We start from the raw sequence: 211,198 nt of genomic DNA, 5'->3' as shown, positions 1-211,198 counted from the left end.
GTCCTGGCTCTGGCAGAGCCGGGCTTCCAGCCCCATCTCCCTGCACCAGCATCTTGGGAGAGTTTCGGTTCCACCTAGGCAGGAGGAACGCTTTCCCAGCCTCTCTCCCCAGGGGAGCCATCTCTGTCCCAGCCGATGTTTCCTTTACCTGCTGCCTTCTCCCTCTAGCCCCGCGGTAACCCCCGGCAACTGGGCAGGCCGATACTGCGCAGGGTAACCTAAGGTGCACCTCATTTTGACCTGGAACACCAGCATGCTCCACGGCTACGTATCCTCAGGATCTCTTCAGTTTGAGCTGATGAACAAGCAGCAGATAGCTGAACAGGACACCTCTGCCCCTCGTCCCGCAGGCAGAGCCTCTGCCTGTGCAGCCCCTCAGCTAGGTCTGAGGAGCCACAGCTGCTCCCAGCCCAACACTGGCTGGTATCTCCTTATGCTTCAGGTTGTTTCCTCCCATAGCACTAAATTTGTATGGCTTATCAATGCCTCAGGACCTGAGAGCATCTGTCAGAGCTTTGTGGTCCATGCTCCCTCCAGCCAGCCATGCCTCTGGGTGATAATTCAGCTCAACAAGCCCAGGACAAGGCACAGGTGATTTGGGTGTAAATACCTAGACCATGACCAGTCCCATGGGCAGTGTGGGAGCTGCTGGTGAGGGCTGCATGGGGTTGCTGGGGTGTGAGGGCGTTGAATGGAGCCATTGGGCTGAGCTGGGCCTGCGCTTGCAGGATCTAATGCAAGCCTGAGCTCAGCGCTCTGCTGAAAAGCAATGCTGAGCTCCCTGGGGGTCTATTTGTGGCTGTGATGAGCTGCTGTAGGGAAGCTGTGATGGTGCAGAGTGAGGACATGCATGCCTGTTGTCTGATGCTGTTGTGAGCGCTGTACGGAGCAGGATGGAGCCTGTCTGCATCCCCTCAGGGCTGCTGCAGGTAGCTGGTGGCCTGGGGGAGGCTCGGCTGTGTCGCCCACGCTGTGGTTATTCACCTGCTGTAATGCCGGTGCCACAGACAGTGTCTGATGATGTGGGCTGGCCAAGCCCTGTCACCCTGGCTGGTGGCACCAACCCAGCACTTGCATTTGGATGCTTTTCTTTGCCTCAACTTGGCCTAGAAACAATATCTCAGAGAAAAATCAAAGCTTGCATTATTTTTTTTATCTGGGGCTGGAGCAGCTGCGGCGCTTGCTGTGACGATGGGAGCGGGAGCCCCATGCAGGCTGCATGGATGTGCTGTGGTGTGCGCTGTGCCTCCAGCAGCACGCAGAGCTGGCGTCTGTCATGGGGGGGTAATATATGGGCTAGCATCCTTCTCCTGCGGTCATAAATGACAGGGAAGGAGAGCAGCTGCACACTTAAGCTCTCCTCTCTCCCTGTGCAGCACAAGGAGGGGAAGCAGTGTGCCGTGGGGCATCTTGCACAGAGAGAGGGAATGGCTCAGCATGCTCTTGCAAGCACCCCAGGGATGCACAGAGTGCCTCTCTGCCAGATAATTGTGTTGGCTGAAGTGCAGGGTAAGCGACTGGGAGGAGGGAGTGTGCCCTGGGCTACTGTGTGCGGCAAAGGGCATCTTCTGCTGAGATTTTCCTCCTTTGGTCCTGCTGTCACCTGTGAAACCCGTGCTGAGGAGCCGAAGCCATAGTGGTGCGTGGGTCGGCTTAAGGTGAGATACAATGGGGAAATGCTGCTTTTCCAGGCCTCCTTGCTCTGGTGCCACACCAAACCCACCTACCCAGGACTGGGGACTGCTCCCTTCGCCAGCGCTGCCTGCTCTTTCTGCCCTGGTTTGTGCCTGCATGGCTGGGCTGGCTCCGGGTTTGGCGTGGCTGTGATGGTGGGCTTTGTAGTGCACGGGAGGGGGGTGGCTCCCCTCTGCCTGCTCTATAAAAAGAGCCGCAGCAGCACAGCCCTATCTATAGCACAGCGAGGGAGCTGCCTGGGAGAAGCAGGGCACAGATTAGCCCCAAATCTGACAGTTTTCTCTGGTCCCGCTTGGGAATGCTGAGCTGGGAGTGGCAGTGGAGGGATTCCCAGCACTCCCTGGGTTATGAAATGTCCCTGCCAGCAGACATGTCCTGGCTTTGCTGGGATTTCCTGACTGTCTGCACCCTCCCCAAGGGGGCTTGCTGTCACACTTGTCACCCAAAGGCTGGGCTCTCCCCAAATCCCCCCTCTTCCCTGCTTTTTGGGGCTGGGATTTCTCTGCAGCACATGGAGGCTAGTGAAGATGTCCCCAGTGGTACCCCAGGGCATCTGGGTTTGGAGATGGTTCAGCATCCACCTGTGCGTGGTCCTCTTGTGGCAGTCTTAGGGCAGCTGAGACCTTTCCTAACAAAGCTGGTTGTGATGCCTGTGACCCATGGAGAGTTCAGCTGGCTGATGGGGGTTTGCTTTTTGCCCTGTGCTTTGTTTGTGAGGGGACACAGGGGGCAGCTACATGTCCTTGGCAGCCACACCCCATGTCTGTGGGTGCAACAGCATCACCCTGGTGTCTCACCAGCACCCAAGTTTGCCTGGACATTGCCCCACTCTGGGTGCAGAGCAGCCCACAGCAGTGGGCTCTGCTGTTGGCCAGTGCCTGTCACCCCCTGGGAGTGTTGGTCATCCCCTGAGACCCCCAGCACCACCCACCAGCGTATCCCCCAGCCCTCCCCGAGGCGGCGGTACCAGGGAGTGTGTCTCTTTAATGAGGCTGGGCTTGGAGCAGCTCTGCTGCTGGCACAGGGAGCGAGGGATGGAGCGAGGGCGGTGAAGGAGCCAGTGCCAGAGAGGGAGCCTGCAGCAGGGAGAGGCCGGGAAGGACCGCTCATCCCCCCGGGGTACTGCAGCCCCCAGGCCAGAGGGGCCGGGAAACCCACCCCTAGGGCAGAGGGCTCTGCAGAGGGCAGGGACCCAGCGGGTGCGGAGCGGAGCCTGCAGTCCCTGTGTCATCCTCCTCTTCCTCCAGGTAAGGGCAGGGGCGGGGGAGAGTCTGGAACCCCAGTGGCCCGGGACCCTGTGAGTATCCTGCAATTCCTGGGTGCCCCAGGGTCACACGCGGGCTCTCGGGGCAGTCCTGGATTGCAGGAGGGGTGAGAGGCGGGAGATGAGGCAGCAGGGCCCCAAAAGTGCTGAAATCACCATCCGGCATGGACCCAACAGGGCTGGCTCTACTAACTGCTGGGAACACGCCCCAGGGTATCAGCCACCGGTCCCTGGCCTGAGCCAGAAATGTCCTGTGGCCAGAGGAGCAGTGGGACCCTTCTGCAGGGCTGCTCCACCTGCGTGTGCCTGTGCTGGGGGAAATCCGTGGGGCTGGGACCTTTTATTTAGGGGGTGCCTGTGTCAGGGTGCATTGAGGGCAAGTAACTCCTGCTCCGTGGCACGGGACTCGGGTTTTCCAGGGGTTTTAGTGGCTCTGGAGGGGTGAGAGCAGCAGCATAGGTCCTGGACGTGGTGGTCCTGCATGTGGTGCGTGTGCCAGAGTGTGTGTACATGTGTGTGTGCAGCAGACTCTGTTCTGACTTCCCAGCAAATGAAGAAGCAGTGCCAGCCAGGGCACAGCACCACAGGCTGGAGGCTTAGGCTGGGGACAGCTCTTCACCCTGTCCCCTTCACCTGCAGCTGCCAGGGAAATCCCTTTCCCCTCCGTTCCTCCTCTTTGGGCTCCCTGCAAAGCGCCATGCCCCATGGGTGCTGGGCAGCAGCGCCATCACCTCCTGCCTCCGTGGCCTCCTCCCTGCCTCAGGAGTTGGGACAGATCTCACTCTCCTGCCCTTGTGTCTTGTCCCAGCGGAGCCATGCAGGAATATCCTGCAGGGAAGGGAAGCAAGGGAAGCAGGGGGTAGGTAACGCAGGTGAGCAGGAGGGGCAGTGATGCTTCCTCACTCCAGGTGCTGCCACAGAGGCTTGGGCTCCTCTCCTTCCATCCTCCTCTTGCACCGGTCTGTGCCTCTGTCACCATTGGAAATTTTCACTGGGTTTGCCTGTGCCAGGGCTGGTCTCATCCTTCCCCGGGATCATGCTGCACCCTGGGGTGGGCGGCTGTTTCTGCAGCAGGTGAGACTCTGACAACTCTGCAGACAGCTAAGGAGGGTCTGCTGGGCTCAGGCACCTGGCTTGCTGCAGCAGCCACGCTAGAAAACTCAACCTATCCACGGGTGAGAAGAGAAACTTTAAGTTATTCTGACCTAGAGAAGAGTTAGCTCAGTCTCGCCTTCACCAAGGGTTTTTTGCCACCAAGCTGGTGAGCTGCACCCAGCCCTGCTCTTGCTGCGACCCCCTCCGTATGTGGGATGCTGTCAGTTAAACCAGCTCCTGTGAGCAGCAGGTGGGAAGGGAGGAAAAGGAAGGGGCCGTAAAGGCACTGGTGACCATGTTGGGGACGGGCCCAAGGACCTGTTGGTGATGCCATGCTGGCACCTGGGGACAGTTTGCTGCCCCAGGGGACGAGGACTAAGATGCTGGGGCGAGGACCATTGGGTCTGGTTTTATTCATTACCACAGGGCTTAGAGCAGCCAGCGTAAAGTGCAGCAGGGCCAGATGGGGCCTGTTTACTCTGAGAGGGTAAATGTAAAGAGAAGTGATAAAAAGCAGCTGGGATGGATTCTCCAGTAAGTCCCTGGTAAACAAGCTGGTAGTGCCCGGGCCAGCGGGCAGCATGGCAAATAGCAGGCACGTTGCTGAGCATCGAGCTGGGTGCCTTGGGAACAAATGGAAGGGTTTTGAGGGGAAATCAGCCTTCAATAGCTCACTGTGGCTGGGCTGGGAGAGTCCCAGACCCCACCTGGGTGCTGTGGTCAGGGCAGGACCTGGCTGGTGATGTTCCCAGCAGTGGCACAGCCAGTGTGGAGGAAAACCAGGCTGTGCAGGGACCCTGTGCTGCTGCTGGGAGGGGGTTGGGGGGGGACGGACGCTCAGCAGTGTGTGCAGCATTCTGCATACAGGGTGGAGGACTGGTGATGGTGGTGGGTGCTTGGATGGCCAGAGCCTGCCAGCATAACCCTGTGATGCCAGTTGAGCAGATTAACAGCTGCCCTCCTGCATAATGGACTTATTTTCCTGAGATGCAGCTACCTTGCTAATGCACTTCTGTGCTTCTTGGGGGCTCCCTGCCTTGCCCAGCCGTGGACTCCATCCTGGTGCTGTCTGCAAGGATGTAGCCCTGCTCTGCCTTCAAGGATGCTCTGGGAGAGGCACCCTGTGACCACATACCGGGGGCACCCTGAGCCTCTTGTTACTGACACTTGTACAAGATGTTCCTGAGACGAAGGCCACTGGAGTGGGGGGACCAGATGTTTCGCTTGTACCTGGCTTTGCCCTTGCCCTGGGCACGTTGCATGCTGGAGCACTGGCACACAGTGTGACATGGGGACCTCGCTGCTGTTGGGTTGCAGGCACTTGGGGTGGGCAGGGGATACAGTGTGGAGGTGTAGACCCATGCCTGGAGTGGGATCCACACGCACTGTTCACAGAGAGGTAGGGCTAAGGCTGACCTGAATATTTCACACAAGTATTTGATAGCACAGGGTGCATTATGTTAGAGAGATGCCTTGGCTCCAGGCAGTCATTTGGGATGCTTCTCCCAGGTGGTTTTTCCAAGGGGAAGAGGGGTGGTTGGTGGGTTGGTGCCCAGCCGCCTCTCTTCCCACAGCTGCTGCTGAAGGGTGGGATGCTGGACGCATCCATCTCTGTGCTGAGCGTTTCTCACCCAGAGGCAGAGATCATCATCCCCTGAGCCAGGCTCCCCCACTGCAGGGCCTTCCCCTCTGTGCTGCTCTTCAGTGCAGCACTGACCTTGTTGTTAATTATTAAACCCCCAGCAAACACTGCTCGTTGTTTTGTCCTAGTTACACTGTGGGCTACTCACCCTTTTTAAAAAAAAAAAAAAAAAAAAGCGAATTACACTGGTGAGCTCTGTGGGTGGATGGAGATGGGAGCAGCAGGTGCTCCTCTCCTGGCCAGTATGGGAGATGGTCTGGGGAGGCTCTGAAACCACCCAGCTGCTGTGGGTTGGCTGAGAGATGGGCTGTGTGCTGCTGGCTGTTATCTGTCCTGTCCAGGAGTCTCTGCTTGTCTGGCAGAACTTGGGGCTTGTATGTAACTGCTGCTGCCCATGGGAGAAGTAATTTTGCTGCTCAGCAGCAAGGCTTATTTACCTGTGGGGCAGAATTGCTCTCTGCAGGCTCCTGTGGCTCCAGACCCAGGTTGCAGGTGGGCTGGGGTCTGAGCAGAGATCTGGGTCCAGGTCCATGTGTTTCGTCGATGCTGCAAAGCACTGTCCCCAGGATGGGGAGGGATGGGGACCTGCTTCCCCCTTGCAGGCTGGGCAGATGGATGCAGCTTGTGCACGTAAGCCCCTTCCTGGCAGACCCCATTGCCGAGCACCCAGCACCTGCCTCCCCTCTGCCCGCAGCTGCCCGCTGAGGGACCATGCCTGGCCTGTACGCCCTCTCCTCCTGGGAGGCTCTGCCCCTGAAAAGCTCCAGGGTGAAGGCTTGTGCCAACGGGTACTCCCTGAGCATCACCGCTCACCTTGTGTACACCAACCCCCATGAGGAGCTTGTGGAAGGTAAGGGGGAGCTTCTGGGGTTGGCAGGAATCTGGGCTGCCTGTGCAGCCCCAGAAAAGCACCCATGCTGGAGAGCATCCCGTCTCCAGCCCACTTGTGTCCTGGCCCCCAAACCTTGCTCAGTTTGGGGAGCAAAGGCAGAGGCCACCGGGGAGGGCAGAGCACGGCAGACACGCAGCATCACCCTGTGGGCAGGAGAAGAGTGAGGCTGAGCAAACCCATTGCCATCACTGAGGATGAGGGGGGTTTCATCCTCCCTCCCTTTTCTGGGCTACTGAGGCTCTGGGTCCTTCCTGTGTGTTGTCCCGCTCTCGGGCAACTAAGTCACCCGGTGAGTCAGTCAGACTCTGAGTGGTGCTGCCATGGGCCACGCTGTGCCGTGGTGGTGTCCGTGCTGGGATCTGCCTCAGGGCTCTCTTCCACCCACAGGCATCTTCATCTACCCGCTGGAGGAGTCGGAGGTGGTGGCTGGCTTCGAGGCGGCAGTGGGCAGCCGGCGGGTGACATTCCAGGTCCAGAACCGGCACCGGGTACAGGACTGCTGCCTCCAGTGCAGCCCCAGCCCCGGCCGGCCACGCCGCTGTGCCAGCGGTGAGTGCGTGGCACGGGTGATCCTGTTGGGTCCTCCGGGCTGGGAGGCTCAGAACAAGGGGGGATGAAGCATGGGGCGATATGGGGGGGCTGAGAGCTCCTGCCAGGCTACCCTGGTGCTTTGGAGGGTCTCTGGGACTGGAGATCTCAGACTCCTCTTTCCCCTTCCTCCACCTCTCCTGGGGTTTTACCTGTCCCTTTGCATGCCCCTTGTTACACCTGCTCTCTGTTGTCCTCTTTGAAAGTAATTAGTTCAATTAATGCCCCCCGCAACTTCACACACCCCACTGACCCCCCCCCCCCTCCCATCTCTCCCCTGCCCAGGCCACCTCGTCCTGGATGAAGATGTGGAGCGCTCCACCTTTGTCATCGTCACAGGCACGCTGTGCCCAGCAGAGAGCCTGGCCATCACCCTGAGCACAGCGCAGGAGCTGGCCACGCTGCCGGATGGGGCCCTGCGCCTCCTTCTCCCCCCTGTCCTCATGCCCCACGTCCCCGCCGCCCCCGAGTGCGAGCCGGCAAGCTTGTGTGACGACAGGTTGGCTCTATGGTGATTTTCATGGCTTCCTCAGTCTCCGCCATCCGGGGGAGGGGGGGATGCTGATGCTGGGTGAGTGGGGCGTGGGGGTGGGAGCCATCACAGCCTCTCCCCTCACAGCCCCACCAGCTGTTTCGGGGGGCCAGGTGCCCGGAGCCAGCCATCCCCCACAGTGCCTGTGGAGACCATGGATGTCTTTCGGGGACAGCCCTGCAACCCTTTTCCTTACGAGTTTGCCTTCGAGCTGCTGGTGAAGGGCCCCTGCTTGCTGGCAGGTAGGGAGGGCGGCTCAGGTGGTGTTGGTTGTTGGGCAAAACCTCCCCAAAACGTAGGTGATGTCCCCCTGGTCCCTCCACGCTTCTAGGAAGAGCTGAGCCCCCTTGCTCTGGTGTCCTCTTGCACTCCCTATGCACAAAGAAGCCCTTTCCCAAAGGGACCCCCCAAAGTCGCCCTGTGTGTGGCTTTGGATGGCTCTGGGTCAGCAGCCCCCTTCCCTGAGGAGGTGTGGTGGATGGGGGGCAGTACAGGCAAGGAAGGGATGCGGGTTGGTAGGGACATGCTCCTGCTGCCAGCCCAGTTAATCCCATTAGAGCTGGAAGGGAGCAGCCCCTGCTGCAGCGCCAGGTCTGGCACAGGTATGGAGTCCGGGGGCGGGGGGGGGTGTCAGGGGTGCAAGGGTCTGCCCTGCTGCTGCCTTCTCCCCGCAGGGCTGGAAAGCCCATCCCACGCCCTGCGAGCTGATGCTGATCCCTGGGCCAGCTCTGCTGCCACTACCTGTGTCACCCTGGCTGAGCCCCACCGCTATGACAGGGACCTGGAGATCATCCTCTACCCCTGCGGTGAGGAGGGACCATGCCTTTGGCGGGTTTGGGGGAGAGGGGTATTGCCTTAAAAGCATCTGGGGCATCCTCAGCCCCGTGTGGCACAGGGTGACTCTGAACACCCCCTGTGCCCCACAGAGCCCCACCACCCCCACCTTGTGATGGAGGATGGCACCGTGACATACCCTGAGTATGAAGCCCACATCCGGAGCCGCCGGGATTATGTGCGGATTGCCAGGAAGGACAGCAGCGGTGAAAGACAGGTGACAGTACACAGCCACTGGTGGCCCGGCAAGGAGAAGGAGGAAGGTGGGAGGTGGTGGGATGTGGGTGAGGAAGACCTCAGCATGGGCCAGGGGGTGCGAGAAAGCCCCTGGCCCACCTGGCTTGCAGGTGGCTTTTGTGCAGAGACGTTTCCACAAAGACATCTTCCCCAACCCCGTGCTGATGCTGAACTTCTGCCCGGTGGCGGGGGGTGTCCCTGGGGACCTGCAGAGCATCACCCGCGAGGTCCTCTTCCTCGTCGACCACAGCAGCAACATGAATGGCCCTGACCTTGACAAGATCAAGGTGAGGCAATGGCCACGGGGCCAAGGATGCTCCCTGGGTGGCTGGTCCTTAGCAGCCCTCTCTGCTGTCACCCTAGGAGGCTTTGCTGGTGGCCCTGAAGAGCCTCCCGTCGGGGACGCTACTCAACATCGCTGGCTTCGGCACAAACGTCAAGCCGCTCTTCCCATCCAGCCGCCTCTGCAGCAATGTGAGTGCTGCTGGGCAAATCCCCCCACCAGCCCCTCTCCATCCCCCCTCCCGGCTCCCTGGCATGGGGTCGGGGCTGGCGAGCCAGGGGACCGCTGCGAGGCCAGCTCTCCACGCGGGCAGGAGACGCTGTGGCGTGCCTGCGAGCACCTCGGTGGGCTGCGGGTAGACGCAGGTGGCACCAACCTGCTGGCAGCCCTGGGCTGGGCACTGGCGCAGCCCCTCCACCATGGCTACCCCCGCCAGCTCTTCCTCTTCACCGATGCGGCGGTGGGCAACGCAGGCAGGATCCTCCGGCTGGTGCGCAGGCAGGCCAGCACCGTCAGGTATGCACCAGCACTGCGGTGGGATCACGGTGGTCTCTGTCCCCTGGACTGTTCCCATGGTTTCACCTTCTGCAGCCCCACATCTCCCCTCCATCAGCCCCAAGCATGTTCTTCACCCATCACGTGCCCCAAGCCCATCCACTCAGCTTTCCCCGGGGTGCTCCCACTCATGCAGCCGGGGCAGCATCTCTGGCTATCAAATCCCCCTGCCCATCCCCCCATGGCAGGGCTCACCACCGGGCTGCCCAGCGCCCAGCACTGGCCTGGCCAGGGCTTTTCATCGCCTGGCTCTCTCCTGCAGGTGCTTCAGCTTTGGCATGGGCCGGCGGGCATGCCGGCGGCTGCTGAAGGGCTTGGCCAAGGTGAGCCGGGGCTGCGCTGAGTTCCTGAGCCCGGACGAGAGGCTGCAGCCCAAGGTAAAGCCCAGGCAGGGATGGGGGGACACAGAGGTCACAGCGATATGTGACACTGGCTCTTCTCCCTGCCCCAGCTGATCAAGTCCCTGAAGAAAGCGATTGAGCCAGCTGTCAGCGACATCACCATCGACTGGTATGTCCCTGACAGCATGGAGGCTCTGCTCTCACCGACCGAGCTCCCAGCCCTCTACCCCGGCGACCGCCTCATCAGCTACTGCGTCCTCTACAGCATCGCCCGCTTCCGCGACAGGCGCCCGCTGGTACAGCCGCCCTGGCATGGGGGGGATGGCACACTCCTGGTGCCACCACCTTCACCCCGTGCTGGGGTGCTGACGGCAGTGCCTTCTCTCTGCCAGGGCCAGGAAGGGGCTCATCGGGGCTCCCGGGGCTCAGCATTCCCTTCCCAGGAGGAGGTGCCCAGTCCAGGAGAGAACCGACAGCCACCCTGGAACACCCCAGGATCTGGGGACGCCTCCCTGGAGCTCTTCACTGGGGGCACGGAGGCATCCGAACAGAGTCAGTGGGGCCGGGGCTGGGGTGGGGGGCAGGTCTGGGAGCCGTGGGCTGACAGGGTCTGCGCTTGCTGGGCAGGTGTGGATCCCATCTCAGGGGGAGACATCTGGAAGCGGATTTACCAGCCCTCCTACATCCAGGAGCAGTACGTCCTGACGCACTGCTCTGTCAGCACCGACCGCAGCCGGGGGCTGCTCTCCCGCAGCTCCACCAGCAGCGAGTCCACCGGCTCCCGCGATGTGGCCCCTGAGGGTGGCTCATCAGCCCCTGGCACTGATGTCACCTCCCAGCAGGGCCAGAAGAGCCTGTCCCTCTGCGAGTCCTCCACCAAATCCGCCCCGCTGCCCTCTGCCCCAGCTCGTACCAAGGTAAGGATGCCAACGGGCTGCAGTGGCTCATGCACGGTGGGGTGGAGCTGCTCCTGGCTTACCAAGGGTCTCGCTGCCCCATTGTGCCCAGACACGTGGGCTGGAAACCAGTGATGTAGCCTGGATTTTAAACGAGGATCAGCTGTGGTGCTGCGAGGTGACTCCTTGGGTAGTTTTGCCCTACTGGAATAGGACAGCTGGGGACCAAGCAGCTGGTCCCCCAGCTTCCCCGGCCAGCAGTCAGCTGGGTGGCTAACAAACCCCCTAGCCAGTTCCTTGTTCAGGCCACAGAAATTAAATGAAAATAGCTGGGCCGGCATCAGGTAATGAACTTGCCAAGCTGGAGAGGAGGGGGTGGGCTGTCTAAGCCTCTGCCTGGCTCCTTCAGCCCTTGGCCAATGCCACCCAACACTTGGTTAGCGATGAGCCAAGTCTCTGCTGCTTCGTACCTGGGTTTAAAACCCAGCCAGGTCGCTGGGGGACAGGGAGAGGCAGCTCCCCCGGTGCTGATGGCTCCAAGGCCAGGTGAGGCGAGCTGTCACCCAGCTCCAGGACGTGCTCCTGGCTGGTGGCACAGGTTAGGTAACCTGCTCCCACCACACGGCAGCACAGCTGGCGGCCTTTGCTGCTGAAATGTCAAGCGTAAGTGATTTCCCTGCAGTGCAAACGATCCTCCCCTGGCTCCACACTGCCAGCACGAGAGGCAGCGCAGGCACTGCTGCCCTGTGGTATCTTTTAGGTGAAGCACCCTGGTGCAGGGACATCACTCTGCACTGGGGACTGCATCATCCAGTCTGAGCAACTGAGCTAAGCCCCCCACTCCGCAGACATGGAAATCCCTGCCAACGGCTCCTGCCTCAGCGGCAGCCTGAGTCAACCCCCAGGGATGTTTGCAAACTCCTGTCTCCGTGCTGTCGGTCCTTCCCATGTGTATGGGGAGCCTGGCGAGCATCACCCACCGCCCTGGGAGGCTGCCGGGTGCCAGCCTGCAGAGCGGCAGGGCTGGGCGTCAGCCAGCGGCTCCAGCCAACAGCCGGCCGGGGCCGCAGGTGCCCCATCACGGCTTGGCGCAGCCTGCGCTCTGTGCCAGTGCCTTTGCCAGGCTCGCTGGCAGCCTCCCCCCTGCTGCAGGTGACAGTGGCCCTGAGCACAGAGGAGCTGGCGCGGCAGAAGAAGGCATTGGCACGCACTGCCCTGGCCGGCCGCAGCTTTTCCTCGCCACATGGGGAATTGGATGCCCGCCGTCTCTGTCGGGCCCTGGAGAAGGTGTCACAGAAGAGGAACCAGTCCCTGGAGGGGCGGCTGGATGAGCTGGGACCCCAGGCACGGCAGCGGCAGCCCAGCACAGTGGAGTCAAGTGTGTGCTGGCTCCAGGGGATGAGGGCGGCGGGGATGGAGCTGGATGCCCCTGCCTTGCTGAGCCCACTTCTTGCCATTGCCCAGATAACCTCCTCTCGCCCACCCACCTGGACTGGGACATGCTGGTGGAGCCCTCCTACCTCTTCAGCGCCTCGCCAGCACCCGAGCCGGGGGAGCCCAGCCTGGCCGATGCCAGCGTGGCTGATGGCAGCCTGCCCCTGCGCTGCCAGGTGGTGATCCACGCGCTGCAAGCTGGCAAGCCAGTGTCGTGGGAAGTGACGGCCTCACTGGAATCGCTGCTGCAGCCCCGGGAGGGGCTGGGCAGGGAGGACCCCCCACGGCGGGCGGCCAAAGCCTGGGACAAGCCACTGCACTGCTTGGCAGCTCGCTCTGTCATCCGGGACAACGAGAACGCGGCACAGCGGGAAGCCGAGCTGGAGCAGGGTGGGTGCTAGTGCGTGTGTCCCCCTGCCCCAGCGCAGCCCTGGCATCCCCCCACATCTAACTGCCTCGCTCCGGGCAGGTTTTGCCCGCCGGTTTCGCCTGAAAGCCATGCAAACCAGCAAAGCCTGCAACGTGCCTTCTCTCTACACCCGCCTGGTGCCTGTGGACACTGCCACACACGCAGCCCTGCCCACAGCCCCCGAGGTGTGGGGCACAGGTACAGCCAGGGGGCTCAGGGCGCTGGGGACGGGGCAGTGAGGGGACAGAGGGCTGAGGTGGCACCGTTCCTTGCAGCTGGCTCAGCCAGCCGGCCCCAAGCCACCACGGCGGGGAACTGGCACCACAGGAGCTCCTCAGCAGGTGTGGACCAGCGGAGAGATGCGGAGGAGCAGGATGAGGCCCCTGTCGCTGCAGGTACCAGTCTGGGCCCTTACATCAGCTTATGCTCCCCAGTGACCTTCCCGAGCACCAGGGTCACTGGGGACCCTCAGCTCACGGCTGCATGGGTCTGGTCCTGGCTGGAGCACTGTGGATGCCTGGAAAGAGGCACCTGCCCCACACTGGGACGGGGGGACATGGGGGTGGCAGCACAGCAGCCCCTGTGGATGTGAGGGTGCCGGGAGCCCAGGGGCCCTCAGGGCTTTGTTCTTTTGCAGAGCGAGATGAGACCCCAGGGTCTCCAGCCAGTGTCTCCTCCCCTACTTATGGCTCGGAAAAGCAGAACTGCTCGAATGGTGCGTCCAGGGTGGAGGGGGCCAAGGGCTGGATGGTGGGGGACTGGGGGTGCCCCCAACACCCTGTTGCTGGCAGCTGAGAGCTGGAGCATCTGCTGTGCCCACGCCTGCCCTCATTGCCGAGGGCACGGGCACAGAATCACCCTCACAGGTGCTAGGGAGCGGGATGCACCTCTGGGTGCATCATGGCCCCCCATCTTCAGCCCTCCCCCCTTGCAGGGCCTCCAACCAGCCCCTCCACCACCTCCATGGGCTCCCAGAAATCCACGGAGAGCATCACTGGCTCCAGGTGAGGCTGCAGGGTGGAGGGATGCCAGGGCCCAAAAAATGGCACATTGCACAGAGAGGGGGACAATGCCACTTCTTGGGTGCTGCAGGTACAATGCTCCCTGCCAGCTCCTGCAGCGTAAGGGGAGGGGTTTGGTGCTCCAGCCCCATCCCTGCAGCAGGCTGGGGGTCCAGCTGCCTTTCAGAAACTGCACCCCTCTGCCCCTTTAACTCTCCTCTTTGCCCCGCAGGTTTAGCCTGAGCAGGCGCAGGGGGCCCAGTCTGGCACTGCGACCGCAGTGCCTCAGCCCAGAAAGCGAGCGTCCCAGCAACCACGCCAGCCACGACTACCTCCCGCTGGTAAGGGCCCCGTCCCCATGTCCCCATCCCATCCCGGGGTGTGCTGAGCAGGCACCTTCCCTGCTGGGCTGCAGCTCAGCTGCCCAGGCAGCACCCAGCAGCGCCAGCAGTGGCACCCAGCTGAGGGTGCAAACCCAGACGGTGCTGTTCAGCCCTGGGGGCCTTTGCTGGCTTTGGGGATGGGGGGGACAGGGCAAGTTGTGCAGTCCCTGTGCCCCAGGGACACTCCTGTGGCCCCCACCAATGAGTGCTGGGGGCTGCACCCCTGCCTGTCCCCTCCCAGTCACCTGCGCCCCCCAATGCAGGTGCAGCTGCAGCAAGCCCGGGGGCCATTCCAGCTCACCGAGAGCTTCTCCGAAGTAGTGCAGATCCCCCTGGACCGCCTGTGCCGGGCCTCTCCCTACGCCTCCCACCGAGCCAGCCTCAGCCCCGTGTCCCCCGGGGCCAGAAGCAGCCCTGAGGCAGGGCCCGGTGGCGAGGAGGGCGAGGAGCTCACTGCAGCCTCACAGCCTGGCTCGCCCCCGTCCCGGAGCACTTGCTCCGAGGTGCCCAGTGCAGCCGTGTGGGCGCAGGCGGATAGTGGGCATGGCTCTGAGTCCGACACCGGCCCCCACTCAGCCGCTCCCTCTGAGGCTGGCATGATCTGGCAGGACGTGGGGCCAGAGGACCTGGAGAGTGCCAGCTGGGCCACAGCAGTGGCTTTGGCGTGGCTGGAGCATCGCTGTGCTGGCTTCTTTGAGGAGTGGGAGCTGGTGGCGGCCAAGGCAGATGCGTGGCTGCAGGCACAGCGGCTGCCCGAGGGGGTGGACGTGGGCTGTCTCAAAGGGGCAGCCAGGCACTTGTTCTTGCTGCTGCGTCACTGGGATGAGAACATCAAGCTGAACATGCTGTGCTACAACCCCAACAATGTCTGATGGCTGCCAGAGGGGCCAATAAAGACGCCTGGCTCCACACCGCCTGCACAGGTGTCTCTGTTATGGGCAGGGAGCCACTGGCCCTGTTCAGGGCACGCTAGGGCTCACCAGAGCCCTGGGGTGGGGGTGACCCCCTTCCCGGCCATCTCTGGTGGGAGGGAGCACACAGGAGACTAGGAAAAGCCATCTTGGAGGGATCTCTGTGCTGCATCAAGGCGATTCAAACCTTGAGGCAAAGGAGTTTTGCAGATCCTCCGTCTTAACCTCACCCTGGAAGCTGCGCTCCTGCCCTGGGCAGTGCTCTCCCAGGGCTGGGAAGGGAGCTCCCGTAGCCCTGGTGGCTGCTCTGCCTTCCCCACGGGTGGAGCAGGCTGAGGCACGGCCATCCCGACACTGTCACGGCACGAAGACGCTGCGGCCAGGGAAGGGCACACAAAGCCCCCTTTATTGGTGAAGTCCTGCCTGTTGGGGGTCCCCACGCTGCCCCCTTTGCAGAGTTCCAGGGCTCACGACCCTCCTGGGATGGCTGGGGGCAGCCTGGGAGCTGGGTGGGGAAAGAGTGAGCAGAAGGGGCAGTCCCAGAGGCCAGTTCCCATCACCTGGCCAGCCACACTCTCACTGGGCTTTCTTGGAGATGGCTGTGGGCCTCCTGCTCGGTGCCGGCGTCTGTAGCACTGGTGGGGGGGCCGTGCCGTACCAGAGTTGGAGCAGGACAAGTCCATGGCAGATATGGAGGGAGAGAGAGCTGCAGACTGTGGAGGGGTAGGTGTTCCAGCAGAGCTCGATCATGCCCAGCAGCAGCACCCTGCAGGGGTGAAAATTGGGGGTCAGCAGGGAGGGGGACACACCAGCCCCCCTCGCTCCCATACCCCGCAGCAGATGGGAGGTCCCCCTCCCCAGCAGCACATACTTGGGCATGTGGGCAAGCTTGGAGGTAGGGCTGCACCAGAGTAAGTAGGGCAGCGTGTGGAAATACCAGACATAAAACTGATAGTGCAGGGAGCGGCTGCAGCAGACACCCAGGAAGTTGGAAGAGAAGAGGACAAAGACGATCTGTGCGCTGGCGTTAAGGGGACAAACACAGGAGGCTGGAAGTGTGATCCTGCAAAAGCTCCCCAGCTGTACAGCACAGGTTGTTCCCCCAGGACACGCTGGTCCTGACGGCACTGCAGCACTGGGAGTTTGCAAATGCTGAGCCCAAGGTCCACCCTGCCCTGCCCTGCCTTCTCCACCCACCTCCCACCCTGCCAAAGGATATTGTTGACGGTCAAGGGAGGGGATGCATGTTTCCTTTCAGCAGGATCCTTCAGCAGAGCCAGGATGCTCTCTTTGGACCTCAGGGGGAAGCACAAACATTGATCTCAGCTGCTGAGTCTTTCCCACCCCAACCTTCCTGTGAGCCACGACGCCTGCGCAGTGCGCTCCCTGAAACAGAACAGTAACTCCCCCCAGCTCCCACCCGCAACCCCAGAACTGCAGCATCGTGGGGGCAGGGGAGTTGCAGACCTGTACCCTACACCATGGGGGCCGATGGGGACCAGCACCCATGGGGAACCCCAGGTCTCACCTGTGCCACCGATGGACTGCAAAGAGCCCCAGGCCAGCCAGGTGAGCCAGGAGCAGCATGGCGTGGAAAGCCCGATTGTGGAAAACCTCTTCTGGGAGGAAGCGCCAGTTCACTGTCCATTTGAACTGGAACTGGCGGCCCAGGTCAAAGGAGCGAGTCAGATACCCCACAGGGTTCACCAGCAGGAAGGGCAGCCCTAGAACCACCTGCCAGAGACACGTCAGCACCCTTACAGCAGCTGTAAGCTAGGTCTCTGTCACCCTCGCCACCTCCCAGGAATCCCAGCACCACATGAGACATACACCCAGAGGTCTCCAGACCCTGGGACAGCCGGGCAGGATGCTTCGATGCAGGCAGGGCTACCTGCTACCCCCTGCCGATGGGGATGCCAGCCTGCCCCTGTAGCCGATGTGAGCAGGGACCCACCTGGAGCGCAGCACAAATGCAGAGCTTGGGGATACAGCCGAGGAGACCGAACCGTTGAAGGAGGAGGAAGAGAAGTCCGGGCGCGAAGAGCAGGATGTTCATCTTCACAGACACAGCCAGGCTGAGCGGGAGGCTGCATTACCGCTGGAGGCACCTGTATGGCTGCCCAGGCAGCCCCTGGGCAGCGTGCGGCCTCCTCCCTGGGTCGAGCTGGCTCACACTCACAGCCTGCCATGGAAGGCAGCCCCCACCCCGCCCCCAGACCCTCACCTGAAGAAGAAGCAGCCCCAGGACCAGTGCTCCTCCAGGAAGAGGTTGATGGCCAGGAAGAGGATGGCCATGGCAACAGGGTCGTTAAAGAGACGCAGGACAAAGATGGAGTGGATGCGGTAGGAGGCGCAGCACATGAAGAAGAAAACATACGGGGGAACCTTGCCGGGGACAGAGGGACAGGAAGGCAATCAGCAGCATGTCCTGGAGCCCCGGCAGCCACTGAACCTCTCCAAGGCTCAGACCCCAGCCCTGAGGGCCCACCCAGCCCGCCTTGCCCAAGCGAGGGCTCAGCAGAGCAGGAGGCCCTGAGGCAGCCAGCGAGGCCCCTGGCCCTGGGCTACCTTGTTGGTTCGGCAGTAGATGCGGAAGACCAGGAGGAGGTTGAGGAGGTAGAGGCCAGCGAAGAGGTACTGCGCCAGGCTGATATCCCTGCCACGGCCCGTGGCATAGTACAGGCCAAGGAAGATGTAGACGAAACCGGCAGGGTAGCTGCGGAGAGACAGGAGTGAGGGGCCAGGCCCTGCCACCCCCCTGTGCCCGCCGGGCCCCCCCGGTGGCGGGGAGCTGGGCCATCCGTCACTCACACCAGCGGCCCAGTGTTGCCCCTCAGCTGGGTGTAGTCGAAGGTCCCGTTGGCAAACCCCTCCACCTCCTCCATGTAGGCCTTCCAGTCGATCTCGGTGTCTGTGGGGATGGCCAGGGGTAAGCGGGGCTGGGGACACCGCGGGGGAACTCCCACCCCCACCCCCCCACCCACCCCTACGCCCCCCGCCTGCCTGTCAGCCGAGGCTCCAGGCCCCCCAGCCCGGGGATGCTGTCACCCACCCGGGCCGGGGGCAGCCCTGTCACCCCGCTAGCGGGACCCCCCAGCCCCGTCACCCCAGGGGCGCAGCGGCCCAGCCCGGGGCCGAGCTGCCACTGCTAGGCGCACCGGCCCACGCTGCCGGGCCCGGGCCGGCTCCGCCACCCGCGGACAAGGCCCCCCCGCCCCGCCGCCGGGCCAGGCCGGGCCCCGGCACTCACAGGGGACCCTGCGGATGACCCAGAGGTTGACGCCGCCCTCGGCCAGGCAGAGGCAGGCGGCCACCAGCGGGGTGTAGCTGGGCTCCAGCAGCGCCGCCCGCCGCTCCCGCCAGGCCCGCCGCAGCGCCGCCGCCCCCCGCCCCGCCGCCATGGCCGCCCCGCGCCGTGTTTCCGGCCGGAGCGCTCAGGACGGTGCAACCGCCGGGGCCGGAAGTCGCACGTGGGGGCGCGGGCGGCACGTGGCACCCGGTGCTTACCCCCCCGCCGCCCCGCCCGGTATGGACCGGCGGCGCGCGCCCGCCGCTAACCGCCGCTACCGGCAGCGCCGCTTCTGGGACGCGCTGTACCGGCAGGAGGGCGCCGAGCCCCGGGAGTGGCTGGGGGGGCTGTCCCGCTTCCTCCCGCAGCTGGAGGCCGAGCTGCGCCCCGGTGACCGCATCCTCGTCCTCGGTACGTGCCCGGTGGAGGGCGGGCGGCGCTGGGGGGGTGCCGCCGGTGGGTGCGCTGGCACCGGCCGCGAGGGGGCGGTGTGGCACCGGACCGGTCACCGGGCGCCCGGCCCGGCAGGGCGGCTACGCTCCCGGGGCGGCGCGCGGGGACCGGTATTGCCGCCCCACCGTGCCCCGGGCGGGCGGGCTCACTCCCGCCGGGCGGCCGGGATTAGGCGGGTGTAATCACCGATCCTGTTAGCGGATCAGCCGCCGCCAGCTGCGCTTAATAGCCCCCAAATCCGCCCGCCCTCCCCCCGCCGGATCCCCCCCGGGATCCCCCCCGCGGGGCCGCTCCCTGTGCCCGCCGCACCGGGGGCGCCGCGTCCCGCTGGGGCCGGCCCGGCACCGGCTGGGCAGGGTGCTGCACCCCCAGGGGGGGCGCTCCTCTGTCCCCCCACCCCGGTTAAGCTCCCCCAGATGCTGCGCGCTGGCCCTGTTGGGGGCACGGCCAGCTACTGCAGCACCGCACACCGGGGGGAGAGCTGGGGATCCCCCGCACCCCTCCCCTGCATTCAGTGCCTGCAGGGCCACCGGCACATCCTGCCCCAGACCGGGGGTTGGGGGGGATCCCCTGCGCAGGGGCCACTGTCACCCTGTGGTCCTGCAGGGCCAGGACCCCAAAGCACTCCTTTTGCCGAAAGGGGGTAATTAAGAACTAGCCCAGCATACACTAATTAGCGGCAAGGCCATGGCCTGCTCCCCATTTAGCTGCCCAGCCCATCCTCACCCTTCCCTGGGTCTGAGGGCAGGGGGTTGGGTGCCAACAGCCCTGCCATGGGCACCCCGAGCCCCGGCTGAGCCGTGCCCCACGCAGGCTGCGGCAACAGCGCCCTGAGCCACGACCTGCACGAGCTGGGCTACACCGACGTCACCAGCATCGACTTCTCCCCGGCCTGCATCGACACCATGCGTGCCCGCTACGCCCGCTGCCCTGGCCTGCGCTGGGCCGTCATGGACATCCGTGCCCTGGCCTTTCCTGACGCCACCTTCGACGTGGTGCTGGAGAAGGGCACCCTCGACGTGCTGATGGTGGAGGAGACCGACCCGTGGGACGTCTCACCCCAGGCAGCCGCCGCGATGCACCGGGTGCTGGCAGAGGTACGGGATGTGGGCAGCGGGGCAGGAGGTCACAAGGTGGGCTCCATCCCCTTTTTGAGGGGCTGTGGGGTGTAGAGCACCTCCTCACCATCCTACTTCCCTGGGGATCCCCCAGCCAGTGCCTGTGCCCCGCGCAGTTGGTGCTACCTCTGCTGCTAATCCTGCAAAGGGGCACCTGAGGGGCTCCCCGCACCCCTGGGGGTGGGGGACCCACCCCATCACCCTCTCCCCAGGGCGGCAGATGGAGCAGGGTGCATCCCTGGCGGCTATGGGTCCGTGTTGGGATGCTAAGTGACCACCTCCTTTATTTGCACTCTAAGTATGGTGGGATGGGGCAGTAAAAATGGGCCCCATCCCGGCATGGGTGGCTGTAGGAGCACCCAAGGGTGCTCGGAGGGGACCCAGGGACACACACTGAGGTGGCCTTGCCTGCCCAGGGCAAGGTGATGACTGCAGGATCTCGTTTGCCGGAGTCCCCATTGTCCGATCCAGGGTTGTCATGGCAACCCCCGTCAGCATCGACAGGGCTCTGGCGTTGTCATGGGGATGGGCGATGCCTCTGGGCACGATTAATTGGTGGTGGAGGAGGCAGGGGCCTGATTGAACCTGCCCTGGCATGGAGGTGTGGGTCCTGGCAGTCTCCCTTGCCCTGCGGGAATAACTGCAAGGATAATTAATTGCTGCGCCTGCTGGGAGGGATGCTTGTGGCTATTGCCCCCACCCCGCCTCTGCTCTTTCCCCCACCGAGCCTGGGAGGGAGCAGGACCCCAGGTGCTGCAGCCCGTGGGGCTGTCCTTGCCATCCAGGTGCTGCCTGGCCAGCACTGCTGCCTGTCCTTGTCATTTGGCCAAATGATGAGGATTTAGTTATTTTTTTTCCTTTTTTTTTTTCCCCCGTTTTAATCCCCCGCTCAATCCCTGCCCTCCCCCTGCATTGCTGGGTGCTGGCCTCCGTCCGCAGCCGGTCCCCACTCTCATCATTCCCAGAGGGATTCGCTAGGTCTTCCCACCCACTTGGTCCCTTCACAGGGGTCTGGCCGTGGCCAGCACCTTCCTCCTTACCCCCATCCCCCTTCGCCAGGATGGGGGGAGACACAGGGTTTTCACAGCCTCTGTCTTGCTCTCCCTGTGGGGGGATGTAAAGACCCAAAAATCTGCCCTGCCCGCAGGGATGCCCCAGGGACACCCCTGTCCCAGTGATCGGGGGCAATGGGGCGGGGAGGACAGTGCCGGAGGGAGAAGCAGCCCCCTCGCCCCCCCCTGCACCGGCTGGCGGATGGGAAGGTTTCCTGTGCCGGTCTCTAAGCAACGGCCGTTAGTGCTCTATTAAGGAGGGATGGGATGTGGGGATGTGGGATGCCTCGCTGGGCTCCAGCAGGAGATCCCTGCCTGCCCCCAGCCCCCGGGGACACCCCTTGTGCCTGTCGGTTGGGAGGCTGTGGAATCTTTCCAGGACGGATGCATCTGGCGCGTTGCAGGAGGGATGCTGAGCTGGGTGCCGGGCGGGGATACAGGGAATTGCCATCCCCTTTTCCTGGCCAAAACCACTAAAGATCTTGTTCAAAAGCCACCACCGCATTCGGGGGACACACACAGGCTGCCTGTCCCCTCTGTGTCCCTGGCCCCAGCCAGCGCTGAGCCATGGAGCTTCCCAGCAGGATTAAACCAGAGCTCGGGAACCCCCCCTTGGCCCCAGCCCTCTCCCTGCCGCAGTGGCTCCCTGCCCTGGCCTGGGAGGGCTCTGGGGGTGTCCCTGCCGGCGGCAGGGTGCTGCGGGGGGGGCAGCTGGGGGGCTGGCCACCCGCCCGCCCCGGGCGCTGCCTTTGCATGCCGAGCACGCGAGCGCTGGCCATAAAAGCCTTTTGACATTGGATAAAGCCAAGCAAGAAAATTGATGTTCTTTTCCATCCTGTTAGCGGGGGCTTAGTTCCAGCGGGGAGAAAATGGTGATTAAAAGGGTCGAGTCCTTTCACATCCAAACACACACAACCCAACACCCCCCCCCCCCCAGATGCTGGGGGTTGGTAGGGATGTAGCACTGGGTGCCCTGGGGAGGGGGGTGGTGATGGAATGGGGGTTCTGCACTGCTTGGCGGGGGGGCGGGGGGGGGCTGTGCCCAGGAGGGTGAAGCCTTTCCCAGCCCCAAGGCTGGGTCTCTGTGCTGTCTGCTGGGGATGGGGGTGAAGGGTTTTGGGGTGTAGGGAGAGGTGGGGTGTGGGTACCCCTGTTCCTCATTGCTGCTGGGCTGTGGGTAGTCTGGGGACATGTCAGAGCTGTGGAGGGTGTCTTGGGGTGGGGGAGAGGGAGAAACTGCAAGGTTAGGGCAGGAGATTTGGGGGGCCATGGGCTGGAGGGGGGATCACTGGGGATGGGGCTATCTCTGCCAGAGGGGGTGAACCTCACTGTGTCCCCCCACACCGTCCCGGTGGTTCTCCTGCCGCAGGTGAGCCGGGTGCTGCGCCCGGGGGGCTGCTTCATCTCCATCACCTTTGCCCAGCCCCACTTCCGCAAGCCCCACTACGCCCAGGAGGCCTTCGGCTGGTCCCTGCGCCACACCGCCTGCGGGGACGGGGACACCGGCACCTTCCACTACTTTCTCTACATCATGCGCAAGGGGCAGCCCCTGGACCCCCACGACCTGGCCCTGGGGCGCCGGCTGCACCAGCCCCCCCCACCCCCTGCCCCCCCCCCACCCTCTGCTCCCCCAGATGACGACGAGGACTATCTCTTTGCCATCCAGCTGTGACCCGGGGGGGCTTCCCCAGTGTCCCCCCACCCAATAAAGCCTTAAGCTGCTCCACCCTCATGGATGGGAACAGGGAGCCAGTGCGTGCCCCCCCCCCCCCCGCAAGCTGCCCAGTGATGTGAGTAATGGGCGAAGGGGGGGAGGGGGTTGGCCTTCTCCCAGGGGACAGCAGGATGCTCCGGGGAGCGGGTGATGCTGTGCCCCCTCCTGGCCCTTCCCTCGCCGGGCTGGAGAGCAGCCAGAGCTCGGGGCTTTGCGGCTGGTAATGAAACCAAATCGGGTTTAATTCCACCCATCCATCTTGCGGGGAGTGGTTCCCTGCCTCCCCCCCCCCGGCCAGCCAGCTGGGCTGGGGGCAGGATGGGGGGGGCAGGGGGCAGGGTGATGAGGGGGGGGTGCCTGCTGCCCCCCTGCCTCTTCCTGCACCAGGACCCCTGGACCACCCACCTTGGCCATGTGGGTGTGCAAGGGCACTGTGTCCTTGTCACCCTCCAGCACCAGCCGGGCAGCGAGGGGTCCAGGCTGCGATGTGCCAGTGTGGGGCTGGGGGCACTATGGGGCACGTGTGCAGGCAGGGTGGCATGTCTGCCCCTGTCCCCCTGCTCCTGGCTGCGGTGACAACCCCGATGTGCCAAACATGCCTGGCCTGTGTCTGCCCATGCCTGGGGCCAGCAGCCCAGTGACATGTGTGTGCCAGGGCTGGTGACACACGTGTGCCGGGGCTGGTGATGGGCATGCCATTGCTGGCAGGGCTGGCTGCATGTGGGTGCCAGTGTGGTGGGTGCACATGTGCCACCAGGGTGTCCCTAGGGGCTCTTTGTGCACCAAACCCCCGCCCCCAGCGTGGGCAACAGAGGGGACCCCTCCTCAGAGGGACAGCGGGAACATACCAGAGAGGTGTGAGCTGCTGGGCTGCTATTTCTGGTGAAAGGCGTAAGTGGGTCAGCCGGTGGCTCCCCCCACGCTGGGAGCTGGCGAAGGACTCTGGGGTCAGTCCCCCCACCCCCGCCATGCCACCCCATCCGCAGGCACCCCAAAAACCAGCTGGCGCCTGCGAGGGATAGAAAGGAGCAGGCAGCTGCGGCCTCGCCTCGGTACATGAATGTATTTTATTCATTGCATTTTGTTCACCAGTACAGTGAAAAATGGCATTTAAATTTACAATGGATCATTCGTAGAACATCATGACACAAGTATCTTTTTTTTTTTTCCTTTTTTTTTTGTTTTTTTTTTCCTTTGTTTTGTTTTTTGTTTGGGGTTTTTTTTGTTGTGTTTTTTTGCGTCGTTGTCTCCATAAATGCCACTCGTAGGTTATTGAAAAAGATGACGAGTTTCTCATGCACATCAGACCCCCCCGAGAAGCTTCTTAAAAAATAAAATTAAATTAAAGTACAAAATTAAAAACAACGACTCAGGCCGGTCCCTGCCCTCCCCACTTCCCCCCCCCCCCCCCCTGCCCCGGCTCCACACCCTCGAGCAAGGGGCAGCACCGGGACCCCCCTGGCACCCGCAGCCCCGGTGGGCTCTGCCCCAGTGCTGCTGGGGGGGACACGCTGTGGTTGCCGATGGTGCTGCCAAACCCTCCGACCGGTCCTGCTGCCAGCGGAGGGGGGGGTCAGGCTGGGGGTCCCCGCTCCCCTCCCCCCTCCTTTGGCTTTCCTTGCACTCCCTCCATCACTCTCGCCCCCCCCCCCCTTTATTTTTCCCCCTCGGTTTTTTCTTTTTTTGTCTTTTTTTTTCTTATGGAAAAAAATATGAACCTTTTTTTTTTTCTTGTTTGTTTGTTTGTTTTCCCGATGCGGTTATTTCGACATCTCAACGTCAGCAGATCGTTTTTAACAAAGATTCGGATATAAAAATACAAATATGAGGAGTTTCTGTTTAAAAAGAAGCGTGCCGGAGTGGTGGGGCTGACCCTCGGCCCCAGGACCGGGCTCCCGGGCCACCAAGCTCATGCAAAAAACGATGGAGCAAAAAATGTCTCTGGACAGCAGCGCTCCCCCCCTGCTCGTGGGGCCGGGTCTGCCCCGGGATTTGGGGACCCCCCGCCAAGGAGGATGGGGGGGGGAGGTCACTACCCCCCCCCGGGGAGGAGGGGGGGTCTTTGCCCAGGGTGGGGGGGCTGGGCGGGTTGTCCCAGCCCCAGGGGAGGCGGAGGGGTAAAGTGCATGGCTCGGGGGGGGGGGTGGGGGGGGGTGGGGGGTGGTGGTGGTGGCCGCAGAAACCCCCTCCGGGCCGGGGAGGGGGGGGCACGGGCATGGCCTCCCCCTCCTCGTCGGCTCGGCAGCCCAGCCAGCATGCGGGGCCGGGCGGGCTGGGAGCGGGCACGGCCGGCGGGTCCTGGCGGCGGGTCCCGGTTTACACCCCCGGCGGCGACTTCTCCGTCATGCCCTTGAGCACCTCGTCTATCCGGTCATCCTCGATCACCACTGCGGGGACAGGCGGGGGGCCGTGGGCGAGGGGACTTGCACCCAGCCGCTGCCCCCGCCCCGGCCCCTCCCCCCCCAGGGCTCCAGCTGTGCCCCCCAATGCTGAGGAGCGGGACAAAGGGGTTCGGGCGGGTGCGATGGCGGGGAGGGGGGGGAATCGCCCCCCCAGCCCGGCTTGGGTAGGGGCAGCATCCCCCCTGCAGCCAGCAGGCTCCTTCTGGATGGGTGGTTGGGGAAGGGGGGGCAGGAACAGACCAGGAAGGACCCCCCCCTCCTCTCTGCGGCAGGCGCTGATGAGAGCAACAGGACTGGAATGGGTAATGACCCAGCGGGGGGGGCACCGCCAGCTCGGCGGGGGTGGCAGCCAGACCCCTGTCAGCATCACCCGCTGCGCAGGACACCCCCACACACACCGTTGGCATCACCGTCAGGGGAGCTGGACAGCCCCCCGTCATCACGGCGGGCTGCACAGACCCCCACCATCAGCACCACCACTGGGGCTGGACAGGCCCCTTCAACATCCCCCTCCAGAGAGCCCCCCCTCAGCATCACCTGCTGAACAGCCCCCCCCATCAGTATCACCAGTGGGAGGCTGGACAGACTCCCATCAGCACCACCATCGAGGGGCTATACAGACCCCCGTCCCCCTCAACAACATCACTGGCTGGGCAGAGCCCCCCATCGCTGTCATCCCCAGGGGCAGAGGACAGACACCCCCCCCTCCCGACATCACTACCGAGTGGTCAGCAACCCCCCCAATCACCACCCTGGGGGTGGATTGGCCAGATACCCCCCCCCCCCCACTATCACCAGTATCACTGGGAGAGCAGCCACCACCACTACGGTGGGAGAATCCCCCCACCCATCACCCCCAGCGGGTTCTGCTGAACCCAGCTACCACCACCGCAGAGGGGGGGCAGGTGGAGCAGCCTGGGGTGTATTTGCGCTGGGGGGGGACTCTGTTCCCCGCTTTTGCCCCTGAAGCTCAATGAGGGGTGTTTGCTTGTGGAGGTCCCCCAAACAGGTGGAGGCTGCAGGGGGAAGGCAGGGGCCATTCTCAGGGGTCCCCAAGGCATCAGGGAGGATCAGCGGTGACAGATCGGGGCGCAGGGGAAGGGGGAGTATCTGTTTGGGTCTTGATGGAAGCAGAGGAGCTGCTGATTTTGGGGGGGGGGGTGTGTGTCTCTGTGTCAGGTAGTAAAGCTGGGGGGCCAGGACACAGACAGGTTCATGGAGTCCTGGGGGGACAGTAAATCAGAGGGGGTGGGAGCGTGTGTGTGGGTGTTTGTTGATCAGCATTGCCAGCAGCTGCTGATGGGGGTCTCTGCAGCAGGCAGGAACATGGAGGGAGAGAGGTTTATGGGGCTATGGGGGCAGTTCCTGGAGATGACGGGGGGGGGGGGGGGCTTGTTTATAGGGAATGATGGGGGGCAGCCCGAGGGGATGTGGGGACAATCCCAGGGGTACTGAGGAGCAGTTCTGGGGGGTACCAGGGGCACTTGCAGAGGTGCTGGGGGGCAGCTCCAGGGATGCTTGGGGATAGTCCCAGGGGCAGTCCCAGGGATGCTGCAGGGTAGTCCCCGGGGGAGCCCCGGGCTGCAGGGGCTGTGGGGCAGCACTGGGGGGACAGCGCTGGTGTCTGGAGCTGAGGGGGAGGGGGGCCTGCGGTTCTGGGGCAGTGCTGGGTGCCAGGCGCAGAGCTGGGATTCCTAGGGATGGTGCGGGGCAGTGCTGGGGATGATGTGGGGCAGAGCTGGAGATTTTGGGGGCAGTACCAGGGGACAGTGCTGGGGATGCAAGGCAGAGCTAGGAGTCCCAGGGATGCTGTGGGGCAGCGCTGGGGGTGTAAGGAGCCAGTGCCAGCAGTACTGGGGATGCTGTGGGGCAGCGCTGGGGATGTAAGAGCCAGTGCTAGTGGGGATGCTGTGGGGTGATGCTGGGGATGTAAGAGCCAGTGCCGGCTGGGATGCTGTGGGGCAGTGCCGTCGGTGCAATGGCAGAGCCGGGTGTCCCGGGGATGCTGTGGGGCTGTGCCGAGGATGCTGCAGGGCAGATCCCGGTGATGTCGTGGGGCTGAGCCGGGGATAGTAGGGCAAAATCGGGGATCCCAGTGATGCTGTGGGGCGGCGCTGGGGATGCAAGGGCCAGTACCGAGGATGCTGCAGGGCAGAACCGGGGGTCCCAGGGCAGAGCCAGGGATGCAGGGACAGATGCAAGGGTCCCGGGGATGCCATGGGGTAGCGCCGGGGATGCCAGAGCCAGGGTCAGAGATGCTAGGGGTGCTGCAGGGCAGATGCGGGTGTCCCAGAGCAGAGCCGGGGATACAAGGACAGATGCGGGGGTCCCGGGGATGCCGTGGGGCAGCACCGGGGATGCCAGAGCCAGGGTCAGAGATGCCAGGGATGCTGCAGGGCAGACGCGGGGGTCCCGGGGACGCCGTGGGGTAGCGCCGGGGATGGCGTGGGGCTGAGGCGGGGGTCGGGGTGGGCAGAGGCGGGGGGTCGGGCGGTACCTCTCTTGGCGCGGCCGATCTGTCCCAGCTTGGGGGGCCGCTTGCCCTGGTTGCCCCCGAAGAAGGCGTTGGTGTCCTGCAGGCGGCAGCTGAAAGGCAGCTCCCCCGCCTCGGGCTCGGCGCCGTAGCGGCCCACCTTGTCCTCGCCGTAGGGCAGCACCTGCGACATGGCGGGGCCGAGCGGGCCGAGCCGCGCCGCGCCGAGCCGGGAGCCGGTCTGCGGCGGCGGCGGCGGCGGCGGGGAGGAAACCCGGGCGGAAGGATGAAGTCATGCATCCGGGGGGAGCGGGGACCCCCCCGGCGGGGGGCGGCTCCGGAGCGCCGCGGCCCGGCCCGGCCCGGCCGGGACAGGGACAGGGAGCCCCGCGGCCGGTGCCCGGCGCCAGCCCGCTTGAGATGGGGACCCTCCCGCCAGCCCCTGCCCCGTCCCCAGCGCAGGATGGTCCCCCCCCGCGCAGCCTCGCCGGGGCCGTCGCCCCAGCTCGGGGGTGCCCCTGAGCACGGGGTGCCCCAGGGGAGCGGGGAGCCCTCGGCACGGCCGGACACCTCCGGGTCACACAGCCGAGGACCACCAGGCACAGCCGGGACCTCCTCCCGGCGCACCCAGGTGATGTCAAACAGACCCCCCAGCAACCCGCTCAAAATCCCTCACCCAGCTCCCAGCCTCCTGCAGCCCAGCAGGCTCAAGCCCCCCAGAAACCCCGGGCCAGCTCCCAGCCCGGGTCTCCCCATCCCAATTGTCCCCAGCCCCCCACTGGTGCCTCTTGCCCAGCACCCATCGAGGCAGCACCCCCCACAGCCCTTTCCCCAGCCTTGGCGTCCCCCCTTGGAGCCACCAGCCCCTGCCAGTCCCCTTGGCCCCCCATATGTGAGTCCCTGCACACATGTGTGCATGTGTTTGTACATGTGTGCCCATCACTATTTGCAGGACTGTGGGGGCCACAGGCATGTGATTCTGCAGGTACCCATCAGTGTGGCCCATGTGGGGACTGTGCCCGGGGACACCCCTCACCCCACGGTTTGGGGCTCTCTGTGGACAAAGGGGAGGGCTATCCCCCACAGGGACCTGCCATGGGTCAGCAAGGAGAGACCTATGAGCGTGGCCCCAGTGCCCCCAGAAAGCCCTGTTTGTGTCCCCTCTGCACACCCCTGCCCCAGACCCACCCTGGCCCTTTCATCCTGTATTTTCCACTGCCAGGGCAGGGATTGCACTAATTGGCATCGGTAGCCCTGAATGACCTCACCTGGGACACACCCCCCATCCTGGTCACCTGGGGCTGGGGGGACTATTTAAGCTCAGGTTGGGACCGCTGCTTCTTGCCTGAGCTGTGGGTACAGGCCTGGCCCCTGGACCTGGCTGGCCCCTGGACCTGGGGATGATGCTGGTGGTTGTGGCTGGTTGGGGAGGACCACCTTGTCATGGGGCAGCCCTGTTCCTGCTGCTCCCTCACATCCAGGCACCGCTGCTTGTGTGGGTGTGCTGAGCTGCAGCAAAACCAGAGCCCTGTGTGAGAAGATCACTTGCCAGCCCCATACTAACCCCATGAGACTCTCTCTCTGGGTGCCTCAGGGGGGCAAGAATAGGGTTTTACAGGCAGCCTTGTGATCCATCTCTCCATGCCAGCATCTCCACGGCCTGGGATCTGGTTGAAAGGTGCTGTAGAAGAGCATCAGCTGGGCTGGTCCAAGCAAGAGGGCAGGTACTTCTATTTCAGGAAGACCCAGCCATGCCTTTTGCTTTGTGCCCTGCCCTGCAGAGCACTGGTCCCTGCTGTTCCCTCCCAGAGCAGGGATGGGGCAGTGGTGCCTGCTTTCCTGGCAAGGCAGTGCCTTTATTCCTGCTTTTGCTGGGGAACCAGCTTGAACTTTTTCATGTGACAGCTTCTGCTCCTGCAAAAAGCACCTGGGAAAATAGGCAAGAGGCCCACGCTGAGATGTGGCCTGCTTTTCCCATCGCCAAGCCCACGTGCCACTGCCCGTGGGCAGGGACCGGCAGGCCATGGCACACGCGGGGCCGGGAGTGAGTGAGAAGAGGAGCAGATGGGCTGTGTGGGATGTGAGCGGGGTTGGTGCTGCACTCTGGGAGGGTTTCCAGCCTGGCAGGCTCCTGGGGAGAGGCTTGTGAGGGGTCACCCTGGGAATGGCCCTCCTTATCCCACACCTGCACCTGTATCTATCTGTACGGTGCCTTGCACCCAGGGGAGCTGCCTGGCTTGGCTGTGGGGTGGGGGTTCTGTGGGGCTGGCTGGGGTTTGGGGGTGGCGGGGGACCCTCTGCCCAGCCAAGGCAGGAGGAGGGGTGGATTTCATGCCAGCACAGCTGGGCTGTAGGTGGGACAGGGCAGCACTGTGGCCCTGGGCACTGCACCTGCTTGGGTTGTCCCTAGTCTCTGGCTCCCCAAGGATGGTGCATCCCTGGGGATGGGGGTCAAGTGGGTACTAGGGATGTGAATGTGGCTGGGTGGGCAGGGGCGTGCAGGAGGGACCCCACCCTCACCCCTGCCAGTGCAGGCTGCATCCCCCGTGGTGAGCCAGACCACACACCCTCCTTCCCCTGGCTCTCATCCCACCTTCATTATCCGCCTTTTAGCAGCCACCTAATCTCCTTTCTCGCTTCCTTTGCAGCCTTTTGTCCAACACAAAGCCGGCTCCAGCGGGTAGAAGGGGCTGTGGCAGTGGGAAGCAGGTGGTTCTTTCTGCCCTGGCTCCTTCAACCAGGGCTGCAGGCCTTGAGGTGGGGCACCTTGCAGGTGATGCAAGGGGCTGGGGGCGAGCTGTGATCCCCCTGGGGTGGGCATAGGGCAGGGGGCACGCAGCCAGGTTCCCAGCCAGAGCAGGGCTGGCGATGGAGATTGCACTGCACTGCCTGGTCTTGGGTGATGCTCCAGGAGTCCGCTGGTGCCTGCTGTGACCCAGCCCCACAGCTGGATGCTGCTGGACGCAGGTCCTGAACCCTTGGTGGGGATTTGGGTGCTGGCTCCGGGTGCTGGGATGGAGGTGAGGTGTTTCTGTGCAGCTACTGGTGCTTCAAGCGGTTTTACAGTGGAGGAATGCCCTATGTGTGCACAAGCGCCTCGTGGTAGAGCACATCCTGCCCAGGCTCTGCAGGGACGCCTGGGGCAGCTGGAGTTGGGCTGGATGGGACCCCGGCTGGTCCCTGAGGCCTGGCAGAGGTGGAGTTGGTGGTCTGACAGGCAGCAGCTGGATGACAGGGAGCCTGGAGGAGGCAGGAGGCATCAGCCACCAGACTCAGGGCTTTCTCTGCTACAGGTCTGGGAGCCACCACCTGGGGCTGGGGGTGCTGGGGCTGGTGCCACAGGGCTGGGGGCTGCAGGGGTGTGCCTGGAGGCCAGCATGGGTGGCTTCAGCTGTGCTGCTTCCATCCCTGCAAGAAATATGAAATGGCTCTGCAACAGTGGTAACCGTGGCCTGGGGAGCCTCACTGAGCTGCTGGCACTGCTGCCGTCTTGAAGCCCCCATCCCCAGGGCAGCACAGGGGACTGGTGAAGGTCATTGACGAGGTTAAAATGTGTCCAGCCTTGGCTATTGTCGCTCTCGGTAGCCAAAGCCAAGGTGGGGATGCTGCTGTACATGCTACCTGTGCTGTAGTCAGGCACCTCCTTTCATGGGTGTTTTGGGGGAGCGGAAACGCCACAGGCTGGGTGTTGGCAGTGGGATGGCCATGCCTGCTGATGGCTGTGGTGGCCCTTGTCACTGTAGTGAGGAGATGTTGGGGGACAGGCACCCTGCTCAGTAGCTGTGCTGTGGGTAAGCCCAGGGCAACCATGCAAGAGCAGTGTGTTCCTTGCCCTGTGCTGTCCCTGCTGCTGCTGATGTGGAAAGATGAGGCCAAAAAAATCTCTCCCTGGAGGGACAGCACCTTTCCCAGGGAGGAAGGTACTAGTGAGATGGGCTTGCCTGTCCCTGTGCACAGTCTGGCTTCAGGAGAGGGGTGCTCCGATTGTAAGTCAGGGCAGGTGGAAGGGGGATGGCATTGTCCCCATCCCTCCACGAGCTGCCCAGGGCACAGCTGTGGCCCCAGTGATGCCAGGACTGCATCTGAGCAGATGGGGCACCCCCAGCATGCTGCCTGGGGCTGGGGCTTCACGGGGGGTCCGTGGACAGGGCTGGGGTGAGGGGAGAGCAGGAGGATGGGGGATGCCGACCCCGCTGAACGGAAGAACAGCCCTGCTGAGGTGTGAGGCTCCATCCTCATCTGTCACCACATCTCTGGTCACCATGACAACAGACAAGGAGGCAGGCAGGAGCAGGCTGGCAGCCCTGGGGGGCATGGGTGGGGGCCATGGGCATGGGCTGGCACCCATGGGGACCATGTGGAGGGAGGGCAGTTGGCAGGACAGCTGGATCCCTCCTGGGCCTTGGGTGGTGGGGAGGGAGGCTGGGCAGGGCTCAACACAGGCGTTGTGAGCTCCCCACTGTCCTGCTCCCGACTGAAAATCGGAGGGGGGATGGACACAGGACAGGACAGCAGGTTCGTCCTGGGGCGCAGGCGCTGCGGCACGGCTGGGCAGCCCCTGTGCCGAGTGGTTTGGCACAGCAAGACTTTGGCTGGCGGTCTCAGCGGTTGAGTCACGCTGCTGCCCAGAGCAGTGCCAGGCAGGGCTGCTCAGCGAGGTCTGTGTGTCCAGGCCACTGCGGGGCTGGTGGCCTCCCAGGGGTGGCAGAGACCCGAGGCATGGTATAGGGTAGGGCTGTGCCCCAGTACAGCGTGGCAGGAGGGATGCACGTGGTGGCAGCCTCCCTGTGAGCCTCCAGCACAGGGGATGCATTCCCTGCCCCAGGGACCCTTAGCACCCGTGGGGACAGAGGGGAGCAGGTGGCTGCAGGTCTCTTTCTAGCTGTCCCCATCCCTGGCTGGCTGCTGGGCCCCAGGGAACAAGGCGAGCAGTCTCCAGCAGCACAGGCACCCCCCACCCTCCCCGGCCCATGCGCCCACTCGCGCCAGCAGCTCTTGGCACGCGGGCAGTGTGTTCCTGGCAGCCCAGCCCTCTCCCATCTGGTATTTATCTCCTTCCCGAAATCCCTCCTGCTGCAGGGGGGATGCCTGGTTCCGGGGGGGACCCGGCCCCACTGCTCACTCTGCAGCATCAGTCACCGTGCTGCCATAGCGAAGAGGCTGAGCTGAGAGACTGGGGGAGGATGGTGGTGGTGGTGAAGGAAGGGACCCCCCCGCCCCCACACACCTCAGCCCAAAAATCCATGGGAGTTCCAGAAGGCTTCACTGGGTGCTCCAGGGCATCACAGCTGGCTGCGAGCCCTGAGGGCAACACCACAGGGGCACCTTTGCCCCAAGCAAGCTTCCAGCCCCGAACTGGCACCAAAGGGGGCCACTCCCCCAGGGAGGGGGCACATCATTCTCCCCCAACCCCAATGCTGCCTTCTGGCTTCCAGTGGCCTGCCAAGCACAGTCATGTCTGTCTGTTCCCCACCCCCAAATCCTGGGTGCCCCAAAGCCGCAGGAGCCAGGAGAGCCCGTAGGTTGCCTGGGCAACTGCAGCCAGGCATTGATGGGGAGCGGTCCAGGGGAGCAGTTGCCATGGAGACCAGAGGAGCGCAATTGCCTTGGCAACAGTCCTGTGTGTGTGTCCTCCCCCTGCGGGGCTGTATCCTGAGGAGGTGCACCCCAACCGGGGGTCCCCTGTCCACCAACGGTGAGTGTGCACCTGGGCCAGCTCCCCGGGTGGGGAGGGAAGTGGTGGTGCCCCACCGCCCTGTGGGACAGCCTCGGCTCCCAGCACGTCCCCCCAGTCCCGACTTAATGGTGCAAAGGAAGAGGCGAGGCTGAGCTCCACTCCTTGGCTTTATCACTCCACACAACACCACAAACTGCTCCTGCACCCAGTCCTGGCTGGGAGGCAGGCAAGAAAGCTGGCTGCAGCAGGACCAGATGTGCAGGTAGGCTCCAGGGCACCTCAGAGCTGTTCTCCCATGCCAGGAGAGCCAGGACCTTATGGAGGGAGATGGAGGGACACTGTCCTCCTCCTCAGGCGGCAGAGCAGCTGGTGAAGGGGCATACTTCATTGCCATCAGTGCCTGGGTGCCCCCCCCCAAGTCTGGGCAGGGGCACACGGACTGTGGGGGAGGACAACAGTGGCACCAAGGCGTGCCACTGCAGTGGCTCAGAGGGGTTGGATCTCTGTTACCCCACTGCCCCGGTCTTGCCCCTGCCAATCTCCACATAAAGCTGCACACTGGAAAAGCAAAACAAGGGAAATGTCCTGTGTGGCTTTAGGAGGGTGAGGGCTGAGAAAGGGGCATGGATCAAACAGCTGGTAGCCAAAGGAAATGCCCCAGCGTGGAGCAGGGGACTCTGCTCCTCGACTCAGGCACTGAGTACGTTTCCCCCAAGCCTTCATGTTCATGGAGAGGTTCCTCTGGCAGATAAAGGGAGGATAAGGAGGCTGATAACTCCGAACTGATTGGGGGGCACACCAGGACCCCTCCCTCCCAACAGGAATCACACAGCTGCACATGAGCGGGCAGCTGAGATTTCTGCAGGTTCCAGGCTGGTGTGGTTTGCACTGCCCCTCCCTGGGCACCCCCGAGGTGCTCTCAGGCCTGGTAGAGAGGCACCACGCGGTCAGTGGGCCCCCGGCAGATGGGGCAGAGGCGGGCGGGCAAGGCCTGGAAGCAGCGGAAGCAGCAACAGATGTGGCCACAGCCCAGAAGGACACAGTCACGGGGCCGTGTCAGGCAGATCACACAGGAGTCCTCAGGTCCCCAGTCCCCAGCCTCCTCCTCATCCAGCTCCTTGTCCTCAGGCTGCTGCTTGAGGCGGGCACGGCGGTAGGCACGGCACAGGGCGTGCAGGAGGACAGCCAGGCCCGCTGCGGCACACAGCATGGCCACCCCCTTCCAGAGCCCACTGGCCGACTCCATCTCTGCCAGTACCGTCTGCCAGTCCCCCAAGCACAGGAAATACTCGCCCCCCTGGGCCGGTGGCTGGAGGTGCAGGGAGCCGTCGGGGTGTAGGGCCAGCTCCCCAATGCCCGTCAGCCCGGCCCCCACCCGCAGCATGTCCTCTGTCTCCAAGATGCCCTTGGGCTTCTCTCCGCTCAAGTACTGGCCCAGTAGGTCGCGGAAGCCGTGGGCCGGCTGCTGGAACCGCTCATACACTGTCTCCAGCGGCAGGCAGACAGCTCGGAGTGGGCTCTCCACACTCACCTGTGTCACCGCCTCAGTGTACGGTGAGGCCAGCAAGAAGGGGGACAGTGTAGACCTGCTCTGAGAGCACCCGCTCGCTTTCACTCCTGCAAGCAGAGAGTGCAGTGCTGGGATGCAGACAACACAGAGGAACCCTGAGCTCCTGGGGCTGAGCCAAGGGTAGGGACTACAGCTTTTAACTGAGCTGCTTTCTGCCACCCAAGTGGCCCCAGGGGATGGGGGTCTGGACCCACTGGTGCAAGCCCACCCCTGCTGTCACCTCCAATTGCTCACCAGCTACGGGCCAAACTGTTCCAGATCAGCCGATGCTCTTTTAGAAGCAGTTTCTGAATCACGCCCTGCAGCCCCTCATGGTAATGGCTGGTCAGCGCAGCCCTTGGCTGGCAGCACTATGCCTGAGGACCAAGGGGGATGCATCACAGGCAAAAGAGAAGAGCCCGGCCCCTTCCCCTGGTGTGGGGCTACAGGGTCTCCTTACCTTCCAGGGCAACGTAAGGCAGGCACCTCCCATCAGCCGCAGACACCAGTGCTGGTAAATCGTCATCAACCTGGAGTTTTGGGGCCTCCTGGAAGAGCATGGGCTAAGCGTGAACACAGGCTGCGGGAGATGGTCTGGGTCATGCATGGGTGTGTGGGGATCTCTGGCAGGATATGATCTGCCTGGCCCTGGGCATCGTGACATCAGCAGAGGATGCAGCAGGCTGCAGCCATCAGCGAGGTGCACCCAAATCAAAGGCTATGGTCCAGGCAGTGTAGGGCAGCGGGGGAAGGGGACAGCGGGCAAAAAGGAGCACCTGAGGGACAGGGCTACCTGTATGCGTGCCACAACTCTGGCTTTCTTCCTGTACAGGTAGTAGCAGAGGCCGGAGAAGGCGAGGCTGGAGCCCAGACATAGCAGCTCCCCAGGCGTGATGGGTGGTGAATCCATGGTGCCAGGCTCGGGCAGTATGCCTGCAAGGTGAGCCTGTTGGCTGGGGGATGGGGCTGTGTTGGCCCAGAGGCAGGGATGTCCCAGTGCCCCCTGTCCCCAGGGGACCGACTTCCCACTGCTCCTGTCAGGGCCAAGCCTGCCAGTGGCCCCAGCCTGGAGCAGTTCAGCTCCAGCACCCACAGGTGCCCGGCAGCCCTGGCCCGACCGAGCACCCCTGGCCCAGTCTGGGCCCAGAGGTGCCCGCCTTGCTCTGCACCCAGGATCGCCCCGCGACCCAGCCCCGCGACACAGTCTGGGCCCTGCCCACAGGGTCCCACCCTGCCCGGCCCCCCCAGTCCGGGCCCGGCCCCCCCCGGCCTGGCCCGGCCCCAGCTCCCGGCTCGGCCGCGGCCCCTTCAGGGCCGGCCCGGCCCCGCCGCTACCTCTCACGCTGGCCGGCCCCGCTGCCCCCCCGTGCCCCCCGAGGCCGGAGGCGCCCAGGCCCGGACCCTGGCCCGCCGCGCTGCCTGCTGGGAAATGGAGTGCGGAACCCGCTGAGCGGCGGCGGCGCGGCGGTGTCCGGAACTACAACCCCCAGCGTCCCTCGCGCCGAACTACAGCTCCCGTCGGGCCTTGCGCTCGCCCCGGCAGGACTACGACTCCCGGCGGCCTTTGCGCCCACACCTCCGCCCCTTCCCCCCCCCCCGTGGCCGAGCCCCCCCGGGCTGGCGGGTCCCGGTTCAACGGCGGGGTGCAGGGCTGCGGGACCGGGCAGGTCCCAGGCGCTCCGCAGCGGGGGCTCGCCCGCGGCCTGGCCCCGGGGCAGGATGGGGTCACCCGCGCTGTCATCCCTGCCTGGGGGGGGGCGGTGGGACCCCTCGGCTGGCCTTTGCACCGGGGGCACCCCGCCGCGCTGGGGCTGGGCCGTGGCCCTGGGCCTGCCCCGGCCCGGCTCCTGCCTGCCCGCAGCCGCCCCCGGTGCCCCCCCGCACCCCGCAGCCGGCAGCACGGCCTCCCCCGGTGGCTGCCCCCCCCCCCCCCCCCCCCTTGGGGTGCCCCGTGTCCCCCATGTCCCCCGGGTTCTGACTCGGCCTCTGCTCCAGATCCCATCTCCCCCACCCCGACAGCGTGAAGGACCCGCAGCTCCCGGAGTAAGTGGAAACTGCTTTTATTTGTTAAATAAATTTAGCGACAGCCACCCACAGCTGAAGGCACCAGAGCCCCCGCTGCCGCCCGCTGCTCCCAGCAGAGGTGGATGGGGAAGCCAAGCCGGATCGGTGGGGGGGCAAGGGCGGAGAAGAGCCCGGTAGCCCCCAGCCTCCATCTCTGGGGGGCCGGAGGGCTCGGCTCTAGTGCTCTCCCTGGGACCACTCGGACCTGCCCGCCCCAGGGGTGGACACAGCGCTCCGGGGACTGGGCTGTGCCCGTCTCTAGGACATCAGGGCTGGGGGGCAGAGCTGCGTTTTGGGGGTGCTACGGCTTCTCTGCCAGCCGTGCCCGGCCCCAGGCTGTGGATGGGGGCTGCGGTGGGTGCCCGCTGTGGGGCCAATTGTGCTGGGGAGAGGGGCAGTGGTGGGGCGAGGAAGTGTGCAGTGTGTGCACAGGGGGGGACCACGACGGAGGGGGACCCAGAGGGTGGCCCCGCTCTGCCCGTGGGCCAGCTCCGGCAGCCGGTGAGGGCTGGGGGGCGGGGCACAGCAGAGCATCATCCCCGTTGTCCCCAGCACCCTCCCCGTCCCTACCAGACCTCACAGTGCTTGCCGGGGTTCATGGGGGAGCCCAGGGGGCAGCCAAAATGTTCGACAAAGTCCTGGGAGTTGCTGAGGGTGCCGATGACACGATACTTGTCGGGGCTGTGGGGGTCGGTCACCAGCCCTTCATGGGAGCTCTCAGGCGTCCGGACAGAGCACCACACCTGATGGAGCGGGAGCAGCCTCAGGGACAGAGGCAGAGCTTCCCCCCCAGGCAGGATAGGGGGATGTGGGGTGTCTCCGAGGGGCCAGGGGAGGGATGGTGAACCCACCATACCTGCGCAAAGCCCACGAAGAAGAGCTGGTGGTTGGTGAGCCCCAGGGCTGGCAGGCGCTTCTCCTCCCCGTTTTTCTGCAGCCAGGATTTGTATGCCTGCGGGAGAGGCACTCTGAAGTCCCAGAGAGGGACAGACAGGCACAGGGGTCCATGTCCCCTCAAGACAGTGGCACTCACATTGTAGGCTGCCTTCAGCCCGCCATTGTCAGCGATGTTCTCGCCCAGCGTCTGCCGGCCATTGACCTTCTCATGGTGGACAGTGTAGCGGCCGTACTGCTCCATCATGCATGCCGTCCGGTTCTTGAAGGCCTCCAGGGAGGAGTTCTGCCACCATGGCCGCAGGTTGCCTTCCTTGTCATACTCCCGCCCTGTGGGACCGAGCCGTGCGATGGGACCGGGGGACACCGGTCCTCTACAGAGCCCCCGCTGCAGGGGGTCCCAAAGCAGGGTGGGGTGCAGTGTGGACAACCCCAGGGGACACCGGGAACCTGGCACCTTGGGTCCATGCCCAGGGAAGATGATGCCCCCTAGCCCCTGCTCTGGGCAGGCTCTGGCTGGGACTCAGCTATGCGCTTGGGTCCCCAGCCATCCCCTGCTGCATCCCCACTGTCCCAAGATGGATTTGTCATCCCATATTCCCCCATTGACCCCATCTCAGCTCCAGGACTGCAGTGAAGGCGCAAAGCAGAGTGGATGCAAGAGGGACCCGCTCTGCACCCCACAGGGAGGAGGATGAGGAGGGGGCCGGGGCTGCAGACACCGTGTTCTCACCAAGCAGATGGAGCGAAAGCTGCACAGAGAAGCCGAGGGGAGGTATCGGCAGGTGCCACCTGGGGAGACAGGACGATAGAAGGTGGGGGTGGCCAGGGGAGCACGAGCACGCATGATGCAATGAATGGCAAAGCGGGACCCCTGTGTGCCCGTGGCACCCCCTCCCCACGCTGAGGGCAGGGGGCTGGAAGGGGACAGGAAGGTGGTGGGGATCGGGGCCAGCGCTGCCTATGGGCTCTCACCTTGGTCATCAAACGCATGGGTCAGCTCATGCCCCATCACCACGCCGATCCCACCGAAATTAAGGGCTCTGTGGGGCCACGGGAGAGAAACAGGTAAGTGCAGCAGGGTGGTAGCGTTGCAGCCTGCCCATGGCCCAGGCACCCCATCTGTGTCTGGGCACCTGGCAAGACTGCTCCAGTTGGCACCCAGCTGGCAGTGAGTCCTGCCAGGAACACTGGTGGCCCCACAGGGACTTTGCAGGCTGTCTTGGCTGCAGGTTGTAAAGCCTTGAGGGACCACGAAGCCCCGCAGGGCTTTGCTTCACGATTGTAGAGGGCTCTGTGGGGTGCTGGCCCTGATCCAGCCCGTGCCCCCCCACCCCTAGAAGATTGCCCCCTATCCCCATGCCAGGCTCACTTGGGGTGGTTGCGGGCGTAGAAGGGAGCCTGCAGGATGCCAGCAGGGAAGACGATCCCATTCTTGGTGGGGAGGTAGTAGGCATTGACAGTCTGCGGGGTCATGCTCCACCTGGGGCAGGGAGGTGGGACAGGGGACAGGCAGGGATGTGTCCCCTCTCCCCCCAACCCCAGCACCCTCCTGTGCTGTCTCCCACCATGGTCCCCTGTGCTGCCCTGCCTGGGACTGGCACTTTTGCCTCCTCCCCATGACCAAGGGACCCTGTCCGGGGTACAAGCCAGAGCCACCATGGGTGACCTACAGTGCTGTGCCACCCCATGAGGAGGACCTTCCAGTGAACCAGAGCCACCCAGGCCATGCTGGGGATGGTGCTGTGACAGCATGCCAGTGTCACATCCCCTGCCCTCCCACACCCTCCCCCTTACTGGTCACGGTTGGGAGGTTTCCGGAGCTGGTCGGCCATCACTTTGGCAGAGAAGTTGTAGAAGTTGAGCATGTTCTGGAAGAAGGAGTCCTCCGAGACCTCATACTGGTGAGGAAGAGGAGGGATGAGGAGGGGTCCACAGGGGTGGTTCCCCCAACCCTGGTTAGGATGTGCTCAGTGCTGGGGTGGCTCCTCTTAATGCCCCATCCCAAATGGGTCCCTCAAAGAGGGACATCACCCCACCATGAGGGCCCCCAGGGCTTGGCATGAGCAGGGACCAGACCCCCTTCTCATGAGCCGGGTGCCCCCCTACCCCATCATAGACATCGTCCAGCTCCTTGTTGTCCAGAATGAAATCAGGGAAGCCGATCATGTCATAGATGGCATCCGCCTGCATGGGGAGAGGCCCCAGCAGTGAGATGGGGTTGGAGAGGCTTACTGGGACAGGGGGAGGTCTCCCACCCACTGCCCTCTCTGGGGTCACCTTCTCCTTTGCAGCCTGCCTGGTCTTCTCATCCATCCAGTCCAGTTGGTCCAGGGACACCTCAAAGGCTGCCCGGATCTCGCTGATCATCTCCTCAGCCTGGGGAGGGAATAAAGCCCACCCCCCCGCCACAGCCCCTCAGGCATGGACCAGGTGGGCAGGATGTGACCTCCCCGGAGCTGGGGGTCCCACTTCCTGGCTCCCCGCCTTCCAGCCCTGGGGGTTGGGGGTGGGAAGGGGGGTTCCCACAGACAGTGATGGGGAGGGCACGGGGACAGAAGTATCCTCACAATGGCCTTGCTGTCCCGGTCGAAGGTGGCTTTGACGAAGAGGGAGCCCAGGGCAAAGCCCAGTGTGTCATCTGTGTTGGAGATGCAGGTTTGCCAGCGGGGCGTGCAGGACTGTGGGAATGAGATGGGGGGGTCTGTGAGACCCCCAGCTCCCTCCCCTGATCCCCCTCCTTCACTCAGCCTGGCTCTGCCCCCTCCCCAGGGGGGAGATGCTCAAAAGCTAAACCCTCATCCCAAAAGATGATCCCTGGGTTCCCTCTGCAGCATCCAGGGCTCAGCATCCCAAGGGCATCCCAAGGGCAAAGGTGGTCCTGGCTGCTTCCAGGCTGGGGGAAGAGGGGGCTGGTCCCAGGGCCCCCACATTACCTTTCTGGTGCCGTAGAGTGTCTCCAGCAGTCTCTCCTGGGCCGTCTCGAAGCGCTGGTCCAGGCTGGAGGCTGTCTTCTGCACCAGGTTCCAGATCAGGTAGTTGTTCAGGATGCTGCAGGGGCAGAGAGACACCACGGCTCACCACGATCCATGGGGATGCCCCAGCTCCCAAGCCACTGGTGTGTCCCCGTCATGAGGGCAGCCCCAAACGGGGCATGACTGGGGGCTCACAGGAGCCTCACCTCCTGTCGGTGCCATTGATGAGGTCGGAGACCTGCTGGAGATAGGTGTCCCCGTACACCACCACAGGCTCAGTGTCCGCCAGCTCCAGTGGGGCCAGGGCATAGGACAGGTAATCCAGCCAGTCGATGGCGGGGGCGAGGGCCTGGAGGGAACATGGGGATGCAGCACTCGGGTGCTTGCACGGCTCTGTCCTGTCCTACTCAGCACGGGGGGATCCCTCAGGGCAGGGGTTGTGCTCCCCCAGAAGGTCCCAAAGTCCATCACCACCCCAGATCCTTTCTCTGCCCCCAAACACCCCTCCTGTGGCTCCCCACTGCCCTCAATGCTGCCGGACAAGGAGGGGATCCCAAGACACACCTCCATGCAGGGTGGCAGCTCCCCCCAAATCCTAATGACCCAGGGGATGAGCACCTCACTCCAGCACCCAGTGCATATCCCAGAATGGACAGGACTGCTTGGGGTGTCTGGGGGGAATGGATGATGACAGCAGTGGGCACCCACCCCTCGGTGTCCCTCTGCACAACCTCCCCTTGCAGAGGGGTTTTCCCCAGGCTGTGCCTACCTGCAGCTCGGTGATGCTCATCTTGTGGTAGATCTTCTCGTCGTCCCGCCGCTCAGCCTGGGGCACGGTGATGTTGGCCAACTGGGTTTCGAAGTCCAGCACTTGCTGCATCTGTAGGCGGGTGGGCTCCGGGGCTCCCCCCAGCAGTGTGCCCAGCTCTACCATGTAGTCCAGGTATGCTGCCAGGACCTGGTGGGACACCAAGCTCTGCCTCAGCGCTGGCCGCAGCTCATCCCTAGGGGGTTCCAGCTGCTGCCTGGCCCCTGTGCCACCCAATGGGCAGGGTGCAGGTGACAGGTTTGCCCCAGCACTGCTCGCACGCCATTGCTGTGGCGTTCCTCTGATCATTGCCAGCAGCATGCCTGGTGCCCAGCCTCACCCTCTCGTTGGCGGTCTTGTTCAGGTAGTAATCCCGGGATGGGAGGAAAAGCCCCGACTGGTCCACCTGGAGGGAGAGAGGGGCAGCATGGGCAGCCCAGTGCCCCCCCCAGTGCCCGTTGCCCCTCAGTGCCAAGGTGCACACCTGGATGATGTTGCTGTTGGAGCTCTTGGAGTCCGCACCCACGTACACTGTGAAGAAGGGAGTCGCCCGGTATGTGCCTGACACCATCTTGAGCACCTCCATGAAGCTGGTCTGGTTCCAGGAGCCAGTGATGTTCCACCCCCCAATCTGCCGGCAGATGGACCTGGCACCTCATGGAGGGATGGGGTCCACCCCCAAGGGCTGCTCCCTCCCCAGTTACATGGGGGACGTGCCAGGCTGAACCCCGCCAGCTCAGCTCACATGGGAATGGCCGCCCACCTTGTCGATGAGCTCCATGAGGGGCTGGGAGCCCAGCTCCTCTATCCTCTGCTCCTTGAGGCAGGACAGGTAGTACCTCTGCGTCTTCCGCTCCGCCTCGCTGCTGGAGTTGAAGGTGGCGTTCTCTGCAGGAGGCTGCGGGTCAGCCCCAGGGGCACCAGAGCTCTGCCCGACCGTGCCTAGAGGTCACCCCCGCTGGTGGCTGTGACCGCCCCCCCCCAGCGCCCACCTAGGAGATGCTTCATGATGGCCTGGTTCTGGTCCCAGATGCTGTTGAAGGTGCTCCACTTGGAGCGCCCATTGGGCAGTGGGTTCCGCTTGATCCAGCCCCCACACGAGTACTGGTAGAAGTCTTGGCAGGGGTCTGTCTCTGCATCCAGGGCCTCCAGGATCTTGCTGGCAACCCGGACACAGGCGTCCGTCAGGCACGTGCTGTGAGAGGGATCTGGCAGGGAAGGCATGCCCGGGGCTGTTGCGTGTGCCAGGGGAAACTGAGGCACGGAGCGGGGCTGAGCCTTGCCTGCACTCTGGGGTGGGCAGAGCACCTGGAGCAGGAGCCCCAGGCTGACCCGTCCCCCTCCATCCTGCCATGTGCCCCCCGGGTGTGGGGACACCACAGCTGCCCCAGCAGGGCCGCAGGGCTCCTCCCTACCTCTGTGGTACTGGATGGCCAGGGCGATGACAGCAACGCTGAGCAGCAGGGCCAGGGAGACGGTGACGGCACAGAGCACCAGCTCCAGCTGGCCTGCGCGAGGCCAGGCGGCTCAGCAGTGGCCCCGGCCCCCTTCCGAAACCCCACCTGGGGCAGGAGCAGGACCTGCCATCGCACCACGGGGGGATCAAACTGCGCCGCTCCCCCTTCCCTCCCCTATCACTCCCCAGTGCCTGACTCGGCTGCATGATGAGGTGGGGACCAGGGGCATCCATCTGTGGGACCCAGGGCACCAGCCCCAGCAAGCCGGTGGTGGGTGCTGGCAGCCCCCCCAGCTGCAAGGAAGGACAATGGTCCAGGCACACTCTGCCGCATTTTGGCTGCCTCCCAGCACGTCCCTGGGGACAGCCAAGGCTGGCTTGGCTCCTCGCCCTGCTCCTGCTGCCCACCCGGCTGCAGGCAGGCTCTGGCTGAGGGTGAGGAGGGGTCCCAGGGAGGATGGAGAGGGGAAAGATGGAGGGGGCCAGGCAGACCTCACCTCCACGCTGTCGGGAGAGGTGCTGCCATCCCCTGCCGGCTCTGCCCCCTCATCGTCCTGCAGTGTGGCACGCTTGTAGTTGGGCATCTGCTGAGGGAGGGAGTGGGCTGGGACAGGGGCATGAGGGGGGCTGCCCCTTGACCTGCCACCCCCTCTGGCTCTTACGGCAAGGGCCGGTGCCAGCTCAGCAGGTACAGGGGGGGGCAGCCCCTGACCCCCCTAGGTGTGCCTGGGCCCCTCCCCAGAGGTTGTCCTCAGCCCCGGGTGGCACCAGGGAGCACAGGGAGAGCTGCTGGGGGGGGGTGGGGGGGGTGGCTCGGGGGCTCGCGCTGGAGCATCCCTCCGTGTCGCCATGGCAGCTGTGGCATCAGCCCTGCCGACAGGTGCCACATCGCCACGGAGATGTGGTCCCCGTTGCCAGGCAGCCGTTGCCTAGTGCTGCTGCCTTGCCCCTCCTCCCCCCGCCTGGAACTTTCTATGCAGATGTGCACCGGTCTGAAACATCTGGAAGCACCTCCCACCCCATCCTGGCCCCGGGGGTGATGGGGTGCAGGGCTGAGCCTGTGGGGGGGGGGGGGGAAGAGGGGGCACTATAGGGGTGCCAACCAGCAGGGCCCGGGTCTCCTTTACTCCTGGCCTTGCAAGGCAGCCCGGCAGGGGCTGCTTGCACCGACCCAGCCGTGAGGGCTGCCAAGGACTCAGCCAAGAGGGAGGTGGTGGAGCTGAGCCAGCAGCTTTGGAGGGGGGGATGAGCAAGAAGAAAAAGCTAGAGGCTTTGGTGGACGACAATGAGCAATGCTGCTGCTTGTGAGCCATCCTTAGGCTTCAGAGTTAACGCTTTGGGTGTGTTGCAGCTCACTCTCCAGTGAGGTGGATGCCCCAGGGCTGCCTGCAGGGCTGGTGCTGGGGGCCAGGAAGAAGCTGGGGTGGGAAGGATGGATGATGGGCAGGGAATGAAGCAGAGCAGGTGCCCGTGCCCAGCTCTGCCCGGTGGCACTCCAACAGAGCAGGGAGGGGGCTTTGCCAAGGGCTGCCACACTGGGAGGGGTGAGGCTGGGATCGACAGCTTGTAGGAGCCCCACACCAGGGAGGCTTCCCAGGCACCACTGGCATTAAGAAGGATGGCTCATCACCCTGTGGGAGCCAGGCACCCCCACTGCCCTGGCACCCCGACATGCTCCTCTTCCCTCCCAGGTGGTCCTCCTCCTCCTGGGCATCAGCCAGCAGTACCCCCTACACAGCACCTCCTGTCACCCTTGAAGCAGGAGAAGGACCTGGTCCTGGGTCTCCTGCCCCCTCCATGGGGCTGAGACCCAAGGGGACAGGGCCCCCTGCTCCCTCCAGGGGTGCTGCCTGGGGGGGGGCACCGTACAAGCAGCATCAATGTACCCCGGGTGGGCTTCATGCCTCAGCATAGCAGGGTGTGTGGGGCCGTCTCTGAGCCACGCCAGCTCCCTCTCCCCAGACCCAGGCAGGGATTCTGGGGGTTCTTCCTCCTCCTTCTTCACTGCACCGTGGGGAACAGGGACCCTCCAGCCACTCAGTTCCCCCAGCCCCACGCAGCCCCTGCATCCCCCAGGCTCTCGCTCCCCGGACCCCCCCAGCCGTTCCAGCCCTTCCTCCCGCAGCTCCCCCAGCCGTTCCAGCCCCTTGAGTCCTCCAATCCCCAGGGTCTCCTCCGCCCCGGCCCCCTCCTGCCCCGCCGAGCCGCCCCCTCTGCCCCCCGACCCGGTGCCCTTCGTCCCCCCAGCTCCTGCCCCACTACCCGCCCGTCGCCCCCGCCCTGCCCCGCCGCCACCCCCGGCCCGGCCCGCGCCGCTGCCCCGGGCACTCACGGCGTGTCCGAGCTCCTGGAGGGCCACGTTCATCCTGGCCATCCCGGGCCGCCTCCCGCCTAGCTCCGCTCCCCGCCCGGGCCGCGCCGGGCCCCCGCCGCCGCCGCAGCGCCGCCTGCCTCCGCCGCCGCCATGGCCCGCACCGGCCGCCGCGCCGCCGCCACGACCGGGACCAGGACCGGGCAGGGCCGGGGCCGCGCCGGAGGGACGGACCCGCGGGGGCTGGGACCGGCGGGGCGCGGCCCGCGGACACCGGGCGGCTGGGACCGGCGCCCCGGGAGGGGCTGGAGTGGGGGCACTGGTGCCCAGCCCGATCGCACGGCTCCGCTCCGCTCCACCCGGCCCGGCCCCGCCGCCAAGGTGACCGCCGTGCGCACGGGAGGAGCCCTGCACCGGTACCCGCACCGGAGCCTCACCGGCACCACCAGCCTCACCGGCACCCGTACAGGAGCCTCACCGGCACCGCCAGCTGCACCGGCACCTGCACGGGAGCCTCACCTGCACTGGCACTGGCACCAGCACCGAAACCCCACTGGTACCCATACGGGAGCCACAACAGCACTGGCACCCTCACCAGTGAGGGAGGTGCACTGGCACCGGCTGGCACGGGGAGCAGCACCTGGGCTCACACCCAGGTTCCTGCAGCGGGCAGCGGCATAATGACACACGTGCCGACACTGGGCTTCAACACCCAGGGGGCCACCAGCACCACACAGGACCGGCAACCGGGTGGTGACAGTGCAGAGCCACAGCAACACGCTCTGCTCTGGCACCCGGGCACATCCCCCAGTGCAGCAGTGCACACCCGGGTGGGTGCACACCCACACCCACTCCGTGACACACCACTGTGGTACCCCAAGGCACCTCGAGGTCACCCGCAGGCCCGTGCTACCACACACAGTGTGACACTGCTGCATGTGCCCAGGTGTGCACAGCCATGGTCACCGCCATGGGGTGAACGAGGGGCAGGCTGCGGCACAGCCTCACACCCTGCCTCAGCACCTCCCAGCCCTGCCACACCACCTGCCCAGGACAGGGTGTCACCGCAGGTCACCCACTCAGGGCCTGGGGTGCTGCCAGGGGAGCAGTGGCCTGTGAGGATGTCTGGGTGCAGGTACCCTGGGGGCGCAGGGCACAGGGTGGCCGTGTGGGTGCCCGGGTGTGCGCAGCAGCGGTGCCTCGAAAACCCTCCGTGGGGGGACGGCTGGCACCTCCACCTCTGCCCGGGACTCCCCAGGGAGGGCAGTCTGGGTGCTGCCCGAGGGGAGGGGAAGTTGCCCGGTGGGGCTGGCCGAGGCAGTGCCACCTGCCCAAGCCGCTGCCTGGGGCACAGGGCGCCACGTGTGTGCAGGAGGGGTGTGTGTGTGGGGGTGTGTGTGTGTGGGTGCGTGCATGTGCCCACGGGTGCCCGTGGCGCGTCGTGGCCCCTGCCAGTCCCGGGCAATGCCACTTAACTTGCCCGGCTGGGGTGGCACCGGCGCCTGGTGCCAGGGTGGTGGAGCCCCGGGTCCACGCCCCCGTCCCCGGCTGGTTGCGCTCCCCGGCAGTGCCGGGCCGGGCCGGGCCGCTGCCGCTGCCGGTGCCGGTGCCGGTGCCACCGCCCAGCGCTGCGCAGCGCCGCGGCACGTGGGGCCGCCCCGCCCCCTACCCCGCCCCCGGCCCCGCCCCCGCCCCCGGCCCCGCCTCCGGCGCGCGGCGGGGTCGTCACGGCGGCGCCGGGCGGCGATTGGCGGCGGGCGGGTGCGGCGCGCAGGCGCACAGCGGCGAGTTCGCGGCGGAGCGGCCATGGACGCGGGCGGCGGCGGCGGGCAGAGTCGGGTGCAGGGCGGTCCCGGGTCCGGCGGCGACGAGAAGCCCACGCCGCCCTGGGGCCGGGACCGCCGGGAGCCGCCCGCGGGGCCCGAGAAGGAGCAGGAGCTGGTGAGCGCCGCCGCGCCGCGGGCCGCAGCTGAGTCACGGCCCGGCCGGGATCGCGTCAGCGGCGGGGCGGGACGTCATCCCACGTCACGGGGCGGCCGGCACCCCTCCGGGGGCGCCTGCAGCGTCACCGGGCTCCCTCCGGCGAGGCCGTGTGACGTCACCGGGCGCGAGGGGCTCTCTCCGGAGGGGGCAGTGACGTCACTGAGGCGAGGGGCTCCCTCCCGAGGGGGCAGTGACGTCTTGGGGGTGCCCGCGTGACGCAGCTGAAGGCTCCCCGCCCTGGGGGGGAGAGCTGTGTGTGTGCCGTGGGGCAGGGGGCTCCGGCGGCTGCTGCTGGAGTGGAGTGAGGGGACCCATGATGTAATTGGGGCACATGTGTGACGGCGGGGACTGTGCAGGGGTCCCCCCTTTACCCGGCACAGGGTTGGCCTTGGCACTGGGGGTCCCCTCGGGATGTGGGGAGCTGCTGCTGGGTAGGGGGGCTGCTGTCATTGAGGTTGCACACACACACACACACACACACACACCCTCCTGTGCCCCTCTCCATGGAGCTGTTTCCATACAGCCCGGGGTAATGGAGGCACTTCTCGCCACCAGGGAAGGGCGGTCTCTGGGGGGGTATATCCCCTGTAACAGGAGCGTTGACCCCCCCGGCAGCATTGGGGCAGGATGGTGCCCTGGGCGGGGAGGGTCTTGCTGTGTCCAGATCCTTGTGTTGCTTGGTGTGACACCCCCCACCATCTTCCCCCATCTCATTAGGAGCGTCTGTGCTTGGCACCCTTAACTCTGCTTTCTCCTGTGCATTTTGGCAGTCTGAGGAGGACAAACAGCTGCAGGATGAGCTGGAGATGCTGGTGGAGCGCCTGGGGGTAAGTCTGTGGCATGCTTTCAGCAAGGAGCTGTGGAGCCAGGAGCCCTGGCCAGGACTTGAGTCTGTCTGTCCCTTGCTTATGGTTGTTCCTTGTGCAGTGGTGGTGGGGGAGTTTCATCTTGAGCGGGGCCACCACTTGTCTGCTGTGCTCTGTCCCCCAGCATTGCTGCCTGTCTGACCCGTGCCCAAGGGACCTCTTCCTCCCCCTTGTGTGGGTGGCTTTCTGCCCCACTGTGCCCTCCCTCTCCAGTGCCTGGGCTGAAGAAGGCAGCCCTGAGGGGAGGGGCTGCTCTGCTCAGAGCCATGGCTGTGTTTGGGGAGGGCTGGCAGGGTGGTGGTGCAAGAACCAGCCCTCTGCTCTCTGACAGGCAGCTTGCCTCTGCAGGAGAAAGATACATCCCTCTACCGCCCAGCCCTGGAGGAGCTGCGGAGGCAGATCCGCTCTTCTACCACCTCCATGACCTCTGTTCCCAAACCGCTCAAGTTCCTACGGCCCCATTATGGCAAATTGAAGGAGATCTATGAGAACATGGCTCCAGGAGAGAACAAGGTAAAGGCTCTTGGCCCCACCATCCCATGTGGCTGGAGGGACAGTGCTGGGGCAGGTGACCGCTGAGTCCTCTGGACCCTGCGGTCTAACATCAGCCTCTGTGATTTTCTTTGGTGGGTTAAAACTTGCCAGGGTTGTGCCTTTGCTGCCTGTGATGATGGCTTGTGGATGCAGGGAGGGTGTTGTGTCCTTGGCTACCCCTGTTTCCATGTGTCTGGATCTCTGCATTTTTTCCCCAGCGCTTTGCTGCAGACATCATTTCTGTTCTGGCCATGACCATGAGCGGGGAGCGTGAGTGTCTGAAGTACCGGCTGGTGGGCTCCCAGGAGGAGCTGGCATCTTGGGGGCATGAATATGTCAGGTAAGCCTGAGTGGGGAGCAGGGCTTGGGGAAGGACAAGGGCTCAGGGGGATTTCCTTGGGCACTTTCACACTGGCCTGTTTGGGAGGTGTCCTGACTTGCTGGGATTGTGTTCAGCTGTCCCTCTCATGCCTGCACGTGTGTCACCTCATCCTCTATCCACAGTGATTTGCTAGCTACAGAGATCTTGCTGCTATGGCCTCTGTAATCTCTGCTGTTAACCCTGTTCCTCCTCTGAGCTTGTCCCCCATAAGCTCTTGCAGGAATGTGCACCCTCTGTAAACAACACGCAGCCCCAGCCAACTGGCAGCAGCTTCTCCCTATCCTTTGGGCTGGGTGCACCTGGCTTCTGTGGCAGTCATGTCCCTTTGTCCCCACAGGCACTTGGCAGGGGAGGTGGCCAAGGAGTGGCAGGAGATTGATGAGGCTGACAAGGCTCAGAGGGACACGCTCCTCACCCTGGTTAAGGAGATCGTTCCCTACAACATGGCCCACAACGCAGAGCACGAGGCCTGTGACCTGCTCATGGAGATTGAGCAGATGGACATGCTGGAGAAGTACATTGATGACAATGCCTACTCCAAAGTGTGCCTCTACCTGACCAGGTGAGGGGGCTTGGCAGGCTGAGGCGCTGGAGGGGGGCATGGTCCCTGCTGGACCGAGGTTGCCTGGCATTGTCATCACCCTTGTGTCTGTCTCCTCCTCGAAGCTGTGTAAGCTATGTCCCAGAGCCTGAGAACTCTGCTCTCCTGCGCTGTGCCCTGGGCATCTTCCGCAAGTTTAGCCGCTACCCTGAAGCCTTGCGCCTGGCTCTAATGCTCAATGACGTGGAGCTGGTGGAGGACATCTTCACTTCCTGCAAAGATGTGTAAGCAGAGACTTGTTGCCCACCCTCTGGGGTCTTTGCACATCGTGGTGGGGCATGGCTCCCTGTCTGGGCAGAGTTGGGTTGGATCCTGCCACCACTGGAGTTGTCTGGGGCTTTGGACTGAGGCTTTTGTCCTTGAAATCAAGATGGGCCAGAGCAGGTTGTGTCTGGACTGCTCTTGTGTGCCTCTAGAACAGGGCAAGTTGGCTCACCGTTTGGTGAAGATGTATATGTGCTGGGGCTTGCTGGGGTCTGGGCACTCGTGAAACCTCTCCCCTATGTGCAGAGTTGTCCAGAAGCAGATGGCCTTTATGCTGGGCCGCCACGGGGTCTTCCTGGAGCTGAATGAGGATGTGGAGGAGTACGAGGACCTGACTGAGATCATGTCCAACGTCCAGCTCAACAGCAACTTCCTGGCTTTGGCCAGAGAGGTGAGTGTCCCAGCTGGGAAAAGAGCCCTGGGCTGCCAGGCTCTGCACAAGGTCTGGGAAGAGATCTTTCACCCCTATGAGCTTGGCCAGGCACCTCCTGGAGAGGTGCCATTGCCCCAGGCAGCTGCCCTGGGGTGTGCTGGCTGGGAGGTAACCCCCTTTTCCCTCATCTCTGCAGCTGGACATCATGGAGCCCAAAGTGCCAGACGATATTTACAAAACCCACCTGGAAAATAACCGTAAGGGCTTCTGCTGTGGCCTCTATTGTCCCTGCCTGTGGGGAGTTACTGGGGCTGCAACGCAACCTGCGGGCCGGTGCAGTCAGCTGTGTACCCCGAGGTGGGCAGGTGGCCTGCCCACAGTCCCTGACCTGCTGTGGAGCAGACCCAGCTGCCTGCCGTGGATTTGAGCTTCTCCTTCCTGCTGGTGGGTGGGACAGGTCCTTGTCCCCCCATGGCGTGGGATGGCTGTGCGGTGGAGGGCTGGCAGGGTTTCTCTTGTCACTGGCTCACCCTGACATCATTCCCCAGGGTTTGGGGGGAGCGGTTCCCAAGTGGATTCAGCCCGGATGAATTTGGCCTCCTCCTTTGTGAACGGCTTCGTGAATGCTGCATTCGGACAGGACAAGCTGCTGACAGATGATGGCAATAAATGGTTGTACAAGAACAAGGACCACGGTGAGGGAGCTGGGTGGGCAGGGCTGGAGGTGCCCTGAGGCTTGGGGTTGCTACCTTCTCCCTTTTGGGGACCTGCTGAAAGGGGGGCTGCACAGCGTGGCTGCCGCTGGGCTGCTCTGTGTCCCTGGCTGCCACAAGCCCCAGGCAGGACACATTGATTCAGGGCTGATGTGGACTCTTCTCCCCTGGAACTGCAGGGATGCTGAGTGCCGCAGCCTCGCTGGGCACAATACTGCTGTGGGACGTGGATGGGGGGCTCACGCAGATTGACAAGTACCTGTACTCCTCAGAGGATTACATCAAGGTCGGTGGCACTGATCCCAGTGCGGGCTCTGTGGCTGTGTGGGGCACTGGCTGGCGGGGGGTGACAGTTGACTTTGCCTTGGTCTGCTGTGTGGCTCAGCTCCTGTCCGGAGAGAGGTCTGATGCCCTGTGTCCCAGGTTTTTGAGCAGCTCACAGCAGGGTGGGGGGCTCTTGGGGACTGCCTGAGGCACCTTTGGGGTCCCCTGGTCACAGAGCTATGAACTTTGGACTGCTCAGCTGGATCCAGAGTGACATTGCTCGCTTAGTACCAACTTGCCCATCCCAGGGAGTGGACGTAATGGTGGTATGGCATTAGTCACTGGCTGGCAGGGAGCTTTGTGTGTTGCTGGCCAGCGCATGATGGGTGCTTCTGCCTTGCAGTCCGGAGCCCTCTTGGCCTGTGGCATTGTCAACTCAGGGGTGAGGAACGAGTGTGACCCTGCCCTGGCCCTCCTGTCTGACTACGTCCTCCACAACAGCAACACCATGAGGATCGGAGCCATTTTTGGGTAAGGGCTTTTTTGGTAAGCCCCAGCCTTCCTGTGCTGCACGGGGTGGCACAGCCACCCCCTCACGTTCCTCTGGACTCTCCGCAGGCTGGGGCTGGCCTACGCAGGTTCCAACCGTGAGGACGTCCTGACTTTGCTGCTACCTGTGATGGGAGACTCCAAGTCCAGCATGGAGGTAGGGAACAAGGCAGAATTTGCCTGGGGTTCCTGCTTCCGTGCCTGGTCTCCAGCAGCTCCTGGGAATGCAGGGGCTGGCCTGCGGTGTGTTTGGGCTCCAAGAGCAAGGCTATGTGTCCCTGCTTGGTGCTGTGCTGTGCCAGAAGAGCAGGACCCTATTTTCCCCATCTGAGCTGCTCCCATGATGGGATTGCAGCAGACATGGGAGGCTAGGAGGCCATCAGGTCTCCCAGTAAGCCCAAATTTTTTGCACAAAGTGAGGACCAAGGGTACCCAGTGCTCTTTCGGGCTGGGCAGCTGTCAGACTGTTCAGACCTGGCTCCAAGCTCTGAGCCAGCTCCCTCTGCACTGTCCCCATGTACGACATGTCTTCTTCCTTCCTTCACCAGGTGGCTGGCGTGACTGCCCTGGCTTGTGGAATGATATCGGTGGGCTCCTGCAATGGGGACGTCACCTCAACCATCCTCCAGACCATCATGGAGAAATCTGAGACAGAGCTGAAGGACACGTATGCTCGGTGGCTGCCACTCGGCCTGGGCTTGAACCACTTGGGTAAGGCTAGGCAGTGCCAGTGGCTCACGGGTTGGGGGACAGGCTGGGAGCATCCCTCCTCTGCTGTCCTCTAACCACTGTGCCTTTCTCTGCAGGGAAGGGAGAGGCGATCGAGGCCATCTTGGCAGCGCTGGAGGTGGTGTCGGAGCCATTCCGCAGCTTCGCCAACACACTGGTGGACATCTGCGCCTACGCGGGTGAGTTGGGCTGATCGAGGTGGGGGAGGCAGGAGCGGGTCCCAGGCCCTCCACGTGCTAATCTTGGCCGCCTGCTCTCCCCCAAGGCTCGGGGAATGTCCTGAAGGTGCAACAGCTCCTGCACATCTGCAGTGAACACTTTGACTCCAAGGAGAAAGAGGAGGACAAGGACAAAAAAGACAAGAAAGAGAAGGAGAAGAAGGAGAGCTCAGCTGACATGGGGGCTCACCAGGTGGGGAAACATGGACTGGGACCTGTGTCCGTGGGGCAGGAGCTGGCTTTGGGGGGTTCCCTAAGGCCCTTGTGGGATCAGAGCTGGAGGAAAACAGTCGCCAGCAGCATTCCCTGCTCTCTGTCCCCTTGGGCTCAGGGTGGATGCAGGGGCTGTAAGAACTTGAGTGTTGGGCTGGGTGCTCCCTGCCTGGTGCTCAGTGCCCACGTCCCCACAGGGCGTAGCAGTGCTGGGGATTGCACTCATTGCCATGGGTGAGGAGATTGGCGCTGAGATGGCCCTGCGCACGTTTGGCCACCTGGTGAGTGATGCTGGGGGGACAGCACAGAGCCGGGAAAGGATCTGGGTGTTGCTATGCATCTCTTTAGACCTCGCTGTCCTTGGTAAGTGGAGTGTAACACCCACTTCCCCTCTGCACAGCTGCGGTATGGGGAGCCCACCCTCCGACGTGCTGTGCCCCTGGCTCTGGCGCTCATCTCTGTCTCCAACCCCCGGCTCAACATCCTCGACACTCTCAGCAAGTTCTCCCACGATGCTGACCCTGAGGTCTCCTACAACTCCATTTTTGCCATGGGCATGGTGGGCAGCGGTAAGCCTAGGGGGACAGCACAGTTCGGGGTTTGTATGGGGGGGAAGGTGGGAGACTTGAGCTGTGTGCCCTACTCTGCCTGCACCCTGTTTTCCCCAGGTACCAACAACGCCCGCCTGGCAGCGATGCTGCGGCAGCTTGCTCAGTACCATGCCAAGGACCCCAACAACCTCTTCATGGTGCGGTTAGCCCAGGTGATGATCCTGCGCTTGCCACTCCTGGTGGGGAAGGGGTGGGTTGGGGTCCCTTCCCTGGGTGTGGGAGGGGAGGGATGTCCTGGGGGTGTCACCTTCCTGCTAGGCGGGGCTGTGGGGGTTCCAGGCGTTGCCCCACTGCTCTCTCACCTGGTTTCTCTGCCACACCAGGGCCTGACCCACCTGGGCAAGGGGACACTCACCCTGTGCCCGTACCACAGCGATCGCCAGCTCATGAGCCAGGTGGCCGTGGCCGGGCTGCTGACCGTCCTTGTGTCCTTCCTGGATGTGCGCAACAGTGAGTACGGTGGGCTCAGCCCCCCTCTGCCCCATGAGGTGCTCGTCACTCAGCCCCTTTACTCCTGTCTCCCCTCCAGTTATCCTGGGCAAGTCCCATTATGTTCTCTACGGCCTCGTTGCTGCCATGCAGCCCCGCATGCTGGTTACCTTTGACGAGGAGCTGCGACCTCTGCCCGTGTCAGTTCGGGTAGGACAGGTAAGGGGCAGCCAGAGCCAGGGATGGGGTGCTCCAGCATCCCTGCGTGTCCCTGGCATTTACCTCGCTCCTCTCTCGCAGGCTGTGGATGTGGTGGGCCAGGCGGGCAAGCCTAAAACCATCACCGGCTTCCAGACTCACACGACACCGGTGCTGCTGGCACATGGGGAGCGGGCAGAGCTGGCCACAGAGGAGCACGTACCTGTGACGCCCATCCTGGAGGGATTTGTTATTCTACGCAAGAACCCCAACTATGATGTTTGAGTGGGGGGTGGGGTGGGTGGAGGGTGTGGGGTGGGTAGGTGGTTTGGGAGGGGAGGGAAAAAATCCTACTTTGTTTGTTTTTGTTACTGAGAGTCCAGGAAATAAACTGTGCGGAGACTCTAGCGCTGCAGTACCCTTGTGCTGGGGGCATGGGCTGGGTTCTGATCCCCTCGGGGGTACCTGCTGCCTGGCAAGGACAGGCACAGCGCAGACCCCGAGTAGCGGGGGCTGGGCACAGGTTGTAGGGTGCCATGGGTGCTCCTGCACTCCTGGGGGTCTCCCCACACCTCGCCCGGCTGTGCCCCCCAGGTGTGTGGCCCAGGCACGGCAGGCTGTGCCTCTGCGCCAGTGCCCACCCGAGCCTGGCGCTGCCTGTCCCTGTCACTGTGCTCCTGGGGGGTCTCGGGTAGCAGCCCCCGGGGTGCAGCTGCCCCCCGCCCCCTAGCCGCTGGGGGGCGGGGGGTGCTGGGCGGGGCTGGGATGGGTGCGGGGTAGGGCCTGTGTCTTCCGCGGGGGCGTCGCGGGTAGGTGCAGCCCCGGGGCGCTGGAGGGCTGTGGGCGCTGGATGGGTGCGACTGGCAGCGGACGGGCCCGGGGTGGGTGGGGGTCGGGGTGGTGCCGATCCCGGGTGGGGGTGTCTGGCCTGGGTGGTTGTTGGGTGCCGGGTGGCGCCCACCTCGCCGTGAGGCCGGGTCACCGGTGGGTGTCCGTCCCGGGTGGGCGCCAGTGGGGGGAGGTGCGGGCGCCGGGGGGCGCCGAGGGCGGTGGCTCGCCACGTGCCGGCGCACGGGCCGCGCGGGGGCGGGCCGGAGCGGTGGGCGGGGCCCGCCGGAAGGCGCGGCGCGTGCGGGACCGTCCCCCAGCCCCACCCCCTCCGCCTGGCCGCGAGGAGCCTCCTCCCGCCCCGCCCCGCCTCGTGACAGAGGCGCCGGCGTCACGTGCCGCGGGCGGTGCCCGCAGCGGCTTCAGGCGCGGCACCGGAGCTCCGCCCCCCCGCGCCCCTCCCCCGCGGCGGCGCCCGGCCCCGCCCCTGCGCGCGGCGCGGCTCCGGAAATGGTCGTGCTGCGCTGCGCTGCGGCTGCGTCGGGCCGCGCGCGCTGAAGGAGACTGAAGGTAACGGGCGGGGGCGGGGCGGGCGCGCGCCGCGGGGGGGGGGGGGAGGGGGGCGCCGGTACCGGGCCGCGCGCGCCGCCGCCCCGGGCTTCGCGCCGCCGGGCCGCGCCGCTACCGCCGCCGCCGCCACCACCACGTGGGCGCCGCCCCGCCGCCGCCGGTCCCCTCCCTCGCCCTGCCCCGTCCCGCTCCGCTCCCCGCTGGGCCTGGCCCGGCCCGGCTTTGCCGCCCCGGTGGTCCTTTGCGGCGCCGCTCGCCGCCCCACGTGCCGGCCGGTGCGCCCCGCCGCCGCCGCGCACGTGCTCCCGCCGCCGCGCCCGCCTAGGCCCGCTGCCGCACGTGGTGCGTGCCCCGCCGCCCCCGTCCCGCCGCGCCCGCCCGTGCCGCCGCCGGTGCTGGCGGGGCCGCGGGCCATGGCCGCGGCCGGCAGTGACACGTGTCCTTGGCAGAGGCCGCCGCGGGGGGGAGCGGGGCCGCCGGATGCCGCACCGGGCCCCGCGCCGCGCCCCGCCGCCCCGGCCCTCCCCGCGGCCTGCCCCGGCCCTCCCCGCGGCCCCCTCCCGCGGCCAAGATGGTGCCGGCGCCTCGGGCCTGGCCGCCGCCTCGGGATGGGGCCGGCAGCGGCAGCAGGCAAGGCCGCCGCCTCGGCCCGGGGGCGAGGCCTGGCGGGGCCGGCTGCTCCCGGGCCGGCGCTGCGGCCTGGCCTGGTCTTGCCGCCGGGGACACTCCCCCCACCCCCCGGCTCCTGGCCTTGCTCTCCCCCGGGCGCCCGGCGCCTCGGCCCCTGCCGCCGCGGAGCCCAGCCTTCCGGTGCCCCCGCTCGGACGGGGCCCGGCTGCCCCGGTCCCCCGCCTCCCCTAGGGCCCCGCCTCGGGTAAGGACCCCCCGCCCCGGCCGCGGGCCCTGCACAGGCCGCGGACCTGGCCTCTCCCGGCGCGGGGGAGGCAACGGCCACGGCGGCCTCTCCCGTTGCAAACCCTGCTGGCGGTTCCCCTTCCCCAGGCCCGGGACGGGACCTGCCGCGGCCCGGAGCCGGCCGGGGGGGGCAGAGCAGGGCCCAGGCTGATCTCTCTCTCCTCCTCCCTCCTCTCTCCAAGTCAGTCGGATGAACGGTCTCTGCAGGCCCGCTCAGCCGGCCCAGGTTTTTCCCGCGGGGGGGTGAGTATCCTGCTCGCTCCCGGTTGTGCTGGGGGGGGGGGGCGCAGGGAGGCTGGGGCTGTCCCCAGGTGTCCCCATTCCCTCTATGACACCCCCCCGTTCCCCACACCAGCTTTTGTTTGGGGTGACTGGTCCTAAGGCCGACCTAAGATGGTCCAGGCCGCTGCGTCCCGGGGCTGGGCCGTCCAGGCGTGCCGGGCTGCCCCTGCCAGGCTCTCGGCTCCCCAGTGAGCCAGGGCCGGGGGGAGCACCCGGGAGTGCAGCCCAGCCCCTGCCACCTCCTGGAACCCCATCAGGACCTATCTCCACTGGGGTTGTGGCTAGGGGACCCTTGTGATGGGATGGCACCCCCCCGATACCAGGCTACAGCCCCGGGGGGTGTTGGGGGCACCCAGTGGCCTGGTGCCGGCGGGGACGTGCCTGGCAGTGGCTGCAGCAACGGGGCTGGGGGCCGGCAGGGCCGGCAGTGCTGACGCGGCCGGGCATCAGGTTACAGGAGGCACCACGGCTGCTCCCTCGGGTGCCCCGGGCTGGCAGCAGGCTTGCCAGGTGCCATGGGGTGCAGGGGACCCCCGATGGGGTGCAGAGTGGGAGCACCGCCTCTCCTTCCTGCCCCAGCGGCCTTTGCACTGGGGCGGGGAGAGTGGCACCAGCTGCCAAGTCCCTCCCGGGACAGCCGGGAGGGTGCCCGGGCTGTCTGGGTTGTGGGGGGCTGCGGGCTCCCTTGGGTAGGGCAGTGGGCAGGAGTGGCGTGGGGGGGACGTGGTGGGAGCTGCTCCCTGCCCTCCCTGGTAGGCGTTTGCGGTGTGTGCCGGGGACCCAGCGCCACCAGCCGGAACAGGTTTGGCCGGCCGGGGGAAGCGCTTAGTAGGTCAGCTGGGGTGGAGCAGGGCACGGCTGACGCCGGGGTGCCGCTGGCCCACCCAGCCCCCCGGAGATGGTGGTGGCCTGGGTGCTGGTGGCAGGTCACGGGTACCAGTGCCTGCTTGTGTGGGGCGCTCAGCCAGGCTCAGCGGGGTCACCTTGGGGTGGGGGGTCAGTCCTGCCAGTGGGCATGGCTGGGTTTGGGGTGCGATGGGGGGCTCTGTTCCGTAGGGCGGGGGGATCTGCCCGGACTGGGTGGCCTAGCAGTGCCCACCCCTTCCCTGTTGCCTCAGTGGGGCAGGAGGGGGTGGCTGGGGGTCTGCACCTTGGCAGGATGCTGTCTGTGGGGCATGGTCAGTGCCTGCCTTGACTTTGGTGGGGCTGAGGGGCTGGAGATGCCCCATTTTGGGGGCTGATGTGGACAGGAGACAGATGTTTGCGGTGCTGCCTGCTTCCAGCTTACGCCCGCTGTCCCTGTCCCTGCAGATAGCGAGGGGATCCTTATGCACAACCCCATGAAATGAACAAAGCTCCACAGCCCACAGGAGGAGCCCCGACAGCCCCGCACCCTGCCCCTTCTCCTGGACTGCCGCAGGTAACCATCCCCTTTGGGGTGGGGGGGACCCAGCTTTGTGTGTCTGGTTTGTGTCGGGGGCAGTGGTGCCATCTCCTTCCCTCCCTGCCTCCCTCCAGCCGACGTTCCCACCTGGTCAGACGGCACCTGTGGTTTTTAACCCGGCACCGACCTCACAAATGAATACGCCTTCTCAGCCGCGCCAGGTAAGGGCTTTGTGCCCAGCTGGAGGGGACAACAGTGGGGATCCAGCAGCTTTCTGCCTCCTGGCCAAGTAGCCCCTACTGCTGGGGTGCAAGGAGTCCTGTGGTGCCCCTCGGGGCTGGTGTGCGCCTGTGAGGGGGAGCATGCCCATGATCTGGACCGCAACTGCTGCCTGGGGACCTCGTGGCCCTGGGGTGGGGGGACAGACGCTTCTGGCCAGGGGTGCCCACCAAGTGACTGCTCTTCTCTCCTTCCTCCCCTGTCCCAAACCTCCCTCTCCTCCTCTCTCAGTTTCCAGCAGGGCCTCGGGCTATTCACCAGCAGGTACTAACCCGCTTCTCCCACCCTGCATGCTGAGCACCCTGCCCCGACACTGCACAGAAACACCCCCCTGGGCATGAAGTGGCAGGGGAGCACGGTGGGGACCTTAGAGCTGGGGGATGTGCTGGTGTGGGGAAAGTGGGGAACACCTGCTCGACTGTGGGGGGGTTTCCCTGCAGTGTCTCCCCAATTCCCTCTTTGCATGAAGCCTGCAGCATGTGGCTGTGCCTGTGCTAACCCCAGTCCAGGCTGCTGCTTCTACCTGTACCCTTCCTCATCTTCCTTTTCCTCCCCACTTTGTTGGGGTCTGTCAAGAGGCCTTGTGATGCTGTGCAAGGCTTAGGGCCTTGCCTTCTTGTGTGGAGGAGCTGCTGGGGACAGATCTGGTGATGTCCTTGGTTGTGTTGATTGGGAGCCCCTCAAACCCATCCCTGCCTCCTGGGGGGTCCCTACAGTGGGCCCCAGTGGATTTGGAATGTGGGCACCGAACAAAGGGCTCCCCAGCCTCCTGTCCCCTCCTTTGCCAGCCACCCTGAGCCCAAGCCCTGTCCCAATGCGGGTAACTCCTGTCTCTCTCTTTCCCCTTTTCCCTCTGTATGCGTGCGCTTGCTAACAGGGAGGATTCAGGTCTCTTCAGGTAATGCTTTCTCCTTGCCCTGGGGTGTGTGCGCGGACCTTTCCTTGCCCACTCGCTGCTGGGCTTGAGCTGCTGCTCCTGGGGGTGCTCCTGCCTGGCGAAGAAGCTGGGCTGGGATGAACGGCATGGGCCGGGGGGGCAGTAGCCGGCTCCGCACACCCAGTTGTCCCGCTCCGGCGTGGCTCGGCGCGGCAGGACTACAGGTCCCAGCATTCAGCGCGAGCGCCGGGAGCCGGTGTGGAGCACGCTGGGACCTGCTGCCGCCAGGCTGCGGCCACGGCCGGTGCCACCGGAGCTGCTGGCCCCTGCCGTGCTGGGCGGGAGCCATGCTGGGCATAAGCTGGGTCAGGTGGACCCAGGCGGCCCCGCAGGTGCGTGGGGACAGGATGGTGCCAGGGTGGGGGGCAGATCTAGGGAGCACGGGGTGTGGTGGGGGGGCGCCTGCATCCTGGGGTCGGGGTGTGTCTCCCCAGTGTGCGTGGCTGTGCCGGGTGGGGGTGCTGGTGCTCCGTCTGACACTGTGCCCTGTCTCTCCCCAAGCATTTCTACCAGAACAGGGCGCAGCCTCCCGCCAGCGCGTCCCGCGTACAGAGTAACACGACGGCCCGGCCCGGCCCCCCTGCCCATGTGTATCCAGCTGCTTCCCAGGTGATGATGATACCCTCCCAGATATCCTACACACCTTCCCAAGGAGCCTATTACATTCCTGGACAGGTGAGGGCCGTGCCCCAGGCTCTGGGAGGGGGCTGGGGTGGGTGCTGGTGGGGGTGTTGCCCGGGGTTGGAGCCCAGGTCTGTTTTGGGAGGGTGCAAGGGGTCCCCCAGGCTCTCTGAACACCTGTTTGATTTGAGCAGGGTGCTGCTTGGCTCTGTAGAGAGGCATCGGGCCACGCTGGTCCCCCTCCCTGGCAGCCCCCTCAGGCGCCTGGTGCCCACTTTGCCTGTGTCCTTCTCCCTGCCCTGGTGCCCAGCCAGTTTACAGGCAGGTTTGGGGATACATCCGTGGTTTGGGGGCACATCCATGCCCTGCAGGGGAGGTAACTGAGCTTTCTTCTCCCTCATTGCAGGGTCGCTCCACGTACGTCGTCCCGACCCAACAGTACCCGGTCCAGCCCGGTGCCCCTAGTTTTTACCCTGGAGCCAGCCCCACAGAGTTCGGGACTTACGGTACAGAGGGGGGGTTGCTCTGCTCCCTGGTGCTCTTCAAGCCCCAAACACTATGCAGTTTTTTTCGCTCCTCTGCCTCTGGCTTCCCTGCAGCCCCCTGCACTCAGGAGCTGAGTGCAGACCTCTGTGTCTTTGCCAACTTGCTGGGACAGTCTCTGTGACTCCATTACAGGCGGTTTTGGGGGACAGGGGGTGTTGCCCATTGCCCAGCAGCACTGAGGGCTGCACATCATGTCCCACCGGTCCATCCACCCCCGCCCTTTTCCAAATCGTGGCAGTTTAATGTTTAACTCTCCTGGCAGAGGGCTGGGACAGACTTTATTCCCTGTTCCCCCTTGCTCACTGTCAAGGTGGTGAGCAGTTTAGTGCTTGCTGACGCCCCTGTTCAGCTCCCTGATCCCCAAGGAGCTGAGCCTGGGGTGCCGGGGCCACTCCATGCCTGCCCTCTCCTGGCACTGGGGAGCAGCGGTGTGAGCAGCCCCTCCTTCTCCCCGCTCGCATGTGGCCACCCGGGCTGTGACTATATTTAGGCTTGGTCGGTCCCCGGAGGCCTGGCAGACACAGAAATGTGAGCTGAGGCCTCCGGCCCGGCCCCGGCCCAGCAGCAAAGCATAAGTGGGGCAGAGATGGGCTTCTCCTGAGCCAGGTACGTGTCTGTCCTCCCTCTCTCTCTTGTCCCAGGGCCCAGTTGGCCCCTTGGAGGAGGGAGGTGGCCCCCAGCAGCAGCCGGCTCCCACACTCAGGCCAGGGCACAACTGCTTCTTTGTGCCTGGCACTGGGGCATCCCTTGGGTGTCTCTGTGGGGTCCTGGGATGGGTTTGCTCCCTGGCTTTGCTTTTGGGTGGCGGCTGTTCCAAGGGGAGGTGGCAGCAGTGTGCCCCTTGCCCACAAGACTGTGTGGGTGGCCTGGCATGGTGTGCCCCTCGAGGGTAAGGTGGGCCAGCCCTCCTTGTCCCCAGGGCTGGGCAGCTCAGGGCCTTCCCCCCCTTCACTCCCCCTGTGTCTGGCCCATCCCTGGGGTGCGAGGCCCTCCTCGTCCCTCTTGGGCAGAGAGGGAGGTCCTTGGCTCAGGGATGGGGCAGTCGGCCAGTCGCCAGAGCACCTTGGTTGAGTTCTGGGCTCAGTGCAGCCAAGAAAGCATGAGCTGGGGGGTCCGGGGCCCAGCTGTGACCGTGCCTCTCTCCCCACTGCCTCGCGCCTGTATCCCCATGGCACTGTGCTGGGGATGATGCTGGCAGATGCCCTGGGAGGAGCGGAGTGCCTCCTGGGGGCTGGGCCAGCCCTGGATGGGGTCCAGCTCTGCCTCCGGCCCACAGCACAGCTCCTTCCTCTGGGCTGGGCTCGCCGAGGGCTCGGCTGTGCAGGGAGCCGGAGCCCCTTGGCCTGGGTGTGAATGGAGGGTGCGGACAGGGCTGCCTGGTGCCGCCCTCGGGCTGGTGCCGGCCCCGGGGAGATAAGGGCGCCTGCAGGAAGGTGGCTGGCTGTGGAACCCGGACGCCTGTACCCAGCATGGCCGAGTGTCCCTGCAAGGCCATCGGTGGCATGGAGCCGGTGGGCACGGCGGGTGCCTGCGGGGCCTGGCTGGGCGTGGGGGTGGCGCGGGGACGCTCTGCTTCACGGGGAAGGAATTTGGTCAGGCCTGTCAGGCGGGTTGGGACGATCCGGGCCGGATGCGATGGGGATTTGCTGCAGAACGGCACGGGCTCCCCAGGCTCCTGACAGACCCCTGTGTTTGGGGGATCAGGGAGTCCCCAGGACGGGCTTGGAAGATCTGAGTTGGCCAGTCTGACACATTCTCCTCTCCTCCAGCGGGTGCTTACTACCCGGCACAGGGGGTGCAGCAGTTCCCAGCGGGGGTCCCAACTGCCCAGGTCATTGTGAGCCAGCAGCCTCCAATCCCCCCAAAACGAGAGCGCAAGACGGTAAGGAGCCATCTGCCTCCGGGCGTGGGGGGGGCACGCATGCGGGAGGGGATGGTGCTGGCCCTGGGTGCCCGCATTGTGCAGGATGGGATATGGTGCTGGGATATGGTGCGGCGTGCTGGAGGAGGGTGGTGCTGTGGGGCTGTGGCAGCCCCCGGTCTGGGGGGCTTGGTGAGGGGACTGGGGGGTGTCGTGGGTGCCAGCGACCTTGGCCGTCCCGACGGGGCAGCGTTGTGCTGAGTCATGGCTCCCAAGGGGTGGGGGGTGGGGTGGGCGGGGGGGGGGGTGGGGGTGCCGCGGCTGCCAACTGCTGTCTGCTCCCGGAGATGCCGGCACTCGGAGGCCTCGTGCGGGGCCTATTTATAGCGGGAGCCAGGCGGCTGCCGGCATGGCCCTGTGCTGGGGAGCAGGGGGTGCTGCCGGGCTGGAGACGGGGATGCTGGCATTTCCTCGGCAGGGGGGCCTTGGTGCCCCTTAGGCTCTGGTCTTGTTGCCTTGGGAGCAGGTTGTGTTTGGGGGTGGGGACAACAAGACCCCTGGCTGCGCTGTGTCCCCTGCCAGAGTCTCAGGCCTGCGTCCCCCCCATACTCATCACCTGGCAGGGTGCCCTGCTGTTCCTGCTGCACCCACGTTGGGCACGGGCCAGTAAGGCTGCGGGCGTATGGGCTGTGCCTCGGGCGGCACAGAGCTCATCACAACTTTTGTGTGTCAAGGCCAGTCCCCTGTGTTGTTCTTGAGGTGTAAGGGGATAGTCCCCACAGCCCCTGTGCCAGCATGGTGATCCCTTGGGATCCCCTGACCCCTGGAGATGGGCACTGGCCTGGGGACATGGCACTGGCTCTGGCTGCCTGGCACGATGGCTTGCAAGGCATCAGGACAGGACAGTATGGGATGCTGTGCCCTGTGGGGAGGGGAGGTGATGCCCACTGGTTTCCAAGCTGTGTGTGGCCAGAGCAGACACAGGCCAGTGCTCAATGAGTGTCTTGCCTCTCCCTTTGGAGAAGGAGGTGTCCTGGGGGTGTCGGGCCAAGGGGAAGGGGGTGGCCAGTGTGCTCTGTCCCCCACCCCACCGACAGCTTCCCCCTCTCTGCCCTGATCCACGGACAGATCCGGATACGAGACCCCAACCAAGGTGGCAAAGACATCACTGAAGAAATAATGTCCGGAGCAAGGACCTCATCCACCCCCACCCCTCCACAGGTAAGGGGACCCCCTGACTGGGGCAGCGGGATATGCACAAGGCCCTGCTGAACTCCATCTTTGCCCCCTCCCGCAGGCTGGAAGCAGTTTGGAGCCCCAGGCCAATGGAGAGACCCCCCATGTAGCAGTTATTGTCCGGCCAGGTAAGTGCCTGTGTCAAGGGTGGGCGTGCCACCTGGCATCAGCTGCTGCTTGGTTCCCTGTTGGCACTGCAGGGTGTGAGATGCCAGCTTTGCCATTCCTTGGTTCACCTGGGGCTTGTGGGTTCACATGCCTTCCCTACATACCTGGGGACTGGTGTCCCCATGCCGACTCTAGCAGAATTTATGGGGGCTGTCTGCTCGCCCCAGCTGTCCCCTGAGTGCTGGAGGATGCCTTTTGTCCCTGTCACCTGTTTGTGGTGTGGGCTGGCACATCTATCCCTACCCATCCTGCAGATGGAGGGATCTGGGGGAAGTGCAGGGTGAGAGGGGGATTGGAGAGCCCCTCATTAATACCATCTACTTTGCAGATGACCGCCCGAAGCCCGCGCTGGTGGTGAGCAAGCCTGTCTCCCTGGAGCCCAGCAAGTCGGCGTCCCCATCGCCTCCCCCTCCCCTCATCCCCGAGGTGGAGCCTGTGGTGCTCTCGGCTGTGACGCTGGTGCCAATGGAGCCCCCCGTGGACGCGGACACTAAAGTGGAGCTGGGCGAGGCGCCGCCCGACCCACACAAGACGTTTAGCGCCATCACTACAGTGCCAGGGGCTGTGGAGCTGCCCCTCGTGCCCGCACCCGACATGGACACGGTGGCCACGGAGGAGGAAGAGGAGGAGGAGGAGGAGGTTGCCATTCCCCTCCCAGAGCCTGCCCCGCAGGCGCCTGTGCCCCCTGAGGTGCCGCTGGTGCCCGTTGTCCCCACAGTGCCAGCCGTGCCCCTGGTGCCAGCCGCGCCATCACCGCCGCCCGTCGTAATGCAGGCCCCTGAAGCACCTGCCAAACCTGCATCTCCCAGCCCCCCACCACCCCGGGAAGAGCCCTGCCCTGAGCCCCCTGCTGAGGCCAACGGGGTCTTGGAGGAGGTGCCCGAGCCGGTCCCCAAGGCACCCGTATGCCAGCCGGTGCCTGCACCTGCACCCGCGCCCGCCCTGGACTCCCCCATCGCCCAGCCCGAAGAGCTGCCCCTGCCCAACGGGGTGGAGGGCACTGGCAAAGCAGAGCCGAGCAAGGAGCAGCCCGAGTCGGACATCAGTCCTATCTCAGAGCCTGAGGAGCTAGCCCAGCCCAGCACCCCTGCTTCTCCCCCAGCTGAGGAGGAGGAGGAAGAGAGCGAAGGCCCTGGCGAGGCCCAGGAGCGGAGCTCGAGCCCAGCCCCTGCCCCTTCGCAGACCTCAGAGGCGACCGCACAAGGTTGGGGACATTGGGCTGGGGTGTGCAGGGTCACAGGGTGCCCCAGGGTGGGTATTGGGTGACGTGGGGCAGGGGGGTGGGTGTCGCCTGCGCATGGGTTGTGGGGAGGGTATTAAGAGAGGGCAACAGGGTTAGGTGACCCAGGACGTGGGTATGGGATGCTGGGTGGGGATGAGGTGCCTGTGGATGGCAAGATGCGGGGGCAGATGTCTGGGGAGCGTGTCTGTATGCAGAACTATGGGGTGGGTGGGTATAGAGGGGTGCCCTAGGTCGTGGGGTGCCACGAGGAAAGTGTGTTTTAAATGCCTTATGTGAGGTTGTAGGGCAGGTGTTTTGGGGCTGTGTGTGAGGGCTGTCCCCAGCTGTCCGAGGGCACGGGGAGGTGCAGTGGGTGGAGGGGTGGCAGGGGAGACGCAGAGCTGCCGGCTGTAGCTGTGTGGGGCACCCTGTGTATGGGTATGCTGGTGCCTGGGGAAAGTGAAGTGCTGTGAGGATGTGCTGGGGCAGAGATACGTTTTGTCTTTTTTTTTTAATTATTAATTTTTAAAATTTTTTTAGGCATCCTACACAAGAGTGTGGGGGTTATATAGCGGTACTGGGGGAGGGTGGGAGAGATGGGTACACAGGACGTGTTCATATGGAGCACCCTGAGTGGGGATATAGGGGGCCTATAGGAGGGTGACCTGGTGGCATATGTACTTCTGGGGAGTGCCTCTGTATGGGGTGGTGTCTGGGGGCGCCGGGGAGGGGAGTGTATGTGGGGGCAGAGGTGTATGCGGGTGTCCCCCTAAGGGCTGCCCTGCAGAGGGGCATGAGTGTCTGCAGGGATCCCCCGTGCTAGGGAAGAGGTGTGGATGGGGTGCTTCACAGAGGCCCGGGGTAAATCAGGGTGCAGCAGGGAGATGGGGAGAAGTGTGAGGTGCATCTGTACAGGCTATTCTGGGGTGCACGCTTGGGGACCGGGGTACCTTGGTGGGCTGTATGTTGGATCTGCAGGGCTGCAGATGCCCAGGTGGGTACACGGTGTGTTTGGGGCTGGGGGCTGTGCTCGGGACTACGTCCCTGTGGCTCCCCACGGCCCCACCTGGAAGCTCATCTGATGTTGCTGGGGCCCTGCTCGTGACCCTGGACCTGGTGTCAGGGTCCAGGGGGCTGGGAGGGTTCCTCTCCTTCACCTCCCTGCCTCTCCTCCCAGTCGCCGTGTCGGTGCCAAAGAAGAAGCGAAGGATGAAGGAGCTGAACAAGAAGGAGGCAGTAGGCGATTTGCTGGATGCCTTTAAAGAGGTGAGTGTCCTAGGGGTTTTGGGGGGGTCACCTTGTGTCCTCCTGTGATGAACTCTGCTTTGTGCCATCGTGTCTGGGCCACTGATGTTCTGTGATGGTAATGAGGATCTGAGAGGGGGATGGATGCCTGGGTGTGGGGTGGAGGGGACAGGACCAAGCTCACAGGGTGACTGCTTTCCCTTTACCCCACAATGCAGTCTCAGATCAGTGACAGTGCCTCAGAAGCAGAGAACAAGCCCCCCACGTCTGCCCCTGCCCGTGAAGCAGAGGATGTGGCTCCTGCCCGTCCACAAGAAGAGTCAGAGGAGACGTGGGAGGAGAAGGAGGACAAGCTGGCTCCTGAGAAGGGCAAGTCTGCTGACCAGAAGTACCGCTACAAGGAAGGTGAGCCGTGCCTTGCCTCAGGCTTTTCTGGGAGCCACCACCTCTGGACCCAGCGGTCGGGAGGGTGGGGGTGCCATGGTTCAGCTGTACTCTACCCCACACTCTTCTCCTATCTTGTCACCAAGCCTGGCGTGGGGTGGGGAACAGAGGCCCCAGCAGGAGGGTCCTGGCAGGAGGCAGGGAGCTGGTGGTGTCAGGCTTTCTGTTGAAGCAAGCAGAGTTGTACTCATGGTGTACCAGCCTGAGGCAGCTCGATGGTTGTCTACATCCCACCTCACTGGTCCCTGGATGGGCCTGGACCTGCCACAGCTTGGGGTGGAGGATATGGGACAGGCCACATCAGGCTTTCCCTCTTGCCCCCCACTGCAGAGCAATGGAAGCCACTGAACCCTGAGGAGAAGAAGCGGTATGACCGGGAGTTCCTGCTGGGCTTCCAGTTCATCTTTGCCAGCATGCAAAAACCTGAGGGACTGCCCCAGATTACAGATGTGGTGCTGGACAAGGTTGGTGCGGCCCTGGAAATTGGGGGGGCAGGGGTCTGGCTGCTCTTTGTGCCTTGTCAAGGCAGGGCAGGGACTTACCTGCTGTGCTTGGGGTCCTGCTGCAGCATCTGCAATGGACCCTGAGCCTGGGGTTGGTGGTGGTGGGGCACTTCTGGGGCCTTCTTTCCAGTTCATTGTCCCGGCGCTGAGGCTGGGGGATGGATCCATCCCACTCCTCTGCCCCCGGGCATCCTCAGCCGTGTGTACCTTCGCAGGCCAACAAGACCCCCCTGCGGGCGCTGGACCCCATCCGCCTTAGTGGCATGAACTGCAGCCCTGACTTCACCCCCTCCTTTGCCAACCTTGGCCGGCCCGTCATGGGCAACCGGGGCCTGGTGAGTATCTCCTTGCTTCACCCATGCTGTTCCTGTCTGCCTTTCTGTGATGATCAAGCTTTTGAGCCACTGTGTCTGGGCCACTGATGTCCGTGATGGAACTGAGGATCTGAGCAGGCAGATGGGGACACCCTGGGAGCCAGCCCAACTTGTCCCAGAGCAAGGAGCTGAGTTTCTTCTTCCCGTGTCAGCCCTCAGGGTTGGGTCCCCGCCGTTCCCAGCAGAGCCAGAGGAAGGAGCCCCGCAAAATCATTGCCACTGTGTCTCTCAATGAAGATGTCAAGTTGAACAAGGCTGAGAAGGCCTGGAAACCCAGCAGCAAGCGTGCCTCCGAGGAGGAGGATCCTGAGAACATCAAGACGCAGGTGGGAGCTGGGGCAAGCGTGTGGTGGGGGGGCGGGGGCGTGCCTGACTCTCACTGATCCTGCTGTCCTTGCAGGAACTACTCCGCCGTGTCCGCAGCATCCTCAACAAGCTGACGCCCCAGATGTTCCAGCAGCTGATGAAGCAGGTGATGGAGTTGTCCATCGACACGGAGGAGCGGCTCAAGGGTGTCATCGACCTCGTCTTTGAGAAGGCCATCTCAGAGCCAAACTTCTCTGTTGCCTATGCTAACATGTGCCGTTGCCTTATGGGGGTGAGCAGGAGCTGGGGGGGTGGTCTCCCGCCAGGCTGACCGGGGTTTTGTGTGGGGGCTTTGGCTGAGCTCAGCAGGGTGCAGGTCCTTCCGTGTGGTGTGGGGAAAACAGAGTGTGTGGACGAGGACCAAGTCCAGAGTCTTGGCAGGGCATCATGAGGGTGTAGGGTGGGTTTTCCCTGGTTTGAGCAGTGCCTGGGCCTTAGCTGGTCAGCTTTTGGGGAAACATGACTCATGCTTCTTGCCTGGGTTGTACCTCTCCCTGCAGCTCAAAGTGCCCACAACAGACAAGCCCACGGTGACTGTGAACTTCCGCAAGCTGCTGCTCAACCGCTGCCAGAAGGAGTTTGAGAAGGACAAGGATGACGATGAGATCTTTGAGAAGCGACAGAAGGAGATGGATGATGCCAGTGCTGTGAGTTGGGGTGGGAGGCTGTGGCCAAGGGCTGGTGTGGGCATCTTCTGGGTGGCTTTGGGCTCTGAGCTGCCCTGCTGTGCCCTCCCCGCAGCCCGAGGAGAAAGCGCGCATGAAAGATGAGTTGGAAGAGGCACGGGACAAGGCCCGCCGACGATCTCTGGGGAACATTAAGTTCATCGGAGAGCTCTTCAAACTGAAGATGTTGACGGAGGCCATCATGCACGACTGTGTGGTGAAGCTGCTCAAAAACCACGATGAGGAGTCTCTTGAGTGCCTTTGCCGTCTACTTACCACCATTGGCAAGGACCTGGACTTTGAGAAGGCCAAGGTACCCCTTGCCCTGCTTTGCCTTGCCCTACCCTTGCCTTTGGGAGGGATGTGACCATGACTCTGTCCCTCTATAGCCCAGGATGGACCAGTACTTCAATCAGATGGAGAAGATCATCAAAGAGAAGAAGACATCATCCCGAATCCGTTTCATGCTGCAGGATGTGATTGACCTCAGACGGGTAAGGCACGTGGCCTGTTATTGCCCGGGGACTGCCCTTTGCTCCCTGCTTGGTCCCAGGAAAATGCTGGCCTGTGTCCTCTGAGTGCCAGCAGTCCCTGGGAGGGGAGAGGTGGGTATGTAAGCTGTGGCCAGCCCCAGAGACACCATGCTAGCCCTCAGCCCTTGGTTAGCATGGTAGTGGTAGTGGGCACACAGTAACTGGCGGCTGCTTAATGCAGGGGGGCTCCAGAAACTGAGCCCTTTTGTGCCAAAAGCTGCCACAGCACACAGGGAGTTGTGATGGCTGAGGCAGATCAGTCTGAGACTTCGAGGGTGGAATAACTGGGAAGTAGGAATGTCTCAGCCTCCATCCTCCAACCAGCTCAGTGCCCTCTTTCCTTCTTCCCTGCCCTCTGCAGAATAGCTGGGTGCCGCGGCGAGGAGACCAGGGCCCCAAAACCATTGACCAGATCCACAAGGAAGCAGAGATGGAGGAGCATCGGGAACACATCAAAGTGCAGCAGCTCATGTCAAAGGACAAGAGGAGAGGACCCCCTGGGCCATCCTCCAGCAGTGAGTGCCGAGGCTTGGGGACATCTGGGGCTGCCAGGGTGGGTTGCTCCTGCTGGGCACAGCTTGAGGTTAGGCTTTGCCTTATGTCTGGCCCCTTTCTGCTCAGGTGGGCGTGGGAGCCTGGTTGCAGATGATGGCTGGAACACAGTGCCCATCAGCAAGGGCAACCGGCCCATTGACACCAGCCGGCTAACGAAGATCACCAAGGTGAGGCTGAGGGTACAGTGTGGGCAGTTGAGCCAGCTGCCTGGCATGGATCCTGCCTTGATGCGGCGTTCAGAGCTAACTCTGTCTCTCCACCTGCAGCCTGGATCAATCGACTCCAACAACCAGCTCTTCGCACCAGGTGGGCGGCTGAGCTGGGGCAAGGGCAGCAGCGGAGGGTCTGGCGCAAAGCCTGCAGATTCAGGTAGGCTGTGTGGGACTGGCTGGGTGCCATTGGATGGGGCAGGAGGGGGGATCCTTCCCCCCAGCGGCTCCTGTACCGGGGAGGTGCAGAACTCTGAGACTCCCCTCTTTTCACACCCAGCATCTGATTCAGGGCGACCAGCCACGAGCACCTTGAACCGCTTCTCAGCGCTTCAGCAGTCGACCCCTGCCGAGAGCCTGGAGTCCCGCCGTGTGGTGCAGAGGTGAGGGGCCAACCCTGCCTTGGGTGTGTGGGCACGTTGGTCTGCAGCCCAGGGAGGCCCCCCCAAATCAGGCATCGGTCAATCAGTAGTACATAGGCAACCATATGCCATCTGTGCTGGAATAATCCCCTGTGACAAGATGGGGCTTTTCTGGGGGGCTCGGAGTCAGTGGGGAGTCCTTGCAGCAAAGAACTGCTGGGCTTCCTCCTCACTGTCCAGCACTTAGGGGACCATACCTGGGTGCTGGGTCCACTCTGGGGGTCCTGGGACCAGATGGACATTGATGGGCTGGAGGGAGTCCCATGGAGGCTGGAGCATGAGATCTGCAAGGAGAATTGGGCTTGGGTTTTGTTCAGAAGACGGAAACGGAGGATCTTGCTACAGCCTGCAGCTGGGCAAAGGTGTGGGCAGGATGGAGCCAAGCTCTGCTCAGCCATGCCAAGGGTCAGAGCGAACTGCAAAGGGCATGAGTTAGAGCGGGAGAAACAGGGAAAAGTATTTTCCCTGGAGGGTGGTCAGGTGCTAGAAAAGGTCCTGGAAGGGGCTGGGGTTGTAGTGCGACAGCCTTGCCTTGCAGAGCTCTGCAGTCTGGGGTCAGGGAGGGGTGGCAATGGGCTCTTCATGCTGTGTCTGTCCTCCTCCCACCCAGGAGCAGCTCCAGCCGCGACAGGTCAGAGAAGGCTGGGGACAGAGGGGACCGGGAGTCGCGTTCAGAGAAGGGCAGCGACCGCCTTGAACGTCCTGACCGGGGGGAGCGGGCAGACAGGAACAGGTCTGCCCTCACCAAGAGGAGCTTCAGCAAAGAGACAGAGGACAGGAGCCGAGAACGGGAGAAGCAGGGCGGCCCTGAGGCTGTGCGCAAGGCTGCTAGCATGACGGAGGAACGGGACAGAAGCCGAGAGACCAGTGAGCTGGCGAGGAGTGGTGTCCTGGGGGTCTGGCTGCGGCCTGGGGCTCTACCTGTCCCAGGTGGTGCCTGATCCTTGCTCTCTCCTCGCAGTTAAGCAAGAGCCAGCACCTCCTGCAGCATCCCCCAAGCCCACACTGTCAGAGGAGGAGCTGGAGAAGAAATCCAAGGCGATCATAGAGGAATACCTGCACATCAATGACATGAAGGTGAGAGGAGTGGGTGGGCAGGCACAGCACCATATGGCCCCTGTAAAACGCTGTCTGCTTCCCTGGGCAGTAGTGCTGTTGGGCAGGATGCCGGCAGTGCCTGGATGAGGAAAGGGGCAGCCAGGGCTGGCCATGGGGCAGTACTGACCCCACCTTTTCCCTGCAGGAGGCCCTTCAGTGTGTGCAGGAGCTGGGCAGCCCCTCCTCGCTCTACATCTTTGTGCAGAACGGCATAGAGTCAACACTGGAGAGGAGCACCATCTCCCGTGAGCACATGGGGGTCCTGCTGTGCCAACTGGTGAAGGCGGGCACGCTCTCCAAGGAGCAATACTACAAAGGGTGAGGGGCTGGGCCAGCCTGGTCCCAGGCTGGTTATTGGCTCAGCTTTGAATTTGGCTCTGCCTTGGGTAGGGCTCATCACTGAGACCTCCCAAGGTCCCTGCAAGCTGAGGGCACTGGGGCCACTGAATCCCAACGGCCCCCATCTGCCACACAGGCTGCGGGAGATCCTGGAGATTGCAGAAGACATGGAGATTGACATCCCACACATCTGGCTGTACTTGGCTGAGCTTATCACCCCCATCCTGCAAGAGGAAGGCATCCCCATGGAGGAACTGTTCAGGTGAGGGCTGTGCCCCTGTGTGGGACTGCCATGGGGTCCCAGGGGAACTCCTGGGGGACAGGTAGCTCAACCAGGTCTCTTGTGCCCCGCAGGGAGATAACGAAGCCCCTAGTGCCCATTGGGAAGGCCACCACACTGCTGGTTGAGGTGCTGGGCTTGTTGTGCAAGGGCATGGTAAGTGCATGGGGCTCGCGTAGCTGCCAGCCGCTGTCTCGGGGATGGCAGCCTGCTTGTGGGGGCAGGTTGGCATGTGGGGATTGAACACCTCTGCCAGCAGAGGGGATGGCAGGGAGCATCCCTTGCTGTGTCTGGGTCATGGAGGTGGCATGGCCAAGCCACAGTATCTCCCTCCCTGGAGAGAGAGGGCATGGGGTGCTGATGCTGACTGTCTTGTCTGCCCTACAGAGCCAGAAGACTGTAGGCAAGCTGTGGCGGGATGGAGGCTTGAGCTGGAAGGAATTCCTGCCTGAGGACCAGGATGTCAACAAATTTGTCACAGAGCAGGTGGGAGCTTAGTGGTGGCAAGGGGCAGAAATGGGCCATGGCGGGACCCTGGAGGGTCGGGCTGCCAGGAGCATGGTTTTCCCCTGTGCTGCCCCTAACAGTTCGTCTCTGCCCGCTCCCCCAGAAATTGGACTACACAATGGGGGACAGCTCAGACACGCCGAGCCACAAGGAGCTGACCTCAGAGGAGTTGTGCAAGCAGATGGATAAACTGCTGAAGGAGAACCCGAACAACCAAAGAATACATGACTGGATCGAGGTGAGGGTGTGGGCACAGTGTCTGTGGGTCTAGGGGCTTCCTCGTAGTTCCCTCCCCACCTCACCTTTTTTCCTTTACTCTTCCTCCTTCAGGCCAACCTGAGTGAGCAGCAGGTCTCGTCTAACATGTTTATCAGGGCCCTGATGACATCTGTGTGCCACTCAGCCATTGTCTGTGAGTAGCAGGGTGAGGTGGGGGGTGTGTCCCCCTGCCCACACCACCCCCATCTCATACCCAGTCTCCCACAGTTGAGACCCCCTACCGTGTGGATGCCATGGTCATCCGCAACCAAGCCAAGCTGCTGCAGAAATACTTGCGGGATGAGCAGAAGGAGCTCCAGGCGCTATATGCCCTACAAGCCTTGGTGGTGAAGTTGGACCAGCCTCCCAGTGAGTGTCGTGGGATGGGTGGGCTGGGGGAGGCTGGGTAGCAGGCACATCCCCACCCCAGCAGGGTGGCTGGTGGCTGGGGAATAGCAGGGGGCTCTCCCTTTGTGCTCCCTCCAGACTTGCTGCGAATGTTCTTTGATGCCCTCTACGATGAGGATGTCATCAAGGAGGAGGCATTCTACAAGTGGGAGTCCAGCAAGGACCTGGCTGAGCAGCAGGGCAAAGGAGTGGCTCTCAAATCAGTGACGGCCTTTTTCACCTGGCTCCGGGAAGCCGAGGATGAGTCTGACAACAACTGAGCAGCCGTAAGGAGGAAGGGGGGAGAGAGAGTGGGGCACCCCGGGGAGTGTGACTCCATGCCCTCCCACCCCTGGCCCCCCTGGACTTGCTGACGCCAGGGCTGAGGGACCTGCTGTGCCCCCTGCAGCCCCCCCTCTCTCTTTCAGTTCTCCTCCTCTCCCTCCCACCATCCCGGTTCTGTTTGCGAGGCCTGTACTAGTTTGTCATGATGATAATAAATGGATGCTGATGGAGGCGGCTGTTGCCGTGGGTCCCCTCAGGGCCCCTACTCTCCTCTCCTCCCTCCCAGCACCAGGCATACCAGGTCTCTGGGAGCGGGGCAGAGCACCCCTGGACTCATGTCATGGGGAGGGGGGGATGGGATGGGGACAGTATCTCTCCCCTCCTCTCCTCCCATCCTCTTCTTCCTCCCCACTTCTTGCTGAAATATAGAGAGATTATATATATATAAACTTATTAAATTTGGTTTGGGGACAGGAGCGTGATTTCTCCCCCTCCCCTGTCCTCTCTCTATTCCTCCATCACTGCCTGGACCCACCCCCCCTCTGTGGGTTTTTTATTTTAAATATAAATCATTCCCCCCCCCCCAGCTCCTGCTCTGACACCTGGGGAGGATGCTGGGGAGGAGGGGGGGGGCTGACCCCTTCTCTCTGGGCCAGGTGGAGTCCCCTCCTCCCCCTCAAAGTCCCCATCCTCCTCCCAAACGTTTAAGGCCACAATTGGGCAAGCGACAGGGCGGCCCCCCATCCGCGTCCCCTGTATTTATAGAGCGCCGGATGTGACGAGCCGCATGTGTAATTATTAAAACAAGGATTCAATTACTGGTCACGTGAATTTGTAAATAATTTTTTTTTGCCTTTTTTTTTTTTTTCTTTTCTTTATGGAGTATTTAATTGAAGATTTAAAGGCATCTTTTCACCTTAAAACTGGAAATAAAAGAACATTGCTAAATAATGCCCCGTGTGCCGCTGTTGCCGCCCCATGTCCCTTGTGCCCAGGCTGGTGTGGGGGTGCCAGCCTAGAGCCCAAGCAGGGGCCAGCCTCCCCTGGCACCCCAAGGCAGAGGGTAGGTACCCCCCCACCCTGGGGCTGGGAGGGTGGCAAGGGGGTTGGACGTGCCTGGAGCCAGGCCGCCTGGGACCCCTCTTGCCAGCGCTGCCTGGCGCAGGGTGTCTGTGGTGGAGCAGGCAGCCCTGCCAGCGGAGCAGAGCCTCGCTGTCCCTAAGCATCCCTTTTCCTATGGGCACAGAGTGGCAGGACCTGTGCCGTTTCCTCTGTCTCTGCCTTGGGGTGGGAGATGAGAGTTATGTGCTGGACTTCCCTCACAACTTCCCTCTTGGGGGGCATTTTTCTCTTGGCACCCTCCTGTCTTGTCTTGCAGGTGGGGTAGGGAAAGGCTGGAGGATTCCCTGCTAGGGACAGGAGCTGGCCCCCCTTGGGGTGGCTCTGGGCTTTGCCGTGTTGGGCTGCCTCTTGCTGAGTCACCCTGGCTGTGGCCCAGAGGGTACAGAGCAATTAACGGGAGGCTGGTTCCCCAGATCGGAGGCTGAGCGGCCTGAGCTGCAGCCCTGGCAGCACCGATGCTGGGAAGCAGCTGGCAGGGAAAGGCCAGCAGGGCCTGGGGGTGGCTACTGGCCAGGAGCTCCCCATGCTCAGGAGTGAGTAAAGAGGGAGCCCCTTGGGCTGCTCCAGTGCCCTGCTTGCCAAGGGGGAGGGTGGCACCCCATTAGTGCGCTCCCGTGCCCCTCTGTGCCAGGGAGAAGGTACCGCAGCGTTAATTGCTGTCAGTAGGTTTCAGAATGAACAGACTCCTTTGGCTGCAGGTTAACCTGTCAGCCTGGCATCGGCGCTGGCCTGGATCTCCTGCAGGGGAGGTCGATGTGGTGCCATCGGAGGTGATGCCTAGGGCCTGTGCCCACCTGTGCACTCCCAGCTCCGTGAGGTGGGACCCCCAGCACCCCAGCACGCGTGGGCTGTGTGCCCTCTCCTGCACGGCGCTGCCAGCCCCTCGGTGCAGGGTGGGGGGGGGGGGGGGGGGGCAGGTGGGGGCACAGTCCCCCCGCCTTTCATGGGCAGGCCTGGTGCTGAGGGGTGCCGCGTTGCTGGAGGGTCCCTGGCCCTGCCCCTTGTGCCCCCCGGGGGCTCGCGCGGAGCCGGGGGTCCCTGGGGGCGGTGGTGCCCCGGGGCCGGGCGGGGCGGCGCTGTCCGCGGTGCTGGCACGGCGCTCTCCGCGGTGCCCGGCCTTCCTCTCCCCCTCCTCCTCCTCAGCCCCCTCCTCTTCCTTCGCCCATCCTCCTCCTCCTCCCCGCGCCCCCCTCCTCTTCCTCCATCCCCCTCTTCCTCTTCCTTCAGCCCCCCTGTTTCTTCATCCTCCCCGGCTGCCTTCATCCCCCTTCTCCCCTCTCTCATCTCCCCTTCCTCCTAACCTCCCTTCCTCTTCCTCATTCTTCATCCCACTCTTCCTCCCGCCCTTCCTCCCCCTCCTCTCCCTCCTCCCTCCGTCTCCCCATCCTCCTCCTCTTCCTCCCCATCTCCCTCCCCTCCCTCCCGCCTCCCCCTCTCCCTCCTCTTCCTCCCCCAGCAGTGACGTCTCTCGACGTGCAGCTCCCCGGCCCGGCTCCGCACCGCTCGGGGCTCCGCCACCGCGGCCCGGCCCGGCCCGGCAGCAGCCTCCGGCGGGGCGCGGGCGCTGCCCGGGGCCGCCCATGCGGCCGGGGGGCGATGCGGGCGGCGCGGCGCTGGCGGTAGTGCCCGCACCGGGGCCCCCCCGGGAGCATGGGCTGCATCGGCTCCAAAACCACCATCGGTGGGTGAGCGGCACCAGGCTGGGACCGGGGGGCGGGTCTGAGGACCGTGCGGGATCTGGGGGTATGAAGGCTGGAGGGGGACTTGGGGGAGGGGGGTGCTGGGGGCGCGGGGGCTGTGGGGAGGCTGCTGTAGGGGGCGTGGGGTGATGCAGTGAGGGTGTTGGGGATACGTGGGGAGCTGAGAGGGTCTAGGGGGTGGGGGAGCGGTGTGTGGGGTGCTTTGTGGGGTTTGGGAAGCTATGGGGGCTGGGAGATGTGGGGAGGTATGAAGGTGGGGAGGGGAGCACAGAGGGTTTGGGGGGATACAGGGAGCTTGAGGGCTCTGGAGGACTCGGGTATGTATAGGGGGATGGGAGCTATGAATGGGTCGGGATCTGGGGGCTGGGGATGCTGATCTGGGGCAGCTTGGTGGTACAGGGGGCATGGGGAGATGGAGAGCGAGGATGTGTAGGGGTTGGGGGGGTTGGAGGGGCTGGGGTGCAGTGTTAGGGGAGCTGGTGGGTGGTGTGTGGGGTGCAGGGGGCTGGGAAGGGGTTGTGGGGCTGGGGTGCTTATGGGGGTGTTATGAGTGGGACAGAGGTGTTTGGGGGGCTATTGGAGGAGATATGGGGGCTAGCAGGGGTGGGCTGCAGGGTGTGGGGTGCTGCAGGGGTGCTGTGGAGGTGCCACAGATGTCCTGGGGGTGCTGCAGGAGGGATGGGGGCTGTGACTATGATCCGAAGGTGTTCTGGGAGCTGGGACGGTGCTGGGGGTGTTGCAGGCATGCTGGAGGGTGCTGGGGGTGTTGTTGCTAGGGTGGTAGGGTTGTTGATGCTGGGGCACCACCACGGGGTGCCCCTGCCCACAGCTGGGGGTGGGGGTGATGCCATCTGCAGCTTCCCCGGGAGCCAGGGGCTACCCACAGATAGGGGTTGGCAGGAGCGCTGCTCAGCTCCCCAAATCCCCCCTTACAGCCAGTTTACATCAGCTCGGCCCACCTTGGTGAAGGGGGAATGAGGCTCCTCAGGAATGTCCTGCCTTGGCCGTTGGGAACCGGCCTGGCCTAGGGGCCACAGTGACAGGGGACCCTGCCTGGACTCTGTGCTTGGGAGTCAGTGCCCGAGGTGTTGGGGACCCATCCATGTGGGGTGCTGGTGCCAGGGGATTGGGCTGTTGTGGTGGAGGTAGAGTGTGGGTGCTTTTATCCCCCCCTATCCCTTTTTGCTCCTCTCCCTCTGGCCCCAGGGATGTGGAACTGGGAAGGGGGATTTTGGAGATGGTGAAGGAATGCCAGCCCCTCCCCAGCATGGCCCAGTGCCGCCTCTCTCCACACACCTAGCGCCTGGCCCGCTCCGTCCCCTTCAGCCTGGCCCAGCTGCCCCCACCCCTCCCTAAAGAGCTGCCAAGCCGGGACAGGCGCCCGGTCCCCGGTGCCAGGCTGTGGCCCTGCGTTACCGCTGACACAGGTGGAAGAGTTGCCCGGGCTTGAGTCACTTGTGCCGCAGCACCTGGCTGCTCCGGGGCAGCCCTGCAACGAGTTGTGTCTGGTCTCAGATTTGGCGAGAAACTGCTGCCCTGAGGCTGAGGGGGCTGATGTGGGGACAGAGGTGCTGACACTGGCCCTGGCTCTTCCCACAGTGGCTGTGGACACGACGCTGTGCGTGGAGTGGAAGGAGGTGAAAGCACTGTCACCGCTGAGTGCTGCTCGCCCACTGCCCCGCCTGGTGCGCCAGGCCTCCTTCGACAGCCAGGACTTCCTCCAGGTACCACCAAGCCCCACCGTGCCCAGCCAGGGTCCTCGTGTGCCGTACCCCACGGTGGGGCACCTGTCCTGGCCATGGCCGGGGGAGCGGGGGGCTCTGGTGCCCGCTGCTCTGCTGCCCACCCGGCCCTGCCAGCAAGCAGCCGGCTCTGGGGCTGCTCTGACGTCAGCTGCAAGCCGGGCTGTATCCTGGGAGAAATCAGTCCACGGTGCCTCGTTGCCATGGCAATGCAATTTGTTGCGCGCCTCCAAATCCTGCATCGCTTCCCCCGTGGCCATGGGCTTGAGGCCTGGTGCAGCCAGGACAGGCAATGGGGACATGCAGCGGGATGTTCGGAGCGGGCACTGGGGAGCCTGGCCATGGTGGCCTTGCACACGCACATGTGTGTGTGTGTGTGTGCACATGCACAAGCTGGAGAGGACAGACAGTGGCACCAGCTAGCACAGGGCATGCACACGTGTGTGTGTGCGTGTGCACCTGTGCAGGTGTGTACAGCAAGTGTGTGTGTGCGGTACATGCACACATGGATTGTGCACAGTGAGCACACGTGTGCATGTGGTGAGTTCACATGTGCATAGTGAGAAGGGCCCCTGCAGTGAGGGGATGTGTGTGTGTGCATGTGTGTGTAGCAAGTGCACGTGTGTGTTTATGGTCTTGCATGTCTGTGAGTGTCTGTGTGTGTACACGTGGTTACGTGAGTAGGCACGTGTGTGCACCGAGCACGTCTGTGCGTGTATGTATGTGCATGCACTTATGAGTGCAAGATGTATGTACATGTAACAGCAGCATAGGGGGTGTACTAACAGCCTATGGAGGTATGCACACAGGTGCAGGTGTGGATATACCCACTGCCCTACATGTAGTGGCTGTAACCATCCCTCTGCATGCCTGTGCATGTGTGCCTGTAACACATGTGTGTCTGTAACACACGTGTGTGCACAGACACCACCGACCTCATGGGGTGGGCACCAAGCAGGGCTAAGCCTCCTCCCAGGCCATGGGGTTGACAGAGAGGGAGCAGTGGCAGGCAGCAGGGAAGGGGCGGGCAGTGTGGCCCAGGGCTGTGACACCCCTGCCCGCTCCTGCAGGTCAATGTTGAGGATACTGTCGAGATGCTGCCCAAGTCACGGCGCGCGCTGACCATCCAGGAGATTGCTGCCCTGGCCCGCTCCTCACTGCACGGTAACTGCTCGCCTGCCCGAGGGCGCAGGAGTGTGTGTGGGAGCATCCAGGGAAGGGGGGGTCTCCTGTGGCCGAGGGGGCTGAGCCTCTTGGGGCAGGCATTGGGGTCACTCCTCTGGGGTTTGGAGGGCTTAAGGTGTCCCTGGGGTCCCTGGCGGTACCCCAGAGGAGGGCACAGAAGTGTCATGTCTCAAGGGCTGGAGGCGGGGGGTGCTGGGTCCCAGGGTCGTGGGCTCCATGGAGGGGACTCGGGGTGTCCAGGGGGTGCTGACGCAGGGGCACATCTCGCAGGCATCTCGCAGGTGGTGAAGGAGCACGTGACGAAGCCAACGGCCATGGCGCAGGGCCGTGTTGCCCACCTCATCGAGTGGAAGGGCTGGTGCAAGCCTGTGGAGCCGCCAGCTGCCCTGGAGAGCGCCTTCAGCTCCTACTGCCACCTGAGCGAGGGCGAGCAGGAGGCACGCTTCGCTGCCGGTGGGCACCGCGCAGGGCACGGCCAGCGGGCACATCTCCCGCTGCGGCTGGGGGCAGGGGTGGTGGGGCTGCTTGTTCTCATCCATCCACTGGTGCCACAGCACTGTGGGCACAGGGATGCTGGGGCAGGGGGTTGTTGGGGGCACGTCCCAGTGCATGCGTGACCTGTGGATGTCCCCTGCCAGGTGTGGCGGAGCAGTTTGCCATTGCTGAGGCCAAGCTGCGAGCCTGGTCATCGGTGGACGGGGATGACTCCAATGACGAATCCTACGATGAGGACTTCATGCCCTCCACAGAGAGTTCCCAGCCCAGCGGTAAGTGCCACGGGGAGCAGGCACCCGCCGTGTTTTAGTGTGGGTGTTGGTGTCCCACTGTTGGTGCCAAGGGTTGAAGGAATGGGGTGCCTGATGCCTGGCCATGCTCCCCAGCCCGGCACCCCCTTACGAGGCAGGGCCCCTGCCTGGCACCATGGCAAAGCAGTGCCCATGCCAGGGATGGGGAAGCCCTGCAATGTGACACCCTCCCCAGTGCCAGAGCATATTTTGCTTTTCCTTTGGTTGTCACCAGTGCCACACACGCAGCAATTTGCGGGCAAAGGGGGCATGGTGCCTGCTGTGGGGCAGCTCCCCTCCCACTGCTCCCCTCCTGTGGGGCCCAGGGCAGTGGGGACCTGGCAGCCCCTCATGCCATCAGCCCTGGACTGACCCTGCACATCCCGATTCCCTGCAGAGCTGCCCGGCACGGTGCCTGCCAGTGCACTGCTGCGAGACCTACTGCAGGGCCACCTGTGCCAGCTGGGCGTGCGGCACGGCTCCTGCGAGCCCGAGAGCGACTCATCGCACACCCTCTCCCCCGAGACTCTCTGCTCCAGCCTCTGCAGCCTGGAGATGGTGTCCCCCTCCGAACTCACTGCCAAACTGCTGGGCTCCCTTGGGGGCGAGGACCTGCTGCTGCCCAAGCTGCCTGCCCCGGCCAGCCAAAGTGCCTTGCAGGGCCTGGCACGGCTCCGGTGCCAGGACTCCCTCTACTCCGTGTCCTACGCCGAAGCCTGCCTCTCACCCACTGAGGATGAGGTGGTGCTGAGCAAGGACTTCCCACTCCGCCGGAAAGTCTCCGACGTCGCCTCCTCTGGGGTGGCATCGCTGGAGGAGGAGGAGGAGGCCGAAGAGCCCTGATGCCCCCTGGGGTGCCCTGCCTCTCCGGGCGGGGGTCCAGCCCCCCCTGTCACAACCCTCTGGCCGGACCCTGTGCTGGGCGAGGGACAGGCCCTACCGCTGCTCCCCCTCGCTATCGGGGTGCAGGGGGGGTTCGGGAGACCACCGCAGCTCCCCTTCCAGCCAGTGTGCCCCGCCGTGCCCTGGCCCTGCTTGGCCACATCGTTGTCCTCCTGGATTTTTGCATGAGAGTGGGGAAGGGGCGCAGGGAAGGGCTTGAGGGGGTCCGACCTCTGCCCTGATGCCCAGATGTGCCCCCAGAACTGGCAGGACTGAATCAGTGGGGCTGGTTCTTCGCATGTTCCCCCCCAAACCCCACCTGGGCTTCCCTTTCGGGCACAAGCCCCCCTGCCCCGTTGGCATGGCTGAACCTCTCCGAGCACCCTGTGGTGCCCCCACTCCGTGCCTGGCACCCTCGGCTCAGGGCGGCTGGGGGGGGTTGGGGAGCAGGGGGCTTTTCTCTCCCCAGCCAGCTTTTATCGGACCGAGTTTTAAACTGTGAACTTCTGTCTTGGAGCACAGGGCCAGCGGGGGGGGCGAGGCGCTGTGAATGTGCCGCCGTGTCGGGGCTTTCTATACTTTTGTACTTGTGGGGGGCTGGCATGGGGAGACTGTGGGGCTGGGTGGGGGCCGGGTGGGCACAGGCCCCCAGGCTGGGGGCTTTGGGCCACCAGCGACAGCACCCACAAACCAGCACCGCAGCAGGGGGCTCAGCCCAGCCAGGGCCCCTCCGGTCTGCTGTGGGGCAATGTGGGGTGGAGAGAGGGGGGAGGCAGCGGGACTGATGTCCCCATCCCTGAGTCACTCACCCCTAGCAGGGAACCAAGTGCCTACATGAAGGGCAAACAGCCCCCCCATCCTGGCTGGGGGTGGCAACCCGGCTCGGGGGTCCCCAGGGCCGTGCCAGGGGTCCGGGCACGCCGTTTGGGGGAGGAATGCCAGTTTTTTGCCAATGCTTGCGCCCCGCTTCCCGCATGGCACGTGTTCTTGTGGGGCCGCTTGCCCGCTGCATGCTGCTCCTCGCCCGGCCCCGGCCACAGCCCCCCCAGCCCCGCACCCTGGGGTGCCCCCAGCACCAGCTATGCCTCTGCTCCCATGCACCCCCCCGCACTGCCCATCAGCCTCCACCGGGCACAGCACCCACTCTCCCTCCCTGCCGCGGGGTGCCTGGCACGGGGCTGGCCCCCCTCTCTCTGCATGGCCAAGCTGTGAGGGGGTGCAGGGGGCAGCCATGCTGATGGGCTCCCTGTCACCTGCCACCATCCCCTTTCTGGGGACAGCAGATGCTCCCCACAGCACCAGGATGGGCTGGGGGGCGCAGGGTGCCTGCAGATGGGGGGGGGGGGGCTATGCTCTGCGTGTGTGTGTGCACGTGTGCGTGCGTGCGTTTGAGTGTATGTGCATGTGCACGTGTGTGCATACCCGCGGGAGCTGCCTGAGCCCCCCGTCCTGCTGTGGCGGTGCCCGTGGGGGTGCCCATGGGGTGTCCACACCCCGGCACCCCCCCTCCATCCCGCCAGGTCTCAAATAAAGTCCATCGTGTGAGTGCTGTGGCAGGCACCTCTTCTTGTGGGTGGGGGGCAACTCCTCGCCGGGGGGCCGGGGGTGGCAGGCTGCCGGTGGCGACACATCCCTCCCCGCGGCCCCGCAGGGTGATGGCGAGGCCTCGGCCCTTATCTCGCATTCCTGGGGCCGGGGTGCCTAATTATGGGCATCTGGTGGTGGCAGGCAGCCGGCCCCCTCCCCAGTGCCGGGGCCCCGGGGGGGCGCGGGCAGCAGGAGCCACGGCCTCGCTTGCCTCAGCACCCATGTACCGTGCCTACGGCCAGGGGCATGGTGAGCCCCACTTCGAGGGGGACCGGCGGCACGGACCCTTCGGGGCACGGGCACACGAGGTCTTCAGGTACCCAGGTAATGGGGATGGGGGCGTGGGGGTCCTTGCTACCCCAGGGAGGGCCCCTCCGAGGACTATCCAACTGCCCTGTGCTTGGGCGTGGTGTGGGACACCCCTCAACATAGACCAGGAGGGCTGAGAGGGGAAGCCCGTCTGCCCCCCAACTGTCCTACGGGTCTCTGGGCTGTCCTCCAGCCCCCACCCTGTCCAGTCCCTTTGTGCATACCCCCAGGTCCCCAGTTGCCCCCTCCCCAGACCCTTCTGAGCCTCCCAGTGTCCTCAGAACCACCCCCATCCCCCTTTCCCACCCCTCCAGACCTTCCTGGCTGCCCTTATGTCCTCAGCCCCACTGAGCCACAGACCCCTCAGAGTACCCTGCTAGCCTCCCACTTCCCTGTACACACCCAGAGCCCACCAGTAACCACAGTGCACCCCCCAACCCACTCCCCCCGGATTTCCCTGGCTATTCTGTGTCCCCAGCCTCCTGCTCCATTCCCCTGCTGTCCCCAGGTTGTCCAGTGCCCCCCCAGACACCACCCCCCAGTGCCCTCGGGTGCCCCAGATCCCCCGGTGCCTCCTGCTACCCCCAGACTCCCACTCCAGACCACCCAGTACCACCCCATACCCCTGGGGCACCCAGTTCCCCCTGCAACCCTCTAGCACCTCCAATGTTCCCAAACCTCCAGTGCCACTTGCTACCCCCCAGCCACCCCTCCCAGTGTCACCAGGCTTTCCCACACTGCCTCAGCCCCTGGGTCCCATGCCCCTGTGCCTGGTAGCCCCCTGATGCTCACAGGGTCCCCAGGAGCCATGTGTCCCTGCAGCCTGGGCACCTGGGTGCGTGCCCAGGGTGACACCTACCAGGTGGTGGCCGACGTCAGCCAGTTCAAGCCCCCTGACATCGTGGTGACCATCTCCAACTGCCACGTTGCCATCCAGGCTGAGAAGGTGAGACGCCCCAGGGGGACAGCATATCCATTCTGACCCTGCTCTGGCCATGCAGCAGCGGGGGTCCTGCCCTGTGGCACCCTCTCCTGCAGTGAGAGCTAACTGGGAATGGCCCCTGTTGGCACTGGGGTAACTGGGGGCTGTCCTCCAGTGATGGGACAACAGGTAGTTCCTGCTCCACTGCGCCTCTCCTGCACTGGGGTAACTGGGCACTGTCCTCCCTGAGAATGGGGCAACTGGGAACTCCTGCCCCCTTGCATTCTTTGCTGGTGGTGATGGGGCAGTTGGGAACAGTCCTTGCTGGCAGTGGTGTCACTGGTTAACTGGGAACTGCCCTGTTGAGCTCCCTGCTGCAGCTGAGGTGACTGGGAGCTGCCCCATCACTAGCACTGGAGTAACTGGGAATGTGCTGTGCACCACCATGCTGTGCCTTGCCATGCCCTGACCCAGCATGCTGGCACTGCCTACCCACAGGTGGCTGAGGATGGCACTGTCTGCGACACCTTCACCCACAAGTGCCAGCTGCCTGAGGACACGGACCCGCTGTCAGTGAGCTGCACCCTCACCGAGGCTGGCACGCTGGTCATCACTGCCCAGCGCCATACCAGCACCCGCCCCGGTGAGCCCCCGCAGCTGCTGTACCGCAGCGAGGCCACGCTGTAAGCTGGCGCCGGGGTAAGGAAAGGATTCGTGCCCCAAGTGATGCCAACCCTGGCACCATGGTGAGGTTTGGCTGGTGCCCGCTGGCTATGCCCCCTTCCCACCTCCAGGCTCCTGGTACTCTGGCTCTGTTTATAAAGTCCTTTTATTAAATTAATATAAAAATCTCTGTATTTACATGGGGTGGGGAGGGGTGCACAGCGGAGAGGTGGTAAGGACCCCCCCTTCCCAGCCATGAGATGCTGAGGAGGGAGGTAGTGCCCACCCATGTCCCCCGTGGGCACCCCAACCTGATGCCCCTCTGCCCCTTGTGCCACCCTGAGCAGGGACACTGTGGTGCCCATGGGGGTGCTGGCTATGCTGGGGGGCACTGGGGGCTGGCGGAGGCAGAGGGTAGCAAAGTGGGAAGCCCCAAGAGCTGGCAGGGAGGTGGGGGGGCACCTAGCTAGCCCCTGGCACAGGGAGGGGCAGCAGCAATGGATTGAGGGTGCCCACCCCATGCCGAGCCTGGCACAAGTGGGCACAGGGTGGGCATACCCCTGCAGGTTCTGGGGGTCCCTGTGGCACCTGGGGACACACAGGGGGACCCTGTCTCACTGGCCTTTGGGGGTGTCATCATCGTCGCCCACAGGTCCGGCCTCACGGGGCATGGTGTGGTGCTGGTGGCGGTCCCAGAGCTGGTGCAGGGCGGTGGTGTCAGGCTCGCTGGCGCTGGCGGTGCTGTCACGGAAGCTGGCGAGCGGTGGGCGTACCTTCACCCCCTTGGCTGTCAGCGAGCCTTCAATGGCCTTGCGCAGCTGTGGGCACCCCAAACCCATGGGCAGGTGGCTCTGGGTGCCCCCACCCTTGGGCCCCTCCAGCCCCACTGCACCCCGCTCACCTCCTTGAGGGACACCATGCCCACCAGGCGCCCAATGCTGGTGACATACGCATGGTCCAGGCCCAGCAGCGAGAAGATGGTGTGGGTCTGCAGGAAGAGGGGGCTGAGTTGAGGGCCTGGGGGGTCTGGGCGGGGGTCAAGGGGGGTGCGGGTGCACCTTGTGCAGCGAGGTGTGCTCCACCAGCTGGAAGGGTGCGGGGTCAATCTTGGCGCTGCTGAAGTCCACTGGCTGGTCCAGCTGCTGCTCCTCCCACTCCAGGATCTGTGGGGGGAATGCCATGGGGCAGGGTGAGGGGCACAGCCCCCGGGGGTGTGTAAAGGACTCCCTGCACCCAGTGTTACAGGGACATTGTGGGTACGCATCCCTACCCCCTGCCCACTCAGGCCTTGGCACCCCATTGGGGTCTGCTGGGTGCTTGTGGGCAGGAGAGTCCTGCCCACCTGGGTGCACCCCCTCACCTCTGCCGGGGTCATCCTGTCACCCAGCTCCATCTCCTCCTGCAGAAGAGGCAAGCATGAGCAGCCTGGCAGGGCAGCAGGCAGCCTGCCTGCACGCTGGTTACAGGCAAGGAGCCGGCAGGGCGCAGGCAGCAGGGAGCAGGGCACTGCAGGCAGCACGTGCAGGCAGCTCGCAGGTCAGGTTGAGAGGATGCAGGTCACACCCCAATTGGCCAAGGTGGGACGAGCCAAGCTTGTGATTGGTGGAGAGAACACAGGCTGTGCCATGATTGGCTGAGCAAAGTGGGGCAAATCCCATGGCCATGACTGGCGAGAGGCTCCGGGTAAGGCCATGATTCGCCAGGAAGGTTTGGGATTGGCAAGTCACACACTGATTGGCTGAGCAGGATCAGGACAGTCCGAGATTGGCTACATAGACACAGGCCAAACGTGACTGGCCAAACAGAATCTTGCCAGCACCCTGATTGGTTCCTATAATCCATACTGGCCTCTGATTGGCTGAGAGGAGCTGTGCCCAGCCTGCAATTGGCCGCAGCTTACCATGATGGAAACACGGACGCGTTTGGCTTTGCGATAGGCTGTGCCCTGGGCCTGGCACCGCGGGGAGAGACAGCGGCGTTAGGGCATGGCCAGGGGCAGCCACCGCAGGGGCAGGGACGGCAGGGACGGCGGGGATGGGTAGGGATGGGCAGGGACACAGATGGGCAAGGATGGGCAGGGACGGGACGGGTTGAGCAGGAATGGAAAGGGATGGGACGAGAATGGGCAGGGGTGGGCAGGATAGGGCAGGGATGAGAAGGGATGGAAAGTGGTGGGATGGATGGGCTGGAAGGGGCAGGGACGCGCAGGAGCGGGAAGGGGTGTGAAGGGATGGAAAGGGATGGGAGTGATGGGAAAGGACGGCAACAGGTAGAAAGGGCCAGGCAGGACCAGGCAGGGCTGGGTGCTCACCTCGGTGGGCTCTGTGGTGGGGTTGGCACAGAAGAGGCTCTTGAGGGCGATGCCGGTGTGCTCGGTGGTGCCAGCTGTGGGCAGGGAGCGGGTGTCAGCGGGGAGGTGCAGGGGGGGCTGGGGGAGCCGGGTGCAGACTCACCCGGGGGGCTCTCAGCCGGGCTACTGGGCACCCGCTTCAGTGCTGGCTTCAGGGGCTTGCGGAGGGCAGTGTGGGCAGGGGCGCCTGAGGAGGCCTCCGTGCTGATCTGTGGGGGGACGGGGTGGTGGAGGGATGGTGGCAGGGGGCACCTTCGCCCGACAGCCCCCGCAGCGGCCACCCCCCTCACCTGGAAGCGGATGCTGGCATCAGAGAGCCGGTGCCCATCCTCGGCCAGCATCTTCTGCCGCAGGGCCTGGAGCCGGTGCTGGGGGCTGAGCTGGTGGCTGAGCAGGGCTCCCACTTGCGCTCCGCTCGATGGAGCCCAGAAGGATCATGGACTCTGGCAGCGGCAGTGAGGGGCCATGTTGGCTCCCGATGTCCCCTTTGCCACCCTCACCCCCCCATCCTGGCACGCTGCATGGCTGGGGTGGGTGCCAGCAGAGCCCCCTGCCCACATCTCACCAGCTGACTCCACCAGCGGCAGGCTCTTCATCTTGGTGCTGTGCAAGACGTGCTGCAGGTCGCGGTATTTGCAGTTGAGGGTGACGTAGCGGATGTCTCGCACCATGATGGTCCTCCACCCGCAACGTTGTATTTCCTGCCCAGGGAGGGTGAACAGTGGCCTCAGAGTGATGCCACCCCCCTCCCCTTGTGCCTGGCGAGGGGCTTGGGGACAGGGCAGGGGGACACACTGACTCGTGGTGGCCCCCAGCCCAGCTCAGGGAGGTAGGGCAGCTTCTTGATGCGGATGATTGCTGTCATAGAGGGAGGGCTGGAGCTCTGGGCCACAGCGTTGGCCAGGATGACGGCGATCATGACAGGCAGGATGTGCGAGATCTGCCCTGTCAGCTCGAAGACGATGACGGCCGTGGACACCGTGTGGGGTGACGGCACCCTGACAGTGCAGCTGCCCCTGTGCCCATCCCCCGGGAGACACAGGGGTGGCTGTCAGGTGCTGCCTGCCAGGCTGGCTCCCCACCCTAGGTCCCCACCCCTAGGACATCCACCACACCCAGAGCCCTTGGGACCTCCCAGGGACATCCCCAGTGATGGTGTCACCCCCCAGTACCTGGGGATACCACCTCAGCCCTGGGGAACCCACTGGCTCCTTTGGAGCATCTCCAAGTGATGCCCACCACAGTGTCCCTGCGCCAGCCCGGTGCTTACCCACCACAGCGTAGCCCCCCGGCACGATGCGGTAGGTGTTGCTGTCGGTGTGGATGCCGTCAGGGAACCAGCTGCCCATGCTCTCCCCCACCAAGCGCCCGAAGGCTGCCCCTCGCCCACAGAGAGGGGCTGGGAGAGGGTGTAGGGGCTCTCCCGGCACCCACCCCAGCCTCATGCCCTCTCTCTGCCCTGGTGCTGCTGGGGAAGGGGACACCGGGGGACACCCATGGGTGCCCCAGCATGGGCTGGCAGGCAGCTCCCTGCTTCCGCCATGCCTGTGCAGGGTACAGGCTCTCACCAATGACGAAGACAGGCATGAAGGCTCCGCAGGGCACTGGGATGGTGGTGGCCAGGGCTGACATCCAGAACTGCAAGGAGGTTGCAGAGACCTGTTAGTTGACCCCCACCTCCAGCCCAGCCCTGCCTCCTGCCCCTGCCGTGCCCCACAGCCAGCTGGTTGGAGGAGCACATGGGCACAGCACCGTGCCATGGGGCAATCCCGCTCCTCCCAGAGGGCACCCTGCCAGCAACCTCCCTGGTGGCATCTGGGGGCACCTGGCCAGCACCTCCCTGGTGGCACGTGGCCATACCTCCCTGGGGGCACCTGAGGGCACCCTGCCAGCCACCTCCTTGGTGGTACCTGATGGCACCCTGCCAGCACCTCCTGCTGGCACCTTGGCGGCTCCAGACAGGAGTTCTTTGATGGCATATCAGCAGCACCCAGCCAACACCTTGGTAGCCTCTGAGAACAGCCCACCCAGTGTCTCCTAGTGCCGCCCTGCTGGCAAGCGTCTAGCACCTCCCTGGTGGGGCATCCAGGACCCCCCTCCCCAGAGCCTCCTGGTGGCATCCTGGGGATGGCAGGGGCAGGAGGCACGCACCTTCATGAGGATGAAGACAACAAGGTGACAAAGACATTGGAGCGGGGGTGGCGCCAGGCCTCCAGGATGCCCAAGTATTCGAACTCATCACTGAGCCCCTGCTTGGCCCACGTCTGGTTGTCGAAGAGTGTCACCAGGGTGTCCCTTCTGGGTGAGCTGGTGATGGGCAGGGGTCAGCTGGGGTTGGTGATGATCCCGGGGTGGGGACTGGTATGCCACCCCATGGTGGGTACCTGGCCAGCCATGAACTGTCCGAAGCCAGGCGGGAAGGTCAGCGTGGAGATGAGCAGTGTCACCAGGGCAGGGAAGAGCAGGCGCCTGACGGGGGTGGCATGGGGGTGGGGGGTGAGGTCGGTGCAGCCCCAGCTCCACCGCCCTGGTGCCAGGGACCACCAGGCACCTACTTCTTCATGAGAAAGCGGTTGATGGTCTTCTGCCGGCGCATGAACTGCACGATCTTGCGGTTGAGGTAGACAAAAAGCGCACCCCCGAAGCCGCTGGCGATCCTGGGCAGAAAAAAGGGGATGAGCATCCACGTGTCCCACTGCCACCACCGCCATGGCCATCACCAGTGCCACCATCCCGGCCATCCCTGGGGCCATGGGATGGGCACAGGGGAGGCCACACTCACCCAATGACAGCAAAGGCGGGCAGCTCCTGCAGGTCAAAGGGGAAGTCAAGGCGGAAGCGGGGTTTTGAACAGCGCCGTGATTGTCTCTGAGGGATGGCAGGAGTCAGCGGGGCTGGGTGGGGGTGGACCCTGTGCCCCCCACCCCACTGGAGGTACCTTCATCCTTGTTCCAGACAGCAAGGACACGGAAGATGAAGGCACTGAAGGTGGCGGCGAAGAAGCCACGCCAGTAGTTGCGGACAGCGAAGAAGGTGGAGGTGACCTCGATGCCTGAAGAGGACCCCTGGCACCGGGGAGAAGTGCACGAGGGAGGCGGCGAAACCCAGGCGGACCCCTGGTGCCTGGCATGCTTCCCCCCCCCCCCCCCCCCCCGAGCCTACGCTCGTGCACGGCCCGCAGGGGCCCGGCCGGCCCCATGGGCATGCTATGGGGCAGTTCAAGGGCTTCCCTGGCAAAGCACGTGGCCCATTCCCCCAGCTGGCCACAGTGGGCACAGCGGAGCAGCAGTCAGCGCGAGCGAGAGGGTAGCGCAGGGACACAAGCAGTGACATGGCAGGTGGCACTGGGGTGGGGGTGGGGCGCACAACGGATGGACAGAGAGACAGCTGGGGGCAGTGCAACAGGCAAAGGGCAAGGAGAGAGTCAGACACATCACCAACCTACGGGCAGAGCTCAGCAGGGCTGGAGTGGGGAGCTCCCTGGAGCGCAGGGCGGCAGGGGAGAGGACGAGAGCAGATGTTACACCTCCGGGAGGATGGTGCCTGCTCCTCCCTTCCTCCTCCCTGCTGAGCAGCACTGCCCTCTCCCTTGCCAGCTGTCCTGGGGGTCCTGCTTGCCTCACCGGGCAGACCCCGGTGCCAGGGTGGGAGGTGTGTGGGGGTGCAGGGGGCCCGGGGTGACCCTACCTCCGATGGGGGCGGCGAAGCAGCAGCCAACACCAACGGCGCAGGCAGATGCCAGCATTTCGATGTTCCTTGCCTCATTCTGCAGGTAAGCCGGGGGGTGAGTGGGCACTGCCCAACCTGCTGGGGGGCACAGGTGGAGTCCCCCCCGGACCAGCCTGCACTGCTTACCTCATAGATGCCTCCAAAGAGGGATAGGAAGCGGCTGAGCAGGGCTGCACACATGCTGGCAATGTGGACAAAGGGACCCTGCAGGGACAGCACAAGGGCTGAGGACAGTGCCCCGCCACCATGGCCCCCTGCCCACCCCGCCCCAGGCACTGCCCTCACCTCCTTGCCCAGGGGCATGCCGCTGCCCAGGGCACACGTCAGCCCGATCACCTTGGCCACAAAGGTCTTGAGGGTGAGGTACTCCTTCAGCACAACACCCCGCAGGATGGTCTTCATCTCGGGGATCCCTGAGCCTGGCACCGCAGGGACAGCCCTGACCCACAGCCATGGAGGGGGGACACTGGGGAGCCCCTGCTCCATAGTTCTGGGGGGGATCCTTGATGCTCTGCCACACCCCCGCTGCCATAGGGAGACCCCAGAGATACCTCTCCCCACAGTACAGTTGGCAGGAACAGCCCCATGGCTGTGCAGGGACAGCTCAGCCCATAGCCCTGAGGGAACCCCAATCCCACAGCCCCCAGAAAACCCTCTGAAGACCAGCTCTTAGCCCTAGGAAGACTCCCAAGACCTCTAGCCCCATAGCCAAGGAGGACATCCACCCCTTAACTCACAGAAGACCCTCTGCAGACCAGTCAATAGCCCTTGGAACACCCCCAGCCCCATATCTCAGGAGGACATCCACCCCATAGCCCCCAGGAGACCCTCTGAAAACCAGCTCTTAGCCCTTGGAAGACCTCCAGGATCCCCAACCCTCATAGCTCAGGAGAACACCCAGGCAGCTCCCAACCCACAGCCCCAGGGAGGGCACACCCTGTTAGGGTGCAGGCAACCCTCTGGGTGCCCTACCCCACGGCCTGGGGGGCAAGGATCTGGGTGAAGCCAGCAGAGAAGGTGATGAGCACGGTGGGGTAGGTGACCCAGGCCAGGTACTGCAGCAGCATGTTGGTGTCCAGGCCCCCATACATCCACTTCTGGGCTGTGGGCACAGCCAGCCAGGTGGGTCACGAGTGGCAAGGGGCATGGTATGGTCCTGTGGCACAGCCACCTCATGCCCCACCATGATTCCAGAAGCCCACAGATGCCCACTCACCTTGGAGGCAAGTGGCGATGGCGAAGTCCATGGCCCAGCTGACCAGTGCCATGACTAGCCCCAAGAGGATGAGGAAGACCCAGTCCTCGCCCACCTTGGAGATGAAGAACCGCTGGCACTGCAAGGCGCAGACTGTGGGCACAAGGACAGGCTCAGGGCCAGGTGCCCCAGGGATGGGCACACAGGGACACAATGCTTACAACCAGCTGCACCAACCCAGCACTACCAGCACCCTCCGGTGCAGAAGCACCACCGTGCCCAGCCGTCACAGCCCTGCCGCAACCACCAGCGGGCAGGAATGACAGGCTGCATAGCTGCACACAGTGCTGCTGGGCATGCGCCTCCCACAAGCACAGCCCCCCTGGCACAGCCCCAGGCGGAGGGGCTGGGGGCCCCTGGTCCCCGCGGCATGCCCGGCTATTTTGGGCCATTGTGTCCCTGCTGCCCGTCGGGCAGGTGGCATTGTCCTCGGCGCCGGTGTCCCATGACAGCCAGAGAAACTCTACCCGCCACCACCGTGGCACGGTGGGCAGCTGTGCCCCGACCATGTGCTGCCATGGGGCTGTGCCCACTGACGCTCCCCCCATGTCCCTGTCCCCAGCGGCCCTTACCACGGCAAGGGGCACAGCGGCCCTGGGTGTACTCCAGCAGCTCTGAGGGGCGGCGGGGCCGGGGCGTGTCCCCCTCCCCATGCCCCTGTTGTAGCCGCAGCCGGGCTGCTTCATCCTTGGCGAAGGTGCCCAGGTCCTGCGTGTAGCGCCCATACATCTGTGGGAGGAGAAGTGAGCAGGGGTGTCACTGGGGTGCTGACACCCCTGGTCCTATGCCCAAGTGGGGAAACTGAGGCAGAGGAGCAGTGAACAGGCTGGCATGGCCTCCTAGCACCAGGGCACACCAGGCGAGGGGACAGGCAGCCATGGCACCCCCAAGGGAAGGAGCTGCCGTGCCTCTGGGGGTCCCTGGCTGCCCGCCGGGGGATGGGAGGGGGCTGGGCAGATAAGGTGTGTGGGGATCATGGCGATCGTTTCGCCCACACCCCCAGAGCAGGCAGCCAGCACTGCTGGTACCAGTCTCTGGCCCTGCCCAGGTGCCCCAGGCACCGGGCTGGGCTGGCAGAGGGTAGGGAAGGGCCTCCAGTGATGGGAGCGCAGCCAGCCCGGCCAGGACTCTCTGAGGGCTGGTATTGAGGTTGTGCTGGCACTCTGCGGGAGCCTCCCCTCAGCATCACTAAAAGCAGGGCTGGGATGCCCCCCTGGGAGGCTGCCTCAGCAGGCCACACGTGACACGAGCTGGCCAGTCTCAGCTGACAGCAGCGAGGCAGGAGGGCAGTGGGGGGCAGGGTGTACCCCCAGTCCCATGGGAGAGCACTGGGCACAGAGTGGTCCCTGGGCTGTGAGGAGGGGGTTTTAGGGAGCAGGAGGTGTGAGTGGCTCCGTGCCCACGTAGGGGGCACCCCCTCCTCCTCGGCTGCCTCCTGCCTCACCGTGGCATGGCACGTGGCCTGGCCCTTGTGGCAGGGGGGTGGCCCTGGCAGTGCCCGCCGTGCCAGCCAGGAGCTCTTTGTGCCCGTCCTCCCCGCCGAGCTGGGGGCATTGGTCCCGCGCTGGAGGGCACTGCCAAGGACTCGGTTGCTTGGTTTCCACCTCACTCCCCCCAGCGCGACCTGAATGCCAAGCGCCAGAGGTTGGCCCGGCACAAAGGGAGACTTCAGGGCTGCGGGGGCCCTGCCAGGCTCCCACGTCGGGGCGACGTGAGCCCCATGCCGATGGTGTGCCCACCCGCCGTGCTGTGCCAGTGCAGCGCGTGGCTGCCCAGCCGGGGCGCCTGCCTCTGCAGCATGGCCGGGGCTGGCGCCCGGCGCGGGGGCAGCGACACGGGTGGGCACTGTGCTTGGCACGTGGGTGTTTACACCCATTGGTCCCATTTACACCCCTTGGCCTGCTGGCATGTGCCAGCTCTCCGTGGGGACAGCATGAAGGTACGTTTCTCACGGGGCATTACTCCTGCCCAGGTCCCTTTGGCAGGGAGCAGAAAGCAGCCAGAGCGGCGCCGGGTGGATTCTCTGCTGTCTAATACCTGGGTTGTGCTCAGCAGCGGGAAGGAGAGTAGGGAGGCAAGCAGGGAGGGAGAGGGCACGTTAATTTCCATGCTGACCCCCTCCTGGCAGCGATTTCACCCCAAACTCCTGCTCAGCACAGGCTCAGCAGTTCCTCTCCCTATGGAAATGTGCTGGGGGGAAGGCATGAGGCGGGTGGGGATGCCGGCACAGCCACCTCGGGGGGCCGGATCCAGCATTGGCTGCCAGGAGGACCCCAGCCCCGCACGGGGTCCTGCATTCAAAGGCTCCCTTCGGGCAAAGCTTGTTTCCTCTGGAACATGAAACAGGCCGGCACCCTGAGGAGTGCTGTCACCCTGCCAAGCGCCTGCCTCCCCCAGCCCCGCTGCTGCCCCATGGCTGGCCCCGGCCAGGACTGGGGCACCCCCAGGCTGAGTGTCCCTCGAACTGGCTCCATGCCCACCCCCTGGAGCCGTGCCAGGGGCTGCCATGCTGCACTGCGGGTGATGGGGCACCAGGGGGATGCCCAGCCCCAGGGTCTCCAGCCTGGTTAGGCGGGGGCGGGGGGGGGATCCCCCTCTGCCCCCTGTTTGCAGCCAACCCCACCGGCAACAACAGGGATGCAAGCAAAGGGGCTGTGCCACCCCATGCCACCTGTCACCCTGTGCCACCCCCGCCACTCTGTGCCACCCCTCTGCCCTGTGCCACAGCCCTGCAGGCAGGACATGGAACCCCGGGGCTGCCCTGTGCTGGGCAGGCACAGCTGCTGTGCCCGCAACCCTGGGACGGCCGTGGGGCTGTGATGAAGGCCAGCGGTGGGCTCTCTCCTTCCTCCTCCTCCTCCTCCCGCTCTGGTTATTTTTCCACAAAAGCCTTTTGAAACACAAACAGCCCCGGGACTCCGGCCTCCGCCACGAAGCAGCTGAACAATCACAGTGCCGGGCAGGCAGGGAGCGGGCACGGGGGGGCCTGGCGGGGGGCACCCAGGGACATGGGCAGGGGCCAAGGCCGCTGTGTCAGTCCTGGGCTCCTGTGCTGCAGGCACTGGCTATGCCACAGCCCTGGGCAGTGCCAGCCCACGGTGCCTGCTGCACCCAGGCGATGCTGTGCCTGGGGCAGGCGCTGGCATCTGATGCTGCCGTGTCCCCGTGCCACCCTGTCCCATAGCACCGAGCTTGCCTGGCAGCGGTACCCACCTCCACATGGCTGATGCCAGCCAACTTTTCCCCCAGAACTGTGATCTGGGGGGCAGATATTTAAAGGCAGGGGGGTGTGGGGTCCCCTGGGCTGGCAGTGGGCAGGCGTAGGCCGGGGGTGTTTGTCACGCTGCCTGTCTTAGCCAGGCTCTAATCACCCTGAGCCGCTCCACAGTGAACAAGGGCAGTTTGTCAAGCTTAATCCCCTGCCCTGGGGGCCCTTTGGTCCCCACCATGGCAGCCTGGCATGCAGGGGGCACCGGGGCTGCCATGCACACCAGCACCCTTGGCAGAACTGGGGGTTCTTATGGGCACCCACCCAGCATAGGGTCCCCAGGGAGGCAACACCGTGGCCTAGGAAGACCTTTAGGGCTGGTGCTGTGCCAGCCCCCACTAGCACCACAGTCATGGCACGCCACAGCTGGTGAAATCTGGGGTGGCGGAGGGGTAAGGATGTGGGGTGGGGATGGGGCTCATTGGGCACAGCTGGGCACAGCCCTGCAGTCTGGCTGTGAAGCCCCGGCAGTCGACATGGGCAGCAAAAGCTGTCCCCAGGGCTGTCCGCAGGGCAGTCTGGCTTGGACCAGCCCGTGCCAGGCTCCAGCTGGATTCTGACCCTCCTGGCAGGTGCTGGCACGAACTCATGTTGGCTCAGATGCGCTGGGGAGGGCTGGGCACCCCTGCTGCCCGGCATGTACCCAGGCAGCTCCCAAAAGCTTGGCGTGAGGCTGTGGGACAGGAGCCTGCACCCAGCCTCACCCACGAGCCCCAGGCAGTTTCACCAGCCTCTCACGGGGAGGCACCCTGGGGATGGGCACCCTGGGGCACCCAGGGCAGGGGTGCTACCCCGCCCGGGGCAAAGGAGGACAAAGTCTGCCTGCCGGCGCCGTGCAAGGCTGCCCAGCGTGCCTCTCGCCTCCCACGCTGCCCGCAGGCTCCTCTGTCCCGCCATGCCTGGCTGGGCTGACCTCTGTGCCCACCCACTGCGGACACAGCACCCAGGAGGCAGTCTGGTGCTGGGGTGGGTGGGGAAGGTGCCCCACGGCGCACATCGGACAGTGCTGTGCACCCCTGCTCGTGCCCCCCCTGCTCCCCAGCTCAGCTCTGCTAGCGGGGCACCGCGGGGTGGGTAAGATTGTGGAGATGCTGGCGGCACAGCCAGGGCTCCCATGGCCGGTGGGGGCCCACAGCCACCCAACAGTGATTGGGAAGGGGCAGCTTGGGGTGGGCACTGAGGGATAGCCCCCAGACAAGGACTTTGGGTGCTTGGGAAGACAATGCAGAGGGTGCCCGGCGCAGCAGTGCCTCGACACTACCCCGTGCCCACACGCCAGGTGGGTAAGCCTCAGCAGGGCCGGCCCCACTCACAGCAACTGACTCAGGCTCCCGGCAGACTCGGGCAGAAGCACGGGTACCGCTTCCCTGCCCACCTCCCCGGCCCTGCCTGTCTGAATGCCTTTGCCAGGGCAAAGTACCCATTTGCTGAGCCACCCCGGTCACCATCCCAAGGGGAGGCCAGGAAGAAGCACCTTTGCCCGGGTGTCCAAGGACCACGGGCATTGGAGGGGCCACAGGCACAGTGGGGAGGGAGGACACCCCCGGGACAGCCAGGCACCTGGGTGCCAGCAGGGAGGCCTCGGAGGGGAAGGAGTCGCAAACATGGGGCTAAGGCTGAAGGTGGGGGAGATACACTATCTTGGGGGCAGAGGGCTGAGGACGTGCAGACAGGGGGGTGAAGGGTGCCCGGGCAGTGCCCCTGGGAGTCCCGCATCTCCCCCTCAGTGATGGGGGGAGGGGGAATGAGGTGCATGCAGAAGTTCTGCCCTGGGGTGGGGGCTCAGGCTCCTCCACCGCCGGGGGGGGCTGTGGGGTGGCACCCCGTCCCCATGTCCTACCCAACCACAGCCGGGAGACGGCACCCCAAACCGGGTACCGCCGCCCTAAACAGGGCAGCACTCCCAAACCGCCCACCTCCCCTAGGCTGCCGCCGCGCCCCGTGCCCCCCGGAGCCCCCCAGAGCCCCCCGGAGCCCCCCGGAGCCCCCCGGCGCCCGGTGCCGGCCGCACTCACCAGGGTCTGCTCATACTGCAGCGCCCGCTGCGCCTCGCTCTCGGAGGCCATGGTGCCGCCGCTCCTGGCCCTGCCGGTGCCGATGCCGGTGCCCGCGGCGGCGGCTCCTCCCGGGCCGTGCGAGGCGGGCCGGGGCACTGCCCGGGGGGAGGGACCGGCCGCGCTCCGCCTCCACCGGCAGCGCCCGGCACCGGCAGCCAGCGCCGAGCACCGAGCGCCGGGCAGGGGCTGGGGGGTGTCCGGCCGGGGGCTCTGCCCTGCGGCGGCGGCCCCTCCACCCGTGCTCCTTGCCCACAGGTTTCCCGGCTGAGGAGGGCACTCGTGGGCAGCCGGCGGGGGCGGGTGGGAGGTAAAGGCTGGCGTGGGGTGACGGCGGGTACGGCTGCCCCGGGACACGTTGGTCCCTCTTCCCCCGGGCACGAGGGGCTGGCACTGCCACTGGACCACGGTTCCGCCCGGTTCCCCTCGGTGGGATGTGGGCAGCGGGGCTGGGGCAGGGAAGACCGCGCAGGGGGTACTGTGGACAGCCAGCCCCCGGGCTCATGGCCATGGCCAGGTCTGGGGGGCAGAGTGCCTGAGGTCTTGGCATTGAAGGCACAGGGGGACCCGTGGTTGCCTACGGGTGACAAGGCACCTCGCTGCTGTTGGGGTCACCAGGGGTACCCTGAAGTTGGCAGGGAGCGCATCCTTACCGTGGTGCTGCTCAGTGTCCCAGCACTGCCAGCCACAGGGGTGGAAGGTGGGCTCCGGTCTTCACTGCTGAGCCTGCTGGGCCGCGGTGGCTCGGCCCGCTCCGGATGGGCACACGGGCAGAGCTTGGCACTGGCAATCCTCGAGCAAGGCGCTCCAGCATGGCAGGCTGGCTGCTGGGACCTCCGTCTCACCACTGCCACGGGCTCAGGGGCAGCCGGCAGGGCTGAGCTCACCCTCTTTTCCACGGCACTGCATGGCACCTTCGTGGCAAGAACTGGTGCAGGGAAAGACGGAGCTGTCGCACTGCTGGGCTGGTGCTGCGGGACCGGGAACGGGCTAGTTCTCACCGCCTAGGTGCCACCCTCCAGTTTGACGTTGGCAACCCCAAGGGTTGGTGATGGTGGCCGGGCTGGGGGCTGGGATATGCCCTGCGCCAGCCTGGGAGGGTTCATCACCGGACATGAACTGGTTTGCGGCAGGGAGGTGATAAAATGGGCTGCCTGCTCATTGTGTGCCTGGGCACAGAGCTCGTTCCTCGCTCGTCAGCTCCTGGCACTGTCCCGTGGCAGCCGGGACACTCATCCGGAGGTGCAGTCCCATGCCAGGACGCACCCTCTGCCTGCTGCCACCAGTGTGCTTGGCTGCAGGCCACCACCACACTGCAAGGCCACCACAGGTTCTGCCATCCTGCTGGCACAGGCACCTGCATGTCCATGGGCATGCACAGGGCAGAACACCTGGCTCAGCATCCAGGGCTCTGTGCCAGTCCAGTATTCCCCATCACCGTCCTCCTATTGCCCTACTACCATCCCGGTCTAGCCCAGTGTCAGCTCTGGTGCAATGCCAGTATAGGCTAATACAGTCCCACTATGGCATTGTTATTGTGCCAGTATGCCTCAGTGCTGTCCCAGTAAAGCCCAGTGTTACTTTCCCTACATGTGTTCCAGTATAGCTCTGGTGCTGTCCCCGCCATCCCAGTGTATCCCAGCACAGTGATGTCCTCAGAGGTGCTCTGGTCCTCCACACTGGGGACAAAAGGGCAGGTGGCAGCACTTGGGTTCCCATGGGCTCCATCAGGCCTTAGTCCAGTGCAGCTGTACTGGGGTGACCGGGGGAGCATTGCCCCAGAACATGCACCATGGTCTGCCCTGGCACCAGTATGGGTAGCTGTGTGGCACACCCAGCCCCAGGCACTGGATTGCTGTGGGTGCTGCAGGCAGGCACCTCCTTGTGGATCTTTGTGCTCCCATGGAGGTGCAGGGCACAGAGCCCTGCTGTCCCTGTGCCAATGGGCACCGCTGCCAGGCGCTGTGTCTGCAGCCCCCACCATGAGCTCAGGCAGGGCTGGCTTCACAGCCCTGGCTGTGGGCACTGGACCCTGCTCTGGTCCTGTCCGGTGCCACTCTGCGAGCACCACCCCACCAGCCAGTGGCACTGGCTTGCAGACCCTGTGCACCCCAAATACCCACCCCCCACATATGCACCCACAAACCCAGCAAGGCCAGGGCCCACAGATTCCACTGGTGCCAAGTGTGGGATGCAGGGGCACAGCCCCGTGCCTGCTGCTGCTAGGAAGAAGCAGGGAGCCGGGTGGGCAATAGCTCCAGTTTTAATAAATACATTGGGACCCCCATCCACAGGCACCATAAATTATGTGACAAGCCCAGCCAAGCCAGGATAGGTGCAGCAAGACAGGGGCCAGAGAGATTTTACACTATGTACAAGGCGGGCACGATGCTCACTGTGCCTGCCGGCCAGGGGGGCCTTGAAGGGGAAGGGCAGCAGGTGCCCTGGCCTCCACCAGCCCGGCTGTTGCCCACTGGCATGAGCAGGCAGGGCAGCCCCGGCATCGCAGCCGTGCTGAGACGGGGTGCCCAGGCTGGGTGCCTGGCTGTGTCCACCCCACCATGCTCCTCTGTGCCCCCCGCCCTGTGCGGGGGTGATGGGCGGCAGGGACCCCCCCCAGCCGCCCAGCCTCACTGCGCACTCGCACGGCTCTGGGCAGCGATCACTGCTCAGCGGCTCCACATCTCTGCTCTGGCATCATGGACCTTCTCTCTTGCATCCAGAGGGGCATCTGGGGCTGCGGGGTGGAAAGCAGGGCTGAGAGACAGGAATGGCAGGTGCCAGAAGGGCACTTGGACTGGTCCCAGCCCTGGCTCAGCGCCCAAGGGGGCTGGGGAGGTGTATGGACCACCACAGGCTGCTTGGGGGATCAGTGCCCACATGTGAGCACTCGCACTCACCACGGCACTTGGCGCAGCAGGGATTGTCCTTCCTGGCAGCGCTGGTGCAGGCGGCCGGTGGGCACTCCTGGCGCTGGCAGTGTGTCTCCCCTGACTGTGGGGCAGAAAGAGGGGCTGAGCACGGTGGCTGGGGGACTGGCAGCTCCTCAGGGTGCAGTGGGTCCTTAGGGTGCCACTCTGGGCTACTCTCCTACCCAACCCTGAAGCACGGGGGACTGGCACAAGGGCACCTTCTCCTTTCCTGGCCTGGCACACTCACCACACACCAGCACAGGATACACTTCATTTCTCCAAAGGGGGGCACGGAGGGGTGCCAGCTCTCATTGTTGAGGTACCAGCGGCGCCCGAAGCGGCATGCCCGCGGCCCGTCTGCCTGCATGGTGTCGGCCAGTTCGGGGACACTCTCCTCTGGGGCTGCAGGAAAAGGCACTGGGAGGCTGCCCACCCACGGCAGGGGCACCCCATGGCATCACCGGTGGTGGCACGCAGGGACCGTGCTGGGACAATGGAGGGCAGAAAGGGGAGGTGTATGTACCTGGGCACTGCTTGCAGCAGTCGGAGGGGCTGGCGCGCACAGGGTTGGCACAGGTGAGCCGTGGGCACTGCACCTTCTCGCAGTGCACTTCGCCCGTGGTGCCCTGCGGGGAGTGCATGGGGCTCATGGCAGGGAACAGGGCAGATGGTACAAGGCACGTATGCCCCTCCCTGGTTTGAGCCCCTGCTACAGTGCCCAGCAGCTAAGAGCACCCATGGGTGCTGGGGCAGCATTGCTCCCAAACCGCATTGGGGGTCTGGGACCCACACTCACTTTGCAGGTGCAAATGGCACATTTGATGAGGCCAAAGGGGGGCACAACAGGGTGCCAGCGGGTGCCAGAGCCTCGCCATGTCTTGTCCCCGTCAAAGTAGCAGCCTGGGAGAGGAAGAGGAGGAAGAGGTGGGCACAGCCCATGCGGGGGTGCTGGCGAGGCCAGAGGGGCATAGCTGCCCCCTCAGGCTGCGTCCCCTAGGACTCACCCTCACTACTGTCCCGTGCCCGCTCCAACTTCAGCTCCTCCTGCCCGGTCTTCTTCTCTGCAAGGATGAAGAGGGCCATGAAGGGGTGCACATGGTACCAGCAGCAGAGGCTCAAATGGGGACACCCCCACCTTGTTTCCACAGCTCCCCCAGACCCCTGCCTGGGACCCCTCCCCAGACCCCAGGTACCTTCACAGATGGGGCAGCACAGCTCCTCAGGGTGCACCTGGTGGGTACAGTTGAGGGGCTGGCACAGGATGGGGTCACAGATCACCGTGCGCTTCTGGGGGCAGCAGGTATGGGGCTCGTTACAGGGGGGCACTGCTGATGGGTGTTTCCCCCCCAGCATGTCCCCTCGGCCTATACCTGGCAGCTGCAGATGGAGCACTTCTTGTCATAGTCAGGTGACCAGCGCGTGCCATGCGCCCGGTGCTGCCCCTCAAAGAAGCAGGAGTTGGGGTCCTTCTTCAGCTGCTCCAGGTCCCTGGTCTTGGTGTCCTCAGAGAGCTCGGCCTCCCCCAGGGCCTCTCCCGGGGCCAGGCGGGTCCCTCCTGTGTGGCACCGGTTGGGGATGTGCACCTGGTGAGGGGGCATTGGACAGGAGGTTTGGCGCTACCGGGGGAGCCTGCTCCCCATGCCAATGCCCAGCTGCCCTCCATGGTCAGGGCTGGCAGAGGAAGCACCCATGACCACAGTACATGTCATGTGGGATTGCTGGGACCATGCCACACTGTGCTCCCCAGCCTGTGCCCTTCTCACACTGCTCCAGGCAGTGCCACCCAGCTGTGGACCCCGGGCAGTGGTGGGGATGGGTGGGGGTGCCCTGCCCAGATGAGGACCTACCCGTCCCCGCATCTCCCCATTGGGGTGGGCTTTGGTGCTGACTTGCAGAAAAGCAGTGCCCTGGGCCAGGTGCTGCAGCAGGTCGGCATCCAGGTCCTTCACCACCCCCTGAGCCTGCCGGGGTGAAAGGGGCACCAGTGGGACACATGAGGGCTGGCCTGACCCCCGCCATGGGGTGCCCCAACCAGGTGCCCACCTCACCTCAGTGCTATAGAAACCCTTGAGCAGGCGCTTGTGCTGGTGGGGACGGGCACCCATCTCGCCCAGCTCAGCCACGCCGTGAAGGTGGGCACTGACGGTGCCATCGGCTGGACGGCCCAGCCCCGCCACAGAGATCTCGTAATGCAGGTGGCAGTGCTCATCCAGTGAGAGCCAGGCATGTCCCCCGGCGCCACTGCCCACCGGGGGGGACACCAGCTGCCCTGCCAGTGCCACGGGCATCTCTGTGCACAGACAGGGGCCGTGGGAGGTGGTGGGGGTGTGGGGTTGCCCCACTGCCCCCCATTACCACCCCCGGTGCCCCCTGGGTACCTGTGTAGCGGGCGAGCAGCCCACTGTAGGGCAGGGAGATGATTTGGCCCCGCAGTTCGCCCTCTGCCCAGTCCTTGGTGGCCACGTTGAGGAAGAGCTCATTCTGCAGCAGCATGTGGGCATCACGGGCGCTGGGGCTCTGCCAGGTACCCCAGGCCTGCCACCGGTGGGAGACCACACAGGTTGGGACGGGGACTCACCCAAAGCCCCTGTGCCACCCCCACCAGTGCCACCCAGTGCTCACCAGCCCGTCCTTGTAGCTGGGCGTCATGTCAAACAGGACATTCCTCTTGCTTTTCCGCCGGGGTTTGGTCTCCAGCGTGATGCCCACCACCTCACTGGCAGTGCCCACCACCTGCACCTGCAGGCAGGGTGATGAGGGGCAGTGCTCGGGGAGACACCCCTGGGACCCCTGGGAGGGAGATGGGTGCCCCCCCACTTACCTGGTACTCCAGGGTGCCATTCTCATGCAGTGCCAGCTTGGCTGAGCCCACCGCCCCCGTCTTGGTTGGCAGCAGGGCATCTGCTCCGCACAGCACACTTTGGATGGCTTCAGTCCAGGGAGAGAGGCATGGGGTGGGGTGAGGTTGATACAGGGGGGGCATGGCCACCCACCCCGCACCCTAGGGTGCCTGCCCCGTGCTCACTGTCACAGCTGCGGCGGATGGTGATGGTGCCCGCCAGCTGCCGTGCATGCCGGCCCTCCGTCTCGGCCACAATGCGGAGCTGCCCCTGCACCAGCCACTGCAGCTCACGGGCAGACAGATCACTCAGCACCTCTGCAAAGTCGGGGTCCTGCCAGGAAGGGGCACAGTGCCATGGCTCAGCCCTGGTGCAGCAGGCACCGTGGCTGCTGCAGCATGCAGGGGAACGGGCGGCTTTACCTCCATGGTGATGTTGGCGTGAACCTCCCGCAGCATCTGACCCTGGTGCAGGATGCGGACCCGCAGCAGGACCCAGGGCGATTCTGTCCGTGGCAGAAGGAGTTGGACCTCCTGGACTGGGGGTCTGCAACTGCTGTCCCTCTGCCCCCAAACCCACCCCTCTGTGCCCACTGCCCCCAGATCTCTGTACCCAATCCCCCACTTTGTTGCCGGCTGCCTGTCCTGTCCCACACACCTGGACCCCTACACACACTGTGAGCCCCACCATTCCTCCCTCCACCCCCCAAGTCTTCACACAATCCACATGCCAAACCCATCCTTCTCCACACTGACCCCCTCATTCCGTACAACTTTCAGCACTCCCTGGCCCCACCCCCCCCATAGGTACACACCACACACACCCCTATGCATACCTCAAATTATGCAGAAACGCCTATGCACGCCTAACCCCCCCACACCATGCCCACCCTGAACCCTACACCCAGCCCGTGCATCCACCCTGAGCCCATGGGTGCTGACCCATGCTCGCTGAGCCACATACATGCCGTGCACCCCTCCAGCCCTATGCAGCCCCTCTAGGCAGTGCCAGGCCCCACGGGGTGCCTGTGCCTGCCCTTACCCCCAGCACCAGGTTCCAGCAGCCCCCGGGCCATGAGAATGAAGTGCAGGTTGTTCTCACTGTCGCTCAGCGTCAGCATGGCCATGCCCCCAGCACCCAGGTGCGTGGGGTCTGATGAGGTCAGGATGGCACCAAACGTCTCTGTGCAGGAAGAGGGAGTGTGAGGGGCATCCCCACGGGCACCCACTGGGTGGGCATGCAGGAGACTGACTTACCTGCAAAGAGTGCCCGGTGCTTGAGGATGTGCCCATGGACCTCTCCGGAGGGCTGTGCCCGGGTGACAAGGGACACACGGAGCTGCTCCCCCCGCAGCAGCTGAATGTTGGCCTTGGACACCGTCCTCCACATCCCGCAGAGCTGTGGGTGACAGCAGGGCTCAGCAGGGGCTGGGGTGCACCTCATGCTCGGGCAGGGGGAAAGGAAAGGGCACCATGCCCCCCTGCCCTCCCGGCCCCTCTCACCATGCCATCCTCGGGGGCAGCGCTCTTCTGCACGGGGTGTTCAAACAGCACATTGCCCTCGGGGTCACTGAAACGCACCCGGCTTGGCCGCCCCAGCCTGTGGAAACCCAGGGGGTAAGCAAGGAACCCCCTCCCCAGCACCACCCTTGCTCAGCACTGGGCACAGCAGTGTGTCAGGGAAGGCACGCAGGGGTCACCGATTTGGGTGGGCAAGATAAGGATAACGTCCCCCTGGGGTGCCAAGCACCATGCTCTGCTCGCCCACACCTGGGCTGGCCCAGCACTGCTGTCCCACTGGGTGCCAGCTCAGCACGGGTCCCCTGGGCTCCCCTACCCCAGAGCAGTGCCAAACTGGCGCTGAGCGGGAGGGGGGTCCCCGCCAGAAAAGGCAGCAGGGCAGGACCTGCCGGGAGCAGAGCGCTCAGGCCTGGCTGTAAATTAGGAGCATTTTCGGCTCCGTTTGGCTCCCCCCCGGCAGAGCTGGAAATTAGTCACCACTTTACTATGCAAAGGGGCCTGGAAGCGAGGAAGAGCTGAATAAACTGGAGTGGGAAGGAGGGAGGGAGAGGAGAGGCTCCGCCGCCGGCAGGCATCCAGGGAGGGCATGGCGAGGATGGGGGACCCTGGCAGCACAGCCCCGGCGGGCACCGCCAGCAGAGCCCGTGGTGCGGCACAGCGCCTCTGCCGTGCTGTGCCAGCGGAGCCCTGGAGCTGTTCCCATTTGTTCCCACTCCAGACCTGGAGGCGAATGGGTGAGGCCGGACCGGCGCTGTGGGTGTGCCGAAATCCCGGCTGCTTGCCCGGCTGGACCCCCAGCACGTTGCCCCCCTCCCCAAATCTCTTGCCTTGCCAATGCAATGCTGTGGCACCACAGGGGGATATGGGAAGGGAAACTGAGGCACAAACACCATTGCATCCCCCCTTTTCCCAGGAGGTTGTCTGCTGTGCCAGCCTGAGACGGAGGACCGGGGGCAGGACTCACCGCTCATAGCTGATGGAGAAGAGCAGGTAGGAGCGCAACAGGGTGAAGTGAGCCTTGGCCACTGCGCTGGATGTGGGGTGCCATGGCTCCGGGCCACTTGTCAGCAAGGCCACAAACTCTGGGAAGGGGATGCTGATGATGGTGGGGAACAAGGGGGGTGCCCTGCACCGCTGCTGCCCACTCAGGCAGGTGGCTCACCTGTGCGGGCATCATCACGGGCCAGCCCCTCGGAGCTGAGGTAGGAGCGGTCGTTGTAGGGCTTGTCCAGATCATCCTCCTTGTCCTGGAAGTACTCAAAGGTGTCGAAGGGGGGTGCGGGGCTCTTCTCTGGGGGGCCTGGCAAGGCTGGCATAGGGTGGGCACAGGGGGAGACCAATGCACCAGGCTGCTTGTGCCCAAGGGCATGGAGTGGGGGGCAATAATAAATCCCCCCTCCTGAGACAGACCGAGATGTGCCCTGCGAATCGCTGTGGGGCTCTGAGCTGGGGTGTGGGGGACATGCTGGGTGCGGGCAGATGGACAGGCAGGGTACTGTTTAGCCCTGTGCATCTCTCTCTGCACCCCTCCCAGGGTAGCTCGGGGGTGGCTGCGCCCATCAGGGATCTCTCCTGCCCAGCACCTCAAAGGCACCCTGAGGGCACTGACAACCTCCATAACAAAGCCAGAAGCCCTTTTTTGGGGTGTGTGTGCAGTGCCCCCTTTCCCATGCCCACGGGGGACCCTGTGGGTGCTGGAGGGGCTCCCCACAGGGAGGCACCTGCTGGCCTCACCTTTGGGGCAGGTATGGCAGCAGTGCCCGGGCAGCAGTGTGGCCCGGGGACAGGCGGGCACAGGGCAGTCCTGCTTCATGTTCTTGCAGTTCACTTTCCCTACTGGTTTCCCTCGGCGGTTCCTCTGCTGCGGGGTGGGGAAGAGCCCAGGAGAGCAGTGCCAAGGTGTGCCAAGCCGTGCCAAGCCGTGCCAAGGTGTGCCAAGCCATGCCCCCCCGGCACAGCCTGGCTCCCCCCATCCCGGCCCATCTGCAGACCCCGCGGGCAGCCCGGACACCTTGCGCAGCCCCCAGCTGCCTGTACAGCAGCCAAGCCCGGGCCCCCTCCCCACGGCCCCCAGCCCCCTGCCCAGCTGTGTGCGGCCCCGCCAGCCCCGGCCTCGGGGGGCTGCTCGGAGGGAGAGGGGGGGAGCCGGGGGGCCATCTCCGAGGAGGGGGAGGAGGAATGAAGCCTGATACTTTAAACCCCCCTCCTCCTCCCCACTGCCGCGGGGGAGGACATCCAGGTGTCCGGCTGGCTGGAGGGATCCCCGCTTCCTTCTTCCCTGAGGCAGGGGGTGCTGAATGAAAGGGTCGAGCTCCCCCGCCCCCCGCCAGCCCCCTCCCCAGCAGGGCCGGGTCCCGGAGAATGTCCCGGGGGATGTCCCGGGGGAAGGGGGGTCCCGGCGGCGCTCACCGGCTCGCAGTGGCAGATAACGCAGCGCATGATCCCGAAGGGCTCCCCCAGGTCCGGGTGCCACGTCTCCTCCAGGGCATAAAAGTGCCGCCCGAAGGCGCAGCCTGCGGAGACCCCCCCGCCACCCACCACCGCCGCCCCCGGTCACCTCCGGGCCGCGGGCACCCCCCTGCCGCAGCCCCGGACAGCGGCCGGCACCGCCCCGCCGCCCGCTGCGCACGGCGGCCGCTCCCGGTGCCGCGCCCGGTGCCGGTCCCGGCCAGCCGCGGGGGGGCCCGGAGCGGGATGCAAGGAAGGGGAGCGGGAATGCAGGCATGCGGGGCAAGGACGGAGGTGCGGGTGGCAGGGAGGGGGTGCGAGGAGCGGGATGCACGAAGGTGGGGGGTGCGGCAGCGGCTTGCATAGGACGGGGGGTGCCCGGAGCGGGGGAAGGAAGGCGGGGGAGGTGTCCTACCTGCCGCCCCCCCGGGAGGCAGCGGGTCCGTGTCGGGCCGGATGGGCAGGGCGAGCTTGGGGCGGGCGGCGCGGCCGGGCAGGAGCAGGGCGAGCAGCAGCAGCAGCGGCGGGGCGGCGCGCATGGTGCCGGCCGGCCTGGGCAGGCAGGCGGCCGGGGGCGGGGAGGGGGGGCCGGGCGCTGCCTGTCGCTGCCGCCGCCTCTGCCCGACCGCCGGCTCCGGCTCCGCTTTATAGGCGGCGGCATGGGCAAGCGGGAGCTGCGAGCCCTGTGCAAACAAAGGCCCCGCTAATGAGGCGCAGGCAGCGGCCGGCCGGGGGGGGGACGCGCCCCCGCCGCGCTCCGACCCCCCCCTGGGCCCCGGCCCCGCCGCCCCCGCCGGGCGCGGGCCGTCCTGCGGCACCCCGGGGGGCGCAGCTGCCCCGCCGTGCAGGGGTACCGCCGGACTCGGGGTGTGCTGGGGACCCCCGTGCCCATTGCCCCCACCCCCCCCTTCCCCCGGGCACGGGGTACCCCCGGGTGTGGAGCATCCCCACTCAGATACCAGCCCCAGGGCACAGGGTACCTGAGGGATGCCTTCATCCACATACCCTCCCTCAGGGCACGGGGCACCCCCAGGGGCTGGGCGTCTTGGGGACACCCCTTACCCCAGCTCACACAACAGCCTAGGGACCACAGGGCACCGTGAAGACGCCACCATCACCATCCACACCCCTTCCACAGAGCTTGGGTTGTTCCTGTACACTGGACATCCTGGGCATGCCCCCATCCACATGCTCCCACAGGACATGAGCCCCCCCGGGAGTCTCCTATCCACATCAGCCCCCTCAGGAATATGGCATTTGCTGCGCACTCCCACTCAAATGCTCTCCTTCTCAATCCATATACTCTCCTGTAGCACGGGGCATCTCCTGGGCACAGGGCACCCCGGGGGCTCCCCGTCAACACAGCCCACCTTCAGGCATGAGCCCTCCCGGGGCTTATTTTGCCCCCCCAGGCATGGGATATCCTGGGAACTCCTCCATCCACTCAGCCCCCTCCCAGACCACTTGGCATCCCAGGATGTAGGGCACTGCAAGGCACTGTCCATCCACACAGTCCCTTGTGGCGCACGGACCCCCTGCAGACCTCTCCCCCATGGCCAGCCCTTCAACAGCACATACAGCTCCTCCATCCACTCAGCACCCCTGAGCATGGGCCCCCGAAGCATGCGCTCCCCCCTCCAAATCCACATTACACTCTGCAAAGTCACATGCACCCCACAACTTGTGCCCTTGACATCCCCAAATCCCTCTGGCTGCTGCCCACCCCGGGCAGAGGAAGGCTCCAGAGTGGGACCCTGGGCTCCTGCCCACCAGTGACAGCGGCTGTAGGGGGACAGGAGCCTGGATGCCTGGGTTCCCTTGCCCAGGGAGGGGAGGGGGCAAATGTGGAGGAGACCGAGAGAGCAGCACCCAGCACTGGTCCCGCTCTTCACCCACATGTGCCTGGGCTGGCAAGGGTGGCAGTGGGCAGTGAGCAGACACCATGGAAAAGCCTGGGGAGAGCATCATCCTGCTGGGGAAACTGAGGCATACGCCGCAGGGAGGGGCGGCTGGTGGGGAGGGGGACCAGCATGTGCCATCCATGTCCCTCCCTGCCTTGCCACCCCTGCCGAGGGTGGCAGGGAGGGGTGGCATGTGCGTGGCGGGCGGGCGCCCGAAGAGGGGAAGGCGGGTGGGGAGAGGAGGAGGGGGAAGCATGGGGCTGCCAAAATCAACTCCGGGCGGTACAAACACCCGGCCAGCTGCGCGGTGTAGCTAGGGAAACACGGCACAGCTGGAGCACAACAGGCTCCTGCCTCCCCAGAAGGCTCCTCCTGGGCCACTCCATGGCCCAGACAGTGGCTGGGGGGGCTGCAGCCCACCACCCCGTGCCCCCAGTGCCTGCCCGCCTGGGATCACCCATCCCTGGCTCACCCATGGCTGCCCCATCACATTTTCTGCCCTGTTTTGGCACGTGTCCCCGTGCAGCGGACATCCCTCCCAGGGAGGGCAGTGGGGCACGGGGGCTTGGCCATGCCGGGGACCTGCCCCGTGGCAGGAGCTGGTGCTGGCATCAGGCAGTGAGGAGCAGCCAGACTTCCCCTGGCAGGACAGCCTGCTGGCATCGCCAGGGCTGGGACACTGCCAGGGCCCTAGGCATCCCCTGGGCATGGCCATGCCCTACACCCTGCTGCTTGCAAGCATTTCCTGCAAGCAGGGACCATGCCCAGCAGCGTGGCACCCCCTGGGCCCGTGCCCTCCCCACTGTCCCTGGTGGTGCCACTGACCTGTCCCCTCTCCTCTCTCCCGGCGTCCTGGCTGGCCTGGGATCTAGCAGCACGGCAGGCAGGGGAGGGCTGGGGTCTGCGTGGCCATGCCAGTGTCGCCATGCAGTGCCCGCTACGGCACGGCAGCGACCCTGGGGGACGGCAGGACGCGAGTGGGGCTGAGCAGGGAGGAGGCAGGCGATGGCTCCCAGCCGCCCTGCTGGTGCCAGGAATCCGGCGCTGGCTCCGTGCACCCAGAGCTCGTCACAGTCTCCTGGCTCAGCTGTAGGATGCAGGGAAGCAGCAAGGGAAGCTCCCTCCCCTTTCCCATGGAAAGGAAGGAGAGATGGGGAACCTGCCTGGTCGCGGCCCTCAGCATGGGGGAAACTGAGGCACGGGGTGGCAGCCTGAGGGAGAAGGGTGCTGCAAGGGTGTCCCAGCACTGCCAGGCTGGGACTGGGGTGGTGCGCTGGCACTGGGCCTGGCAGGGCAGGAGGGCACTGGGCATCCCTGCCTGGGGAGGGGGCATTGCCACTGCAGTGGGGGCACACAGGCAGGGAGGAACAGATGCTCCAGCTGTGCCTGGGCATCCCTCATCCACAGCCCCGGCCGCCCCTGGAAATGCCAAGGGGTGCCCCCAGAAGAGGGGCAGAGGGCAGGTTGCCAGAGCCTCGGGGGTCCCTGTGCTGGTGGGGAGGGGGTGGCGCCGGCCGGGGCGGCACTGGGAAAGGGTCCCGGTCCCGCCAGCTGCTTCCCAGCGCCCGCACATGTGTGCCGGCAGCGCCCTGCACAAAGGCGGCTCTGAGGCGCTCCAGAGCCCGGCCTGGCGCCGGCACAGCCCCAATGGGGCTGCCGGCTGCGGGCAGCTGGAGCTGCACAGGGATGGAGCCGGCCGGCCGTGGGCAGCCCCAGACACCCCGCCTGGCACCCACACCCCCGGAGCGGGCACCCGGCTCTTCCCCGGGTGGGCGGGCGCAGGCTCCGTGGGGTGCCGTCCCATCACAGTGCAGGTGGGACACCCCGACGGCACCCTCCCAAAGAGCCGGCAGCACCGCCAGGGCTTTGAGGGCACGTGTCCTGCCCGGCGGCGAAGGTCCCGCGGCGGGTCCTGGTGGGCCACGGTGGCGGGGCTGTGCCGTGCCTGGCATGGGGGTGTCGCAGCGGGCCCTCGCCAGCGTTCCTGCCCCACGCAGATCGCTATTGTCTGGCCTCATTAGCTGCTGCCTGCTCGCGGCTTTGAACATGAGCCGGGCTCTGGGCGGCAGGAAGGAGCCTCTGCTCCCCGGGGATGGGGTCAAGGCAAAACCGCATGCCCCGACCCCCCCCTTCCCACGCCTCCCATCGCCTCCCGGGCACCCCGACACCCTTCTCCCTGCACCCGTGCCAGGTGTGAGCCCGGAGCTAGGAAGGCGCAGGGGGCACCCCCTCTCTTGAAAAAGAGCCCCCCTTGACCGACAAGCCATTGGCCTCCCCAAAGCTTTGTGCTGAGCGCGGCTTGCCCCGTGACTAATCCCCCCAGCCTCGCACACACGCGGCGGGGCGGGGGGGGCTGTCGTAATGGGTGGAAATATCTCATAATTCACGTTGGACACGGGGATTACAGCCGTTCCGGCAATATTTGCACAACTGGTAGGCGGCTTGCAGGGCTGGGCCGCCCCAGACGAAGGCCAGGGGGTCTGTACATGGAGGGGGTTTTGGGGATAGCAGGTATGGGGACGGGGATGCAGCCTGGGGGGGTCACGGAGCAGGGGGGGAAGTGGCTGTTTTCTGTCTGCGGACACATGGAGTTTATTAAGGCGGGCGCGTTGCCAGCATGGCGGGGATGGCTGGGGCTCTCACCTTCGTTTCAGCCCGCTGTGGTGGGCACGGGTTGGGGAGCAGGATGGAGACCCCAAAGTAGCTTCATCTGCAACGCCAAGCAGATCCTGGCTGTGCCCTGGGGCACTGCCCCTGCTCCTAGTGCCCTGTCAACTCCACAGAGCTCCCTGCTTATAGGAGCACCCAAAGGTGCTGGGGTCCTGCCATCCCCAAATGCCCCCTCCTCAAAGTCCTTGCGGGGTGACCCCAGTGGGAGGAAGGCAGGGGGCATGCAGGGCATGGGGGGGCCGTGTTTGGCATGGGGATTAGCAAGCTCCCAGAGCGATGGTGGTCTCCCCCCTCCCCACCGGACATGCAGGCAAATATTTGTGCCCAGACTTCGCAGGACAGCGAGAAGGAATTTCATTCTTGCGCCCACCTGCGGCTCGGCCGCCTGGCATTAACCCCTTCGCCACCCAGTGGGATGGAGAGAGAGGGGAAAGGTGCCCTCCTGGCACGCCCCATGCCCCCCATCAGGATGAGGAGCTTGGCTGATGAGCAGGATGGGGGGAGGGGGCACGGTGGGATTGCCCCAGATGCCAGCAGGGCCACTGGCACAAGGTGCCCTGGCACAAGGCAGCGACTGGAAGGTTTGCCCATGGGCATCCTCTGGGCAGCACCCAGGGCTTCGTGCCTGGGTGCTGGGCAGCATGTGTCCTGCTGGGTATTGGGAAAAGTGGGGAAAACCCTGCCAGCCTTCACCCCCACTGAGCTGTGGCTCCCTGGCCAAGATGCCTCTTGCAAGCCCCTTCGCCCAGCAGCACCACGGTACTACTTCTCTGGGACAGGCTGTGTGGAGTGGTGCAGGGTGCGGAGGGTGTGAGGAGCAGGATTTGCCCACGGATGTTTATTGGCAATTTGCAAATGTAAAAAAAGGCCCAGAGGGGTCAGGGGGGTACCCAGCTCCCGGGGGCTGCATGCACACAGGGAGGGGGCCAACCTGGGTAGAGGGTCCCTCACTGCCTGGCACCCCCAAGAGCCCCGCTGTGCTTCTTTCCCTGGCCCCGGGGCCATCTGTGTCCTGAGCAAACTGGGCTGTTTGCTCACACCGGGATTAGCTGCTCTCTTTGTTCCTTTGACTTTCTCTTCCCTTTATGCTGAACCCTTTTATGGGGGCTTCAAAGGGGGCTGGGACCCCCCTCCCTGCCCCTAGAAGCCCAGGGTTGCTTCCCATGCCCCCCCACCCCCTGCCTTGCACTGACATCCTGGGGATGCCCACTGAGCACATCTGGGTGGCCTACAGGAACAGCAGCTGTGACACCCATACATGCTCTCCTCCCCCACCCCCCCCCCACCCCCCCCCACCCCCCCCCCCGCTGCCTGGCACCTCCGGCTGCCCTCAGCACCTTGCTGAAGTGGGTGCGAACGGCTGCCCCCCTGCAGCGGGATTCCCGATACTTTGCACCCTGTAAGGAAAGGTGGGAAACTTGGCACCAAGATCCGGCCAGCTGCACAGCCCCACAGCCCCCGCCCGGCTTCCTGCCCCCTGCCAGAGTCCTGCCCGGCTTGGCCAGAGCCCCCATGTCCCTCTTGGGGTCCACTGCCCCCACATCCCCTCCCTCCACAGTACACAGTATCTGTGGATTTGGGCTGGGGGAGACATGGTGGGCAACTGCAGGGGCTCCCCTCCACATCCCTCCCTGCCCCGCTGGCATTGCCCTTTTCAGCAGAAGACTACTGGGCTGCCTGCAGGCGGGGGCTCCCACTGCCCACCAGCTGTTGGCACAGCTGGAAAGGAACCTTTTGGAGAGAAGGGGCTGTTGTAGGCATCTTGAGGTGCCTCAGTGCCCCACTGGGGTTCAGCAAATATCCAGTTTCCAGCTGCCCTCTGGTTTACCCTGATTGGTTCGTTTGCCTAATTATGAGGGCAAGCAGGGAGCGCAGGGCACCGCAGCTCTCCAGGCTGGCATTGTCAATGGTTTTGCACCCAGAAAGGGACGGGGACGCAGGCATGGCAGAGGCACGGCAGGGACTGGCACAGGGCCAGCAGTGGGAGCAGGGCCAGCGCTGGCAGAGGGGCTGAGGGTGCTGGCTGGCTTGTTTGCAGCTTGTCACGTCCGCAGAGACGGGGCACGGCCGTGTGTGGGAAGCCTGACGGTGTTTGACCCCAGTGCTCTCCACTCCGGCTGCTGCCAGCTATACCCCAGGGGAGCTGGGCTGCCAGTCACGGCACCTGCTTGGACCCCCCATCTGGGCACCCTGCGACCCGCAAGGTGGGCTGCCGGGCACCGAGCAGGGCATGGGGCAGGTGGAGCAGGGCTGAGGTGTTTACTTTGACTGTTGTCACCCGGCCAGGCACTGCCGGGAACTGCCGGCCGCAGGGAGAAGGGTGGGAGCGCGAGAGAGCAGGGGTGTGAGAAGGAAGCGCACAGGCTGTGGGGGGACCAGGGGCAAGAGGATGTGGGGTGGCAGGGGTCCCCCCAAAGGGAAGCCCAGCCCCAAGGGTTATCTAGGAGTGTACCCCCACACGTGCTGCAGGAAGTGCATGTGTGCACACGTGGGCTTGAGGGTGCACATCGGGGGTGTGTATGTGTGCGCCATATGGACACACAATGGGTGTGTGCACCCCCCCGTCTGCAGCCAGGGTGCTCTGCGGGGGCTGGGTTTGCTGCGGGGCAGGGGGTGACATGGCCATGGAAGGGCCTGGTGCTGGACAGACCCCTGTGCTTCTCCTACCCAGTGAGGGGCTGTTTGTGGGTGCTTCACCTGACCCACCCCCAACCAACACCCCTGGGGAAACAGCCCCAGGGCCATGTGCCAGCCAGTTGCCTGAGCTCCATCACTCTCCCCAGCTTGGAGGGGTCCCCCTGCACCACAGCCACACCAGGGTTCTCCAGCTCCCAGTTACCTCTAGGTAATGGATACAGGGCTCAGAGCCCACCTCTGGGCAAGGGTCACTGGGCTTGGGGTCCATCTCTGGGCGATGGATACAGGGGTCAGAGCCCACCTCTAGGCAAGGGTCACCAGGGCTGGGGTCCACCTCTAGGAGAAGGTAACTGTGCTTGGGTTCCACCTCTGGGTGAAGTTGACCAGGGACGAAGTTTACCTCTGGGAAAGGGTTTTTGGTGGCCTTCAGGCCTTGCTGCCACAGCACCACCCTGTCAGAACTGATGGTCCCAGGGCCGCCCAGCACAGGATCACCAACACCATCTCTTCTGCAGGTACCAAGGCCACCTTCAGCCCCTGGCCAGGCACAGCCGAGACGCTGGCCGCTGACATCCCCACAGCCAAGCGCTCAGGCCGGGGGGCAGGTGAGCAGCCCCGGAGGGCGCCCGGGGACGCCCTTCCCGTGCCCTGAGCCAAGGGAGGAAGCGGCCGGAGGCAGGAAGCCGATCCCCGGGCCCGGGGCCCCCGCCGCGATTTTGCTGGAAGGTCAGTGGCGACACAACAGGAAATCGCGCTGCCTGGGCTAGGCGGCCCGGCCGGAGCCGGAGAGCTGCGCCCTGCCGCCCCAGGGGCGCCCCCGGCCCCCGGCCCTCCGTCCCGGCTGGGCAGCTCGCGGGGAGCCCGCGCCACCACCGCCCTCCATGGAAGGGGGACGGGAGCTGGGGAGCAGCCGCTGGCCGCAGGGTGGAAGATACAGGGCCGAAGCCCCCAGCTGAGCATGGAGCTGAACAGTGAGTGCGTGGCTAAAAGGGGGGAACGGGAACCAGCAGGAAGGGGCATTGTGTGGGCAGCGGACATCACGGCCACACAGCCAGAGCGTTCCCTGCATGGGCGCCGCAAGGGATGAGCCCCACAGATGGGCAGCAGACCCAAGAGGGTGGCTCTGGCTTGGTTGGACCTGGCTTCCACCTGGACGCAAGGGCAGTCAAGCATCTCTCCATGCCCATCCCAGGGAAGCAGGCTGCGCTGAGGGCTTTTGGGGACAGATGCAGTGCCAAGGCAGGCGGCGAGGCAGGTGGATGCACAGAGGGCCTTTGAAGAGGAAATGCCTCTTGCCAGGATGGGCAGTCACTGGGCACAGCAGCCACCTGGCTGAGAGGTGTGCAGGGCAGCAGCGTGCCAGTGGCACTGGGGAAGGCAGTGCTGGCAGGCAAGCCCTTGGCCGGAGCAGCAGCAAGTAGCAGACTAGCACTGCAGGATGCTGCAAGCAGGGATTTTTCCCAAAGCGCACGTCACACCCAGAGCTGCTCCTGGCACAGATAGGGAGAGTTGCTCCCAGTCTGTGCAGGGAATGCAACCCTGCTCCCCACCTGCAGCAGTCGAAAAACCTGGCACAGATGTGACTGTGCAGCCCCCTTGGCACACACCACCAGCACGGAAACCCTGGCTCTCCCCAGCGAGCACCGGGCACCCGCACTGACTGACCCAAGGGCGGCAGCAGGCCCTCCTCAGCCTCCCTAGACCTCTCCCTGCACCCCTACCGCAGGGCTGCCAAGGCCACCACTGGGCTGCGGCGAGATCTTACCACCGCAGACATGGCCCTGGGCTGCAGCTGCCCAGGGAGGCATGGCACAGCGCCCATGGTAACCCTGTCTCCCCCAGGACTGCTCCTCCTCACATCCTTCCTCCTGCATATGGAAGAGGGCCGTGCCAGCCTAACACGGTTGGTCTGTGACAACAGACTCATCCAGAAGTACATCGGAGAGGCCAAGGACATGGAGAAGAGAGTGGTGAGGATACAGTCCCCCACCAAAACCCAAGGCCAGGGACGGGCACAGTTCCTGGTATCTCACCTCACCATCTCCTCTTCCCCATAGGGCCAGTGCCAGGCACTGCCTGCACTCAACCCACCTGCGGTACTGCCCTTTGTGGGCTTCAGCCACCAAGAGTGGAAATCCAAATCGGTGAGAGGGGCTGGGAGGATGGTGCTGGCAGGATGGTGCTGCCACTAGGGTGCCCACGGGGCTGTAGAAGGAACCCCTGGGATGGCACAGGCACCAGCAGTGTCAAACAAGGTGCCTGTGGGTGTACCTGGCGGCGTGGGGAGGTGGAAGACCCCATCCAGACTAGAGTGGACATAGGAATGAATCAGGCCCACGGGTCAGCCCGCTCACTGCCTGTTCCCCCAGAATGAGACCAAGCGGCAGGAGATCCTGTGTGACCTGGCACTGCTGGTGGGTGCCGTGGCAGGGGCCCAGAGCCAAGTGACTGAGGAGTGTGGGTCCAGGCAGCTGAACCAGCTTTACCAACATGCCAACTCCTTCCTCCTGCTCCTGCAGACCTTCAGCTGGGAGGTGAGACCTTCCTTACCAGGTCAGACAGACCACCCTGGCACTGGTGCCGGCTGCACTGGGCTGGGTACAACAGCGTTCCTCACCCCTCTTGTCCCACTCTCACCCTTCAGGCAGGACCCTGGGAGCCAGGCTGCTCCCAAGGCTCCATGGAGCAGACCCAAATCACTGGCATCTTTCTCACCTACCGGCAACTGGTGCAGGGCAAGCTGCACTTCTTCTTCAACGACCTGGCCAAGAACTTGTGCAAGCAAGGCTAAGGGTGTGACAGAGAGCCTTGGTGCAGGGCCCAGTGAGGCTGCACACAGGGTTCACCATCGATCCCAGGTCAGAGCAATCCCGCTGGACACTAAGCTGTGCTCTGGGTGCCCAGGAAGGTGTCTTCAGGGAAAGGGTTGGCTCCTGTTCCTCAAGCTTTCAGCAACTGCATGGCCCATGGAGGCAGACAGCAGCAACACCCACGCACCAGTGGGCAGAAGCCCTGCTCCCACTCTGGCAAGCACCTCTACTGTGAATGCTTTACAATTAAAGAGCTATTTTTCTAAAGAGTTGTTTATATCCTCCTTTTCCCTCACTACTGTGGCCTTGGCAGGGGGCCTGCACACCCCCAGGGGCTTCAGGAAGAAGCAGCCCCTCGGGGACCTGCTCCCGGCCTCTCCCCTGCACCCAGCTGCCTCCCGCGGCAGCCACCAGCTCTGCAGGGCTGGCAGGCTGTGTCGGGTTCCAGACCCACTTGGGGACGTGCGCTACCACTCCTCGCCCGCTACACCCACCTGCCTCTTCCTACCCCCAGCATGCACCGTGCCCAGAGGGGTGGCAAAGAAGAGCCCAGGGCAGGTTTGGACTACCTGTCCTTTGGGAAAGTGGTATGGGCCCCCCTTTGCCCCCCATAGGCGTGTACACGCTCCCTGCCAGCCTCATCTCTCAGCCAGAAGAGCCAGATCTAGAAAATGCATCCTAGTTTAATGAAGAACAAGCCTGGCCTGCCTCAGGATGGCTCCTTAGGAAACGGTCCCCAGCCTCGAGGCAGACAGGCAGTTGTCCCAGTCCAGCTGCCCTGGCCAGAGCCAGGGCTGATCCTGCTGTTGAAGCACGGGATGGCAGAGGTGAAGAGACTCCCAGCAGGCAGGACTGCGGAGCACACAGCAGTCTCCACTTGGCCATCAGGCACCTCTCTCCTTGTAAGAGGCGGTTGCGGATCCCAGCAGGAGTCAGAAGAAGCTGGGATGAAGAGGGGACTTCTCCCTCCTCCCCAGCTCTGGGACATCCTGCTGGATTTGGGGTCACAGGGCTCCTGTTTGCTTGCCAGCAGAATGTCTTTGGGGCAGCCCACAGAGGCAGGTTTCCTAGAAGGCCAGCTTCTTCATCAGCAGGTAAACTCGAGAATCCACTTCAAAACCATGCAGATTGTTTGCGTCTCCCTGCAGCCGCATAAGCAGCCCCCCATAAGACACATAGGCAGAGCTGGGGTGGGAAAAAGAGGAGCAGTGAGAGCAGGGAATCCCATGGGAGATCCTAGTGCCTCCCCCACACCACCTCAAGGCACCACGCCTCCCCACTTCTGCCAACAGGCACTCACAGGCGCGTGGCTGCTTCCGTGGAGGTCTCATCCCCTTCAATCCTGTACACCTTGCCATACATCACGTACTCGAACTGGTCTGCCCTGCAATGGGAGTTCAAAGAAGAGTCAAACCTGGGTATTCCCCCAGATAAGCATCCTTTGGGAGAAGGCACCTCACAGCCCCTCAGCACTTCACTTTTTCTCTCATCCACCCCACGTAGGTCCCAGCTGGACGCCCATACCTGGACGGCCTGTCGTCTGTGGGGTTATACTCGCCATCATCCAGGGTGCCATCTTCATACAAGGTGCTGGCAATGACCAGGCGGAATTTGTCCCCTGGGAGGAGAGGGCAGAGGAGCGGTGAGGAGGCAGAAGGTGCAGCCACAGCAGATCTTGGGGTGATGGCAAGAGTGGCAGGTTTAGCACAAACCCTGTCCCTGCCTTCAGCCCTCCAACAGGATTGTGGGAAACAAGGGAAAGATCACACTGGATCCTCTTTCTCCCCATTCCCCACAGGCACTGGTAACCACCATGGAAGAGACCAGATCCACCAGGACACCACCGCTGATGTTTTCACAGGACACAGCAAGATACTCTCGTGGAAGTCCCAGAGAGCCTGGCTGGACCCTGGGCAGGTACACAAGACCCTGCAGTGTCAGTTCCAGCACTTCTGTGCTTCACAGAGGGTAAGACTTTCAATCATTCAATATATTTAGCCACAGAAGCTCATTTCAAAAGGTGTCCTTTAAAGCTCAGTTGCCACCAGCTGAGGCAATTTCACTAGACAGCATCTCTGTGGAATGGGCCAGAGACATGCCTGAACACAAACAGTGAGGGCAATCAGAATCTGGCTCAGTCCCAGCACACCGAGAGTGCCCAGTGCCTCCTGTGATCTGGAGACAGCACAGGGGCTCAAGGACAGCTCATTCCTTGTTCACAGCAAATTCAGTCCCCCTCCCCCAAGCACCAACACACACCTCTCTAACCTCGCCTGCCCGTGCTGCCACTGCCTCAGGCACACTCTGGACTAGCAGCCTAAGGGCTTACCGAGGTCCACAGGGTAGATCTGGATGTTCACGTCCAAGATGAGGTCCATCTTGAAGGACTCACTCTCACAGTGCAGGCGGGACACTGGAGAGAGGAACAGAGTCAAGGGCAAGGACAGAGAAGACTCCCAGGGGCCATGTGGCAGCAGGGTCCCCACCCCAGGCTGGCACCTAAGCTATTTGTAGGGAAGAGGTGTACAGCGCATGGGGATGGATGCCAGAGTCTGGGAGCTGACTGAGGTGTGCACAGATGGGGAGAGGAACACGGTGGTGCGGGGATCCGAGCACACCAGGAGCCGTGGGGGTGCGAAGGGGCACAGAAGCCGGGCTGGGGAAGCAGGGTGCACCGGTGTGCAGCAACACACGGTGGGGTCGGTGCCAGATGATGGTGAAGGAATGCGGCACTGGGGACACCGCCGGCGGAATGGGCAGGGGGGAAACCAGTGCGGGACGGGGACGCGCTGAGGGAGCTCACAGGACCCCGGCGGGAGGGCAGCGCCAAGCACCTTCGGCCTGAAGCGGCGCAGGCCCAGGCTGGGGCCCGGCGGGAGCGCCGGGAGGGCGGGGAGGCGGCGCGGGGCCCCACTCACCACGGTCGAACTTCTTGCCCTCGGGGTCGATGTCCTTCACGTCGAAGATGTCCTCGAAGAGTATCCCGGCCATGGCGGCGCCTCCGCGTACCTGCTCCCGCCAGGCGCCGGCCGATGACGCGCCCTCACTTCCACCGCCCCTCGGCCGGCAAAGCGCCCTTCCGCCGCGGGGCGGAAGTAGCCTCAGGGTGGGCGGGGCGATCGGGCGGTGGCGGGAGTCCGCGCGGCCCTAGTGCGCGCCTCCCCTCCCCTCCCCGGGCTGCAGATTCCCGGCGGGGGTCACCGGGCTGCGCTGGCACCCCCGGCGCCGGGGCACCGCGATTGCGGGGGGACACTGCAAAGGGGGGCGGCCAGATGGGGGGTCGTTGCAGTGCGGCGGGGGCGCGCTGCAGTAGGGGTGCATTGCGATGGGGATGCGCTGCAGTGAGGGTGCACTGCAATGGGGGCGCACCGCAATGGGGGCGCACCGCAATGGGGGCGCACCGCAATGGGGGCGCACCGCAATGGGGGCGCACTGCCATGGGGGCACTGCAATGGGGGGATTGCAATGGGTGCACTGCAATGGGGGTGCACAGCAGCGGGGGTGCATTGCAGGGGGGGTGGGCTGCAGACAGGGGTGCACTGCAGTGGGGGGCCGGCCTGGCCCCGGCGCGGCCGCGGTGCCGTGGGCTGCCCCCCGGAGCCTGCCGCCGGCGGGGCTCCTGCGCTCGGCTCCCCCGGGGAGGCGGCCCGGCCGGGTGCCGGCAGAGGGAGCTGCGAGGCCGCGGATGGAGCCGCGCACGGCGCCGAGTCCCCCACAGCCAAGGGCGGGCCCCGGCCCAGGGCCGCCCCCAGCCAGCGGCCCGGCCCCGCGGGGGCGGGGGTCCGGACTACCCCGCGGGGGGCTCACAGCGGCCCCCAGGCGTGGGGCAGAGGGGCTTCACCCGCCCCCCCGGTCGCCGCTGGGCACTGGTGTGATGAGCTGCGCAGCCTCAGCAGCCAGGGGGGCTGCAGCCCCCGCCGGCACCTCCCCCCTCCCACGGCAGCCACGTGGGGGAGGGGTGGGGGTGGCCCCCACTCGTGGCCTGCCGATGAACCGTGAGGGGAGCGGGGGGGGGACGACGACGACTGGGGGCGGCTTCAAGTGCTGGGGCACCACGGGGTGCTCGCACCTCGGGCAGCTGCCGGCGCGGGGTCGAGAGTTCAGCCCTGCCCCCCCCTAGCCCCCCAGTGCCCCCCCCATCTGGCCTCGAATCGATGCTGCCCTGGCTTGGGCCAGACGGGGACAGAGGGGACCCTGCCCCCCCCCGTTTGGGCGGAGGGTCCCTGCCCGGAGAGGGCAGCGAGGGGGCTGGCACAAGGGCAGGTGGTGGGGCAGGTGTCCCGGTGTGGTGGGGACCGAGGAGGGCGGATGGCACGGCATCATGTGCGTGGCACATGGCAACAGCTCACTGGCGACCACGAGGCCATGAGTGGGGACATCTATGGGACACCGGTCCGTGTGTGTGGCCCTGGTGCCTACAGCGAGGTGGCTGTGTGGGGACATAGCCCACGCTGTCCCCGGGAACCAGACGTCTCCAGGATGTGGCCCGGGGCGGTAGCCGGTGCCCCCCCATCCCTGGATGTCTGTGGTACCCCAGTGCACCCCTGTGTGACCTCTCCATGGCATGTCCCTGCCGTGACACAGTGCCAGCGCATCTGCGAGGCACAGGCAGCGGGACAGGGCAGCGTGGTGACACGCAGTGGGGGGCTCTGGTGTGCCGGGGAGGGGGCTGGTGGGCTGTCAGGGGAGGCGTGCAGGCGGTTCATGGCGGGGTCACCCTGCGGCTGTGGCATTCAACGGGGACAGCCTTAATGCGCTGGGACATAACCCCGGCTCTTTCTAATCATCATCCGGATGGGTGATGCTCCCCCCCCCGCAAGCCTTGTGCCCCCTCCCTACTCTGCCCACCCAGGCTCGCATGGGGCACAGACCTCCAGATCCCCCTGCCAGGGTGTGTGGCCATGGCCAGGCACCCTGCCTGATGCGAGGGTGGGGTGTGGACCCCCTCCTCAAGCCCCCTGCGCCCTCCCTGGCATCCTGCAGCCGGGGTGCCCCTGCCTGCTGTGGGGGTGCAGGGCTGGGCTGCGGAGGGCAGCCGGGGCTGTGCACATTGCCAGGGGGTGGCAGCAACACACAGAGCATGGCAGAGCACCCCCGGGGTGTGCCAGACAGGGGGACGTCTACCCTGGCCGGGGGGAACCCCTGCCTCAGCTAGGCTCAGCAGTCTGACCAGTTGCCCCCTCCAGCATCCCCGAGGAGAGATCTGACCCACCAGGTGAGGGGCTACTGGGCTGGGGGAGGGGGGGGGGGGGGGACAGGGTTGTTTTTTGGGGAGGGGCCCATGTGCCAGCCCCCACTGTGCTCAAGGGTACCCCCTGGGAGCCCACTGTGATTCAGGCTGTGGAGGGGGGGGCCTGGCAGGGTTGTGCCCCCTGCTTGGATGCTCTCAGGGCCACTGCAGGGTGACACAAAGGGCTTATCCTGCCCAGCTGTCCCTGCTTGCCCCTGCTGAGACCTGGCACACTTGGTGCAGGCCGGCAAGCAGCCGGGGCTGTGCTCACCAGCCGGTGAGGCAGCCCCCCATGGGCACTGCTGCCCGCGGACCCTGCCAGCTGGCAGTGCCGTCTGTCTCCCTGCCCTTGCGGGACCGGGGCACACCTGAGCCCCGACCCTGGGCACAGGCGGGCATGGCCCCACGCAGAGGTCACGGGCACACAGCCACCCGCAGGACCAGCTGGTGGGGCAGAGGGGACACAGGTTTCCAGGTGCCCCCCAGATGCCATGGGGCCGGGGTGGCAGCAGGAGCCTGGCATGGACCTGAACCCGCGGGCACTGGCTGTGTGGCATGGCCACGGTGCCAAGCCCCCTCCTCAGCCCCAAGCCCTTTCCTCGGCCTCATGCCCAGGCAGCCTGTGGGGCAGGATCAGCTCGGGGGGGCTGGCCCTGGCGTAAATCTGGCCGGCATTGGCAGAGACCAGGGCACCCCGCTTTTCCTTGCATTACATCCCCATCTGCCCTGGCTCTGCCTGTGTGCTTGCTGCCTTGCTGACCCCATGCCATGCCGTGCCATGCTGTGCCATGCCACAGGAGTGGAGGTGGCCAGAGGGACCCATGTCCCCAGCTAATGCCAGCCCTGTGCTGCTGGGGGGTGAGCAGATGGTCCTGGGGCGTGTGTGCTTGTGGGCACGGGGAGGCTGGCACTGCCTTCAGCGCCGTTGCCGGCAAGCACCCGTTTGCCAGCCAGGTGCCTGGCGTCGCCTCCTTATCTGGGATTAAACAAACCCTCCCCAGATCCGGCGCCAGGCACTGCCCCAGTGCCCGTGGGAGCAGCTCTCCCCTACCCCGCAGCCTCCCATGCCTGCTGCTCCCCCCACGCTGGGCTGCGAGGTCACCCACGCTGTGAGTCCCTGGGGTGAAGAGCCCCCCAGAAGCTGACCCCAGGCTCCTCTCGCTCTGGTCATGCTGTAGCCCCCAGGGTCTCTGCACAACGGGGCAGCCAGGCCAGTCACACCTGGCGGGGGGAGTACCCAGCCAGTACCTCCAAAGCAGGGCACAGGATGGCACTCTCTCTGCCCCTGCCTTAGGGCACCCCTAAAGCATCCTGACACAAGATGGCACCTGCTGGGGGGTCCCCCTGTCTCATCGTGGCTGGGGAGGTGCCCATGCCCTCAGCATGATGGATCCCGGCAGCCCCAGTGCCAGTGGTGCCAGGCACCCTGGAGCAGGGGTGCAGCCCCCCTCGTTAGCCGCTTGGCTGTTATCTTCTGCCGATAAATTATACAACACAAGCACGCCTTTGAAACGCAGCCAGACCTCCATCCGGCGGGGTGGCCTTTGGGGGCCCGACATCAGCCATTTGTGGCTGGGAGGAGGTCAGCGACATGGTTTCAGGCGCTGCCCTGGTGAGGGGGTGCTGGCGACAGGCTCCTGGGCTGTAATAGGGACCCGAGGGCAAAAGCAGAGGAGCAGTGGGGCTGGGAGCCTGCCTGCACCCCTGCCTGCACCCCATGCCCATACCTGCTGCATGCAGCTCTGCCTGTACTGCCACCCACCCTGCCTGCATTCCTACCCGTAGCCCCTGCCTGCAGCCCCTGCCTGCCCCCCTTGCTCGTATCCCTGGCTGGTGCCCCTGCCCGTTTTGGGGTGCAGGGCAGCAGCGGAGCCCGGCCGGCCGGTGCTTCAGAGGCGGCGGCGGCCCTTGTTATCCGCCGCCACAAAGGAGCCGAACCGCCACCGCCGTTACCGGAGCAAACAAGGGCAGGGCGAGGCTGGCAGGGTGGGCAGCTGCCGGCACCTGCGGGCACCCATCCCCGTGGCACCGTTGCGGGCTGTGGGGCGAGGGGCAGAGTGGCACTGTCCCCATGCCCAGGGATGGGGGTCCCCCCATGCACCCCGATGTCGGGGAGCCGAGTCTGGGGGGCTGCCCAGGGCCGGTGCATGCTGTACACATGTGCTCCCCACCAGCTCCGTGGGTGCCCCCGTGGGGTGCAGCAATGGGGTGCAGTGGCCTCCCTGCACCCTGATGGGTTGGTCCCCACCTGGGCCGGGGGCTGGGCAGGAAGAGGTGAAGCTGAAATTAAGCTGTTAATGAGCCCGTCTGTCACCAAGGCACCAATTATGCAGGCTGGGAAGGAGGAGATGATGGAGGCTGGTGTGGCTGGGGGAGGGGAGCAGGATGCCAGGGTTCACAGCATGGGGGCAGCTGGGGGGTGGCACCCTGTCTCAACAGCTTCCCCATCACCACCTGCCACCGGCTCCCCCAGGGACTGCCGGACACGTCCTGCAGGCTGGGCGACAGAGGGGACCAAGGGGTGGTGGGGCCACAGCTATACCATGAGCCCTAGGGAACCTGGGAAGGAATTAGCCCCTTCTTCCCCCTGGTGAAGCCCTGGGTGAAAAAATGAGCTTCTGGGGAGATCAACCCCAGCCACTGTCCCTGACTGGCACAGGGGGTGTCACTAGTGTCACGAGCTGGCTGTTTGCTGCACCCAGGGCATGGGGGGGCATGTGCCTACAGGGAGCAGAGACACTGGCTGTACCCCAGGATGCTCTCAGACCCTCTGGCTGCTCCTGGCCCTAGGAAGGGGTACAGCAAAGAAGGGGGCTTATAGCCTCCCCCGCCACCACCCTGCTCAAGACTGCTGTGGTGGGTGCATGGCAGAGGCCCCTGTTCCTGTCCCCATCCCTGTCCCCAGCTGGGATGGGTCAGGGCAGAGAAATTCCTCCGGGCTGATGCTGATGTCAGTTTTTCCGCAACACCTCTTGGGAGTGGGGCCGGGTGCCTGGCCAGGCTGGTGGAGGGACAGGCCATCTCCCTCAGCTGTCATCACGCCCGCCTGTCCCCGCGATGGCCCTTAGCAGCACCCGGCCTCGGGAGGGACCTGGGGGCTGCCGGAGCCAGGGTCGGAGCCTGCAGGAGTGGGTCCCTGATCTTCCGCGGTGGCAAGGGGCTGCCTGCCATGTCCTTGCCAGACGCACCCAGCAGAACCTGGCTGGGCGGGAGGGCAGGCTGGGATTACAGATGGGGGATTTTGCTAGGACTCCAAATTAACTTAACAGCTTTGGAAGACAAACAGATTAGGGAGCTGCAGGGATCGGGGCGAGGATCAGCTAAATTGGAAGCAGAGGTGGGCGGCAGCATCCTGCCCAAACCCTGCTCCCTCCTGCCCAAACCGCCAGCCCAGCCCCAGCCCTGCAGCACTCCAGCCCATCGCCACCCTGCCAGCCCAGGTTGCTTCCATGGGGTCCTCAGAGTCCCCTCCTGTGGCCAAGCCAGTGGCAGAGCTGGTCGGGGCAGGCTCTTCCCTCCAGCCTGGGTCTTGGCCGCATGTCAGCAGCCTCCGGGCGTTGCTGCCTTCCCCTTCCCTTTCCCTGCCCGTCCCTTTCCCGCTCTCCGTGCCCCCTCTCCCTGCCCTCCCCTTCCCCAGCACCTCACATCCTCAACGTGCATCCCACCCGCCCCTTCCCCAGCACCCCACATCCCCACCTGCATCCCCTCACCCCTCTCCTTGCATGCCATGAAGTCGCTGCCAAAAGAAGCAGTCCCGAAATAAGCTGCCTTCTGGGCCCCCATAAATCTTAGCAAAGCACCATGTTGGGGGGCAGTCCTGCAGCCCCCTTTGCTGGCAGGGTGCCATGCCTCGTCTCTACATGCCCCCAGCTTCTCAGGAGGATTTGGGGTTGCATTGCCACCCCAATAGCATCAGGTCCCTGGGGCAGCCCTGCACACTGGAGATGAGATCACAGGTAATGAACAACATCTGAGCATGGGGGCTGGGGACAAAGCAGGCAGAGGGACAGCCCTGTCCCCCTCCAGCAGCCAGGCAACATCTCTGTGGAGAGTAGGCAGTGCTAGACTGGTGGTGGGCTTCGCTGCCCATTTCAGGGTGACACCCCCATGGCAGGACCTCCAGAGTCATTTGTGACCCAAGCCTGGCAGGTCTCAGCCAGCTTTGATAGGGCAGCAGGGAGAGGGTGCCAGGCTGGGGCAGCCTGGGGGTCCTCGAGGAGGAGGGGGCTGTGGCAAGGAATGCCGGGTGTGGGGGACAGCCTTCTGCTGCTGCAGCCCCCCTGGCCCCCCCGGCCACCTCCCACCACCGCTTCCTGCGCAGGCGGCCTGGGGAGGCGATGAAAGCAACCCCAGCAGATGTTTCTGGCTTGTTTTCATCTCATTAACCGTTTCCTCTTTTATTATGGGATAAATTATTAATTGTTTGGCACAAGGAAGAAAGGAAAGAGAAATCCTGATGGAGAACCCGCGAGCCTGGGGGAGGGAGGTGGGCAGGGGCTGACGCAGCCCGGAACAAGGGGAGGGCAGGGGGGGATTTGGGGTCCCTGGGGTGGAGGCAGCCCCGTGCAGTGTCACCAACCCCCAGGCATCCCCCATGAAAAGGGGAGCAATGCAGGGTGCGGGAGGTGCTCCAGGGGCTGGGCAGGGGCGAGCTGTGTGGGGGCTGCTGGCATTGGGCCTCCATCAGCAGCTGGTGGAAGTAACCTGGGCAGGCAGGGTGATGGCGAGACCCAGACTGCAGGCACCTGTCTGCCAGAACCTGCCCGGAGACCCCCCCAACCCCTTCTCCCTGCACCCTCCGGCTGAGAACGGACACGCTGTACCTCCTGGCCAAGGGACAGGGCTCAGCCCCAGCTCTGCCACCCACCCCACCCCCACTCCCACAGCTCCCCAGCCCTTGCCCCCCTGAAATATTCATGGCCTGCAATGACGAGTTAATTTAATTGCCCTGATGAGGAGCTGAATAATTTACAGTCTTTTTGAGCAGGTTGGGAGACATCATTAGCAGCTGATCTTGGAGCAGGGAGGGGAAGTGGCTGTACCCCCATCCTGCTGCTCGGGGACACCAGGTGGGAGACAGGGACCTGAAAGCATCCCCATCCCAGTGTCCCTGTGGCTGTCTGGCGTGTGGGGAGGTCCAAAGCACCAAGCCCCACTGCCCATCCTATGATCCCTGGCACTGTGGGGTGGGAAGGTGGCCCCAAGCCCAGCACTCCATGGCTCCCCTGGTCCTGGGGTCCTGGCAAGCTCCAAGACACAGCCTCCCTCCATCCCATTGTTGCCACTTTGGTCTGCGGCCAGTGGCAATGGTTGGGATGAAATATGGCTGGGAGAAGGGGCCGGCGCGCTCCGGATTCCTGAGATAACGGGGACAGGCAGGACATGGACTTTTATTTACATTTTTTCCTTGAAATTTCAGCCACTTTCTAATGAGACCCCATCCGGCTGCCATGAAGATAAGAGGGGCTGGTGAGGGGGCTGTTGGGGGTCAGGATGTGTTTCAGGGGGGTTATTCCACCCCAAGCCCAGATTAACCATTTTGTTAACTCACCCCAGTCCATGCACCCTGGTGGGTGGGGGGCTTGGGACTGGCTCATTCCCCATCAGAATGCATGTTTCTTCCTCTCCACTGGTGTGATGGGGACCTGGGGAGCCTGATCCACCCCATCCCCCCACCCCCGCAGGTCAGGGGGAAGCTGTGTCTCCTGCTGCCTTGGCCCCCCTCCTTGGTGGAGAAGGCAAAGCCCAGGATAATGCTGTCGTGATGGCCACGCCAGGAAATTTCAGGCCAGAGGCCACGGCTAGGGCAGGGGCTGCAGCTAGCCACCCAGTAACGCCTGGATTTCCTCCCAGTGCTGCCCGACGTCCGGCTGGCGGGGGGGGGGGGGGGGGCTGCGGTGTGCGGGATGCCCATCCACAGCACCCTGTCCCCAAGCAGGAACAGCCCTGGCTGCCCCATGGCCCTGGTGAGCACAGCAGGGCCCTGCGGGGGTCCTGTGTTCCAGCAGCGCTGGGGGTCCTGGGCTGTGTGCCTCTCGCAGCGCTGGGAGCATCGCTGTCCTGGGGAGGGACAGGGGAGAGGGGCTGCAGTGACCCACAGGTGCCTCCTGCACCTGAAGCCCTGGGGGTTCCTGGCCCCTCTGTCACCCCCCACACAGGGCTGGCCCCCACGGTGTCACTTGAGGGGGCTCCCTGGGAGGTCCAGCATGGCCGGGGTGTGAGAGCAGAGCTGAGGCTCGCCGCTGTCACCCCAGGTGCCAGAGCACAGGGGCATCCCTGCACCCCACAGGGGCATGCAGCCATGCACATACATTTGTGCACACAGACACTCCTATATATGCACCCCTGCATGCAGCACTGACATCCCACACACACTCACAGACACAAATACACACTCCTCCATGTGCTCAGGCACACGCAGACAAGTTCACATGCATGCACGTACCTCCGTTTGCGCACACATGCACATATGCATACACCTATACATGTACAAAAACACACGCAGGTGTACACATCAGCAGACATGTAAGTGTGCACACATATGCACTCATGCACTTGCACACATACACACAGCCCCCTGCAGCTGCACTCATGTAAATCCACAGGCATGCACATACGTGTCCATGCACATGCACACAGATGTGCAATCCCCCGCACACATACAGACCGCCCTGTAAGTGCACACACACACATGAACGCACACAAGCTCTCTCACACACACACATGTATACAGACAGACACAGGCGCTCACTCCTGCCTGCACATGTGTGCTGCCTGCCTGGGGTGCCAGCGGGTGCTCCCCACACAGCTGCTGCACCCCCCAGCCCCCCACCCCCCCCTCTGCCTGCTCTCTGGAGTTTAAGAGTGAGGAGGAATTTTAAATGCATTGACCCCTGACCCGGCCCTGCCTGCGAGGGGAAGCCAGACCCTGGGCTGCCCCCAGCCGGATGGGGCCGGGGGGGGGGGACACGACGACGCACGGGATGATGAGCCCTGAAAGCCTGCGGCAGGCAAGGGGGAGCACCCTGCGTGCTTGCCGCCTCAGGGAGCACTGACAACAATCACCCCAAACCCTTGCTGCCTGCAGTGCACATAACTTGGGGATGCCACAGCTGGGTGCCCCACACCAGGGGGCTCAGTGGGGGTGGGATGCCCATGCCATGCCTCCTGCAAAGGGTCCCAGGCCCCCCACCACACTTCTGCCCAGCTCGTGGCATCCCTGCCTCCTGTGCAGAGGGGCTGCAATGATGGCGGTGTAATTAAAAACGCAATTAAGCGCTGCCACTTAGCAGAAAAGTCATACAGTTTGGGGATAATTATCTGACAATATAACAAGTTGCCCAACATTAATCAGGCACTGATCTGCTCCAGCAGCTGCGCTCCCCACTCGGGCCGCTCCCTTAATGGCATCCTTCAGGAGACAGCAATAAATCAGGCCCTTACGGGGGCCCTGGGGGCAGCATGCTGTCCTCTGACTGCTCCCTGCCTGCATTTGGGGTTTTTTGGGGTGCCAAAGTAGCACCCTCCTTGCCCAGTCCCGGGATGTTTGTTTCCTGCCTTTGGATGCTGAGAGCCAAGGGGCTGGTCCCAGTGGCTTAGCCCTCACCCCAAGCTGGGGGACTGGGGGGCACCCCTGAAAGGACACCTCCCAGGGGGTACGGCCATGCCAGGGGGAGATACCCCAGGCTGGGGGCTGCCTGCTCTTTGCCAAGGGGCAGCCAGCACCCCCCACCCTCCCTAGGGATGGGGATGACAAAAGGGTCCCCAGGTAGGTGGGGGACATGAGGTGAGGGCACACCAGCTCCCAAGCCCATCAGTGATGTGGGGAATTAATGAGTATTTATGGCTTGTATTTGCCAGTGTTAATGAAGTGTTTGCACCGGAACAATATTGCATGGAAGCAGAGGTGGGTCCTCCCACTGTGTCCCCCCAGCATCACCTGGGGACTGTCCCCATGCCAGGACAGCCCCAGCCATTGCCCCATCCTAGTTGCCCTCCCAATGCCATGTCCTGGCTTGGATGCTGTGGGGTCCCATGCCAAGGGTCCTCTCGGTGCTACATCTTCCTGGCTTGGAGATGGGCTCTCTTGCCCCCCTGCCCCAGATTTGCCCCCATGGCCAATGTGTTGATGCAACTCGCTTGCAGCTGGTTCCTCCCACGCTCCTTTCCCGCAGCCCCGGGCTCTGCCAGTCCGGGTTCCCATCCCTGTCCCAGCCTGCCCGTTTGGAGGGGGGGATACAGCCCTGCACAGCTCTGACTTCTAAGGGCTGGAGATAAAAGCGGAGCTCTTTGCCTTTGTTCGGGCTCTGGCCGGCGTGGGCCGGGGAGGGGGAACCTGCCAGAAAGAAACCAGCAGCTTAACACATTCACTTCGCCCCTAATTTGCCGGTTCTGCCACAAAATCCCATTACAAAGGGCTTAGCGGCTGCACCCAGGAAGAGGTCACTGCTGGAGGCCCCCGAGGAGATTTACGGGCCACAAAAAATGCGAGAAAAGAGCAACCCGGCTCCCTTGGGCACTCCCCGGCAGGGCAAGGAATGGGCACCGTGTCCCAGGGTCCTGCTGTCCCCTGCCAGTCCCCTCCACCCTGCACCTGGCAGCAGGTGAGAGCGGTTGCAAAGGCGCAGCTGGGTTAATTCACCTTTATAACTCCAAAAGCAAATAAAATGAGGCTCGGCATTGATCTGCGGGCATTGAGCCGGGCCATAAAACACCGGCAGTAGCCGACAGGCACTGCCTGAGATCCGGCTGTGCCGTGCCGGGTCCCTGCAGTTTGATGGGGGATGTGGCTGTGGTGGCCTCCCAAAATGTGTCAAAGGGGCTGGGGTGGCCCCGCAGCTGGGTGCAGAGGGAGGGTGCTGGGAGCTGCGGGGGAGCCCAGAGTTGCCCACCGTACCCCCGTGCTGAGGGGCTGGCTGTGTCAGCCTGGGGCACCCTGCTCAGCCTGGGGTGGGGGGCATTTGGGGGGGCCTGAGGGCAGGGAGTGTGCATGGGGGTGCAAAAAGAGGTGGGGTGTGCAGGGGCAGAGGGGGTATGCATGGCTGGAGTTGGCGGTGGGTGGGTGTACGTGAGTGGGTGCATCCACGCAGCTGGGCGTGTGGGAGGTTCATGCAGCCAGGCGTGTACCTCAGAGCATGGTAGCCCGTGCGGGAGCATGCAGACACACCTATGCAAGTGTGCACAGACACGGGGACCTGTGGTGGGCTGTGGAGGGACCAGGACAGATCAGCTCTGCAACTACTGCGTGGGGTGACGGCGCATGGAGCAACGGGGCACGCTGGCGGTGCAGGTGTGAGCGCCTGGGATGGGAACATGCCAGGCTGGCGCCCAGCTGTGTGCTTGGCACTGCTTCTGCTGGGCTCCGGCTCGCGGAGCGGGGAGCAAGGAGAAAGGAGCAGGGCCATCATCGCAGGGCAGAATGGAAATGAGCCCCCGGGGGTCCACGCGGCACAAAGGAGCCTGCTGGGGTGGGCCGAGACCTTCCCAGCCCCTCACCACAATGTTTGCAAATACCGGAGGCCACTTATGGTGGGGCCGCCGGCAGGGAGGACAAGGGGGGCTGCCAGCATCCGCCCCCAGCCGGGAGCTCCCTGAGCACTGCTGTGCTGGGGGTCAGAGCCAGCCGCAGAGCCCAGCCCCGGGCCTGGCAGTGCCCCACAGATGCCCCATGGAAGCCCAGCTGGGGGGGCTGAAGGTGGGCAGGGGCTGCCCATTGCCTTTGTTGACGGCCCTGGTGCCGGAGCCAGGGGAGCGGTGAGCGGTGGGGAGGAATGTCCCTGCTCAATGCCCACCACACAGGGGCTGACAGCCCTGAAATTGGGCTGTCACATCCCGTCTGGGCAGCCCTTCGCCTCCATTTGTGGGGGCCTTGTTCAGCTCCCACCGCATTCAGGCAACACAAACGCAGCACTTAACCCTCCGGCTCTGCCGGCCCGGGGTGGGGGCCCAGGCGATGTCGGCCACCAGGCATGGGGATGTGCCACTGCTATCCTGCCACACCATCTGCAGGGATAAGGTGAGATGCCCCGTGGTACCAGGCTCTCTGGAAGGGGTGGTTTAGGGTCCCCAGGACCTCCCACCCTCACCCCACAGCCCCCAGTGGATGCCCTGAGCTGGGGACTCACTGCCTGCCCCAGGACCGGGGGCTCACACCAGCCCCCGTGTCACCCCACACCCTTCCACCACCACCTCCCTCCAGACACCACGACCACCCCGAGACCCTTTCCCACCCCCCTGCAGGGACACCCACCCTGCAGCCGCCCCGGCTGCTGATGAAAGCGGGAGCGGGAGCCTTTCCTTTGACACAATTAAGCAGCTCGGGGTCCCAGCGCCTCGCTTCGCCGCAGTGTGTTAAATTAATGTAGCAGAAAAAATCATTATGCAGGGACACAGATGGAAGTGACCAAGCAGAAAATGCGATGTGCAGTGGCGGAGGACCCCTCTTACCCGTGTAAACACTACAGGGAAGGACAGGTTTCCCAGCTCCCAGGCGAGGAGGTGACCGCAGCCTGCCAGGGGGCTTCCCCTCCACGTTGCCACCGGAGCAGACCCCCGATGGAGCCAGATGCGGGGGTCCCCCGGGCAGGTGAGGGGAGCGGATGGTGGGACCCCCCTGGCAGTGGCTAACCCGGGTGCGGCAAGGGCTGGCCGACAAGCCGGGCAGTGCGTGTGGCCAGACCTCAGCTCGCAATTACCATGTCATTATGTGCCGGCACAGCCGTGGCTAACGGAGCAGAAAAGCAGCCCCTGCTCAGCACCCAGGATGAACGGGCTGAGGAGGCCCTGGGGGGAGCCCATGGGAGCACCCAACTACACACATGCATGCACCCACACATGCACTTAATACACGTGTGCCCAAGTGGGCGCTTGTTCTCCAAGTACCACCAACATTGGGGATCTTTTCCTGGGCGCACAGCCTCGTTTCTTATGCCTTATGCCCCAAGAGATCCGCACCCACCTCTGGGGACCCCCTCAGCACCCAAGGGAGCTGCCCCAGGAAAGGTTTTTTCTTCCTGGGGAAATAAGCCCAGGACAGACAAGGCCCTGGGGCTTGGCTCTAAGCTACCCTGCAAACAGCAAGGGCTGCGGGGCTGCTCACGGAGAGCTTGCATACCGGTAACCCCAAATATCGCACAACGGCAGGCTGGAGTCCCCACACAGTGACCCAGCATGGGGCACAGCAGGACACAGAGGGAATGGAGGGATGCTGGGCACGTGGGAAATGTGGGATCTGTTGCCAAGGCAAACCCTCCTCCACCTCCTCTCCCACTGGGTCCTACCTGCTGCCTGGACAGAAGCCGGAGCCTTGCTGTTTGAGCTGACGGATGTTTCAGGGGGCCAGGCTGCCCCTGCACAGGAGTCCTGCAGCCCCTTGCAGGGGGTCCCCGTGCAGTCCCACTCCCCTCCTGGTCTGGCTGACCTTACACCCCACAACCTCCTTCAGCCTGGATTTCACCCCAGCTGGCCACTCTATGGCAAACGAGGACTAATTACACACTTGCCCTTGTTTGCTGGGAGCACCCAGGTGTCAGTGTTTGAGTGCTTCCCATGCCATGTCCCTCCAGGGCCCAGGGTGGTGGGACACAGGGACAGATGCGGGGGTCAAGGGGGTGGCCAGAGGCTGCCGTCTGTCCCGGTGCTGGTGGGGGTTATCACACTGGGGTGGCACAGGATGATAACCAGAGCTCCCTGCTGTCGGCACCGTGGGGTGTGAGAGTGGGATGGGGATAGGGATGGTCCCCAAGGCCCTGTCCTCCGCCTCGGGGACGCCCTGGGACAGCGGCTGCCTGCTCCCCACTACCTCCCCAGCCAGCTTTGTTTCCATAGGGCCGTGTTCCCACCAGCCCAATATTCATGTGGGCCCCTTCCCACCCCGGGGGGCTGCTAATCCCACCGAAACGGGCCAGGGGATTGTTGACCGAGCTGCCATATCCCTTGAACAAGCAAGCCTGGGCTCCGCAGCTGCCGCCGGATTAAGAGACACCCTTTCGCTGCCATAGCCCCCGCACCAAAGCACCCGGCCCCCCCAAGCATGGTGCTTGGGGTGAGGGGGGGGGCGGCAGCCGGCAGGAGGGGAAGGGGATTGTTGCTTGGGGAACTCCCACAGTAAAAGCTGACAAGGTTCAGTGTGGCTTTCCCCAGCACCCAAAATGCCTGATCTGCTGCACCTGGCGTGTGTCGGCAGTGCCCAGGAAGGGGTGCCAGGAGTGCCCACCGTGCAGGGCTGAGCCCAGGGAGGGCACACCTGCAGTGTGGCACCGGCACTGGCATCGGTGGCTCCCTGGTCTGTCCCCTCCCTGCTGCCACCAGCCATGGCATGTGCAGAGCTGTGCACAGCTATGGTAGAGGGTGAGGAGCAGCTCTCCTGCTCCAGAATTGTGGGTCATTGGAATTAGATTAATTAGCATGTGCTAATGGAAGCTAATTAGCACCCAGCCATGCTGATGCAGAGCTTGCAAAGTTGGGCACCTGTCCCCTGCCCTGCTGCCGTCAGTTTACCCACCTGCAGCATGGGTGAGCCTGGCACCAAGCTCTCTGTGATGCCAAGGGACAGCAAACCAAGGAGGAAATATCATTGCAGGGAGAGGGGACCAGCTGCTGACTTGTTATCAGGTCTGGCCCTGCCAAGTGCCCCTGGCTGGGGCAGCCTCTGGCTATCTCATTATCTCAAGAGCTTGTTCTGGGGTCGGGGTGGACATGTCCACACGCAGAAGTGGGTGTTGCTGGATGCCCAAGCCACCCTGCCCTGGGCATTGAGGGGTGTCTCAGGGGGGGTGAATAATAAAGATGGGAAGGACAGAGCGCTGGGCTCTGTGCGGCTCCTGCTGTGGGGAGGGATGATGGGGCAGCCGTTCAAAGGGGGAGGCATGCACCCATGGGTGCTATTCATACCTGAAGAGACTACAAAACACCTTTTGGCTCCATCAACAAGCCCTAGAGCCCCGTGGCAGCATCCCTCCCAGTTAAGTGCACAGGGCAGATAAAGGGTCCTTGAGAGTCCCCAAGGAAATGGCTGAGACACTTGCTGTCCTCCAGAGTGTGTTTTGGGAGGCAAACAGCCCATCCCTCCCTCAAAGGGACCCCGCAAGCCCTGCAGCAGGCCCAGCAGTGGTGCTGAATGCTCACTGGGCTGCCTGGGGGGTTGTAAAGTGGTGTTCAGGGGAAAAGCTCTTTCGCTGCACTGTGCCCATCCCAGCCACTGGTGGAGAGCCTCTGCCTCCCGGTGACACGTGGCCTTTACTGGGGACAGCAGCTCAACGGTGAGCCCCCCCTCCCAAAGCAGCTGATGCAAAGGGTGCCATCCCCCGGTGGGTGGTCTTGACCCCCCAGTCCTGTAGGGATGTCCCCAGGGCTGAGGCCAGTAGCTCGTCCCAGCTCCATGGGACATGGAGGGTTCCCCAGTGCCAGCATTTTGGGTATTTTGGGGCATTTTGGGGCCAACCTCATCTGGGCAAGGGGGTGGTGCATGGGGAAAGGCTACTTCAGAAATTGCAGATGCTGGCACAAGCTGTCCTGCCTTCAATGCAAGCGGCGAGTGTGAAGTTAAGAGATAAAGAGGGAATTAGGAGATAAAGTCTGCGTAATCCCAGTTGCTCTATGCAATTAAAATGAGCTTCACCCCGCTGTAATTGGATGGAAGCTGCCTGCCAGCGTCAGCGCGACCGGGAGCATTGGGCGAGCAGGCACGGAGGATTCGCTGCGCCGAGCATGGAGACTTATCTCCCCGCCAGAAAAACCGAGGGGGCAGCGGCACAGAGAGCGGGAGTTAATGAGATGAAAGTGGAAAGCCTGGCACAAAGGATTAGCTCCTGGCCGGCTCTGCTGCCGAAATCCCAAGGTTCCTTGGGAAGGCTTTCCTTGAACCATGACTGCATCCTGCCTGGGCCTGCTCGGCAGAGGGATGTGCTTGAAGCAGCAAAATTTGGCTTTTCTTCACCAGTGTGACCCCTTGGTGGGGACCAGTCTCTCTCTGCTCCATCGCATCCCTACCTCAGTGCCCAGCCCTCCTCTGGAGGGTCCCTGCACAAGACCATCCCTAACAGCATTTACAGCTGCCAGAATTAAGCAGAAAGAAAAACTCTGAGTGCAGATTAAAAGGACACTGATGAAATGCCAGAAGAATTACAGCCCTAATAAACCACTGCCTTCTGCTGGGGGTGGGCGACAGGGGGGTTTACGAGGCCATTTAAAATTCACTGTCAGAAAGGTGTATTACAGCCATAAAGGCCCAGTTGCCTCTCCTGTCTCCTGGATGCTGGAGCACGGCTGTGGTCATAAATCCACCTGCTCGCAGCCTGGGGTGAGGGGCCTGAAGCCCCTTGTCCCTGGGAAAAGCTGGGAGGAGCAGCAAGGCCTCCTTGGCTGGGGTCTTGGGGGCTGACGTCAGCCCTGGCGTGAGATAAATGCCGGCCGCAGGCCGGCGGTGCTGGCAGGCATGGGATTATCTCAGCGCGGAGGCTGGAACATGCCTCGTCCATCACCCACCACCCGCCCGCCGGGAGCGTGTGAATGGGAGCCTGTGACCCCCGTGCCAACGAACCCCATCGCCTGTGTGCCGCCTGGGCCCATGGGGACAAGGGGACATGGACTCAAGCTGCAGCATGGCCACCGTCACACTGCCAGGGACAGCCCCTGCTCCACACCAGACCCCAGACATGCTGTGCCGCAGCTCCATCACTCAGGTCCTCGACCTCATGAGTTCCCCCAGTGCTGGGGCTGGTGCAGGATGGGCTTTTCCCCATCCCTCTGCCTGGCTCTCCTCCATCCCCACGTGGTCCCACAGGTTTGTTTGCACAGGGCTGATGACGCCAGCTCAAACACCTTGATGCTCCTGCCCCACTGCTCCTGCCCTGGGCTTGACTCATCCTCCTGCTCCCCCTTCCTGCAAGGCTTGGCTGTGGACAGAAACACCTGCCATCTCCCCCAGAGCTTTTCGCCTGCCTGCTCTCCATCGATGCTTCCCATGGGGTCCTTCTGTGCTGTGGCACTGTGGCACTGTGGGATGGGGATGGGGACAGGGACGGGCACAGGGATGGTGCTGGTGCTGGAAGGTGCTTTCCAGCACAAGCCACCTGGCACAGCCTGACTCACCGGCCTGGGATGGGTCATGGTTTCAGCTTCACCCTCCTGGGGCGCAGTCCTGGCTCCCCTCCTGGGTGACGATGGGGACAGCGGGATAGGGGAAACCTGCGCCGAGGGAGTTGGCAGAGGTTGAGCCACCCCAGGGTAGTAGTGGCACGGGGCACCTTTCTCTTGGGGCACCAGCATGGGGCTGCTGGGGTGGTGGGGCTGTGCTGGGGGCCAGTAGGGCTGGCCAAGAGCAGGTGGGACCCAATGGGGGACTAAGGTGGGTGGCTGGCGCCTCTCTGCCCACCATATACTATGCTAGGAGGAGCCACTCGCCCCCTCCAATGCCCCAGTTTGGGGGCCCTCGGCCCCTGCCACTTCCCACGCTGGCTCATTAGCAAGTTCAGAACAAGGAAACCCGTTAACGGCACGAAGTGACTGCAGGCTGCGGGCGCGCGGAGCCGGAGCCGAGCCCAAACCCTCATGCAGAGCAGGAACTGCTGCTTTTTCCCTTCCCTTTGAACTTTCCCAGCTGCCTGGAGCTGCGGTTCCCCTGAGCACGGACCGGGGCAGCGGGGCACAGCAGGGTGCAGCACCCGTACCCCCCCCCCCCCCCCCCGCTGCCGTGCCAACCCCCTCCCCAGGCTCAGCCCATCCATGCTGGCTTCAGGGCAGCACCCGGGCTCAGGGCATCACTCTGACACGCCTGGCTCTTGCATAGGGATGGGTCATCGGAGTTTTGGTTTTGCCAGGCTCTCGGTCACACCATCCCCAGGGGAACGGGTGGGGAGGGGGGTGCTGCCAGGGCCCAGCAAGTGCCAGGCCGGGGTGAAGCAGCGTGCCGGGAGGTGGCCCGCACGCCCCCGTGACTCAGCCTGCCCCGGCGGAGGCAGAGGTGAGGTAGCGATACCGGAGCTAAAAAAAAACCCGGCCGAGCTCTGGGGAGAGGAAATTTCTCATTAGCCAGAAATGTGTGGCTGAACCTGTCTGACACCCGGCCGCCCCCGGCCCCGCGGTGATGCTGGCCCTGGCTTCGAGGGAGATCAAAGCAGGAGTAGGGAGCAGGGCAATAAGGGGGCTCAGCAGCTGGCTGGGCGGTGGGCATGGAGGGAGCAGGGGGCAGGGGCAGGGGGTCTCCCCATTTCCCCTGAGCACTGCTCTGGGAGAAGCCAGACTGGGGTGGCAGGAGGCGAGCAGTGGTGCAGGTGCTGCTGTGTGGGGCGCCGATGCTGCCATGTGGGGTGCAGGCAGCGGCACCCACTGCAGGGGTCTGCACTGAGTGGCGGCACAGGGATGGGGATGGGCAGGGATGGTGGCCAGTGAAACCCAGGCGAGGCAGGCTGGCAGGGACCAGGGTGTCTCTACCTATCGCTGCCAGCCGTGCAGAAGCTCCTTTGCTCCCCTTTTCCAAAGCAGCCAACACTTCCAGCCAGGGCAGCTCGCAGCAGATGAGATGCAGCCCCCAGCCCCAGCCCTACCAGCAAGGTCACTACAGCTTTCCTTCTGACTTCCCCCTGTGGAGCCAGCCTTTCCCAACACCAGACCACCACACCACATCCAGGCATTGCCCTGGTCTTGTTTAATAACACAAAGCTGTTTTTTGCCTCCCAGTCCAGCACCGGGTCAGATTCTGCTCCTCGAACAAGGAAGGCAGGCGCAGGGTGATTAATGCGGACTCGTTTGCTTGCTGGCTGCATGCTGCCAAAGACTATGTCAGCTCCCAGGCATCTGGGGGAGAGCTGCCTCCTGTTCCCCAAGGCAGTCCCCCGGCCCCCAGCCCTTCGATCCCCTTTTTGGGAGCATCCCAGGCTGGCTGGCAGCTCCTTGTGCAGGGATGCTGGGCACTGCTCAGGGGCGGTCATGTCCCCCATGGTCCCCCTGTAGGGACACCAGCCCTGCTTGAGGGGGCAAGGATGCAGCCCCGGCAGCCGTGTGCAGGGAGGATGGGCTGTGGTGGCAGTCAAGGACGGGCGTTGCACCATGTGCAAGCCCCCCACCAGCTACCAAAGAAGACTGGAAGGAAGGAGTGGGAAGAAAATTATTTAAAAAAAATCTTTTTTTTTTTTTTTAATAAAAAAAAAAAGCCCTGGGAAAAAGCCGCGTAGGGTCCTGGCACGTGAACAGAGTCTGTAAGTGGTCTTAAAAATTACCAATAAATAATCTTAACGGGAAACAGAAGGAGCAGAGCCGGGGCGTTCGTGGGTGTCTCGCAGCTCCCTGCGAGCATGGGAAAACTCGCTGGGTCCTGGCCCTTGTGCTGTGGGGACAGCCCCTTCCCTGGGCCACAGCATGGCCCTGGCTGTGGCCAGGACCCGCCTGGCTGGTGTCCATCCCACCCTGGCTGAGCACAGGTGAGGATGTGGTCCCCAGCACAGCCACGCTGGCGATGCCCATGGACGCAGGATGGCAGTGGGGATGAGGCATGGTGGGGGCCGTGGGGGTGCCAGTGCTGCCGCTGCCCTGTGCCCCAGGCTGGCCCGCTGGGGCACGGCTGTGCTGTGCTGAGCCGAGCCGTGCTGAGCCGTGATCCCTTCCAGCTGTGCCGGCCCCAGGCGGCTGACGGGGCTGCGGGATCCTCTCCCTGCCAAGTCATCGAGGTGTCAGCCAAGAGTTAGCAGGGAAAACGCCAAGCAGCCGACAAGCCGGCCAACCCATCATCCCCAGCCTTCCTCCTCGTCCTCGGCTGCAGCGTGCTGCCCAGCCCCCCGCCAGAGCCCTGAGCCCCCGGCCCACCCCAGCAGGGTCTCCTCTTAGCACGCGGCCTGCCTTCACCCCCAGTCGTGCCCCTGGGACCCCCCCTCTGCCCACTCCCAGGGTGTCACCCCCATCCCGGCCCCTCCACCTGGGGCGTGCATCCCCCTCCTCTGGGCCTGTCTGGAAAGGGACGGTCCCCCCTCCCCGAACTTTCCAGCTCTCTGCAGAGCGGGAACAATCGTAGCCTTTGTCTTCCCTTAATCTCTTGGTTAGGAATTAAAAGGGGGGGAAAAAACCCAGCAGCACAAAAGGCTCTTTTGCATGGGCTGGGAGGGGGGAAGTGCAGGGTGCAGGCAGGTCTTGCCTCCCCCCGCCCCGCCCCCCCCCCCCCTTACCCCCCCAATCCCAGTCTGGTCACCACAGTCCCCAAGGGCCACCCCATCCCATCCTCACCACCCCAGGACATCCCCATAGTGTCACCCAAGGGCTGGTGGCTCGGGGAGCGTCACCTGCTCCCCTCAGCCCCCCGAAGTTCCTTGCCCACCGGCTGCCCTGGGAGTGGGGAGGCTCGCGCAAGGCTTGTGCCCGCATGGGGCCAAGTGCCTCCCGCTTGCTGCCACGGACCCACTTTTACACACACAAGCACCCCACACATACCCACCCCCCCCAGAGCAGGGCTGCCCACCACCCAGAGCCACCCCAAGAACCACGCAGGCACTGCAGACCTCCATAAAATTCCTTAAATAATTTAATTGAAAAAAAGTCTTTCCGTTAAAAAATATTTTTACAAATGCACGCTCGCATTAATTTCCCTTGCTGCTGTTTTTCACTGTTGCTTTTCTTTCACAATTGAACACGACTTTCCCCCTGTACACATCTGTATGCAGAGGGAGGTGGCAGGTATGGCACGTGAAGAGCCGCTGGGTGCAGCCCTGGGTGCAAACCAGGCAGTGGGAGGGGGGCACGAGGCTGGGGGAGACCTGGGGCCGAGGCTGGGAGATGCTGCGTCCTGCCCCATGGAAGCAGGGTGGGCATGGAGGAGGCTGGGAGAAGGGGTTGGTTGTGGGTTTGCTGTTTAAAATGAGCAGACCTCCCCCAAAGCAAAGCCAGGCCAGGGTGGAGGGTTGAGGTGGGGATGTTGGGGATGCAGCGGGATGGGTGGGACCCCAAACCTTGCAGCAGCAGGGACAGGGGGAGCAAGGGTGGCAGGGGCAGCCCCTGAGACCACCAGTGCTTCAGGCTGGGGTACTGAAGGCAGTTGAAAGCCAAAAATGGGTTCTGGCATATATTTGGCTGTCTGCTCTTAAAAGCCTCACAAGCCCAGGTTGCTTTGCCTGACCTGGCAGAGGGAAGAGGTCTGCCCAGCACTGCTGTTTGGGGTCCCACCATGGCGGGGGGCAAGGAGCATCCAGGGTGGGGGGCAAGCTGGAGCAGGCAGGGATGGGAAACACCAGCAGAACCGGGCTGTGGTGCCGCTGGCAGCCGCATCCCCAACACATCCCGTAGCGGAGGATGGCGGGTGCGCGCGGCCCGTCCCCGGGCGCAGGACCTGCTGCCAGCTGCCATCCCAGACTTGTTTACTGTTCCCTGGGGAGAAGGACGGGGTTAATGAGAAACCCAAGGGCAGGCGAATTTCAAGGAAAGGGAAAAAATAGCACCTGCTAGGTCAGCCTGGGGAGGAGGGGAGCAGGGTGGAGCACAGGGGTGCACCCCCCTCATTTTGGGGAGCACCCACTTGCCCCTCCGTACCGCCAGCAAAGCACCCCTGTAAGTGAGCCCACTGGGTGTGCTGCAGCCACAGGGATGTTAGGACCCAAAAACTGCCAGCATGAGCGACCGGGGGTCCCACTTAGCTACTAGGGAGCAATTCCCCCTGGGCTGAGGGCACAGAGACCCCCAGTCCCGCTCTCCCAGGGGCAGCAGCCCCTAGGGGGTTACCTTGCCTGCAGCTGGGCCGGCTGCCTTGGCACGCTCCCACCCGGCTCAGTAGCTGCCAATTCATGGAGAAGAGGAACGAGGCCAGTGGTCCAGGGGTGCCCTTGGCTGCTGCAATGCTCCTGCCTGGGGAGAGCAGAGGACCTGCACTCTGGGGAGAAGCCCTGGGGCTGTGGGGACATGGGGACACCCCGGCCCTGGGGCGGGCAGTGAGCACAGCTGCTCCCCCACTCTTCGCACACCGGGTTCGGTTCCCACAGTTCCAGCTTGACTCAGGGAGGCGATGGGGGTGGGGAAAAAAGATGAGCATCTCTGAGTGCATTAGATGGAGTTTCACAGCTGGCTCTGCCCTCGCTGGGACTCAAACCCTCCACCCTACGCACCCGCAGAGGGGGCACGTGCCGGGTGCCCAGGCACTGCAGGGTGGGCACAGCACCACTGCCCACAGCACCACTGCCTGGCCTGACCCCGCGGGACCACTTGGGTACACGACAGCAAGAGAAAGCAGGAGCAGAAAGGGGCTGAAAGCCAGCCTGGGGCTGGCCAGGAAGAGGAGGACGACTCTGGTGGGCAGCAAAGCCACAGGCAGCTGGGCCCATCCAGTGAGAGCGCGATCGAGCAAAGGAAACTCCGGTAAAATTCTTATTGCCTTTATTCTGCCCATTGCCTCACACAGTCCTGCCGGCCAGCACACACCCACGCACGCATGCACACACTCACGCACACTCAGGCACGCTGGGAGTCTCTCCCTCGGCTTGGAGGAACCGGGCTGCAGTGAATCCTCAGGGAAAGGTGAGTCTTTTGGCAGCAATCACAGCGTGTGTCAGGAGCGGGGTGGCCGCGCCGGCGGCACCCGCTCCTTCTGCATAAAAGAGGAGGCTGGGGGAGGCCGGGCCTCGCCCCTGGCGCAGCCCCCGCCCCAGCCCCGCTCTCCGGCCCCTCGTGGGGAGCGCGGCTGCCGTGGGTCCGGGGGCAGAGGGTCCCTGTGCAAACGTGCTGACGGCCTCGCTCTGCAGTCCAGAGCCGGCCAGGAGAACCAAGAGGGTAAGAGATGCGGAGCTGGGCGCCTGGTCCCCCTCCCTCCCCTTTCTGCTCCCTCTTTTTTTTTTTTTAATAAATCTCTTTTTTTTTCTTTTTTTTTTTTTTCTTTTTTTTCCTAACTCCCTGCATAGTAAATTGGGTTCGGGTTCTGGCGTGCAAAGCCAAGAAAGGGAGCGAAGCCTTCCCTTTGGACATGTTCCAGTGCAGACCCTCGGGCGGAGGGGCCGCCAGGGCTGGAGGAGTGATTGTCTGGGGCCAATGGCACCGGCCCTGTCGCCGACTCGGCCTCCCCCGGCTGCTTCCACGCAGGGATCAGAGTTAGGGAAGGCTTCGGACATGTCTGACAGACTCAGCAAACGGGTCAACAGTCTGTGGCCTCGAGGACGGGGGGGGAAGTGAGGACTTGGGGGGAAAATTGGGTGAAAAGAAATCCAAGAAGCAGAACAACTCTTCAAACCGATGAGCACCGAGACAGGGCGGGAAGCGGGATGTGCCATCTCTGTCCCATAATCCATCTTCAATATGAAGATGCGTTGCTGCCATCGCCGCTCCAGGACACAGGACGAAAAGCTGGGCTCCCTCTCGGCACGAGTGCCTCTGATCCAGGGAAGGGCGGCCCGTCCTGTCCCGTCCCAGGCGACCGTCCGAGGCAGAGGAGCGCCGTGTGAAGGGGGAAACGGGAAGCCGGGCTGCACCGCAAACTGAACCTGGTTGGCAGGTTCCCTCGGTCCGTTCCAATGCAGAGTCCCCTGTGGTCAAACCTGCACTGGGAGTGTCTGGTTCATCTGCAGCCTCATGTCCTGAATGCTGCTCAGAATCTTCTTCTGGTGCCCTGCTAGCGTCACCCCTATCCTCAGCAGGTCTCTGCAAGAAGAAGGTGAAGACTCAGCCCCCTGCTAGCAGCAATACCAGCACATGGCCCTGCCCCAACTAGCTGCTGCCAAGGGACTCATCCATCTTCATTACAGCCCTCTGCCAAGCTCCAGTGTCCCTCTAACTCCACAAGGGAGTGAACACGGCATCCCAGATCTTAACTCACTTGGGAAAACCCCATGCACAACTAAGCCCTCCACAGGAGGAGCTGGTGGCCAGAAAGGCGAGGGACAAGGAACAACATGCAGCAGCCCCAGCCTTCTCCCTCCCCTGCAAACAGGGACTTACTCCGCAGTCATTTGCGCCACCAGGTCGAAGGAGGCAAAGCCGGCATTGACAAAATTCTCCTTGTACCGTCCCATTTTGATGGCATCCAGCCAGTCTCCCACGGTGGTGAAGGTGGTGTAATCCGGGACGGTGCGGTCCAGGAGTGGCTGGGAGATGCTAAAGGGCAAGAGAGACACATGTCACAGGGAGCAGGGGACAGAGAGGTGTAACTGGAAGCAGGGGAGATTTCTTATCTCTGCCCTCCCACATCTTCAGTCCCAACCACTCTAGTATTTCCTGAGCTTGGGCGAAGCCCTGGCTGGAGGTGGTGATGCCACTGACCCAGACTGGACGCTGGCGATGACTTTCAGGCTGGCAGCATTGCGGATGAGCTTGTCTAGTGTATTGACGATCTGTGCAAACTTGGGCCGCAGGTTGCGGTCCCGCACCCAGCAGTCCAGCATCAGCTGGTGCAGCGCTGTGGGGCAGTCCATGGGAGGTGGCAGGCGGTAATCCTGCTCCACGGCGTTGATCACCTGCAGAGAGACGTGCAGAGGCAGGCTGTGAGCCATGTATGCTCCCACGGGCAACCCACAGCTCCCCGCTCCCCAGGGAGCACTTACGTCCTGGTTGGACATGTCCCAGTAAGGTCGCTCCCCGTAGGACATCACTTCCCACATGACAATGCCATAGCTCCACACGTCACTGGCTGAAGTGAATTTGCGGTAGGCAATGGCCTCAGGAGCTGTCCATCTGATTGGGATCTTGCCCCCCTGCACAGACACACAGCTCCATTATTTAGCGCATACCTGAGGTGTCTCCCCCATCCCCAGATTGGTGGATCCCCCCAGAGCGTTCCATACCAGGGAGCTGGTGTAGGTGGGGTCAGCTGGGTCATCCTCCAGAAAGCGAGAGAGCCCGAAGTCGGACACTTTGCAGACCAAGTTGCTGTTGACCAGGATGTTGCGGGCAGCCAGATCCCGGTGCACATAGTTCATCTCTGAAAGGTACTTCATGCCAGCGGCGATGCCTCGCAGCATTCCCACCAGCTGAATGACTGTGAACTGCCCATCGTTCAGCTGCCAGAGGAGAGATCAGAGGGGTTTGCAACACCCCAAAAGGATTGGGGAAGGATCCCAACGTGCTACCACCTCCTCCCTACAGCCACCCCTCTTCCCCCACCCCACGATGCCTACGTACAGCTTGGCTCTGGGGATGCCAGCACTACACAGAGAGGGCTCAGAGCTGCCATCCTTCATGTGCTGCAGCCCCCAGCCCAGGGCAGGAGGGGATGGACACTCACCCGGAGGAAGGAGTCAAGCGCGCAGTTCTCCATGAACTCAGTGATGATCATGACGGGGCGGCTCTTGGTCACCACACCCTCCAGGTGGATGATGTTGGGGTGGTCAAACTGGCCCATGATGCTGGCCTCGCTCAGGAAGTCCCGCCGCTGCCGCTCTGTGTAGCCCACCTTCAGTGTCTTGATTGCCACAAAGATCTCACGGCGGCCAGGCAGCTTCAGACGCCCGCGGCACACCTCACCAAACTCCCCTGTGGTGGGGAAAGGGAGAAAGGGGTGGCACAGTGAGCCATGTGACAGGGCAGCAGTCTCAGTAGCTGCTGTGCCCAGGCCTGGGACTTGCCTGCTCCAATGACCTCCTCAATTTTGACACAGGAGATGTCAATCTCTTTGGCAAATTCCCGGACAGCTTCATTGGGGTCCTCATAGGTGAAGGGATCAATGTAGACCTTCATCCCAGGGGTGACTGCAAAGGCAGAGGAATCATCACCAGGAGGGATGCAACATGGGTGACAGATGCCAAGCCAGGTTGGCTGGCTGTCAGCCCATCCCTCCTGGTCCCTGGCTGGCGAAGGCTGCCCCTTCACTTGCGCACAGGGCAGGAATTGGGAGAGGGCAGGCAGAGCCCACTTGCTGGGCTCTCACACTCACCGTATTGCTGCAGCTTCTCCGTGTACTCGGGGTCCGTGCTGTTGCGTTGCTTCCTGCCCAAAGGAGACGAGAGGAGGTGTTCAGTAACCATCCCTTTCCTGATGGGGCAAAGACATTCACTGCCAGCTTCCAAATCCCAGCACAGACAGCCCATGCCAGAGAGCTTCCCCTCTGGCAGCCTGCAAGCAGAGCCACCCCTCCACCCCCCGTGCAATGGGAGAAGATGGCCTAGTTGTGCTGAGAGAGGACGGCAGGAGCCTGGGCAGAGCCCCAGCTGGTGCTGGGGAAGCAGGGATGCACAGTCCTCCCACAGGACCCATGCTCTGGTACCCACGTGCAGCAGGTCCAGTCCTTCGCTCTCAGTCTGGAGCTGTCAGAGCTCTACCCACAGGCATGGGGCAAAGCTCTGGGGCAGATGCGAGCAATGCCCAAACCCAGTGCTGACCCCCCAGTACCTGAAGCAGACGATAGCGATGATCACCACAACGATGACGAATAGCAGCCCCGCAGTGGCCGAACCCACGATCAGAGGCAACTCCTGGAAAGTCTTGCTGGTGGAGCCTGACAGAGGGGGAGGCAGGAATCAAAGTCAAGCTGAGGAAGGAGCAAGCACAGGAGGGCTGGGAGATGGAGGCAGCCCAGTCCTGGTACCTACCGTCCTCTGCAGTTGTCTGAAACTCCATGGGGAGGCTGTAGCGGCCATAGCCAGCCACTGTGCGTGCCCGGACCTGCACCATGTACCGAGCGTTGGCCTTCAGCCCGTCCAGCCGCACTGAGTTCTTCTGGCTGGTGACTGTGTTGGCAATGCCATCGCTCTGGCCTTGCTGTAGGGGAGACACGTGGGTGTCACCGTTGTGAAGCAATCCCCCTGTTGCTGGCTCCCACATCCCCCAAGCACTATCTGCACAGGGACCCCCTTTGCCATGGTGCTGATAGCCAGCCGGAAGAGCTGGAGGAGGGAAAAGGCTGCTCAGCCTCCTGCTTTACCTTCTCCGAGTACTTGATCTCATAGTCAAGAATGATGCCATTCGGTCTCTCTGGGGGAGTCCACGACAGCGTCATGCTGTTCCCAGTGCTGCTGTGCAGGTGCATCGTAGGCACGGGAGACGGGGCTAGGAAAGAGGACAGAGGAGGAATGAGCCATCTGTGCCAGGCTTCCCTCTCCACCATCCTGCACCAGTGTAGGGGGCTCTCTGCCTGGGATCTCCTCGTATAACCTCTGTGGAAAGGCACGGAACAGCTTTACCACTGGCCTCCCACAAGTCTCCACGGGGAGGTGCGATCTCAACATCTTGCACTTAAGGTGATGAGGGACCCAGGGGGAGCCTCAGAAATAGCACCAAGGTAACATTTCACCCCACGTCTAGCTGCAACCTGGCCTGGGAAAGGGCCCTGCCAGCCCAAACTGGGGCTCCCTCCCCTCCACTCCCCAGGAGCTCCGTGCACCACCCCACCAACGAGACCCATGAAATCAGATCAGAGCACGGCGGCTGGAGATTACCAGCATGCTGGAGCCAGGCCAGAGTGGGAGGAAGGAGGGAATGGCAGAGCACTCGGCTGGCTGCGAAGATTTGGGCTGGTGCTGAGCCTTCCCAGGCCCACAGGGGAGAAATCTCATTTCCTTCCTCCTCCCTTCACAGCAGGCACAACGTCTCTTGGGTAGGTCTAGAAGATCCAGAGCTCTCCGGAGCATCTGCCAACCCTGCCCTTCTCTGCTTGCACGTGTTCTGATCTCATCTCCTCCAGGGACACGCGTTAAACGGAGAGAATTTACCCAGGGGATTAGATGCAGGCGCAGAGAGCCAGTAACGCGGCAGCACAAAGGACTGCAGCCTCCAAGGCTGTCAGCAAGAAATCCCCACTCCGCTCTGCAGCGGAGAGCTAGCTCCTGCTCTCTGGCAGCTCCACTGACCTGCCTGGTTGGTGGTGATGTTGACAGAGGCAAAATGAGGAGGGTAGGGGCTCTTGTTGGAGATGCCGTTCACAGCCTGGATCTCAAAGGTGTACTGGGTATGGGCCATCAGGTTGCTGATGTAGATGCGACGCTCAGTGAGGCCAAGTTGGCGCGGCACGAACTCCACGTTGTCATCACAGCGGGTGCACAGGCGCCGCTCAACGCTGCACTTCTTGCAGATGACGTTGTAGAGCAGGTCATCCCGGCCGCCCGTGTCCTGTGGCTCGCTCCACTCCAGCACCAGTGATGTCTCATTCACATTGGAGATGACACTGCGGGGGGCAGAGGGGACGCCTGCGGGGGGAATGAGGTGGTCAGGGATGGTGTGCCTCCATGCCTGGCTCACCTCTGTCGCAGGCACAGCACACTCCCCCTGCCCCAGATATGGACCCCCACCACCTCCACAGCTCCCCTCCCCTCATCACCCAGGGCAGGACTCACTGGTGCAGGCACTGTCTGCAGGGTCCGTATCTGCCCGGAAAAAGCCATTTCGACAAGTGCAGACTGTAGCTGCTCCAGAGGTGGTCCGGCTGTTGGGAGGGCAGGGAGAGCAGGGACCTTCCCCCTGCTTAGACTTGAAGGTTCCTGGGCCACATGCTGGAGAAAGGGAAAACAACTCGAGTTATTAAGTGCACCCAGAAAACATCCACTACCCCCTCCAAGGCTGGGCAGATGTTTCTTTGCTGCCCTGCCAGACCTCCCCAATCAGTGGCTTGAGGACCACAGGCCACCTACAAGCCTTTCCATCGCTGTCAGCTGTGCCCAGGAACGCAATGCCCCTGGCCAGGCAGGGTGGGCAAGAGCAGGCTGCCAGCACAGGGCAGGGGCACTCGCTAGCGCAGGCACAGCTCTGCCCCGGGGCAGCTGTGCTCCAGCAGCAGAGCCAGGGCAGTCAGAGATGGGAAAGAGCTGGTCACCACCAGCAGTGTGGGGCTCAGGGCAGTTTCAGCCAGGAGAGCACACCCTCAGTTTTGTTTCTTCACTGCACTTCCCCAGCTGTGTTCCAGGCCCAGCACCCTCCATAGGGCCAGCACCCCATTCTCTGGGGAAATAAGGCTGGGAAGGAAAGGAACCCTCAGCCCTGCCCGCAGCAGCCCCTGTGAGAGGCCTCTGTCGCCCAAAATGCAGCCACTCAGCCCCAAGCCTTCTGCCTTGGGCTCTTCAGCCACTTCTCAGCCCCAGGGGTGGTGGCACCTCCTGGGGCCAGCTCAAGTGGAGCACTGAGCGAGATTAAAACATTCCTGCAGGTCCTTGGCTAAAGAGCTGCTTCAGCATCGCTGCCATCTCCTCCCCCCGCTTCCGTTCAGGGTCCTTCGAGGAGCCACAAGTCCTGGGATCCGGCCCAGTTGGCACCGCCGGGTGTTTAGTTGTAACGAGGGGCATATGAAAGGATTAACAGCACTTGAGTTGAGGAGCAGAGCAGCCTCGGGAACCTGACCCACACCTTGAAATAGCCTTATTTATTGCAGTGTTGCCCCAGAGAAGTGGGTCTTGTGCTCTGCACTCGTAGCGGATGAAGCGGCGAGAGACCCACTGGCACGGCTCTGCTTTGGCATCACCGTGTTTGTCACAGCCAGGGCAGCATCAGCACCGATGGCCCCAAAGGAAGGCACATCATCCTCACTTCACCAGGGCTAGGGCAGCTCCCGAGGGTGTGTAACCCTCCCACCAGCCCTGTCCCACCTCTCATGCCTGTCGCACATCACCTCGTAAACAGGGGGAGGTTTCCTGGTGCTTCACTGGGCTGTGGCAAGCAGAAGTTTCCTCCTATGAGGCATCTCCTACATCCTCCGTGGAGGTTTTCTGGCTGGTTGCAGCCCCACGCGTGGGGTGTGGAGCGCTGCTGACTCACACGCTGCTGGGCTGGCCCCACAGGGACCTGCAGACATCTGGGGGGTGCTGTCCTGGCCCCCTGGTTTGCCCAGGCACCGAGTAGCAGCAGCCCTAGGGGATTAGCCCCGCTTCATTGCGGTGCTGCTGGGCAGGGGGACATGCGAGCAGCCCCGCTGCGGTAGGGAGGCACCCTGCTGCCGAGGAGGGGACCTGAGGACTTTGTGCTCTCCATCCCCCTGCCCAGATGGGCGGCAGGAGCTGCTTCCTGCTCCCAGGGTGCGAACGTTCCAGCAAGGAGACTATTCTTTGGTCAAAACAGGACCAGCCACATGGCTCAACTCGCTCCAGCTCCTTGACCCAAGTTCACCCAGCCTCTGGGCCTTCCCTTTGGAAATGAAAGCTAGCCCATCCCGACTATGCAGGCTGGAGGGCAAAGGAGTGCACAGACCTGCTCCTCTGCAAGTGATGGAAGCCCCTGGCCAGCAGGTCCAGGGCTCCTGTCCCCCCAGCCCGGGCTGCCCTCACTACCACGGAATGCAAAGACGTGGACAGCAGATGCCCAGGGGTAGCAGAGCAGCCTTGGCACAGGCAGACCCACCCCAGCCAGAGTCCCGGGCGGTTCAAACTGGGTGGATGCAGATTCACACATAAGGAACCAGATTGCTGAGGAATGAGAGATGACTGAAACCTCTTGGACAGGAACGCTCTGGGCTCAGAAAGCTGCCAAACATGCTTTGGTTATGGACAGGAGCCCAGACCCATCAGGGACAAACCCCCCTGAAATAACAGGCTTGTTGAGGGGAGAGTGAAGCTGGAGCAACCAGAGCTTGTGAGAAGCCGACAGCCCAAGCACAGCACGGCAGCCAGGGCAGTGAGGTGCTCTGCAAAGGGTGCAGGAGGGATGATGGTGCTTGGCTTCCTGCATGCTCAGTGCCAGCTGGTGCCTGGTGGGTTATGGGCACAGAGGGGACAGTGACCTCCCACGCTCCTGGACATAGAAGGAACTGGCAGAGCCTTGGGCAGCTGCCTGCCATCCCGCAGGAGTGCCCAGAGCAGGCACAAGGGATGAAGGTTATTTATTTGCACCCTCACGCCACCCTGGCAGGGGGGGCTGAGCCACATCCCAGCCCTGTTAAGCAGGAGAGGGACTGAGGCCCAGATGCACTCCAGTGTTTAAGTTTCCAACTCTGCTTAATAAATCAGAGCGTAAAGACCTCGGTGGCAGCATGACAGCTCTCAGCCGCCACATTTGAAGGCTGTAACTGAGCTGAAAGCTGATCCCAGGTCCCCAGTGGATAAGCCGCTGTGTCATCTCCTCTCTGCAAGAAACTGCCTGTACAACAACCACTGTGTTGGCCAGCATGTCGGGAAGAAGCCCGGGAGCTCCAGAGCAGTAGCATGACTCTATCTAGCCAGAGCCAGGGACCCAGACTCCCCTCTCCCCACCGAGAGGTTTGCATAAGTGCTTTTCCTGCTGAAGTGTCCTCAAATAAAATAACAACCCTGAACCTCCACATACAGATCACATCTCCTGGTGCTGGGCTGCGGTCACCTCTGGGGAGAACATGACAGTCACTGACAGCCACAGGATAACAGGTCAGAGAACTGAAGCAGAGCTCCCTGGCCTGAAGAAGAGCTGCTGGTTTGATGGGAGGGAGATGCAGCCTGACCTGACAGCAGGGATCGGCTGCGGAGGGGATTTATGTGGCATGCGGGACGGAATGGGACAGTAACGCAGCCCTGGGGCTGCTGCAAAACTGCCCCTGCACCCTCTATGGGGCATCGCACACCTGGCACAGCACCCACCGCCGGCCATCTGGCTGCTTCTGCCAGCCTCTCCGGCATTTTCATCAGTCACCCACCTCTGGGGCCTGATCCTGCCTCACAGAGCTGCAGCACAGGGCTAAGGGAAGAGGACGGCACTCTTCCCAAATACAATCCCCACCCCAGTGAATAAAGTCCAAGGGAGTGAGCTGAAAAAAACACCGAAATAAAATCCTCCTGGCAGCAGCAGAGAGCAGTGACTCATCCCGCAGGCAGCCTCCATTATTGCATGGGATGTGGACAAGCAGCAACGAACCCTGTGTGCATGCACAAAACTTCGGGGTCCCCTCCCTTGGGAAAGGGAGGAGGGATAGCCCATAGCGCATCGCGAAATACCAGCCCCAAACTATCCCGTTTCAGGTCTCAACTGCTCTCCTATCCACACAATGCTATTCCAGCTCGGGCAGCATCCTTCCAGCTATTTCTCCTGTAGGACTGAAGCATCACGCCTCACTTGAGCCTAGATAAATTAAACCGATCACATCCTTTTGTCCAGCAACCCTGTAATTTCTTTAAAGGCAGCAATCGAGTTTGCCTGGGACAATCTGCGCTTTACGAACCTGCACGGCTCACTCCCTTCCCGCTTTCGTAAGCGGCTGCAGATGGATTAGAGCCGTGGAAGCAACAGCCTGGCTACAGCTGAGGCGGTAACTCTGTTTTTAAGTCTCTCTTAAACGGCACTTGATTTAAAAAAAAAAATAAAAAATATCACCTTTGGGTGGAAATATTTCACACTAGTGCAGTCCAAAAGTGAATGGAGTGAATTTGAACAGCAGGGAAGGGAAAGAGTCCTCGGGGGTTTGAACAGTGGTATCCAAAGAACAGGCGGGAAACAGGTTTTTTTTTTTTTTCCAAATGGGAAAAAAAAAAAAGTTTTCAATAAGCAAAACTGCCTCTGGAGCCACAGCAGGTCACAGGCAGGACGGCAGGGGCAGATTTCCTCGACCGTGTTACAAGTAACCCATTGTGGAGCTGTCTGGCTGCAAACCTGCATCCCTCCCCTGCCCGCGCTGCTGAGCTGCCTTTGATCTGGAAGCCCAGGCAATTAATAGCAGGCAGTTTCACTTCCTGGGTTTCATGCAGCAAGCCCATGTTGCAATGCAAAGCTGCAAACAGTTGGCAAGTGCAATGCTTGCTTGGCATTTTTTTTTTTTCCCCATTCAGGGTGATGTTTCCATTAGTCACTGATTGCAAGGGAAATTTATTTTTCAGAAATTCAGATTTTGGCCCCAGCCTGACCTGCTATCACCTATTGACTGAGCTCAAACATACAGCACCTGGTGCCATCAGAAAAGGGACATCAAAAAAGCTGAGGAATGGATCCGAGGAGAGCACGGTGTCACACTGCACGGTCTTCCCAGGTGCTTTTACAGTTTGGGCGTCCACTGACTGCACCATACAGCCTAAGCCCCCTCTTGAGCGAGGCTCTGGGGGCACCACAACCCCTCTCCAGGACCCCCTCATGGGCATCAAGGGCCATGTGAGGAGGGGGCTCGCTGCCAGCCTTAGCACAGAGGCCAGCCAGACTCCACACCTTTCTGCCCTTGGGTGAAGCCAGCGACACGAGGGGTGCAAACCCTGGCAAATCTGGTGTGGGGAGCACATGCCTGGAAGCATTTTCAAGCAGGTGCTGCATGTTGAGCTGCCGTGTGCTGGAAGCCCTGCACTGCTCAAAAGAAATTCCCACTGCCTGTCTGCGCAATGTGGGGAGTGCCTTGACACCAGATCCCCTGAACGGTTTGGGTGCTTGCAAACCAAAAGGAGAAGGGCTGGTGCCGGTGGAAAGGCTGAACCCTGGGAGCTGCAGGGCTCAGGGTGTGAGGGGGCAACGGCAGCGCACCCCTGCCTGTGGCGGCATGCGGAAGCCTTCATCCCCCTCCCTGGCCAGCAGCTCCTCTTCGTCCTACAAGAGCTGCCTCTGCAGCTCTGCATGGCAGGGAGCGTGTGGGAAGCAGCACAACCCCCAGAAGGGCCGTGTGCTAATTAAATAAAGATAATGAGGCTGAGAATGAGATGCCAAATCAATGCTGTGGCAACTCAGGACTAGAGCGCCAGATACCAGCCTGGCGTATCGCATTACAAAGCATGCCAAAGAAACTGCCTTCAGCCGGGCGGGATGAGCCCTCTGCTCCCGAGGGACCGGGATACAAGCTGCATTGTAACAGGTCTGAATGCAGGGTCTAATCCTGGCTCTGGATGGAGATAAAGAGGAGGAGGAGGAGGAGGAGGAGATCTTCAAAGGCCACTGAAAGTCTGGGGAAAAGGGGAGATTTACAACAGGGCTTATCCCATCTAAGCAGTAACTGGGTATTGTTATTTATTAAAATGCCATCTGGCACTCCGGAGCGCTCCTCACCCGTGTGGTGAAGCCTCGGCGGGCTCCCCGGGGTGAAAGCGCCGAAACCCCCACCTCCCCAGGGCCACATCCACATCGCTCCCCACACTCAGCAGTGCCGGGCTGCCGAAACGGTGTAAGGGAACATCCAGCCGAGAGCAGAAAAGGGAGCTGTGGCTCTGGCTTCTCCCAGCCCTTCTTCAGCTGTTCCCACTTAAAACACACGATCATATGGCGGAAAATATGACCCTACAAGCGCAGCGCAACTTTCCCAGAGAAACGTGAGGACACTGCCGCTTCTGCCCAGCAAGAGGGCAGGCTGCCGGATGGAGACGTGCCCACAGCTCAGTGTGGCTTCCCGGCACGCTGGGGAAGAAGCTGAGGCTTCGGGGTGAAAATCAAAGGCACTGCGAGAGCCGCCACGTGGGTGTCTGCCCAGCGGAGGGGATGCGGAGAGGGGACCTCACCCTGGGCTGCAACGATGCCCTGAGCCAGACCTGAGGACCCCTCGGTCCTGCCTTGGGATGATGCCTCTGCTTGGCACAGCCCGGGTGCTGGCTGGAAACTGTTGCCTCGTGCCCAAACCTCACTCTCTGTCAGGAAAAATCAAACACCCTGCACAATCTAAGATCTCCCAGTCCAAGCAAGAAGGAAACCAACTCCCAGGAGTATGGACCCCAGTACACACTTTTTAAGTGTGGGCTCTTCTACCCAGCAATGGATGCCTGGCACTGGTGTCCATCTGCCTCAGGAGAAGCCAGGCTGGCTGCTCACAAGACTGATGCAGGGGGCTGGGCACTTAAGTCGGGGCTGTGCTGGCACCAACGGTGCTGGAGGTTCTGCTCCCCCAGCAGAGCTGCAGCCTGTGGAGGCTGAGCTCCTCCCGACCAGCCGCAGCGGCACAGCTGACAGCTACACTGCTCCCAAAGCCAACGGAGAGGCCAGCCTGGCCCGAGCCCCATGTCACGGGCCGTCCCAAATTGCATCGCCCTGCCAAGAGCAAAGGGCCGGCGCCAAGCATCCCGTCATCAGCAAGCACGAGGCAGCCAGTGCTGGGGGCCCAGCCGGCGTCCCACTCCCTGTGCAATGCCTCCAGCCAAGGGGAGCAGCTGCCTTTCTGCCCTAAATCCCAGCCACCCGGGGCAGGGGTCCTGCGTGCCAGAGACTGCGCCCAAGGACAAAATCACCCCAAGGGAGAGGAAATCCATTTGGGCAGATTTTCCCTTACCAACACACCCAACCTGGGGTGAAACAGCAACACCAAAGCTATCGTGGGAGAGCATGGTAGCTACGGACCCACACAGGGCTATCCCTGCTGCCCAGGGTGGCTCTCCATCCTCAGTATCTCTGTGTACAGGATGCTCTTCCTCCCCTCCAGACAGGAGTGGGAAGCTTCGGCTCTGGCTCCCCTGCATTTGTGCCGCTTCCCACCCTCCCTGCTGCAAGCCCTCAGAGCTGGCAGGGGGAGCACGCATCCCTGTGGCTTCTCCCGCAGCCAGCACAGTAGGGCCCTGCTCACCACCGGGGTTTCCAAACGATGCTGCACAAGCAGCGCGAAGTCATGCTTGCCAGGAACAATCACTTGCCCCAGCTACAAGCGCTGCAGGAGGGAGGATGCTGGGACACAGCAGTAGGGGCGAGAGGGAAGTTTTGGTAATACTCAGGGGCTTAAACGTGCTAGATCCCTGCTGAGGGCCATGCCTTGAGCTGCGGCTCCTGGTGAGGAGATGCATCCCATGGAGGACAGCACCAGCAGATAGATGCTAACCAGCATGTCACAGCAGACACCGTGCCAGTCTGGACCACAAAGGCTTTAAGGTTTCCAGATGCCGAGTCAAACTGCAGACCAATCCTCTGAGATACCACCCTGCTCCCTCCTCAGGGAGCCTGCCCAGTTTCCAAGCCTCCAAAACCAGACCGAGCTCAACGCAAAACCGCCTCCACTGCACCAACGCGTCTGTGGGGACAAGAGCCACGGTCACTCTGCCACACACATACCTTGGCACTGAGTATCCTTCATGGTCGGCTCATACCCAGCGGCACATGTACATGCTCCCACAGGTACCATCCACTCGCCGTCACCGTTGCAGTACAGCTTCAGGGGTACAGACACCTCCACTGCGTTGGGGATGCAGGTGCCTGGCGCAATGACCAGAGAAGTGGGCTCAGCCCCTGTTAAAGTCTCCGGGAAGATAGCAAAGCCAGCAATGGTATTGGAGCATTTCTTGTAGAAAGCCCGGACGGAGATGAGGGACATGCAGGCTCCCAGATCTTGGAAGGCCAGGTAAAAGCCATTCTTGGAGAGAGGGCCAAAGCTGCGCACCTTGGTGTTCACGCGGCCAGACTCCAGCTTGGAGAAGCTCTCGTCTGGGGCAATTGTATCCACTTTGATATAGGGATTCTCCATCCAGAAAGGGCTGTTTGCAGAGGCAGAATCCGTATCCGACTCATAATAGAAGAGGTTGAAGGTCTCTTTGCAAGAGCCGGGGATGTTGGGGATGCTGTTGCAGTCCCGCACGGTGAACTTCAGCTCCACATAGACACGCTGGACATCCTGGCGCTGGATGAACTTGGTGCGAAGCCAGTTGTTCTGGTTGGCCTCCCGCACGTTGCACACCTGGTATGTGCGGATGGGGTTCATGGCCTCATCGTAACCACTGACTTCTTCCCACTGTGAGCAAGAGGGGAGTGGGTTAGACCCCCAGCTGAGGAGACGAGTGCCACAGACAAAAAACACGAATAGCATGGGGTAGGGGGGATCAGGCAACAGTCGACAGGTAAGAGCAACAGCTGCACCCCCACCTGTCCCAACCCTCCTGGTCATCAAGGCGACTAAACAGCAACCCAGGCGAGGGATCACGGTGCTCCCGCTCTGCTGGTGCAGTCAGGAGGAGATGGTTTCATGAGGCGTGAGGATAAGCAAGGGAGGGAATGGGGAAGATGTAGCCAGCCCTGCAAAGGCACTGGCAAGCAGCCCCGATTGCCATGGGGCCAGGGCCAGCTGTGCCCTTTGGAGGTTAAGACCAGGGCTGGCTCCAGACTTACCCCTGTCTCTGGATGAGTTGTCCATGCCAACTCAGAGGTCACCCACTTCGTGTCCATCAGGGTCTCTGGAGAGAGAGGGAGGAGAGAAAGAAGTAATTGGAGACGAAGGCCAAGATTAGAGGGAAAAAAAAACAGGAGGAGTGGGGGAGAGGAGAGCCAAGCCTGACATTTTCTGCGGAAACAGCAACTTGGGGGGTGAGACGTGGTGGGAGGAGGGGGGGAGCGGCGCAGACAGACTCCAGATTTCTCTTCTCCTGTCAGGAGAACAGGAAGAGCAAGGCGTCCCCGGAGAGCTGCGTCAGAGCAGGGAAGCGGCAAGGATGAGGAGCTGGCCAGGTGGTGAGGGGGGGACAGGGACAAGCTGCCATCCCTGGCCACCAGTGCAGCCAGCCATGCCTCCCAGCCAGCACTGGGGGGGGGGTGTGTGCCAGAGGAGGGAGACAGGGCACCCCCCATCCGTGCCCTCCCCCCTCCTGCTTTGGCAGGGTGCGTATTTACTGTGGCTGGGGTTGAAAGGGCCCGTTCCCATGACAGGGCGGTGCGGGCCAGGCAGGTTTATCCAGAGGAGGAGGGACTGCGCAGGCTGCTCTCCCAGAGACGCCCCACATCACTCATTTTACAAGAGGGGAGAAGATATTTGACCGTCTGGCCAACATTCCTGGAGCAGACTACAAGACAAACCACCCCGGCAGCATTCCCCAAACAGCCCCAGCCCCAGCCTTGGGGAGCAAGACCGCTTGTCTGGGAAGAGCTGCAATTGCAGGCAGCTGTCGCTAATCCTGGGCAGAGCTGCACAGCTCTGCACAAGCACCACGCGCAAAAAGTGGGAGTGAAACACAAGGATGGAGTTCTAACGACGACGCACTCCCGGGCCGGTGCTAATGGCCCCTCTTTGGGCTGGTGGCTCAGTGACCCCCACTCCAGGGATGGCCCTGTTGGCTGTCCGGAGGGAAGTGGGCACCCTGGGGTCCTCCAGACCCTCTCCTGCCTTAGGGGGGGGTTTGCTGCAAGCGGGATGCAAATGCCAGAGCTGGGTGACAGCCCCCTGGAGACCCTGTGTGCTCAGAGGGCTTTAGCACCTGCCCTGAGTAGGGCCCAGGACCAGCCCTGAAATGCCGAAATGCTGAGGGCATCCCCCTCCCCCAGCTGCAGGCACGGGCCCCATCCCAGACCCCACACAGCTCCCCAGGGGCTGTCCATCAGCCCACCCAGTGCCAAGATGCAGGGCAGGGAGCCACGGCTCCCCAGCCACCAGAACTGGCAGTGGGCTGGGAGCCACTCGCTCTCGACAGCTGGGGCACAGGGCGTGTTGGGCAGCTCAGCTGTGCTGGACACCATGGCTCAGCCCCAGAAGCAACAGGGCAGATTCAGCTTCTTTCCTTCCACCCCAGGAAAACCACAGGTTGACCTGACCAGGGAGGAAGCATGGAGGAGGAAGGAAACAATCACACATCGCGGGGTTTCAGATGAAGTCCAGCTGAAGGTAAACACCTTCGTCCTGTGTCCCACCCCAGGGAGACCTGTCAGCAGCTCCCGAGCCAGCACCCATGGATGTGAGTGCAACCAGGGCGCAGATAAACAAGCACATTCGGGGATACATAGGCTCTCCAACCTGCTTTGCGGTTTGCCAGGATCCAGCCCAACTGGCAAGCCTGCCTCTCGCCCCAGGCTGTTTGCATGGAGAAAACACAGTCCTGTCGTGGGCCGGTGCACTGGCAATGGACACAGCACTGAAGGCAAAGTGAGGAAAACCCCTCATGGTGCCTGCTCCCCAGCCGCGGAGGGGGTCGGGGGACAGCACCTACAACAGGAAGGACAAACTGACACCAGCTCTTGCTTGCAAACAGGAGGAGCACAGAGGTGGTTATTGGACAGTGACTACTTACTGTTTCTCAAAAACACAAACTAGGGGGCATCCAGCAAAAAGGGAGAGAAGGCAGGAGCCCTCCACCAAGCGGGTAAAGCAGGGGAACTCGTGGCAAGGATGCAGGATATGCAGGACATGCAGGACACGGCCTGGGCACCCATGGGGCAGCCTTTGCCTGGTCCCAAAGCACTGCCCACCCAAGGGATGCAACAAACTGCCATCCCTCTCCCCTCCCCCCACACAGCATCAACTACTAACCGCCAGCAGGGGCCTGAGCATGGCTCCACACAGCCACAAGACCTCCCTGACACCTCGCTGCCCCTCCCCCAGCCGCCTGCGTGGGGTGGCTCCCAGGGAAGGCAGCCAGTTGGGGACCATGGGGGAGCAGGTCACAGGGCAGGGCCGCCTGCACCTCTCCGAGGGACGGGCCCCTGCGCTGGCTGCCCTAATAAGGGCACAGTGGTGCTGCGCAAGGGCCCAGGCACGCCCGTGCTGGCGGCGGAGCAGAGCCAAGCATGTGCTCGGCGCTGACAGTGCGCCGCGATGCCAAGTCCCGGCACAGAGACCCCGCACGGGTCCAGCCAGCAAAGGGCTGCGCTCCCAGTGCGGGCAGCTGGGTGGGTGTTACTGTACCAGGGCTGGACCTGGCGGGAGGAGTGGGGAAGGGATGCCCTGTGTGCTCAGGGCCAGGACCGGTGTGGCTGGAGCAGCCGTAGCGGTGAGTCAGGCCAAAGAGATGGTGATCTGGGTGGCAGGGTGTGCCCATGTGCAGGGTGGCACAAGGATGCCATGGCCAGCCACAGCAGAGCCGGGCCAGACCTGACCAAGCTTTGCTCCCCAGACCTGCCCAGCGTGTGTGGGAGCTCCTCTGAAGGCCAGTAGGCCCCACGCAGGCAGCCCTTGCAATGCTGGCCTGGCTCCAGGACAGGGCACATGGGCAAGCCATCCCCTCCAGCATCGCCCTTCCCCCAAGTGCCAGCCCAGGGCAGAGATGCGGCTCAAACAGGGGCTTGCTGCCTGCACCCTAGTTTGGCAGCATCTGACCAGCAGAGGAGGGGAAAAAACTGGACAGAGCCAAGCCAGCCACTAGTGCAAGAGGCATGTAAATCACACAGAGAGAGCAGGCAGGTGAAGAAATAAAAATAAAATCACTGAGCAACTCAGCTAAAGGAAGTGGGCTGAGCACGGAGGGCAGCAGAGGTTTCCTGCAGCCGCGGGAGCGAGTGGGGCCAGGCAGGGTCAGCAGAACTCCCCAGCCCCTTGCAGCCTGCCACTGCGAAGGTCACGGGCAGACAGCCCCGCAGGCTGCTGCGTGGTCCTGGGGCTGGCGGTGGCATGCTGAGCTGAGCTGGCAGCAGCCGAGCCACAGAAACCACTCTCTGCCCTTTAAACTGCCTCAGAGATTTCATGGTGGCCTGGTACAGAACCCGTGTCCTTTCTTCAGAAAACATTGGATCACGCCAAGTGCTGCCCACCCCCCCACCCCCCCCCCAAAGGGCACATGCTAGCGTCCAGGGCCGGGGAGATGGGCAAGCACTGGGTCTCAGTTGTTCAGCCAGCGGCAGCCAGCTGCTCTCTCCCTCTGGTACACAGCACCAGAGGTGGGCTCAGAGGTGGCACTGGCCACTTCCTGGCTCAGTTCAGGTTTGCAGGTGCTCTGGAAGGACGTGAATGGTGTCAGGGCTAGCCGAGCAGTGAGTCAAAGCCACCTCAATCCTGCACGCCACAGCGAGAGCCTGGTCCCATTAGTCAAAGGGAAATTGGCTCCCAATTTCGCCAGCTTGGGGAAGTCACCCTAAGGCTTGCTTTATCACTGTCTGAGGAGTTGTCCTCTACTTACCTTCAGCTGGACAAAGGCAAGGGATGCAGCAGGAGCCTTGCTACGCTCAGTGAGTGCAGCAGGCCATGGTCAACCCCATATAAAAACAGGATTTCTATGGCAGAGTAGGATCCTGGGACAGGAAAAGAGCTTCATTCCTTGGACAGGGCTGTGAGCATTGCTCTGGCTGCCTCCTCCCTGCCCTGCAAAAATCTCCTCCCAAGCACATCCCAAGGTGCAAAGACCAGGGGTCTCCCGCCAGCAACCCTCCTGTCACCTCTGCAGTCCCCAGCATTTCACTGGGTGTTTGAAGCCCTGGAGAGGACCCATCTGGAGCTGGGGACCTCTTCCTCCCCATGCAGGGGCTCAGGAATGCAGTATGCATGGTCTGAGGCCAGCGAAAACGTTTGAACTCCCCCCCTAAGAGGCCCAGAGAGCCCGTCTCGCACTGCTGAGCGGCAGACTTGCGCGGCAGTGATGGCTGAGCCAGAAAAGGAGGGGGGGGGGAAATCAAAATTCTTTCAAGATGAAGCCGCTGGGGAAGACTCAATCGTCTCCACCAACCGGCTCTGATTTGAACGCTCTTGCCTTTGAACATGGGGACTGCCAGCTTTTATCAGGATGCGCTGGCAACACAGGACGCCAGCTCCTCGCCCTAACAAGGAGAAGGCAGCTCGTGCAAGTCCAGAGCATCCTGAAAGAAGGCAAGGGAGGAAAGGTTAGTAAAGACACCCACACAGCCTCCCTGCAAACAGAGGAACCTGTTCTGTGACGTGCCCAGGCTCTCCGGGAGCTATGCACACCATGGCACCATGTCTGCAGGAGCTCAACGTGGAGTGAGTGGCCCCATGGCAGGCTCCGGTAGACAGCATCGAAGGCTGGGCCATTTGCCCCAGGATGGCTTGGCTTCCACCATAGTGGCTGCTCACGGCGGTGCTGGATGTCTCTCCCCCCTTGCCACCATGCCACACTCGTCCGGAAGGAAAGGCAGCTTCTTTAGGGAGGCACTTTCAGTCCTGGAGACTGCCTGCTAGTCAAAAAGCCACCAAAAGGGGCATCTCCCCACGTATTTTAATTTTTATTCTCCCTCCTCGGTTTTGAAGATAATTACGGCAGGATCGAGTGGCCTTGCGCGCTCCCCATTCAAGCACCTATCAGTACAATTAATCCCAGCACCGTTCTGAGCAGCGGCACAAAGGGCCTTTGGTGTAAGGTCCTTTATCTGGGAACAATGAGCTGCCTGTGGGAGAGAACCTGAGGTTGCACTTCTTCCCGCTGACGAGTGTTTTCCCGTACACAAAAGCCGAGCCACACAGAGCGCCCTGCACGCGCGTCAGGTCCTGGGAGACCCTGCAACACGTTTTCCCGGAGCATGCCGCTCATCCAGATTCCTCCTCCTCTGGGAGGGTCCTTCTGCCCCTGACCCCAGCTAAACCCCATGGCTGTCCTCCTCCTGGGCAGCGGATGGCCCTGCTTTGAGGCCAAAGGACTCCACATGCTGCCTGCGAGGGGAAAGCACTCCTGCCCTGCTCAGTCCCAAGGCAGAGCACGTGCTCCATGGATGGGGCACCCTGCAGATGGCAGCTTTCGGAGCTGTCGGGTGCACGGGAGGTGGCATGCTGGGAGGTTTTGGCACTCTGCAGCCTGTCGAGGGCCCCAGCTGCACTGCGGGGAGGGGAGGCTCTCCCTGATGCAGGTGAGAGCCAGGAGAGCAACGAGGAAGCCCGCAGCCGGGGAGGGAGGCAGCAGGCAGGGCACCCGCAGGGCTGGCAGCACGCAGGGTGGGCCGGGGGTACCCACGGTGGAGGTGCCCAGGCGTGGGGTTCGGGAGCCTGGCAAAGGTGCCGGCAGGCTGCTGTCTGCCAGCTCCCTCTGCAGGGACAGGGCTGGCAGCACCGTCGGCACGCTGCACAGCCCACATGCCCTCATCCTCCTCCGGGAAACCCGTGTCTCCCGGGGACCCCTCCTGCACACCCACCCGCCCAAGCGGTCCGGTGCAAGGCCGGGGGGCTGCGCAGGGTCCCACCCTCGCCCTCCCCTGGCTGTCGGGCCGGGCAGGCCAGGCGGTGCGGTTCAGCCCAAGGGAAGGGCTGGAGCGCTCCCTATCGCCGCCCACGCTGGGAACCTGTCCTCACACTCGAGCAGGGCGCCTGCTGCTCCCCAGCGCCGAGGGGGGAGACGCGGGGCCCGCCGTGGGAGCAGGCCCCCCGCCCCATCCCGCTCCAGAGGGATACGGGGGCTCAGCACCGCCCGTGGCCACCAACGCACGCCTGCCCCTGGTCCAAGGCGAGCCCACAACTTGCCAAGGAAACTGGGAACAAAGGCAAGAGAGGAGGGGAAGGGAAAAAAAAATGGGGCCTGTATCACAGCTGTGGCCCTTCATGCCAAGGGCGTTTGGCCCATCATCAAAGGGGATCGGATTTGCTGAGGCAAATGATGACACATCCACTTCAAGCGGGGCAGGTTCTGCCTGCTGCTGGAGGCGAGCCACCGGAGTGAAGAAGTACTGTGGGCACTTAATAATAGACTCATTATTTCTGCATTATGGCAGGGCCCAGAGGCCCCAACTGAGATTAAGGCCCCTTTGTACACACCACGCACGCACAAGGGCAGGCAGTCCCTACCCCAGAGAGCCTGGCCAAAGAGGGGCAGCACCGGCTGGTCCTGGTACTATTGCCGTCCCAGCCCCGCTGGCACCAGAGTAAGCTCACAGTAGAGCCCGAGATGCCAATTCCAAGGATGCTCCAAGGATGCATCCTCCATTTCCCAATCCCACATCTGCACCAAGGTCTAACAACCTCATGTGGGGCAGACGGCCTCATGGCTCTGAGCCACTGGCGGGATGCATCTCCCTCACAGTCCCCCCCGTTTTGACCCCAAGGCCCTGCACCTTCTGGATGGGCCAGATCCAGCTCCCAGGTGGCCAGGAGCTGCCTGGCACACGGGATGGAGGGGGACGGGAGCACTCCCTCCATCCAGCCCTGCCCCGTTGCCCACCCGCCGGCTGCTAACTGGCTGAAGAGGGTTTCCGGCCGCGTGCTCTTCGCCAGGAGCTGTTTCCTGACGGCCGCGAGACAGACTGAAGCATGTGAGAGAGGACAGGTGCCAGCTCTGCGAAAAGCAGATCAAGTGGCAGCGCCTAGGATGCAGGGAGGGACAGGCATTTGTTTCCTCCCGGTCACGCACTGGGTCGAGCCAGGGAGGGCAGATTTCTGCCATTTTGCAAGCAGGGCCGTGCCAAGCCAGGCTCCAGCGCCTGCCAGCATGCACGCTGCATGCACCCCCCTCCAAAGCATGGTACGTGGAGCCTGGGGCTTTTGCAGGACAGCAGGCTCCTGCCCTGCAATCGCACGCCAAGGACACGTGCAGCCTGCTGCCTGAGCCCTGCCAGGTCCCGCTGCCAGGCCCTGGTCCTGCAGAAAGGCCATACTGACGCTGGGAGAGGACCGCAAGCCAGCTGCCCGAGTCCAGCCCTGCGCTGCAATTACTGTTCTATTAATACCGCGGGGATTTCGGATGTCAAAGCCCGGTGCGCCACGCCGGGGTCAGCTTGGCCAGGGAAGAGCTGCCATCCCTGCCCCACGTGGTGAATGCGCTCCGGTGCTCCCTGCCTCAGCCTGACCAGGGGGAAAACCTGCTTTTGCTCTCTAGGCTGCAGGCAAGGGGAATGGACAAGACCCCACAGACAACATCTTGGCCCTGCCTGCTGCCAGACATGCTGCCGGCCTTGGAAGGACTGCTGCCTTCTCGGGACAGGCATGTCCCTGCCTGGCCCAGGGGAAGGGGCTGCCTGCTGCAGCTCCCCACCGTGGGGACACCACGATTAGCCATGCTGGGCAGGCAGGAGCTCTATGGCCAGCAGACAATGAGAGATTTATAGGTTGCCATCCCCAGCAGAAATGGCCATGCAGCCACCTTCCACTGCCACAGAAATAACTCATCTGATCAGGAGATGCCAGACCTGTTCAAGCCACGAATGCCATTGACCAGGACGTAGGCAGCAAATTGGCCTGCAAAGCTGCCTTCGTTTCTAGTCCCTGCTATGATAGGGATGCTCCCGCCACCTTCCCTTCACAGCCCCATTGCCCTGTGGCCGTGGCTTCATGTGGCAGGTGTTCCCATGGGGCCACCAGGCCAAGCCGGGCTGGTGTGGGTGGATGGAGCTGGATGGAGAGCCCCAGAGCCCCAGGGGGAAGGAAGGGAACACGGTCAGTTGCTGCAGGCCTGCCTCTGCAGGGCAACTGTTCACGGCAGGCTGCGATCCAAAGGGCCCCTCTCCTCCCTCCAGCTCCGTTTTTTTTCCAGGTTGTACTTCTGGAAAGAGCCCAAGGAAGAAGTAATGATATTTAAAAAAAAAACACCAACACCCCACCCCCCCTCCCCAAAAAAGGTTACTCGCTGCACATCCAAAGGTTCGCCCCACAGACAGGGTGGCTTGGCTGCCAAGCTCCATCCCATCGCGGCAGCGCGGAGCGGGAGTTTCTGCCAAGATCTCCCTCCTCTCTCCTGCCTGGGGCAGTTACCCAAATCTCCGCGCTGCTCTCCACTCGCTTCCTCGGCTCTCCTCGAGCACCAGTCCCCATCTGGAACTGCTTAAACCCAAATATCCCCCCCCTTCCCCAGCTCCCCCACCCCCAAAGTCAGATTCTTCCAGAGTTAAAACAAGCACAGAGTCAGGAGGGGGTGCCGGGCCGGGCTGACTCGCTCCTTCATTTCAGTTTAATTTCTGGGGAACTAGAATAAATCTGTTCCTGGCGATCGTTCAAGCCCTGCACATTTTTCTCATTAATAAAAAAAGGCCTTGGATAGCACGCCGCGTGTGCGTGCGCGCGCCTGCCGAGCACCCCCCTGCCCCGCGGGGTCCCTCCCGCACCCCAGCCCTCGCCAGGCAGGCGGCTGAGCACCCAAGGGACGAGCAAGACTGGTTGTGGGGGGCGGGGGGCGGTGTCCCCTCCCAGGGACACAGACGGGTTTCAGCAGCCCTGTGCGATGCCACACCTCGGAGAGGAACAGAGAGGCCCCAATCCCCCCCCCCCCCCCGCAGCTGCCGCAGGGCAGGAAAGCCCTGGCGGAGGGCTCCCCTGGGAGGGGGCGTCCCTGCTGCAACCCCCTTCTGGCACTGCAGCCCCCGCCGGGCCCCCCGGGGCATTCCTGGGGAGGGGGCTGGGAAACAGGTGTTTGTCAACAGCTCCTGCCACATGCGTGAGAAACACCAGGGCCCGGCAGCACGGAGCTTAGTGACAGGCAAAAATAAATAAAAAGACACCCCCCCACACCCCCACCGCAGGAACCCACCCTCCCAGCCCCGGACCCCCAGCCAGCACGGGTGCAGGGGATGGCCATGGGGCTAGCGCTTGGCCCTGCTGCCCGCGCTCCTGCCTCTTCCCAAGATGGGCTCCCTTTCCTCTTCAGAGGGGCGGCCATGCGAAGCCAGCTCTGGGCTCGCTCCCTCCCGCCTCGGGAGCTTAGGCTGGACGGCTCGGTGGCATTGAGGGGAAACTGCCAGGGAGGGCCGCAGCCCCTCTGGAAACAGCAGTCCCACAGGAAGGGGATGCAGCCCTGCTCCCAAGCTTGGCCCCACAAGGCCTCAATGGCCGTGCTGAGGGCTGGATGGTACCAAAGCCCATGTGCGGGAGGCCGGGGCCTCGTCAAGCGCGCCAAGCCGGGCCCGCCACCCTACAAAATGGCTCCTGTTGGGCTCCCCACGGAGCCTGCATGGGGCTCAGCTCTGTGAGGGGACGGCTGATGCCCTGCCACCAGCCCCGCCCCAGCCTGAGCACAAGGCTGGTTTTTTGAGCAACAACAACAATAAAAAAAAATGCAACAAAAAACCAAAACAGGAGTTCAAATGGGACCGTCCCCACCCAGGTGGGAGTGCCACTGCATAAGGCTGCTGAGCTTTCAAGATGGCAGCCCATCATCAGGGGTGCGGGGCTGTGCCTGGGCTCCCTGCAACGGGCTTCCTGGCTGTGGAGGGGCACCCCCATCCGCACTGTCCCCCAAACGCTTCATCTGGGAAGAAGCCCGTTCCAGAAGTGACACCAACGCATTACAGCTTCGACCCTGGGGGAAGCTCTGGGGCGACAGCAGCCACCGGCTTCACCACAGCCCGTGGGGACAGTCCCCCTTTCCCGGGGCTCTCCTCGGGGCTTGGCTGGCACCAACCCTGCCGCCTCTGCCAGCCGGGATCGGGGATCCCGACCCCAGGGCCGCCCCGGCACCCTTTCCCCCAGCCGCGGCTCCCAGGCGGAGACGCTTAATCCCGACAAACCAGTTTGACTCAGCACAACAGGAACAGCTACAATTTTAAAAACATGCAAGTCTGTGATTCAGATTGCTCGGGCTGTTTTAATTAAACGCCAAGCTCCCCTGCTCCAGTGGCAGCACCAAACGGCTCACGGAAAGAAAATGCAACAAACTGGTTTCCCCCAAATATCTCTCGCAGTAAGTCATCACAACAAAACAAGGAGTTTCGGTTCATTCCTTAAAAACCAGAGGCCGCTATTCCCAATCGCAAGGGGCCGGGCTGGCACGGCCCCGCAGCCGCAGCCTCGCGGCTGAGCTGTGCGCGGGGGGGAAACGCAGGGCTGCAAATGGACCCCGGTGCTGTAACTTTTTGCTCTCCACAGCTCCCCACATGCTCTGCTTGACACAAAGGACAGCCCTTCTCCCCGCCTCGGGAGCACAGACGGGGCGGGCTTCCTCCAGCGGAGCTTTTAGCAAAGAACGGGAGATTTAATGAATCCAGCGAGAACAGCGCAGCCCCACGACCTGCTTTCCCTCACAGCCCTACCCCAAGCATCAATAAAACAGCAGGGCTAACCCACCCCCCCGCCATCACCCCCCCGAGAAACATGCCATTTCAGTGAAAAGTAATTAAACAGAAAGCAAATATCCTTGCCAAGAAAATACCTGGCAGTTCCAGTACAGGGATCAATTAAGCCGGGGTTTGCCGGTGAAGAGAGCGTGGTCAGCCTGTGTAATGCCTAGCTGGGGACTGGGAGGCACACATGGGCAGAACCCAGATAAGGAAAATTCTGCGCCCCCCCCCCCCCCCCCCCCCCCCAATCCTCCTGCTCTGGGGAGTTTGGTCTTTTGCTACAGCCCGAGTCAGCTCAGGGGCTACATGCAGAATGCAGTGCCTCTGCACCGGGGTTCATGGGGGAGCACACGGGAAACGCCAACTTTACACAGAGTCCCGTGCCCAGAAAGGCTACTCAGGGCAGGAGCTGCCTGGGAGAGCGGCTCCTTGGGAGAGCAGGTCCAGGTCCCAGCCCTCCCAGCCCACTGGCACCTCCAGAGTGAAGGGCAGATGGAGCCTGCAGCCATCCACACTCCCTCAGGCCAGGGTGTTTTGAAGCCTGGGGTTTTACCCCCGGACAGTCAGCAAGGGCCTGGAACGCAGCACATTCCCCACGCTGTTTCACTGTGTCCGCTCCCCACAGGGCCTCTGCTCCCACAGCCCCGCCGGGACAAACTCCTCGGCTCCAACCCCTGTGCTGGAGAAAGGATCCGCTGTTGCCCCCCGGATAGAGCATTCCTTCTGCAGCCGGCCTGGGGACTGCTGAACCGGAGAAGAAAAACACATTGTGACTTCAAACAGACCCAGCGCACTTACAGGATCTGGAGAGAAACCATTTTCTCCTCGGCAGCACAAAGCCCTCACTGAGCTGCTGCCGAGCACAGCTTTTCCCCTCCACCCCCGTGGGGCCTTGTAAAGAAACCCAACTCCCTGCCGTCCCCCCGGGAACGGGCAGTGCCATCCAGGCCCGAAGCTCCCTGCCCTTCCAGCTGGGCACTGGCCGCAAGCCCAGCCTGTCGCCCCCTCAGAGGGGACGGAAAGGTGGCCAGGTCTGGGGACCGCTCGCTGCCGTTGTCTTCAGGACATGCACGCAGATTTACGGCCACACCAGATTTACGATCAGCACTAAAATACCCGAACATGCATGCTAGATTTACAGTAACCACTCGAACGCACGGGTCCCCGTCAGGAAGTAGCGTCGCCAGCAGCCAGAAATGCCCAGCGCAGCAGAAGCGCAGGAGCTCGCTGAAACCGACACGAGCAACGGCTTCCTAAAGCTGGACAAGGCAGAAACCTCTCCCGGCTCTGCTGCAACTTTCCCTCCAGCTCAAACAAGAGCGAAGGGGAAAGAAAAAAAGTTAAATAAATAAAAAGAAAATCCCAGGGGAATCGGGGCCAGCCCCAAAGGTGCTGGGCTGCTGCCAGCCAGCCCCAGAGTGATTCCACGGGGCTGGCACCCAGCTGGGCCCTGACCTCCTTGGGCAGCGTGTTCGGTCCCTGATCCCTCTGTACGCTCGGGAAGCTGAGAAAACCCAGTGATTCCTCAGCAGGAGCTGTTTATTTTGTCTCCTTCCAGCTCTGCACCGCTCCATCCCCGGACTGGGGCTCCCTCGCTTCCCGGGGGACTGGCAGGACTGTCCCCGGGCAACGCACGCCGGTGCTGCCAGCCCCCACGACGGCTTTCCTTCCCCGGTTCCCAAACCGCTGATGCAAAGTGGGTTGCGAGGGGCTGTCCGCGGGCGGGGGGCCCCGCCAGGCTCTCTGCCCACCGCCTCACCCTCCCGCAGCTCTCTGCAGGCAGGGCTGCCAGGCTCGGCCCGGCGCGCCGCGCCCGGCTGGGTGCTCCGGACCGGGCATCCCGGGAGGGCTGGCACCAGGCGGGCTGCTCCCTTCCCTCCCGCCGCGGGGCTGCCGCTCAGCCCGGAGCTCACGGGCCGAGAAGGCCCACAGCTCCCTTTCCTACGGCGTAGAAAGCAGAATAATTTTTAAAAAAATTTCCCCCCCTTTAAAGGAAAAAAAAAAAAAATCGCAGGGAGGGAAGATGAAAAGAAACACGAACAAGCACCCCCAAACTTTCTACAAAGCCCAAAGCCGGAGGAAACGCGTCCCTCCAGCAAACCGCAGCGGGGAAGGGCTCCTGCCCACGGTCACCCCCCGGTGCCGCAGCCCAAAGCCCGCACCGAGGGGCGACGGCAGCGGAAACCCGCTCACAAAACTGCCTCCGAGCACACAAAAGCCCCCGCGCCGCCCCCCGCCCGGGTGGAGGCACCGACCGCTCCGCTCCCCCCGGGGTTTCTCCCTTCCCTTCCCTCCCTCCCGCCGCTCCGGCAGCGGGTTCGGTTACCGGACACCGGAGCGTCGCCGCCCCCGGCCAAAGCCGCGCACACTTTGTGTCGAGACAAAAAACCCGTCCGGGCCCCCGCCTCTCCGGAGCGACCCGCCTGGCCCGCCCGGGGTCCTCCCGGTCCCGCAGCGGGGCCAAAAGCCGCTTTCCTCGCTCAAAGCCGGGGGAGGCGACAGCGCTGCCCCGCGGACCGGGGTTCGCCCCAAGGGGCGGTCACTTAAGCCCCCTTCTACCCCTGGCTCCACCAGAGCGCAGGGGGCTGCCCGCCTCCCCGCCCGCGGAGCGCGGCCCCGCTCGGGGATGGATGCGGCACGCGTGGCCACTCGCCCCGGCGGTCCCACGCCGGAGCCTCGGGGGTTAAGGCGGCGGGCGCGGCGAGCCCTGCCGGGGAAGGGATGGAGCCGGACACGGCGCACGGACACTCCTCCGGCGGCCCCACCAGTTCTGGCACGCCGCGAGCTTCCACTGAAAGAAATATTAATTTTCCAGCCCTCTCAGTCGTGGCGAAAAGCCTCGGAACGTGAACCGAGTATCCAACGAGGCGCCGCTCTCTGCCAGCGGTCGCCGGCCGCGGCCACCGCGCCTCGGCCGCACCGGGCTTGGTTCCACGGGGCGTTGACTCTGAAACCTACTGAGGGCGGCTAAGCGCTGGGAGCGGGGCTGGGGCGCGCTGCGGCGGCGAGCTCCTTGCGGGGACAACCGGGCGGCCGCGGCGCGACAAGCCGAGCCAGCGGCGGACGCCGACGAGGCCCGGGGACACCCTGGAAGGGTGTGTGCGTGTGTGCGCGGTCGCACGGGCCCCGGTGCGGCGGGCGGGCACGCCCGCCTGGTACTCACCCTCCAGAGCGCGGCGGCCACCGGGGAGCAGCAGGAGCAGCAGGAGAGGGAGCAGCGGCGGCGGCGGCGGGGGGGGCCCCCGGGCGGGCCGCGGCCATGGCGGGGGGCGGTGCGGGCGGCCCCGCCGGGCAGTCCCGAGCTCGGCGCCACGCGCGGCTCCTCTCGCCGCCGCGCCACGCTCGCGCTCTGGCGCCGCCGCCGCCGCTGCCGCCGCTGAGCCGCGCGGGGCGGGGCCCGCCCGCCAATCAGCCCGCCCCTGGCAACCCGGCGCCCCTGGCGACGCCGAGCGCGGCGCCCATTGGGCAACGGTGGGACGGGAGGCGGAGCCTCCGCGGAAAGATGAATTGGAGGGGGCGGGCATTCCCCGGCGCGCCCCCGCTGGCCCCGCCCCCGGAGCGGGAGGTGCAGGGCGCGGAGCGCGCCCCACCCAGCGGTCGCCCGCGGAATTGGGCTCTTAAAGGGGCCGCGCTCACGGCCTGCCCCGCAGCCCCCGGCTCGCCCTGCCCTGCCCCCCACCGGGTGCGGGTGAGTGTGTGAGGCTGCTACTGTTGACGGGCCCCTCCGTGCCCCACCACTGGCGGCCTGATCTACCTGTGCCACTCATTGCCATCCCACCCTCTGCAGTCCCATCCCATCATCTCATGCATCCCACCCTGTGCCATTCCGTCTCACCCCATCCTGTCCCAGCTCATCCCATGCATCCCACCCCACAAATCCCACCTCGGCTCATTGTATCACATCCCACACCTCCCCTCCCCATCCAATCCCTGCCACACCATGATTCTCATCATGGTGACAAGGCTGAGTGCTGGGATCCTGGCCAGGGTGACACCATGCAGTTTGCTCCCCCCAGCACCTCCTTCCCCCACCCCTAGGGTGCCTTCCCCTCCACACTCCTCATGGGAGATGGTACTGGCTACTGTGCATGCAGCCACAGCTTCCAAGCCTATGAGTGCCTCAGTCCTCTTCCCCTCTCTCTCACCATTGACATTGGGAGGTTTTGGGATCCTGTGTGGGACAGACTCTGCTCCCTCAAGATGGTGCACACACACAGTCCCTGTGTCCAGAGCCAGCAGTGCCACATCCTTCAGGACAAACACATCCCTGTTGTGCCGGGCGTGGGACACAGGCTGCGACCTGTCCTGGCCCTCTGCACTGCACCACAAGTCTCCTCAGATGCCTGGGGAGGCTGGGCCTGAGCTTAGCAAAATCCCCTAAGTCCCTGATTTTGGGGCACACTGATGCCCTTGGCCTGCAGGGTGGCTGGGAGCTCCGTCAGGTCTGGGGGTAGTGGGGTGCATGGCTGGGCGTGCTGCCCTGGGCAGCCTTGCCCCCATGGCACAGCCATCTGGGCTACCCCCGCTGCAGCCGCCTGCCATCTGCAAGCGGCACCTTGCCACAGCACTCTCCGCCCCAGAAAGCTGCCCCAGAAACTCCCTCGCCGTGCAGCCGCAGCCCCGGCCCTGCGCCAGCACAGTGGGGTGGCTACGGGCCCATGCTCCCAGCCATCTTCTCTGTGGTTGCTGGCAGGAGCAGGAATTTGGGAGGTTATCAGGGCTGGCTGTGGATGACCTCTCTGCTGTGCGGGTGGATGCAGAGCATGTCCATATTGTGACCTCCTTCTGCTGCACAAACCCACTAGGGTTGTGGAACGGTATTTTCCTACCTTGTCCCAGAAGGATTCGGCTTCCTGGCCAGAGAGACTGCACAGGCCCAGGCTCTGCCTGGGTTGCCAAAAATTTGGAAATGACCGATTCCTGTTGCAGGAATGCTGGTATCCTCTGGGAGCTGCAGGGAGCCTTGCCAGGACACTGTGCCTCAAGGGCTGACACAGTGCCCCAGCACTGTCAGGCATGGTTCCCAAAGGGAAAAGCCATGCCTGAGAGAGCCAGTGTGCTAATTTAAGGTGGGACATAATGTATGACTGTGATAAACCTCTGCAAGGGGCAGGAGAAGCAGCAAGTGGGACACTCTGGTCTCCAAGTAAAAAGAAATGGTTGGGGACCAAAGCAGCAGAAAGAGGGTCACCTCGGTGAAAAATATCAAAGTTTGGGCAAAGAAGCAGAAGTTGTTGGGTTAGACATGCTGTCATTCAAGGAGATGAGCAATGGAGAAGTGAGTGACGAAGCTGGCACCGTTAATGTGTGCACTGGGGTTGAATGCTGTGTCACTGGGGAAGGAGAGTGGTGGGGGCTGATGGAGATGCTGAGAAACTTAACCAAGGACCAGCCTCAGGGTGGGAAGATTTGCTGTCTTCCCGTGAAGTCACTCCTGGGAAATCCTCCCTGCTGGAGACATGGTACCAACCACTGCAGCCAGAGCCTGCTGGCTTAGCGAGATGCAGAAACCTCTTTTATTCTGCGATTCCAGAGGTCTGAGTTACCCAGGCACAAAATTTCTGAACGGAGCACATGGGGAAATTGCTTATTCACACTTGAATAACTCAAAAATGGCTGAACCAATTTTACTTAAACTTTCCCCAAGAATTCCCCTTGGAGCCAAGCCATGCCTGGCAAATTTCAGCCCAAAAGGAATTTATTTCAGAAAAGGACGAGAAACTGGAGCAGGGAGCAGGGGGGGGGGGGCACGAGTGGGGGGAGGATGCTGCATATAATCGCCTCTCTTCCCATGTGCTGTAATTAATGAGCCCCCACTTGCTCTCACCGGGCTGGTGCTGCCAGCCGGCCTCTTCTCAGAGCCTCCCAATCCCCCAGTGCAGGCGGGCGCAGCACTGCAGTCCCAGCTGGGGGCTGAGGATTTCAGGACCTGGCCAGGAGTGGTGCAGGTAGCTGATCGGGGAGCCCTGGGTCGCTGCCTGGGTGTCACAGCTGGCAGGCAGCCTGGGGAGCAGCGCTGGCAGGGCTCAGGCGCCTGCACAATAGGAAATAACTGTGGTAACTGTGTGGTATTTGCTGGCAGGGGCTGGCTCTGTAATGCCAATCCGCCTGCTTGTGCAAGGACTCAGTTCTGAGGACGGCGCTGCTGCAGCCCTCGGGGGCCAGGGTGATGTCGTGGCCAGGGAACACACAAGCCCACAGTTATACGGGCATCTCTCAGCCCCCACAATGTCCCTGCATACATTCACCCAGCCCTGGTTCCCTCCATCGACACCTCCCCAGCACCTCGGGGTGATGGCTGGAGCTGGACAGGGCTGCAACAGGGACTGTGTTGGCATGATGTGGGTAGGGGTGGGGCTGAGAGGTGAAACGTGGGGCCGTGGGGTACACCGGGGAGCGTGTCTGCAGCACTGACCTGAGTTAGTGATGCTCTGCCTTAGAAGAGCCCTCCAGTCTGCATGCCAAAGATGCGGTGCCCACGGTGTCCCCAGGAGGCATTCCTGCACAGACGGAGAACAGCAGGACTGCAGGACCGGCTGAAAAGAGATGAATGGAAAGCCTCGAAAAACGGCAACATCCATGGGTTTTCAGAGGACAAACCTCCCAGCTCAGCCCTCTCTCCTGAGAAATTTCCTACCTAGAGACCCCATCCTGCTGGACCAAGCCTGACTTTCACTCTCTGTTTCCAAACACAGCCCCGAGGTGCTCCAGTGATGGGCTCACATCATGCTGGCACATGCATGGTTGCATGTCAGACCATGGCTGTGCACATGGGTGCACCCATGCACCCTGCCCACTGGCCCAGGCACCACCCCTCACCTCGTTTGCATGCAGCAACCTCAGCTGCAACTTAATAAGGAGAAGGTGATTAGGGAACAATTATTCCTATTTTCTCAGAAGATCTAAGGGGCATCAAATGAAATTACCCTGCAAGAATTTTAAAACAAACAGAAGGGAGTGCGCTCCTTGCCAGGCAGCCAACCCTGGGAGCTCATCACTACGGGACAGATACGGGGACATGCATTTGAAGGCTGGCACCTAGCGGATGGGACAAAAAACCCCTGCAAGAGGCCTCTGTTGCCTGCTCATCAGGAGTGCAGCTGTGCCAGGGATGCGGGAATCTGGGGTGGGGGGGATCCCCCGTGTTTCTGGGCTGGGTACTGCTGCAGCAGGGCCTTGGCATCTCCACGTCCCCTGTCTGAAGGGAAGCACCTGGAGGGGCAACACATGAATGGGCATCTGGGGCAGCCATGCGGATGCTTGGGAGTCCCCTTAATACCATCCCTAGCACAAGGGGGGCCCTGGGGGGCCCCATCGCCCCATTCCCAGGGCAAGGAGGGCGGCTGTGTGCCAGCTCGCCCAGCTGGAGTGCTTCCCGCCGGGTCAGTGCCGGCTCCAGCCTGTCTCCTTCCCAGGCTCCCTGGGCGCTTGCCCCTCCGGGCACTCCTCCCCGTGCTGCCGGGCGCTTGGCACTGCCAGCGGGATCAGGGTGACCGGCAGTGCCTGTGCCAGTCTGGCTGGGCCCCGGCGAGGCGGCCACCTCCTGCCCCCCACTTCAAAACTCTCTCCTGTCCCACCCACATCCACCACCCCTCACCTCTGGCAGCTTCAGGATGCAGTTAAACACTTCAGCACTTAAAATTTCAGGTGCTAATTGCTTAGTAATGAAAACTTTAATCACAGGGCAATTAAAACCTTAAGTAGCTGTGGGAGATCCATTCCACGTCAACAAAAAGAGAGAGTGCCGTCACTGCTCAGGCACCGCCCTGGCACGGTGTGGCACGTTGTGGCTGGGAGAGCCCATCCTGCAGCCCCTGCTGTCCCCTGCTCCGGGAATCTGGGGAGCCCCCTGCTTCCCATGCCGAGCAGGAGGTGGCCAAGGAATGATCAGCTACAGCCGTAAAACTTAAAACCCAGCTAATTTCGGATTAAGTGCCATATGAAAGGGTTTTGTTATTTTAAATCTCCTACTTTCCAAATTCCCAGGATTAAAATTCTCTGCATTTATTTTAACCACATAACATTTGCAGACAAATCACTTCTCCCAGTGCAAAGTTTGAAGCAGGCTTAGGATATAAAGCCCAGCCACAAGCTTCGGGGTGGAATTGCTGCAAGCGTCTGTCAGTGGCCACCAGCCCCGTTTGTGGCGAGCGCTTGCAGGAGAGAGCTCGGCCACCATTTCTGCAGGGGGAAAGGCCCCAGCCTGCCAGGTGCTGGAGCCTCGGGAAGCATTGTGAGGAGGAAGGGCGCCTGGAAACCTGGCTCCTGTGCTGATTCCTGCACTGGGGATGAGCCCTTGGGAAAAATCCAGTGAGGTCTGTGTGTTTGCAGAGCTGGCCCTGTCGGTCTGCTGCGGGGCACATGTTGCAACCATGCTGATGCTGTCCAGGTGACACCATCCACTTCTGCATTAGCCCTTCCTCATCAGGTGCTGACAAGTGCTATGTAAGAAAAAAAAAATAAAAATCAGTGTTTGTGTCCTTTTCCCCCCTGCTTTGCAGCCCACCAGGTCTGAAAGGGAAAGGAAGCGCCTGGCCTCCCACGGCTCCAGCTCTCCAGGACAGCACAGGGGGGTGGGTGGGAAGCAAAGGCTCCAGGGCCGGGGGACAAGATGCAGCCCCAGCTGCTGGGAGGTGTGGGAAACAAACGTGGGTGCCTGTGGGCAGCAAACTGCTCCCCACTCTTTATCAAAAGCAGCATCGGTGTCTGGCAAATGTCACTGCTGCATGCTTCCCGGCTGGGAGGTCCGTTTCCTCCCATCACCTCCCATTGCCCCCTTCCCTTCGCTCCCTCCTGCCCTGCGGCAGGACAGGGCATGGTGGCCTGGGGCACAGTGGCCGTGGGGCTGGGGGAGGGGCAAGGTGGGAACGTCAGTTGTTGATGCCCCATGGTGGGGTCCTCACCCAGCCCACTGCCTGCTCGGGCACCTTCACTGACCAGGCAATTAGCAGCCTGGCCCCATTAGTGATGTTTTAGGGGGCAGCAGCTGAAATGACATCACAGACATCCTTTACATGCCCAGCCCTGAGCTGGGGGCAGCCCGGTGCCCGCCTTAGTCACAGGGAGCAGATACTCTCTAAACATGGAGGATTTAGGGACTGCACCCCAGCCTGACACCACGGAGCCATCCCCAAGTGGAGGGTAGTGACCCCCAAGTGGGGTGACAAGATATTTGGGGTTCATGCTCGTATCTGATGCATGCAGAGATGCTCGGCAGACCCTCCTGGCTGCAAGAAGCCAGAAGGCCTTGCTTGACTCTGCATGTCCTGCAGAGCCGATCACTCCCCTGGACTGAGCACACAGGCACTGGCCTCAGGTCCTGTCAGGGCTGCCTGACAGCAGCCAGGGGTGATGGTGGCAGTGGGTACAGCAGGGCTGCAGCAAGGCCAAGTGCAGAGCTTGGACCCCACCAGCCTCCACCTGCCCACCCCCTCCAGGTGCTGCGGACCAGGGGCAACCCTCAGAGCAGGGGGGCTTTCAGGGACCCCTGACCCGAGGGTTTGGCATCCCCCAGCCTCAGGGGTACCCTGGTTCTGCCTCTCACCCCACCTGGAGCATCCCTTGCCCAAAGCCAGCTCCGGATGCTGTGCCTCCTGTCACCATGGCAACCCCCATCCTTGCCGGGTTGCCATGGCTCCCCGGCCCCCAGCCGCAGCGCATCCTCAGCGTGGAAAGGACCCAGTGTTTAGGGTCCTCAGGGGCTGCCACCACAGGGGATGCTGTGTGGGGCCTGGGAATGGAGGGGTGAGCCAGGGCCAGAAGCAGAGCTGACATCATACTAGCATGTCCACATCACGCTGGTACCATGGAGGATGGGCTCTAGGACCACCTGGGACCTTAGGGGGCTGATGGGATGGGGTCCCCCAGGAGCATCACTGATAGCAAGAGGGTGTCATCACTTTGTGGGCTACCCTCATGCTTTCCAAGCTTGTCTCCTTCCTGCCCAGGGTTTCTCCACTTGGCGCAGCTGTCCTGGCCCCGCAGGGCTGTGTTGGTGGGAAGGCACACAGGTGCCAAAACCTTTTGGTGTGGCTGCATGCTGGCAACATCAACAGCACCAAGCATGACGTGACCGCCCTCCTGTACCCTGTTGTCCCTGCTCACTGTCCCATTGAAACACCTTCCCACCCATTGCACACACCCCGCCAGGCACTCAGGGAAACCTCAGTGTGGGGCGCCTGTCACTGCACTTGCTGTGCCGAGGTTATGTCTCTGCTCGGCAGCAGTGTGCGAGCCTGGCGGGCTCCAGGCTAGCCATGCTAAGTAAACACAGCCACCGTGAGAAAAAGGCAGCCAGGAATAAATAGTCAAACAAAATAATAAGCTGAAGGAATAAACAAAGCGGGGACGTGCCCAGGCATGGCACAAGCCTCCGACGTAGCGCTTCCAAGCCAGGCTCCGACCCAGCCCCGGCATCCCGCGGGCGGTGGAGCCCAGCCTGCTGGAAGCGCCCTGGCCGGCTGTTTCCCCCCATCCCCCCTGGCTGCAGGGATCCCCTTGCCCCGCCATGCCGCATTCCTGGGGTGCCCAAGGATGTGGGCGCAAACACCCTGGGAGAGGTGCCAGGCAGTGCCTGGCCTGCCTGGGATTTGCATTCGCTGCCCTGACGCTTGGCTCGGGAGGGATAAGCCCAGGCTTAGCTATTGCTTCCCCCGGGGCTGGCTCCCAGTTCCTAACCAGTTTTGCCATAGCCCTTTCCCACAGTAACTGGGGTCAAGGGAGCCGCGTGGCCTCCATCCCCCCGCCTCCTCTCCAGTGCTTGGGAGCTTTCATGGTTTAAAAAGTTTGCTGCGAAGCAGACGGTGCAGGGCGGAAAACGGAAGCCCTGAGAGCAGGGGTCTGCAGCTAGGGGGACTGGCAGAAGTCCCCAGGGGATATGGTACTGGCGGGGGGACCCACTGGCAGGTGGCGAAGCTGGGGTGCAGACCTGTAGCTGCCCCTTTGGAGCCTGGATGAGGTTTGGCTGGTGGTGTGGGGGCCAGTTGAGAACCTGCAAACTTCTCTGGGAAAACCCGTAGCACGGGGCCCTGCTGGCAGTGAGGGAGAGGGTAGCTTGAAGGACTCAGGGTGTAACATGCTGTGCCCATCACCACAAACCTCCTTTAAAACTCCCCGCAGGGCCCTGACACTTCACCTCCCTCCCTCTCCAGCTGGCATCCATCGGTGCTCAGCCAGGGAACAAAGGAACACGGTTTAAAGTAGCCAGTTATTTTAAGGGCCTGCACTGGCAGTAACAGGCAAAAAATAGAACGAAAACCAGAATAACCATCAAAAGAACATTCCCTAATGCATACTTTTGCAGCAGTGCTTCCATGAATTTGGTGCAAAATCTGTTATAGGCAAAAAAATGGAAATAAAAGGCAAACCACAGCAAAGCCCATCCACAAAGCAGCAGCCGGGCACCCCGACAGGGTAGCACACTGGTGATGCAGCAGTGCCAGCAGCCGGGCGCACGGCTGATGGGATTTTGCACGTAAACTTTTCACGTGCAGGTTTCCCTTGGCTTTTCCAGCCCAAAAGCACCAATACAAACCAAACAGCTGGCATGCTGTGCTTCACTCCAGCAGCTGGGCAGATGGAGCTGCTGGGGCCCCGACAGAGCCTGGCTCGCCCCAGGAGCCACCGACGGCAAAGTTGCAGCTTTGGCTTGGCCCAAACATCCTTTGTGTCCTCTAGCGCAATTTTGCTGCCATTTCCAAGAGTCTTGTTTGATCTTTGCCTCCACACGTCTGGAGGAGCAGTCCTGCTTCTCCCTGGCCATGATGGGATGCTTTCCCATGCTGCTTGGTGGTGAGGCTCTGGGGACTCAGCTTCTTGCAAAGAGATTGCAATGTAAGATTTATCGCCTCATGAGCGCTGTATTCCTAAAAAGGGCCTGTCATGGTGCAGCCCTTTCCACCATGTGCTAGCTGGATGCTGTACTGGCCATCCTGACTGCCCTGATGTGGCTAATGACCCCCAAAGCTGGCAGCAGTGTGGGCTTTTGCTAAAAGTATTTGTATGCACCTTTATATTGGGGAAAACGTCATGAGGAGGGGTAGAGGAATGGAGGATGCATTGCTGCAGCAGCCTGTGGGTGCTGGGGCTGGTTTGGTGGACCATGGTTGGGTGACCCTGGCGTGCCCCTGCCCGCTACCTCCACAGGAGGCTGGTGGGATGGGGAGAAGCAGGGTGGTGAGGGAGGACCTGCCCACCCCACAGCAGGGTGCAAGAAAGGGCAGGGAAAGCAAACAGGCAGAGGGATATACCTGGGACTGTGCTACAAGCCTGGGCAACCTGAGCCTCAGAATGCCCCCAGGCTGAGACTGGTGGCCCTGGCACAGGAAGGGACCTGCTGTCCTTTGGCAGATGGCCAGATCTGGTCCCCTTCACCACTGTGCTGGTGCTGAGCAGGGGAGGTTGCCATGGCTCAGCTGGCCTAGAGCTGGCGGATCATGTGGTCCTCAAATCAGCTGCACCCCATCAGAAAGCAGCATCTCCTAACCCAGCCAGGTACTGCTTTGTCCCCTGCAAGGGCTACCCAGGATGCTGAAGTTTGTCCCTGAAAGCCCACAGGGCGGCATGTTTTTTTCCGCCTAACTGCTTATCGGCCCCCAAAACACTATGGAAAACAGTCCCCACTGAGCTGCAGCAATGCCAGCAGGCTGGGCCAGCGGGAACATCCCCTGCTCACCCCTTGATGGAGTCCCAAACTGCCCCCACGCTGTGCCCAGCACTGTCCTCACCTGTAGTGGGGATGGCAGCACAGGGGATGGAGCCATGGGGAATGGGGACAGGGACCGGGGAGGGGACACCGACCCAAATCCTCCTGCTTGGCAGGCACAGAGACCCCTGAATGATGCCCTGAAGGCAAAGGCCAGGCTGGAGGGGTGCTGGGTACAGCCCCCCAGGACAAGCGCCATCCACCCACAGTGTTTGGGGCAGGGATGCCGGGGTGCTGGGACCCCTTCAGCCAGGGGCTCAGCAGGTGCAGCCGTGGGTGCCCCACATCCCCCACTGGTTCCTGGCCTCCAGCAGAGCATCTGGGGGGAGGTCAAGCATTTTCTTCTTTCTCTCTCCCCTCCCTTTCCAAGATGAAGAATTTAATTTTAGTTTTTACAGCTCCTCTTAGGTGGATAAATCCCTTCCTGGCGAGTCCAAGCCCTGGAAAATCTTGTGAATCTAACGCTGGCCCTTCTGGCAGTCACTGCAGCAATTCCTGTTTCTCTCCAGCCGCACTCTGTAAAGTTTTATAGTTTCCTGGTTGTAGCTGCAAGGCCCCAGCCGTGCCGAGGAGGGTGGCGGGGGGAGAGCCCAGCACTCAGGAAACTCGAGGCCAGGGAGGTGAAGCAGGGAACCGCGACCAGGTTGGATATGTCGGGCAGCTGGCAGATCCCTCTGCAGGCTCCCCCAGGCAGGGGTGTCCTGCATGCAGGGTGGCACAGTCCTGCACGTGGGGACTCGATCCATCACGGCCATCATCCTATTCCTGGGCAGATCTGGGCTAGCTCTGCCTGTATGGCATGGGGTAGTAGCAGGGAGATGCCATCTGTCACCTGGTGTGGGTCATGTGCCCAGGGACTGGGCAGAGCCGGTGCAATGGCAACCTCACTGGGGTGAGCAGGGCCCCACGGTGAGACCTGGCGCTCCTCCGAGACTGCTCCTTAATGAAAATCAGCTTTGTATCTGCTTTATATCAGCTCAGTGCTGCTCCGGCCCCAAGGGAGATGAAGAATGTGGATAGCAAACAGTGCTATGGCACTGGCCATCACCTTGCTCATCCCCATCGACCATGTGTGTGTCCCCGGAGGCGTACTGTGACACCTTCACAGGTAGGAAAGTAAGACACAGAGGTGCTCTGGCTAGGACCATCTTCGTCCTAGAGCAGGATGTGGTACTCTGCTGGCCCAGTGATGGAGGAGCCCTCTCCTCTCACTCCCTGCACCTCTGCCTTTGCAATGGTGGCAGTGTTCCTCATGGTGATCTGCTCCCCTGGGAGCTGTGGGCACCTGTGCACAGGGTAGATGAAACACCACATCACCAAATCTCTTGGTTTTGTCTCTGAGCCTTACCTGTATTTGGCAACTTCCGATGGAAATTTTGGTCCCTGGCGATGTCACGGGTGAGAGGATGGGTTTGGCAGCCGTGGGAGGCAGTGAGAAGCTCCTGCTAGAATGCACTGTCGTGGTTAAAATCCTGGCTATGTTGGACTGTTATTAGGGAAGTCATGAGAGAGATGAGTGCCAATATTGGAATGCCATCAGCTCTGTTAATGCTTACCTTTGAACGCCTAAGTCATCGTGCTTGGCTTTGGCTGCTCTGTCACCAAAAGGATACAGTAAAAATAGCCTGGAGAGAGGCAGAGGGCGTGATGGGCAGGAAGGTGAATTCTGGAGGAAAAGAGAGAATTAGTGCAGAGAGGAGAGGAACAAAAGGGATATGACAGCGGTACACAGACCCCTGCACCAGCCTGGCGCCCCAGTACCGGGTCTCATGGGGTTGCAAGGCAGCACAGGAGCCAGGAGATTGTGACTGGGATGAGGACGGTTGGGTGGAAAACAGCATTTCCGCTGCTGAGTCTGCATCAGGGCTTTTCCACATCCTTCCCAGTCACCCAGCAGCCAGGGATCTGAGGGTACCTGTGGATACTGGGGCACCCATGGGTGCTGGGTTGAGCTGCAGCATAAGGCAGGCCTGGGGATGGGGATGCTTTTGGTTGAGTGCCACATGGGGAAATGTCTCCTTGACTTCCTGCAGCAGCCAGGCTGGGACATCCCAGTCCCTCCACCAGCGCCACGTTGCTGGAGGACATCACGGGTCACGGAGCAGCAGAGAGACCTGTCTCACCCTTTACGCCCTTCCCAGAAACAAGGGGCTGGGGGGAGGCAGTGAGGGGGGCCGTAAACTCTGCATTACCACTAATTAAGCACTTGGCTGTCACCGAGGCTTCCCAACACGCCTCTTTCTCTGACACTTTTACTGTTTGGGGAAATGGTGTCTCGGGCCTTTGATGAACTCGCTATGAAGTTGAAAGGAGCTCGTGGCGCAGTGCCAGGGCCCGTCACAATTGTCTCTCGAGCTGGGGATGGGAAATGACCCATTTACAAAAGTGAGGTGATAAATTAGACCTGGGAAACAAGAGCCACTGACTGTGGATAAAAGGCAGGATGGGCCGGACCAGCCGCTGGCGCCCCTGACTGCCCCCAGCCCTGGCGGGTGCAGGTACAGCCGGGTTGGGGTGAACCCAAACTGGGCAAAACCTTGTCCTGCTGGCAATGCCAGCCTGGCACCTGGGCCCGGCTGTAGTGAGACACAAGCTGGCGGAGAAGGTAGCATGCAGAGGACTCCGGTGGTGTTATTTATAACAGGGAATTTTTGGGGTGAAGCAGATTCAAAAGCTGGAAATCCAGGGCAGGGGCAAGGAGGAGGGAAATGCCCTGCTCTCGGGCCATCAGGAGGAGCAGCTGCAATCTGTGTCCCGCCACGGAGCCAGCTTGTGGCTGGAGCTGCGGCATGGCCCCGCGTGCTTTGCCTGGGGAATGTGCAGCTCAGGGGGCCATTGGAGCCCCCCTGTGTGTCACTCAGAGTGACACCAGTATATGGGCTGGCCAGGGTGTAGGTGACAGTGAGTGCAGCCGTGCCTGCTGTCCACGCACGGGGTTCCCACACATCCTGCCAGCACCAACCCTCTTGTTACAGGGGGCTAAGTCCACCCCTTGGGTCAGCGTGGGCCATGGGGGCTGACTCCTGCTGAAGTGCAAAGAACCTACAAATTCATTTTCATACAAAGGGAACCAGGGCCACAGGGGACCCCCAGACTCCCCATGTCCTGAGCAAGTGAAGGTGTGACCACACTGATGCCCATCCCCAGGGAGCTGGGACCACAGGAAGGCAGCAGCAGCCATCTCTGTCCCCAGCCCCACCCCCCAGGCTGGGTTGATGCTGGGAGGGTTCTCCCCTCCTCAGGGCTGGCTCCAGCACCTGGTGTGGGGTAGGAGGACACCAGCTCTCTTCTTGCAGCGGCTGATTGCAATGGGCTCTCTAGGACAGCCCTGCAGGAAGGCTAACGACTGTCAATTAGCACTCGTCATGCCTAGCTGGCGGCTGGGAGGCCTGATGCAGCTGGTGATGGGCTTTGCGTGCAGCTGGAGGGAGAGTCTCTGGATTTCACACATCCGCACACAACACAGCCACTTGTTAGTTGGCCGTGAATGGACCAGTCTTCGTATGTTCAAGAGGCTCGACCCTGCACAGCAGCAGCAGCAGCTGCTGTGCAGGGCTTGGACTGCTGCCGAGAGGCTGAGGAGGGTGGTTTTGTCAGGGCTGCAAGACCCTGGGGCCCAGAGATGCTGTTTCTCATCCTTCCTTGGGCTTCACCTCCCACCACAGCACAGGTGCCTGCCGGGATCTTGCCCTTTCCCCGGAGTGATGCAGGAGCAGCTCTCAGCATCATCTTCTCCTCAGAAGATCACAGCTCTGCACATCCCTGTGGAAGGAGGATGGGGGGATGCCTCTGCCTGCAGCAAGCTCCTGGGCCAGGTGGGTGGGCTGGGGGTCCCTGCTGCTGGACCCCAAGGGCTCTGCAGGGCAGCCTGTTTGAGCCTTTCCCTTCACAGGAGACAGCACCTCTATCCCATCCTGTATATCCCTCAAAAACCCTCCATCTGCTTTTTAGGACTGTTCCCTGTGCCCCTGCTCTTTGCCCTACATTTTCACAGCAGCTGTACTGCAACATTCCCAATACACTTGAACCTTAATTCTTTTTAGCATTATATATATGTGTGTGTGTGTGTGTGTGTGTATACATACACATATATATTCATCTTATTCTCCCTGCATTGTGTTTCTCATTAATTATTCACATCTCATGAAATAGGAATGAAAAGAGATTGCATGATGCTGGCCAGAGTCTTGCAAGAGGGAAATCAGCCCAAAGATTTCCCGCAGCCACTGCTGGGCTCCAGCATGAAACCCTTCGCCTCAGGGCACAGAGCACCTGGTGTCAGGGTGCCCTGCTGAGCATCACAGCATCAGGGGAAAGGGACCCTGACCAGAGGGAGGCTGTGGGGAGCCCCTCAGCCATGTGGGGTGGGGGACGGACTGCTCTCCCAGCTCTTGGCGAGTTCCTGCCGCAGTGCGAGACCCACTCCAGCCCTGGCTGCTGGGTTTCATTACATGTTTTTAACTGAAAGAAATCCTTTCCCCATGGAGGTACGTGCTGACTGTGATGCAGTCACATCCTAACCTCGCCTGCCATAGACTAAATAGACAGGGGCCTGCCTCATCTTCCCACTCGAAGGCAGTTTCCCATATTCCTGAGCCCTCTCCAATTTTTCCACATGTTTTCTTGAGCTAGGATGCAGCATCTGCTCCCGGTGTCACCCACCTTATACAGAGCCAGGCACATCCTTCTCCTCTTCCCAGCCTTTTCTCCTTGGGCATGCACACCCCGGCTGGAGCACAGGTGTGGTGTCCTGGGGCCACTGCCCCACACGGATGGGTACCACTGTTCTTGCTCCACCCCAATAGCACTTGCTTTTAAAAATAGCTCTTTTTACACCCCTGCCTCCCTTGTTATTTAAAAATCTGCTGCATATGCTTGATCTCTTCCATTTTCAAGAGGTTGTCAGGAAAAGAGGGCTGAAGCAGGTCCCTCTCTGTGCCCTTTTAGCCTCTCACTACACTGCCCTGTGCCCATCACCCTCTGTTCCTCCATGTGCTGGCAGAGCCGCGTTGATTCAAGCAGTGATACTGCAATATTTCCACCGCTTTGCTTCATACTCCCTGCCTATTGTAATCTTTTCTTTGCTCTTTTGACCATCAGCGTATATTGAATAAAAGCTCTTAATTGAGCTGTCTGCATTGACATGTTGGGCTTGCACTTAGTGGCTATAATTAATTTAGGACAATATATGTGAATTATCTTGATTAGTCTATCCAAGATGCATCATCTCACATGGGCCCATGGTGAATGTCATATATCTCCATGCAATCCTTCCCCACAGCAGTGGAGTCCTTCAGCCTTAACTAACCTAAATATGTCACGTTTTTACTAACACGCTGCCTTCTCCACATCATTAATGAGTGTAATAAACCACACTGATGCTAACGCTCAGCAGCCCGCCCGGCCCTCCGCTAACCTCCTGCCACAGGGAGTAGTGACTCTGTTCCCACAGCCTGGAGGTAGAAACCAGGACCTAGCAAGCTGGAGGTACCTGGATGCCTTGACAGATGCTGGAAAGGGGGTGGCTTTGTGTGGTGGATGCTGCTGAGGGCTTCCCCACCTCCCCGCTGGGCTGGCCAACAGAGAAACCACCTGTGAAAGGTCCAGCCAGGTCTCCTTGGTGGAATGCAATATGGTCAACACATGGACCCTGAGATGTGTGGCTATGTTTGCATTTCCTTAGTGTCTTTTTCTGTGGAGGGAGGTTAGTCTCCTTCAGCTTTTCATGACCAAGGAAACACGATGGTGCATCTGCTCAGCCCTGCTCTTGTCGAATCCCCCTGCCTCTCTGCAGCCACATTTTGGCCATGTCTTTTCACACCCACTGCTTGCCCCCTACAGAAAGCCCTTTCCAGGGCTCTCCTGGAAGCCCTCAGCAACGTTGGAACCTGTTTTCAGGCATGGCAGGCAATCCCCTGCTCCCGCGGGAATTCTGGCATGCCTCTGGAGCCGCCACTGGTAGGACGAGTTATGCTTATGGGGACGTGTAGTGGCTCGACCTGGAGAAGGGCTGGTGCTGGCTCCAGGGCAGGCCCTTTTTTAGAAGCGGTGTGCATCACCGCTGAGACCTCCTTTGATAGTTGTACTACAAACAAACAGGCAAATCAACCAATCCTTCAGATATCACTCAGGCAGAAAAACAATTACAGGGCTCAGGTTTCCAGCATCAACCTCACCCTGGCGCTTTGGAGAGCCTTGAAACCAGCCACTGCTTAACTCTGCATCCATTTGCAGGTCTCTCTGAAATTTCCAAACGCTGTAGAGGTATTTATCCAGTGCAACAGCGCACCAATACGGAGGAAACTCAGCAGCCCCGGCAATGCCTGATCTAAGGCAGTGGGGAGATGCGGCACACAAACCTCGGCATGTGGCAGCCTGACCTTGCCCAAACAACCACATGCTGCAGGATCCTGTTTGGGACAGACAGAGCAAGACAGGAGAGATGTTTAGGCTAAGTCTTCGGTATTTAGCTGATGGAATTTAACCCCGCTGGTTCTGATTATGGCTCAAGAAGTTCAGTTTCCATCCCAGACCACCAGTTTTGCCCACTTAAGAGCAGTCGGTATCACCTCTGACCCCCCGGCAAGCTTTATTGCTGCAGCCAGCAAGGAAGCAGTTGCATCGGCTGCCTTGTAAACCTCAGAGCCACGGAGGGCTGGTGCAGGCAAATAAAAGCCTCACAGATGCCCTCAGCCCCCACGCGCTCCCTGGGGTCCCCCAGGGCCACCCAGCATCACCGGCTCCATTGCAGGGTCCCCTGTGGGTGTGTGGGAGAGGGAAAGGGCCATGGACAGCCAGAGCGATGCCACTCAGTCGTGTGGTGGCTGGTCCATGGGCAAGGCTCCTGCAGGGACAGGGCATCCCCATGGGAGTAGGGACAACCCTCACTGGCACTGGGCTGGGGTGGCTTTTCCTTGCAGTGGCTTTGGATCAGCCGTGAGTTGGTGCAGTGCCATTCTCTGCCCTGCAAGCACTTAGACGGCAGCCACAAGCAAGCTTTCCTATGTGACTGCTGCCCCGAGGGATGTCACAGTACTCCTCCCCCATCCCTTGGCTGAATTACCAACACCCAACAGAGGTGGGAGGGGAGCTAACCCCAGAAGTAGCACACCCTTTCCCCACTTTGGGGGTCCCCCACTTCCTGGCCTTGTTTGCAGCCTCATCTGGTGCATATGGGCAATGGTGGGGAGCAGCCCCATTCCATTGAGTCTATGTCCCCACTGCCTGATGGGCTGGGGACTGGGAAGGTGGCCCCATGTGGTCCCCATTCCCACCAGGGTCTCTCTTCCCCATCCTGAGCCCACTCACTTGCTCGCCACCATCCCAGCTCCTTCTCTCCTTGGAGCCTCTCCCAGGCACGTGTGGTCCCAGAGGCTGTCCCCGCTCACCAGGTCCCCAGCTCCACAGCCTGTCCCGGGGTGCTCAGCTTGGGGATTTCTCCTGCTGGCTTAGGACTTCCCCGAGGATGCCACAGCCAGCATCCACCCCACTCCTGGCACAAAAGCCAGCATCAGCTTCCCTGGGATCCTGTCTTCTGGCACCTCTTCCTCCACACCCAGATGTTCCCAGCTGTGTCTGCTCCTCCTGCTGTGGCCTGGGGGTCAGGGACCAACTGGTAGCACCTTGGCTCCCATGTCCTTAGCCCTGGCGGCAATGCTGCTGGGGATCTTCCTCCAGACAAGGAATGAAAACCTCCAGGAGTTTTCCTGTTTCTGTATGGTGAGCCAAGGCTCGGGATTTGTTTTGGAAACTCTCCCAGGGGAGGCTTTTTGGCTTAAATTTTTTTTTTTTTTTTTTTTTTTTTTTTTCCCCCCCCCTCTCCTTAGAAGGATGAGGTATGCCTGGTTTGGGGTCCACAAACCTGCATGGGGTGGTTTTGGGTTTCTCTCAGGACGGTGAGTGAAGTTTATGAGGACAGAATCACATGCCCAGGCTGGCTTGCAGTTCGCTCCAAGGTGACACAGTGCCATACACAGCCAGCATCCTCCAGGAGAGCTGAAACCCACATTGCTAAAATGCGCAATAAGCAAATGCGCAGGTGTTTAAATTAGGAAAAGTTAGCCTTCCAGGTTTCCCCATGCCTTGTAAAGCACCACAAAAAGGGCACCCACCCGTGGTTCACCCTTTCCAGGCTGCCCCTGGAGACGGTGTCTGGTGTTAAACACCGTGTGCCCCCCAGCACCCAGTGCTGCCCTAAACAGGGTGCGAGAGCCCCGATGTGCTGCAGCAGCCATCCCCACCTCGCTGAGGCAAGGAAGCTGCATCTCTCCCCATTTGAGAGCCAGGGGTTGGAGGCACTCTGAGGTGCTTGGGGAAGGAGGCAGACCTGGCAGCTGGTACCTGAAGGGACTCGGGACCCCAGAGACCCCTCAGGATGCTGTCAGTGCCAGGGCTGCGCCTTCCATGGCTTGCCAGGAGGAAGGCTGTTTTGGCAGAAGGGATGGGAGGGGTGGCTTTTCAGGGGGGGAAAAAAAAAAAAAAAAAAAAAAAAAAAGGACAATTTAGGCTGAGCTGGAGTCCCCCACCTCCAAACCACTGCATGCACACAACAGGGACAAGCAGGGGCACAGCTGGACCCGGGGATGCTCTCCCGAGGGACACAACGTCAACGCTGATACTCGAGACACTTCAAACAGCACTGGCCAAAGCCCCGCAGAGCAGACTGTTGGCAGGGCTGCTGGCGCCGTCCCCAGACAGGCTCCTCGGGTCCGAGGAGGCCTGTGAGCGTTCGCCTCTATTTACATTACCAGGAATGCACAAAACAGGGGGGCACAGGCTTGGAGTTAGAGGGGGGGGGTATTGGGTGATTGTTCCCAGGATCCCCTTGTCAAAAACCCTCCCTGCTCTGTTAGTGTCTCTTGATATATGGCTTGCATTAGGGGATGAAAGTGAGGCATAGCTTGGGGTTTTGGCACGACAAACCCCATTAAACTCTCTCTGGGAAAATGAGTCCAAAAAGCATTTTGGGGGGTTGAGTCACTAACGGAGCTGTGAGCAGCATTTACCCACACCTCCGCCAGCCCGGCTTGAAAACCCAGCCAGGGCAGCAAGGGGAGGGTGCTCTGGGGTGCTAGCAAGCAGCTACAGCACCCTGCTTCATCTGCCACCCCCAGCACCCATCATCCCACTGGGGACTGGGGAGTGCTGCCAGAAGCAGGGCAGCTGGCCCAGCCCTCCCAGGGCTGTTGGTCCAGCACCCAGGTGCCCCTCTGACAGCTGAAAATTTGGGGCTGGGTGGAAGAGTTGCAGGGTTAGGGATCTTCCCTGCTCTCCCAAAGTTGTTTTCAGGGAGGGGACAGGACCCTTCCACATGGCTGCCTGATCTGTGGCTCACCCCACACTCTTCTCCCTGGGATGGGCAGCGGGATGCACTCTGCTGGCACCGCACATCTCTGGCTGCTTTTAATTCCCTCAGCGACAGTGGGGCAAACCAGGGGGGACCCAGCTTGGCCCCACTGGGGAGTACTGGGGTCATCAACCCTTTGCTGCTCAGAGTTCAGGTGGAGCAGGAGTGAGCCATGACAGGGGAGGGAGGGCAATGGGAGCCCTTGTGGCCTAAGCTGCTGCGTAAACCCTCTTCTGCCTCCCCAGAAGCCAGGGGAGCAAAGCCAGGCAGGGAGGAGGGAGGGTCAGCAGAGCTCTGAGCCCCCTGGCCTCTTTGCCTGTTGTTCCCAGCCCGGGGAGGGGGGCAGGCAGCACAGCCACCTGCCTGCACCTCCCAGCCCCACAAAGGCCACTCTGCAGGTGATCTGCTCGAGGGCAAAAGGGGAGTGGGCTGCTGAGAACTTTCCATCACCCGGTGAAGGAGCAGGAAAATCCTTGCAGAGGCTGAGGCAGGAGTCAAAGCAGCAGAGGTGACTGAGCATAGGGGAAAGGAAAATTGCTCCCTGACTGGAGAAGGCAGTCCTCTCCAAACCCAGCCCCTTTCACCCTCCATTCCGAGCTGAACTGGGCTTGCTGCTCTCTGTGATGAGAAGCCACATGAATCCTTACGGGCCAGTTGTGCAGCAGCTAGAACATGCCTGACCACAGATACAAGAGCAAAGCGATAGGAAGGGTGGGAAGAGGGCTAGCGAGGACCTTGTTTGCCTGCCCACCTCCCACCCAGCTGCCCCCATGCCATACTGCACTTGTCCCCGGTTCCCCCAAAAAGGGACCAGTAATTTGCTGGGGACCAAGGGCAATGGGCAAAGGCAGAGCAGGGTGTGAGGCAGAGCAGCAGCCACTGTGGTGAGCATCACAAAAGCCTCTGGCTGCTGCCTGCGTTGGGCTCCTGAGGACCCGTCCCAGGGGAAAGACTGGGGATCCCGGCCACAGGACATCAAACCCCAACTTCCCTGGCCTGCCATCCCTGTCCGGTGCCACTGCTCGGGGCACCCTCTGCATCCCCCGGCAGAGTGACGCCGCACAGATGCCCATGGCACGCTCTGCCTGGGCCCTGAAGGGGAAGGGGCGGCCGTCAGAAATGAGAAGCGAGGCCCTGGAAGATGTCCAGCTCTCTTTTAATTAACCTGAACAAGCCAGAGCTTAAGTTTCTGAGCCAAGCCGAAGTTTCCCTGTTAGGAAAAGCCTGCAGTACCTGGCAGTAATTTAATAACTCTCATTTTGAGCTCTCTAATAGCAGTGCCATGGAACGGCTCCAAACCCACTGGTCTCTCTGCCTTTCCGCAATCAAGTTACCTTTATTGCTTTATAGCAATATTAACAGAGATACCAGTGTTAATGCCTCACCTCAAACTCAGCTGGCAGGGCCCTGGCACAGCCGAGAGGAAACCTGGCGGCACGTGGTGAGGCTGGCCCGACTGGCTCGCGGCACGCACCCCAGCACCCAGCCCTCAGCCCGGCGAACACGCCGCTGCGCTTCAGCCCCGGCGTTGAGCATGTGGCAGGGTGAGCTGTCACCCCTGGGATGGGGACCAGCTCAGCAGTACCCTGGGATGCCTGCTCTTGGGAATGTTTGGCTGGGTGGTGTACGCAGTCACTCTGGGATCAAGCCCTTTTCAGGGTGACACTTGCACTGTTGCAGGGGTACAGGTTCCAGCCCTTTCCCAGACACCACAGCAGCTGCCAGGATCCATGGAGGATGTGGCAGGAGCCCCCTGGCACCCCTACTTCAGCAGGCCCATCTCCTGCAGCACAGCAGGAGCTCAGGTGCCCTTGTGGCAGGGACAGACTGCCTGCTCCTACTCCTTGCAGGGCTGCAGTTACCTTGCTTGTACTAACCTAGAGGAGGGGCCCGCAGCTTGAGGTGCTTCAGAAGTGCTTCTTCCTCCTCCCCCAGGGAGGGCAGGATGCCTTTCACCCTTCGAACCCACAAGAAGGAGAGAAACAGGTAGGAAACAAGTCTTTCTTTCACTTCCAGCCCAAACCTTGCTGCTCTGCAAGGAAATCACACAGCTGGCGGCATGTGAACTGTTTATAGGAGCCACCCCCCCCCCCCCCCCCCCCCCCCCCCCCCCCCCCGCCCCCCCCATCACTCTCAGGTGTCCCTCCATGGGGTTATCCCTGGCTTTGATCTCCCCCAGCTGACCCCTGTTACCCAGTGGCTGATGCTTTAGAGCTCTCCTAGCACCCCCAGCTCTGCTGCAGGTTTGCAACAGAACCTGTGTGCTCTGAGAGTGTGTTTGGAGGGCGTGCTGCCTCCTTGATGGCTGGGCATCGCAAGGAAACCTTGTCCTAAAACACAGCCCTGACTGGGGGTACCACAAATCTCATGGGGTGGCTGCCCTGCCCTCTCTGCTCTCTCCAGTGTTCAGGGGGGATGCTAGCTAGCCCAGGTGGGAAGGGACAGGTTTGTCATCACTGCCGTGAGTACCAGGCTGCAGTGAGGAGGAGGAAGGGCTGAGGAGGCAGCCAGCATGTGGTATCTTGGCTCTCCAAAACTTTGTGGTGCCATGAGTGGAGCAGGGTGCTGGCACAAGGAAGTCATGCATGCCCTGGCCCCGCTGTGGTGGTGGCAGCACCATGTCCCTGTGGAGAGCAGGATGGTGTAAAAACCCCTGGCTGCTGCTGGTTGCGGGCTTGGGAGCTGACAAAGCAGCACTGTTCTGGTTTATGGGATTGGAAACAGCTGCCTGTGGGACACAGACAACCTGACATGGCAGGGACAGGACAGGCTGCCCAGGGGGACAGGCTGACACAAAGCATGCCCTTCTGAGGGTCACCAAACCCTACTGGTCCCCACTGGTTTCAGCTGGGAGCCAGGCTGGGGCAGCAGCAGCTCCTGGGACTGGCCAGGGTTTCCTTGAGCATCTCCCAGCTTGGGTGGGAAGTTTTTCCCCAAGGCAGGGGAGCGGAGCTGAGTGTCAGTCTGCATGTGAAGCCGCTGCTAATACCTTCTTTGCTATTTTTAGCTCAGCAGCCTCGTGCTGTTGGTTTCAGTGTATTTTTTTTTTTCTCCCAGTAAATTCCAAATCTTTTCCCTCTTTCACCTTCTATTCCGGGATGCTGCCTGCACCATTCAGCTTTGATCTGCACTGATGCCAAGTGTGTTTTGAAACTCTATGTATAGCACATCCCTTGAATTTCTCTTATCTACCAAAGCAGTAATATCCTCAAAGAGCTCTAGCAGGCTGGTTAAAAAACCTGACATCGCACGGCTCAGTCCACACCAGCTACTCCTCAGCCTGGTTCCCAGGCATCCTCCCCTCCAGAGCCCTCCGCAGGCTTGTGACCCAGGCTGCGCTTTGCTGCTGGTGTTTCGAAGTTGCTGTCAATCTTATTTTACAGCTCAGAGACTGAAAAGGGCAGCTAGGAGCAAAGAGGGCCAATATTTCCTTTTTTTCTCTCCCTCCCCCCCATCCCAATGCCTGAATGTAGCCTCGAATTTTGCATCTGTAAAATGATTGCAGATAAAAATAATAGTATTTGGGACTTCAAAATAACCAGTTTACCGATGTAGGCAGGTAACCAGACAGCCAAACACAGTTGTTTGCAACTTGCAGCGGATTGCAAGGGCAAAGATCTGAAAGCTGCTTTTAAATCTGTCCCCAAAATGTCTAGTGCGTTGTATACAAATACTGTAACAAATTAATGTCAGATGCTACCCTTGGTATAATTAGGCAGGATTTAGTGTGGCAGAGCCAGCAAATTGCTACAATTTACGTGAAGCCCCTACCCAGCAGTCTGCACCCACCGCTGGTTCATCACCACTGAAAATTCATTCGTCAGTTGGAGGCTGCCGGGGGTGAGCAGCCCCCACCAAATTGGCTCAGTCCTTCATGTCACTCTCCTGGGGGAAAACTGGGGGCTTTGCACTGCTTGGCCCCAAATCTGGTCCCTGGATGGGGCACTGACGCCAGCTCCTTGGGATGCCCTTTGGGCTGTGGATATCGGTGGGAACCAGCAGTGCTAATAAACTCTACATGGCCCATGAAAGACATGTGCAGCATCCAGAGCCAGAGCACTAGGAAGCACCAATCTTGTTAGTAAATCTTTTTCCTACTTTCCCCAACACACAGTATGAATTAAAAAGAGAAAAAAATAAAAGAAGTCCTCATTCCCTAGTTCTCATTAAGAGATAAAACCAATCTGGCCTAACTAAACCAAGCTCTGGCAGCGGTGGGCGCGAGTGGTGCGGGTCTGCTCCAAAGTGGAACCAGCCCCCAGCCCCACACTTCAGGAAACGTCTCATCCAGCGAACCTCATATTTTTCCCACAAACTCCCCTCAAGCTGTAAAGCACATCTGGATAATTTTAGGCAGAAGGGGATTTTCCCAGAAAGTTGGAGGGGGAGGGTGGGGGAGGCGAGGGGCTGGTTATATTTGGAAACCTCTTTTAAGCACGGAGACCCCGTCGCGGCTGCAGCACCGTGGGGTGATGCTAAGCGGTGCAGTGTGGCGACGAGGACGGCTGTTGCTCTGGCATGGAGAAATGTCTCTGGCAGCAGCTTGGGGCCACAGGTGGGTTTTGCTCCTTGCAGCTGAATACAGGGGTGTGCTGTTGCTTGGCTTCCCTCGGCTGCCCTGGGGTGAAGCAGGGACCCAGTTAAATCCTCCGGAGATTTGCTCCAGCAGCTGCAGGGCAGCTCCGGACATGACATTGCCCAAAAGCAATGGAAAGGCAAAAAAAAAAAAGCCATTTTCAAAAGACAAAGCGCCCTGAAGGCCTCGGGGCCCAGCCAAGCGTTGCTCAGAGGGGCCGGCGTTGAGGGTAAGAGGAGGCAGCTCATCAAGGTCTTATTAGCACAGGAACTGCCGAGTGCAAATTAACGCGCCCAACTCCGGCTCGTCCCAGCCGTATGGCGAGCACCGCGTACGCAGCCACACTGAGCAGTTTAATCAACTCAGAAAGCAATTTGTTCTCTCTCTGTTTATAACCTTGACAAGCTAGCGGGTTATTTTTAAGCACACGGGCAAAGGCAAAGGCAATTCCCAGCTGGGTGGCAGCCGGCAGGCAAGCCACAGCGCCAGGCAGGTGAGCAGCCCCCTGCCAGCCCTGCCACCACGGTCCAGCCTTGGGCAGGCTGCCTGGCACTGCGCGGGCAACGCCCTGCCCCAAGATCCAACCCCTCCATCTCTGTACAGCCAGGTCAGGGGCATGCTGCTGCGGGCACGGTCCTTTGCCCTGGGGCAACACAATGCCCTGATGCCATTGCCCTGGGGACATGTGCTCGCCCCGATTTCTCTGTGTTGTGCTCTGGAGAAGGTCAGAGGAGCTGAGCCGGGCTCAGGGCTCTGTAACTGAGTAAGAACAACCCAGGCACAATGTTTCCCTGGAGGGCAGGCGAGTAATTGAGGGGAACCATGTTGTAGTGACATTGCTTGCCCTGCCTAATCCCTTCCCCCTGGAGAAGGCTGTCCCTGGGAAGGGAGGATGGAGGAGATGGTGCTGTGGATGGCAGAGCCCCTCTCTGCCACCCTGGCTCTCCCCCTGTGGCATGTACCCCACTGCCCAGCCCACTCCTTCACCTCTTGCAGCCGATCTCCCAGTGAAGGAGGACAGATGTTTTGCCAGGCACCGTGCCTGCTGTGCAGCATGCCCAAGGTCACCCAGGCACTGATGTTGGAGCACCAGCCCAGCTTTTGGCCAGGGCAGGTCCCGCCCTCCTGGCTGCAGCATCCCTCCTCTCTGCTGCAGCGCTGGCCAGGTTTGCCCTGCAGAACCTTGTTCTTTCCAGAAGCCAACTGGACCGCTGTGGTGGGAGAAGGGGGACCTGGAAACCCAAGAGTAGGTGCAGCTGCCCCTAATATGCTCCCTGTCCTTGGGGTGCTGGGCCATGTTTGCTTTGGCTTGCTGCTGACCCATCAACAGCTCAGATATGCTGGTGTTAACATGATTAGCATTAAATTGGTTAAAGCTTTCCCAGTAAGCAAGACCCACAGGGTACTAAGGCCACCTCCCTGCCATGACCACTCCAGTCCCCTTGGCCCCAGAGGTGCTGGATACTCCTGAGGACGACGCTCCTGTGCAGTTCCCTCTTAGCTGGGAGCTGGAGAGGACCTAGGGAGAAGGAATTCTGTCCCAGCAATGGTATGGTTCAGTGCCTGCACTTCCAGCTGGTTTAAAGCAGTGCCCAAGTTTATAGAGAATTAGCCAGACTAAGGAATGCTATTTTTCTTTATTAGGTTAAAGGGTAAGCAAATACAATCAATCTTGTCATGTATCACAAGATGTCAGCAACTTCCCACCTCAGCCAGAAAATTACTGGCTCCTAAGTGGATTGTGGAATTACATTCATAACCACAGAAAACAAATATGTACACGTATAGTTTAATGAAAACGCTGAAGGTCGTTACATCACATCATTATCACAAATAGGTTACTTCTGAGCTAATGTGATCAGCAACCAAACCCAGGCCATGGAGGAACCCCCACCTGGAGGAAGATGCAGCCCACGCAAAGAGGAGGTGGTATTGGTGAAGGGATCTGCAAGGGACAGAGCTGGCAAACACACCATGAACCCCTGCCTGGGCTGGTGCCCACGGCGAGCTGCTGCCCCAGCCCTGCCCCAGCCGGCCAGCCACGACGCAGCGCTCTGCCTCGTGTTTTAGCGGTGTGGCCATCTTGCGTTGTCCCTGCTCTGGCTCACTATGGCTTCTTCATTTAACAGCTTCCTAATTCAATTGCTCTTGTCCCCATCCTTCCCTTGCTGTAGGCTGCTGCAGATAACCTTGCTGAGCGCCTTTCGGAGATTTACCAGCGGGAGGGAGCCCATTAACTGATCTAAGCTTCAGAGTCGCTAATTGAAGCTAATGAATTAACTAAGCGGGTGTTGATTTCCAATCTGAACCTTTAAGAAGAGGGACAGGACCTCCTCTCCCCTCTGCCCCATCTCCTTCATCCCACCGTGGTCTCCTGCCCTGATAGTGCAGGATGCTCCCCACTCCACTTGCTCGGTTCTCAGTCACACCTGGCTTGGGGCCAGCCAGGAGCGAGGCGAGAGAAGAGCCCTTTTGAGCTGGGAAAACAAAAATAATCATTGTAATAACGGATGGTAAGACCCCAAGCTGCTGCCAAGATCACGAGCTGCTCGGAGAGCCTGAAGAGCAGTGAGGCTGTAAGTCAGCTGGCAAGCACAGGGCTGCCTGCCGTGGTGGCAGGGCAAAGGGCCCGGGATGCAGAGAGACGAGGAGGAGCGCGGGCTGAAGGCTTTCCTGCCTGGCAGGATAAGGGATGTGACCCAGCAGGGTCAGTCTCACTGTGGGCAGTGTGCCACGAAGGAAGCTGTGTGTGCCAGCCGCAGCGGGCCAGAGGGCTGCTTCTGCCCTGTGCCTGACCCAGCTTTAACCCTGCTCTCCCCAAGGTCAGTGACACAAGGGTGGCCGAGTGACGGTTCATCCAGTACCAGGGTGATTGCATTGCCAAACATAAACTGCTGCTCTCCTTGCTCAGCAAGGGACAGGAACAAATCACCCCTTTGTCAGCACCGGGCTGGTGCTTTTGCAGCCCCAGGGCCCCAGCTCTGCTTGTCCACATGTCAAAGACAAAACTAAAAGCAAAAATGTTAGGTGATACTCAGCAAGGTCCCCCGGACTGCAGGCAGCAGGAGGAGGGGGTCGCCCAGGCAAGCTCTGCTGTCCTAGGGAGGGGACGTGGCAGGGTTTTCCCACCCCAGAGCAGTGGCTCCTCCAAGAGGTGCAGGGCCGGTGACAATGGTGACGCTGCCCCATGCCACTGTATCATCGTGGATGAGCTGGCTGGTGCCACAGTGGAACAGGATCAAGCCTTACCCCAGAGATGCTTGTGGGCAGGTGGTCTTGGATACGTGTCCTTCCTGGAGATGATCTGCACACAAAGCTGGCAATGCCTGTCCCCATCCCACCCACAGAGCCACGCTGCAAGGTCTCCATCACCCTTGTCACCCAGCAGGCAGGGACTGTGTTTCCCAGCCCTCAGACAGCAGCGTTTCCCCAGCATTTACTCTCCAAACCTGCCAAGGGGGCCCAGCTGCCACCCCAGGGGTCATGCAGGCAGCCTGAGCCCTGCCTGGCAGAGCCACGGCTGCACTTCAAATCCCCACCAATGCCCAGACCGTGGTGACAGGTACCATAAAACACATCCACACGAGCAGGCACGCGGCAGTGCCGAGGACTGCCTTGCTGGCTGGCTGCCTTCTCCAGAGAGCATTTTGCCTGATTCAGAAAGTGACCGCGGTTGCCCTGCCTGCCCAAGGCTCCTCCGGCAGAGCTGGGAGCTCTGGCGCTGTCCCAGAGAATTGTAGGAAAGCCGCGGCAGCTCAGAGCTGTGGAAGTGGCACCGCGTTACTGAGGTCACACAACTTGCTGCTTGCCCAGCTGATGTGGGCTGGCAGCGGCCGCACACATGCTGATGCTCACCAGGACCCACAGCAGGATGCTGTCCCTGTTCCCTGCCCAGCGCTTGCCTGCACCACCCGCTGCCTGTCAGTCACTGACGGCTTGAGTGTGCTAAACCCAGGGGCAGGCGTGCAAGGCAGTGGCACGCAGCACAGCAGGCACATCAGACAGAGTGCCAGGGGAAGCTGGATCACCAGCAGGCACAGGCACATGCAAAGTGCAGCCCCTTACAGCCGGCAGCACATGCAGACCCCTAGCCTCAAGCCAGACTCTTCCACCTGAACCCAGGGCTTTCAGCCGAACCCAAATACCCTTTAAAAAAAAAAACCCAAACCAACAAAGAATCAGTGTGGCTTTGTCATCAGGGCACAGGGATGCACATGTGCACAAGGACTGTGGTGGGCTCGCTGCAACAGCACCGCAGGCACCCCACATTTGCAGCTGCGGCACGCTGCCTCTGTGCAGGGGCGGGCAGCCTGAGTCCGCCCTGATTTATCTCCCCTCCAAATTGTGAATGAACGAACTTTCTCCCAGAATAAATAACAATTGCTCAAAAGTTATTTTAGGGCTGGTCTCGGTCGCTGGAGTTTCCGCGCCTGCCGAGGCCCATCACATTGTTTTCTGCTGCTTTCCTTGGCACAGCCCCAATTCAGGGTTCAGAAGTTATTACTATAAAAGTCAAATTGCTTTTGAGGGGGGGAGGCTGGGGGAGGCAGGGTTGAGGGAGAGTGAGGGGATGGGATTCTTGGAAAGTCTCCAGCCAGGGATAATTGGAGCTGTGCAGGGTTGGACCAGTCCCCGCCGTGCTCAGGGGAGCCTTTCACCTGGCCCATGGCCAGTGGGAGCTGGGGTGAGGAGACCTGGGGTGTTGCAGGCGCATCCCACCAGCAAGATGGGTGCTGCCAGGGCTTAGTGTGCTGGATGGGTCTTGGGGGCTCCAGGCTTGGTCCCTGCCATCTTCTGGAGAGCCCCTGCCCATCCTCCTCCTTGTGGCCCCTTCAACCTGCCCTCACCCTGCTTCCATTTAATGCTGGTTATTTCCCCATCTACAGCACTAATTACTTTCCTGTCTTGGCACTGAAGACGGCCTTAAGCCCTGAGGCATTAACATTTTATTTCCCTTCTAAAACTTCCTCTTTCAGTGTTTGCCACCACAACTCTTGGTAAATTTTTGCTGTCCCTAAAAATAAATGTCCTGCCTCTTCACACCAGGCACCACACTTGGTTGCAGTAAAGCTGGTGATGAGATGCCAGTCCCTGTCCTGCACCAGCAGCTTCTCCCTCCATCCTTCAGGTCTGTTTCCCACCTCTCTGCAGCCAGGGCTTGCCCTGAACCTTCCCCAGTGCAGCGGGGCAGGAGCAGCTCATGGGTGTGGGACCTCGGTGGGGATGAGGGCACAGGCCACCTCTGTGGCCTTGTGGCATTGTGCCCTGGCTGCTGTGTCTCATAGCCTTCAACCTAAATTTAATGCTTTTTTTTCCTTTTTAAAATGATTTTCATGAAATGATCACGCTGATGTGTCCATGCAACCTCATTAGGATTCAGTTTGCTCTCTGTCTCCCCCCAGGCTGCTTTATTTTTGTTATTTCCATTATTTAAGGCTGACCTTACAGCAATGACCAGCATTATCCTGGCAGATGAGGCCCCTGCTTTGCCAACCCCTCTGATCTGCACCCCAGAGTCCTGCCCTGGGGCTCCCCACTGCCACCCTGAAACTGGCACCTCAAATCCACCACTACACATGGTGCTGGGGAATCACTGCGAACACCCCTCAGCCAGGACTCCCAGGCTGGGAGCAGGCAGAAACACAGCCAGGAGATAAGATGTGGCTCAGCTTTGATATGTGCAGCTCGTACGCCTGGAGCAAAATCATCAAACACGGGTATCTGCTCGACGAGACGGCTGTTGGGCAGCATCGGGCAGCGAGGCTTTGGGGGGACAGGGAGCAGCAACAGGAGGTTACCTGGCAGCAGGACGTGGCAGCAGATGTGACCTGCAGAGGGGACACCTTCATGGCATCACCACGAAAGCCTGGCGCTGCTCTCGGCACTGCTTCTGATGCTTTGGTCCCGCTGGTGCTCCAGCCCAGCTCAGCTGCCCTGGCATGGCACAGGGCACATCCCCAAGCCCTTCCCTGCCCCATCACCTGCCAGGGTGATGGGATGCTGTGCTACCTGTGATGGTCAGTGTGAGCAAATATAAAAGCATTAACTGAGTATAAAGAAGAAAAATGTGAGGAAAAGAGAGCAAGCAAGGTGAATCCCAGCTGGGCAGCTGGGAGACAGGCAGGGCACCCTGCCCTACACACCCTTGGTGTGTGGGTACCCCGGGCTGGGGCTGTGAGGCTGCTGTTCCACACCTGCAGCCACCTTGTGCCAGTGCCCGGGCATGGCTGCTGGTGAAAGGCCCGGCTCCTTGCAGCTTAAAGCCAGCAGAACGCATCCCTGGGGCCACATCCAGCCAGGCTGGTGGGCGAGGTGGGCTCAGGGCTCCTCCGGACACTTTTTCCACCTAACCCTTCCTTTTAATCCCCATGTGAGCCCCTACCACCCCGGCAGCCCCTCCGCCACCCCTCTCCCACAATAGTTGTCCACCAGGCGTAGCCGGTTCCTTCCCTAATGGATCTGGCAGCTGCTCCCTGTGCTGAGCTGCGTTTTGGTTTCCCCAAGCTGAGGTTTACTTGCACAGTCTACTGCAAAACGAGAGCTGGGGCCAGGCAGCAGTGATGCTCCCCTTGCCCCAGAGCAGCTCCCCTGCTGCTGGGTCATCCCCCCCGTACCCTCGCAGGCAGTCACCAGCGTGCTGGGGCGGGGGACGCGGGGGGAAGGAAGAAATAGAGTCTCAGGAATCAGATTATGAACTGAGTAATATCACATGCGGAAGAGCCTGTGGGGAAGGGGCTTCCAGGGCTATTTTTGCCCAACAAAAGTTGCAATTAATTTGCAAAGGAAGTCGCTCAGCATTAAGAAACCCTCTGGGCAGAGCCCCGACCCAGGGATGCACGTCACATTATTTTCTCGTTTAAAAACCATCGCGCTGGTGAAGGGGGCTGCTCCCCCTGGGCTGGCACTGACGCAGAGCTGGGGGGGCTGGGGAAGGGGGGAGCTGGCTCCGGAGGGGCAGGCGTGTTTGGAGAGAGAGAGGGAGCTGAAATTAACCTTGGAAAGCATTCAAATTAGGCTGTGTAATAGGAGACCCACTTCTCTGGGTAAATTTGTTAGGATTAGGGCTCACTGAGCTGTTGAGGAGAATTCGGCGTGGCTCAGAGCCAGGGCGAAATGAAGCTCCTGGCTTGGTCGGCTGCGGGGAAGTCCAGGCTAATGGGCTTTGGTTCAAACTTTGATAGGAAAAAAATCCAGGAACAAAGGCACTAATTCTTCCAAAAGCCCCAAAATCTCAGTTTATACATTTCTGTTTATGTTCATTCATAATAGATATACACAGCTGTTCTTATCATTCATATTCAAATTCCACATGCATCTTTAGCAGTTATTACTCCCTCAAAATGAAAAAAAAAAAAAAAAAAAGCCCCCATTATAGGTGCACCATGTGGTAGAATAAAAAAGCCCCAAAACCAACCTGCCCTGGGTTGTGAATTCTCCCAGCATCTATGTCTGAGCTCAGGTTGTTGCACTGGGGTCCACCTGGGCTGGACATTTAGGGACTTATTTGAGGCTCTTTGTTATCTACCATGGACCCATCTGCTGAGCTGCCCCTGCCTGGGTAGCGAGGTGGCTGGTTCAGGTTCACTGCTGCTCCTGGCACCTGCCAGCGAGGGCACAGCTTTCCCCAGTGATGCTCTGCAAACTGGAGAGGAGTGGATGAACCTGACTTGCTCCCTAGGGCTGGGGCAGCTGTGCTCACGTTGCCCTGGGCAAACAGAAGGAAACAGGAAACTTTTCCAAATTCAGTGGTTTTCAGCTAAAAAATATAAAAATAATTGTGGTTTTGTTTCATTCAGTCTTTTCTTTTAAAAAAGTTTCTGTGTCTCACATTCTGGAGGATCTTTCCTTGCTTCCTTTAAAACTTACCCCTGGACTCCAGGCTAAGGAACAAAAAAGAGACATTTAAATCTGGATATCTCACAGAATATTTGTATCTTTAAACCTTTCTTCTTGATCCCTGAAGGTTGCTCCTACAGACAAATCTAGTGCTGTTGAGTAAAGCTCATTAATAAGAGCTAGCTGCTAGAATGAGCAACAGGGACACAGACCGCCCAGATACTTACAGTGTTGTCACTAGGTTTCAGAGTTAATCCCACTGAGAAGTTCCCCTCTTAACTCCGAGCTGTTGTTGTGCATATCCAGCCGGGGCTAGAAATGCTGCTATTGATTCTTAGGATTATTAGGGATGGCTGAGACTCCATCCCTCTGCCAGTGGACATGCAATGGTACCTCACTGTGGAGAGCAGGATCAGCAGTAGTGGGACTGGGCTGCTGTACCAGTCCCTGACCCTCCTCCTCCTCCTCCTCCTCCTCCTCCCCTCTGCACAGTGTGCGGGCGAGACGCAGGCTCTGCCATCCTGTGGCACAGACGAGGTCTGTCGCAGACGGCTCTCACCCAGGTCCCAGGGACAGGAGGGGGGTGACATGTCCTGTGGAGCAGCCTGCCGCTGCTGTATTTACATTCCAGCATAAATTGGCTTCCCCTCTCGTCTCTCACGTGTTCTGTCCCCATCCCCTCCTGCTGCGCATTCCCCCAGCTGCTGCAGCCCCTCCGTCTGGTTGAAATATCCTTTAATCAGGAGCTCATGTCTTCCAGCCACAGCAGAAGGGGAGCATCAGCCTGGGGACAGGGGACAACTTAAGCACGCCCAGCCAGGGCCCCCCATGCTGTACCTCAGCATGGTCCTCAGTTCCCCGGGGGGTGCACAGGGTGGTACCAGCATGTGGCCCCTGCTCGCCCTCAGCCCAAAGCCATGTCATCTCTGGCACTCAGGGCACAGTTTTAGCATCTGACCAGGATCTGTTTGGGTGCCTAAGAGACGTGAAGGGAGGTGTCATGCTGAGGCCGAAGGACCCCCACCCCCTGAGCTGCAGGAGAGGGGCCAGAGGAGTGGAAAGCAGGCTCACCCAGCCATCTTTTATTTAATGAACAAACACACAAAGACCTGGAAGCAATAAATCCAGAGCTTGGACTACAAAACCAAACACTCTGCAGCTCCCCCTTGGAACGGGGAGGGGGGGGGGGGAGCGAGAGGGAGAGGATGGCCACAAAACTAGCTGTGGAGCACATACATCGTGTCCCCTCTTGCAGCCACCCCGATAGAGGGACTGCCTGCTGAGCAACCTGGATGCTTTAAAGGGGCCCAGTCAGGGTGCTCTGGCCAAAAAAAAAGCAGCCCCAAAAAGCTGGCTGCACTAGTTCTTTTGGGCTGTTAGTCACCATACCTGAAGGATACACAGAGCATCCTTGGAAGCAGCCTGGATTGGCAGGTCCCAGGAAGAGCAGCCATCCCTCGGCCTCCTGGGAGCAGTGAGAGCAGAGCCCAGGGGTGCAGGGGGAGGACGAATACCCTCAAGGTCTATGGCATTGCCCACACCCCATGCTTGGGGTGCCAGCCGTGCAGGCAGCCAGAGCCTCCTCAGGGGCTGTGGGCCATGCATGGTGTGCCAGCGGGGTGTCTGGCTGCTGCCCCGACACGAGGCTGCCCCGGGGGTGCAGCTGTGGGATGGGGCTTGCCCAAGCCGCTCTGCCAGGCAGGGCCCTGCCTGCACGGGGGCACCCAGCCAGGCATCCCCTGGTCTGGGTGCTGCCTGCCCGCGGGTGCAGAGCGGCATGGGGTGGCCAGGGCGACTCCCCACCTCCCAGTGCCCTGCAGAGAAACAACCAGAGGCTGCCAGACCCCACTGCTGCAGGCTCCTGTCAGGTCTCCCCAGCCTGGCTCTCTCCCTCCTGCTGCCAGATCCCACTTCCCCACTCCCTGCCTTGCACCAGGAGCCAAATTTTCATGCTGCTGCGCTGGCCCTGCAGGGACCCTCGGGCTCACCGCTGCCTTCCCGCGCAGTGCAGCCCATGCAGCTGCAAAGATGAGTGCGCACTCAGGCCATTGGGATTGCCCCCAAGCCAACACAGCTCACCTCAGAAAGCCCTGGTCCCTCTCGGGAGGGGACATTCCACCTCAGAGCCTTGGAGAGTCCTGCTCACAGCGAGTGGAGATTCAGGCAGGAGGATGAGGATGGAGAGGTGACAGCATGACCAATGGACAACACAAGCCATGAGTGGGATCCTCAGCCAGACTCCCACCTCCCCATGGCCACCCTGCAGTAGTACCAGCTTTCCCCACATCCCTGCCAGATGCGAGGCCAGGCTGGGTGCCCACCAGCCTCCCTCCCCAGGACCCCGCTCACCTGGCTGCCAGCCTGCCCAGGGACCCGGGCATCTCCCCTCGCAGCTAGGGAAGCTGCAGCAGTGTCGGAGCTGCCTTCTCCTTCCAGCGCTCGGGCAAACTGCTATTTGTGAAACAAAGGTGAAAACATCAAATCAAATGGATGAGTCAGAGAAGTTCAAAAAAGGGGAGCGCGGGGAGGTGGGGGAAGCAGGATCTCCATCTCCCCTCCCACCTGCCAGCAGGCAGGGGAGCAGGCAGCACACCTCGCCTGTTGGGCAGCCCATCACCGCTTCAAAGCGGGCGCAGATAGGATCTAGCAGCCAGAGACAGCGCGAGCAAGCGCTTAGCGGAACGGAGATGGCTCCCGATAAGCCAACGTGTGAACTCCCAGGTTTAAATTAACTAATGACTTCAGATGCTGCCGATAGTCTGCAGGGGATGGGGAGGAGTGATTTATGGGGGAAGATTAAGCAGACTAATTAGGCCAGCCTCACCACTTACGAGTTTTCCAGGCGGGCTGGGGGCTGTGCCAGGGAGACCCACTGTGCCCCAGCCTTGTGGGAAGGGATGGGGAGCAAGCCCAGCTGCAGGCACCCCGGCACCCTCCTTACCCAGGAGCACGGGCTCCCGCCATGCACTTGCCTGCAGCTGCCCACTGCTGGGTGCAAACATGGGATGCTCATGGGCTCTCTCCTGCTGTGTGAGCTGCACCTCCCCAGCCAGCTGGGGGTGGGGGGGCCCAGGCCTCTGCTCAGCCCACACTGGGCTGCTTTATGGCCACTGTAAATTACAGCCCTGCTTCCTACCTGAGCTAAACGCCTCTCATCTCCTAGGCTCTTTCTTACTAGCGGATAATTTTTATTGTTCCTAGACAACAGTCTGCTGCTGTTAAAACATGAAGCCAGGGCATGTGCGTGGCTTGGCTCTGCCCTGTGCTGACCCGCTGGTGGGGGCATGGGGAGGGATGTGCCCACCACCCATCCGCCCCTCGCTGCTCCCTGCAGCCACCATGCCCCAGGCACTGCATGGGCCAGGCAGCACAGCTGCCAGGTCTCTGGGAGGGAGTACAAGGTCAACAGGACTCATACCAAGGCTCTTCCAAATCCCAGTTATATACATTCCAAGAAGCAGTGATTTCCAGTGGCTGGGGAAGTGCTGAGCTCAGCCCCACATTGCACTGACTCACTGCTCTCACGTGTAACAAGTTGCCATAGTCTCAGCCAGGAGAGCTTTTTATCACGTTATGGGAAAGCACTTGCAGTTTCCTTTTCCAGGAGCCCTGGATATAATAAAAAGGCCTCCTCAGGCTTCAAAGCGGGAGGATTTTCATTGCTTCCCGGGCCGAGAACAAAGCACTATTGAGCATGGCCAACAGTTGTTGTCTCTGTCCCTTGATGTGCATCAAGCATCCCATCCCCAGGGCTCAGCGGCGGCATGGAGGGTTGGGTTCATAGGAATGGAGACGGGTTCATCCTGCCCTTGTCCTGGACTGGGAGCACAGTGAGATGGATTTTCCCCTCTTGAATCAGCCAGGCTTCACTATGAGGTGCCGGGGTGGCCATGGGCAAGGCAAGAGGAGCACTGGTGGCCTGCCCCAGGGGCTGGCGTCACCTCCCCACCCACCCACTCAGTACCTGTGAGACAACAGGTCACTGCTGCAGTGAGTAATGCTGTTTTCAGCAAGCATTGTATGCCTGACTCTGTAAATAACACAGTTAAAAGTACCATGAAACCAGCTGTTTTCATGTTAAAATGGAAATTTAATAGTGACAAGCAGAAGCCGCAGGGGATGCAGCTTGGGCTTCCTCCAGGAGCCCACAGGAGCCGCAGCTTAACGCTGGGGCATGAACTCTCCGTCCTGCTCAAAGCTCAGCCCTGGCATGGTGCTCACCTGGAGCCGTGCAGGGAAGTGTGGGGGCTTCCTGCCCCTCGCCCCAGGGCACCCGTAGGGAGCCAGAGCCCTGCTTTCAGCCTGCTGCCTCTGGCACCATGATATGCTGGGGACAAACAGGCAGTCGGGGATGTTTCCCAGACCCCTTTGGAAAAACAGTAGCTCCTTGTCACTGCTATCAGTGCGAGCATCCCAGGCCCTTCCCCTGCCCACAGCTGGGTCTGGGATGGGATGCCTGGAGCCCTTTGTCACCAGCACAGGGGGACTGGCTGGTGAGTGCTCTGCCTGGCATGGTGCCACCAGTCCTGTCACTGGAAATGGGGTTTTGGGGGAAGGAACTGCTGCTGTCCCCGTGGCTCCTTCTCCCCCTCATGCAACACAAAGAACCGGGCTGAGCGGGGCTATGGTGCTCCCACGAGCCTCCGCTTGCTCCCCACATCCTCTACCGCCAGCCCACACTCCAGTCCCACTGCCTCCCCCCAGTTCCCTGTGAAACAAAAAGCCCTCCCGTTTGTGTGGAGCCAGAGGCAGGAAAATTCATTTGGAAAGAAAAAAATTAAAAAAGAAAAAAAGGAATAAAAAAATCAGAGGAAATAGTCTGCACCACTAATGCCGCACCGCTGCGGCCACCCGTGACCTGCTCGAGCAACATGCAATGTCATTAGCAAGCAATTACTCACTGCACAATATTTTTATTTCCCCAAACCATTAATGAATTATTTAGGCATCTCTAGGAGTTACATGGAGGATGATCAACCGCTGCTTATCCTGAGCTGTTGGCGTGGGCTGCCTCAGTGCCTGGTGGGGAGCCGCTTTTGGGAAAAGCATCCCCATCCCCGTGATGCTCTGTGTGCCCGAGCACAGCACTGGCATTGTAAAGCTCACTGCCTCACTGCCAGCAGGGCAAAATAACTCTGGCTTTCCCTGCAAAGGCTATCTAACCAAGAGTAGGAGCTTTTTTCCAGAGCTGGAAGAGTGAAGTTCACCTGCTCCGCCTCCCCCAGCCCTTTCCTCCCCCTTCCTCCACCTCCCTTCGACGTGCTCCAGGCACCTGCCTGGTGCCAAAACCATTGAGAAATTCGGCACTGATTTGTAACGCGTGAAGGTAATCCACTGCTGGAACAAATCGCCGCATCAAGTCACAAGCTAACCTTGGCTATCTGCTAATGAACACAGGGCTGCGACGTCTAAAAGCTGCGGAGAAAGCCTGGGCTTTGGCTAGCTGGCGGGCAGCCAACTGACAGAGCGAGCTCTGGCTGCTGCTGACTGCAGCCATGGAACTCCACCGGGGTATCACCGATCCCTGACAAAGCAGTCCCCACCAGCACACGCATGGGCTTGAAGTGTCTCACCAGCTCAGCCCAGCTTGCTGAAGCAAGGCACCCCTCAGTATCCTGTACTAGGGCTAACGGGTGTGAGCTGAAGGCTCCTGAACCCAGACAAGCCCTGGGCAAAGAGGTTTTCCCACCTACTCCAAGAAGCATCTTTAATCCTGCAGATGAATGCAGTGAACACAGAGCAACGTGGTGGTAAAGGCATTCACTAAAAAAACTTTAGAAGGACGTGAGTCCTTTCATAAAATCACCCTTCCCTGTTGGAAGAGCACACGGTGAGGAAGGACTGCTGGGAAATGCTCCGGTGCCGAGCGCAGGACCTCTGGCTTGCCCGGTGCCCAGCTGCTGAAGGACACGGGAGCTAAAGGGAGAACTGGGGAGCTGGTGCTGCAGCATGGGGAGGCTGCAGGGCCCTCTGCTCCGGAGCTAAGGAAGAAGGCTGTGTTTTAAAGCCAAAATTCTTAGTAAGGGAAGGGAAGCCCTGCTCCTGGCTCTCCCTTTCCTATTGGTACCGCTGGCAGGTTGCTGGTGCCAGGGGGAGATGCTGGCCACGTGGAATGACAGAGGAGCTCCTGGGCATTTCAGCTCATCCATAAAACCTCCCCATCCCTCCCTCTCTTGCTACTCCCTGTGCTCTCACACCAAGTGTACAGCCTCCACTGCAGACCTGTCTTTGGGCTTGTGCTGGCCGGGCTGCAGGCTGCACAGGGGCCCTGGTGGGAGTCAGCCTCACCAGCCACCATGGAGCAGCCCCCTCACCCTGGCAAGGCCAGTATCCTTCCTGGCAGCCCCTAGCACGCTTGGCCACAGGTCTCTTCCAACACTTTGCCCTCCCCCCTTGCCACAGCTCAGTTCCCTGTGTGGCTTCAATTGCCAGGGAAAGCTCCCACTGCCCCTGGCCCCTGCCTGGTGGGGTGAAACTCCTGCTTACTTGCGACCGATTGCAAAATCCCTCTTGGACCTGGGGACCATCACCACATCTCCCGCTTCCAGCTCCTGAATAACGTCCAAATCCTCTTGCTCACAGCTGCCTGGTGTCTCCACCACCCCCATCCCAGCCTGCCCAGTTTGTGATATCCCCAGCCCACCTGGTCAGCTGGCAGTGCCTCCTTCTGTCCCAATCCCCATGGGGACACATAGTCTATTCCGAGACAAAAATTTTCCTCTTTGGGGGCCTTTTCTGTGTTCCCTGCCCCAGGGCAGCCCCTGTGACCACTCCACCAGCCCTGCAGCCCCTTGGTCCAGCAGTGGCAGCATCAGCAGGGTGAGCTCCATGCCCAGGGGCACCCCAGCACCCGATGAGCCTGGCATACTCCTAGCCCAAGGCACCCAGTGAGCCTTCTGTCTTATGAATTACTTCCCCTGTGCCAAGGGGTGGGGCAGAAAGTGCTGAGGGATGTGGGTAAGGATGGAACAGCGACCTGTGCAAGCCCAAGCCTAGGTACCAGTGCCTGGGTGCTCAGCCACTGTGATTTCCAGGGGCTTGTCCCTTCCCTAGGGAAAACACTCAACCCACTTTGGCTGCTGCTGAATTCGGTGGAGCGCCTCGCCTGGGCTCAGTGGTTTGGGCAATTAGACCTTTTCCACAACGCACAGCTTCCCCCTCGCTGGTCCTTCTGATGTCTCAGTGATGAAAGCAGAGATGAGACCCGGAGGGAGGGACCCCCCGTAAGTAAGAGGGAGTTCGCAGACACCACCACATCTCCAGCTTCCCCTCCTTCATCCCCAGCCCCGCTGTGCATTATGTGGCTCTCGCCTGCAGTGGGGCCTCAAACCAGAGAAACACTCGCTTTTTTGTCAGGGCTGGTCTCCTCATGTTTATTTCCCTTTGCCGCGTGAGCAATTTCCCCTTCCCACACAGGGAGTGTCGGCCCGTAATCGTATCAAACGCGGCCGTGGGGATGGGGCCAGCCCTACCCCGCGCCAGCAGAACCAGGCAGGGACGAGCGCCCGTGCGGCCGTATCTCATCTGCCGGCATGCAGCACGCCGCCGCGCCTGCAGGAAACATATGTCACTGGTTAAACAGATCGTGAAAGCTTCAATCACTTCCTTATGGTGGAGCTGGGCTGAATTCATACCAACAGCCAGCATCTCCTGCGCCCTTTCCCGTGAGTGGGATCGGCCCTCGCCCCCGTGGGGTGCTCCCCTTGCCCCATAGAGATGGGGCAACACCATGGGGAGCTATGAAACACTATCCAGAAAGACAAACGGTTTCTTGTCAGCACCTTGTTACCTACCCAGGATGCTCCCCTCCACCTGCAAACTTGCTCCACAGTGAGCTCAGGGATAGAGAAAGCCTCTCCCAGATGCACAGTCCACCTCCAGGCTCCCTCCAGCAAATAAAGCCCAGAGCCTCATGCACAGCTGCTGTGGTCAGGGCACCCTGTGCCTGCTGGCAGCATGCAGCCAGAGTCCAGTAACAGCCTTGCTGGTCCCCAACCCCTTGCTGTCCTCTGGGGTGGCCTTGCAGGAGCTTGGCACGTTTCGTGGGCACAGGCTGTGCATGGAGGAAGGGACCCCCCAGTTCTGCTCATCCCCGAGAAGCTTTATGTAAAGCTTTCTCAGAGTGTCTCCCAGGGATCAGCATCTCCTGGAGCAATCTGCTCCAGAGGGACGTTAATCACACATTCTCTTTCGCTACACTGATGGGGTTATAAAGCTCCCAGGGCCAATAAAGCAGGCGGCCATGGCTGCCCCCCTCCCTGCCCCACAGCAGGGGTCTGGGGCTGCCCAGCCAGGATGCCTGCCCAGGCGGATCCCTCTTTCCGCAGACACAGGTAGGTGTCAGTGAGACAATGCATCATCGCAATGTCTCCGCCATTACACTCAGCTTTCTCCCGTGGGCTGGAAGTTGCTTTTTTTGGAAGAAAGGCAAACAGGAAAGCTCACGTGGGCTTGGTGATGAGACTAGCGGCTGCTGTCATCGGAGCCCAGCAGCAGGGAGAAGCTGGTGGGCCAGGCCAGCCTGGCTGTGGGTGCAGTTGCAATGGCAGACCACATGCCAAAGAGCTCCCCTGGTTTCTCTGCTGCCAGCCTGCCTTGCCCAGGGGTGCCTCCTGCCTCCCCACAGCCTCTGGCCACCTCTGTGGCACAACTCCCCTGGGACAGAGGGGAGCGCTTGACAATAACATCCTCCTCCTATGCCTGAAACAACAGCCCAAATCCCAGGCCTTTCCTAGGATTGTATTTCGGTGAAATCCCCACACCATCACAGAAGACCACAGCAAGACAACAGTGTTATTTCTGCAAACACCCACAGATCCCTGCCCGCTCCAGGCACTGGAGACGAGGGCGTGCAGGCTGTGCCATGTCTGCACGGCTCCCACCTCCCCAGGCTTTGCTCACCAAGGCATCACCTCCTGTAACAGCCAGTTTGCTTGCTTGTGCCTCCCTGCTCAGAAGCAGCATCAGCCCCAGCACCACACTGCCAAGAGCACCTGCTCGTCGGCTCCGGCTCCTCACTGCAGGATTGTGTTGGTTTTGCCATCGGGCTCTCCTTCCATTTCTTCTCTGCACAGCCATTTTCCTTAGCTTCTCCTCCATGGAAGCCAGCTGGATCGTCCCTTCTGCTTGCAAAGGACAAAGACCAAACCCCTGCTTGGTCTCACCAGTGTGATCTGCCCAGGTGCCTCTGCCCCAGGACTGTGCACTGTGTTAGCAGCCCTGGTTCTGTTGGTATTGGCAAATCCGATCCCAGCCGGAGCAGTGCCTCCTGCCAGCTCATTAATGAAGGGAGTACATAACAAACACCTCCCTCCCCTCCCCTGCAAGCTGCCTCTGGGATGCTCTCCTTGCTTGGTCGCTTTCTAACGCATGCGGCAGCGAGTCAGTCCCTGCATGGCCATAGCCTCGTGCGAACGATG

The 211,198-nt window shown here is 62.4% G+C and overlaps 16 protein-coding genes and 2 non-coding genes across 25 annotated transcripts in view; 9 read left to right on the top strand and 9 right to left on the bottom strand.

The window, feature by feature from the left end:
• Window positions 1-2,754: 2,754 nt before the first annotated feature.
• On the top strand, window positions 2,755-15,226 carry VWA5B2 (von Willebrand factor A domain containing 5B2). The gene is made up of 22 exons (XM_056357932.1): window positions 2,755-2,942; window positions 6,391-6,546; window positions 6,976-7,137; window positions 7,462-7,675; window positions 7,796-7,950; window positions 8,383-8,514; window positions 8,635-8,759; window positions 8,890-9,066; window positions 9,143-9,253; window positions 9,376-9,578; window positions 9,880-9,994; window positions 10,069-10,254; window positions 10,351-10,510; window positions 10,586-10,875; window positions 12,007-12,232; window positions 12,319-12,678; window positions 12,758-12,895; window positions 12,973-13,092; window positions 13,335-13,412; window positions 13,632-13,701; window positions 13,931-14,039; window positions 14,345-15,226. The coding sequence occupies exons 2-22, from the start codon at window positions 6,408-6,410 to the stop codon at window positions 14,951-14,953; spliced, it is 3,879 nt and encodes a 1,292-aa protein (XP_056213907.1). The 5' UTR covers window positions 2,755-2,942; window positions 6,391-6,407; the 3' UTR covers window positions 14,954-15,226.
• A 144-nt stretch (window positions 15,227-15,370) lies between these two features.
• Window positions 15,371-18,428, bottom strand: ALG3 (ALG3 alpha-1,3- mannosyltransferase). Its single transcript, XM_056357934.1, has 9 exons — window positions 18,243-18,428; window positions 17,804-17,903; window positions 17,561-17,708; window positions 17,217-17,377; window positions 16,947-17,067; window positions 16,521-16,726; window positions 16,212-16,288; window positions 15,864-16,008; window positions 15,371-15,758 (listed from the first exon to the last, which is right to left on the bottom strand). Exons 1-9 carry the CDS (start codon window positions 18,391-18,393, stop codon window positions 15,569-15,571), a joined length of 1,299 nt encoding a protein of 432 aa, XP_056213909.1. The 5' UTR covers window positions 18,394-18,428; the 3' UTR covers window positions 15,371-15,568.
• Window positions 18,429-18,451: 23 nt separating this feature from the next.
• Window positions 18,452-22,636, top strand: EEF1AKMT4 (EEF1A lysine methyltransferase 4). The gene is made up of 3 exons (XM_056357938.1): window positions 18,452-18,692; window positions 19,548-19,831; window positions 22,274-22,636. The coding sequence occupies exons 1-3, from the start codon at window positions 18,521-18,523 to the stop codon at window positions 22,574-22,576; spliced, it is 759 nt and encodes a 252-aa protein (XP_056213913.1). The 5' UTR covers window positions 18,452-18,520; the 3' UTR covers window positions 22,577-22,636.
• Window positions 22,637-23,666: 1,030 nt separating this feature from the next.
• On the bottom strand, window positions 23,667-27,773 carry CAMK2N2 (calcium/calmodulin dependent protein kinase II inhibitor 2). The gene is made up of 2 exons (XM_056357939.1): window positions 27,518-27,773; window positions 23,667-25,005 (listed from the first exon to the last, which is right to left on the bottom strand). Exons 1-2 carry the CDS (start codon window positions 27,684-27,686, stop codon window positions 24,935-24,937), a joined length of 240 nt encoding a protein of 79 aa, XP_056213914.1. The 5' UTR covers window positions 27,687-27,773; the 3' UTR covers window positions 23,667-24,934.
• A 5,546-nt stretch (window positions 27,774-33,319) lies between these two features.
• On the bottom strand, window positions 33,320-36,153 carry LOC130157903 (mitochondrial ubiquitin ligase activator of nfkb 1-A-like). The gene is given in 7 exon segments (XM_056357935.1): window positions 33,320-34,743; window positions 34,745-34,787; window positions 34,975-35,075; window positions 35,077-35,096; window positions 35,180-35,267; window positions 35,513-35,672; window positions 36,055-36,153. Coding segments are annotated over 6 exon segments (1,023 nt in total). The 5' UTR covers window positions 35,630-35,672; window positions 36,055-36,153; the 3' UTR covers window positions 33,320-34,089.
• A 179-nt stretch (window positions 36,154-36,332) lies between these two features.
• Window positions 36,333-45,701, bottom strand: ECE2 (endothelin converting enzyme 2). The gene is given in 20 exon segments (XM_056357940.1): window positions 36,333-37,526; window positions 37,640-37,735; window positions 37,817-38,007; window positions 38,653-38,720; window positions 39,050-39,160; window positions 39,475-39,578; window positions 39,787-39,864; window positions 39,958-40,056; window positions 40,248-40,358; window positions 40,614-40,728; window positions 40,859-41,001; window positions 41,422-41,610; window positions 41,801-41,866; window positions 41,945-42,091; window positions 42,224-42,348; window positions 42,453-42,668; window positions 42,876-42,969; window positions 42,971-43,022; window positions 43,409-43,500; window positions 45,249-45,701. Coding segments are annotated over 20 exon segments (2,316 nt in total). The 5' UTR covers window positions 45,291-45,701; the 3' UTR covers window positions 36,333-37,349.
• A 1,273-nt stretch (window positions 45,702-46,974) lies between these two features.
• Window positions 46,975-54,557, top strand: PSMD2 (proteasome 26S subunit ubiquitin receptor, non-ATPase 2). Its single transcript, XM_056357933.1, has 21 exons — window positions 46,975-47,168; window positions 47,981-48,037; window positions 48,425-48,589; window positions 48,829-48,950; window positions 49,330-49,554; window positions 49,659-49,817; window positions 50,104-50,248; window positions 50,427-50,487; window positions 50,779-50,925; window positions 51,123-51,229; window positions 51,611-51,738; window positions 51,826-51,913; window positions 52,305-52,467; window positions 52,563-52,664; window positions 52,751-52,896; window positions 53,114-53,197; window positions 53,317-53,485; window positions 53,585-53,679; window positions 53,851-53,977; window positions 54,057-54,175; window positions 54,257-54,557. Exons 1-21 carry the CDS (start codon window positions 47,034-47,036, stop codon window positions 54,437-54,439), a joined length of 2,727 nt encoding a protein of 908 aa, XP_056213908.1. The 5' UTR covers window positions 46,975-47,033; the 3' UTR covers window positions 54,440-54,557.
• Window positions 54,558-55,440: 883 nt separating this feature from the next.
• On the top strand, window positions 55,441-74,296 carry EIF4G1 (eukaryotic translation initiation factor 4 gamma 1). 5 transcript variants are annotated; one of them, XM_056357926.1, is made up of 33 exons: window positions 55,441-55,552; window positions 56,650-56,710; window positions 58,061-58,169; window positions 58,268-58,354; window positions 59,851-60,024; window positions 60,377-60,476; window positions 62,286-62,398; window positions 63,506-63,598; window positions 63,675-63,741; window positions 64,110-64,985; window positions 66,181-66,269; window positions 66,467-66,653; window positions 67,023-67,156; window positions 67,393-67,530; window positions 67,722-67,895; window positions 67,970-68,167; window positions 68,436-68,582; window positions 68,677-68,913; window positions 68,990-69,094; window positions 69,495-69,648; window positions 69,755-69,855; window positions 69,955-70,057; window positions 70,178-70,280; window positions 70,930-71,186; window positions 71,281-71,396; window positions 71,563-71,735; window positions 71,893-72,018; window positions 72,111-72,192; window positions 72,424-72,522; window positions 72,647-72,781; window positions 72,874-72,955; window positions 73,030-73,170; window positions 73,288-74,296. In XM_056357926.1, exons 3-33 carry the CDS (start codon window positions 58,095-58,097, stop codon window positions 73,467-73,469), a joined length of 4,848 nt encoding a protein of 1,615 aa, XP_056213901.1. In that variant the 5' UTR covers window positions 55,441-55,552; window positions 56,650-56,710; window positions 58,061-58,094; the 3' UTR covers window positions 73,470-74,296. The 5 variants fall into 5 exon arrangements, with proteins under 5 accessions (XP_056213901.1, XP_056213903.1, XP_056213905.1 ...); XM_056357928.1 differs by having other exon boundaries at window positions 55,458-55,552; window positions 56,654-56,710; XM_056357930.1 differs by having other exon boundaries at window positions 55,463-55,552; window positions 67,411-67,530.
• On the top strand, window positions 66,309-66,387 carry LOC130158522 (small nucleolar RNA SNORD66). Its single transcript, XR_008825361.1, has one exon. It is a non-coding gene; the product is annotated as a small nucleolar RNA SNORD66 (small nucleolar RNA).
• Window positions 67,572-67,647, top strand: LOC130158523 (small nucleolar RNA SNORD66). Its single transcript, XR_008825362.1, has one exon. It is a non-coding gene; the product is annotated as a small nucleolar RNA SNORD66 (small nucleolar RNA).
• A 1,535-nt stretch (window positions 74,297-75,831) lies between the features above and the next one.
• On the top strand, window positions 75,832-82,435 carry FAM131A (family with sequence similarity 131 member A). Its single transcript, XM_056359187.1, is given in 7 exon segments — window positions 75,832-76,231; window positions 76,233-76,276; window positions 77,895-78,019; window positions 79,108-79,201; window positions 79,493-79,675; window positions 79,861-79,989; window positions 80,405-82,435. Coding segments are annotated over 7 exon segments (1,077 nt in total). The 5' UTR covers window positions 75,832-76,175; the 3' UTR covers window positions 80,851-82,435.
• Window positions 82,436-82,541: 106 nt separating this feature from the next.
• Window positions 82,542-84,394, top strand: LOC130158318 (heat shock protein beta-7-like). The gene is made up of 3 exons (XM_056358970.1): window positions 82,542-82,800; window positions 83,580-83,731; window positions 84,206-84,394. The coding sequence occupies exons 1-3, from the start codon at window positions 82,545-82,547 to the stop codon at window positions 84,392-84,394; spliced, it is 597 nt and encodes a 198-aa protein (XP_056214945.1). The 5' UTR covers window positions 82,542-82,544.
• Window positions 84,395-84,525: 131 nt separating this feature from the next.
• Window positions 84,526-97,101, bottom strand: CLCN2 (chloride voltage-gated channel 2). The gene is given in 28 exon segments (XM_056358858.1): window positions 84,526-85,188; window positions 85,272-85,358; window positions 85,429-85,533; window positions 85,731-85,769; window positions 86,271-86,321; window positions 86,682-86,755; window positions 86,824-86,929; window positions 87,011-87,130; window positions 87,132-87,163; window positions 87,286-87,421; window positions 87,520-87,711; window positions 87,714-87,736; window positions 87,991-88,101; window positions 88,289-88,358; window positions 88,872-88,894; window positions 88,897-89,015; window positions 89,091-89,189; window positions 89,276-89,377; window positions 89,503-89,561; window positions 89,563-89,588; window positions 89,659-89,878; window positions 90,343-90,486; window positions 90,576-90,653; window positions 90,735-90,862; window positions 91,417-91,551; window positions 91,666-91,797; window positions 92,277-92,433; window positions 96,988-97,101. Coding segments are annotated over 28 exon segments (2,823 nt in total). The 5' UTR covers window positions 97,039-97,101; the 3' UTR covers window positions 84,526-84,984.
• Window positions 97,102-99,288: 2,187 nt separating this feature from the next.
• Window positions 99,289-107,408, bottom strand: CHRD (chordin). Its single transcript, XM_056358680.1, has 23 exons — window positions 107,162-107,408; window positions 106,708-106,811; window positions 106,033-106,159; window positions 105,461-105,607; window positions 105,263-105,380; window positions 104,281-104,377; window positions 104,035-104,176; window positions 103,820-103,960; window positions 103,201-103,283; window positions 102,964-103,111; window positions 102,760-102,866; window positions 102,561-102,677; window positions 102,317-102,473; window positions 101,987-102,228; window positions 101,786-101,899; window positions 101,309-101,521; window positions 101,132-101,225; window positions 100,943-100,999; window positions 100,735-100,838; window positions 100,462-100,564; window positions 100,186-100,340; window positions 99,927-100,020; window positions 99,289-99,763 (listed from the first exon to the last, which is right to left on the bottom strand). The coding sequence occupies exons 1-23, from the start codon at window positions 107,283-107,285 to the stop codon at window positions 99,696-99,698; spliced, it is 2,856 nt and encodes a 951-aa protein (XP_056214655.1). The 5' UTR covers window positions 107,286-107,408; the 3' UTR covers window positions 99,289-99,695.
• A 5,868-nt stretch (window positions 107,409-113,276) lies between these two features.
• LOC130158440 (erythropoietin-like) lies at window positions 113,277-117,048 on the top strand. Of its 2 annotated transcripts, XM_056359180.1 has the most exons (6): window positions 113,278-113,521; window positions 114,470-114,925; window positions 115,797-115,924; window positions 116,012-116,098; window positions 116,324-116,488; window positions 116,599-117,048. In XM_056359180.1, exons 2-6 carry the CDS (start codon window positions 114,913-114,915, stop codon window positions 116,743-116,745), a joined length of 540 nt encoding a protein of 179 aa, XP_056215155.1. In that variant the 5' UTR covers window positions 113,278-113,521; window positions 114,470-114,912; the 3' UTR covers window positions 116,746-117,048. The 2 variants fall into 2 exon arrangements, with proteins under 2 accessions (XP_056215154.1, XP_056215155.1); XM_056359179.1 differs by having other exon boundaries at window positions 113,277-113,521; window positions 114,470-115,924.
• A 381-nt stretch (window positions 117,049-117,429) lies between these two features.
• POLR2H (RNA polymerase II, I and III subunit H) lies at window positions 117,430-119,841 on the bottom strand. Of its 2 annotated transcripts, XM_056359116.1 has the most exons (5): window positions 119,683-119,841; window positions 119,094-119,177; window positions 118,289-118,382; window positions 118,065-118,148; window positions 117,430-117,949 (listed from the first exon to the last, which is right to left on the bottom strand). In XM_056359116.1, exons 1-5 carry the CDS (start codon window positions 119,753-119,755, stop codon window positions 117,832-117,834), a joined length of 453 nt encoding a protein of 150 aa, XP_056215091.1. In that variant the 5' UTR covers window positions 119,756-119,841; the 3' UTR covers window positions 117,430-117,831. The 2 variants fall into 2 exon arrangements, with proteins under 2 accessions (XP_056215091.1, XP_056215092.1); XM_056359117.1 differs by lacking the exons at window positions 118,065-118,148; window positions 118,289-118,382 and having other exon boundaries at window positions 117,852-117,949.
• Window positions 119,842-142,320: 22,479 nt separating this feature from the next.
• Window positions 142,321-170,666, bottom strand: EPHB3 (EPH receptor B3). 2 transcript variants are annotated; one of them, XM_056358833.1, is made up of 16 exons: window positions 170,482-170,666; window positions 156,813-156,877; window positions 155,766-156,438; window positions 148,217-148,372; window positions 147,734-148,069; window positions 146,809-146,933; window positions 146,477-146,645; window positions 146,277-146,382; window positions 145,822-145,919; window positions 145,514-145,636; window positions 145,174-145,421; window positions 144,734-144,949; window positions 144,494-144,643; window positions 144,213-144,406; window positions 143,892-144,047; window positions 142,321-143,594 (listed from the first exon to the last, which is right to left on the bottom strand). In XM_056358833.1, the coding sequence occupies exons 2-16, from the start codon at window positions 156,867-156,869 to the stop codon at window positions 143,486-143,488; spliced, it is 2,916 nt and encodes a 971-aa protein (XP_056214808.1). In that variant the 5' UTR covers window positions 156,870-156,877; window positions 170,482-170,666; the 3' UTR covers window positions 142,321-143,485. The 2 variants fall into 2 exon arrangements, with proteins under 2 accessions (XP_056214808.1, XP_056214807.1); XM_056358832.1 differs by having other exon boundaries at window positions 145,822-145,874; window positions 170,482-170,616.
• Window positions 170,667-203,993: 33,327 nt separating this feature from the next.
• The window catches only part of SENP5 (SUMO specific peptidase 5), a 125,295-nt gene continuing 118,090 nt past the window's right edge, over window positions 203,994-211,198 (bottom strand). Inside the window, exon 10 of the mRNA XM_056357908.1 lies at window positions 203,994-204,230. Within this exon, the coding sequence (XP_056213883.1) occupies window positions 204,009-204,230 (222 nt within the window). The 3' untranslated portion in view covers window positions 203,994-204,008. The remainder of the gene's footprint in view (window positions 204,231-211,198) is intronic.

This window comes from Falco biarmicus, chromosome 13, assembly GCF_023638135.1.
Source record: "Falco biarmicus isolate bFalBia1 chromosome 13, bFalBia1.pri, whole genome shotgun sequence".
Classification (NCBI taxonomy): Eukaryota; Metazoa; Chordata; class Aves; order Falconiformes; family Falconidae; genus Falco; species Falco biarmicus.
This window is presented reverse-complemented; position numbering and strand designations above follow the sequence as displayed.

Excerpts from the sequence above, each read along its gene's own strand:
- VWA5B2 (XM_056357932.1), top strand. The coding sequence starts at position 6,408 with ATGCCTGGCCTGTACGCCCTCTCCTCCTGGGAGGCTCTGCCCCTGAAA. Across the intron at positions 7,676-7,795 it reads GCAAGCTTGTGTGACGACAG|CCCCACCAGCTGTTTCGGGG; the intron begins GTTGGCTCTATG and ends CTCCCCTCACAG. Across the intron at positions 13,093-13,334 it reads TGAGGCCCCTGTCGCTGCAG|AGCGAGATGAGACCCCAGGG; the intron begins GTACCAGTCTGG and ends GTTCTTTTGCAG.
- ALG3 (XM_056357934.1), bottom strand. The coding sequence starts at position 18,393 with ATGGCGGCGGGGCGGGGGGCGGCGGCGCTGCGGCGGGCCTGGCGGGAG. Across the intron at positions 17,378-17,560 it reads TCTACTGCCGAACCAACAAG|GTTCCCCCGTATGTTTTCTT; the intron begins GTAGCCCAGGGC and ends GTCCCCGGCAAG. Across the intron at positions 16,289-16,520 it reads GCAGTCCATCGGTGGCACAG|GTCCAAAGAGAGCATCCTGG; the intron begins GTGAGACCTGGG and ends CTTCCCCCTGAG.
- EEF1AKMT4 (XM_056357938.1), top strand. The coding sequence starts at position 18,521 with ATGGACCGGCGGCGCGCGCCCGCCGCTAACCGCCGCTACCGGCAGCGC. Across the intron at positions 18,693-19,547 it reads TGACCGCATCCTCGTCCTCG|GCTGCGGCAACAGCGCCCTG; the intron begins GTACGTGCCCGG and ends TGCCCCACGCAG. Across the intron at positions 19,832-22,273 it reads TGCACCGGGTGCTGGCAGAG|GTGAGCCGGGTGCTGCGCCC; the intron begins GTACGGGATGTG and ends CTCCTGCCGCAG.
- CAMK2N2 (XM_056357939.1), bottom strand. The coding sequence starts at position 27,686 with ATGTCGCAGGTGCTGCCCTACGGCGAGGACAAGGTGGGCCGCTACGGC. Across the intron at positions 25,006-27,517 it reads GATCGGCCGCGCCAAGAGAG|TGGTGATCGAGGATGACCGG; the intron begins GTACCGCCCGAC and ends CTGTCCCCGCAG.
- PSMD2 (XM_056357933.1), top strand. The coding sequence starts at position 47,034 with ATGGACGCGGGCGGCGGCGGCGGGCAGAGTCGGGTGCAGGGCGGTCCC. Across the intron at positions 48,038-48,424 it reads TGCTGGTGGAGCGCCTGGGG|GAGAAAGATACATCCCTCTA; the intron begins GTAAGTCTGTGG and ends TTGCCTCTGCAG. Across the intron at positions 51,230-51,610 it reads CCTCAGAGGATTACATCAAG|TCCGGAGCCCTCTTGGCCTG; the intron begins GTCGGTGGCACT and ends TCTGCCTTGCAG.
- EIF4G1 (XM_056357926.1), top strand. The coding sequence starts at position 58,095 with ATGAACAAAGCTCCACAGCCCACAGGAGGAGCCCCGACAGCCCCGCAC. Across the intron at positions 63,599-63,674 it reads CCACCCCCACCCCTCCACAG|GCTGGAAGCAGTTTGGAGCC; the intron begins GTAAGGGGACCC and ends CCCCTCCCGCAG. Across the intron at positions 66,654-67,022 it reads GAAGTACCGCTACAAGGAAG|AGCAATGGAAGCCACTGAAC; the intron begins GTGAGCCGTGCC and ends CCCCCACTGCAG.
- LOC130158318 (XM_056358970.1), top strand. The coding sequence starts at position 82,545 with ATGGCGAGGCCTCGGCCCTTATCTCGCATTCCTGGGGCCGGGGTGCCT. Across the intron at positions 82,801-83,579 it reads CGAGGTCTTCAGGTACCCAG|GGTCCCCAGGAGCCATGTGT; the intron begins GTAATGGGGATG and ends TGATGCTCACAG. Across the intron at positions 83,732-84,205 it reads TTGCCATCCAGGCTGAGAAG|GTGGCTGAGGATGGCACTGT; the intron begins GTGAGACGCCCC and ends GCCTACCCACAG.
- CHRD (XM_056358680.1), bottom strand. The coding sequence starts at position 107,285 with ATGCGCGCCGCCCCGCCGCTGCTGCTGCTGCTCGCCCTGCTCCTGCCC. Across the intron at positions 105,381-105,460 it reads CCGTGATGATGCCCGCACAG|AGTTTGTGGCCTTGCTGACA; the intron begins GTGAGCCACCTG and ends TCCCCTTCCCAG. Across the intron at positions 100,021-100,185 it reads GTATCCTGTGCTGGTGTGTG|TCAGGGGAGACACACTGCCA; the intron begins GTGAGTGTGCCA and ends TCTGCCCCACAG.
- LOC130158440 (XM_056359179.1), top strand. The coding sequence starts at position 115,730 with ATGGCCCTGGGCTGCAGCTGCCCAGGGAGGCATGGCACAGCGCCCATG. Across the intron at positions 115,925-116,011 it reads AGGACATGGAGAAGAGAGTG|GGCCAGTGCCAGGCACTGCC; the intron begins GTGAGGATACAG and ends TCTTCCCCATAG. Across the intron at positions 116,099-116,323 it reads AAGAGTGGAAATCCAAATCG|AATGAGACCAAGCGGCAGGA; the intron begins GTGAGAGGGGCT and ends CTGTTCCCCCAG.
- POLR2H (XM_056359116.1), bottom strand. The coding sequence starts at position 119,755 with ATGGCCGGGATACTCTTCGAGGACATCTTCGACGTGAAGGACATCGAC. Across the intron at positions 118,149-118,288 it reads ACAGACGACAGGCCGTCCAG|GGCAGACCAGTTCGAGTACG; the intron begins GTATGGGCGTCC and ends CTCCCATTGCAG. Across the intron at positions 117,950-118,064 it reads ACGGAAGCAGCCACGCGCCT|CTCTGCCTATGTGTCTTATG; the intron begins GTGAGTGCCTGT and ends TTCCCACCCCAG.
- EPHB3 (XM_056358833.1), bottom strand. The coding sequence starts at position 156,869 with ATGGACACGAAGTGGGTGACCTCTGAGTTGGCATGGACAACTCATCCA. Across the intron at positions 156,439-156,812 it reads CAACTCATCCAGAGACAGGG|TGGGAAGAAGTCAGTGGTTA; the intron begins GTAAGTCTGGAG and ends TCTTGCTCACAG. Across the intron at positions 145,637-145,821 it reads GGAGAAGCTGCAGCAATACG|TCACCCCTGGGATGAAGGTC; the intron begins GTGAGTGTGAGA and ends CTGCCTTTGCAG.